Source organism: Nuphar pumila, chromosome 15 (genome assembly GCF_984573655.1).
Source record: "Nuphar pumila chromosome 15, dmNupPumi1.hap1.1, whole genome shotgun sequence".
NCBI classification, from domain to species: domain Eukaryota; kingdom Viridiplantae; phylum Streptophyta; class Magnoliopsida; order Nymphaeales; family Nymphaeaceae; genus Nuphar; species Nuphar pumila.
In genome coordinates, this window is record NC_143263.1 from 10741558 (window position 1) to 10985209 (window position 243652).

Genomic DNA, 243652 nt, shown 5'->3' on the forward strand with positions numbered 1-243652 from the left:
GTGTCACGGCAGGTGCTCCCGCGACACCCTCATCAGTGTTCCTTAGTATGATGGATCAAAGTGATAATTAAAAATTCAAAGAAAGTAAATAATAGCTAGTAAGGCACTGCGAGATGTCGCACTATTTCAAATTCCAAAGCCCTTGAAAATAAAGATAACAATGGAAAACCACCAAGGTGGTATCCATATGGTAAGCGAGGTCCTGTGTCAAGCTGAAGGCCCAGGATCGAATCCCTCTGCCACATGGAGCGGCTGTTGTTCTGATAGGGGTCCGCCTAACCCCAAAAAACTTTAGATTGAATGTACAATAGGTAATACTTCCATAGCTGTGCAAACTCAGAAAGAAAGTAAAACAAATATAAATCTCGGGCCTCATTTAGGTGACAATTGTGAAACATGAGTTTTGATTTCTTAAAACCGATAAATGGGTGTCTGATTCTGGGAAAAGTTTTCTGTTTTCACATTAACTTTTTTTTTCCTTTTGTTCATCACCGTCAATGTCATCATCATGGTTTCAATCTCTCCACATATTACCACCTATTATGGTGTGCATCCTCTTGTGCATGGCCCACCAAAATTGTCACCTCCATCTTCTTTCTAAATTTTTCATTCACAGTTGCTTACACACCTTCATTATCTTAAAAAAAAAAATTCTTCATCATCCTATGTCACCATTGCCGCCATCTTCTTTAATATGGGAAGCAAACACCATCTTCACTGCCTCAAAGGGGTTTGGTGTGGTGGGATGGGTTTTAAGCCTCTAGGCAAGTGGTCTAGGTTCAAATCTCATAGGCATCACTTTTTGTGCAAACCGAAGCGTGACAACTCTCTGAGAGCAAGGGTGTAAGCCCACAGAGTTTTATGCTGCCAGGACAGCGACTGTAAGTGCCGCAGGTAAAGCCAACACGGCTAAGTCACTGATCCTGGAGGTAGTTTTTCTGTGTAAATGAAAAAAAAAAGCACCATCTTCACCACCACAACCATTAGTATAATCTTGAAAGCACATTGGTGAGAGTTTTGGCCGGCTTTATCAAAAACTCTCCTTAACACATCTGGTGGTTGTATGACCAGGAAACATCCAAAATTAATGCAGAAGTATGTTTTTTTCTTTCATTTTGTTTTTTTAGCTGCATTTTTACAACGGGTTGATGGTTTTTTTATAATAGTTGCCTATCTTTTAGATGATGGCAACCCAGCATTTTTTGACTGCTTACAAGAGAAATCAGAGGTGGGGGTCAGGGATAGTATGAGCCGTAGTTGCTAAAATAGGAAGTGGATATAAGCAGTGCCTAAAGGCGGAAGTGAGGAAAGCCAGTGTTAGAAAGAAGAGTGAAGTAAAGCATTTGTGAAATATGATGTGCGATAAGGAGGCAGAAGTAAATGGAAACATGGAGATCACAGATGAGCAGCAGTAGACTTGGGAGTAGGAAGCGTGGCGGATATATATATATATAAGAGAAATCATAGGTGGGGAATGAATACCTACCCAATCGAAAATCTCCCAAATCTACTCAATAAAAATTCTTTATCGGATTTTAGGTGTTTTTTGAAATTCTGACCTTACAGATGTGATCTATGTGCTTGTTTTAAAAAAATCAATGGCCTACAATTTCATAAATTTTTGAGGCTCCAAATACCATTTTTTTTCATCCGAAATGCATGATCCAAGTGTCTATTTCTAGTAAATCAATTATGCTGAACACATCTGTAAGGTCAGAATTTCGAAACATACAAAAAATTCGATAAATATTTGTTATTGGATAGGTTTGAGAAGTTTTCTATTGGGTAGATTTTCATTTCCCTATATATATATATATATGGAAAACTGAAATATGTTTACCAGCAATATGAACCGAGATTTTCATTTTTTTTTTTTACTTTTTTCTAAAAATTTACCGTACATTTGTAATCTAGATGCTTGATTTTATAGGACCAGACTCTTGAATTATCCTATTTCCATGTATAGGATGGATATATATCTGAATAGGAAATGAAGTTGGGATTTAGATTTGGGTTGAAAGGGAATATTTACCCTCCAAACACATTTCAAATTGGATATAAATGGCACCCAACTTTTTGGATAATTCAATCTTGCACCTAATGTTTGGAAATTTTAAAAAAGACGAAAACATTTGTTTATGTAGACTAAGAACTATTCTTTTTTCAAATTAACTGTAGTCATTGACCAACCTTGGTTTCGTGTAAAGATATTACCATTTTACCCTCTAATCTTTACAATATACTCTTGGTATATGCCTATTTGGGTTTGCGTGACTTATGAATTAGGTGGGTTTTGGTTTTATATGTTCTTCCCACAATTTTTTTGTTTAGTTATTCTTTATTGATACTTAGAATGCATGTATTTCGTTCACCACCATCCCTATGCCATGACAAATTGGTTAAACTTATAGAAAAAAAGAGTTTTAAGTTTGGAGTAGAAGAGAAAACAAGTTGATTAGCAAATTTTTAAAGTTCATATTTGAAATTTCATTAAAAATGTAGTGCCAATCTGTTCATGGGTTTTTGCTAATAACCATAGAAAAGTTTAGGTGCAATTTTTGAAAATTTTCAAGATATTGACGCTTTTTTTAAATTATGATGGAAGTATGTGCCAATCTAGTAATTACTCTTTTTTCTTTTTTTTGTCAAAAGATATGATACATTTGAGCTTTACAAGAGACATGACCAAAATTCTGCCCTTGAACGTTCTTGCAGCCAAACACATGACTTTTGTCGTTCTACTTGACCCCAAATTTTCATTGGAAACCCATGATATTAATAGATCATTGTTACAACTATTGATCTAAGATAATTTTATAAGGCTTTTGAGTGTTTATCAAAGTGCTCAGTCTTTTCAGATTTCAAGGTTTATGGTAGGGTCATTGATCTTCTTGGAGATGGTCCTGCTTTTGTTGATGAATTGCAAGCCTCATTTGAACACGGATGGTGATGGTGATGGTGATGGTGATGGTGATGGTGATGTGAAGGGTTAAAATGAGTTTTGATTAGAAGAACACGATAGTGATATGTTTGCTTTCATTGTAAAAACGGCTTTGGTCATCCGTCCCCTGTATGGTAGGTAGGATGAATAAGGCTGGTAAATGAGCCGAGCTTGAAGCGTTCAAGCTTTAGCTCATTCTTGTAGTAAGATAAGTTGAGTTTTAACTCATAACGAGCCCGAGTTAAATGATCCTGGTTTGAACTGGCTTGTTTACATAAAAAAAAATACATGATTTTAGAGTGGGAAAAATAGGATTACAAAAAAAATGCATTGTTTCAATGCTAGAAATAATAAGATTTTTACTAGTGAACCTAATTTTTAAAAACCAAATAATGTTTCTGCTATACTCTATGAAGTAATATATATATATATATATATATATATATATATATATATATATATATATATATATATATATATAATGTATTTTTTTTACTACTTAACAAGCTTATACAAGTCGAGCCAAGCCAAGTGCCTACTGTTCATGTCCAACTCGTTGAGCTTATTTTACGAGTTTGAAATATAAGCAAAGCTAAGAGTAGCTCAGCTTGTTTCCTTAGCTTTGAGGATGAGGAAAATATGTTTTTTTTAAGGCAAACAGGGTGTCACGAGCTAAAAGCGAAGGCCCCCGTGATGTACCTCGGTGTACTCCAGCATCGAAATGACCTTTCAAGCACATAGCAGAAATCGAGTTAAACGTTGCTCGTCATGCACGCAGGTGCAATAGCAGAAGCATACGCCCACACAATCAAATAAAGAGAGTGAAAAGAAAACAGAGCATAGAAGAAGGCAAGAAAGCAGAAATTTCTATTAGCAAATTAACAAATACAAAGAGACCTCAAAATTACCTTATACCTGGGGTTCTTAAGCCAAAGGTCATTACATGCACTTAAAGAAAGCAAATGAGGTAACTACATCAAGCAACAAAAATAAAAGGCTTGGCGGTCTGAAACACTCTCCCTTGCCTAAGTTGGCGATGTACTCAGTGACAAACGTGAGTGATACTCCTTTATAAGTTGATGGTGCTTCCACATGCTAACTGCTTTCTCCCAAGTAACTTTACTCTTTGATAGACCTTTTCACTACACCAGGTACTTCTTCACCTCGTCCAAATAATTGTTAGAGTGGTTGAGGATGACTTTTGATTCTCTACATGAAATGCTGGTTATTGAAGGCATGTGATGCAGGATTGAAGCACACTGAGATATGTTCCGGTGTGAATATCCTTCATCTTTGTGAAACAACTTTAGGTTGGATACATGGAAGATTGGATGCGCGTTAAGATGTACTTCAAGTTTCCAACGTGCTTTGTGATGGTGAAGGGGTCATCATATTTGCAAATGAGGTCTTGGTAGTGACCTCGAAAGATAGTAGTGCGCTCAGGGTAGAGCTTCACCAATACCTTATTTCCAATGCTAAATTGTGTAAGTCGATGCTTTTCATTCGCACATTTCTTTATGTGCTTTATTGCCTTATTTAGGTATACCTTAGCCAACTCTGTCTGGTCTTACCAGTTTCTGACAAACTAGTATGCGTATGGCACTTTTCTACATCCACGTGCAGCAAGAGAGTGAGAAGTTTGTTGTTGTTGTCCTGTGCCAACTTCAAACACACTATAGTCGGGTGACTTACTATTCTGAACATTATAGCAGAATTGAGCTACATCAAGCAAGTCCATCAAATCTCTTTGGTTAGCACTCACAAAGTGTTAAAGATACTCCTCCAATATGCCATTAATTTGTTCAGTCTGTGGATAAAAGTTGATGCTGAAATGCAAATATATCTCCAATAATCGGAATACCTCATGCCAAAACTTTCTAGTGAAGCGAGCATTTCGATCACTGATAACGCTTTTTGAGATTTCTCAATACTTCGCCACATTCTGCACAAACAAATTTGCAGTGTCAACAGCTGAGTAGGTGGCAGGAGAAGACACAAATATAACATACTTCAAGAACCTATCCACAACTATAATAATTGAACTACAACCTTGTACCTTCGGTAAACTAACAATGAAGTCCATGGTGATGTACTCTCATGGATGACTCGACACAGGCAATGGCTCTAGCAATCCTCCTAGTCTCCAGTTTATAGCTTTGTCATGCTGACAAATCACGCAAGTTTGCACATACGCATCTATATTGTCCCGCATCTACAACCAATAATATGCACGCTCCAATAAAGCTAACATCCTATGTTGCCCTAGGTGGCCAGCCTAGCATGTGTCATGGCACTTCTGCATCAAGTGCCTTTACAGAGTACCCTATCACGGGATATACAAATGATTCCCAATGGTGCAGAGTACATCATCTTCAAATCAAAATCTTTGGCCCTTTATTTCATTTGCCAAGATGATAATTTATTGGGTCATCAAATCATTCCTCAATCTTTCTTGAACCTGCTCGAGAAGATCACTCATCGGTTGACTGGTGTTGCTTTTTTCTTTGTGCCATGTTGCAAGTTTCACCTTCCGACTTAGGGCATCTGCAATGACATTGATCCTGTCAAGCTTATACTCAAGGACCATGTCAAATTTTGCAAGTAATTTCTGCCAACAAGCTTGCTGCATACTCAGCTTCTTCTAAGCCTGAAACAAACTTGTCGTCACATTGTCAGTGCACATAACGAATTGTGACCCCAAGAGATAATGTCTTCACGCGTGGAGGCAATGCACGATAGCTAACATTTTTTGCTCGTGCACAGTATAACGTCGTTGAGCATCCTTTAACATGTAGCTTTCAAAGGCAATGGAATGTCCTTATTGCAGTAATATCCCTCCAATTGAGAAGTCAAATAAGTTAGTTTGCACTTCGAACGACTTATGGTAGTCAGGCAACTTCAGTACAGGCTCATCAGTCAACACACACTTTAGCTTCTCAAAAGCTTGTTGACAAGAATCAGACCACACCCATGACCTATCCTTCTTCAGCAGATCAGTGAGCGGGATGACAATCAAATAATATACCCGAATGAATCACTGATAATAATTGGCAAGCCCCAAGAAAAAATATAACTCTAAAACTTTGGTAAGTGGCTCCCACTTTTGAATTGCCCTGAGCTTCTGGTAATCCATTATTTTCATGCCTCCTCCTATAATGTGGCCAAGAAAATGCACTTCTTTCTGGCAGAATAGACGTTGCTCCCACTTCACTTACTTTTCATTATCCTTCAAAGTCTGAAACATAATTTGAAGGTGTTAAATATGCTCCTTCATAAAATTATTGTACGCTACTATGTTGTCTAGGTAAACCATGACAAACTTGTCAAGATGTTAAAATATCTTATTTATTAGTGTAGAGAAGGTTGCAGGAGTGTTCGTCAAGCCGAGTGACATAACAAAAAACTTGAATGCCCCATACTGTATCAAACATGTGGTCTTGGCTTCATCCTCTTCGGCAATTCTAACTTGTTAATAGCCCGATCGCAGATCCAACTTCGAGAAGACACGAGCTTTAACCAACAGATTAAACAAGTCTACGATCAAAGGAAGCATATACTTGTTCTTCAATGTCAATTTGTTCAATGCTTGATAATCCACACACAAGCGCTTCGATCCATCATGCTTCGCCTGAAATTGCATAGGCACTCCAAAGGGTACTTTGGATAATCGAATAATCTTGACTTTCAACATGCCATCTAACTGCTTTCACAACTCTATTAACTTGACAGTCGCCATGCGTTACGGTGCTATAGCGGGTGGCTACACACCAGACACTAGCTCAATCTCATGATCTACCTCTCTTCGTGGAGGTAGCCTCATCAGCAGCTCGATGGATATAACATGACCGAGCTCCTTCAATACTAATTGTAAGGCTATTAGGACATCAACAATGCTCTCCTCTTCGTCAATGTCATGGATCATCACAAGAAAAGTCTCATCCCCTCTCTTGAGACCCTTCTTCAATTGGAGCACGAACACTAAATGCTCAAACAACTTCACCACATGCAATATAGCAATCATGCAAGGTTGCTTCTTGTCCTCAAAATTGGCAATATTCTGATGAGTCATCAGCATAACCATGCTGCTTCGAAGGAACTCTATCCTTAAGATGACCCTAAAATCATTCATTGGCACTGTAAAAAATATGACCCTTCTAGACCAACTCAGGATTCTTAACAGTGCATCGCAGACAACCTCATAAATAGGTTTGGCTTCAGAGTTGATCGCCTTTATACGACTCTCTTTCTTTTTCCATTATGTCCCCAATCACTCTACCTCTTCAAGAGAAGCAAAGTTGTAAGTAGCGCTCATGTCAACCAATGCCTTGGTGAGTTGCCCATTAAGGACTTCTAAGTACATCAAATCTTTGCTCATGGGTGGTCGGACAACAGGTGTCACTTTTATCGCGTTCATTTGCATTGCTTTAACAGTCGGTTGTTCTGCGGCGGCATGACCCACTTCAGCTTAGACGACGTTCACAACTCTAGGCTCGTGATTATCTTTGTTCTCTGGACCATGATTTTTGTTCGGACAATGATTTTCCTAGTGATCACCATGGCAAATGTAACAATCCCGATGATAATTTTTTTCAGCAAGTACTATCTAACAAAAATCCTTGGTCCCTTGTATTGTGCTCAATTTTTTTTTTTAATTATAGCACGTTCCTTGTAATTTATATGGTTTATACCATGTCACTATGATACAATTTGTTTATCAAAATCTGCTATTTGATTGAGTTTGTCATTGTTGTCTAATTTGAACCACCAAATGAACTATAAAATCACAAAGGAGTTTTGTTCTACAAAAGAGTGAACCTTTTAAAATTTCATAAAAGCTATTGAAGGTCTGCTACAAGGGAGTACAGATCCCATCATTTGACATAGGATGGGTTCCATCCTACATCCAATCCTAACTGTCCAATCAAGGATTATGATTGGTTCATATTTTCACCTGAATGATTGTGGGCTGCCGTCCAATGATGGGGGTGTCCTATCTAGGGATGAAGGCAGTGCAGGGATGGCCTTATGCTTTCCTTCACTCTGCCCCATCCTTGATATACTTCTTGTCCCGCCGTGTCCCATCTACGATCCTTCTTTAAAGATAACAGGGATTTCACCCTGCCTCGCACTGTTTAGACCGAGGATGAAGGACATGAAACGGAAATGAATGGTAGGATTTTGAAACAGAGGGAGGGGGGGGGAAACCTTTTCCCCAACCCCTGCCCCAGTCCACTGCCATTCCTAATGAAAGCCTTTTTCATGATTTTGCTCCATAATGATGCGACACTAATTAATTAATTCTATTCAAATTTATGAAAGGTACGAGTTTTGCATTTCTCAGTTGGGGTGGCAATGGGCCGGACTGGACTTAGGTGGGTCTAGGTCCGATTTCAAACCCAAACCCAGCTATATGAGGCGTGGTGCTTGCTGAGTCCGGGTTTGGGTCCCATTAGATCTACCAAATAACCAAAAGCAACACCATACCAGGACCTTATAAGTAAAACAAAAACCAAACTCAAACTCAAACATTGTCAAGTTATAGCTTTTTTTTATGTCTTTTCCCTTAAAAAACTGCAGATCTTGATGATGATGATGATGACTTGGTTGCACTCAGTTTTGTATAAAATTTCATAAACCATATGCAACTCTTAGTGTTAATCAAACCTTATGAGTTCAACCCGAATAACGAATATATATATATATATATATATATATAATTTTTATATGAATGTATGTTTGCATGCATGTATGCACACAAACTTATTTTAATATTTAGTTATATAAAATAAGGTTTCACACACAAACATGTAACATGCAACACATACTCTTCCCATTCATAAGACATTTAGTTCCGACTTTCAAACCATTTATTTTGAGAGAGAGAGAGAGAGAGACGTGTTTCAAACGAAACTGTGGCCTTTAAAGCGAATTGATTGGGCAAAACGAAGAGCAGAGTGACATACTTACATGCCAAGAATCGATTCGCAGGCGAGAAAATAAATCCCCAAGTTTTCACGCACTCTCTCGCAATCAACCAACTCTTCAACTGGAAATGCTTTGTGGGAAGCAAAAAAAAGGGGAGAGTGGTACTCCCCCAAATTAACCCCAACAAACGTGACAACGATGAGGCCTATAAAGGGAGGCGCGGTGGGTGGTCTGTGGGGGTGCCCGAGGGTCGACGTCCGAGCATGGAGTTCGTGGGCAAGGTCGTGAGGAAGAAGTTCCGGGGCTTCGGGGTGTTCTCGGGGGTCGTCGAGTCGTACGATCCGTCCTCGGGCTTCTTCAGGGTCGCCTACCAGGATGGCAACTCGGAGGAGCTGGAGCTGAGCGAGATCGTGTCGGTTCTGCGGGAGGAGGGGCGTCCCATGGGGAAGATGCCCAAGAAACGGCGTCGGGGAGCGGGTGGAGCTGCCGGTTCTGGCGTTTCGGGTGCCGTCGAGGAGATCGAGATGGAGAAAAGCGGATCTCGTGACGATTCGGCCGGTACCCATGTTGTGGAAAGAGGTTTTCCGGCGGAAATGGGGTCTTCCGAGGGTTTACCGCCGGGGGAGCAGAAGGAGGTTGGCTTTGGAGCGGATTTTGGGGGTACCTATCTGGCGGGAGGCGGTTTGGGGGAAACCCTAGGGGGAGGTGATGGGATCGGTGGGGATTCGGAGGGTGGTTGTTCTTCTAGGGTTTTGGAAAAGGGCGGAGTCGAAGTCGTTGCTTCTTCTGATGTTTTCGGAGAAATTGAGATGGGAGGTGGGAGTCTCTCTTCGGATGCGAATCCAAATGGTCATTCTAGGGTTTTGGAAGAAAGCCAAATCGAAGGCCCCGTGGATTTGAAGGAGAATGGGGTTCTTAGGGTATCGGAAGAAACCCCAGATATCGATGGTGGTCACGCATTCGGCTGTTTTGAAGAAAAGCTAGTCAGTGTGTGGGATTCGCCGAATGTGGATTCGAGCAAAAACGGCTGTTCGATTGTTTGCAGAGAAGTAAAAAGAGAAGATGACGATTCTTCTTTGGCTTTGAGCGAAATTGGTTGCTTAAGGGTTTCGGAGGTAAATGGTTTTTCTGGTGCCTCGGAAGAAACCCAAAAGAGTGATGGTGTCACTGCCTCGGGACCGGGCGGAGCTGCTGCCTCTGGGGCTTTGGAAGAAATGCCCAACGAAAATGATGGTCACCGGGCTTGCCAGGATGGTGGTGTTTGCACTTTGGATACCAGCCCTCTTGGAGCTTTAGAAGAGGCCCAAATGAGCGACAGTGCTGCAGAAAATGTGAGAGAACAGAAAGGCAGCGATTCTGTGGAGCGCATCGAGGCTCAATTTCAGACGCCACCTCCTCGGAGGTCTTCAAAGCGGAAGCTATCAGAGAATGAGACGTCTTTGCCACCTATGACTTTGAGAAGAAGCGCTAGAAGATCAGCCGCAGATCTAATCTCCTCAAACGCTGTTCCTAGTGCTCCAGAACTGTCTGCAGCCATCACTGTAGATGCTGTTGCGAATGATGATCATGTGAATTGGGTCGATAAGGACCCCCCTCAGGATCAGCGTTGCATTCCTCCAACACTCCTATTGCCACCTTCTTCAAAGAACCTGAACATAGATGAGCTCCCTATCCTTGATATATTCTCTGTCTACAGTTGTTTAAGATCATTTAGTACCTCCTTGTTTCTGAGCCCTTTTACCTTAGAAGCCTTCGTTGCAGCGTTAAAATCCATATTTGTTAATCGGCTTATAGATTCCATACATTTTTCTCTCTTACATGCACTGAAACGCCACTTGAAGTCTCTATCTGGTGATGATTCAAACACGTCATCTGCTTGCCTTAGGTATGCTATTTCATATTGCACGATCTTTTGCTTTAGGCTATGATCGCGTTTTGCTTATACTGGCTTTCCTAATGGCAGGAGTCTTGATTGGGAATTTCTAGATTTGGTTACTTGGCCGGTATACCTTGTAGAATATCTTTTGATTTCTGGGTCTGCTAGTAGTTCTGGCTTACAACTTGCTCGATCGAAGCTTTTGAACGGTGAGTACTACAAACAGCCAGTAGCTGTAAAGCTTGCAGTGCTCAGATGTCTCTGTGATGATTTCATGGAGATCGAGGAGATAAGAGTTGAAATTGGTAGAAGGGCATTGGCCTCCGAGTTGTATGGAGAAATTGATGGAGTGACAAACATTTTCGGTTCCACAAATTCAATACTCGTGAATAACCGAAGTTTCAAGAAAAGGAAAGTAAGCATGGACTTGACTAAACAAGTTATGACATTGGAGAAGGATGGAATGGAGGGTTCTCCTTTAAGTCAAGATGTTGCGGAAGCTTCTCTTGAAAATATTAAGAGTGATGATTGGAATAGTGATGACTGCTGTCTCTGTAAAATGGAAGGAAACTTGATTTGCTGTGATGGGTGCCCTGCTGCATACCATTCAAGGTGCGTAGGGGTTGCTAGAGATATTCTGCCTGAGGGTGATTGGTACTGTCCAGAATGTGTAATGGATAACGCTAATGGGAAGTGGAAGTCATCTAGTCCCCTACAAGGTGGAGAACTTTTGGGAATTGATCCTCTTGGACGTGCTTATTTTGCTACATGTGGATACCTCTTGTTGTAAGTGTCATTCATCCTACTTCATGACTTTGTTTTAAGTGCTTATCTTATACTGCCTCTTGGTTACAGCAAAGTTGCAGGTCTGCATTTGTTACTGCAGTATTATCTCTTGTGCACTGGTACTATAATTTCACACACAGAGACGTGTACACAGGCCAATAATATCATATCATAGTATATTCTCTTGTTTGGATAGACACAGTAACTGAAATGTTTGACTGACCCTTGAGATATGGTTCAGCATTGTCTTTTGGGTAGACTGATTATAAGTAGTAGGTCTTAAGGTTCATTATTATGGAGCACAAATTCTGTACAACTAGGTGTAGGTGGGGGCATGCCTGGCCTGGCCCATATTGGATGGGCTGTGCTGCATCTAAGCCTTGTCTGAAATGGGGTTCCTGTGGCCTGTGGACCGCCCAATCCTTGTTACAAGGTAGGTAACCGGCTGGCTCAAGCCGGTCCATAAATTGGTTGGGCTGACAGGTCTGGTTAAACATTTGCCCGTCCAAGGGCTGGGCTGGGCTGGGGCAGGTCAGAGCAGAAATGTCTCTCTATGTGAAACTCTAAGATAACCATGTCCAATAAAGATCTGCCACAAGGTCTTATGGCCAATGTCAATAATTAGGTCTTGTAAATAAGTATACACTTAGAATATATAAAATAAGAAATTGTTTTGAAAATGTTGTGATAATATCATGATATATATGTTATGGTAATATTTTGAAAACATAACTGAAATGAAATGGGGATCTTCGAAACACGAGCTTAGATTAACAAGAGCAAGTATCAAGAATGACACTAAAGCATAACCCTTAAAAAGGGTATAACTGGAAACAAAATAAAAATAAAAATGTATTCTTTATTGATATGAAAAACCAATTGCTTAAGAAGCATTGGAGTAAAATATAAGAGGGGCTGCACCCCTTTATATACACAGCTGAAAAAGGATTCAATAGAGCTGTTGGGCACAGTCCAACAGCTCTATTAAGAGCTGTTGGACTGTGTCAGTCCAACAGCTCTATTGCTAGTCAAGTCTGGACAGGACTTGACTAGCAACAGTCATTCTAGTTCAAACTGAACTAGATGACATAAAGACAAAAAATAAAAAATAAAGGAAAAAAATTACAGAAAAGAAAGAAATGAAAAATGTATATATATATAATAATATAATATTATTATATATACATATATGTACAGTTTTACATTTTAACACTCCCCCTCAAACTTACGGTATAATGAGCGAAAGTTTGTCTAAGAGAAAGTGAAATCGGGGAGCAGCGAGAGGCTTTGTAAAGAAGTCTGCTAACTGATATTCTGAAGTGACATATGGCAGATCAATTATCCCGTGTAGATATTCCTCTCTGACGTAGTGACAATCCATTTCGATGTGTTTGGTGCGTTCGTGGAATGTTCTGTTACTGGCAATGTAGATCGCACTTTTGTTGTCACAACACATTTGTGAAGCCTTTGTTGCTTCAACTCCCATGTCAGCAAGCAGTCGTTGGAGCCAAACTACTTCCATGGTTGTGGTTGCCATGACTCTGTATTCAGCTTCGGTGGATGAGAGAGATACCTTCTGCTGCTTTTTACACCTCCACGAGATTAATGATTCCCCTAAAAAAACACAAAAGCCAGTGCTTGAGTGTCTGTTATTGGGAACACCTCCCCAATCAGCATCAGTATATGCAATTAAATCAAGAGAAGAGGAGGAAGATAAGAAAAGTCCTCGTGAAAGAGAGGACTTGATGTATCTGATAATACGCATGACTGCTCCCATATGAACAGAAGTAGGAGCATGTTGAAATTGACTTGCTGTATGAACAACATGTGCTATATCTGGTCTGGTAATGGATAGATAGGAAAGTGCCCCGACAAGCTGTCTGTAAGGAGTAGGGTCTGCAAGAAGTTCTCCATCATCAATCTTCATTTTAACATTAACAACTTCTGGAGTGTCGACTTTCTTATCATCAGTAATACCAGACCTGAAAACAATATCAAAAGCAAATTTAGTCTGAGATAATAAATATCCTCTAGGAGAATAAGCAACTTCAATGCCTAAAAAATATCTCAACAAGCCCAAATCAGTCATTTCAAAATGAGATTTAAGAAGTGTTTTGATTGTTTCAACTCCCTGTTTATCGCTTCCGGTGATGATCATATCATCCACATAGAGAAGAAGCACAATGATCCCTGCATCAGAATTCTTAATAAATAAAGCAGTGTCAGTTAAACAGAATTGAAAACCAATATCAATCATAATACGACTAAACCTATCATACCAAGCTTTTGGTGCTTGTTTAAGTCCATAAAGAGCTTTTTCTAAGCGAAGGACTTTACCCTTAGAAATACTTAGACCAGGAGGGGGTTCCATATATACTTCTTCAACTAGCTTTCCATTTAAAAAAACATTTTTGACATCCATTTTAAAAATAGACCATTTTTTGATAGAAGCTAAGGCAATTAAGGTTCGGACAATAGTCATACGAGCCACCAGAGCAAAGGTTTCTTCATAATCAATCCCATATTCTTGGTCATAACCTTTGGCTACTAAACGGGCTTTATATCTTTCAAGAGTACCATCACTCTTGGTTTTAATTTTATAAACCCATCGACATCCTATAGTTTTCTTCCCTGGAGGAAGATCTTGAATATTCCATGTAGAAGCCTTTTCAAGTGCATCTAATTCAGCTTTCATGGCTTCTATCCATTTGATATCATTTTTTGCTTGAAAATATGTGGATGGTTCTTCATATGAGTGAATTAATGCAATAACTGCCCTATATGTGGGTGAGAAAGACTCGTATGATACAAACTTTCCTGGAGGCCTCGAGATTCGGGTTGATTGTCTAGTTGGAATGTTAGAATATTTCTCAAGTGCACATGGAGGATTAGACTCTTGTCGCCTGGAATATTGAATACTAGTGTCTCTATGAACTTCTTCATTTTCAACATTAAGATCAATAATTCTTTGATCATCATCAAAGTTACATTCAAGGTCATATTCATTAGATGTTGATGTTAGATCTAGCAAAAAGGAGTACTCAGTGACGTCTTTTAATTTTCTAAAATCAAAGAAGCTCTCCTTTTCAAGAAAGGAAACATTTCTAGACACATATAGTTTATTATTTTTGAAGTCAAAACATCTATAACCTTTCTGGTTTTCAGCATATCCTAAAAAGGCACAGGGAATCGCACGAGGGGAAAGTTTATCATTTTTGTCAGTAAATATGAAACATTTGCACCCAAATATTCTTAGTCTAGAGTAGTCTGGAGAAATGTTCATAAGTTTTTCAATGGGAGTGATATTTTGTAACGAAGAAGATGGCATCCTATTAATGAGATATGTGGCAGTTAAGGCAGCTTCTGCCCAAAAGTCTTTCGGGACTTGATTTGCTATTAATAAAGTCCTAGTGGTTTCTATAATATGGCGATGTTTTCGTTCTGCCAGTCCATTTTGTTGAGGTGTATAAGGACAAGATCTTTGATGTGTGATGCCATGCAATTTAAGATAATTTTGAAAATCTGTGGATAAGAACTCTCCCCCTCAATCTGTGCGAAAAATAGTAATATCATTTTGAAACTTGTTTTTAACCATATTATAAAAAGTTTGAAAGTATGAAAATACTTCAGACTTATGTTTGAGAAAGTACATCCATGTATGTCGGGAGAAATCATCGACAAAAATAACATAGTAAACAAATCCTCCTTTAGAAATTACTGGTGCAGGACCCCAAACATCCGAGTGTATTAATTCAAGTGGTCTTGAAGAGAAAAAGGTTCTGTTCTGAAATGGTAATCTTTTCATTTTGCCGAGAATACAATATTTACAATCAAATGATTCAGAATTACAAAATTTCCCTAGATTTGGAAAATGTTGGATTTTGGCTATATGTGGGTGACCAAGTCTCTTATGCCACAGTTCCAACTCTATTTTTTGAATATTATAACAAAAAGCTTTCTTTGGCATTTCCAAAAAATCCATGTAATAGAGTCCTCCTTCTCTATGGCCTTCCCCAATCAGCTTGCCTGACTGGCGATCCTGTACCCAACAACCATGAGAAGAAAAAGAAATATTACACCCATAATCAGAAATTTGAGATACAGATAAAAGATTTAAATTTAATTTGGGAACATGTCTAATTTCTGGAATAAAAAATTTTTTTGTTTTATAAATTTTTTCAAAATTTCCTATTCCTTCTATTTCAAGAGAAGTCCCATCAGCAGTAAAGACCTTTGACACACTTGTTTTATTTTTAACACATTTGGATAGACTTTGATTATTTGAGGTCATATGAAAAGATGCACCAGAGTCAAGAAGCCAAGAAATTTTACCTAGATCAGAAAAAGATGAGGCTGCTGCGCCGGTTGAAGCTTCAGATGAGGAAGAGGCACCTTTGATGAGAGGCTGAAGAATCTCCATTAGTTGGGCCAGGGAAACTGGTGCATCCTGATCTTTAGGCTCCGATCCAGCAATTGCAGCTCTTTTTTCTCTCAGCTCCTTAAGTTTGGGACATTGTGGCCTGTAGTGTCCCGGTTCATGACAGTGATGACAAATAACTTTCTTCTTATCATAGTCACCATTTTGTCGGTTAAAGTGAGGAGGCCTATATGATCGGACATGATTCTCTGGTCTAGATACGGCTAAAACGGAATCATCTTCAATTTTTAAAGAACCTTTCCGGAGACGATTTTCTTCCATTGTTAACTCTTCAATAGTTTCAACAATAGAAGGAATTTTTCCCCGATGAAGTAGGGCCGATTTAGTGGTTTCAAATTCCGGCCTTAATCCAGTGATAAACTGGTAAAAATGTTCGGCATCGAGTTGTTTCTGACGAAGCTCGATGTCTTCGGCACAATGCCACTTTGGTTCTAAAAGGGAAAGTTCTTCCCAAAGTTCGGACAACCCATTGTAATATTCACGAATAGTTTTGTCTCCTTGTGTCATCATTCGAACTTTTTCTTGGAGGTTGCACACGTGTGCAATATCTTTAAGGGAATACATATTCTTAAGGTGACATGCCTTATCGGCATGATCAAATTTGGCAAGACTTGAGCATTTTTTAATGTCAACGCTATTGATAAGCCATGACATTATCTTCGCATGAGATATTCTCCATTCTTTCCATTTCTTCTCGTATGAGGCAATAACCTTGATTTTCTCTTCTTCCGATAGAGGGACCTCTTTATCTCCCTCTTTTTTAGTAAGAGATAGCTTAGGTTCCGAATCGGAACCATCCACAATCCCCCATAAGCCTTTTCCCCATATATGGTGCTTCATGATTGAAGCCCATGTTACATAGTTCGTATCGCTTAGTTTCATAGGCATGATGGTGACTTTATCATTGTCATCCATCGATTACAAGGAGAGAAAGAATAGGGATAGAAGAGAAACAAGAAGGAAAATGAAAAAGAAAGAAAAAAAACAATACAACAAGATGTGAAATCTTCTCCAATGAAGTGATAAAACACTTCTCTTCAAGTGGCGAACACTTTTGCAAACGGGCACGGAAACCGAGGCAACTTTTCCTCAAGATTTAGTACTTCCGCGGCTCTGATACCATGAAATGAAATGGGGATCTTCGAAACACGAGCTTAGATTAACAAGAGCAAGTGTCAAGAATGACACTAAAGCATAACCCTTAAAAAGGGTATAACTGAAAACAAAATAAAAATAAAAATGTATTCTTTATTGATATGAAAAATCAATTGCTTAAGAAGGATTTGAGTAAAATACAAGAGGGGCTGCACCCCTTTATATACACAGCTGAAAGAGGACTCAATAGAGCTGTTGGGCACAGTCCAACAACTCTATTAAGAGCTGTTGGACTGTGTCAGTCCAACAACTCTATTGCTAGTCAAGTCTGGACAGGACTTGACTAGCAACAGTCATTCTAGTTCAAACTGAACTAGATGACATAAAGACAAAAAATAAAAAATAAAGGAAAAAAATTACAGAAAAGAAAGAAATGAAAAATGTATATATATATATATATATAATAATATAATATTATTATATATACATATATGTCCAGTTTTACATTTTAACAATAACAATAGTCACTTTTGTTTTTCCAGCCATGGTAAAAAAATGTTGTAATCTTGACATCTTCATAATATCAGTGATAATGATCATTAATCACTATGAGCCAAAATTATCGGTCGGGTTCAAAGTAACACTGCATCGTATCGTACCGTAAATATATCGTAAATTTTTAATAAAAAAATTCAAAAAATCCAAAAAATAGCAAAATTTCCAAAAAATCATATCACATGAAACAATGATGAATTACACAAAATAGAACCATAAAATCACATATGAAGCATTGATGTCTCTATGAGCTGCATAAGACATCATCAAACATCAACTATCTCACAAGAACAATGCAAAATATTAAATATCTTGCAATTAGGAACATGCCACAAGACATACTTTCATATTACATAAACAAAAATATTATGGCAATAGTTGCACTCGATTTTCAATCGGTTTCTACTCATTACTTGAGTGCCCCATTGCCACGCCAGATCATCTTAAGCAATATTTATTAGAAGGGTGTAGAGCTCAGTGTTGTGAAAAGCGTTGAGGCGTAGCGAGGCGCTCCACCAAAATCTGAGGCGAGGCGTAAGCCTCAAGGCGCAAAGCGTAAGCCTCAATTTTTTTTAAACTTAAAAAACTATAAAATTTATCTAAAATTATAAATAAATAAGAAATGCTTTATTGATGAAGCACCAACCAACACAAAATAAAAAATCTCAAATAAATACGGAAAAAATATGAGATTAACATGTAAAAGTAACATTAATGTAACTAATGCAAATGTATTTAATTCTAATATCTTTCATGTAGAAAAGCGTCACTGACTGGCCTGAAGTAAGGTCATTCAAAATGTGGCCACTGAACCACCAACTCAATAAGGGTGTACCCACAAACGAAAGAGTTTGAGATGGGAGTTTGTAAAATTTTTGAAACATAGCACATGAGAACAACAAATTTTTTGACTTTTTAATCAATACACAAGAATAATTTTGTGATATTTTACTGCATCTTTTATACATTTCTATTGAAATAATTCAAAATATATATTAAAAGCTACTTTTTGTATTCTTACGCAGAGAAACCGTCCCCAAACTTTTGCTCCCCAACATTTCCTATGGAAAAAAAGATTAGTGCAGCTTTACCATCCAGCTATCTCATTCACCCCACTGTTAGGGATTGTAAGCGAACAGAGCAGCTCACTGCTCGGCTCAGTTGGCTCGCACAAAGCTCATTCAGACTTGAGCTCAGTGAGCTGAGCAATAAGCAAAAAGTAGTTCGTGCAATATAAGTGAAACGAGCACGATTAGGTTTATCATATGCCAACAAACATAAGAGTAAATGAACTGGTTATGCAGATATGATAAAAACAATGAGGTCACTGGTTCATTTTTGTTGTGGCTTCTTGTAAAAAAAACCTATTTCTGCTTAACGAGCCAACTCAATTTTGGCTAACTCGAGCTTGTGCAAGCTCATGTTCAGCTAGGCTGTAATCGAACCGAGCCCGAACAAGGCTTTCAGTTTGGTTCGTTTACCCACTGCTCTTCTCTATAAACATTGGTATAACCAACTTCCCAACCTTGGTCTCAAGGTCTACGAAGGGGGTCGGGCCTGCTGGAATAAGTCGCATGACAGGGGTCGTGCCCCTGCCTGCTACAAAGATTCAAGAGAGGGAGGCAGACACGAAGGAAAAATAATGAAGGGGGTCGGGTTACTTGGGGTATGGCTGCTTCCGGCGTCGCAGCTGCTTCCGGTGTCGCAACTGCTTTCGGTGTCGCAGCAGCTTCCGGCGAGAAGGAGGAGGCCGATAAGGGAGAGACGCTAGAGAGGGACTGCGAGAGACTGTGAGAGAGAAGGAGAGGGGTTGTGAGAAAGAGAGAGAGGGAGAGGGGCTGCGAGAGAGAGGGAGAGATTGTGAGAGACAAGAAAGAGAGGGGCTGCGAGACATTAGGGCCCCCGACCCTCGTTAGGGTCGGGGGCAATAATTTAATTATGGTCAAATGAGGGCTTTGACCCTCATTTGACCATAATCATTAGGCATGTGCGCCTCACCGTGTGGCGCGCCTCGCCTCAAGGCCTATGAGGCGTACGCCTCTATGCATTTGTGCTTCAAGCCTGCGCCTCAAGGCACAAAGGCCTTCGCCTTGAGGCGAGGTGCGCTTTTTGCGCCTTGAGGCTCGTTTTTAATAACACTGGTAGAGCTTGATTTCTACTTTGATATAAATCTTTAATTTTCGTAGATCCAACTTCGCAGTAAGTTGGCGGTGGGTGGTAGGGGGCTGCACCCCCAAGGCGATTTTTTTGGGGAGTAGTTTTGTAATTTTACTCATAGTAAAGATTTTTTTTACCTTGACCCATTTTCTTCTTGAAAATAGTGGAAATGCACTTTTTTTTTTTACTTTAACCCACTTCTTTGGGTGAAAACTGTGGAAATGCACTTCTAATGGCATCTAGACGAATGGAGAAGTCGGCCCACAAAAGGTATTTAAAGCTCAAACTAAAAAAAACTTTTGGCCTTCTTAAACTGCGCCTAAAGTGTATCGTACGATACAGGGATACACCCGATACGGGTATGATACATGCTTGTATCGCGATACGAGTCTGTATCGTATCACAAAACCCAAAAATAATGATACATATCACACCGTACCGTACCATATCGTACGATATGGTACGGTACGGTAAGATACTTACAACACTGGGCCAAGTAACCTGCATATAAAGTTCAGCTTGTCAAATGCAATTAGCCCTAAAACCATCTTTGACCGTGGCTTAGGAAGCTTGCATTATAAGCCTCAAACAAACTGGTAACACATCAAATTGAGCTGAGTGTGGACAGTGATTTCGTTTACGATCACTGTTGGTGGCACTCTATTACTCTCTACCATTGTGCAACTAATTATTAACTGACCCTTCTTGATTATCCTGCAACTAGAGAACATTAATGCCAATTTCAATGGCCTAAACTAGCCATGCCTATTGTCAGGAATTCATCTAAAGCATGGTCATGGACACTGGTCTTGGAAATATCTTGAGTATACAGTTGGTTCTTATATAGATCTTGTTAACTTCTCGCACTTTTTGAAAAAAAAAAATTAATATAAAGACTAAGGCCAGCCTAGAGTTTAGTATTTTCTTAATATCTAAAATACAAGGTTATAGAAGTCATCAAATTAAAAAATGTTATGTACATAAACAATGAAATGCATAAAAAGGAATGATTATCGATGTTTTTTTTCATTTTGTTGCCTTTTTCACTAGCTTTTATTAAAATATGATAATAATTTATTAAATAATTTTCTTATTTTTCTTGACCGTTTTAAAGGATATTGCCAATATTAAGATATTACTAACCTAGTTGAGTAGCATGGTGCATTGGTGGCAGTATATGTGATGCATACATAAGAGATGTTTAGTTGCTGGTGTAACATGCATAAGAGAGGTGGTGGCTGGTGGAGTGGAGCCATGTGCTGCTGTATATGAGCACTTGAGCAGCATCCATGCATCAGACAGTTGATGACTATGTGGTGTATATAAGATATGGTTGGTGGGGATATGGCTTGTGGACATAAAATTTGTGCAGATTGTTATACAAGAGATAATGCAACTCTTGAAGTTCAGGTGTCCTTACATGGATACTGCAATAAAATAATATAAATTTTCTACTTGTGGTGGCCTTGCTGTGCATCAACTTCTACATAGGATATTTAAAATCAAACCCTCAAAATAATCAAAGCTAATTAAAAGAATAGATTGGAGACCTCTCAATCTATTCATTCAGATTATGTTTAGAAGATACATAATTTGATTTCCAAGAACAGACACCATAACTATATTATGGAAATCATATATCAATGTGTAAAATCCTATTCATACTGAAAAAATATTAGCCTTATGCATGCAATGGTTAAAGTTTTTTCAGAATGTAGGCATAGTAACAGTGTAACGAACCTTGGATCATACCAATTGATTAGGCAAGCCAAGAGGTATTTACAGTAAGAGCCTCAAATAAGGAGATATAAGAGATTTTGCACTTTGTCAATCATTATACCTATTATGTCTTAATGATAGCTCACTATTGTTAGAATATAATCATATATGCATCTCAAAATGACCTCCTCAGCAATGAAGTATTGTATGCAGTGAAGATCGTGCTTGGGTAACCTAGGTGCAGTCCCAATGCCTAGGTAGAAGGTAAGCACTAGGTGAGTGACTGAGTGCCTGGGTGACAGTTAACAAGCTAGACATAAGTTTTTTTTAACTTGAAAAATAAAATTAATTTAGATTTATTAAAAATTTGTAATTTTTTTTAAATAGAGTTTTATGATTCTTTTTTATTTGGAGGCACCTAGGTGCTGCCTAGAGTTTTTGGCTACATAGGGATGAATAATTGCATTTCGATCACTTTTGAGATATTCTACAGTCATTTTGGTAGAGATTAACTTTATCTTCTTTTAAAGTAAACGATATATATAAGTATACCAGAAGCCTGTTGGAGTCTTACACAGATAGTAATAGCCAAAAGTCTTTGTTTCTTCAGCTTGTGCAACTTGTTTCTCTATTATAAATGGGTGTATTGTTTAGAGTTCCATCTTGTCCTCAACCTTCACATTAGAATAAAATTTTCCTGTTTAACCTTGAAATATAAAATAAGTTAAATGCCCAACTCCTTTTGGTTTTTAAAATAAAATGGAGCTCATTTGCTTTGTTTGTTGGCAACGTTCATGAATTATGCCAGAAGTCATTGAATCAACTGGTTTTGAAATGCTGGATGAGTCTTGCCTGCTTGTTTGAAGTCATGACTTAAACAAGATAGAATAATGCTCATGAAATCAGACAAGAATAGTATGTGATTTGTATGGCTCCAGTATAGCATTTACTGTTTCTTCTATTCCTCTGAGGAGCACATACCTGAGCGTGCATAGGACACCAGGCTCTTACTTTCATCATGGGAAGCATGAGCAAACTGGTTTCCTCTTGTGTGACTTGTAGCAAGTTTTTGGCATTGACAAGGGCTTGTGAGTTGTGACCACTTGTGCTAATTTATGATGTATATAGATCATGACAGATGGGTGGTGAGACAGATCTAGTAATCTGAATCTATGTAACTATTTTCTTCCCTTTCTTCTGTGCCCTAGTTCCAATTGATTAGCGATGAGTTATGCAACTGTGTTCAATGCATTGGATTTGGAAACATGAATATGCAACCTCGTTGAAGCTCAATTAGAAAGTCACAATTGTTGCTGCATATGGATGTTAACAAAAGTTTAGCTTGCCTGAATATGATCTCACATGAGAAAGAATCAGCTAATATTTCTCTTAGTGAATTTCTTCTTTTTTGTTCTTTAACCAAATGTTTTGGCATAGTGGTTAAAGTAATAAATTGTTCCTATCAATGTACACAGAGGTTATTACCAGTATGTGATTGATACTATCTGAGATCAAATTGCAGGTTGACTTCGTATGATGGTGGTAGTTGCCATTATTACAGAAAGAATGACTTGCAATTAGTCATTGAAATGCTAAAATCATCTGATTTTGTATGTGATGATATAGTGTATGCTATATCAACGCACTTGGAAGTGCCAGTTGACTCCACAAATGCAAAAGGTGCTATTCCTGAGGGAAGTAACTCCTTGAATGGCATTAATATGAGCAACCAAAATGATTCTTCTCATCTGTTTTCGGTGCCTCCACCAAGTTCTGTACAGGATTTGGTCAAAGATGATGTTACTGTTGTCGGAAAAGATGAAAAAGAATCTTCTAGACATTATAATGGTGGATGCCAAACTTTTGATGGTTCAGAATCAGAAAATACTTCTACTTCAGTAGTCTTGAATCAACATGTTGATGTAGGAAGTTCATTTGCAAGCTCAGATGGTTCTTTGCAATTAATATCTTGTTCTCAAACTTATGAGAAAGCTATCCAGCATGTTGAAGTTCCTGAGAGTGAAACTAGAGCTGATTCAGTGATGAAAAAATCTGTTGGGGGTTCAGGTGAGCATTATATTGCAGATACCATTAGTTCTGAAATTGAAAATATTCAGGTGAAGCATCCTATCCTTGGTTCGGTTCCTGAGGAACAAATAAATACTGCGGCACCTGGCAGTAAATTGTCATATGTGAGCAACGATGGGGGTTGGAAATGTCAATCAGATCCTAGCTTGTACATCAACAGTTATAGTTTAGGTCAGGTTGCTTCATCCATTGTTGAGGAAGTAAGTCATGCATTTCCCAATGGGATCCAATTGGACATGAAAAAAACAACTTCAGACATAATGCTGCCATTACTTAAAATCTTTTCTGGTGCAGGCAGGATGTTCTCTTGGCCAAGTGTTGAGAGTAAAGATGTTGGGATGGTACAAGAAAACTGTGGATGGTGCTTTACCTGCAAAAATCCCAGTGATAAAGTTTGTTTGTTCAAAATGACTGATAAGAATGTTGAGGCCATCTGTGATAAGAAATCTGTTGGATTTCGATCAAAAAAGAATAGGAAAAGTCATCTTACATCCATTGTGCTTTATATTCTTTCTATTGAAGAACGCCTAAATGGTCTCCTGTCTGGGCCTTGGCAGAATCCTCAATACAGGAAACATTGGCGTAAATGTCTTCTTAAGGCATCAACTATCACAGCAGTAAAACATCGGTTGCTAATTGTAAGTAACTAAATCTGTATGATATTAGATTTTGGGACTGTACTTGTTTTCTCATTATGGCAGATGATTTTTTTTCTTGTGCCACCAGTTAGAGGCAAACATCCGGCGTATTGCACTTACAGTGGATTGGCTGAAATATATTGATTCAGCAGCTTCATTGGGATCAGCCTTTTATGTTTCAACTAAGCTAGATGACGTACGTGGTGGTGGCAGGAAAAGGACTAGGAAGAAAACTTTATATCCAGAAGCTGTAGATACTGCAGTTGTAAGATCTGGTGTCCATTGGTGGAGGGGTGGCACAATTTCACGTCAACTGTTCCACTGGAAGATGTTGCCTCGTTCATTGGCTTTAAAGGGTGGACGCCAGGGTCAGCTTCTATGTTTGCTTTAATTATTGATCTTTAAAGCTCATCCTAGGAATAATTTGCTAAATTCTCTATGGGTTCAATTTTCAGCTGGATGTAAAAAGATACCTGGGATTTTGTATCTGGAGGCTTCAGACTTTGCTAGAAGACCCCAATATGTTGCCTGGAGAGCTTCTGTTGAGTTTTCACTTACTGCAGCTGTTCTTGGACGTCAGGTGACTATTGTATAAAGAAGTGTACCTTTTGTTTGGAGCTTGTCATTTAGTTCATACTTCAAATCTTTTAAAAGTTTTTATCTTTTCATCTTTTTTTTTTCAATCTTTATCTCAAGCTATGTCTGCATTTCCTCTGTTTCAGGTCAGGGATCTTGATGCTCATATCAAGTGGGGCAACATTCTGAATGCTGAACCTTCCCCCCATGAATCTGGTAAACGACTGAGGCCATGGAAGAAAGTAACTATCCGAAGAAAGTGCATAGAGGGGGAAAATGTGAAATATCTGCTGGATTTTGGAAAACGAAAACTTGTTCCTGATATTGTTACAAAAAATGGAATAAAGCTGGAGGAAGCCTCTAGCGAACGGGAGAAGTATTGGCTAAATGAATCCTTTGTTCCTTTGAACTTGTTGAGGGTGTATGAAGAAAAGCGATTAGCTCGTGCACATAAGAAAATGAGTTTTGAGCCAATTGATACGGAGATAGTGAAAAGGCAGGTGTCCTCACGACGAGATTGGCTGTCACATCTGCTATCAAAGAAAGAAAGCTGTGAAAGGTGTATTTGTGGTCACTGTAACAAAGAGTTGGTTGTCAGGTACACCTTAGTCTTGCTTGATCATTTATTCTGAAAATTTCCAGTCTGTTCTTTTTTATTTATTGTTTTCATGTGAAATCATGTTCTTGGCTGAGAATCTAGCGAAAAATATATAGGTTTGGGCCTTTGGTCATATCCTGCCATAGTTGGTAAATATTCTTAACCAGGTCAATGTAAGAGTGTCATTATGATACCATCAAAGAGATTAGGGTTTCTATTATGATTACAGCTTGCATTGAGCCATGTAGCTGATATTTTCAGTACTAGGTCAAGCGGGTGGGCCTGGCTTTTTTGGGCTGAGGCGTTATTGCTTATTTTTATACAAGTTTATCAGTTGCTCATTGCACTAGTTTTGATATAAGAAAACAAATGAATAAGTAACTATCATGTGCTCGTATCTACTAGTTAAATAGCCAAATTATCTCTATCAAAGCATATTTTCCATTCTGGTGTGCAGAATTCTTCAGACCACTAGCGTTTTGTCATTTATAGATGCATTCGGTCATCATTGGAGATATAACGAGGAAGTCTGCTAGGGAAAAACTCTCAATTAAAAGGGGATTATTTGTTTGTTAATCATCTATAAGAAGATAACTTGTAACTTTAGAAAACTATTATGAAGCCATATTTTGGTATGGAAGTTATCATCGGCATTCATGGATGCTCCTCATTTCGTGTAATGCCTATGTTGGATATGAATTGCGTTAGATATTATGCTGTTTAGTTGATGGATTCTGTAGAGTCCTCATGGTTGTCATGTATACATATGCAATTCGTGTAACACTAAATCCGTCTATGGATTAGTAACTATATTAGACCTAACTAGGTTTATTAGATTTAGTGAAAATCTGGCTAGTATTGATCATAATTTGCTTTGCCGCTTTATTAGAAGTATCCATGTTATACCACTTGTACTACCCATGCTTGTGTTGTATCATGTCCTTGTACGTATATTCCTATGACACTGTTTACCAGTCCAGATTACTATCTCACTTCTGCCAGTTCTACAAAAACAAATCTTAGTAGGTTCTAGTATTGATCATAATTTGCTTTGCCGCTTTATTAGAAGTATCCATGTTATACCACTTGTACTACCCATGCTTGTGTTGTATCATGTCCTTGTACGTATATTCCTATGGTTATATCATGCTTATCCTGTTCTCTTTTTGTTTGCAGGCATGCAGTGAACTGCCAATTTTGCGAAGGTGAGCATCTAATGTTACAGATTGATGCTCTCTCTCTCTCTCACTCTCAGTGCCTTTTGCAAAGGTAAGAGAGAGAGAGAGAGAGAGAGAGAGAGAGAGAGAGAGAGAGAGAGAGAGAGAGAGAGAGAGAGCATCTAAACCTAATTTGTCTACATATTTTAATCTTATATGACCCGATATCATGGCAGGGTGAAAATTTGGTTGGGTTGGATCAACCTCTTGGGTCATGAGTCAAGTTGGGTTTTCTTGGTTGCCATATTGGGTTCTCTTGGTACAATCGTATCGGTTAGCAAAAGATACTTTATACTATTTAATTGATATCGCTGCATGTTTTCAAGTTGAGACTCCTCTGTGTTTTATACACGTCCAGCTATCTATATTTTGTGTTGAGTTCTCGCATTTATTTGATCAACATGGGGCTTGGTCCCCATTTTTTCATTGTAGTAGGTTTTCTTTGCCGCTTCTGCCCTTTTTATTTTTCTGGCACTTTTAAGGTGAAATTACCCATTTGACATATAACCTGTCATTGCTAAAGTTCTGATGATATCCAAGAGACGTCACCTAGTTGTCATCTATGCTGCTAGGTAGTCTCCTGGCATCCATCACTCTGGTGCTGACTGTGCTCGATGGGCATTCTTTTGATTACATAGATCCAGCTAGAATTATTTTGAAGATGATTTTTCTATTTATTTTTCTTGTTAGCTTATTTTATTCCTGCACTTATAGTTGGTGATTATGTCGCATGGATATGGATACAGGCACAAGTACAATGCAGGTTTGAGACATGAAAGATGTGATTTCTATGAAAAGTAGGACACAAGGGCACACATTTTTTAAATTTATTAGAATATGAAAAGATAATATAATATATATAAATACATCCATTAATCATAAAAATATAAAAAACTTTAAAAATGATTAAAGCATATTGAAATATTAAAAACTTATCATATGTGTCATGTTGTTATGTGTCAGCTAGAGATGGACCCCAAATTGTGTCTCACATGGGTAATTATGAGCATTTTACATGCATAGCCAAGGATATTTGCTTCTGCAATTATCTGAACCTATTTGACGTCATATGCATAATGACCTAAGTCACACAGACTCGGCTATAAGGTCGATGCACCTGCATCGACACGCCCCGACATGGGTGCGGCTTCAGACACGGGGTGGACACGGTTAACCAAGTGTCAGACTCGGTCAACTTATTGGGGCTGAGTCCGTCTACATTTTGGACTTAGTCAACTTTGATTGAGTCTATTTTTGTCCATTTTAGAGCAAAAGACTTATAAAAACTAAAAAAAATTGATCTTTTTATATATATTTTAATATATATATATAGCCGAGTCTTATTATTGTTATATACTATGTCACATGGACTCGGCTCCAAGGTCGACGCACCCGCATTGACACGCACCGACACAGGTGCGGCTCGGACTCGGTCAACCTGACTGTGGGTGCGGTCAACACACTCAGGATCATTTTGGTCCATTTTTTGGAATTTCTTTTTTTAAAAAAAATTGGGCTACAGAATTTAAAAAAAAAATCTTGGTGGTGGGGGGGGGGGTGGCGCTGCCCCCTTATAACCCCCCACCAGAGGTGGCCCCCCTTGGACCCCCGCCCGCGGTCACCCGCGCCGGGGGGAACCCCCCCCGTCCTGTAAGGATAAAAACCCTGAATCAGGCTTCACAACTCATCACCTGTCCCCTAATGAGCACCCACACCCGTGTCGCACCCGCACCCATGTGACATAGGATATATATATATATATATATATATATATAGTCGTGTCCCTGTGTCCAAAAATTTTGAAATTGCTCTGCACTTGTGTCGCACCCGTACCCGCACCTGCACCCATATGACATAGATAGTGACAAAAATTTAAAATTGAAAAGTAATGGCTGTTAAATTCTCACAAAAAACTGATTTTTTTGTTTTTATTGGCAAAAATAAATGAGGTCAAATTAGGGAAAATTTGTAAAAAGAACAAAAAGAGAAATATATATAAGAAAATACAATAACCCATTTTTTCAATAATTTGACAATATTTTTAAAATACTTGTTAATTTGGCCATTTAGAACAGGTTGGTTTTTTTCACGGTACTTTCAGATGTCACCAATTCTTGTCACTATGGTTATATATTCTCTCTTACTCTAGTTTTTTGTTTTTTTCTTCTGACATTATATTCATATCATGAGATGAAGTTTGCCTGTATGCAATCACGTGTTGTTGCAATGATATTGCAATTAGTTATGTTGCAAATTCTCTTCGGTTGATCAGAGTATCTCCATTGAATTCGAGTAGATGACTTGTTTTATTTGTTACTTTTTCTTCAGGCTATTTCCACAGAAGGCATGTTTCCATATCTAAATCCACCAGAAGTAAGAAGTGCACATTTACATGCTACAGCTGCCAGGCCGAAAGGAGGGTGACAACTAGGGCGGGCAAATTACAGAAGGCTAGGTCTCAAAATGTTGAAAGTGCCAAACTTAGAAGCTCACCAAGAACAGCTAATAAAGCCAAACACAAGTTTGGGCAGAAAAAGAAAGTTAAGAAGAAAGATCATAAAGAAGGATCCAAGGGCTCCAAGAAGAATAAGGCCAAAAAAGTAAATGTCAAGGGTACTACAGATGCTCATAAAATGCACCGAACACGGAGAACCAAAGTGCATTATGTTTTCTGGCTGAATGGTCTTCTTTGGACCAAGAATCTGAATGATGAGCGTGTAAAGAAGTTTGTGGAGACTAATGCTCTTCTACCTCAAGTTTCAGCCAATGCCTCTCTGGCTCCTGTTTGCTTCATCTGTCACAAAATCTATGACTCTCGCCTAGTATACATTTCTTGTGAAATTTGCAAAGGTGAGAGAGAGAGAGAGAGAGAGAGAGAGAGAGAGAGAGAGAGAGAGAGAGATGCATGTGGCACATGCACACAAGCACACATATGTATGTTTGTATGTGTTTGTGTATAGTGTTGTTCATATTGTTTTTTTGAATAGATGAGAAAAGGTACTCATTTTGTGTCTGCTACCCTCTTTTTGTGGTTATCGTCACTTAGCATAGAGGCAATGTTAAATGATGTTATGGTGGGAATATATTTGCCATAGTTGGCAAACTCGTGACTCGGAGTCGGATCGCCCAACCCTTGACATGCGAGTCAGTGGGTTGATTCGGTAACTCGAACGAGTTAGGACTATACATTTTCTAGTGTTAAGATATAGAAAAAATTAAAATTCATATTGTATAATCACTAAATTTAGCACATGACATCAATGACTAAGCTATATAAGTATTCAACTATATATAATTGTTAATATTTATGATTTGAAAACATATAATTCTTTATAACAAGTATTCCTTTATGGGAATTATGCATTAAAATCACAAAATGCATGAAAAAAACATTGTTTTTGCATGTGGATCATTAGTCCTGAATCGTGACCCTGTTGGGGTCCGATCCAGGTCGACTCGGGCGATTCCCGAGTCGCTGGGTTTGCCAACTATGATTTGCTACAGTTGTTGTATGTGCAAACAACTTAGTTTTATTTATTTATTTCATTTTTTGGTAAATCTGACCTTGTCTATCTGATCTACATGGCCTGTTTTGTGAGCATCGACATGCGGATCACCAGATTTCAATGTGTTAGTGGGTTTTGGGTGATCCAGAGACTGACAGCCATAAAGTTTTAAAATTTCTCAGTTCATAAAATTCTATTTTTTGTCTAAAAAACATGATCCAAGGGTCGATTGCTAACAAATCGACCATTATCAATATGTCAGACCGAGTCAAAAAGACTTGCATCATGAGATTCCAACTAGATTGTACATAGAAATGATTGTAGAAATATGTTCCTCTATATGTATGTATGTATGTATGTATGTATGTATGTATGTATGTATGTAAGTAATCGTAGGGTGCTTGGGAAACACCTATGGCCACCTGGCAGAAACTATGAGTGGCATGGTTTATTTGATAGGAATCATACCTTGGATCATGTCCGAACATAAAAATACGATTTTTAAAGTCATGTAATAATGGTACATTGTGGGTCATTGAACTTCGAAGATCTTGAAACCTAGATGTTTGTTACAATCACATATCCAACTTGTTTTCTAAAAAATGTTTGTAGGTCATATCTGTAGGGTTTGATAAAAAAGTCAAAATTTATGAAATATATATCCTTTACTTGGTGGATGTAGGTGGATCTGGAGCACCCTATCATTACTATGTGTGTGCAAGATCTAATTATATTTTGACCTTTTTGGTTTTTAATTTTGCGTCTTAAATAGGGATGTGTTTTTTCTGGGGTGCGTGTGTGTGTGGGCTTGTGTTGATTTTGTAAGATCTGATTATGTTTTGACCTTTTTTATTTTTAATCTTGCATCTTAAATAGGGATTTTTTTTCTGGGATGCAGTATGTTTTGTGAAGAGTCGATAATCAGCATGCTGATTTTTATTCTGTTGGTTGTAACTGTTCCTTTTTCCTTCTTTTTTTCTTTTTGAATGCTATTTCCTTTAGGTATATTATACTGATATGCTTCTCATTATGTTGGCATAAAGAGTGGTTTCATGGAGACGCCTTAGGAGTTACAACTGAAAATATAATTAACTTGCTTGGTTTCAAGTGCTACAAGTGCTGCAAGAGGAAGAGTCCTGTATGCCCGTACACCAAGGAGACAGCACAAGAAGATGCATCTCTTCAGTCCACCTGCACAGAATTCAAGACTGGGGACATTTTATCTGATGATGACATGCTGCTGAGTGACTTTTGTAAAAAACCGAGGCTTCTTCCAGCTGAAGATTGTCAGGGTTTATACACTATGATTACACATCAGCAAATGCCAGTTACTAATCTAGGTCCCTGTGAGACTCTTACCCTTGATGTGGGTGTCCAAGCAGAAGAAAGCATGGTATCATTTGAATGAAAAGAAGAGACAGTTTAGAAGCCCACTGTTAACTGCTGACAACAGGTGTTGCTTTAAAGTTGCAATAGATTTTACCCTTAGCAATGGCAACATACGAGCCGTGAGTACAAAATAAGGGGGTCAGTCTCTGCATTTTTTAGTTGTCCTATTGCATTTAGTGGAAGAAGAAGCTCTTAAAAGGCCATGCAAAAAGTTTCTGGGATTCTTAGGTGGTTAAAATCTGCAAGAAAGTTTGTAGCATGATAGAGTGGTTAGTGCTTCTTGGGGAACTCTCATTGCCATGAAGAATACCTCTTGATTGTTTTCCATTAGCTTTCACGTGAGACTGTTGGTATGAAAGTGTGATGTTTGGCATTTAGTGTGATCAGGCCATTGATTTCAATTGAGCCATTATGCAGTCGGCATGATTGTAACTCCATAGTCTTGTGTGCTCACGGTTTCTTTCCACAAGTAATATTGGGCTTATTTGTCAGTTGAAATGATCCAGTAATGGATGCTGCTCTTGTATGCTTTAAGTATTCATCTCACCTGCTCCAGCCCCAACCTGTTTTGGCAATGATTAGTATGCCATTATGTTCTTGATTCTCATAATCATGATCTTGTACGGCTCTCATCTGGAGATGAAGAGTTTTAACATGCACACAGAAGATTTTCCTGATTGGAAGACATCACAAAAAATGTGGGATATGCTGAACATTTGAATTGAAGTTCACACCATTAGATAGGAAGGTTGATACTCTCTCTCTCTCTCTCTCTCTGTCTGTCTGTCTGTTGTGTGTATTTTGAAATGCTGACAAGTTTGAGAAAAGCATGTCATTATCAGTTTTTTGGTTTTCCCTTGTTTATTCTTATATTTGGTCAATCCTACAGTGAACTTGGGAAGCAGAAGGGATATCCTTGGTAAAACATATGTTATGTATTCTGTATATCTTGGAGAAAATCATATGTTATGCAGCTCACTGGGATTTGTCGAAGACACACATGGAATATATGCTGCAAAACATACTGCTGCCCTAATCACCTTGGAGTCCAGCAAGTGTCGAAATTGATCTCTTCACTGGTAAATGTTCATTTCTATCACATCATACATCTGAATTTTTGTGTTTTCTGCAATGTCTATTGCAGTTTGTTGCTTCATATTGTGATCATGGTTAGTGGTTATTGCACATGGATATGCTTGGCATCATAATGGGGGTTTGTGAAAGACTGGAAGACGGGTCAGTACTGCCACTGGCTGCTCCTATTTTTGTGAACTATTCTCCCATTACTTATATTATGTTTTAGGCATTGTCTGAGCAAATTTAACTAGACATTCCATTTGTTATTTATATGTATTGGCTGTTGTGCACATGCATAGAAACATATGTTCAGAATTTGTAAATTAGAGCATCAAAGTTGTCAAGCTCTTGGAAAAAAAATTCCAAAACATTAAGAAGGATGCTTTCATTTTTTTAATTATAATAAAATAAAGATACTTTCACATAGGCCTAATACTTTGTTTATCGTTCCTAACCATAACTAAGATCATCTACGTAAAAAGAAAATGAAACTCTTAATACAGGATGGCCCAAATACAAAAAAATATTGAACTAAATTGTCCTTGTGCCTGAGTTGAATGGAGGTTGTATATAAGGCTCAAAAGTATTTTGTAACTTATTAGGAAATGGTATTAAAGCATGCATAGCAGCCAAACTAGATGTATAAACAACTAGAAAAAGGTCGACATGAAATTAATAAAGCACATCGTGTGGTGATGGAGTGGACCAAAGGGCAAGATGAGTTAAAAAATGGGAAAAAGGAGTATAAACAGTGGTTTTAGTGTATTAATATTAATGTAGGAAGTACTATATAGAATTGTGTGGTTCTTAAGTTATATTGTATAAAGGTTTGGTAACATCTAGCCAATGACACAATTATTACAAAGGCTGTTTCAGAGATCCTTTTGAGAGCGAGAGTTGCGTGCAGTTGTTCTATTTATCTTTTGCCAAATGCATATGCACTATGCATCATTTTAAGTGGGTGTCTTAGCTAACCATGTTTTTCATGTCATGCATCTTACACATTTCCTCTATGTGAATGTCCTTGTCAGCATGTTGCAGTCATTTTTAAAACAGCTATTTATTTTTGTATGCATGCAGAATGCACGTTCAATCTGTGGTTGATTATCTTGCATGAAATGCTTGTTGTTTTTGTACCAGACTGTTTCAATCACATGCTGATTTTGTCAGAAATTTTGCTTTGATTGCATATAAACTGTGCTTATACCGTGTAAGATGTACTTTCCAAATAGACTGCAATATAAACACAGAAGCCACACTGATGACAGCATGTTTGTTATTTTTGAGGCTCAGCCTAAGCTGAAGATGTGTTTCTTAGCTAGAACTTTTCATTAGTTGTTAGATGTGTAATTCTCTTCTCAAACCTAATTTATTTTTGGTTTGATGGTCGGTGATTGCCTTAAAATGCTGTAACAAATTTCATTTCATTTCCTTCATTTAGGTCAAACAGAAGTCCAAATTCGTTTCAATTGAATTAAGACTTTATCCTGATTGTCTCAGACATTACGTTGTCGTTCGGAATTGCAGATTAAAGAACTTTCTGCTCTATGTTGGACCCAGTGTCATATTTTGGTAGGTTCAAATGTTTATAACTCATATCAGGAACATATAATGGCGAGTTTTGCTCCGTGAGAGCTCCAAGAATTCTCTAGCGGGAGAGTTTTGCTTCTGACTCTAATTTCCAGAAAAAGAACCAGATGCAGCTGTGCAGTGTAACCAGAAGAAAGAAACCTAGTGACAGCCAGATTACAGAGTGATGGCCTGTGGAATTTGGTGATTCTGAGCATCCATGCTTGTAATTTTTAGAGAACGTCAAAGCTGTTTTTGATATTCGAGAGTATATGAAAGAAGTCAGCGAAGGAGACTTCCCATTGATGTGGGGTATTCATTTACAATTCATCTCCCCACCTATTCATTCATATTGTAAATTCTCAGTATTATTAGAAAGATGGTCAATACACCCGTCTCTCTCTCTCTCATTTAGTGGTGTGGGATCAATATATTGAATAGGGCTGGTAACTAAACCTAACTGCTCTTAATTCGGCTCGGTTAAGCTCATCACATACTTATTCATGTTCGGTCCACTAGCAGCTCGTTTAGCTTAAGCGAGTTGAGCCTGCTTGCCTTGGTTTGTGTAAGCCTGTATAAATAAACAAACATATATATATATATATAGTAATGGGGCCGTGCTGCTAAATGCATTTTCAGTTTTATTTTTGTTTTTTTTAATTTCTGACCGTACAGATGTGATCTATGCACTTGATTTTATAGGCATCAACTCTTGAAGTGTTCTATTCTGTCCCTTGAGTGAGTTTTTCTAATGTTCAAAAAATCAATCGTCCAAAGTCTTTGTAAAATTTTGAGGCTCCGAATATGGTTTTTTTGTCAAAAGCACTTGATCCAGGTGTGGATTCCTTGTAAAGTGATCATGTCCAACACATTTATGGGGTCGGAATTACAAAAAAAAAAAAACCAAAGAACTGAAAATCCATTTAGCATATTTCATTTAACTTGCATCCATTACTCTCTCTCTCTACATTTGTACTTAATGTTAAATGGGGTTTTTAGGTTTTTTTATTTTATTTTTAATTTATAATGGTAAAGATGTGATCTATGTACTTGATTTGATAGGGATCATCTTTTGAAACATTCAATTCCGATGTATGGGTGGCTTTGTATAATTGAAAATTCAACAGTCCAAAATCCTTGTAAAGTTTTGAGGATCCAAATCATTTTTTCATAGAAAACATGATACAGGTGTTGATTCCTAGTAAATCAACCGTGCCCAACACATTTATGGGTTCGGAACTGTGAAAAAATATTGAAAAAGCCAAAAAAACCCATTTAACATATTTTATTTAGTGCGGTATATATATATATATATAATGATACGGAAGTACCTACCTACTCCCACCTAATTAAAGCTTTACATTGTCAAATTTCTTAAACTTTTTTGTTGATCAGACCCGATAGATATTATCTATAAGCATTATTTAGTAGAAAACAAGATTTGGATCATGTGATTATAACATATATGTATGTTTTTTAAGACCTTTTAAAATCAACGGTTGACAATGTATTAAATTTTATGACTTAAAAAATCTTACTTTTATGTCCAAAATACATTATCCAAAGCATGATTCCTATCAAATAAAGCATGTGGAGTACATCTATAAGGCTTAATTGAGAATATACAACCTACAACCATGAATTCTAGCATGTGTACGAACTCTATCATGTGTACTCTCAGAGCACCGTAACATGTCTCTCTCTTTATATAGGATAAGTCTTTTGTATGGTTATGCATAGGGTATCAATGAGTTGTAACTCATAGGTACAAGTTGTGGGAGACCCTATGGATGTGTTCAGCGTATTAAGTTTGTTAGAGATCAACCCCTTGATCTTGTGTTTCTGAAAAAAATACTCTAGCTTACTCGATCTGTCATATGGGTTGTGCTTGACTCGTCTCATTCAGGGTCTATATAAGCTCGAGCTCATCTCGGCTAAATACGAGCACAAGCTAAGTCATGAGCTCAGTCCACTGGTAAATGAGCTGAGCCTGAAATATGATTTGTTCAGTTTGTTAACCAGCCCTACCATTGAGGTCTCTAACTCAACAAATGGCAGTGATGTTTGGAAAATGTAAAAGGTTTTGGTGGATAGTTGAGTTGGAACTAGTTATATCCAGGCACCAGGAATTGATGCTATGCCGACCACAATTCATATTGAAACTGGCTTATTTGTGGCAGATGAAGTCACCCATATCGATATAATCGCACGTTTGGCCATAGCAAGACAGTTCATTCCAAACTAGGATCTAGGTCGTATATTTGACAATCAAACCAGAAATTTGAGGATCATATCTGACCCATGACCATTTGTTATCAGGCCAAAATCATTCTCGCCAGGTTTGGTGTTGGGATGGCAGCAAGAAGTCTTCTTGCAAGTCTGCATTGTTTAGATCCAATTCATGTCCAGATGAAATGGACTTGGATCCTCTGTGAAACAGCATTGTCACATTCATTGTCACCAAGATTCTAATTTTTAGGAAGTTTAACAACACTGTTTAATCATACTTAAATGCGGCAGAATGTTATCAGGTAGCAGAATGCTATCAGATGGAAATGAATGAAGCAGCAATGCAATTAAAATTTGTAAATCAGAGTTCCTATAGCCAAATTGAGAGAGAGAGAGAGAGAGAGAGAGAGAGAGAGAGAGAGAGAGAGAGGCCATGTAGGTCAAGTTTGTGTTAGACACTGTAGGACCAGTGAGTTTGATGAGCGTTTATTTCCACCAAGAACGGATGTATGAACTTTGTTTACGAGCTCCCTTGGCAAATTATGCATATGTAAACATCTGTCCCCGTTCACAATAGAAAGGGAAGTAGGCAAAAAACAGTTTTAAGAACAGAGTAGAGTTAGCAATATCATTTTGCTTGTGGGTGAGAAGCTATGAAGTCAGCTGCAACATTGATGGAATCAATCTTGTCAGTTTCATTGTCTGGAATTTCGAACCCGAGCTCCTCTTCGAGCGCCATGACAATTTCCACTGCATCCAAACTGTCAAGGCCGAGGTCATTCTGGAAATGAGATGTTGGAAGTTACCTGCTCAGGAACATGATGCATCATTTTGTGCAAGTTGTAAAATGCAGATATAAAAAACATAAGGTAGCTGGATCAACGACAACAAGAAATAATCATCTTAAAGAAGTTATTAGTATTATCTATGGTATGCAGATATGTTTAACGCTCATAATACTCACAGTAGCAGGCCTGGGACGCACAAATTATGGCTAAGTGTCCTGGCATGTAACAAGTAGATACACGAACTGAATGCAAAACAAACATGCGATTTAAAATGTTTCTTCATTTCTTAATTCAGATATAAGTACCTTTCGATTCTTAAAAAAAAATTATGATTACAACAGAGGCAAGGCACTGAGAAAACTACAAAGAGCTCCAACTCCAAAAGCAGGTTGAACGTCAATAAGGGATATCAAGTGCCAGCTACAATGTTCACTCTAGCTTAGCACAAAGCAGAAGTGTACCACATTCATAAAAGCTGGCATTTCTCTTATGAAAAATAATAAAATACAACGAAGAAAAAATTGATATAATTTCAGAAATTGCATATAAACTTTCTAAATAGTAGGCATCAGCAATAACATCATAGATAACTGAATATAGAACCAATTTAAAATATATATAATTTCAGAGGCATCTAAAATTCTAAACATAGACTTAAGCAATAAAACTATAACTAATTACATATAGTTCACGAGTAAGGGTTCTAATGATTGACAGATTCTGGCTCCTGACTCAATTGAAAACGCAAGAAAACTGTTTAATGGATCAAGAGCTAGGTAAGGAGTAAGCATGCACACACAGCAAAGAAGAGCCAAGAAGTCATAGAGAGGCATAGGAAACTTCCTAGAAAGTTCAATCCTGCAACTGGTGCAGAAGTCTTTGAGGAACTTAATAAACCTTGAATTCAGTTGCCTTAGAAAATACACTAGTTCTGGAGGATATTGTAATCCAATTCCAAGAGGAACTGAGGTTTGAGCACTTGCAGAGGCATATTGGCAAGAAAAGCGAATATTGTAATCGAATATTCGTGGTCCTTGGTTTTCCCAGTAGTTTTATTTATCATGGCATACAAAGTTCACTAAACTACAGACAATATCTACTTGGATTTCTTTTCTATCATGTTCATTGATTGTGACCTCTGATCATTGTGGCCAGCTATGAAAATTAACCAAACTATGCCATGTTTTTGTCGCTTCACTCTTAAATGATACTATATGCAGCCATATTGACCACCTTTTGCCATCATTGCAAATCAAACTGGATGGTGTATGGTGGTCAGTCAATAATTCTAAATGAATGTTATAGCTTGTAAGTTGTTAGTACTAGATGCTGCTGGTGTATTTGATAAGACTGGTAACTATAACTTAGATTTACTAGGTTTACTGAACCTAGTCTCGACCCAATTGGGTTTGGGTTGAAATTCAATTGAATTATCAAAAATTTATAATAAATTACAAACTGAATCCAGAATTGTCAGTCTGGATCCAAACTCTGTTCAGATCTGGATCTAGAGCTGATCCATCTAACTATAGATTGAATCAAGATCCAACTACATATTGGATCCAACACTAATTCGAACAATTTTGAGCTAGATCCAGATTTAGTTCCGAACTGGACCTATCTAGACTCAATTTTTTATCTAGATCCAGAATTGATTTATCTACTCCATACCAGATCCAGACCCAAATTTTTGTCTAGATCCGAATCAGCTTGGATTGGTCGAGACTGACTAGATCGAACTGGACCCAGATCTGGTCTGATCCAGTTTAAACCAGATCCAAACAGGAAACTGAAACCTGACCCAACTCGGTCTGATTTGGTCAACTGAGTGAAGTTGACCTGACTCGATATGGACAGACCCGAACCGAGTCAGTCTAGGTCAGACCCAACCCAGTCTGGTTCACACCTAGGCCGGTTCGGTTCAATTCGATACGATCGAGTCAAACCAGTTTCGATCGACTAAATTATTATTATTATTTTTTTACTTGGTTTGGTTTGGGTCGCACCCAGACCGACCCAGGACTCGCCAGACCCGAGACCGAGTCCGTTCTGCCGACTCGTTTGGGGTTTAAGGGGGAAGGGGCACAGACTCTTCCTGTCCTCCCTGTTGTGGGCTACCAGAAACCTCTGGTTGCCTCCCCCTTCCCCCCCTTCCCTTCTACAGAGGTTGCCAACAACCTTTGGTCGTCAGCCTCCCTCTCTCTCTCTCTCTCTCTCTCTCTCTCTCTCTCTCTACAACAATGCTGGCAGCTATGGCCATCGGTTTTGTTGTCTATTTTTTTTACAACTTGTCGACAACCATGGTTGCAAGCCTTCTAAAAGAAAAAGGAATAAGATGGGGAGGATGAACAGAAACAAAGGGCGTACCTGCCAATGGCTCCTCTCGACGGTGTGTTCCAATAACCTCCTCCCACTCTATGCAACTCTCTCTTTCTCTCTATGTTGAGTGGGTAGGGAGGCTCACCGTGAGGGCTCGTTATAGAGAGAGTCCTCACGGTGGGTGAGGATAAACCTCATCCCACCTAGCGATCATGGGGGCAAGGTTTATCCTCACCCCTCCTACGACGAGAATGGGGAAAGGCGGTTCCATAATTGGAGAAACCGTCATACCATGTTCTCGTATTATTTTTTTCATTATCTTTTTACCCAACATTGTCGGGTGGTTTTACAATTCTACCACCTTAAAAAAAGATTTGTCCTGAATCTTACATGAAAACAATTATAGAAATTATGCACTGATTCGTGGTCTCATGTGGCATCATTTTTTTGAGATGACCCCATCTGACTAATACTAGCGATATATCTTTGTTTCACAGCTTTTGCACTTTCGCATCTAAGATTTTTATGGGTTTCTCACTCATGCTTAGGTCATTTTGGATTTTTCGATACTTACGCGACTGCATATAATATGTTGGAGGGATCAGTCACATACATTTGCAACATAGATACACAAAATACGTGATAAAATTTGGACAAGGTGACAAAGCCAATCGATACGTTGTCTGACCAACTCTCGTGAGTATCTGAAAATGACCAATATATCTTGGACTCAATTTTTCTCTATGACCAAAACACATTACTTCCTTTAAAGAAGATATCTTCAAGAACACAAGATCACCTTGCTCAAATTCTAACTCACGATGTCTCTAGTACGCATATCTTTTCTTTCGACTTTGCGCTGCCAGTAGACGCTCCCGAATGAATCTGACTTGGTTTGCCATACGCTGCACCAATTCAGGCCCTAACAATCTTCTCTCTTTGACCTTATCCCAACACAAAGGTATTCGGCATTGTCGACCACACAGTGCCTCAAAAGAAGTTATGCCTATGTTTGCCTAAAAGCTATTGTTGTAAGCAAACTCCATCAAAGGCAAGATATCATTCCACAAGTCACTATATTCTAAAGTGCAAGCTTGCAACATATATTTTAGGGTCTGAATGGTTTGTTCTGACTATCTGTCTGTCTGAGGGTGGAATGTCGTGCTCATTTTTAACTGTGTCTCTTAGAAACTTTGCCAGAATCATGAAGTAAGCTTGGAGTCTCTATCCAAAATAATTGAATCGGGTACTCCATAAAGTCTAATTATCTCTCTTATGAAGAGTCGGGTTAACTGGTCACAAGTGTGAGTCGTGTTACAAGCTAAAAAGTTTTAAAGTGTATCTTATTTTAAATAACATAGGGATCAAATCCATTCAAACCCAACCCAGTAAAACCATATTATTGTAATGTTTTAAACTCATTCAAATTGAAATAGGATTCAAAATGGACCCAATCCAAATCTATATGCATTAGATTTGGGCTTCATAATAGGGTTTTGGATTGGATTTGAATTTAAAATCCAAATCCAAATCACAAAATATACATATATATATAATGTAATATATATAATGGATTGAGTTGAATACAAATGGACCCAACCCAATCCAAAACAAAATCTAAATCACACACACTATATATATAATGGATTAAGTTGGATCCAAATGAAAGCAACACAATCCAATAATCCAACTCTTTCGTACTTTTAAAGTGTTTTGGGTTTGGGGTTGGATCCAACCGGATCTAACCCAAACCCAAAATTTGATTCATACCTCACCGCTATCGAGAGGGGGTTACCTTCTATGTGTGGGTTTTCAAAATCCTGGCACCACCCCCACCTCCCTTCTCTTCTTCTTCACTCTCTCGGTGCCCTCGCCCCTTCTCCATGCGCTCTTCCTCTCTCTGGTGTCCCGACTAAGCCCCCAGCCACTGCAAGTAAAACCTCCAAATTCAATTCTTCTTCTTCTTCTTCTTCTTCTTCTTCTTCTTATTATTATTATTATTATTATTATTATTATTATTATTATTATTATTATTATTATTATTATTATTATTCTTGCTTTTTTAGCAAGCTGGGGGCACTGAGGGGGCATCTAGTGTTGTCGTCTCCCTCGAGTTTCTGGGGAAAGTGGCGGTAGCAACTGCTGCAGTTGCTATTGGTCTAGCCGAAGGGAGGCTCGCCAAAGGCCACCCGAATTTGGGGTGCCTTCGCCACCCTCCGCCATCTTCTTCTTCCTTCCTCTTCTTTCACCCTCTCACTGGCACCCCAGAGCTTGTGTTCGGAAGGAGCAGAGCTCCTTCTACTTCTTTGGCTCACGACAACATAGTAGCATCATCGTTGACCCCTATTTTTCTGGCAGCCCATGACATCAGCCGCTATGGCTGCTATCGTCTGGCACTCACTCAAGCAAGGCTCGAGTCCCCTGCAGTGCAGTAGGGGCTCTTCTGCAAAGGGCCACTGTATTTTTCTTGCAGCAGTTGCTACTACTGCCCCTTAGTTGAGCCACCCAGAGCTAGGGTGGCTTGCGCCACCTTGCGCTTAGGTTGCTACCTAGGTTGGTGGGGGGCTGAGCCCCACCAACCATCCTTAGTGTCGGGGCTGGCCATAACCCCGACACCCTAAAGTTTAGGGCTCAGCTCGAGCTCAACCGAGCCAAGCCCTCTCTTGATTTTTTTGAGCTCAGCTCAAGCTCAACCGATCTCGGCTCGATTGAGCCCCAGTCTAGCCAAGCACCCCCCCCCCCCACAACACACACACACACACATCCCCCCTCTTTAGTTATTGGAGCTCGACTAAAGCTCAACCAAGCCCAACTCGGTCAAGCCCTAGCTGAGCCAAGCCTTCCCGTGTGTTTTTTGCAGTGTCGGCTCGGCTAAAACTGAACCAAGCTCGGTTAAGCCCCCTCTAGCTGAGCCCTGTTAGTGAGCTTGAACCAATCCTAACTCAGTTTGAGCCAGCTCAGTTCGATGGTAACCAAGCCAGCTTGGTTTAAACCTTGATTGAGCCTAACTTGGCTCAACCAAGCCGAGCCTAGCTAGGTTCACTTCGCAATCGATCCAACTCAATTCATTCTTAGCCAAGCCAACTCGGTTTAACCAAAACTAATCTCAGCTCAACTTGACTCAACCCAACTACGGCTTAGTCTGGTCAACTCGAAATCGGTTCGGGTTCGACCCCAGTGCTGCCATAGTTGCCACCTCCATCAAAAAATTGTTTTTTAATCATCGCTCTTGTCGTAGTTTCACAAGAATCTTTTTTTAGCACTTCGAACTCGCACAATCTATGAATTTTTGTACCTCTAGCATGAATATCGGGGCACGAGAAAGTTGTCACTTATGCGTAAATTCGTTAAAAGGGCATACTTTTTTTGAAGTAGGAAAAATACACGCGATGATCATGGTGAAATCCTAATATAAGTATTTTCTATTTACGACACACACACACACACATATATATAAGATTTACTTCAGTACACAAATTTATGAAATCTTGCTTTATTTAAATTGTGCATGTATTTATTTACAATGGCATTTTTATAGACGTCCCTTTCTTAATTTATGCGTGCATTTGTTTATGTACACAGTTTTGCGTACACTTGCTTTATTTAAATTATATGCATATTTATTTCTGATGCCATTTATGGGAATGTTGTTTTCTTTAAATTATAAATGCATTTATTTACGTATGCAGCTTTTTGTACGCTTTATTAAATTATGTGTGATTTACTTAAGTACACACATTTTAACATATGTGTGCATGCTTTAATGCTCTTTTTAAAAATTACGTGTGTCAGATTTTATGCTTGCATGCATCATACATTCTTAATTATTGAACTTTATGAAACAATAACACTGTGTGGTTCGAACATCAAAAGATTGTTAAAAAATGAATAAGTTTGATACGTTTCAGAAATATGCAACCGAATCTATTTTTGAACGAGAAAAATGTGAAACTTCGATTACGTGAACTCCAATCACACGTATATCAAGTTTCCCGATATGTATATGGGAATAACTTAGGTCTACCTCCACTTGAGGATCAAGAAATCATTTTGATAAATGTTAATTTCCTAGAATACTCCTGTTGATTTAAAAAAATAAAAGCATTAATCTTTTATGAAAACTGAATTGTTTATGTGTACTATAAGACATGTGAGACATGTTGATGAATGAGGTGAGGTTTATAACAAACCTCGTAGTGAAATAATGCACCATCCTATAAAAAAATCACATGCAAATTTGGGGATCGCCTTCACAAGCAAAATGATTTATCGGTTTCAAGACCTGAGTGAATGGGGTTACAATAATAAAGAACTTGAAAACCTACCCAAAACAGGTAGATAATGCCTACCCGAGCAAAGCATATACCAAATGTAGTAAACCCCCTCAATAATAAAATATTGTTGGAGTGTGGAGCATGTTTCCTACCTGAATACAAATCTATATTTTATACAAATCCAACTTCGTAGTAAGTTGGCAGAAGGTCGACCCCCTATTCGTAAGGTGGGGGTTCGAAGGCGTTAAGCCCCGAGACGGGTTTTTTGGGAAGGTAATTCTATAATTTTATCCTAGACTTCTTGTTATACTCAACAATACTGGTAGACTTAATGTAAAACTCAAAGACTCCTATTTAAAGGAAGCAATTCAGCTCTTGTATTGTAGCCCAATCAATAAAGAAGAAGGCTCTCGTGGACATAGGCAATTCTTGTCAAACCACAAAATCTTTATTTTCGTGTGATTATTTTTTCTCCTTTTGCTTTTTTTCATGCTTGTCTCTTCGATCCATGGGTTGAAGCTTCATTTCCTAACAAATTGTGCCACCAACACACCAAATTCAATTGACACAATCTGACTAAACCAAGATGATGAATCGTACCACCAAGGTGGTATCCCATGTGGTAAGTGGGGTCCAGTGTCAAGCTGAAGGCCCAGGATTGAATCCCTCTGCCACATGGGCCGGCTGTTGTTCTGGTAGGGGTCCGCCTAACCCCAGCTGGGCTTTCAAAAAAAAAAAGAAAAAAGATTATGAATCGAAATTGATTAAGAATTTGATCAAACTAATCAGCCCAAACCATGATCGAGAGCTTGAAGTTTCCATTTTTGCATGTCCCAAACATTTCACGAACTTGAATCAGATAGCGTAGTACACTTGCACATTATACCAAGTGCCTCCAGGAGGACGGGCATCATGGTCATGGACTACTTAAAAGAGGAAGCTAAAGGTCTCCACTCTTGAGACATTGGCACAGCAAAATAAAATGAAAATCAACCAAACAATTTCTAGAGAACAGATGCCATCCAATACAGACCACATGGCTGATATGCATGACCACATATCGGGTTATGAGAGCTCTTCTGTCCAGGAGAAGGCAACTGTATTCTTTCCATTTCTCTTTTTTTCCACCAAGATTATCTGCTTCATATCTTTTGACACCGTTAACCAGTTAGCTACCATTCTGTTTTGGTCTTTTGGATGCCTAAATTTGTTCAAATGTTTATAGATCATCACAAGAAAGAAAGAAGCTTCTGAAGCTAGATCACTAGATTGATGGCGTTTTTGTTTCTTTTTCAAATCATATTTAACCAGGCATGGTCTTCCTTACATTATGTGAATTACCAGAAAAAAAAGTAATACCTGTTATACTTGACACACAGCAAGGGAGTGAGAGAAACTCCAATATGTGATCTTGATCGGCTGCCTTATCTGGTCACTGGTTTTTGACGAGGTATTACTTGAGCTGCCATGAGTGCCACTTTGATTGGCTCTGATGAAGGATGACCCTGTGCCTGCATGACTTCATGGATTCTCTTCGCGTCATTCACAAGCCTACCTGCTAGGAGACCATGTATGATCCTCTCAAACTCATCCACTCGCAAGCTTTTCTTATTACCCTCAACAATCCCCAGGGCTTCCAGTGCTTTCTTTTTCATGCCTGCTCTTGCATACATGTCGCAGAGGCTTATGTTAACCTTGAAAGGGGCCTTCCCCTTCTCACCAATCTTATTCAAGATCTGCTCTGCTTCATCAACCAGCTGCAGCTTGCCTAGCCAATCAACCAAGACCGTATAGGTGGCAACCCCAGGTTCAAAACCATCTTTCTCCAGATCCATCAGCAAGGCCAATGCCTTGTCTAGCAAGTTCTTACTTTCATAAGCTGTTATCATGCTGGCAGTGCACCTATCGTCAGGCTTGTGACCCGCTTTGATCATAAAATCAAAGTTGTTCCTGGCCTGATCAGGGTCACCCGCTTGCCCATATGCCTCAACAAGTAATGTACACGATTCCAAATCAGGTTGAAAACCAGCGAACTGCATTGTATTAACAATTCTTTGAGCTCCATCAACATGACCACGCTGAGCAAAGGACCTCAGCAGCTCCATGTATATCTCCTTAGTAGGTTTTATATCCCTTGCCTCCATTTCCCTCATGAGAGCTTCTCCAGACTTTGGTTGTCCAGCACTTACATAAGCCATGATCATAGAGTTGTATGCCTTTGCATCCGGACGGAAACCATGGCTTCTTATGTCCTCAAATGCTGCTTTGGCACGGTCAAGATTGCCTGCTTTGCTGTACATATGAATCAATATTGTGTGCGTCAGAATGTCTGGAGTAATCCCTTTTGCCATCATTTTCTGAAGAATCCTTTCAGCATCTTCTACACGGTTTTCCCTTGCATGGCCATCTATTAGCTTTAAGTAGTCACGAATGTCAGACTCAAAGGACTGGTCGCTCAATATCAGTTCAGCCACCTGTAATCAGATAAGATATTAACAAGTTAAACATAAAAAAGGGAATTAAGTCGTTAACACAAAACACAAATGCAACATTGAAGCATCTACTCTGTAAAACCAACTAAATAAGAAAAAAAGCGCTTATGTGAAAAATAATCCTTTCAAAGCTTTCCCTTTTCCCTATAATATAACCTTGAAGTACTAATTCTATTCAGATCATATAAAAATATAAATAAATACAGTTTCAAGTCAAAAGCAAAAGCATGAATGTGGAAAAAGAGCAGCTAAAAACTTCATGCCAAGTCTTTACATAAAGATGCAAGCTTTTTATTGACTCAAAATCACCACTAACATCAATATTGCCTTAATATGCTGTTCAGGCTACTGGTTTGACATGAATACAATATGACAAAAAAGGACTAGTTTTGTGCCTCTATGTAGGCTTCGCAAAGCTTTTCATTGCTGCTACCTTATGTCTAAGATTACCACCAAGTTTATCTCACCACCTGGGATCATCTTAAAGCCCTAGATGACCACAATGAAACATCTAAGCATGATTTCAACTACCAAAATTTTCACCAAAACATACCATTTCAACAGAAAATGGAAGATGAGAGAAATTGAATTCCAGAGCTCCTGATATCAGCCCTCTACTTTAATTAAATAAGGTTCAAGGGCTTCAAAAATCAACAACCCACAATCTACCAAATTTTCAAGAATAAGAAAAAATCATATTTTTATGTCCAAGGTGCTCTTCGTAGCAAAAAATGTGTTGAACACGTCTCCGAGGCCAGATTGAGTGTATACAACTTGCATTGCACCCATGATTTCACAATTAGATCATATAGTATTAAAACTCTCTCTCTCTCTCTCTCTCTCTCTCTGACAACGTAGTAGATCATGTAGACTGTGTGCTGGTCATAGCAAAAGACTTAGCAATAGTTGAAAAAGTGATACCTGACAGGATGCAAATCTCAACAATTTTGAATACTCTGCCTGTATCATGGAGAATGGTAACCACAACACTTAGGCTGAATACTAAAAGTCTAAACCTTAATGAGTTACCTCTCCAACTGACAATAGAACAAGAACACATGGTCAAGGACAAAAAAGTCAAAACTCATGATAGCCCAAGATGTCCCGTCCAACAATCAAGCACCCTTTAAAAGGAACAACAATAACTTTAAAGGAAAAGGAAACAACAGGTTCAATAAAGGGCAAAAAACTAACTTCAGAAGGCCTCAGAGAAATGGACCTCAAGTAAAGTGCTTCAAATGTAGAAAGATGGGACACATCCAAAGGAACTGTAGGACAAAGACCTTCAACAGGAGCAATGGACAGCATGGGAAGCAGAACAACAAAAGAAGACCTGATAATAAAGAAGTTGTCTGCGTGGTGTCTGAATGCCTCTTTGCAAACGAGGAACTCTCAGGACGGTGGGTTGATTCTGGAGCAACCCGACACATAGCCAAGACCACAAATGGATCTGTAAACATGAAAGAACTAGATCCAGGAAACACAAGGTGTACATGAAAAATAACACCTACTACGATGTACGTGGAATCAGGTCTTATAGACTTAATGTAGGTGGAACAAGTGTCTTTAATGAAGTTCTTTATGTACCCTCGATGAAGAGGAACTTAGTTTTTGTCCCGGCATTGACAGGAAAAGGGTTTGAACTCAGATTTGTCCTGAGAAAGTCAGGATAGGAAAACATAGTAGAGTCCTATTTGAAGGAACATTTATCAAAGAACATTGTATGTTTAAGTTGTGTGATAATAAAGAATTAGTTTCTGCTTATATTGATTGTACCTTTAACATTGATGTAAATGCATGGCATAAAAGACTTGAACATATAAGCATAAATAAAATGAAAAATTTAGCTCAACAAGGAATAATTCTTACATTCAATGAATCACAATTTGAAAAATGTAAAACTTGTATATATGGAAAGATGGCTAGGAAACCCTTTCCACCTAATGTTGTACATGCTAAATAATTATTAGAAATAATTCATATTGATATTTGCGGCCCATTCAGAGTCAAAACTTACAGCGGAATGTCATATTTTATAACATTTATTGATGATTTCTCAAGATACGATTACATATACCTGATTAAACACAAATCAGAAGCTCTTGAGAAATTTAAAGAATTTAAAAATAAAGTTGAAAGACAACTTGAAAGATATATTAAAATAATTAGGTCATACAGGTAACGTGAATACACCTCGAATGAGTTCTGTGAATTCTGTAAAGATCTTGGCATTATCAGGCAAAGAACCATGCCAAGAAGACCACAACAAAATGGTGTTGCAGAGAGGTGCAATAGAACCCTCTTGAATATGGTTAGGACCATGTTGGCAGGAGCACAATTACCCAAAGTTTTCTGGAATGAAGTTGTAAATACAACAATGTATACCCTGAATAGAGTGCTCTACAAAGTTGTCCCAACAATTCCGTATGAAAGATGGACTGGTAGGAAACCAGATTTAGGCCATCTCAAGAGATGGGGATCTGTAACACATGCTAAAATCTTGGATCCAACTATGGATAAGTTGGACAATAGATCTGTTAGAGGTATTTTTATCGGATATCCTAAAGGACCAAAAGGCTACATATTATACCACAAAAGGTTGGGACTGATTGACAGTAGAGATGTTGAGTTCCTAGAAGGACTCAACAATGAATCCAGTGATCCTATTGAGGATCCCTTTGATTTACTGGATGATTTTGATTATCAAGATGAACAGTTTGGCAATGAACCAACTGTGGATTAGTCAGGCAATGAACCAACTGATCCAAGCTCCTCTACTTCTCAAAATTTAAGCGGTCATAAGAGGACTAGAGCTCCTCCATCCTATCTGGATGATTATTATGTGTATTTAACCGAAGAGTTATGATATTAAGTAGATATAGATGAAATGACCGACAATCTATCATATTCTGATGCTATTAAATCACATGAAGCATCAAAATGGAAAAGGGCTATGGATGAAGAAATAGAATCCATTGAAAAGAATAAGTCTGAGAATTAACTGATCTTCCTGAAGGAAGGAAACCAATCGGTTGTAAATGGATTCTTAAAAATAAGTACAAGGTTGATGGGTCAATAGACAAATTCAAAGCAAGACTGGTAGCCAAAGGTTTTTCTCAAAGGGAAGGTGTTGATTACACTGAAACCTACTCACCAGTTGCTAAGTTTGCATCCATCAAGATAATATTATCCATGGCAGCTCATTATGATCTGGATGTATGACAGATGGATGTAAAAATTGCCTTCTTGAATGATGACTTAAAAAAAATCATTTATATGTTTCAGCCAGATGGATATGTTACAGATTGTGATAAAGTATACAAGTTGAAAAAATCCTTGTATGGGCTTAAGTAATCACCAAGACAGTGGTATTTGGCTTTTCATAAAGCAATAACCAAGATTGGATACGAAGCCAATCAATTAGACCACTGTGTATATGTTTGGAAAAGTGAGTCACTTTTGCATTTTATCTCTTTATGTTGATGATATATCGTTGACTTGAAAATGATAATGATATGATATTCAACACAAAGAGTTGGTTGTATACCAACTTCGAAATGAAATATATGGGTGAAGCTGCATACATTCTGGGAATCAAAATTACCAGAAATCGAGAATAAAAAATTCTCAGCTGGAGTCAAGAAAGATTATTGACTATATTTTGAAGAAATATAGAATGCATGACTCGAAACCCATTGGGACTCCGGTTGCTAAAGGGGTGAACTTAAGTAAAAGTGATTGTCCAAGAGAAGACCAACAAAGATTAGATGTGCCTTATGCTCAGGCTCTTGGAAGCTTAATGTACGTTATGCTCAGTACAAGACATGATATAAGTTTTGCAGTAGGTCTTGTTAGCAGATATCAAAGTAATCCTGGTTGGCCTCACTAGCAGACTATCAAAAGAATTTTTCAATATTTGAAAGGCTCGAAAGGATTACAATTGAGCTTTCAATCTGACAAACTTGATTTGATCGGGTATTCAGATGCGGACTTTGTAGGATGCAAAGATGACAGCAAGTCTACCTCTGGCTATATCTTTCTGTTTGAAGGAGGTGCAGTAGCCAGGTCGTATAAAAAACAAGGTTGTGTGGCCCTGTATACTCAGAAAGCTGATTATATTGTATGTAATGCAACCACAACCTTTGCAGTGTGGATTAGAAGGTTCATCTGGGATTTAAAACTAGATCATGTATTTGAACATGTACACCTTTTTTGTGACAACCAGGCTGCCATCTCTCTGATGAAGAGTGGAGCAGATAGCTCTAAGAGTAAGCATATAATGGTAAAATACCACTATATACATGATATGATTGAACGGAATGAGATAACCGTTGATTATCTACCATCGTCAGACATGGTAGCAGATCCTCTCACGAAAGGGATCCATGAGGATCTGTTTACAAAACAAGTGGCACATATGGGATTAAGATACTTGTGATTACGAAGCACATCCTTATGGAAAATCCGTAATCAGTGCATGGAAAGCCCACAATAGTGGAAGCAAGGTCGGCAGATATATGGCCAAGTGAGAGATATTGGGGTGTGTGGCCATTATTCGCACATCTCGGCATATCCACGAATAGGCCAAGTTCGTGGATATGCTTGGGCAGTTTTGAAAACTCTTTTTTTCAAAAGAAACCTTTATTTTCTAATTGTTTGCTTTTGCCCGTTCCAACAATCTCTCGTTGAGCTTATCTGCAAAAGTTGAGCCAAATAAAAACTGAGAGATGCAATCTATAAATAGAGACATGCTCAGCAATCATGTGTGTGTGAAAAAACCGAAAGTGAGCCTCTTGAAGCAAACCTTAAAAACCCTAACCTATCTTCTTCTCTTTCTCGACCTAATATTTCTTCTATTCTCTCTTTTGTTATTGCGTGCTTCTGCTGCGCCATCCATCATATATATGGGAGCTTCTGTAGTGGTACACACTTGATTTACATAGATCTAAGCTCCAAATGCAAAATCCAACCTTTGGATCATGATTAACATGTTCTATTTACTATTTCCATAAGTCAAAGTTGACTGAAAATGTTCTATACCTTTTCTAGACCACCCTTATTCTCATGAATTGTGAGTTGTTGATTTTCAGTCTAAAAAATAGGACCATATGACATATTAGACATGATGAAACCTTTTTAACATAGTAAATAAACCAAGTTAAACACATTTTTGCGGTTAGATCTACCATTTGGTCACTAGATCCATACAAACAAGAGTGTGTAACACCGTATGGTATCATGGTGCAGACCACCTTATATTGTCCCTATATATACATATTCATACATATAAGTTGAAATGTTACAGGTACAGGTTTTAACAATCAGGAAAGGGAGCAGCTAATGAACATTTAGAGGGAACTTTTCACATCCATAAAAATTTTAGAGGAATGAATGGCGAAACATGTGTTCTATGATTTACATTATGTGGCAGTAGAATAGGGTTTGGTTATTTATTATGTGTAGCCATTCCTCCAATACGAAACTATTAGAAACATCCAATTTCAAATCTGACTCATAAGAATTGTGAATTGTGAATTGTGAATTGTGAATTGTGTAGTTGTACATCACATTGTTGTTAGTTTAGGTTGTCAGACATTGTGACATAGGACCAGCTAAGATAAAGAGTTATGGCTAACATGTCATAAGATGCCCAAAAATGAAGCTAGAATATCGTTGTGAATTGCACTTAAGTACAGTGAATTAATGTTGGTGCATATGTTGATTGGATCAAATAAAGAATATATGCAAATAAAATCTAGTATATGAAAGCTAAAATAATACCATTCAACTACATATTCTGCAATTTATAGCTAGAAAAATAATTTACAGGGTCAAGTATTTTTAAATTGTCAAGAAATGACAATGAGAGCATTATTATAAAAAATCATGATGTGGGATTGATTACATAAAAGTAATCATGTATTAGGCATATCACTGATGTTCTTAGTGTGACTGCACATGCAATTTTGTGTCAAACATGAGAAAATCTATGTAACTTTCAATAAAATATCAAACAAATTTGCTCACATAGACAGACATGAACATGCATACACAACTCAAGCTTGAAAATTACTTACATCTCAGCAAACAAAGAGCAGTATGAGTTCAAAAAATACAGTAACACAACATCCTTATGCTATATCAGTCATAATGTGCTGGTCTTCATGTTCAAAAGATGTGCCAAAGGCTACCAATACTGACCCAATGTGAGCAAGAGTCTTAGTGTTGTGGGAGGAAACTCCTAAATACATGAGTGTCCACTAGCATATCGTTGGGAATTGAATGGGTAAATCACAGATCTCGTTCTCAGTTTATATTAGCAACGGAAGATCTAGCAGTAAATTAAATTAATGATATTTAAATCTGAGCTCGTGGTTTTGTCATGTTCTTTGAATTCCTAGCAATCTAAAAATCTCTAGAAATTGAAAATATCGCCAAAATTTATGACTGTTCATGAATACACAGTTGATAAGATGTACTCATTTAATAACATCATTCAGGATACACATTGAAGGCTTTGGAACATAATCAAGCATATATATCCAAAAATTTCACTGTGAATTCAAACTCTAGTAGTGGGAAGGTAGCAAGGGAGAATCAGGGAGGGATGGATAAAATCAACATAACACTAAGAAAAACCGAAATGGCCCACATTGGTCTCGATTTAGAATTACTGACCTTGAAGTAGAGTGCGGGATTACGTTCTTTCAACTTATCCAGTAAAGCCAACCAATCCACCTTCCCTGGTTCAAGAAGTTCTGCCCACTCTGCCAACAAAGCTGATGGATCCTCGGTGTCCGACAATGACAGTATATTCTGCGTGACCAGTTTACATTTTCCAGTTATCAACTTGGGTTCTTCCGGAGTGATCACCTTCTCAGACTGGCGTAGCCTCTCTGCAACATCGCCCCATTCGGGGTATGACATATCCAGTCCATATATTCGATACTTGATCTTCCCAAGTCTCTGTGGCAATAAAACCGAAGGAGGGTACGTTTTCTCACCACCACCAGCACCAGAGGCACCAACACTGTCATCCGATGATTCAATTAACTGAGCGTCGGCAGCATCAGATTCTACCTTGAGACGCTCCAAGCTCCGGTAGAAGTCGCGTTCGGAGAATTTCTCTTCCGCCCATTTGAGTCTCATCTCCCTTAGCATGTCTCCCCTCACTCCCGCCTCCCTCGCGAACCGGCACATCTCCTTGACGTCCTCCGACTGCAAACACTTCTTCATCTCCTCTCTCTTCCTCGCCTTCCTCATGTCTTCCAGTATGAGGTTGCTCACCTCCCAGACGGTCGCCCACAAGTCATGGCTGAGGTCGTCGTGGGATTGAACTCCTCCCATGGCCAAGGCAGAAGCGGAAGGATCCGAGACCATGTGTTCGATCGAACCCTGCTCGAACTCGACGACAACTCTCTGGATTATGACAATCAGCATCCCGTTGATGGTGTCCTTGTTGCAATCTGGGTAGGCCTCGGAGACCTTTTCTCGCATGATGGAGACGAATCTGGAGAGGAATTCGTTCATGGTGCCCTCTTCTTCTTCTTCTTCTTCTTCTTCCCCTCCTTGATGATCTTCATCTTCGCGCTGCAGATATTGCAGAGAGTGCGCTCGTCGTATCGACCTGGATAGAGGAGGAGAAGATGATAGAAACGGAGAATTGTTGGGTATCCATCGGCTGTAAGAAGGGTCAGAATCGGCGAGCCGGGGGGTACCGAAGGCGGTGTAGGAAGAGGAGAAAATGTAAGCAGGTGATGGTGTTCGGAGGAGTGGAGAAGGAGAAGGGGTTTTTGAAGGGTTTTGGGGGAGGAGAAGGAGGCGAGCTCGGGCGTTCCTGGAGAAGAGGGACTTCATGGGTTGCTACAAGAGCAAAGGATCTCGGGATCGGCGTTTGGTGAAAATGGGGGTTGAAGCGGCTCTCTCTGCAAATGAAGGATAACCTTTCTTCTTTCCCCCGAGATCGCTTCTTTTTTGGCAGGCCTGATACTGCTAGCTGATGCCCTTAGGGGGTTGTTTGATGCCTCGTTCAAGATTGGACAAAACTAACGAACAAAAGTGTTCTATCTGTTCTACCGCATTAAGGTCAAGGTTGTCTCCAACTTTTGTTTTGCGCTATGTGCTGACAACACAAACACACCGATAATGGGTCGGAAAACTTTGTTTTGGATCATAAGACTCGATTTGCTCAACTATGTGAGTATTTTAACCTGTTTATTATGAATTTTGGTCAGGATATGGATCTTATATTGAATTTTAAAACTAAAAAATATTTAAAATTTGAGTAATTTGAAAAAACTAAGAATTGATATTTTTTTTATATAAAAATGATTTAATCAATGTCATATTACATTTAATTATGAAAGTTTATCATAGAAATATCAAACCCTAAAATCAAATTAACTATAAAAATCAAATTATCAAATCCCATTAAATTATAAAGCCTTAAAATACAAGAAAATAAATTACAAATAAACAAAAAATGCATAAATTAAAAAAAATAAATCATAAAATTAAACAAAGCTTTAATTCAAATCTTAATAAAGAAAAACAATCGTAATCAAATACAAGAAAATCCCTAATCAAATTAACTATAAAAAGCTTTAATTAAGAAATTTTGATTCAATGCCTAATCATAAAAAATAAAAATAAAACTCTAATCAAATAAAAAAATCATAATCAAATTAACTATGAAAAACTATAATTTAAAAAGTTTGATTCAAAGCCATAATCATAGAAAATCAAATAATAAATTCTATTTAAATTAACTACAAAAAGCTCTAATTTATGAAATTTGATTCAAAGCCCTAATCAATGAAAATCAACTAAAAAAAACTAATCACTAAAAAAAACTAATTAATTTTAAAAAAACTAATCAAAGCCCTAAAAAAAGAACTAAAAATTAAAAACAAAGAAAAACAATGAGAAAAAAAAAGAATAATGAAAAATGAAGAAGGAAGAAAGATGAAAGAGAACAAAGAAGGGAAAGAAAGGATTAAAAAATGGAGAGATAGAGAGTTTAATGAAGAAAATGTGGACTCAATGGTAGCTTCACTACCTATAACCCCCCAAAATTTTCAACTTGTAAAATTTGAAAACATTTAGAGAAAATCGTTCAAATTTCAAGGTTTGGTTTTAAAGAAGTCAGCGGAAACAATTTCTTTTTAGAAGGGAAAACAAGTTGACAATTCTGGGCACATTAGCTTACAAACCAACCTTATCCACAAAGAATATCTAGGACGCCAGCAGAAACAGGGTGATCTTGAGCCATGTTGCATCGTACCATCGATTGTCTGTAAAGTTCTACTTGCCACATGTCCATGAAATGGTCAGATTTATAACAAACTAAACTGGTAGGTGCACAATTAGACAATGTAAAATAAATAAAATAGGACATCACAAGATAAGCAGTTTATTTCATTGGAAGCAATAGTAACATTTATAATTGCGAGAAGTTAAATCTGAACAACATATGCAAAGAATATCTAAACTGAAGGAAAGAGACAACACAAGATGTAAGAAACATTATGTGCAATTAACTGGCACAAATAGCTAAATATTACAAGTAAAGAACTACCTAAGTAGTTTAACTAACAAGTATAATGTCACAACAGGCATGAACAATTCAACTAGCAATGAGAACGGGTTAATTTATGTTTCGATATTAGCTGACCTTACGGGAACGCATAAGACACGAATCGTAAAAACAACTGAGACTAGTTCAGGGGTCTATTATGCCATGTATTTTCAATACCCTGAATAGCTAGTTGAGTTCGCTCTTAAGGGGATGGTCAGTGACCAAGAGAGTAAATCTCAAAGGCATTCATGACCCATGTATGCATCTAACCTTTGCAGAAGTACCTGAGAGTTACCACCTAGGATAATTTATGGTAATCTCAATTCTCCTAACTCCGATGACTGGGGAAGCCGAGTCTTTTGCTCGTGGAATAGTTGTTAACAACCTGTCTATCGGAGTCTTTGTACCATCCATCATCTCCCTTGATGAATCGTGAAGGTTGAATGGGCACGACGGGGGTTTCTTAACCGCCACCCCATTCTCCATGCTCTGGTCTGCTAGACTCACTCGAGCATCTTGCCTATGAAGGCGAATTGTCACCATTTATGTAATCTCAACATTGTGCTATATGCACGCTTCGAAGTTGCCACAACCTCATCATCCAAACATCGTAACACTAATGTGACGTATTTGTCCAAAAGTACGACCATACCTGCCTAAAGGTACGACTATGATGAGAGGGTAATTATTTAATATGTTGCAATTCATTTAGTTCAACTTGGCATACATTGCTCTTTGAGCATTTGGCCTATAGTGGCGAACATGATTATTTTCACTTATTTAGATCCAAACAGGAAACTGAGACAAGACCCAACTCGGTCTGGTTTGGTCAACCGAGTGGAGTTGACCTGACTCGATATGGACAGACCTGGATCGAGTCAGTCTAGGTCAGACTTGACCCAGTCTGGTTCACACCTAGGCCGGTTCGGTTCGATTCGATACGATCGACTGAATTATTATCATTATTTTTTTACTTGGTTTGGTTTGGGTCGCACCCAGACCGACCTAAGACTCGCTGGACCCGAGACCGAGTCAGTTCTGCCAACTCGTTTCAGGTTTAAGGGAGAAGGGGCACAGACTCTTCCCGTCCTCCCTGTTGTGGGCTACCGACAACCTCTGGTTGCCCCCCCCCCCCCCCTCCTTTCTACAGAGGTTGATGACAACCTTTGGTTGTCATCCCCTCTCTCTCTGTCTCTCTCACTCGGCAACAATGTCGGTAGCCATGGTTGTCGGTTTTGTTGTCTATTTTTTTTACAACTTGTCGACAGCCATGGTTGCCAGCCTTCTAAAAGAAAAAGGAATAAGATGGGGAGGATGAACAGGAACAAAGGGCGTACTTGCCAATGGCTCCTCTCGACGGCATGTTCCGATAACCTCCTCCCACTCTCTATAACTCTCTCTCTCTCTCTCTCTCTATGTTGAGTGGGCAGAGAGGCTCACCATGAGGGCTCTTTATAGAGAGAGTCCTCATAGTGGGTGAGGATAAAACTCATCCCACCTAGCGATCGTGGGGGGCGAGGCTTATCCTCACCCCTCCTACGACGAGAAGGGGGGAAGGCGGTTCCGTAATTGGGGGAATCGTCTTACCATGTTCTCGTATTGGTTTTTCTTTCATTATCTTTTTACCCGACATTGTCGGGTGGTTTTACAATTCTACCACCTTAAAAGAAGATTCGTCTTGAACCTTACATGAAAACAATTATAAAAATTATACACAGATGTCTGATTCGCGCTCCCATGTGGCATCATTTTTTTTAGATGACCCCATCTGACCAATACTAGCGATATATCTTTGTTCAACAACTTTTGCACTTTCGCATCTAAAATTTTTATGGGTTTCTCACTCATGCCTAGTGTTAAAATATGCTATAAATATTTATATATATATAGATTATGACACATACATGAAAAGATGTCACGACTAGGCTTGGATCTTAGGATTCAGACCCAATTTGTTTAGTTTCATTTTAACACATGCTCATTAATGGCATGTATTGTAATTTACACACTTTATGTAATACCCTAATTACACTGTACGTGTATATATTGAATGAAAAGAAACCGCAGACCCTAAATTGGGTTTTCTGCAGCCACCGACGCCTCTCTCCCTTTTTATTCCTCTCTCTCTTGTGATTTACAGTGAAGTACCAGTTTCTAACATGGTATCAGAGCATCAGATCCTTCCTTGAAGATTGTTTCAGCCCCTTCATCCTCTTCTAAGGTATTTTTCTCTTCCTTGAAGATCGTTCCTTTCTTCCCAGCCAATCCTTAATATTGATTTTTTTTCCTCTATTTTATTTCTCTTCTTGTTGTTCCTTTCTTATTTCATACTGTAGCATCTATTTTCTTCTTCTCCTGTTTATTTACCCACGTAATATCAAAACCCATGTTTGCGTGATTTCAAAAATTGAAATCACGTCAAATTTGTTCCTTCCTTTCTTGCCTAAAGAGGTCAGAACTGAATCTGATCTAAACTGAATCTCCATTCTGCCTTGATTGGTTGACAACACTTTATCTTCCTCCCTACCTTGAATTTTCTTCCATTTAGAAAGAAACCACATTGAAGAAAACATGTTGTTTTCATATTAACATATTTTCTTGCCGACTGAATACTCATTTTATTTAGAGAAGTTCTTCTGTACTACATATTCTGTTTTTTTTTTTTGTCTCGGGTATGCAGGCTTAAAAAAAAACAACCGAGTTTTTCTGAAATTCCCTTATCTGTTCTAAAGTTATCTATTCTAAATTCTTAATTCTTATTTTCTGGTCTCTTAAATCTCCTCATTTTCACTTCCCATTGTCTATGGATTTATTCTCCTATTTGCAATCTAGTCTTTCTTCCAACTTTCTCAGTCAGCTCGTGTCTGAGAAACTGAACAATTCCAATTTTTTAACTTGGAAGAGACAAATCATCCCATTCATAAGGAGTCAGGATCTTTCTGGATATTTGGATGGCTTTGTTCTTGTTCATTCAGAGTTCATATCACAAGAAGGCAAGAGTGGGGAGGGTGAAACTTTAATTACTTTTGTTAAAAATCCAGAGTATGTATCCTGGATGAAGCGAGACCAAGCTTTGGTTGCCTACATCACTTCCACTCTATCACAGGAGGTGCTTGTGGCAATCCCAAATGACTGCTCAGCTATGCAGTTATGGCATCGTCTTGTTCAAACATATTCACAAGTTTCTCAGGCTAGAATATTATTTTTAAAGAAAGACTTTCAAATGTTGAGGAAGGATTCCATGACTGTCATAGAGTACTTAAACAAAATGAAGACTATCACAGATCAGTTGGACATTGCGGGTTGCACGATCAGTGACAAAAATATGGTGCAACAGACTTTGAGTGGGCTGGGACCCGATTATCACATGATGGTTACTTCTTTGTTGTGTTTACCAGACTTACCTACATTTGAAGACCTACGTGCTAAGCTCTTACAGTATGAGATGACCTTGAAGGGATTCTCCAAAGGTATTTACAACCCCATTGGAGCACACGATGTTCTTGCCACAGGAGTTACTTATGGTCGATGACATGGCAGGTATGAATCTCGAGAAATGGGAGGTCAAGAGAAGACTGGACAAGGAGCTCATGGAATACTACATACTCTCAGTATGTCTCCTAATCTGCAAAGGCATAGGATAATACCTACTTGTTTTCTCTACAACAAAAGGGGGCACATCAAAGCAAATTGCTGGCATAACACGCAAAATAGAGGAAAACAATTGGAGACAAGAAAAGGTACATATACATTGAAGAATACTGGAGAAGTCAAAGAGTTGTTATTATCTGCCTTGGCTGAATTGAACATCAAACAGAATGATCAGGTACTTGGTATGTTGATTCTGGTGCAGCCACTCATGTCACTGGCGATGCTGGTAAGCTCCTAAACCATGTTCCTTATATTGGTAGAAATAGTAGTGTTACTGGAGATGGGTTTCATCACCATATTTCGCATATTGGAAATTCTGTAATTCCTATGTCCAATTCTTCCCTTGTTCTTTCAAATGTCATTTATGTTCCTGATATTAAGAAAAATATTGTTTCAGTCTCTAAGCTTGTCGATGACATTAATGCTTCAGTTGAATTTACTCCTTCTGTTCATGTTAAGGACCTTCTCACGAGGAAAATGTTCGTTGAAGGAAAATGACTAAGGGAATGTGTATGTGTTCCAAGAGAATCCTTCCTCTAGTGTTCAACCTGTTGATTCCATCTTGAAGCTCACATCATCATCTTCGATTTCTCATGAGAGTGTCCTTAATATTTCTGAATGTATTGAGCCAAACCTTTGGCATGGTCGTCTGGGTCATTGCAGTAGATGTTTTATTGATAAGCTTGCATCAAACAGTCTTATTCCCAAGTCAAGTCTGGATTTAAGCGTCGATAATAAAAAATGTTTTAGTTGTCTTCAGTGTAAGAGTCATGTTCTTTCATTTCATTCCATTAATAAAAGAGCTTCAAGACCATTTAAAATTATATGTTCTGATGTTTGGGGTCCGACTTCAGTTCCTTCCATGTCTGGCACTAGATATTATCTCATTTTTGTTGATAGCTATTCTCGATATACATGGATCTTTTTTATGAAAAGTAAATATGAAACCTTCAAATTGTTTCAGAATTTTCATTCCTTTGTTCAAAATAAATTCTCTGAAAATATTATTTGTTTCCAATGTGATGGAGGGGGTGAGTTATCTTCAAATGACTTTATTAATTTCCTCCAGACAAATGGAATAAGTAAGCAGGTGTCTTGTCCCCATGCACCTCAACAGAATGAAGTTGCTGAACGGAAGCATCGCCATATTGTGGAAAGTGCAATGAGTATGATGCATGATAGTAATCTTCCAGTTACCTTCTGGACAGAGGCCTTTCATACAACAGTCTATTTCATAAACCGATTGCCCATGAATATATTGGAAAACAAATCACCCCATTTCTCTTTATATGATGTGCATCCAAATTATCATGATTTGCGCATATTCGGGTGTGTATGTTATGTTTATGTTGACAGTTCAATGCGACACAAGTTTCAGGATAAGGCCTTACAGTGCAGATTTGTAGGATATGTTGATGATTATAAAGGATACAGATGCTATGATCCTGTGAGCAGGCGCATCAAGATATCTAGAAATGTTGTGTTTGATGAATCAAATTTTGGTCATAAAGTTGACACTCCTGAAATTAAAGTTTATCATCCTTGGTTGAACTCAGATCTCTTTTCTAGTATTGACGGTGTTTGTTCTTCATACTGTAATCAAAGAGATGAGGGAAACATGACTAATGTTGTGCAAAGAATTCAAGAAAGTGTGATCTCTGAGCCATTATTGGCCCCCGAAAGGTATAAAGGCATTGTTTACTCTCGACGTGAGAAGGAGATATTCCCCAGCTCTAATCAAGAGCTGAATTCTCCTTCTGTTTTCATTCAATCATCTGTTCACAGAAGGTCTACCCAACCTCGACATCCTATTGATAGGTGGGTTAGTTATGAGAACTTCACACTGGATTTTCAGCTTTTCTTAACCGCTTTGGGCAAGGAAGATCAACCCACCATATTTCATTAAGCAATAATTTCTAAAAGATGGATTGAAGCTATGAACGAAGAAATGGAGGCTCTTCATGAGTGTGGCACTTGGGATATCATTTCCAGGCCACACAATCGAAATGTGGTTGGTTCAAAGTGATTGTATAAGATAAAGTATAAGCCTGATGGTACTATCGAGCGATACAAGGCTAGACTGGTTGCCAAAGGCTTCACACAAGAGCAAGGACAAGACTGTGATGAGACTTTCAGTTCAGTTGTAAAAATGGGCACTATCCACATCATATTATCATTGCCTGTTGAGCACCAGTGGACTCTCAGTCAACTGGATGTAAAAAATGCATTTCTCTGTGGAACTCTGAAGGAGGAAGTATACATGGAGCAACCCACTGGGTATGCCGAAGGGAATTCCAAAAAATACGTGTGCAAGTTAAAAAGAGCTATATATAGTCTGAAGCAGGCATCTCGATCTTGGTTTGACAGTTTCTCCCTTGAAGTAGAAAAATATGGCTTTAATCGGTCTCTTCTTGATCATTCTCTTTTCATATTCAAATGCAAAGATAGAGTTAACCTGTTATTGATATATGTTGATGACATTATCATTACAGGTAACTCTGATGAACATATTGAACAGGTCAAAGAACTTTTGAACCGTAGATTTAAGAAGAAGAATCTTAGTAAAACCGCGATACTTTCTTGGAGTAGAAGTTGATAGGACTCCTAAAGGCATGACACTCACTCAACATAAGTATACTGTTGATGTTCTTAACAAGGTGGGTATGACAGATTGCAAGCCTCTAAGCACACCCAGTGTACTTTATCAGAAACTCAGTTCCCAAGATGGAGATTTGTACGAAGACCCTACATGATATCGCAGGGTAGTAGGAATGCTTCAGTATCTTACCTTCACTCGGCCTGACATTGTTTATTTGGTCAATCAGGTGTCTCAATTCATGCATGAACCACATATTGGACATATGGAAGTTGTTAAATGCATTCTTCGCTATTTGAAGGGAACTGTTGGAGATGGACTTCTATACAGAAAGAGTATGCATAGCCATCACATGCATGAACTTCTTACTTACACATATGCAGATTGGGCAGAAGATCCAGATGAGCGTAAATCAGTCTCAGGATACTGTATTTTCATTAGTCTAAATCTCGTCTCCTGGAGCAGTAGGAAACAAAAGGCCATAGTCAGGTCGAGCACATAAGCTAAATATAGATCAATGGCAGCTGCTACAACCAAAGTAACATGGGTCAGACACCTCTTGAGAGAAGTTGGAGAATCAATTTCTAAAAGCATTCTCTTGTGTTATAATCAAAGTGCTATCAACGTGTCATTCAATCATATCTACCACAGTCGTGCCAAGCATATTGAAATTGATCAACATTTTGTAAGATAGAAGGTCGAAGAAAAGGAAATTGAACCAGAATACGTTGGGAATGCTGATCAAGTTGCTGACTTGTTTACAAAAGGACTTATCAAGGACAATTTTTGGATGTTAAAAGGCAAGTTGTACAAGTTGTTCATGGTTCAAAACCATGTACAACTTGAGGGAGGGTGAAAAGATGTCACAATTGGGCTTGGATCTCAGGATCCAGACCCAATCTGTTTAGTTTTATTTTAACACGTGCTCATTAATGGCATGTGTTGTAATTTACACACTTTATGTAATACCCTAATTACACTGTATGTGTATATATTGAATGAAAAGAAACCGCAGACCCTAATTTAGATTTTTTGCAGCCACTGACGCCTCTCCCTCTTGTGATTTACAGTAACAATACACATATATACTTTACGTATATATGTCTATGTGTCTATCTACATGTATAAATATATGCATTCCCTTTGTAATACCCACTAGGGGTAAAATAGTTATTTTACTATTTCACGCCACATGTATATTTTTACACTTTCTTTTTCTTTTTTCTTTTTTCTTTTTCCTTTTTCCTTTTTCCTTTTTCCTTGGAAATGCCCCCCTTAAAGGACATTGGAGCCTCCAACGATCACATTTGTGACCGTTGGAAAGGCTCCAACGTCCCTTAGGAGCCCTTTCAAGGGTCCTCTCCTTGTGCCTATAAATAAAGGGGTTTTCTCCATTGTATGTGTGCTTCTTTGAAGCCTTCTTGAGTGAAATATATTTTTTTTCTCCTCTTTTGGGTGTTTTGCCACTTTTATGGTTTTGCTGTAATCTTTCCCATTAGTAGATATTTGTGTATGTTTGTGCTCTCTTGTTTGCTCTTGGAGATTTTGCTCTTATTCGACACTTTATTACATGGTATCAGAGCTTTGGTTGTAAGCTTCATCAGATCCTCTCTTGTCAAGTAATATCTCTCCTCTCTCTTGCTTTCAAACTCTTTTTCTATAAATGGCCAACAAGGATGCCAAAATCAATCTCTCATTTAAATTAAATGGGACCAATTATCGTATGTAGGCGATCGCTATGAAAAATAACCTCAAAGGTAAAAAACTTTGGGGTTATGTTTGTTAGACCATTCTGAAACCACAATTGAAATTAATCAAATTTGAAGGCAATGAGGAAAAGGCATTGAATGGAGAAGAAAAAGAGAAAGTCATTTTTTACTTCTTTTCAAAAATGGAAGATTGAGAAAGTGAGCATGCTAAAATTTTAGCATGGTTCATGAATAATGTTGAATTAAAAATTTATGCAATTCTAGCAAAGTTCAAGAAGGCCAATGAAGCTTGGTTCTTTATGAAAGGCATGTACACTCAAATAGACCTTGCTAGACATTTTTTCCTACAAGAAAAAGTAAGAGAAACCAAGCAAGGTGATATGAGTATTAGATATTATTATAGTGTCCTATCTTCTTTATGGGATGAACTTGTTCTTCTCGAACCACAATAGAAAGGTAGCCTTATTGCCATGAGGCAAGAGCAAATGAAAAAAGAAAGATTTTTTCAATTTATTCATGGGCTTCGTCCCGAATTTGAGCAACTAAGAGGATCCCTCCTTCATAGGGCCTCTACTCCTTTAAGTAGCATTTTGGCCAATTTATGTCAAGAAGAGACTCGTTTGGCCTTGAAAAGAGATGTTGATGAAGTTCATGCCGTGTCTAGACCCGACAACAGTGTAAGACTATATAAACCACCCCATTTTTCAAAATACAATGGTGGTGGAGGAAGAAAAATTATTTGTCATAATTGTAATGAACCGGGCCATATTCGTTCGGATTGTCCCAAGTTCAAGATGAAGGTGGCTTCCGTCGAGGAAATTCCTCCAAACACCAATGAAGATTCAAAGAAAGATGGAGACATAAAGGAGTCCATCGCTCAACTTACCGAAACTCTACAACAATTCATAAAGATGAACTCCTCTGCATCATCCTCTACACCTTCCACTTCCGGTGCCGCCATCTCATCCTTTTCAAGTATGACCTCTGGAATTCTTGACTCGGGTGCCTCCTTTCATATGACTCCCAATGCATCACTTTTATCAAAACCAAGTCTCAATAAACTCAAATAATATGTTTTCACCGCCGATGAAACATCTTTAGATGTTGAAGGCATTGGAAAACTTGAGAAAACTTATGATCAAAACAAAGAATTTTTTGTTCTCAAAATACAAATTATTCCAAAACTTAACCTAAATCTTTTTTTCGTCTCTCAAATTACCGATTTTGAATGTAATGTCTCTTTTTTACCGACCCATTGCTATGTGCAGAATCTTTGGTCCAGGAAGCGGATTAGGCAAGGCCATAGAAGAGGGGATCTTTATTATATGGATTTTTTGTCTTTGCCATCCAAATCTTTTTGTGATCATATTCAATCTAAAGATATTGAGACTTGACGCAAGAGGCTTTGACATCCTAGTATCTCCAAGTTGTATCTCTTTCCTTTCTTGGAAAAAAATTGTAATACAAATACATTTACATGTAATGATTGTATTCTTGGAAAAATTCATTTGCTTCCATATTCGCATAATAATTTTGTGTCAAAAAGACCTTTTAAACTTGTGCATTCCGATGTATGGGGATCGACACTCGTTATATCCAAAGAAGCTTACTCTTACTACGTTGTTTTTATTAATGACTTTAGTAGATATACATGGGTATATATCATTAAAAAAAATCCAATGTCTTCAGTAATTTTAAAGAATTCCATGTTCTCATTCAAAATCAATTTCAAAACATTATAGTCATACTTAGATCCGATTCGAGAGGTGAGTACATGTCTAAAGAATTTCAAAATTACCTCAAATTAAATGGAATCCTACATCAACGATTTTGTCCTAAGATTCCACAAAAAAATAGTCTTGCGGAAAGAAAACATAGACATTTAATTGAAACTACAAGAACACTTCTTATTTCTAAAAATGTTCCTAAGAATTTTTGGGACGAAACTCTTCTTACCGCATCATATCTTATAAATAGTATGTCCTCCTTTTCTTTAAAAAATGTATCACCATTTGAAAATTTATTCAAAATTACTCTAGATTTTAATAGACTAAGGATCTTTGGATGTAAATGCTTTGCGCTTGTTCAAGGATAAGATAAATTATCACCAAAAGCTCTTGAAGGTGTGTTCATCGGCTATGGTGAAAATAAAAAAGGCTATAGGTGCTATAATATACAAAACAATAAACTCTATATGTCAAGAAATGTAAACTTTTTGGAAGAACAAAATGGTTTTGATATTCACACATCTAAAGAAGACATTGATTATTCCTTCTTATTTGACTTAACTCCTAGAACTAAGTCTTAAGATACGATTATTTGCGATAATTCTTGTGATGGCATTTTACATCATAATGATATGCCACAACATGATGATTCTCAAAATGAGAACCTTAATGATATTAATGTTTATACCCGGCGGCTAGGAAATAAACATCAATCTGCCCTTGAAAGATATTCTCAAGATTTCTCTTTAGAAGAACCAGTTGAAGACAATCAACTTAGGAGATCCTCTTGTAACAGTAGGCCACCACAAAAATGTGTGTCTTATAAATTTTTTTTACCTAACTATAGGATTTGTCTCATGTTGATACACTCCTATCATGAGTCAGACTCATTTAAAGAAGCTAAGGATCATCCTCATTGGATTGAAGCTATGAAAATTGAATTAAAGGCTCTTAACAAAGCCCAAACTTGGAGCATTATTCGCTAACCCTTTGAAAAAAAGGCAATTGAGTGTAGATGGGTTTATAAAGTTAAAACCAAATGTGATTGATCTCTAGAAAGATACAAAACTTGGTTGGTTGCAAAAGGCTACGCCCAAAAATATGGGATTGATTGTGAAAAAACATTTGCCCCCATAGCTAGAATAACTAGTGTGCGAACTTTAATTGTCTTAGTTTCTATTAAACAATGGTTAATATATCAACTTGATGTTAAAAATGTTTTTTTAAATGGAACTATATGTGAAGAAGTCCTTATGGATCCTCCGACAGGTCTTGAAATTGGACAAGGAAATATCCTAAAGTTAAACAAAGCTCTTTATGGTCTTAAACAAACACTAAAAGTTTGGTATGATCTCTTTAGCAAAGTAGTTCTCAATAATAGTTTTTCTTCTTGTTATACTGATATTGTTGTTAGCCCAAACCGAGTAATGATGTCGGAGGCAAGCTTCATTTGAGAGAGAACATACCTCTTAAGGGAGTATGCAACTTCAATTCCTAAAAAGTACCTTAGAAAACCAAGATCAAACATATCAAAATTTTCTTTTAAAACATTTTTAATAAAATCAATACCCTTTTTATCATTACCTATGATGATCATGTGATCCACATGTAGAAGCAAAATTGTTATGCATTTATCAGATTTTTAATAAGGTGGAGACTCTAGAAGTGATCAACACCAAGATAAGAGCCAGTGATGACACTCCTTTAGCAGATCTCACTCATTATCGTTAGTTAATTGTGTCACTAACATATTTATCTATTACCAGACCCGATATTTCTCATGCGGTTCATAGTGCAAGCCAATTTTAGACTGCCCCTTCTACCATTCACATGGCCACAGTTATGAGGATTATCAGATATTTGAAAAGCACCATAACTAAAGGATTATTCTTACCCTCCTATTCACCTTTTACTTTACTTGCTTATACTGAGTCTGATTGGGGAGGTAACCCCGATGATCGTATTTCCATAATAGGTTATTGTGTGCTTCTTGGAGAGTCACTTATTTCATGAAGGTGTAAGAAGCAGCAAAAATTATCTCTCTTCTAGTGAAGCGAAGTATCATGCGATAACCACTACCACCACCGAGATTGTATGGTTAAGAAGTTTGCTTAAAGATATGGTCGTTCCATTCTCAACTCCTTCAAAATTGTGTTGTGACAACAAGAGTTCTATTTACATTGCTAGCCAACACACCTTTTATGAACGAACAAAGCACATAGAGATGGACTGCCATTATGTTCGTGATGAGTTCCTATGAGGCACCATTCAACTTCCATATGTTCCTACCGAATATCAATAGGCGGACTTCTTCACCAAAGCATTACCATCGCCTTGTTTTTACTTCTTAGCAAACTCTCGATGATCTCCCCATGTGTTTGAGGGGGGGGGGGGTTAAAATATGCTATATATATTTATATATATAGATTATGACACATACACATGTATACTTTACATATATATGTCTATGTGTCTATCTACATATATAAATATATGTAGTCTTTTTGTAATACCCATTAGGGGTAAAATAGTTATTTTACTATTTCATGCCATATGTATATTTTTACACTTTCTTTTTCTTTTTTCTTTTTCCTTTTACCTTGAAAATTCCCCCCTTAAAGGACATTGGAGCCTCCAATGGTCACATTTGTGACCGTTGGAAGGGCTCGAACGTCCCTTAGGAGCCCTTCCAAGGGTCCTCTCCTTGTGCCTATAAATAAAGGGGGTTCCCCATTGTATGTGTGCTTCTTTGAAGCCTTCTTGAGTGGAATATATATTTTTCCTCTTCTTTTGGGTGTTTTGGCACTTTTATGTTTTTGTTGTAATCTTGCCCATTAGTGGCTATTTGTGTATGTGCGCATGCTCTCTTGTTTGCTCTTGAAGATTTCGCTCCTCTTATTCGACACTTCATTACAGCTTAGGTCATTCTGGATTTTTAATACTTACTTGACGACATATAATATCTTGGAAGGATCAGGCACATACTTTTGCAACATAGATACATGAAATACGTTATAAAATTTGGACAAGAAAGGCGACAAAGCCAATCGATACGCTATCTCACAAACTCTCGTGAGTATTTGAAAGGGTCCAATATATCTTGTACTCAATTTTTCTCTATGACCAAAACACATTACTCCCTTTAAGGAAGATATCTTCAAGAACACATGACCACCTTGCTCAAATTCCAACTCACGATGTCTCTAGTCCGCATATCTTTTCTGTCGACTTTGCGCTGCCAGTAGACGCTTCCGAATGAATCTGACTTGGTCTGCCATACGCTGCACCAATTCAGGCCCTAACAATCTTCTTTTTTCGATCTCATCCCAACACAAAGGTATTCGACATTGTCGACCGGACAACGCCTCAAAGGGAGTTATACCTATGTTTGTCTAAAAGCTATTGTTGTAAGCAAACTCCATCAGAGGCAAGATCAAAGTTATTGGAAGCTTTTTAGGTAGGTGGGAAGCTCGCTTCCCGAAAACTCGCTTCTGAAACTTCATGGGAATCTCGATTCCCCCATGCTTCTTCTATGCTTTTGACACACATGGTCTATGCTTCCTATATGCTTTTCTCATGTTTCTTTTCATGTATTTTCCCTCACTCTTTCACTCACTTTTCATGTACTTTCTTTAAATTAGTAACCATCTTTGTTAGATTTTAACAAAAATTTAACTCTTTTACTGTAATAAGAATGATCAATTTTATTTTAATTTTTATTTGTTTCTTGTTCGATTCCTATTCAATTACCATATTGCTTCATTTTTTTAATATTTTGCTTTTAAATTGATACTTTGCTTCTCGCTTCCTATAAATTTTAAAATGCTTCGCTTCTCGCTTTTGCTTCCTGTATCGTTTCCTGCTTTCGCTTCCTAGTTTGGCAACCTTGAGCTAAACTGATAGAACAAAATGGTGCAAGATCTTTAATCTCTTGAAAATTCAAAATTTAATGCATTTTAGATTTTTTCCCCTTGCAATATGAATCCACTTCTATGCAAAAGCTCTTTGACCTCAAGGAGCTAAACAAGAAATGTTTGTAGGGCAAGTAGTTAAGGAAGTTGATTGGTGTCTCGAGGAGGATTCAGAATCAATGTGGAATAAGATAGCGGGTGGCATGAGAAAGGTGGCTAAAGAGGTATTGGGTGAGTCTAAAGGCGGTGCACCGCTAGGTAAGGATACATCATGGTGGAACGAGGATGTCAAATTAGTTATTAAGGTTAAAAGAGAGTGTTATAGAAATCTAAGTAAGAGTCGTGATAATGAGAATTTGGAGAAGTGTATGACATCAAAGAAGGAAGCTAAAAAAGTAGTTCAAAACGCGAGGGATGAGGTATATAAGGAGGTTTATGACAAGTTAGATACCAAAGAGGGCGAAAAAGATATTTATAGGCTTGCAAAGATGAGAGATAGGAAATCGAGGGATCTGGGTATGGTTAGATATATCAAAGATAAAACGCAAAGGGTTTTAGTCAAAGATGAGGAGATTAAGAAGAGATGGAAAGATTATTTTGATAAGCTATTTAATGAAAGTTATGCTCAGGATCTTTGAGACTTCTCCATTCTTTTTCATGAGATGAATCGTGACTTCATGCGCAAGATTCAAAAGAAAGAAATTACAGAGGCTTTGAAGAAAATGAAATCAAGAAGAGCAGTTGGCCCAGATGGTATACCTATTGAGGCTTGAAAATGCTTGGGAGAGAAAGATTTAGAATAGTTGACAAATCTTTTTAACAAGATTTGGCAGACAAATAAGATGCTTAATGAGTTAAGGAAGAGTACTTTGGTGCCTCTATATAAGAATAATGGTGATATACAAGATTGCACAAACTATCGTGGTATAAAACTCATGAGTCATAGTATGAAACTTTGGGAGAGGGTGATTGAGTCTAGGTTGAGGAAGATTGTCATGATATCGGATAATCAATTTTGTTTTATGCCTGGAAGATCAACTATGGAAGCTATACATCTTCTTAGACAACTTATTGAGAGAAATAGAGAGAGGAGCAAAGATTTGCATATGTTTTTTATTGATTTGGAGAAGGCATACGATAGAGTACCTAGGGACGTTCTCTGGTGGACAATGATGAAGAAAGATGTTTCTCTCAAGTATATTAGTATAATTAAAGATATGTATGAAAGAGTAGTAACCAATGTCCGCACTTGTGGAGGAGTGACAACCAATTTTCCTATAACGGTTGGGTTACATCAAGGATCTGCTTTAAGCCCTTTCCTATTTGCTATAGTGATGGATGAGCTTACGAGATCAATTCAAGAAAATGTGTTGTGGTGTATGTTGTTTGCTGATGATATTGTTTTGATTGATGAGTCTAGAGCTGGGGTTAATGCTAAGTTAGAATTCTAGAGATAGACATTGGAAGCAAGAGGTTTTAAGTTGAGTAAGAGTAAGACAGAATATATGGAATGTCAGTTTAGTAAGCAACAAAATAGTGATGGGAGTGTAGTGAAACTTGGTGAGCAAGAAATATCGGTGAATGGTTGTTTCAAATATTTGGGATTTATCATTCAAAAGTATAGAGAAATTGATGAAGATGTAAATCATAGGATAAAGGTTGGGTGGATGAAATGGAAAAGTGCAACTGGAGTGTTGTGCGATCGTAGAATGCTATTGTGGTTGAAGGAAAAGTTTTATAGGACGACTATTAGGCCCGCTTTACTATATGATACGGAATGTTGGGCTGTCAAGAGACATCATATTCAAAAAATGAGTGTAGCTGAGATGCGTAGGATTAGATGGATGTGTGAAAATACAATAAAAGATAAGATTCAGAACGAGGAGATACGTAAGAAGGTAAGCGTTAAACCCATTGAAAATAAGATGAGAGAGAATGGTTTACGGTGGTTTGGACATATTCGGCGAAGGCCTAATGATGTTCTAGTTAGAAGGATGGAGAAATGAGAAAATACATTAGTTAAAAGAGGTCGGGGTAGGCCTAAGAAGACATGGATGGAGATGATAGGAAAGGATATGAATGCTTTAAACCTCACCGAGGACATGACATTGGATAGAAATGTTTGGAGAAGGATTCATGTGGAAGACCCAGAATGATTTTCTTTTTTGGTTCATATCGCCGACCCAGTTGTTTTGGGATGAAGGCATAGTTGTTGTATTCTCCTTGTACCTTCCAACAATAGTTTGAGTACTTGTTTGTGCATTTACCTCTTGGACACACTATTTTAAAAATTATGAAGGATGATTCGTTAACATTAGGAAAGTTGTTTGTGCCTTTGTGGTGAAAACACCATCCATCAGTCAGGAATGCTTTCCTTATGTGTCCAATAATTTTTTTTAATATTTCTGATGCTTCATTTATTTCTCGCATTGCTCAGTTGCTGCCACTTGTCAGGATATCTGTCTCTTGCTATGTACCACTTCTGTGCACTAAATTTTTTATAGAATTGTATTGTCAGTTTTTCAACCATTTCAACACCTGCTTGTTGGCATTCCCACATTTCACGTGCTTTCATAAATGTTCAGAGAGAGAGACAATGTGACACATCTTATTTCATGTTTGGTGTAAGTGGTTATTTGTGAGTCCGGATTGTCTGTTCGACTGCGCTCTAGGTGGCCAAAGATCAACAGATTATAGTTACTTGAACTGTTGACAACTGTGTAAAAAGGAGTTATCTTGTTAATAATTTTAATAGCTGCCATCTCTGATCTTTTAATCCCATTATGCTCATAGAGTCTTTGTTTTGTTATCATAAAATACTCTGATGGAGAAATTTAGAATTGACAGTTTGCTTTCTTAGTGTCTAGAATGCTTTGTCATACAAAAGAAGTTACGCCATGACCTTTACTAATCTTTTTTATTACTGATGCTGTAATATCACATTTCATCTTGGCTAACTGTCCTACAATTTTTTGAATACTTTATGATTAATCACCTCTTATTCTTGCACGTGCACACTTGAGAGAAAGAAATTAAGGACAAGAAAGAACTCATGAACACCACACACCAAAGGGTGTTGTGATCAGAGTTACTGGAAGCGCCTAGGTAAGTGGGAAAGCACGCTTAGGAAGCGCGATGTGGGGAAGCACGCTTCGGAAGCGCGAAATGTCGCGCTTCCGAAATGCGCGAGAAAGCACCATTTTTTTAATGGGAAGCGTCCCATCACGCTTCCCCTGCACTTCCCTCTCGCTTCCTAGGTCGCTTCCGAGACGATTCCCGATTTGCTCTTAAGTGGTCCCACGCTTTCCGCTTCCTAAAATTTTGAAAGTGCCTCGTTTCTCGCTCCCGCTTCCTCAACCGGGAATCATGGGCAAGATATCATTCCACGAGTCACTATATTCTAAAGTGCATACTTGCAACATATATTTCAGGGTCCGAATGGTTTGTTTTTTACTATCTGTCTGTCTCAGGGTGGAATATTGTATTCATTTTTAACTGTCTCTTAGAAACTCTGCCAGAATCATGAAGCAAGCTTGGAGTCTCTATCTAAAATAATTGAATCGGGTACTCCATAAAGTCTAATTATCTCTCTTATGAAGAGTTGGGTTAATTGGTCACAAGTGTGAGTCGTCATGCAAGCTAAAAAGTTTTAAAGTGTTTCTTATTTTAAATAACATAGGGATCAGATCCATTCAAACCCAACCCAATAAAACCATATGATTGTAATGTTTTAAACTCATTCAAATTGAAATAGCAATCAAAATGAACCCAATCCAAATCCATATGCATTAGAATTGGGCTTCATAATAGGGTTTTGGATTGGATTTGAATTTAAAATCCAAATCCAAATCACAAAATATACATATATGTAATATATATATATATAATGGATTGAGTTGAATCCAAATGGACCCAACCCAATCCAAAACAAAATCTAAATCACACACACTATACCGCCATCGAGAGGGGGTTACCTTCTATGTGTGGGTTTTCAAAATCCTGGAACCACCCCACCTCCCTTCTCTTCTTCTTCACTCTCTCAGTGCCCTCACCCCTTCTCCATGCGCTCTTCCTCTCTCTGGTGTCCCGACTAAGCCCCCAGCCACCGCAAGTAAAACCTCCAAATTCAATTCAATTCTTCTTCTTCTTATTATTATTACTCTAGCTTTTTCAGCAAGCTGGGGGCGGGCCAACAAGGCCACTAGCCCTCCCTGCCCTTTTGTGTATCACGGTGGCGCATCTAGTGTTGTCGTCTCCCTCGAGTTCCTGGGGAAAGTGGCGGTAGCCGCTGCTGCAATTACTATTGGTCTAGCCGAAGGAAGGCTCACCAAAGGCAACCTGAACTTAGGGTGCCTTCGCCACCCTCCGCCATCTTCTTCTTCCTTCCTCTTCTTTCACCCTCTGTCTGGCACCCCACAGCCTATGTTCGGAAGGAGCAGAGATCCTTCTACTTCTCTGGTTCACGATAGCATAGTAGCATCATCGTTGACCCCTATTATTCTGGCAGCCCACGACAACAGCCGCTATGGCTGCTATCGTCTGGCACTCACTCAAGCAAGGCTCGGGTCCCCTGTGGTGCGGTAGGGGCTCTTCTGCAATGGGCCACTCTATTTTTCTTGCAACAGTAGCAGTTGCTACTACTGCCCCTTAGTTGAGACACCCAGAGCTAGGGTGGCTTGCGCTACCTTGAGCTTAGGGTGCTACCTAGGTTGGTGGGGGATTGAGCCCCACCAACCACCCTTAGTGTCGGGGCTGGTCGGAGGCTGGCCATAACCTCGGCACCCTAAAGTTTAGGGCTCGGCTCGAGCTCAACCGAGCGAAGCCCTCTCTTGATTTTTTTGAGCTCAGCTCGAGCTCAACCGATCTCGGCTCGATTGAGCCCCAGTCGAGCCAAGCACCCTCCATCCCTTTCTTTAGTTATTGGAGCTTGGCTCAAGCTCAACCGAACCAGGCTCGAGCTCAACGAAGCCCAACTCGGTCAAGCCCTAGCTGAGCCAAGCCTTCCCGTGTTTTTTTTGCAGTGTCGGCTCGGCTAAAACTGAACCAAGCTCAGTTAAGCCCCCTCTAGCTGAGCCCTGTTAGTGAGCTTGAACCGATCCTAACTCAGTTTGAGCCAGCTCAATTCGATGGTAACCAAGCCAGCCTGGTTCAAACCTTGATTGAGCCTAACTTGGCTCAACCAAGTCGAGCCTAGATAGGTTCACTTCGCAATCGATCCAACTCAATTCATTCTTAGCCAAGCCAACTCAGTTTAACCAAAACCAAGCTCAGCTCAGCTCAGCTCAGCTCAGTTCGACTCAACCCAACTAAGCCTGACTCGGTTCTACCTAACACGACTTAGTCTGGTTAACTCGAAATCGGTTCGGGTTCAACCCCAGTGCTGCCATAGTTGCCACCTCCATCAAAAATATGGTTTTTAATCATCGCTCTTGTCGGAGTTTCACAAGAATCTTTTTTTAACACTTCGAACTCGCACAATCTATGAATTTTCGTACCTCTGGCATGAATATCGAGGCACGAGAAAGTTGTCACTTATGCGTAAATTCATTAAAAGGTCATACTTTTTTCGAAGTAGGAAAAATACACGGGATGATCATGGTGAAATCCTAATATAAGTATTTTCTATTTACGACAAATACACACACACACACACACACACACACACACACACATATATATATATATATATATATATATATATATATATATATATATATATATATACAATTTATTTCAGTACACAAATTTGTGTACTCTTGCTTTATTTAAATTGTGCATGTATTAATTGACGATGGCAATTTTATAGACGTTGCTTTCTTAATTTATGTGTGCATTTGTTTATGTACATAGTTTTGCGTACACTTGCTTTATTTAAATTATATGCATATTTATTTATGATGCCATTTATGCGGATGCTGTTTTCTTTAAATTATACATGCATTTATTTATGTATGCAGTTTTTTGTACGCTTTATTAAATTATGTGTGATTTACTTTAAGTACACACATTTTAACATGTGTATGCATGCTTTAATGCTCTTTTTAAAAATTACGTATGAGATTTTATGCTCGCATGCATCATACATTCTTAATTATTGAACTTTATAAAACATTAACCCTGTGTGGTTCGAACATCAAAAGATTGTTCAAAAAATGAATAAGTTTGATATGTTTCAGAAATATGAACCAAATCTATTTTTGAACGAGAAAATGTGAAACTTCAATTACGTGAACTTCGATCGCACATACATCAAGTTTCCTGATATGTATATGGGAATAACTTAGGTCTACCTAGACTTGAGGATCGGGATATCGTTTTGAAAAATGCTAATTTCCTAGAATACTCCTGTTGATTTAAAAAAATAAAAGCATTAATCTTTTATGAAAACCGGATTGTTTATGTGTACTATAAGACATGAGACATGTTGATGAATGAGGTGAGGTTTATAACAAACCTCGTAGTGCAATAATACACCATCCTATAAAAAAATTACATGTAAATTCAGAGATCGCATTCACAAGCAAAATGATTTATCGGTTTCAAGACCTGAGTGAATGAGGTTACAATAATAAAGAACTTGAAAACCTACCCTAAACTGGTAGATAATGCCTACCCTAGCAAAGCATATACCAAATGTAGTAAACCCCCTCAATAATAAAAGATTGTTGTTGGAGTGTGGAGCATGTTTCCTACCTGAATATAAATCTATATTTTATACAAAACCAACTTCGTAGTAAGTTGGCAAATGGTCGGCCCCCTATTCGTAAGGTGGCGGTTCGAAGGCGTTAAGCTTAGAGACGGGTTTTTTGGGAGGGTAATTCTATAATTTTATCCTAGACTTCTTGTTATACTCAACAGTACTGGTAGACTTATTGTAAAACTCAAAGGCTCCTATTTAAAAGAAGCAATTCAACTCTTGTATTGTATCCCAATTAATAAGGAAGAAGGCTCTCGTGGACATAGGCAATTCTTGTCGAACCACGTAAAATCTTTATTTTCATGTGATTATTTTTTCTCCTGCTTTTTTTCATGCTTGTCTCTTTGATCCATGGGTCGAAGCTTCATTCCCTAACAAATTGTGCCACCAACACACCAAATTCAATTGACACAATCTGACTAAACCAAGATGATGAATCATACCACCGAGGTGGTATCCCATGTGGTAAGTGGGGTCCAGTGTCAAGCTGAAGGCCCAGGATTGAATCCCTCTGCCACATGGGCCGGCTGTTGTTCAGGTAGGGGTCCGCCTAACCCCAGCCCAAACCATGATCGAGAGCTTGAAGTTTCCATTTTTGCATGTCCCAAACATTTCACGAACTTGAATCAGATAGCGTAGTACGCTTCCTTGCACATTATACCAAGTGCCTCCAGGAGGACGGGCATCATGGTCATGGACTACTTAAAAGAGGAAGTTAAAGGTCTCCACTCTTGAGACATTGGCACAGCAAAATAAAATGAAAATCAACCAAACAATTTCTAGAGAACAGATGTCATCCAATACAGACCACATGGCTGATATGCATGACCACAGATCGGGTTATGAGAGCTCTTCTGTCCAGGAGAAGGCAACTGTATTCTTTCCATTTCTCTTTTTTTCCACCAAGATTATCTGCTTCATATCTTTTGACACCGTTAACCAGTTAGCTACCATTCTGTTTTGGTCTTTTGGATGCCTAAATTTGTTCAAATGTTTATAGATCATCACAAGAAAAAAAGAAGCTTCTGAAGCGAGATCACTAGATTGATGACGTTTTTGTTTCTTTTTCAAATCATATTTAACCAGGCATGGTCTTCCTTACATTATGTGAATTACCAGGAAAAGAAGTAATAACTGTTATACTTGACACACAGCAAGGGAGTGAGAGAAACTCCAATATGTGATCTTGATCGGCTGCCTTATCTGGTCACTGGTTTTTGACGAGGTATTACTTGAGCTGCCATGAGTGCCACTTTGATTGGCTCTGATGAAGGATGACCCTGTGCCTGCATGACTTCATGGATTCTCTTCACGTCATTCACAAGCCTACCTGCTAGGAGACCATGTATGATCCTCTCAAACTCATCCACTCGCAAGCTTTTCTTATTACCCTCAACAATCCCCAGGGCTTCCAGGGCTTTCTTTTTCATGCCTGCTCTTGCATACATGTCGCAGAGGCTTATGTTAACCTTGAAAGGGGCCTTCCCCTTCTCACCAATCTTATTCAAGATCTGCTCTGCTTCATCAACCAGCTGCAGCTTGCCTAGCCAATCAACCAAGACCGTATAGGTGGCAACCCCAGGTTCAAAACCATCTTTCTCCAGATCCATCAGCAAGGCCAATGCCTTGTCTAGCAAGTTCTTACTTTCATAAGCTGCTATCATGCTGGCAGTGCACCTATCGTCAGGCTTGTGACCCGCTTTGATCATAAAATCAAAGTTGTTCCTGGCCTGATCAGGGTCACCCGCTTGCCCATATGCCTCAACAAGTAATGTACACGATTCCAAATCAGGTTGAAAACCAGCGAACTGCATTGTATTAACAATTCTTTGAGCTCCATCAACATGACCACGCTGAGCAAAGGACCTCAGCAGCTCCATGTATATCTCCTTAGTAGGTTTTATATCCCTTGCCTCCATTTCCCTCATGAGAGCTTCTCCAGACTTTGGTTGTCCAGCACTTACATAAGCCATGATCATAGAGTTGTATGCCTTTGCATCCGGACGGAAACCATGGCTTCTTATGTCCTCAAATGCTGCTTTGGCACGGTCAAGATTGCCTGCTTTGCTGTACATATGAATCAATATTGTGTGCGTCAGAATGTCTGGAGTAATCCCTTTTGCCATCATTTTCTGAAGAATCCTTTCAGCATCTTCTACACGGTTTTCCCTTGCATGGCCATCTATTAGCTTTAAGTAGTCACGAATGTCAGACTCAAAGGACTGGTCGCTCAATATCAGTTCAGCCACCTGTAATCAGATAAGATATTAACAAGTTAAACATAAAAAAGGGAATTAAGTCGTTAACACAAAACACAAATGCAACATTGAAGCATCTACTCTGTAAAACCAACTAAATAAGAAAAAAAGCGCTTATGTGAAAAATAATCCTTTCAAACCTTTCCCTTTTCCCTATAATATAACCTTGAAGTACTAATTCTATTCAGATCATATAAAAATATAAATAAATACAGTTTCAAGTCAAAAGCAAAAGCATGAATGTGGAAAAAGAGCAGCTAAAAACTTCATGCCAAGTCTTTACATAAAGATGCAAGCTTTTTATTGACTCAAAATCACCACTAACATCAATATTGCCTTAATATGCTGTTCAGGCTACTGGTTTGACATGAATACAATATGACAAAAAAGGACTAGTTTTGTGCCTCTATGTAGGCTTCGCAAAGCTTTTCATTGCTGCTACCTTATGTCTAAGATTACCACCAAGTTTATCTCACCACCTGGGATCATCTTAAAGCCCTAGATGACCACAATGAAACATCTAAGCATGATTTCAACTACCAAAATTTTCACCAAAACATACCATTTCAACAGAAAATGGAAGATGAGAGAAATTGAATTCCAGAGCTCCTGATACCAGCCCTCTACTTTAATTAAATAAGGTTCAAGGGCTTCAAAAATCAACAACCCACAATCTACCAAATTTTCAAGAATAAGAAAAAATCATATTTTTATGTCGAAAAAATATGATCCAAGGTGCGCTTCGTAGCAAAAAATGTGTTGAACACATCTCTGAGGCCAGATTGAGTGGGATACAACTTGCACCCATGATTTCACAACTAGATCGTATAGTATTAAAACTCTCTCTCTCTCTCTCTCTCTCTCTCTCTCTCTCTTTCTCTCTCTCTCTCTCTCACACACACACACACACACACACATATTGTTGGGGTGTGTGGCCATAATCCGCACATCTCGGCATATCCACAAACAGGGGCCCGTTCATGGATATGCTTGGGCAGTTTTGAAAACTGTTTTTTTTTAAGAAAGCTTTATTTTCTAACTGTTTGCTTTTGCCCATTCCAAGAATCTCTCGCTGAGCTTATCTGCAAAAGCTAAGCCAAAGGAAAACCGAGAGATGCAATCTATAAATAGAGACATGCTCAGCAGTCATGTGTGTGTGAAAAAACCGAAAGTGAGCCTCTCGAAGCAAACCTTAAAAACCCTAACCTATCAGATTCTCTTTCTCGACCTACTCTCTTCTGCTGCTGCGTGCTTCTGCTGTGTCATCCATTGTATATATGGGAGCTTCTGTAGTGGTACACACTTGATTTACATAGATCTAAGCTCCAAATGCAAAATCCAACCTTTGGATCATGATTAACATGTTCTATTTACTATTTCCATAGGTCAAAGTTGACTGAAAATGTTCTATACCTTTTCTAGACCACCCTTATTTTCATGAATTGTGAGCTATTGATTTTCAGTCTCAAAAATAGGATCATATGATGTATTAGACATGATGAAACCTTTTTAACATAGTAAATACACCATGTTAAACACATTTTTGCGGTTAGATCTACCATTTGGTCACTAGATCCATACAAACAAGAGTGTGTACCACCGTATGGTATCATGGTACAGACCACCTTATATTGTCCCTATATATACATATATATAAGTTGAAGTGTTACGGGTACAGGTTTTAACAATCAGGAAAGGGAGCAGCTAATGAACATTTAGAGGGAACTTTTCACATCGATAAAAATTTTTAGAGGAATGAATGGCGAAACATGTGTTCTATGATTTACATTATGTGGCAGTAGAATAGGGTTTGGTTATTTCTTATGAGTGTAGCCACAGTATCAATGCCCTTTGCTTAACTATAAAATTCCTCCAATACAAAACTATTAGAAACATCCAATTTCAAATCTGACTCATAAGAATTGTGAATTGTGAATTGTGAATTGTGTAGTTGTACATCACATTGTTGTTAGTTTAGGTTGTCAGACATTGTGACATGGGACCAGCTAAGATAAAGAGTTATGGCTAACATGTCATAAGATGCCCAAAAATGAAGCTAGAATATCGTTGTGAATTGCACTTAAGTACAGTGAATTAATGTTGGTGCATATGTTAATTGGATCAAATAAAGAATATATGAAAATAAAATCTGGTAGATGAAAGCTAAAATAATACCATTCAACTACATATTCTGCAATTTATAGCTAGAAAAATAAATTACAGGGTAAAGTATTTTTAAATTGTCAAGGAAAAAGTGACAATGATAGCATTATTAGAAAAAATCATGATGTGGGATTGATTACATAAAAGTAATCACGTATCAGGCATATCACTGATGTTCTTAGTGTGACGGCACATGCAATTTTGTGTTGAACATGAGAATATCTATGTAACTTTCAATAAAATATCAAACAAATTTGCTCACACAGACAGACATGAACATGCATACACAACTCAAGCTTGAAAATTACTTACATCTCAGCAAACAAAGAGCAGTATGAGTTCAAAAAATACAGTAACACAACATCCTTATGCTAGATCAGTCATAATGTGCTGGTCTTCATGTTCAAAAGATGTGCCAAAGGCTACCAATACTGACCCAATGTGAGCAAGAGTCTTAGTGTTGTGGGAGGAAACTCCTAAATACATGAGTGTCCACTAGCATATCGTTGGGAATTGAATGGGTAAATCACAGATCTCGTTCTCAGTTTTTCTTGGCAACGGAAGATCTAGCATTAAATTGAATTAATAATATTTAAATCTGAGCTCATGATTTTGTCATGTTCTTTGAATTCCTAGCAATCTAAAAATCTCTAGAAATTGAAAATATCGCCAAAATTTATGACTGTTCATGAATACACAGTTGATAAGATGTACGCATTTAATAACATCATTCAGGATACACATTGAAGGCTTTGGAACATAATCAAGCATATATATCCAAAAATTTCACTGTGAATTCAAACTCTAGTAGTGGGAAGGTAGCAAGGGAGAATCAGGGAGGGAGGGATAAAATCAACATAACACTAAGAAAAACCGAAATGGCCCACATTGGTCTCGATTTAGAATTACTGACCTTGAAGTAGAGTGCGGGATTACGTTCCTTCAACTTATCCAGTAAAGCCAACCAATCCACCTTCCCTGGTTCAAGAAGTTCTGCCCACTCTGCCAACAAAGCTGATGGATCCTCGGTGTCCGACAATGACAGTATATTCTGCGTAACCGGTTTACATTTTCCAGTTATCAACTTGGGTTCTTCCAGAGTGATCACCTACTCAGCCTGGCGTAGCCTCTCTGCAACATCGCCCCATTCGGGGTATGACATATCCAGTCAATATATTCGATACTTGATCTTCCCAAGTCTCTGTGGCAATAAAACCGGAGGAGGGTACGTTTTCTCACCAGAGGCACCAACACCGTCATCCGATGATTCAATTAACTGAGCGTCGGCAGCATCAGATTCTACCTTGAGACGCTCCAAGCTTCGGTAGAAGTCACGTTCGGAGAATTTCTCTTCCGCCCATTTGAGTCTCATCTCCCTTAGCATGTCCCCCCTCACTCCCGCCTCCCTCGCGAACCGGCACATCTCCTTGACGTCCTCCGACTGCAAACACTTCTTCATCTCCTCTCTCTTCCTCGCCTTCCTCATGTCTTCCTGTATGAGGTTGCTCACCTCCCAGACGGTCGCCCACAAGTCATGGCTGAGGTCGTCGTGGGATTGAACTCCTCCCATGGCCAAGGCAGAAGCGGAAGGATCCGAGACCATGTGTTCGATCGAACCCTGCTCGAACTCGACGACAACCCTCTGGATTATGACAATCAGCATCCTGTTGATGGTGTCCTTGTTGCAATCTGGGTAGGCCTCGGAGACCTTTTCTCGCATGATGGAGACGAATCTGGAGAGGAATTCGTTCATGGTGCCCTCTTCTTCTTCTTCTTCCCCTCCTTGATGGTCTTCATCTTCGCGCTGCAGATATTGCAGAGAGTGCGCTCGTCGTATCGACCTGGATAGAGGAGGAGAAGATGATAGAAACGGGGAATTGTTGGGTATCCATCGGTGAATCTCAGCAAGACTGCAAGACGATGGTGAGGAAGCTCTTTGATGTCCTTGTAATGACGTAACTCTGGATCATCAGCACATACAGCTTTGATCTTATCATCCTTCTCACCCTGTAAACAAGCACAAGATATATGAGTGCAATGGCACTAGTGGCCTACGAGACTACGACTTGTAAGGGATCAGCCATACAGGACCAGCCTACAAAAACCAGCAGAAGAAGTCATTACCTGAAATGGTTAGGAATTCATACTTCATACAACGTCAAGAAGATGCCAGCATAAAAAATACAGGCAAAACTCCAAAAGTATAGATATTTAAAGTAAGATGAAATCATGCCTGATGAATCATAGGCATTAATCAGAGCACCTAAGAAACAGCCAGGCAATACAGGCTCCTGTGCAAGTAAAATTGATTAATTTCAAATCTGAAACTAAATGCAGTTACTTTTACACCCAGATGAAGTGAGCTTGCTTGAAAGAAATTACCTGCATCAATATTAGCACATCCATTGGATCACTATCTTCACAGATTGTTCGTGAAATGAATCCATCTCAATTTTCAATTCACAAACTCTAAACATAAGGAAAGTGAATTAGAAATATTATCCCAATACAAAAAAAATCTCATAACTATTACCAACATAAAGATAGTGCATACTAAACCCCCTTGAAACGGATAGAAGTTACTGAACCAATATCGAATTGTCAAGGAGAGGCCTGGACCATCGTAAAAATGAATATGCACTCCAATAGTCATCACAAATCTAGAAAGTTTCACTGAAATGAGCTATAACACATAAATTGGAGTGACAGGTGAAAAGGATGCACGATCCAGATGATAACTCATTTTCAAGTGAGTGATTCTAGATGATGTAACAAAAGGGAGGCTTGGGAAATACATCGGCTTCTATGGGGCCATGTGAGATCCACTATAGGAAAGCTTTTGAGCTAGTTTCTCATCTCAGCAGCTGAGTGTTCACAAAAGAATCTGAAATCATGAACAATATGTTTGAAGATTTTTTCTAGGTGAAACAGCCCTTTGTTTTTTTTTTCTCCGAAAGTTACGACTCTATGACCTCTCAAGAAACATCATCTACTCCTACTGATTTTACCTTGGAAAACACCTTGGACTTGAATGAATCGACATCAAACAAGGATCCAACTCGAGGTTATAAGTAGTGTAGCGTATCGGTCGGGCCCAAAGTAAGATACGTATCGTATCATAAAAAATCATATATTTCACAAAAAAATCTTTAAAAATTTTAAAAAATTAAAAAAACAAAAAAAATCATAGAATACAGGAACACGTAATAAGATTAACTAAATATAGATATGTTCTTAATTGCAAGATATTTAATATCTTGCGTTGTTCTTGTGAGATAGTTCATGTTTGATGATGTCTTATGCAACGCATAGAGACATAAATGTTTCATATGTGATTTTATGGTTGTATTTTGTGCAATTCATCATTGTTTCATGTGTTATAATTTATTTGGATTTTTTGCTTTTTTATGATTTTTCATGATTTTTTTGAATTTTTCATTTTTTATTAAAAATTATGATTGTTTACGATACGATACATATCTTATTTAAAAAAAAAATCATCCCACTCACCTCCATTTGAAAAAATTTCAAATCAACCCCTAATCATTTAACACAAAAACCTTTGTATTCAAGATTTTTTTTCAAATCTTTTATATGGACCTTAATATCAATCCACACCCGATCTAAATCCAAACTTTATATATATATATATATGTATGTATATATATAGTTGTGTCCCCGTACCAACATTTTTTGAAATTGTTGTGTTGTACCCTCTGTACCTGCACCCGTACCCATGTGACATAGGTCCTGAAGTTACAGATTTTATGATCATTTCAATAGGTTGGAATGAAAATTACTGCTTATGGTAGAACAAGTTGGAAACTTAAGCTCCCAAAATTCCACCCTATTCAGTTGTGAAAGTCTGGATTTTGGACTCCTGATTTTTTGATAAACTAGATACTAGTAATTGATCCCAGATGATGTGCCTAAAGCAAGAAAACAAAAAACCCACACTTTGTTAAACTAAAATAGTTTCACCTCCACCCGTTGCAATTTTAGAATCTCCTATCCCAAAACTTATGTGACATGGATACAGACGTTTTGATGAAATTTTCAACATGACTAGTACATAAGGGACATGATACGGGGGCCAAAATGGAGTAAACAACAAAGCACACATCCCCCCCCCCTCTAATTATCAAGAAATTAAGAAAAGTAAAAACTTCCACACCATTATTAGTATATAAAGAACACAAAATTGAATGAGGTAAAATTCCCCAAGTTTAAGGCTTCTCTCCTGGGTTCATGTCCAGGACAAAGTTTAATCAATTTACTGCAAAGTAGCCTCAATGTTTCCTGACTGAACTAGCATTGCAGTAGGCAACTTAACAACTCCACCCAAGCAACTGGATCTGTCTGAGACATGATATGACACCCGATAACCTTGATAGCTATTGACCACAACAACCATGAAAAATAAGCTTGAGTTCATCAGAAGGTCGATAGAACAGATGAACAGATATGGCACCAACTCATTCTCAACACTCAAACCATGAACACTGTAAAACTAAGAAAATGAGAAGCTGAACTCTTCAAACTACATATTGCCCCCTGAAACAACTGGATCAACCCAAAGAACCAAGCCAATTTATTCATCAAGCAATCACTAGAATATTTCATTGGTCACAACAGAAGTCAAAGAAATCTAATCTCAAAGCATTCCTTGCCTTTTTGGAGACAAAAGGTCACAGTATTATGCCAGTAAACAAGAAGAATGATGAGACAGTAGAATAGAACAAAGTATTTCTAACTAGGAGAGGTTGAAATATGGAACATTGAAAAATAGAACAAAGTACTGAGAAAATGGAGAGTTTCTGTCAGTGTTATTAAAAACGCGCCTCAAGGAGCAAAAAGCGTGCCTCGCCTCAAGGCAAGGGCCTTTGTGCCTTGAGGCGTAGGTATAAAGCGTAAAGGCCTCAAGGCGTACGCCTCATACACCTTGAGGCGTACACCTCAGGGCGAGGCGCGCCTTGAGGTGAGGCATAGGCGCCTCATTTTTTTGGTCAAATGGGGGTCAAAGCCCCCATTTGACCAAAATTTAGGGTTGCAAATTCTCTCACTCGTCCTCTCACTCGCCTCTGTCTCGTCTGCTCTCTCCCACCTCTTTGCTCGTCTCTCCCTGGTCTCTTTGCTCTCTCCCACCTCTCTCTGTCTCATCTATCAACCTAACCTGAGCTTGCCTTTTGAAAGTAGAAGAAGCCCAAGAAAATCGGGTATGATCCATAAGAAACCGGGTCTCAAACATAAGCCCAAAAAAAAATCTTCGGGGGGGGGCACTGCATTTGGTTCTCACCATCGTTTGAGACCAAATACGGGTATGGCTCATGTGAGTACTCATTCCACTCGAGTAGGATTCATGGTGTTGATGAGAGTGAGCAGGTAAGTCTGCCCCAATGTTGCAAATCTTGTTCTCAAGTAAATCTCCGTCAAAAAAGGTATCGTGATAGTATAGAAATTCTTTTTTTGGAAAAAAATATTGGTATACATAAATATAAAAATCTCATAAACGATATGTAAAAAGTATATTCAAAATATAAATAATAAACATGCCCTAAAAATGCTATTTTATTGTGTATGAACTTGACATATTTTCAAACTAGCGATATTTCAAAAATCAATATTTTCCAGTATTACATCAGTTTTTTAAAATATCACAATAAAATTGTGATCTTTTTTAAATCAATGATATTTGTGACATAGACTTACCCAAAGAGTTTTTTTTTTAAATGATAGAGGAACCCTCGCTGAGAACCAAGTCACTTAATGTGCTCACCCCCTGCGAGGTAAACCCTGGACCCACGCCGGGGGGGAGCCCCCGGACCCCCCTTACGGCAAGGGCAAAAACTTTGAATCAGGCTCCACAACTCATTAGTATTTACATGATTCTGGAACCACTCCACTCATTTTTTCTGTTTTGTCTGTTGACTATATATCTAATCCACTTGAACATTTATGAGTAGTTTTGTGTCAGAGTTTATGAAACTTTTCAGCTTCAAGTTGACAAGTTCTTTTATAGCCTTAAAGGTGATTGGTATGTTGAATGCTCATGTGTATGGTTTCGGAATATTTACAATGTAGAACTTCTATTGGCTGTAAGCATTCCTCATAACCATGAGTCATTTTGATCATATTTTTCTTGAAATTAGTTATAAGGCACCTGTTCTGCAGTTCATGAAGGATCACGTAGCTTTCCACTATGACTTGTACAGGTCCTCTTGGAAGCTGGATACCTAAACTTGTATTGCTCATAGAATTGCTTTTGGTTTCTGTCTTGAAGAGGAGCTTGAGGCTTAAGTTTCTCTGGTTTGCCTTTTATTGAGGCAAAGAGGGAAACTTTAGGTGATCAATGCAAATAACTAATATTATGAAATTAGCAAACTCTGCAGATGTCAACATAACATGGTTATTGAATAAGAAAAAGAATTTCTTATTTTTTCATTCAATGGAAAGATGATAGATTTGAACCAACACCACACACCAGCAACCTGTAAGGATGGTTCCCTCAAGAAACCATCTTCCTAAATGTCCTATGTCCTTCCAAGAAGAAGACGAGTCACTAGCTCTGTCCCTTGGTAAATGAGCCAAGCCCAAACATGCTCTGTTTATTATTTTTTGGCTATTCTTGTATAGGTATAAAGCGTAATTCCTTCATCAATAGAGCATTTTTTATTTATTTATAATTTTAGATATTTTTTACAGTTTTTTTTAACAACAACAACAACAACTATGCTTTCATCCCAAAACAATCGGAGTCGGCAATATGAACCAACAAAGAAAATAATTTTAGATATTTTTTTACAGTTTTTTTTAAGTTTTCAAAAAAAAATTGAGGCTTACGCTTTACGCCTCGCCTCAGATTTTGGTGGAGCGCCTCAGCGCTTTTCACAACACTGGTTTCGGTGCTTGTCATCTTGAACACTTGAAACAGCAGCAGCAAGAGATGTATCACCGATCAGTACACAACGCAGAACCAAAATGGCTTGCAATGGAAACAAATGGTGCCAATGCTGGATGCATAGGGCAGAGATCATAGAAGTCAAAGATAATGATGACACAATAGGCATATAGAAATACATATATCACCAAGACAACAGTATTTTGACCTTAACCAGAAATTCTCCATTGAACTCTTATGAGCAAAACCAAAAATTTCAGCAAGTGACAGGCTACAATAAAACAGTGAGATTTTGCCAGTCCTGTGAACTAATAAACTTGACAACACCTCATTTACAAATAACTTTCTTTAAACTGAAATTCAAATCAGGCCCCTCCATTGAACAGTTTAGCAACCCACCCTTTTTTTTCTTAAGATATGGAATTTTGTGCAAAACATTACATTCAAGTTGATTGATGAAAATTAGGGCATAGCATGAACTAACAGAATCTTCGTGTTTTTCACTCGTTTGAACTATAAATACACATGCAGTATAATCATCTTGAAGAGACCAAGGTTATCACCAACATCAAAGACCACCAGTAGTTGATAATGTTCATTTACCATGTACACTAATCATGAGAATGATCTGATCCTCATCACGCTGCATGTTAGGATAATCATCATAACCTATCACCTTTCATCACCATCACTGCTATACAAATGCTCATCTCATCTATCACCACAATGCATCACCACCATCACCTACACCACAGTCATCATGATCAATGTTGGATTATGCACATATTACATAATGCATAATTAACATGCCAGCTATCACAATATCACTAGTTGACTAGTGAATACTTGTTATTTATCATGAGATTTCATGTATATTATACACACTGGATTTTCAGGAGTAATCTTATTATTCTGCATGATTCTATGTGTGCACACGCACACACACACACACACACTACGTCACATGGATAAGGGTACAGGCACACTAGAATATGAGAACTAAAGTGTGAAGTAGCCAGTAGGCATTTCCAATACTTTCTTTGCAAATCTGAACATGTAAATGTGTTCAGCATGGTCCATTTGCTAGGAATTGACTGTTGGATCATGCTTTTTCGACAAAAAAATATGAATATTTATGAAGGGAGAAGGACTAGTGCATGGACCACCTAAACTCTCTCTCTAGCCCTTCCGTCTCCAGCCCCATTCCCCCTCCATGTCCACTCCCTCAAGCAGTTGCCAGCAATGGGCTTGGCGGCCAGCCAACCTCCGCGGTGGTTCAGAGAGAGAGAGAGAGATCGGGCTCACTACCACCACTCCCCATCAACCGCTGCTCTCCCTTGACTTCCATCATCGACTGTCGGCCGACAAGCTGATGGATGGTGGTAGAGGCAGGGTTGGGGCACAATCGAGGGGGGAGGGGATGTAGAGAAGGGGGCAAAAGTGAAGGGCAGTGGAGTGAAGAAGAGGACCACCACCACCAATAGATGGGTCATCCGCTGGCTGGCCAGCTACCCAGAGGGTGGGGCAGGAAGGCAGGGGGCAATTCAGGGGGGTCGTCGTCGACTTCTCGTCGAAGAGAGAGAGAGAGAGAGAGAGAGAGAACTGAACATATTAGGTCTCATTTCTCGTGCTACCCCATAGTTTTGAAGTGTTTTATGATAGATCTGAACTATTAGATGTGTTTAGCATGCTCGATTTAGTGGGAATAGACTCTTGGATCATGTTTTTTTGACATAAAAACATGTTTTTATGAGCCGGGAAAAACTGGTACCTTCATAGCCATTTATTTTGGATCACCGGAAAAACCTGTATACAGGTCAGATTCTGGTGATCCAAAAGCCAGTTCCCACTAAACAAAACCTATAGACCACATCTATGGTGTTAGATGTGAGAAAAAATGCCAAAAACGCTGATTTTTGAGGGAGCAGGAGCGCATATATATATATATATATATATATATATATATATATATATATATATATATATATATATATATATATATATATAGGGATAGCATTTGCTGCCATCGTGGGTAAGGAACCCCTTAGTTGGAACTCATAGGGAGAGATTATTTTGACCAAATATGACCTCATGGATGTGTTCATCATGGTCAAAATAGTAGGAATCAGGAATCGACTCTTGGATCATAGTTTTTCAACGTAAAAATATGTTTTTTCAGGTTTGAAAATTTGGTACATTGTGGGCCACCACTTTTTCAACCCTCATAAAATCTGACATACATCAGAAAAGCATCATCCAAAGGTATGTTTCTACTAAAATTAATATGTAGACCACTTCTGGAGGATTAGATGTGCAAAAAAAACTGAAAAAAATAAAAATATTATATTTTTTACTAGGGGTTCCTTATCCACGAGGGTAGCAAACATTTTATACATATATAGGCAAAATAAATAATAGATCTGTAAATATTCCCAAGTTATGTAACTTTTTGGACTATATGTTGGCCATTGCTATATTGGATTCCCTAATTGTTCACTTTTTGGTTTTCCGTTTTTGAAAAAGCCTCCACATCTGTTTCTGACTCCAGCAATATTATTTTCGGCATTTCCTTTTCTAGTTCCATTTTCACCGTACTTAAATGTTTTTTTGTCATTTTTCAGAGGCTTTAACCTGTTTTTAGGCTCAAATAAGATAGCTGGACCAGTTAGAATTGCACTATTTAACCAAAGGGTCTTGAATTCGAATCCCAACATGGGGTTGTCTCCCAGAAAAAAAAGGAAGAGGGGGAAAAGGTTAATTTGCAACCCGCATGAGATGCTAATGGTATTGACATATCTAATATGTTTTAAATACCAATGAAATTGTGAATCTCCATGGCCCTCAATCTTGAAGAGTATAAAGTGATACAAATGTAAATGCATCTCAAAACCTACTCAATTTCGCCAATGACAAATTGCCACACTGATCAAACATAACTATATAATAGAACTACAAATGTAAAATCCTACAGGAACCTTAAGTCAAGTGTTTACATACTATCGACGTTCAAAATCCTCTAAAATGATAGACATCAACATTCACTGAGAGAGAAGTCTAACCTTCAATGCCAATTACCACAAGTATGCATATAAAAAAATCTTCTTATTCCACCAGCTATAAATCGCCTTCAAATAACCAAAAAAAAAAACTAGAATCACCAGTTCGAAGATTCTCCCTTAATCTCCGTAACTAAATAAATTAAAAGCAATCATATACATCATCCACATTCATCAAAGAAAAAGTAACACAACCACGAAAAAGCACGATAAAGACTCCCAACGCACAAAACCCCAAAACATTTCCTAGATTCGCCTCACTTGGTGAATCCATAAAATCAGAAAGCACCAAATTGATTTTATGTATGAAAAATCAAAGAAATAGAAGAATAAGAGAGAATAGCATCTGACGATTGAAACAAGAGAAGGAGAGAAAAGATAGGGAATTCGAAGGAAGGGGGTTGGGTGGTCGGTTGGTACCTTGGAAGGGTCGACCTTCTGGAAGTTCTTGACGACTGAGATGATGCGGTCCGTGACTTCGGACTTGTCGAGGAAGGAACCCCTCACCTCCTCCGAGTAGAACCTAACCAACCGCAGCAGCAGAGGCCACCAAGAAGACGAAGAAGAAGAAGAAGAAGAAGAAGAAGAAGAAGAAGATGGGGAGTGAGAAAAGCGTTCACTCTCTCCCTCAGGTGCTTGAGAAGCGCGTTTCTCGCGGAAGAGGCCGCCATCTCTCTCTCTCTCTCTCTCTCTCTCTCTCTCTCTCTGCGAGTGTGAAGGAGCGAAAATGAATGGGTAGGGAGCTTCTTTAAGGATGGAAATGGTTCGGGTTTGACCCGGTTCCAGAAAGATCGGGTAAGGTCCGACCGTCCGAGTTGAAGTCGCTTTAACTAGGGCCTAGGGATGCAAACGGGTCGGACTCGGGCCGATCTTACCAGGTTCGAATCCGAAATGTAAGCAGTATATCTGAATCCGGATCTGTATCAGATCTGAGAAGGTAAGATTGAATCCGAATTCAAAATACATGTGGTAATACTCAACCCAGAAAAAGTTTGGAACAAAACAAGCTATTTACATGTAAAAGTTGCAATCAGGTCAGATTTTGATTCGGATAAACACAGATCCAAATTAAAATATTGATCTGAATCCGACCCAAATCTGAAAGTAATCCAATTGGACAGATCTGAATCCGATCCAAATACACATTCAGATTTTACTATAGAATCCATATCCGGAAATAGCATGTCAGACTCGGATCAGATATCTGATCGTGTCTGATCCGTTTGTAGCCTTCAACTCTGGCTGGGGCCACAATGGTTTGTGGGTTTTAGGGGATGAGCCAAGTCCTACCCAGTGCACTATGTCAGACCAGCGCTTATCGACCTCAGACCCAAGTCCAGATAGGAACCGAATTTTGCGTATTTTTTCAGTTTGGGCTAAGGCTAGGCCTTATTATAGTCAAACAACTCATTCAGTTTTCAAATTTAAATTATTAAATAAAATATGTTCAATTGAATTTTTGAAAATCAAAATGCTGAAGTACGCTTTATTACTCTGAAAAATATGCATTAGTATATTTTCAAAACAAAAAGCTCATTCTATCCCTAATAATAACTATGTATTTTAGAGAACATTTCTCCTCTTAGAGAAGTTGATTATTTCAATCAATTGATCACCAACAGCATCGATATATTACCGGGAGATATACATCTATTGTGGTACTAGACCATAATAACTTATGGTGGTATACCCTTGATTTACATTAGTTATAATATTGGAAAGCAAAAACTGACCTTTAGGACATGTTTAACATTTTGATGTATTAAAGTTGATTCCAACGTGTTATTTTGGGACTCTTCCAACCCATTTTCAGCTGTATGATGAGCTGTGAATCATTGATATTTTACCATCTTAAAAACTGAATGTTGAAGAGAAAAGCAGAGGAGAGAGAGAGAGAGAGTCATTTTAATTAGAAGTGATGAATCTGATCAGTAGAAAAGCAAGATACTCGTTATGTGGTGCATAACAAACTACAACTTGGATTCCAGACCGACAAACCTACCAGATATTGTACAAGACGAGCCAAGCCTGTAAATGAGATGAACAGACCAATGGGTTATTCAAACATAACAAAGGAAACCCACATTTTCCAAAAACAGTTACACGAAACAATAAGCACTGTACAATTTGTCTGAGAAATCAACATCATCTTTGTTGTCAAGCATCACTTTTTTTCCCCACTTCAATTTCCTAACAAGATTGTTAGAGCCACATGAAAAGCTGGAGAACAACATTCAGGAAGAGATGAATACTTATTTTCATATCAAATCATCTGAAAACCCTTTGACGGTCCAAATTCAGGAAAGAACATTCTGAATCTAGGCTAAGATCTTTGATATAACTGAGTGCCCTGTCTGACTTTACAGGACCGGGTAGAGCCTTCAAACCTGGTGATTTCTGCTGAGAACCAGGGTTTTTTTTGAGCTTTGTGCTACTTGCATCACTTCTAAGAGAACCAAAAGAAGAGTTCTTGTTAATCAACTTATGGACAGAAGCACCTTTTGAGGTACTCATTCTTTGTCTTGGCGTGCTACTTGACCTAGCTTTTGCCTTGGCAGACTCTGTATAGACCATATAACTTGGAAGGGAAGTTGTTGAGCTTGCATATGATTCATCATCTCTGATCATAATTCTCTGTGTTGATTTTCGTGGATTTGTGGTTGGAGATTGGGATCTCATCAGTCTTCTCTTATGCTGCAATTCTCTTACGTTGAGTTTGCTTTGTATTTCTTCTGCAAATAATGTATCTAAACAGGCTTTTGTTTCTGCAATCTGCTTCTCAGAAAGTAGGTTTTGGTCAATACTTGATGCTGATGAAGTCTCTGACACCCTCTGATGTGACTGAGCATCCATCCAGCGCTCTATCCAGCTCCATTCAACATTTTCAGTGTTTGAATGACATTGTTTAACGGCAGAAGTTGAAGCTGTTGGTTTTTGAGCAATCTTTTTATCCTAGATATGTGAAGAAGTTGGTAAAGGTTATAGATGTGTAAAAAAATGAACAAACTATGAAATCAGATAAGTTTCTTTACACATTACTCTATGATCCAGATAATATTCCTTGGCCCTTTCTCGTTTAAATGTAGCTTCTTGTCTGCTCAAGAATATGATTTCAGTTTGTTCCTTCGATAGTCGGCTGCCATCCCATCTTTTTTGACTACCATCAATCTGCACACAAGGTGAAAATAAAAACAGAGAACTACATGCTAGAAATCCTGCTGAACACAATATACCTTTTGCTATAAAAAACTTGAACTTTCTAGTAAGCAAAGATGATAACTAACTACATAGAATTTATCACAAAAGTTCAAACTTTGGCAGAGAACCAAATCATAAGCGACAGAATATAGTTCACATGCCCTTCTCTTTCAATCTATTAATGATCAAGTTCAAAAGTGCACTAGTATAAGATGATGAGATTAAATATATACGGAAGACACTTGGTTTTCCAAAGTAAAATAATAAATTACTTGGCATTCCTACCTCTGAAGGATGTTCCTGGGTTTATAAACTAAAACGTGGTAAAACATAAGGAAAGCAAATTGATAGATTGCCCACAATTTTTCACTTGACAAAAAGGCTGGCATTACCACAAAAAGGGAAAAAAAAAGATACCCAGTCCTCTGATCTAGTTACTCTATTATTGGTGTCCAAATAGAGTTTGGATAATATGTTATGGAAAATTCTTATGGGGAAGATTTCATTGGTGGAAGTGACTCTATACTTAGAATTAGAAGTAATGGACTTCTTCTAGTCCCTTGTACCTAAATGGTGGTCAAAATTATCTGGATCTTGAAGGGTCAAATTAACAAATTGCAAATAAGGGCCATAAATGGTAAAAATGGAGAGAGAGAGAGAGAGAGCTTCTTTCAAGCATGGAACAATTGAAGTGCATCACTGTTTTGATTAAATATACAACCTGGTTGTTTCCTCTTTATTTAGTTTTTTTTTCTACATCTTAAAATACTATCATATGCATCTCATATTTAGAAATCATGGCAAAAGATATTTAATACATTATTCTAGAAAATAAGGAAAGTTAAAAGGCAAATTAGACAGCTTTCATTCATGTTAAACTACAAATTTCTACCATATAGCACGAAGTTAGCAATTAGGGGTGGCAACTGCGTCTCTTCCCCACAATTTGGCATCAACCTGCCCACAATGATTGAACACTTGGTTCTGTTAGAATGTGGGTTTTGTCTTTTTGATATATGTAATTTTTGTAATATGGGTTTTTTATTTTTTGTTTTAAGTTGTAATATATTATATTGTCAAGGGCATTTCTGCCCTTGACAAATATAATAGCTATATAGCTGTTGGGGCACCCCAACGGCTAGAAATCTAGCCATTGGGAGCTCCAACAGCTATATTGGGGAGTCTCTCACTCGCCTTTGTGGCTATAAATATGGGGCTTAGACCCCTTGTAATGTAATGCATTTTGTGTGCATTTGATCCTCAATAAAGACAATATTTTTTATATATTGTATGTTCATTTCTTTAAGCCCATAAGTGTGCTTGTGCTTTTGCCCCTTTGTGTGGGTTTGTATTTGCCTCTTGTTTGAGGCAGTGGAAAGTTTGTAATTTCATTAGATAGTATCAAAGTCATCGGTTGAAGATCTTGTTCGTGTGATAGTATGGATCATGTGATCGAGAGCTTGTGGTGTTCAAATAATACATTTGCTTATATTCTATCTTCATTTTTTTCCCTCTTTCTCTTTTTCTATCTCTTCTTTGTAAAATGGAGAATGAAGGAGTTGTCATCTCCATTCTCGTAAGACTCAATGATACAAACTATGTGACGTGTTCATCCATAGTGAAACACAAAATATGTGAAAAGGGTCTATGGGGTTTGGTTGATGGCACCGAAAGAGAACCTGAGCTTGTGCTTACCAAGATCGAAAATGACAAGTAGCACTTCAAAGAGAATAAATGTCTAAAGTCATTGCCGAATATAAAAAAGGTGGAAAGAGTAGAGGATGGGTCATTCCAAGATCATTGGATGGCTCATCAATAGTGTTGACATCAGGAAATGTTCAAGTTTGGCAAAATTTAATTTTGCTAATGATGCATGAAAGTATCTCAAAGATATGTATTGTCTAAAAGACATAGCTTATGTATGTAATGTGCAAAATAAAGTTAGAACTATGACCCAAGGGGAAATGAGCATTAGGGAATACTATAATACTCTTTCTCTATTATGGGATGAATTGGCTTTTTTAGAGCCTGAGTGACATTGTTCTTAAGACGTACAACTTTATGAAAATCAAATCAAAACGAAGCATTTCTACCAATTTATTAATGGGCTTAGAACCGAATTTGAAAGGACCAAATCGGTTCTCCTTCGTAGAGAAGGTGTTCCTTCCATAGTAGAGAAGAAAATAGATTAGAAAACCTCAGCTCTACCAAAGATGAGTAATCGGTGTTTGCTATGTTAAGATTCGAAAATTATACAAAAGCATATAGGCCTCCTCACTTTAAAAGAGGCCAAAGTGACTATAGCAGAAACTCAAATGATTATGAGAAGAGCTCAAGTGACTATGAATACAAGAGGGGTGGTAAGATAATATGTCACTCTTGCAAAGAACCAGGCTATATCAAGCCATTTTCCCCCAAAAAGATAAATGAGAAGAAAGTAGCCTCTATGGGATCCTCAAGCGAAAAGGGTGGTGTAGATGAAGGTTTCAAGAACGTCTCTCTTGCTCAACTCATGAAAATCCTTAAACTACTAATCAAAGGTCAATCTTCTTCTTTCTCTAGTGCGGTTGTATCAACATGCATGGACCCCGGTAAGAACTCGTGGATTCTCAATTTCGGTGCCTCCTTTTATATGGCTCATAATGAGTCCATACTATCTGAATGTTTAATTAATTCAAATGATGCTTATGTTTCAACCGCCGATGGAACATCTTTAAAAATTAAAGCTTGAGTACTTTGAAATATTCTTTTAAAAATAATAAAAAAAAATTGTCCTAAATATTAGAGTAGTGCCCAAATTTAACCTAAATCGCTTATCCATTTATCAAATTACCGACTATGGATGTAAGGTTACTTTTTCACCTAATGATTGCTTGGTATAGGATCTTAAGTCCAAGAAGTTGATTGGGCAAGGCCATACAAGAGGAGACCTCTACTACATGGACAATTTGAAATTGTCAAATCAAAATTTCTGTAATTTTGTTTAGAAAAAAAGTACTGAACATTGGCGTAAAAGATTAGGACATCCAAGTATGTAAAAAATGTATTTACTCCTTTTTTCTTGAAAATTTTAATGAAAAATATTTTACTTGTGAAGATTGCATACTTGGAAAATCAAAATCTCTACCTTTAGGAAATAACCAATTTGTATTTAAAGAACCTTTTGAGTTAATACATTCAAATGTATGAAGACCGACACTGGTTGTGTCCAAAGAAGGAGATACTTGTTATGTAATTTTTGTGGATGATTATAGTAGGCACACATGGATCTATTTTCTTAGACTCAAATCTGATTCCGGAAGAGAATTTTTATCAAAAGATTTTAAAAGCCTTCTTGATCAACAAGGGATTACTCATAAAAAATCTTGCCCTTGCACCTCACAACAAAATGGGTTGGCCGAAAAAAAACATCGGCACATTATTGAAACCACTAGGACTCTTTTAATATCCAAAAAATGTTCCAAAAAACTTTTGGGCCGAAGCCGCCCATACAACGGTCTATTTAATCAATAAAATGCCTTCTAACATTCTTAGAAACACTTCTCCTATTGAAAATTTGTTTAAAATTCCTCTCGATTATTCAAGATTGAGAGTCTTTGGTTGTGAATGTTTTCTTCTTTCTAACAAAAATGATAAACTTTTCACTAAGGCCATTATTGTGTTTTCCTAGGCTATACTGAAAACCAAAAAGGATTTAGGTGTTGTGATATTGAGAAAGACAAGCTTGATGTTTCAAGAAATGTAATAAGCTTGATGTTTCAAGAAATGTAATGTTTCTTGAAAAGGAAAATGGTTTGGGAAAAATCGAGTCTAAGAAACCATATGAGTACTTATTTTTGTTTGATCTAATGAATGAGCATAATAATGGTAATATTGATGATGTTGATGTAAATGAAAGTAATGATATTCATGATATGCATGAGAGTGTCAATTGCAACTCATGATAATCATGAAGGAGATATGCATATTGTTGAACCTCACAATGAACTTTAAACATATTATCGTCGTACACAAAGCCAACCACCATGTGCATTAGAAAGGTATATTCAAAGTTAAGACATAGATCAATCTAGTATTAGGAGACCTACAAGGATATCCCAAGCACCTAGTAGGTTTGTATCCTATGAGTCCATTGAACCCCACTAGAGAACGTGTCTTATGGCCATATATTCTTATGTAGAACCTTCTTCCTATAATGAAGCCAAAAAACATCATGAGTGGATTGATGCCATTAATAATGAATTAGAAGCTTTAAAAAATACCAAAACTTGAGAGATTCAATCATTACCTATAGGAAATTAAACCATAGGGTATAAATGGGTCTATAAAATTAAAACTAAAAGTAATGGCACATTAGAAATGTAGAAAGCTAGGCTAGTTACCAAAGGGTATAGTCAAGAATATGGAATAGATTATGAGAAAACCTTTACCTCAATAACTAGGATGACCACAGTTCAAACTCTCGTCGCCATAACATTTATTAGAAAAAGGCCTATCTTTCAAATGAACGTTAAAAATGTCTTTTAAAATGAAACCTTAAATAAAGAAGTCTATATAGAACCTCTACTCGAATTAGGTTTGGCACATGAAAAAGTTCTTTGATTACAAAAAGCTTTGTATAGTCTAAAACAAGACCCTAAGGCTTGATAGGATTGTTTTAGTGATGTAATGGTTCAACTAGGATTTAGATCTTGTTATACTGATATTGCCTTGTCTGTCAAGTCCTCTGATGCAGGTATAATTATTTTGCTCATATATGTGGACAATATGATTATCACAGGAAGTGATAAACAAAGAGTTAGTCATATCAAGGATGTTCTCAAAAAATACTTTGATATGACAGGTTTTGGCATTCTTTAATATTTTCTTGGGATAAAAGTTGCTTACTCACTCCGAGGGTATTTTTTGTCTCAGACTAAATATGCAGTCGAGATAATCAAAAGGTTAGGTCTTACGGATGAAAAGAGAGTACACGCCAAAGGTCATCAATGCAAAAATGAAGAAAGATGTTTGAGAACCTCTGAAAGATCCAACTCCATATCATCAAATGATTGGCACCTTAACTTACCTTTCTATTACTCATCCGAATATTGCTCATGCTATTCATACTGCTAATCAATTTCAGCATTCTCCTACTATACTATATATGAGTGTTGTAATGAGAATAGTTAGATATGTTAAAAATACTATCAATTATGGTTTGTTTTTATCATCTTCATCCCCATTAGATATTGCATATATTGACTCTTATTGGGGAGAAGATGTAAATGATCGTCGCTCAACCATTGGTTTTTGTATTTTTTTAGGTGAGTTCTTGATATCTTGGAGATGCAAAAAACAACAAAAGATGTCTTTGTCTTCCACAGAAGCCGAATATCTGCAATGACCACTATGACTTATGAATTGGTGCGGTTGCGACAATTACTCAAAGACTTGGGAGTTTTCATATATGCACCCTCAAAATTATGTTGTGATAATAAGAATGCCTTCTATATTGCAAGCAATCATACATTTCATGAGAAAATAAAGCATATCGAAATGGATTGTCATTATGTCCGTGAAGCATTTCTGAAAAAAACCATCACTTTAACATATGTATCATCTGAATATCAATTGGTGGACTTCTTCACTAAGGCGCTACTATCTCCCAGATTTCACTTTTTTCTTGGTAAACTCTCAGTTGCCATTATGTGAGTTTGAGGGGGGGTGTTAGAATGTGGGTTTATATATATATATATATATATGATATGTTTGTAATATGTAATACCTTATAGGGGTATTTTTGTTTTTTTGACCTATGTAATTTTTTAATAGGTGTCGCCCAATAGGGGCTTTTTTTATTTTTTATTTAAAATTCTAATATGTTATATTGTCAAGGGTATTTCTGCCCTTGACAAATATAATAGTTATATAGCTGTTGGGGATCCCAGCCATTGGAAGCTCCAACAGCTATATTGGGGAGCCTCTTCTTTGTGCCTATAAATATGGAGCTTAGACCCCTTGTAATGTAATGCATTTTGTGTGCATTTGATCCTCAACAAAGACAATATTTTTTATATATTGTGTGTTCATTTCTTTAAGCCCATAAGTGGCTAGTGTGTTTGTGCTTTTGCCCCTTTGTGTGGGTTTGCATTTGCCTCTTGTTTGAGGGGTGTGTAAAGTTTGTGATTTCATTACAAGTTCACCATATTTCAAACCATGTAACCGGTATGTATACACAATGTCAAGACCCAGTTCTCAGAGGGGTCGGTCCTACGGTTATGGCCTTGCGGAGCACGAATCAAAGCTCGAAAAGAAACCACACCCGATCGGCTAGAGCTGGGCATGGCCTATGCAGTGGATTGCATTGTTCTAGCAGCTAACACGAATAACGAGGTGTGTCCGACAGGTAGGACACGCAACAGCGGCACCTGGCATGAGGTCGGGAGTGTGTCCTAAGGTAGATGACATGACTAGGCAAGAAGGTGGAGAGAGGCATGTCCCAAGCAGGGGACATGACCATAGATGAAGTGGAAGGGGCGTGTGGCAAGCACGTGTCCCAGTGCAGGGGACACGACTAGGGAAAAAATGACAGGGAGAGAGATACACGTCTCACTTGTTGGGTACGAAAAACAAGGCAGTTGGCGAGGTCGTCAGATGAAAGGAAGAAACATATTCCTGATGAGCTGGCGATGAGCGGGAATAGACGGACGAGTAAGGGAGCAAAGTCTTTCCCTCTGAGAGTAATCGCAGAAACCAGAATGAAGAATAAAGAGGAATCTGAAAAATAAACTATACACAGTATATCTATATATAAGAATGTAGAAGGGCAAAAAGGTAAAAGGTACATGCACAATCCCACCGTGGATTGGATTCCAGGGGGTGTCCCACTAGAGTTCCAACCTGAGTAGAACTCCAGGTTGGGCAAGTTTTCCTGGTGTGGATCCTGGAATTGGGATGTCTCCTACGGATTGGATCCTGATTGAGGTGGATCCAAGGATGGGGATATCCTCTGGGTCGGACCTGGAGCGAGAAAGGGTCCATAACAATCCACCCCCTCTCAAACATGCCTTGTCCTCAAGGATAAGGCGAGAACTCTGGATATTGAGCATCTATCTAGTCTTCCTCTTCTTTTTCCAATCTCGTTCCACCTTATGGGTCATGGGTCCATAATATGAAACCGGATCTCGGTGTTCCATAAACTGAATAAACCAAGCAGGATCTACCCCAGCATGCGTACTTTAGCCAGACACATTCTTTTTGAACCAACTAAACTTATGTAGCAAGGCCTTTAAGTCAATTCGGGTTTCTATGGGGGTCATGGGCACCCTCTCTACTGCCATCATCAGAAACATCTGACACACTTTCCCGAACCACCTTGACGAGTTGTTTGGACTTAGCCAGAGAAGCAGGGATCCACAGAGGGGCTCAGATTGACACCTGATGACCTCATTAATCGAACTTTATAATCATGTTCTTGAAGTTTCACTAAACAAAACTCAAGGATTTGAAGCCATTGAATCCCTAACACCACGTCTGCACACTTAATCGGCAATACAAACATATCTGTAGTCAGGACGGTCCTCTGGATCTCCAGCCAAACTCTAGGGCAAAGGGCGATGCATCTGAGTTTGCTATCGTTCTCAACCGCTACCTCAAAAGGCTGCTGAGGAGAAGTCACACACTTGGCTCTCTTAGCCGTCTACGTACACACGAAGTTGTGCATCTAACCAATGTCTATCAATACTGAGATAGCCAGCTAACCGATTCTTCTTGACACTCTCATAGTCTGCACAACGTCTAGTGCATTGTAAGATACCTTCGAAACCTCTTCTGAAGTGTCAGCACCCGTATCAATCAACTCGGGATCGCTCTCCTTATTGTCCTCGGCCTCACTATTGATAAGGTATAGATTCAGGACCTTACACGTGGTCCCTAGTCTATACCTCATCCCAATGATAACAAAGGTCCTTCTTGCGCGAGAGATCCGCTTTACTTACGTCTTGGGTCGTGGTTTGGATGCTCGACTAGGCGGTTGGGAGCGATCCATGGCCCACTTATTGGACCAGGAAGGGGCAGTCTCATGTGTGGGGCGAGAAACAGTCCTGCTAGGTTAGGTTTTCTTGGAACGTGTACCTCTGATTGGACGTCCCACCTGGCCGGGTCCAGCATGAGTTCATTCATGATAATTTCTCCTCGGCTACACGTGCCAATTCAAAACCTTGCATCAAGAATACAAGTCTCGCAACCTGAACCTCAATCTGCAGGTCCAGTTTAAGGCCCACAATAAAGGTCCTAATCAACGACTCTTGGAACCAACCGATAATGAGGTTACTCAACCTCTCAAACTCTGTTTGGAAGTCAATAATGTTGCCATATTGGTGGATATTAGATAGCGAGACATGGCGATTGTCATACGCAAAGGGACCAAATTGTATCACTAGAGCTTGGGAAAATCCCTCTTAAGTAGGCATCCCCAGTTGAGACACCAACCAGTGATACCAACAAATGGCATCTTCATCGAGGTAGATCAAGGTGAAGGCCACCCGATCCTTGTAAGAACGTGAAATAGTACCTGATTAGCAGTGGTCTGTCGCTGAAACGTTGATCTGCAGTAGCATGTTATTGTGAGAGAACCTGAGAAGCAGAGCCCAAAGAGAGATCGACTAGAGGCTATCATCGGCTCACATTCCCTCACATGTATTACTCCTTTTTATGTTACAACCTGATTAGGGTTATAATACCAAGGACTAAACAACCCTCAATAATACAACTTAATTACACATCATGTTTGGATCTTGGATCCAAATCCGATCCAAACTGAAACATAAAGTAAAAGACTATAACGTCTTAACAACCTCCCTCAAGATGAGCATGTATTTGAATCATGTTAATCTTGCCTTTAAGGAACCAGAATCTCCTTATTGTCAGCCCTTCGGTGAACAAATCTGCAATTTGATTTTTTGTTCCAATATACCTCGCTTCTAGTTTTTGATCTTCAATCTTTTGCCTGATAAAATGTTGATCTATCTCAATATGTTTTGTTCTTCTGTGATGTATAGGATTCATTGAGATCTTTATCGCACTTTGATTATCACATAACAAAATTGATTTTGGTAAAATTTCTCCTAGCTCAATCAAAAGATGCCTAATCCATGTCAACTCTGAAGTGACGGGAGTCATCACACGATATTCAGCTTTGGTGCTTGACCTCGCAACAGCTCTTTGCTTTTTACTACTATACGAAACTAAGTTTCCCCCAAGAAACACACAATAACAATCACTAATCTTCTTTCATCAAGATCTCCAACCCAATTTGCATATGAGTATGCCAGCAACATTAGCATGTCCTGGTTTTGTCTTCTTTTCTCATACACCAAACCATCTCCTATGGTGCCCTTCAAATACCGCAAGATCCTCTTAACCGCCTCCATATGCACAGTCCTTGGTTCATGCAGGAACTGTGATACTTGATTGACAACATAAACTATATCTGGCCTAGTAAAGGTAAAGTATTGAAGCATACCAACTATATTGCGATAGTTGGTTGCATTCTCATATATATCTCTGTCTCCGTTACTTAACTTCTGGTGAATAGGAGATGGCGTAACCACTGGTTTTTTAGTCTCTCATTCCACTCTTAGCAAGTAAGTCAATGGTATATTTGTATTGAGACATTGTTAACGTCTTCTTTTGCCTATCAACTTCAATTCCAAGGAAATACTTTAACTTTCCAAGATCTTTCATTTGAAATTTGTTGCTAAGTAATTCTTTGGTCTTTTAAATATGTTCTGAACTTCCTGTGATTATCATGTCATCAACATATATAAGGAGAAGTGTTATGCAGCCTTCTTCTTTGTAAATAAACAAGGAATAATCAATATATGAACAAACAAATCCATGCCTCTGAATTTCTTGAGAAAAACTCTCAAACCATGAACGTGATGTCTGCTTTAATCCATAAATGGATTTTCGTAATCTACACACATAAGCATTCAGATCATCTTGAGCATACCCTTCTGGTTGTTCCATGTATACTTCTTGTTTTAGGTTGATTAAGTGTCCAACCATAATCAATAACCAGAGACATAATAATTTGAATGGTACTCATTTTTATCACGAGACTAAATGTTTTAGCATAATCCAGTTCATGCTCTTGAGTGAATCATTTTGCCACAAGTCGTGTTTTGTACCTCTCCACACTATCATCAGGTCTGTATTTTATTTTATAAACCCATTTGGACCCAACTACATTCTTGTTCAAAGGCCTTTTAACTATTACTCATGTCTGACATTTGTGCAAAGCTTCCATTTCTTCATTCATGGCATCAACCCATCTTTTATGTTGGTATGCCCGATAAAAATGCTTGGGTTATTCTTGAGACTCTATGAATGCAAGAAAGGCTTGATGATCCACACTAAAATTTTCATAACTATCCCATTTCTCTATAGGATGGCATATTCGTGTCCACCTTCTCAAGGTCACGAAGTTCTCATTTGTGCCCACAGGTCTTTCCTGTCCTGATATTTTGGGCATAAAATAGGATCTCGTACCTCTAGCATAAACATGTCCCTCTTTGAATTTGTTGTGGACTTGTTCCTCTGTCTTGTCTCTATCATATGTTCTTATCTCGTCAGGTTCATCAGAAACTGTATCCTCCCTTTCTGCTTGTGAAAATAACTCTGCACTAAGCCAAGGTTGATAATATTCAATCTTTGATTGCCTGTCTGAAAGTGTATTTGTACTATCATCGTACTGAAAACAATTCTCATCAAATACGACATTCCGTGAAATACGAATGGTTCTAATGATAACCTCATAGCACTGATACCCTTTATAACCATCTGCATATCCAACAAATCTGCAAACACTGGCTTTATTCCCAAATTTATTTTGTTGGGTCTTATCAATATGAACATAGCAAATGCAACCAAAAGACTTCAAATCTGTATAATCAAGGTGTTTGCCATAAAGCATAAAATACAAAGATTTTTTGTTCAATACCTCTATGGAAAGGTGATTCATCACATAAATTGCATAATGGAAAGCTTCTATCCACAGTCTAATTGGTAGACCACTGGCATGTATTATAGTGAAGGCATTTTCTACAACATGACGATGTTTTCATTCTGCTAGCCCATTTTTTTGGGGGTGTGAGGACAAGCCACCCTTCAAACAATAACATTCAGTTGCAGGAATTCAACGAAATCGTTAGAAATATACTCACCACCGCCATCACTTTGAAAATTAAGAATAGTCGAGGAAAACTAGTTTTTGACATAGGCATGAAATTTACGAAAAATATCAAAAACTTCAGACTTTTGTTTCATAAAGAATATCCACGAATAACAAGAATAATCATCAACAAATATAACATAATATCTACTTTCAGAGAATGAATTTTCTGAAGCAGGACCCAAACATCAGAATGCACAATTTCAAAAGGTTTTGAAACTCTTTTATTCATAAAATGAAAATGAATTACATGACTCTTGCAAACTTGACAACTATGATACAATGTATTATTTAAAACATGACTCAAACTTGTCTTTGGAATCAACTTGCTAAGACAAGGTGTTCAATAAATTTGTAGCTACAATGACCCAACCTATTGTGCCAAATATTGACAGTATTGACAAGACCGACTGTATAAGCAAAGGATTTCTCAGGGACTGATGTTGAAGAAAAAAGACACTTCTGCAGTGAATTTTCTTTGAAGACGTACATGTCCCACGTCGCTCCCATTCAGCGTACGTTGTCTTCATACGAAGATCCTTCACATACATAGAAGGAGTGAAAACAACACAGGAATTAGTATCATCAACAAGTTTAGAAACATAAACAAGTTTTTTTTTGATATTGGGTGCACAAAGAACGTCAAGAAGTTTGATAGATTTAGACTCAAATAAAGGAATAAAAACATTTCCAACATATGTCATGGGGTGCCGGCCACCGTCTCCTATAACAACATTGGCCTTCCCAAAATATGTAACCGGTCTAGAGAATTTACCTGCATCTCCAGTGATGTGACTAGCCGCTCCAAAATTAACATACCAAACTCCTTGATCGTTCTGTTTCAGATTTATGGCAGCAATTAATGCATTCAAATCACCCAAGTTTTTTCTCTCCTTCGGCGTGCGACTGATTCACATTTTGTTTAATTGTCTGTCCTTTATGATAATTAAAGTTGTCCTCTGCATTATAATTTGGATAATCTTTGTGATAGCAATTAGCCTTCACGTGACCAGGCTTTCTGCATATAAAACAAATTGGAACTCGTCAACCCCCCAATGTTAACACTATTTGAATTTGGAGCATTAGAAGAAGACATGAAACTTTTGCCTTCCTAACTGCTTGCTCTTCCACGGCCACGACTTCCTCGATAACCTCCTCTCCCTGTTCCTTTGTTGGCCCCCATAAACAACACCTCATGAGAATCTTGAGGCATCCCATAGTCTCTGATAGTATTCTTGAGATTCATTTCATACAAAAGTAACCGAGGTATGAGATCTTCAAACGACGGTAGAATAGGGTTGTGATCATGCATAATTTTTGCATTTTAGATATATATTTTTATGCATGATCTGTCAAAAAAATGCATCAAAAACCCATTCTTGTCAAGGTTTTTCGAGAAACTACTTTAAAGCTGAAAATGAAGAAAAAATGCCAATTTCAACCTTCCCTGTGTGTTTTACAGTATTTTAATTAGTTTAAGAGGTTTTTATTCATATTTTGAGTAGTTTAGGATTGAGTATTTTTGAAAATTAATTTTTAGCAAGGTAGTTTTTGGAATTAGTAGAAAATTAAACGTAGTTTTTAGAAAAATCGTGTGTTGCCCTAATTGTTTAGTATAAAAATAATTTTTTGAGACAGCGGGTGTCATCCTCCCTTTTGAAAAAAATGCAAGTGCTCTTCTCTCCCTCTCCTTATCGTTTCTTCCCTCTTTGCTCCGTTCGATCATCAGTTCTCCCTCTTCTCTTCTCTTCTCTTCTCTTCTCTTCTCTTCTCTTCTCTTCTCTTCTCTTCCCTTCTTCAATCGCGATTTCATCTTTCTTCGAACCCTTGCTTTCGTCGGTGCCTTCTTGCCTTGTTGTCGGAGTACACGTTAAACCACGGGAGCGGCCATTTCTTCTTCTCAACCCTTCCATCGAAAGCCAGCTGCAAGTTTTGTTTCTTCTCCCCCCGTTCTTTACTTGTTTTTACACGTAGTTAAATTTAAATATTTTTTTAGCATAGATTAAACGTGATTTTTTTATTGCATATAGCGTAAATTTGATTGTCGTTTTTAGCGTAGGATAGAATAAATAAGATTTATTTATTTTTTTAGCACACCCTGCTGCCATTAATCTGCATGTTTTATCTTGGATCAGCGTCAATCACGCATTCCAGAGTGATTGTCGTTGGCTGTTCACGACCTGCATATTTAGCGTAGTAGCTGCGTAGCGTAGTTAATATTAATTAGTGTTTAAAATTTTAGATTAGGTTCAATAGCTATTTAATCTGTCTGCTTCAGAAACTTTGTTGTGATATTTAGTTAGATTAATTTCTGTTTACCTTTTGATTTTGAAGTTGAAACAAGGACTTAGCGTCAAACATCAATCACACAACACGTTGATTGATGCTGATTTGCATGCTTGAGTCAAGTTTTTTTATTGTTTCACTTAATCTGTTTTAGAAATAAATTTTTAGTTGGGTTCACGTTTTTCGTTATTTAGTTATTGATTAGTTAGTATAAATGTTTTCAGAATTAGATTAAGTAGAGTGTTAGCACTTCACGCCGATTGACGCAAATCACGCATCAGCGTGATTAACGTCAATACGTGAATTACTTCTTTGGTTCAACAAATTTTTTGGTCTACTTAAAATTTGTCCTAGTTCATTAGTTCAATACGTGTTGCTCAATTAACCTCTTTCTTGTAATTCGTGTGGTTTAGAAATTTTTTTTACATTACAATAACAATAGCTCATAAATTAGTTTATGTTTTCCATTAGTTCATTTTCTATCTCAGCATTAGGTTCTTTAGTTAAAATTAGTTTCGTTTATTTCATATTAGTTAGACTAGATTTTCGTATATTTCATGTTTTTTAATTAGTTAATTAAGAATCTAGTTAGCTCATTTAACGTGTTTCTTGAATTAAGTTAGTTTGTTTCATAGTTGTTAATTAGTTTGTTACATGTTAGTTTAGTCATTACACTTTAGTTTGTTACAAGTTTGTTAGAATAGTTATTTTGATTATTGATTTTCTTGTTTTTATGTGACTAACCTTCGTTTTAGAAATAGAGTTCTCATTTGTTTTGTTTTGTTTTGTTTTTGTGTTTTGCAGGGAGCGTTTACAGGTGAAAACCCCCTTCAAAAAAGCCCTTCGAGCCCTTAAAAGAGCCCTCAGAGGTCCCTCAAAAGTCCCCTGAAGGCCCCTCCGAAGAGCCCTCAAGAAATACTAGTAGCTTTTATAAGTCTGCTAATTCAAGTGAAGATCAAGGGACTAGTCACAAGCAACAAGAAGACCCTCTCTTCTTATTTTCTTTTAGTTTTAGAATTATTTAATTTAAGTGGGTTTGTAATAAGGTTTGTAATTATTTTTATTCTTTAAGCCCTTCGCAGAGGGCAACACTCTCATTCCATTACTTTATTTTATTTAATTTTTAAGGCAATAAAGATTGCATTTCTGTGGAATACAAAGTTTTGCATTCTGTTCCCTGAGTTTGACCCGGATCTCACCCTAGTGTGAGCTAGTTTTTATTATTTGGTGTTGGTGTCTGGCTTTCACAAAACTTTTTATCAAAAATAATTCTTTAAAAATCTTTTTAATAAAACTTACACCACACTGCAATTTTATAGAGATAACATGATACTTTTGTCCCAATCCAACTAGAGTCTGTTGAACTTTGTCACGATCAGAAACAGTCTCCCCAACCAAAGCTAACTGACCAGTGATCTGTTTCACTTTATTCAAATATTCCAAAATGGTTGAAAATCCCTTTTTGAGACTTTGAAACTCTTTCCTTAGATACATAACTCTAAATTCTGAAATCTGAGAGTATGTCTTGGCTAAGCTGTCTCATAGTTCTTTAGTTGTGCAGTCATCTAGGATTCCAACGAGAACCTCTTGTGATAAGGTAGACATTAGATAAACCACTATTGCTTGGTCCCTTTTTGTCCATGACACGTATTCAGGGTTCTTAATGTAAACCACATTCACTGCCTCTTTGTCATCTCTCTGCTCTTGCATAATAAAATCAGGCGGCATTTTAACCGAACCATCAAGGTGACCAGATACATCATGACTCCTAATAAAGGGAATGATTTGCCTTTTCCAAGTCAGAAAGTTATTATTGTTTAACTTTTCTTAAACAAGTTGAGTCAAGAAACTGGAAGATAGCATGGATTGTGAAGTATTGACATCCATGAGAAAGAAAGGGAGTTTAAACAAAAAATATGCATAGAAATTGAGTTCAGCAAAGAAAAGAAAATATGAATCCAAAAATAGATATCAACTCAAGAGTGAATAAAACAAAATTCACGTCGCATGTGTGAACAACATAGATTAACTTGCAAAGAGGAGATGGCGGATACTCAGAATTTCAGATTCAGCCCAGACTGATCAGATTCATGATGCAAAACAATTTTGTGATACCCGGGAATCAGATTTGCAACGCAAAAAAAATCGATTACGACACCAAGAAATCAGGCTCACGACACAAATATGGATTGCGATACAAGTAACCAGAATCACGACACAAATACTGATCAGATCCAGAACAATGACAGAAAAACTAGATTCATGACAGAAAAAAGATCAGATTCACGACACAGAGAAAAAAAATAATTAACGGCCCAATCAGATTCACAACACAAATACTGATCAAATCCAAGGCAGCGACACATAAAATCAGATTCACAACAAAAAAATCAGATTCACGACACAGAGGAAAAGAAAAAAATAGCAACCCACACAGAGGGAATCATGATACAAATGAAAGGAGAATAAATCAGGCCAAACAAGCACTCCCGATCACGTATGATCACGCCCAATCATGTTCCTTAGCTCTGATACCATGTAAGAATGTGAAATAGTACCTGATTAGCAGTGGTCTGTCGCTGAAACATTGATCTGCATTAGCACGTTATTGTGAGAGAACCTGAGAAGCAGAGCCCAAAGAGAGATCGACTAGAGGCTATTATCGGCTCACATTCCCTCATATGTATTACTTCTTTTTATGTTACAGTCTAATTAGGGTTGTAATACCAAGGACTAAGCAACCCTCAATAATATACCTTAATAACATATCGTGTTTGGATCTTGGATCCAAACCCGAAACATAAAGTAAAAGACTATAACATCTTAACAGTCCTCCTCGGTCATCCTAGCAATCCGAAAATATTGCTCAGCCCGAAACAACCAACCCGTAGGATCGACCTCAATAAACTTAGGAAATTTCAGCCGGGGTTGGCAGGCCTGAAGGGATTCGTTAGTGGACCCCAAGGTCTGGCCGCCCGAGCTGGATTCCTCGTTACGATCATTTCGATCATTATTGTGTCCATCGATATGCACAAGGAGCTGCCAGAATCACTTATGCAGCTTCCCGTTGAGCGAAACCATGTCTTTGGCCAATCGAGCGAGTGCTCCTCAACTTGAGTAAATCTCGCTTCGAACGCGGTGTGGAGTTCACCATACATCTCCTATGCTCTAGTCATATAACGGATTTCCAAGGTTACAAAAACAAGAAGGACGTGGGCCCTTGCTAAATAGTCTCATGTTACGAAAAAGAGTTACGGTAATAGTACCGGTAGCGCCATGCACACAAATGATCGGGTATGCATGGGGATCCCGTACACAGGTCAAACACGTCCCAGAACAACGATTGAGCAACTGGGTTGGTTAGACCCTCCCAAAAGTGCCTAGATTGCACCAAAATACATATTTGGCTCAGTGCACATTGGGAAAAAATTCAGCCACATGTCTACAAAGCTGTCGAGACTATTGTCCGGCTATTTAGAGACCCAAAAAATGTCATGGGCACGGTAAGTGAAATCGAATCCTTCTTATTTGGGTTAGACCGACATTTGATCTGATCTAATACTCCACACGATAAAATCTGACACAACAGGATTGAAAATATAATTCAGAAAACTAATATGTGCATTGAATCGTCGTGGGCCCTTGTTGCATCGTTCGGGGCAATCAGCTAGTCGGTGTGGCTTGCAGGATTGAACTAATTTGATACCAAACTTCAGGACTAGATTCCCAGAGGGGTTAGTCATGCGGTTATGGCCTTACGGAGCATAGATCAAAGCTCAGAATGAAACGGCACCTGATCGACTAGTGTTGGGTGTGGCCTAGGCATCGGGTTGCGTTGTTGCAGTAGCTGACACGAATAATGAGTCGTGTCTGCCAGGTAGGACACGTAGCAGCGACAACAATCGTGAGGCTGGGCACGTGTCCCAGGGTAGAGGACACGACTAGGCAGGAAGGTGGAGAGAGGCATGTCCCAAGTAGGGAACATGGCCAGAGATAAAGTGGAAGGGGCATGTCCCAGGACAAGGGACACGACCAAGGAAAAAACAAGGAGAGAGATAGATGTCTCACCTGGAGGGCACAAAAAATGAGGCGAATGGCGAAGACAGGCAACGATTGGAAGGAAGAAACATGTTCCTGACGAGCCGACGACAAGCAGGTAAGGGAGTAGAGTCTTTCCCTCTGGGAGCAATCACACAAACCAAAACGAAGAATAGAGAGGAATCTCAATATGCTTTATTGAAAAATAAACTATAACACAATACATTTATATATAGGAATGCAGAAGGGTAAAAAGGTAAAAGGTACAAGCACAGTCACCCTGAATGGGATTCTAGGTGGGCGTCCCACCAAAGTCCCAGCCTAAGTGGAACTCCAGGCTGGGTGGGTTCCCCTGGAGTGGATCCTAGAGTTGGGACATCTCATACGGATCATATCCTAACTGAGGTGGATCCAGGGATGAGGGCGGATCCTCTAGGTCAGACTTGGAGCGGAAAAGGGTTTGTAACACACAAAATAACATCTTATGTACATTTTTACAATATGCTTGAACCTTATGTCCTATTTGGATAATTTCATAATGCCTTAACCGAGCCAAAACATGTATTCTAGTAGGAGACTTAAGGGGGGGCTCCTTTAGCTGCTAATGTGACTGAATGTTGATGACACATTATGTTATCGTCGATATTTTGAAATAATGCAAGATTTTCATTTTTATTGACTGTTGTGGAAAAACTGCTGATATCATGATATTTTCAAAATAACAGCAATATTGGTCACTGTGTTTAAAATATATCCATTAGGATGGTCTTCAAATGACTTTCCCAAGATCAAGAAAGTTTAACCTACATATTTCAAATTGGTTTGATTCTTGTAAACACCCCAAATTTTTCATCTTCATTCACAAACACCTTTCCTCCTGCCACTGGGATTCACTCTCTAAATCCTTCAGAAAACCAGTGGGTCGACACCTGAGCCAGAGCTATTCAGAGCCCAAATTTTGCATCAAATTCCAATACTTCATCTTGCAATCAAGATTTAATATCTATTTTGACCCATATTTAATCATCAATTTTCACCTTCGAACAGAAATGTTCAAATTTTTACCTCTGACAAGGGTCCGGGACTTTAAATCCCTCATCCAGGGTTTGCCTTTTGCAATTATTTCATAACATTTCATATCATTTTATGTCATTTCATTGCATTGCATGGCATTTTCGAGATCCAGCACTCTGGTTTTTTCAAAATCTTTTAATCCAGATTCGAGTTTTAAAACCTTATTTCGAAATCAATCTAAAAAACCTGGGTTTTTAGATCGATATTTGCCATTTATCAACTCCCAGGATCTTATATTTCAAAATATCTTCCTCAAAAAGCAATCTGGATTCATTTTTAAACTCAATTTTAACTGATCTCAATTCTCATATGAGACCCATCTAGGTGGTGTCGCTTTTGGATCCCTTCTTTCATCCAAATTTCTTAAATTTTTGAATCCTATTTGGATCAGGACTCTGTCTTTTTACCTTTTTAAACATCTTCAAAATTCCATTTTGATTTTAAATCAGAAGAAGTCTTATCCCTAGTCCATTTCTTTCATTTTGGCCAAAATCTCAGAGTTTTAGTTGGACTAAGACTTTATTGCAGAGTTTCAGTCGGATTAGGACTCTATCCCGATTTCATTCTTTATTCCTGTTTTTCACTTGTTTTCGAAAACCTTCTCATTTGACTTTCAAAAGAGCCAAAATCTTAGAGTTTCAGTCGAACTAGGACTATATCACAGAATTTCAGTCGGACTAGGACTTTGTCTTTCATCTCTACTTTCACTTGTTTTCAACAAAACCTGTCAAAATCTTTCATTCTGGTCAAAATTCCAGAGTTTCGGTTGGACTAGGACTCTATTTCAAAGTTTCAGTCTAATCAAGACTCTATCTTTTACCCCTATTTTTACCTGCTTTGATGAAAATCTTTTAAAATCTTTCAAAAAAAGTCAAAATTTTAGAGTTTTAGTCGGATTAGGACTCTGTTCCAGAGTTTCAGTTGGATTAGGACTCTAACCCTGACTTCATTTTTTTAGAAAATCTTTCAAAAACTTCTTTATTTACCTTTCAAACAATCAAATTTCAGGACTTTGTTGTAGAGTTTCAAAATTTTAGAACTCTGCCCCAAAGTTTCAATCGGTCCAGAACTCTACTCTGATATCCTCTTTTCACTTTATTTTCACTTGTTTTTCGAAAACAGATTCAATTCTAAGAGTTTCAAAATTCTGGAACTCTATCCTAGAGTCCCAGTTGATTAGGACTCTGACTCTGGTCTCATATTTTGTTCATTTTCACTAATCGTTGAGAAGATCTTTCAAAATCTCTTTGTTTGTCTTTCAAAACCCTAAATTTAAGAGTTTCAAAATTTCAGGACTCTGTTCCAGAGTTCCAGTTAATTTAGGACTTTGTTTTTAAAAAACTTTTGATTCTCATCTGGCGATTTCAACTATGTTTCAAAACCCTTTTCAGTATTTATTTCAACTTTTTCAAAACCCTGGTGTGGGGCCCACACAGTTGACGCCATATCTGGAAGAGTTTCAATCCTATTAGGACTCTGGTTGATTTAGAACTTCAGTTTTATTTTCAAACTTTCTTTAAAAAAAAACTTTCCTTTTCAAAACCCTTTATTTCAAAAACTTGATTTTCAGACCAGTTTTCAACTTCCTTCAAGCGGGGCCCACCCTGCAGGGGTGCAAAACCCTAATTTTCAATTTGATTCCATTTTACATATTTCATATTCCAAAAATACAAAAAAATATTAGTTAGTTTAGGTGTCTCTTTTGAAGATTCTGAAAAAAAAAAACATTTTTAACCCTTCATTTTCAAAGTTCTAAAATCATTTTATGAAAAACAAGTGGGGCCCACAATAGATGGTGCCACAGTTAAAAGAGTTTTTAGGATTAGTCAGTGTCCTAATTAGGTTAAAAAATTGAAAAGTCTAATTGATTTTAAAACCCCATTTGATTTTAAAACTTTAGATTGGTTTTAACCTTTTTTTTTAGGGTTTGAAAAAACAAATGTGGGCCACACTAGGTGGCGCCACATTTGAGACATTTTAAGGAGCTAATTAGGATAGCTAATTAGAGTTGGACTATGGTAGGATACTTCAAGAAAATCATCCCCCCCCCCCACTCATTTGAGACAAATGTGGGCCACACTAGGTGGCGCCACATTTGAGACATTTTAAGGAGCTAATTAGGATAGCTAATTAGAGTTGGACTAGGGTAGGATACTTCAAGAAAATCATCCCCCCCCCACTCATTTGACTGATCCAAACCAATTAAAAAGAGTCCAAAATAATCAAAATTCTCCCTAATCAATGCTTTGAAGTTTCTATAAATAGGGGCACCTAAAGGGGGGTCAACCAATGCTTTTCTCACTCTCTCTCTCTCCCAAATTTTGTGGTGCTCTCCTCTCCTCCAGCCTTCCTCCATTGTTGCAGCCCGAAGGTAAGTTCATCTTCCTCTTCTTTTACTTGTTTTATTTTTTATTTGTTTTCTTCGCGTCTTCACCATTGCCGCCCCTATGCATGACCCCTTTTCATTTTTTTTATTCAAGATTCATGCTCCACGATTTGATATCATGATCCATTGATCATCAATGTCTGTTTTCATCTTTTTGATTCATCAAAATCGTTGACATTATGCTCATTATATTAAATGCTCGAAAAAGATCGAGATTCGACCGTTCGATGGTTGAATCCCTCTTTTAATGGCTATATCAAATTTCAATCATGCTTTCCCTGATTTTTTTATCTTATTTCATCATATTAATGTTTATTTTATATATTCAAGCATCAAAACTTGATTCGTTGCATTATTTATATTTTTTTAATGGTTTTTGCATGTTTAAATTAGGTTTATTCATGTGCTTTTTAGATAATATGCATTTTTTATCCCGAGCATGCGGGAACGACATTATTTTATATTCGATTTTCTGTCAAAAATATGATTTTTTTAGGGAAGAACCATGCATTTGTCAATAATTTCCTATAAAAAAATCGGATTATTTTAGGTTATGTAACCCTGTTAAAAAAATCTAAAACTGAACTATACTTTTTGAACCGTGAAATCGCTACGTGGATTTGGGAACGACTTGCCGAGGCGATATCTCCCTCATCGAAGATCTGATCGACGATCCGTAAGTTGCAGCGTGTTTGTTATCATGTCTATTATTCTCTGTAAAATTTTCAGATTTTTATATATCTGTTTGCTATTTTTCCTTTGTCAGAAATCGGAATCAGTTTTACAGAGCCCGTTATGCCTTGTCTAAACCCTAGATCAACTTGCGTAGATCGTATCTCCCTAACCGAAGATTCGATCGATGATTCGTAAAAAAGAGTGTCTTCATCTGCGTGTTTACTGTCATCTGCTAAAATTTTATAATTTTTTAACACTGTTTGATATATTTCTCTATACCCAAAACCGGATGTGTTTATTTCAACTCGTTACGTATAAGCCGGAATCAAGCATATATTGTCAAAACAATATCTCCCTAATCAGAGATATTTTTTCTGATATGTAAAAAAGGGAATTTTTTTGTTTATCTATCTAGTATCTCTCTGTAAAAAATTTACGAATTTCTATGGTGGTTTGATACCTAATATGGGTCTGATATGACAAAATTGCATATTTTAGGAGTTTTTTCAATTTTCATATTAAAATAATGCCAAAAATATATTTTTTAATGAAGTTTAATTTTAGGGTTATCAGCAGTATCCATGTCGATTTTTATTAAATTTTGAGGTCATTTGATATATTATTTGATTAAATCACAAAAATAGAATGCCCGCAGAATCCCGATTCAACTAAAACACAAGAAAAATTTGCAATTTTCATGATATTCCGATTTTTTATGAAAAGTTTTATATTTTTAGGGTTTGATCATGTTTATAATCATGCTAGGGTGCTTCATACCTGATTTGGTGTTGATTTGAATTTGTTTAATCCTTAAATCAAAAGTTTTACAAAAATATTTTCTGAAAACCCTGATTTCAAGACGATAGTCTTGTTTTCAGGGGCATTTTGGTCATTTTTTTCAAAAATCCGAATTTCAAAGTTATTTATTTTTATTATTTATTTCATTTTGTATCATCTTTTATTATGTTTATCTCAGAGAAACATGAAAAAAGGCTTATATCCGGATAAATTCAACAATTTCCAGATATTGTTGGATAAATCCAGAAAAAACGGCATATCTTCACTAACAAGTTTGCTAATTTTGTAGGGATATTAAAGTTGTATTTTCTTTATTTTTCTCTTCTTTATTTCAATTTATCATTGATGTAAATTATAAAAATTTGGAATAAGAATTTAGTTTCCTGCTTAGCTTAGGTTGCATTGCATATAGTTTATTTTTCAATAATGTTAATGTGTGATGGATGATGATTCATGCATATTCAAATTCACCACGATCTACACGAATGACACGTACACTAGCTTCTAATGAGTTGATAAACTCGGTGGGTTTCGTATTTGTGGTCATAGTCAGAATACGAACGAAATCCAGATTTATCATCTTTTTCTAAGCCACAAATGGCCTACACTCTTAGGCATTTTCAGAAATCATAGCATATATTCCAAACTTTTCTAAGCATTTACCCCTTTTAGAATCAAATGAGATATATTCAATACGTATTCGTGACCATAGTCAGGGATACGTAAAGAATTTATTGTATCTAAATTCTATAAGGCACAAAAATCTCTTTTTCAAAGATTTTCCTCAAATTTTTCAGAAAATATTTTCTCAAATTACATTCATACATCATCTAGGTTAGATTGCATCATGAATAGTTTTCACAGGGCTACACGCTCATCCTTTTGATCAATTCAAGAGTTTAAAACTCAGAAAAAACGATTTTCTCAAAAACATTCAAGTTTTCTTCAGAAATCGATTTTCCTCAAAACATCAAGATTTCTTCAGAAATCGATTTTCCTTTTTTTCATAAATGTTTTTCAATGTGATTCACGATTTTCAAAGTGTTCCTTTTTCCAAAAAATTTCCAATATTCCAAGCAAACATCGTATTTTCAGTTTGCATTTCCAAAGTTCATAGCACATGTCTGATTCTTTGTGCATTTAGGACTAGAATATCGATTTAGACAAGTTTAGCAAAGCAAAGCACATGATTGATCCTTGGTTCAATTATCCCTGGTTATGGCATCAGGAACGGTTGAACCTCGTACCGACAAGCGAGTCTCATTCTTTGAAATTATCCTGCATTTTAAAACGGATGTGAGTTATTTTCAAAAACTTTTTCAAAGGTCAGTTTGACTTGCAAAAGTAAAATTTTGCAATGATAACAAGTTTGGCGACCGTAATGGGACCTGTCATCGTCTGATCAATCTAGTACTTGCTCCATTTAACTTGTCAAAATCGAGTTCTACAATGTCAACTCTATTTTATGTGAACCTAGGAGCTTAGACTCAAACCCAACTGACATGAATTTCATGTAGACTTAGGCATGGTTTGGTAAGACCGGTTGAGGAGGCATTATTCATGCTCACTTAAACTTGGGTCAAATACAATCCTCATCAATCTAGGATTTGATTGAAAACAATGTTTGCTTCTCGTAAATTTTCAAAAATCAGCTTCTTTAGGTCATTAGAGCCTTCTGTTTTTTTGCATATTGATCTTATTTCAAAAACAACACCTACTTTTACCTGGCCACCACGTTGTTGGGCTTTCTTCCAGAACCATAGTTCGGGACAAAGCCTCGTAACTGGGCCACCTATTTGGGTTGATCCCCTCCTACCACGTACCGAGGGCCATAGTCCAAAGTATATCGGCAGGCGCTCAAGGATGTTGAAAAACATGAGCCTAGAACCGGAGAAATTCTTTTATGCCACGTACATCGAGCCTCGGCTTGAGTATATCGGCATAGCATGATTGAACACGGATGATCTGAACTTTAGAGTTAGGGTTAGGGTCCTACAGCTATTTCAAAACTTGTGCATTTAGAGTCATCTTCTTAGGGAATGTTGTATGAGCATACTTGATTGTGCAGGATGTGATTGAATGTTATTTCTTCTTATTCCCTTTGTTTTCTTATATTTTTCCATAAGTTTTCTGAAAAATACTAGATGATTTTTCAAAATACCCAGTTTTCCATTTATTTTCATACATTTCCTTTTTATTTTTCAAACCCTGGACAATTTTTCAGAAAACCCTCTATTTTTCCTCAAAACTCCAGGCGATTTTCTATCCTTCCATTCCTTTGGATCTCAAATTTTCAGCTTTGTTTTTATCCTGCCTACAATTTTTTTCAAAAATCGTGTATACTCTTCAAGTATTGTCCTTCTTCTTTATTTTTCAGCCTATCCTGATGGCATCCAGTCAACTTGATTCAGTCTTTCCTGAGGGTCATATCTCTTATGAGGTGCGGCAAGGTCTCCCTAATTATCGAACTCTGAACAACAGACCTTTCATTCTCCGGTGGTATTATTCTTGACTCAAGAACTTCTCTTGTATGTTACCGGACCATCTAAGCGACTGCGGATTGGAACTGGCATTATCAGTGGAAGAGCAGATCATTAATGGAAAATTGATTCAAGCACTAACAGAGCGGTGGAATCCGCGCACCTGTACCTTTTGGTTCTCGTGGGTAAAGATGACTATTATTGGACGAATTTTTAGAGATCATGGGTTTACCTGAGTCAGCTGGTCAGCCTGAGGATCCATTAGAGCAACAGTTTCTGATCAATGTCAAAGGACTCGACCCTCGAGATGCTCTAGCCCAGATGACTGGACGCAGATCTTGGCCGCTGGTAGAGGTCTATGAGACTCAGTGTGTCAACTTATTTGAGATATACCGACAGTATGAAACTTTTGAAGAAGTTGATTCTTTATCCCGAGTAGCACGAGAGAGGATTCAACATGCGATGGTCTTGTGCACAGTAGGACTAGCCTTCTTTCAGGACGAATAGAATTACATTGATACCAGAATAGTACAGTTGTTGCAAAGATGGAGAAGTCGGCAGTCCAACCGTCTCTCAATCGCCATGGTCGCACTTGACTTCTTATACCGTGGATTGACCCGCTTCACACTCAAAGATTTGATCTTAGTAGAAGGGTGTATCTACGCATTACAGTCTTGGTTCCTCCTGCATGTGCTAATTCGAGCTAGCTCATTCAGATATAACAGCAAAAAGCCAATACCTACCTCTCGGTACAGATTCTTGATTGAGAACCTCCATGAAGAAGAAATTGTGTGGGACTACTTCGACCATCAGGAGTCTCTCCCTTGATATACTTACGTGTATGACAAGCGATTCAAGTTACTTGGACCATTCTTCTCCGTTTATAACCAGCTAGATCAATGTGTCAGGCAGTTCTCACGGAGGCAGAAGCGCATTGAAGCTCGATTATTATCAGACATTGTGCCAGAGTTTGATCTAAAGTCTGCTCAGTGATCCGGAACATACTATTCTAGCAAGCATAGCTGGGATTCTTTTGTCACTCTTACTATTTTTCTTGATCCTCGAGTGTCTTTTGACTATCATAAGTGAAGGCAGATTGTTTGTCTGTCTCCTCTTTCTCAAGTTTATTATTAATAAAATCATCTTCCTTTAAACAATTCTCCTTTGGTCACGGTTTAACGACCTCGCCTAGGTAACAAGGCATATTTTAGTTGTTTATCTCTTTTACAAGAATATCAACGCAGTTATCGTGATTACAGCGATGACCCGATCCCTGGTAATGGGATGTTCTTCAAATTGTCAACCTGATCCTCAACAAATACTTTCCCCTATTTGTCTTTATCCCGAATTGTTTTTCAGAGCCTAATGACTCCTCCTATTCTGCAGAGAGCACTTGTGATTCTACATGGTTCAGACAAGGTCCGGCAATAAAACAGCACCCGTCCAATCGATCAGCTATCCTGCCAACATCCTTTGTAGACGCGAAGAAGAAGGATGATACCAATGCTATATCACTTATTTCATTCTGTTTTTGTCATTTTGAAGGAGCAATGTAGTCTCAGTTCTCTCATCGATTTGTTATTCCTCTTCTCTATTGCATCAATAAATTTTCCTCATAACTTGGGGCCATTTTTTGTAGTTTTCCTTCTTTACAAAATATTTGCTTGTGAGGAGTGACCTCTTTCAGAGTGCCTCCTGAATCCATCAAGAAGCACATCGTCAATCTTTTCATTGCTATCTCTAGAGAGCGACCTTCAAATATCAATTATTTATCCTTTCGTTCAATATCTTACTTCCCGGTTACACTGGGGCATTTTTTTTTTAAATCTTTACTTCAAAACGTCTTATATGCAAGCAGGATCAAACAAAATCTTTAACCATTCATTTGCATTTATTTACATTCATTTGCATCTATTTGCATTCATTTGCATTTGTCAGCATTCATTTGCATCAATTTGCATCAAATTTATTTACCCATTCAGGATAAGGGATAAATCCTGAGACCCCGACAATTGTCCAAGTCATCGTGAGGGCGAATATTGAAAATCTCTTATCACAATCAACAAGCACTTTCAAAACACCAGTCTTTTCCAAATTCAACCTTTGGGACGAGTCTTTTATTAAAACCATTTTTGTCAGTCATGTCAAAATTGACCTTCAGGATTAAGTCATTTTCTAAATCCGGTTTTAATGGTTGAACTTTCTAAAATCCGGTTTTTACTGATTGAGCATCCTAAATAGGATTTTCACTGGTCGAACTTCCTAAATCCAGTTATTTCTGGTCGAACATTCTAAATCCAGTTTTACTGGTCGAACCCACCTAAATCCGGTTTTCACGGGTCGAACTTCCTAAATTCGGTTTTCACTGGTCGAACTTCCTAAATCCGGTTTTTACTGGTCGAAATCTTCAAATCCGGTTTCTTACTGGTCGAACTACATAAATTCAGTTTTTACAGGTCGAACCCACCTAAATCCGGTTTTCACTGGTCGAACTTCCTAAATCCGGTTTTTACTAGTCGAACTCTCCAAATCCGGTTTCTTACTGGTCGAACTACCTAAATCCCGTTTTCACTAGTCGAACTTCCTAAATCCGGTTTTCACTGGTCGAACTTTCTAAATCCGGTTTTCACTGGTCGAACTTCCTAAATCCGGTTTTCACTGGTCGAACTTCCTAAATCCGGTTTTTACTGATCGAACTTCCTAAATCCGGTTTTTACTGGTCGAACTTCTAAAATTCGGTTTTCACTGGTCGAACTTCCTAAATCCAATTTTTATTGGTCGAACTACTTAAATCCAGTTTTTACTGATCGAACTTCCTAAATCCGGTTTTTACTCGTCGAACTTCCTAAATCTGGTTTTTACTGGTCGAACTACCTAAATCCAATTTTCACTGGTCGAACTTCCTAAATCCAATTTTCACTGGTCGAACCTTCTAAATCCGGTTTTTACTAGTCGAACTTCCTAAATCCATTTTTTACTAGTCAAACTTCCTAAATTCAGTTCTTTCTGGTCAAACTCTCTAAATCCAGTTTTTACTTGTCGAACTCACCTAAATCCAGTTTTTACTGGTCGAACCCACCTAAATCCAGTTTTACTGGTCGAACCCACTTAAATCCGATTTTCACTTGTAGAACTCTCCAAATCCGGTTTTCAGTGATCGAACTTCCTAAATCCGGTTTCTTACTAGTCGAACTTCCTAAATCCGGTTTTCACTGATCGAACTCTCTAAATTCAGTTTTACTAGTCGAACTCTCTGAATCCAGTTGTTACTGGTCGAACTATTCAAATCTAGTTTCTTACTGGTCGAAATACCTAAATCCAGTTTTTACTGGTCGAACCACCTAAATCCAATTTTTACCGATGAAGCTTTCCAAATCCAGCTTCATACCGGTCGAACTATTCCAAAATCTAGTTTCGTACTGGTCGAACTATCCCAAAATTCAGCCTTCGCATCGATCGAACTTTCAAAATTCAGCTTTCAAACCAATCTTCAAATTCAAGAATTGGTCTAGAAAATTCGAGTTCCGACTCGAACTTTCTTTCAAATATAATTTGTCTAGTTTTCCTTTGAAAATTCGAGTCTCTACTCGAACTTTCTTTTAAATTCAAGAAATTGGTCTAGAAAATCCGAGTTCTGACTCGAACTTTCTTTCAAATCCAATTCGTCTAGTTTTCCTTTGAAAATTTGAGTCTCTACTCGAACCATCTTTTAAATTCAAAAAATTGGTCTAGAAAATCTGAGTTCCAACTCAAACTTTCTTCCAAATCCAATTCGTCTAGTTTTTCTTTGAAAATTCAAGTCTCTACTCGAACCTTCTTTTAAATTCAGGAATTGGTCTAGAAAATTCGAGTTCCGACTCGAATTTTCTTCCAAATCCAACTTGTCTAGTTTTCCTTTGAAAATTCGAGTCTCTACTCGAACTTTCTTTTAAATTCAAAAATTGGTCTAGAAAATTTGAGTTCTGACTCGAACTTTCTTCCAAATCCAATTCATTTAGCTTTCCTTTGAAAATTCGAGTCTCTACTCGAACCTTATTTTAAATTCAAGAATTGGTTTAGAAAATCTAAGTTCTGACTCGAACTTTCTTCCAAAAGCCAATTCGTCTAGTTTTCCTTTGAAAATTTGAGTCTCTACTCGAACCTTCTTTTAAATTAAAGAATTGGTTTAAAAGATCCGAGTTTCGACTGAAATCTTTTTTCAAATCCAATTTGTATAGTTTTCTTTTTGAGACTCTAGCTTTGACTCGAACTTTTCTTCCAAACCCAGCTTTGCGTTGGTCCTTTCACCAAATCCAGTGTTCGTACTGGTACTTTTTCAAAACCCAATGTTCATGCTGGTACTTTTTTAAAATCCAGTGTTCGTGCCGGTACTTTTTTTAAAAATTCAGTGTTCGTGCTGGTACTTTTTCAAAATCCAGTGTTTGTGCTGGTACTTTTTCAAAATCCAGTGTTCGTGCTGTGTTTGTGCTAATACTTCTTCAAAATCCGGTTTTCATACTGGTCGCTATTCTGAAATTCAGTCTGAACACTAGTCTCGCATTAGGGTTCAGGCTTAATGCCAATCTTCAGACCTTCGGGTCACTCAAGTCTATCAAACTGACCTTCGGCTCACCAATTTTGTCAAGCAAGCCTTCGGGTTACCAATTTTATCAAAATCAATCATTTTTTGACCTCCGGGTTGATTAATTTTTATCGATTAATTTATATCAATCAAAAGTTCCCAATTGGTCTAAAATCAATTATCAATCATTTCCCTTACGAGGGACCCTTTTTCCAGGGAGAGTTCGAGGGAGCTCGCTCATTTCGCATGTCTTTATTGTTCATTCATTGAACCCCTTTTTAGAGAGAGTTTGAAGGGACTCGTGTATTCGCGAACTGTTTGTAAAACAATCTTTATTGTCACACAAGGAACCTTGTTTCCAGGGAGAGCTTCGACGGAAGCTCGTTCTCTTTGTGACCCCTCAATGTCTTTTGTTAGGTCATCCTGTCATTGAGGACCCTTTTTCCAAGGAGAGTGTGATGAACTCGCTCCTTTATGATATTATTCTCGACCTTTATTATCGGTCACCTTTTCATAAGAGAAGCCTAGAGTTAAAGAGTTTTGACGAAAACTTAATTTATCTTCGAAAGTTCGTTTTGCAAATACCTACTCTTTAGGGAAGATAGGAGTATCTTTTATTACCCGTTCAGGTAAGGGTCAAGCCTGAGTCTCTCCTTTGGGGAAAGAATAGGAGAATTTAGCCACAGATGTGTCATTTAGACCTCAAGCGATTTCTTTCACTAAGGATTCCAAAAATATTTTATCAATTTGTCATGAAAAATAGTTGTTGATCTCAAAACTTTTATTGCACAAAGAATTACCTCAAATTACCTTCAGTCTTCTTTTCAAAAGAACAAGACTTTTGTGAAGAAAGAAGAAAAATCAACCTTTATCTGTTGGTCAACCAAAAGGATGAAGAAAAAGCCCTGATATGACTAGCAAAGAAAAAATTCGATGATGTTGAAAAGTCATAAGTGAATTGATATTGATCATAGCTATGGCACATTTTTAAAAGATCATTCTTATAGTAATAAGGCAGTGAAAATATCCTGAGCGATATAAAAGAATTCACTCAATCTCAATATCCCTTCAATCAATCAAGTTGTAATTAACTATCTGCAAAATGGATCTCTCAATCATCATCGAGTTGAAGACTGGTGAATGAGTTAGACCCCAAGAGCCAAAGAAGACTCGAATCATCTCCAAGTTGAAGGCGCATCTGACGTGTCCTTCCAGAAAAAGTTTAAATCATCACCAAGTTGAAAGATGATGTGATGAACCTCCCGCCAATCCCTAAAAGATATTTAATCACTGTTATCATAAAAGATTTTCAATCCAAGAAACCATATAATCAATGTAATTTTTGGGACTAAAGAAGACTTAGAATCATCTCCAAGTTGAAGGAGATATGTGACGTGTCCTTCCAGGAAAAATCAGAACATCACCAAGTTGAAAGCTGATGTGATGAAATTCTCGTCAAATCCCAATAGAGCTTATTTTTCATGTCTCAAAAGAGCGCAGAAGATCATCAAGAGATTTCAATTAAAGAGACAACATTCTTAATATAATTCTTGAGACCAAAGAAGACTCGAAACATCTCCAAGTTGAAGGAGCATGTGACGTGTCCTTCCAGGGAAGATCAGAACATCACCTAGTTGAAGGCTGATGCGATGAAATTATTGTCAAACCCCAAGAAAGCTCATTCTCTACGTCTCAAAAGAGTGCAAAAAGATCATCATGGATAAATTTCAGATATCAAACTGCGAAAACTACCAAGAATCCTCTTTATTCATGCAAAATTTTCTTATCAATATTCTTTTCATCAATTGCTTCTATGAAACTAAGAACAAGTTTTCTTTCTTTTCATATCAAGAAAATGGATAGCTTCTTTGAAGAAACTCAACAACAATAATTTGATTTTGATTCTGGATTCTACAGAGTGAGCCCGATTGAATGTAAAATTCTAGGTAGAAAAGGGAATATTTTTCACACAAATGCGCTTATTTTCAATCATTTCTGAATCAACTACAATTTTTATCTTATTGATAAATTTTTTAAGTCATCCCGACATGAAGTGAGAGTTTGATGTCCATTTTAATATATCCTGGCGTTGTTTTTATCCCTCTTTAGGACTTGATAACAGGAGTTCTCAAGATCCTTCCCTTCTTGTTTTAATCTGAGTGTCTGGGCTCTCAGATTCGCACACTTTCCTGTGTTCCCCACTGCCCCACCATAGACAGTTCTCATTCAGGGTAAGGGTTAAATCTGAATTGTTTTTGCAAAAGGTCATCTCTTTTAAAAGTCAATCAGTCTCAACAATGAGACGCCCAAGATCAACCCATTTTCAAGCTTTAGGGAACCCCAATTTTCTTCCTTTTGCAAACCCTCTCAGATTTATTGTGCAAAGTTCGAAGGTTCCATCATGGTTTCTTCGTTTGAGGATTCCGTTTTTTGTCCTCTTCAGGTTAAGGGACAAGCTTAAACCTCATTTTTTCACGAGGCATTTTTTTTCGTCCCCTTCACGTTAAGGGTCAAACCCGAACCTCGTTCTTCCACGAGGCACATTTTTCGTCTCCTTCAGGATAAGGGTCAAGCATGAGCCTCATTCCGATGAGGTGAATTTTCCCCTCCATTCTATTTTTTTCGTTCAGGTTAAGGGTTATACCTGAGCCTCCGTTGTGAGGTATCTTTCGTCACATCCAAGTTAAGGGCTAAGCCTGAGCCTCATTTCGATGAGGAGAATTTTTCTCTTTGTTCTTTCTTCCCCGTTCAGGTCAAGGGCTAAGCCTAAGCCTCATTCCGATGAGGTGAATTTTCTTCTATGTTCTATTTTCTCGTTCAGGTCAAGGGTTAAGCCTGAACCTCATTCCGATGAGGTGAATCTTCTTCTCCATTCTTCATGTCATATCTACCATCATCACTAGAGCAAATTCTTTCACACCCAATCAGATTCTTCTAACTAGGGCATTTTTATAGTTCAAATTTGGTGTGTTTTCTTTGCCACTAAGCTTGGCTTTCAACCGGCTTAGTAGCAAAGAGGGGCATCTGTAAACACCCCAAATTTTTCATCTTCGTTCACAAACACCTTTTCTCCTACCACTGGGATCCACTCTCTAAATCCTTCAGGAAACCAGTGAGTCGACACCCGAGTCAGGGCTATTCAGAGCCCAAAATTTGCACCAAATTCCAATACTTCATCTTGCAATCAAGATTTAATATCTATTTTGGCTCATCCTTCGAACATAAATGTTCAAATTTTTACCTCTGCCAGGGGTCCGGGACTTTAAATCTCTTATCTAGGGTTCGCCTTTTGCAATCATTTCATAACATTCCATATCATTTTATGTCATTTCATTGCATTGCATGGCATTTTCGAGATCCAGCACCTTGGCCTTTTCAAAATCTTTTAATCCATATTCGAGTTTTAAAACCCTATTTCGAAATCAATCTAAAAAACCTGGGTTTTTATATCGATGTTTGCCATTTATCAACCCCCAGGATCTTATATTTCAAAATATCTTCCTCAAAAAGCAATCTGGATTCATTTTTACACTCAAATTTAATTGATGTCAATTCTCATATGAGACTCATCTAGGTGGTGTCGCTTTTGAATCCCTTCTTTCATCCAAATTTCTTAAATTTTAGAATCCTATTTGGATCAGGACTCTCTTTTTACCTTTTTAAACATCTTCAAAATTCCATTTTGATTTTAAATCAGAAGAAGTCTTATCCCTAGTGCATTTCCTTCATTTTGGCCAAAATCTCATAGTTTTAGTTGGACTAAGACTCTATCGCAGAGTTTCAGTCGGATTAAGACTCTATCCCGATTTTATTCTTTATTCTTGTTTTTCACTTGTTTTCGAAAACCTTCTTATCTGACTTTCAAAAGAGCCAAAATCTTAGAGTTTCAGTCGAACTAGGACTCTATCACAAAGTTTTAGTCGGACTAGGACTCTGTCTTTCATCTCTATTTTCACTTGTTTTTAACAAAACTTGTTAAAATTCTAGAGTTTCAGTTGAACTAGGAGTCTATTTCAGAGTTTCAGTTTAATCGAGACTTTATCTTTTACCCCTATTTTTACCTGTTTTCATGAAAATCTTTTAAAATCTTTCAAAATAAGTTAAAAATTTAGATTTTAGTTGAATCAAGACTTTGTTTCAGAGTTTGAGTTGGATTAGGACTCTAACACTGACTTTATTTTTTTAGAAAATCTTTCAAAAACTTCTTTATTTACCTTTCGAACAATCAAATTTCATAACTTCATTGTAGAGTTTCAAAATTTTAGGACTTTGCCCTAGAGTTTCAATCGATCCAGAACTCTACTCTGATAAGGCACAAAAATCTCTTTTTCAAAGTTTTTTCTTAATATCCTCAGAAAATATTTTCTCAAATTGCATTCATACATCATTTAGGTTAGATTGCATCATAAATAGTTTTCACAGGGCTACACACCCATCCTTTTGATCAATTTAAGAGTTCAAAACTCAGAAAAATTGATTTTCTCAAAAATCATTCAAGTTTTCTTCAGAAATCGATTTTCCTCAAAACATCAAGATTTCTTCAAAAATCGATTTTTCTTTTCTTCAGAAATATTTTCCAATGTGATTCACGATTTTCAAAGTGTTTCTTTTTTCAAGAATTTTTCAATATTCTAAGCAAACATCGTATTTTCAGTCTGCATTTCCAAAGTTCATAGCACATGTCTGATTCTTTGTGCATTTAGGACTAGAACATCAATTTAGACAAGTTTAACAAAGCAAAGCACATGATTGATCATTGGTTCGATTACCCCTGGTTATGGCGCCAGAAACGGTTGAACCTCGTACCGACATGCGAGTTTCATTCTTCGGAATTATCCTTCATTTTAAAACGGAGGCGAGTTATTTTCAAAAACTTTTTCAAATGTTAGTTTGACTTGCAAAAGTAAAATTTTGCAATGATAATAGTTCTATAAGCACTTTGTCTAGGATCTAAAAATAAAAATAAAAATTGTAAGTGTAAAACAAGATGGCAACAACTGAAGTTATAGAGTCTGAAGAGTATTCATCTCTTAGTGACCTTCTAATCAAAAGTCTCTCAAGTATCCCAATTGACAAATCCTATATGGCATCTTAAACTGAAATCAGGAAATCTCAGCAGTTCAACTTTTGGTCAACTCTGAACACAACCTCTAGATATAGCTTCCAGAAAAAAAAGCACTACCCTAAATATGCTGATATGACTTAGAAAATACCAAAACCTAAAGGAACCCAAGATTCAGCCAGAGAAACATATTAGAACATCTATTATTAGAAAACTTTAAACTAAAGCACATACAATCACATAAAATAGGAAGCCATACACGATAGGTTGTCCAGCAAAACAACTCAAATTTTGCAACCATCCTTTGCTATAAGAAGGCATTGAAATCAGGATAAATCAAGGACATTACTCCATTCCAGGATTAATCAAGGACATTACTAAAAGTTACAACTGAGGTCCCTACGTGCAGGCATGGGCATGGCCTAAAACCATAGTCACAGACATAGGAGACATTTTGAAAATATAGCAATACGTAAATTCATAAAAACAATATTAAGGGAAAAATATCACGGTATTTTGAGAATATCAGAAATTTAAATATATCGCTACATCATCCGGATAATATCACAATATTATCAGTTACCTTTTACTTTTTTACTTTTTTACTTTTTTTCTATGTTTTAAGTATGTTTTTCTTCTTTCTGTCATAACTTTTTACTTATTTCTTTAATTATGTGTATTTTATTATCTAAACATGTTATTTTCTTACTTATTTCTGCTAATTTTATATATTTTTTAAAACTTTTTAAGCACCAAGTTTTTCCCAAAATTTTGTTGAGATATATTAACTAAACCTACATTATTGCGAGAAAATTGCCTTGCCGAGATATAGCCAAGATTGATATTTGTGACTATCGTTAAAACACATTAATTGTTTTCTTCTTTTCAGGATGGTAGAATTACCGAAAAATCACAGAGATTCTTAACCATGTCAATATATCCTTCAGATCATGAAATAGTCTGTGAAACTGATCAAACTCTGTTGACTGTATACTAATTGCTGGGTTCTATCAGATGCTGAATGGACAAAAAGTCATGTATAGTCTTCGTACAAAAATGGAAGATTGGTTTCACAGTTCTTAATGAAGATGGATGGTTTATTAAAGCTGGGTGTTTAATTGGCAAACACACCCAAGGTAGAAGGGAGTGGGACTGGCGGATCTCAATCCTAAAAGACAACACCAGATCACCATAAAGTGGTCCTTGAATCATCAATAGGAGGCGATTAGGTATATCAGCAGAGTCATTGAAGGCAGGGGCCCCACCCATCTGATCAAGTGTTCATTGGTGGTCAAATTCTTTCAGTAGCATAAACTCAAATGTTTATTTATGCCTAAAGAATGTAATTATGTAAAAATGAAACTCGTGTATGTGGGTTTAATGGGGGCAAGATTGCCTTTGGAAGGATAAACCACTGGAGTGGTTTCCATGCCATAGTGAATTATAAATTGTAATTCTTCGGTTATAACTGGTAGTGGTCTGCCTAACCCAGCTTGATTATGAAAAAAAAAGAGAAAAGGACCAGAGAAATAACAATTATGTAACATCCAAATGAATAATAACATAAAAAACACAAAAGAAAAGCTGAGATCCTAAAACCATATCTAATAACATGGAATAAATCAAGATTTTACAAATTCACAACTTGCAATTACTGACCAAGCAACAATAATAACAAGTACAAATGATACCCAGTGAACAGTAGAAAAAGAGTCAGTTTATGCTCTCAATAAGCAATTTAATAAAAAATTGTGTTTTCTTTAAATATCCAAAATTTTGTAAAATTGTTCAAAACTGAATGTTTGAATTTCAAATATAGATATGTGGAGGCTAAAAATTAGAAACTCAGATGTTTACTTCTCATGAACATGTCAAAACCTCTACCAAGGTTTGCGAGTGAACTTGGAAGCCAAATTTGTGGACTAGTTGACCAACAAAGTCAGCTGACTAGGCATGGCCTGAGCCTACCTAATCTGAAATTTAACAACATAACTTGATTCCTTAGGATAAAAATATCATAGCAGAGCAGATACATAATGCACATGTTACAGATGCACACACACATTGAAATCACCTTCAGTTTCAACAAGGTCAGTGACCGTAGAGGAAATCATGACCATGGAGAACAGCCCATGGCACAAAAGTCTCTCAACATCTTGGACCTCTCAGCCTAATGAGTAAAAAAATGCCCTTCCAAGTGGCTCATGCTGATGAAATAAGAAACAATTGTCCCATATATCTTATCACTCTTCATTTCTATGAAATGTGGAGAACAGCCTATTACCTGTGCCATATAGGCATGACATTTTCTATAGCCAATGGATCTATAAAAAACAAAAAGAAAGGAAAAATATAGACAAGGCACCAAGATAACAATATCAACTTTGCAAGAAATCACACATACATGCACATATTTATGCGCAAAGAGGCAACACACACAGTCATACAGCACAAAATTGCAAACACACCGCACATAGCTAGGATATACAATAAGATGGTTCTTGATAGAAAACAAGGGATGGTGGTTTTACAGGTTATATCCACAAAAAATTTATTGTATGATAAAAATGATTAGCCACATTGTTGTCCCTAGGCTTCACCTCTCTCACTACCTCAATGTGTCTTTCTGCCTTGAGTTTCTGCTCGCAGATCTTGTTCTCTTCTGACATTTTTCCTCTCCTGAAGCATGCTTGTGATTGGATCCTCTGAAGAGCCTGCATGCCCCTAAAAGCATTTTCTGTTTGGCGGCGAACCATATGCCCACGAATAAGCGCTTGTAGTTTCACCAATCCCTTCAATGCACGCAATGCCTTTCTTGCCTGATTTTATAATCAAAAGTAAAATGAGGAATCCAGACACCATGTTGGTTTAGAACTCAGTGGGGAAAAGAAGATCTACAAAACTCATCCATTCCAACAGTCTTCATCATTAAAGACAATTTGTGAAACGAATCACCACTAAACTCATCATCTGAAGGAAATCCTATACATCACCACTAAAACCAAATAATATATACGCTCAAATTATTCAACATTAGTAAGCTGGGATGTCCTAACCTCAGAGACAGAGTGAAGGAAAGGGAAAGAAAATAAGGAGATACAAAACTCACCAAGTAACCCCTGAAAGCAGATTGAATTCTGATAGCAGCTGATACTCCTCTTGTGAGTTCCGATTGGTGATAAGATCCCGCACTTCCGGTTAGCCGAACGACCTGGGCTGCCGCCTGAGCAGCAGCAACAGCAGCCTCAGCAGCAGCAGCTGTTGCTATAGCAACGGCCACGGCATGCTTGCTTTGTTCTTTTTCTGCTTCACTCAATGTCTTCCCTAGCAGTGTGGCTGGAAGAGGTTGCAGTCTTGAGCCTATCATTGAAGGTGGGAGGCTGGATTTTGGCTTCCCAGAATCCCATTCCCTCTTCTCCTTCTCCTCTCCACAATTCTTAACCACAGAAAATAAAGAAAATAAGCTTAGATAATGAAACAGTTGAAAACAGAGAGGTCTGCTATGGCTACAACAGAGGACAAGAAAACAAATAATCTTACATTTTTTGGCTTCACCTCTGCACCTGAACAAAACAACTTTCTCTTCAGTAGATTGAAGCAATTATTCTTCCTTCCCATTGATGAATCATTACCAAAAGTTTATGTGAATCTGAAACTTCTACCCTTACCAACAAAAGGAAAATACACAAGCTAAAAAAAAAGAGAATGCAGAAACAGACCCAATTTCAGTCACAGTTTCAGGTTCAGTCAATAAGAAGAAGAAGCAAGACCAAAAATAAATGAGGGCCATCAAGATCCACAAAATGTGATGGGAAAAAAAAAAGATGGTAATCTGAGACTGCTAGAAAAGAGAAGAAGAGAAAGCACCATTTTACAGACCTCAGCAATGTGCGTAGAGTGACAGGAAATGCTGTAGGAAAAAGAAAAATAGGAAATTTGAGCTCAAGATTCTCCCTGTATCTCGAACACAAACTGGAAAAGTTTTTTTTTTTCTTCTGAGCATGGAACGGTGGATAACAATCAACCATGTTCCAAAAATACCCCCTCAAGTAGGGCCAAACTCTGGTTGCCACAAAGTGCGCCCACGCCTTTGATTATTTACGACTAAAATGCCACATCCAGGAGGCAGCAAATCACATATATGTCCTTGGGGGAATAATAGTTTACCTGTTAAAGAGTCTATTTCACTTGTTTAATGACAAAAAGAACAGAAATGATTTCCTTTTTCACCATGATGACTTTGGAGTTTGGATATTCCATTTCTTATTATATGGTTGGCCAGCTACTTATAATACATACCAAGAAAGGCTGAAAGATATACTTCTTTAACAAGTCTTACCCCATTATGTTTAATAAGAAAAACGGGACTCGTGCCCCAATTCCGAAAACATCACATCCCGACCAACAAACCATGTCTTAATGGTTTTCTTTCGCTTTCTCTCTTATCTTTTTTGCTTTCTACTGTTAACTAACTTTTCAAGTGGCCATCTGAAGGCACAAGCATTATGGCTTAAATTGTTCTTTCCTGAAAACTTTAAATGAGAAAAATCAAAGTTAAAAGAAAAACTGGACAAAAAAGCCATTAGTTCAAGGCAGAATAATATCACCCTTTCAAAGGGACAGCACTTTATGAGAGGTAAAAGAATGGGCTGAATAGGAGAATTAGAAATGATGGGAGGTACATCACATTAGAATTTGGAATGACATTCACTGCGAGCAATATTTTGTTGGTTATCACTATCACATTTGCTTTGATAAAACAAAATTCACCAACCTTGTAAAGTTACCCTACAAAATACCATTTCCCCCTCTACTGTGGTTTTCATATGGCATGTGCATGCATTTCTATTCCATACCAAAAGTAAGACAATACTGGACTAGCTTGGACCTGTGGGATCGGGCAGAATTGTAAGAAAACACCGCTCTTAATGCCCACAACACCACCCATGACCTCCTTTATAATCCTGAAAGTTTTCAATCTACTTTTGCAGCCAAAATATAGGTGCCAACTTTGGTGACCTCTTAGTTCTTCCCTAGGTGTGGGAGGGGACAAGCAGGGAGCAGTAGGCCGGCAGCAAATGCTGTCAAACTGCTAAATGCAAAACACACAGCCTAACTTCATCTGTGGTCTAGTTGCATCTCCTCACTGGAAAAGTTGATGACAATGCTGGGTGTTTTTTGGTTCTTCCATGTTAAAAGAAATGATAAATCAAAATCCCCAAAAAGACACAAAGGTTTTTCTTTTTTAGTCCTCGAGTTTTTTTGGCCAAGATTTGCTTTGTGATTGGGTTAACAGTTCAGTTCATTTTTAAACAGGCCAGGAATAAATTCTTTCATACAACTGTCCCTTGTGCAGTAAACTTCTCTCTCTCTCTCTCTCTCTCTCTCTCTCTCTCTCTCTCTCTCTCTCTCTCTAACTGTGGAACCTTCACGGCTGTGCTACTTTTATTGACTGACTTGTATCCACTTGATCCAACTTTATTCTCTTGTCCTCCAACGCTCATGCCCCAATACCGTTCCCATCAATAAAGACTGCACGTGAATAGGTCACTGCAGGAGAACGCAACGCTTAAGCCATGGCTTATTCTTAGTCCTAAGTTCACTGTTCAAGCCTGTGGGCTTGATCAACTTGGCCAAGAAACAACCAGGACTGTTGACTTGGGAGAACCGCATGGACCCAGTCAAGTCAATCTAAGGCCTTCTTGGATCCAAGTCCCACATGAATGGTCCTAGTTTAGTCTCTCTTTTATTAATATAACAGAGAAAAACCGTTGTTATGGTTTGAACATCCTGTTATCGACTGAGAGGTGCAACGTTGTCCGTTTCCTGTTTGGGCGTCCGTGGTGAAAAACTCCGCCAGTACTTCTCCCTGTCCACCAAAAATAGTTTTCAATTGGCTTTGACCTTGTGGCAAGGGATTAACAGTAGAGTATGTAGCTCGAAACATCCTTTGATATTTTACATAGAGAAACCGCCTACAAGATCAAAAACCTAATTACTATGCTGGTTCTGACTGTCGTACTTACGATCACTGTCTTGGCAGCGTAAAACTCTATGGGCTTGCCCCTTCCTCACAGAGAATCGCCTAGACAAGTATGTGGAGTCCTTGTAAGCAATGGTCCCAGACTAACGAGTATACATATAATTTGACCAAGGCCCAAGATGGAACCTAGTCACTGTAATGGAAGTAGAGGAGGTCCAGTTGTAAAGGGTGTGTTATATTGTCAAGAATTTGGTAGAGGGTACCCTTCCTTTTTTAAGTGCAAGAGAAAGGGCACTTGGAATGGTGTCTCTTTGTCTCCAAAGTATTCTTTCTTCAAGTGCAAAGAAATTATTAGAATCTTTCTTACCTTCCTCTCTTAAGGATTGACTGCATGAGAGTGGTGTTCATGCAGCTTGGATGAGCACATAATATTGATCATATTACAATCTTTGCAGTCACCTTCATTCAGAAAAATAGCCCATAAAAAGGATGAGAAATCATCACCTCTGATTTTCAAGATTAGTTGGGCTAAATTTCTAAGCATGTTATGGATGGAAAGATTATGTTCCAAATGGTTTTTTTATTTTTATTTATAACTCGCAGAAACAGTGCACCCGGCATGAAGACTTGGTTGCACTGGCTCAGCCTGCCATATCTACGATCAGGGGCGGCTCAAGAGAAGTTGACGCCCTAGGCATATTTTATTGAAGGCCCATATTTCTTTATATATATATATATATATATATATATATATATATATATATATATATATATATATATATATATATTCATTCGAGGCCTTCAGCATGTGAAATATAAGAGTTATATTTTTTTTCATTTGAGGCCCTAGGCGATGGCCTCAAATATCAAAGAGTCCAACCGGCCCTGCCTACGATCGTCATAATGACAACGTAAAACTCTGAGGCTAGGACCCCACCCCCGGTGGCCTATGCTGGACTGCGAAGGAAACACCCATGGGAATGGAACCTTGACTTGACCACCCGTCAAGTACCCAAGGCCCCACCCCACTATGACAACCTCCCTTGGGGCCATGTTCCAAACAGTTGGCTGCTTTCTTTCTATTTGTACCTCTATACAATTAATGGCTCAAAACTAGGTCAGCTTATTCTAAGGTCTTGTGTTTGGGCCCACTGATGACAACTCCTGACCACAGAGGTTGCAATAGAATAACCAAAATTGAATATTAGCTGGTCTTGGTCAAGTGGACTAACCCATGGGGCCCAACCTGACCCAAGCCCTACCTAAACAGAACCTTTTTAAATAAGATTATATTATCTTATTAATAATATATTGATTAACATCCTACCATCATGATTATCATCATTCTTCTATAGAAAAAAAAAGCCATAGACGAGCAAGAGGAGTTGGACTTATTTCAGCTCCCAAAGTGGAGGCAGTTGAGTGGATCTATTCAAAGTGGTGGGGAAGAGATTATTTCTTTAATAATTTTTTAGGCAAAAGCGAAACTGAACTCTCTTTTGTGTGGTAGGGCACAAGGTGCTCTCTTTCCAGCTTCATGGTTCCACTCTTGAACCTTTGTGCTAGTGAATTAGCCTGTAATAACTCAATTGCATCTATCCTATTCATAATTAAAGCCATTGATTTGTTGTTGAATGAGATAGCCGGATGGTTAGGTGGCACAATCATAACCGAGGTGTTAGGGGTGGCAAATTCTGACACGACCCGCCAACCCGCCTCTTAGGTGGGTTCGGGTTGGGCTTAAGCCAACCCGTTTAATAAACGGGTCGACCCGCGTAACCCGTTTATTAAACAGGTCGGGTTCGGGTTGGGGGTATGCCAACCCGCCAACCCGGCTGACCCGTTTAATAAACGGGTTAGGCAGGTGGGTCAACCCGCCAACCCGTCTGCCAACCCGCCAACCCGACCCGCCAACCCGTCTGCCAACCCGCCAACCTGACTACCTGCCAACCCGATCCGTCAACCCGCCAACCTGACCCGCGAACCTGAAAACCCGTTTACCCGACCCAACCCATTTATTAAATGGGTTGGCGGGTTATGTGGGGTTACCCGTTTATTAAACGGGTCGGGTTCGTGTTTGCCACAGCCGACCCGTTTAATAAACGGATCGGGTTCGGGTTGAGGTATGCTGACATGCCAACCCGCCAACCCGACCCGATTGCCACCCCTACGAGGTGTCTTTCGGTGAATGTTACTGTTTTTTCATTGTTTTTCATGAATCTAACCTTACAGATGTGATCTACATGTTTCACTTAGTGGGAATCAGCTCTTGAATCGATGGAATATGACATGTAGGCAGGATTTTATAAGGCTTCAAAAATTGGCGGCCTACAATGTGATATTTTCTTGGGTCATAAAATTGTATTTTTTTATCCAAAAAACATTATCCAAAAGCAGGTTCCCACTATTTATAACATACCGAATCCACCCATGATGTCGGATTGGATCAAAACAACATGTGCATGAGAGATCTTGCGGCATTTGTAGGTAATTGTGCCATTACTAAAACATTACCTTATATATATATATATATATATATATATAGAGAGAGAGAGAGAGAGTTAACGTGTCTTCTTAACCATCCCATACTATCTTAAAAAACATAATTGCATGTGCTTTTTGCTTAATTTAAACTTAAAAATGTGATTTCTATGCTTTACTGAGTAGTAAACATGTATTAGTTAAAATATTTTCATGTTTACATGTGTTTTTAGTTCAACAAAAAATATGGTTTATAACACACAAAAGACTTGATTTAATAAAAATCAAGAATTCTTGTTAAATTGATTTGTTTTGAAGCATGATTCTTAATGAATAACTAATAATAAACATGCTTATAGGTTTGGATTATGCAAAAAAACACATTTTCTAAAGGAGCCTGGAATAGTTTGAAACCTACACTTTACTCTCTCTCTCTCTCTCTCTCTATATATATATATATATATATATAAGAAAAGCATGATCCCAGGCTTGATCCTTAGCAAACAAACCATGTTAAACACATCTATGCGGTTAGAGTGATTCAATATAACTTGCACCTATGAATTCTAGTTTTTTAGTTTTGTACCTTCATTATTTGCCAATATTTGCCACATATATATATATATATATATATATACACACATGAACCATAAGTCAATGCACCCACATCATACAGATGTAATGGATAAATAAATGGAGATATAGGACTTGCAGGTATGATACAAAGAGTCAAGTTTGATGCCAATGATATTGTGGCATCATGCATTTATTTATTTATTTTCATATCTGTTTGAGTATGCTCACGAGGGCTCTACTCATTTGGTAGAGTTAACTCATGAACATCACCAAGCCAAAGAGGCGTCATGAGTTTGAAACCTGTGGATGTGCATCCCTTGCCGTGAGGCCAAACCTGTGGATGAGCTCGCTAGTGAGTGAGGAGGACTTCTTCAATTATGTAAAAAAAAAAGGAAATGTTGATTAGATGAGAAAAGGCCACTCTTTATTTATTGTAGACACATGGAGTGGTGAAATACCCTATGACCTTAAATTTGACAGACATGTCATGGTTGGCTTCCTTAAGGCCCATTTGTTTGTCATGAAAGTGGGAAAATGCATTGATGGGCGTGCATTCTCGTGGGACTCACTGTGATCAAACAAACAAAGAACTCTCTTTCCGTGAGAAAAGAGAGCCCAAAATACATGGGATCCCCCTCTTTTCAGCGAAAAGGGTTCCTGTGAGGGGTGGTCCAACTCTCTTTCCATGAAAATGAAAGAGGGGAGGCACTATCTTCCATGACACGCAAATAGACCCTCAGGGTACGTTTGGAAGAGAGAGAAAACTCTCATAGGAAAAGAAAGTATTGCATATTAGAGTTTTTTATATAAAAAGTTCTCCAAAAAGAAAGTTTTTCACTTGTTTGTGTAGCATGAGAAAATCAGAGTGGAAAAATGTGAAAAAAATGAGAGAAAGGAGGAAGGTGGCGGTGGGTGGTGGTGGTAGTGGTGAGATATGGTAAGATGGATGGTGGAGAGTGTAAAAATAAATTCTCTTCGTAGAAAACATTCTTCCACCCCCATAAAAAAATATTTCCTTCCAAGAGAAAACTTATTTTTACACTCCCCACCACCCATCTCACCGCCACTACCCACCATCATCACCACCACCCACCACCATTACCACCACCCTCCTCTCTCTCTCTCTCATTTTTTCACATTTTTCTGCTCTGTTTTTCTCATGCTATACAAACAAGTGAAAAACTTTCTTTTGAAAAACTTCTCACATAAAAAACTCTCACAGGTAAAACTTTCTTTTCCTATGAGTTTTTCTCTCTTCTAAATGTGCCCTTAGTGTTGGCCTAGCTCATAAAAATATTTCCTTGTTTAGTGCCTTGGAAGCATCATAAAGTGTATAAAAACAAGATCTAATGTGGCTTAAATGGTGAGGACTTCGGGCAAAGAATGCAGTTTTCCAAGAATAGGATGCCTATTAGTAGCATATTTTCATCACTTTCATCAATTTGGATGTAAGGCCAAATCATAGAAATAGGAGTTTCAATGTTGCAAGTTCATTCAAATGCTATGCTTAGCTTAATGTGGCAAATTACAATATCAAGTTCATGAACCCTTTCATCCAAAAAAAAAAAGTTCATCAACTCAAATCCCTTCTGCTGCTAGTAAGCACTAGAGATTCTAGACTTAGTTAAGCTCCAATTTGATGCCCAATTGGGGTGCCCTTAGGGATGCCAATGGATTGGATTTTATCTTATATTCGACTGAATCTAATTCCATTTAGATGGATATGGTAAGCGAAAATCATATTTGATTATATTTGAATGCATATATGGTTTTGAATTTTTGCTACTGAATCCAATGAATATTTGGATTTGATGGATATTTGAACTTATTTACATGTAAAAATGTAACGGCCCTCCTTGACTCAAGGGATTTTTTTTAAACACAATAGGAGACTTTTTTGAACCAATTCAAAACTATCCTCAAACTCGTGCGTGTCACATAGTTAGAATCCAACCATAACAATTTGAATATCACAAAAATATTCATTTATTTCATAAATAACGTTCAAGAGTTTGCACAAAAAACACAAAAGAGATTGAAGGGTATAGCCCAGTCTAACACAACAGTTTTTGTGTGCCTCGACATCTGCCCACCTATTCTCGCTAGTATAAATTTGTTTTCTTCAAATATAACTATTGAAAAAATCTAAAATTTTAAGAGAATCTTCTACTCACATCGATGAAGATTTTGGTTCAAACCTTGCATTCATCCGACCATGGATGAGAGAGCTATGACTTCCTTAATGTAACATAAGAAATTTGTCCGAGACAATGAACCTATTTCGACAAACCTATGTTAGAAAAATCATAGCCTAACAATGTTGTGATGTTTAGATCTAACTTTTTTATGAATGTTAGTTAACATGACAGAGACTTTGAGATAAAAAATTTGTGTTCTAATTTACTTTAATGTGTGAATTAAAAACAGAACAAGTTGGCCAAGAAACTGTTCTGGCCAGGAACAAAAACTGCTTGTAATACAAAGTATTTAATTAAATTTTGGTAACCTATTTAGCTATAAATTTTGGTGTATTGTTTGTGGACATGTCATTCTTTGTTCTAAAAAATTGCCAAAAAATTATTGCATCCTCTAAGATGTCATGATCTACTGTCCAAGGGATGGACAAATTTGTTATGGATAGAAAAACATGTTTTAGTGTTTGAATTTTTAAAAGCTCATTTCTAACTATTTTTTACCACAGGTTTGTGCTTATGTTTATCTAAGACACGTGAGCATTCACTAAATTTTTTGAGAGTCAGATTTATTATTTTTGAATTTTGGCAGATTATTCATTTTGGAAAAAATTCTGCCTATGCAGTTTGAATTTTCAAAGTCATATATACTTGTTGGTTTGGGTATCAAAAGTGGGTCTTATAGTAAGGCAAAAGTTTAGAGATGAACCTTGTCTAAAATTTAATTGTTTATGCACTGAAAATGAACTTCGTATTGGTGAAATTGTACAGTGGACTTTATGCATGATTTGTATGTTGTTATGCATGTATGGTTTGTGGTTAAATTGCATAGCATGTATATTACCTGTGCATGATGCTTTAATGTATTACACAATATGATTATATGCAACATTATATGTGATATGCATCATGCTATGTTCAAATGTTATGCTTACGTTGTAAGTCTTGAAAAAATGCATGCACATTGGAAGGCTCAAAAAGTAGTGGTCGGTTGATGACCAATGTTTTGCCCTAAATAAAGATAACCATAATTTGTGAATTCTATGTCTACCCAGAAAATGGTGTATGTTACCAAATTCATTTGTGAATTTTGGGTCCACCTTGAATTGGGTATACGTTACCAATTTAATGAATTCTGGGTTCACCATGAAAAGGGTGTATGTTATTGAATTCATTTACGAATTTTGGGTCCACCTTTAAGAGGGCGTACGTTACCAAATTTGTTTGCAAACTCTAGGTTCACCTTAATAAGGGTGTATGTTGCCAGATTCATTTGCTATGTCTAGGTCTACCTCAAAAGGGTGTATGTTACCAAATTCGCTTGAGGATTTTGAAACTATCTAGAAGGGTATAGGTTATTAGATCCTTAAATTTTGGGGCTACTTTGGATGAGTATGTGTTACCAAAAATACTAGGTCTACCTGAGAAGGGTATACATTACTAGACATTTTGGGTCTATTGTGAAAGGGTACACGTTACCATAACACTTTAATATACTTTGTCTCTACTAAGTGAAACCAAAAGCCTTATACATGAATCAATTATTGTGTTGAACATGTGTTAAAAACATGCCCTAATATGAGAAACATGTATTAATTAAGGGTTATGTTTATGTTATGAAATATGTTCATGCATTGGATGTGTTACATGCTTTGAACTATTGCTTTGTGCATGAAATTGTTGTTCACTGAGTTATATCTTGATTGTCATAATTGAATGCCTGCCTGTTAGTATGGTTATTGTGCATACTTGATTTTATATGTAATTGTATTTAGATTGCAAATACACCATGAATAATTTAATGTTAAGCATGTGTATGTGTTAATTTGATATTCTATGCATGAATATTTTTATAATATTTGCATGCTTAAATTACAACATGATTATTATTTTAAATGCATGTTTTTAGTATTCTTAGTTCTGTATACAATTCATTGGTAGTTCTATCCTACTGAGGCTCAGTTCGAGTTTGACCCCTATACTAATACTACGCAGATGATGAGTAGACTAGCTTGAGCAATAGCGAGAAGATCCAAGGGAACCAATTGTTTGGGTCCTGAAATTGTCTGGAACTATTTAGACATCTAATTTTAAATGGGTTGTTCCAAATTGTATAAACTTTGATTTACAGTCATGTGGAATGATGATTTTTAATTCAATAAATTCATGCTATGGATTTGGTTGGGTTGTATACCCATAACCCACATGAGATTATCACCATACCCGAACCCTATAGAGTTTTGTTGGGGTCTGGTTCGGGTAAACCAGACTCGTTGACATCCCTAGTCACACTTTTTTTTGTTTTTCTAGATGCAAGTTGGAGGATACCCTCATTAAACCTACCCCTGAATTATAGCAATGCAATATAACCATCCAGTTGCATCATTCCATCCACCTTCTTGCAATGTTAGATGGCAAAAGTTACAAGCTAAACCTTTACATAAAGGTTGGGCTTGAACCACCCCTTTTCTTGGGTGCATGAGACATAGCATAACCATCCAATCCTTGCCATGTTTCAGTGTCAAATCAATCAATTTAGACCAACCGGTTTTTTGTGCTTCACTTGTCTAGTAAGAGCAACTAGCGCACGTCACCTTGTGTTGGGACGTTCCAGGTTCAAAACCAAATGATATAGTTGTATAATTGTTAGGGATGGACCTAACCCCAACTTGCCTTTCAAAAACAAAATCAGTCAATTTAGATTAGGCAACAAGGCTCCAACACGTAGCTGGTCAGTAAAGTGGCATTACTTTAACCAAGGGGAACTTTGAAGGAGGATCATGTACGATGTGATTTCACACTTTTAGTGTGGTGTTGCCTTAGAAGCATTCTGTAAGCCAAAACCATATTCAATTGCAATATGATATGGATATGATTTTGATTTTTTGCTATTGAATCCAACAAATATCTGCATTTAATGGATATTCAAATCCATTTACATGTAAAATAGTAGATCCATTATGAGCTTTTCACCATTTGAATCATAATCCAAATTTGAATTTGTTTAAGCAACATTCGTTTTGAATCCGAACTGTTTACATCCCTACATGTTGTGTAAGCAACCTTTTCTCCTCTAATTAAACTATTAGGACTGGACCTATGTACTAGGACAGGTTCATTTGGCTATCCCGATCTATAAGAACTGAGATGTAGATGAACTAGATTCTAGTTGCAACATTATAAACCGGATTCATAAGAACTGAGACGTAGATGGACTAGAAAAAGAAAAAAAAAAGAATAAAGAGACAAAAAAATAAAAAGATAATGATAACCATGTTCCAATGACCTAGGCGAGGACTGTACCAAAGTTTAAAGATAAGGATATTTTGATAATTCAATAGATTTGTCCAACCAACCTCGAGAAAGGAGCATAAGTTATGCATCCATCGTCTCATTTAGGTTGCCAATGTGGCTTCCAAGAAAGTGGGCAAAGATTGCAACGTCATCAAGATGGACGACTAAGTCATAAATATCCCTATAATTGAAGCAAAAAGGGAAAGAGTTCGGTCAACACCAACCTATAGATAGGGATGGGCATGGGGTCAATCAGGCTCGACTTTAGCTGTAATGCCCATAGATTTTTAACCTAAAATTGCATAAAAATTTAAACTTTTATTTTCTCAAACCATCAACAAAAAACTTTTTAACTTTGGTTTAAAAACCTCAGGCAGATTACAAATCATACAATGCGACAATACTAAATTTAAAGCGGATAACATTACTCATTTAAAATACTTTGATTCATACATATCTAAAATGAACAATAATGTTTTTCCAAAGCAAGTAAATATTATTTATCTAAAATTTTAGTTTCCATAAAAGAAAATTAATTAGCTCGTTGACGTTGCCGTAACATCTCCACATCCATACATCATTATTCACTTGAAAATATGTAGAAAGGGTAAGACTCATAAAAGCTTGGTCGGTCTACAACAGAACACATAGTGATTGTATAAAGCTAATATATATATTATTTTAATGATAACATAATCTAACCAATCATATATATATATATACACATCAATCGTGATACACATACATACACATGATATATTTCAATCATAATGCACTTATTTACAAAATGACTAAATAAGCGTAATGTGTCATTCACCAATATGCTAACATATTCATTCCAAACATAATCTCATATCATAATTTATAGTTTCTCAATTGGTTATCTCAACAAGCTCATATAATCATCATAACCATTATGCTTGACATGTTCATCCTCACAGAGATTTACTGTATCTTGAAAATAAGTTTTTCGTCAGGTTCAACCATTTAGAGCTCATATAAATTTCAAAAATTTGATGGGTATTACATGGGCTCATTTAGAGCTCGACCCGTTGGGCTAAAAGTGCGGTTCAACCAGAAGATGAGCTGACTTGTTTACTACCGGGCCTAGTCTTGGCCCAGTTCTTAACAGGCTAGGGTACGAAGAACAACTCATGGCTAGATTCATTGGCCCAAAGCTAACTCGACCGGCTTAAATCCATTTGTAAATAGTAACAAGTTATAAGTTTTGAACTTTTCATGTACCCAACTAATTATCTTTCTAGTGTTTATAAACTTAATATAAGTAAATAACTTGTTTAATTTTTATATTATTAAAATATTCATAAATAACTAAGGCCGTTCCACGTATACCGGGCCTGGTTTCGGCCCAGTACCTAACCCGTCCGGGCATAAAACCTTGGCTCAAACCTACAAAGTCTGCTCCGCTTAAAACCGGCCTCCTCTCTCGCTCTCACGAGTTCCTATTTTTTTGCTGTGAATTCTCTCTGCCATTTTTCTTCGTCTTCGTTTTCTTCTTTAAGAAAGAAGATGGCGGCGTCTCAGATGCCCATAACCGCGTCCGTTTCGGATTCGAGATCGCACAAGGTGGCGTCGCTTAGGGTAAATAATTTCTGATCGTCTTCTTTTCGGACGTTTTTTTTCTGTATTTTCTGGTTTTTGCGGGGCTCGGCATTCCTATTTTCGTTAGTAAACCGTGTTTTTTTGGCGATTTGGATGAGGTTGAGCTGATTTTCTTCAATATCCGTGGTTTTCTTGGTTTTTTTCTGATACCTTGCTTGTTTCTAAATGTCTTTCATTGATTCTCGTTTGGATTCCTTGAGGTCTAGCTAAAGTTCTTGTAATTCTTAGTTTTTTTATTTATTTCGGCAATTTTTTCGTGATTTATTGAGATATTTCTGCGTCTTGGCGCCTTTTATGAGGTTACGGAATGGTTTTTGGTGACTTTTTTCCTTTTCGTGCGATGATCCTGGGTCTTTTTTGGAGATTTGAATTTTAAAGATTTTTCTCCCGATTAGTGCTCGGACTCAGGGCCCTCGTTGTGGTTTCGAATGTTTTTTTTTTAGTATCTTCTATGTTTATCGCGATCGTGCAGAGTTCTGTTTGGAATTGCAAATTTTCGAGTTTTTCTCTAAAATTTCGGGGGTTTTCATCATTTTCCAAGTTTTCGCAAGGACACTTGTGTGTTTACATTTCCTTTACCGATTACTTGCTTTCGTTTTAAGAGTTTTCATCGTCCGACCTATTAATATGTGCTATATGCTTGCTTTTCATGTGTTTTGTGCTTGTTCGTGTGATTATTTTATGTAGTTTGTGTATTTAAGCTATCGTTTCCGATTGAATTTATGTTGTACTTTTGAGGCTTTACAACATTGATAATCTGTTTTGTCCTTCACGGGTTGTGATTATAGTTTTTGTGTATCCACATGATCTTTTGAGCTTATTTTGGCGTTTTATGATATCTTGTTATTTATTTTTCTATTTGTATGATGTTTTTACTCCTGTTGTTTTGATTTTGTGAGATAGTTTTGTATTTTCCTCTGGTTTTCTTTTGGTGAGATGATTTTCTGTTGCCCTGTTGCTTTGTCTTTGTGAGATGATTTTCTGTTTTCCTGTTGTTTTGATTTTGTGAGATAATCCTTTCTTCCCCCTAATTTGTTCGTCCCAGTCAATGTTCATTGTTTTTCTTTTCTCAGTTGTATAAATGTTAGTTTTAAGGTGAGACAGTTCAGCATTCTTGACTCTAGTCCTTCACCCAGATCTTAGGGATGTTGCTTGTGCTTATATTCAAATATTTCTCAACTGAACTTGAGTTGAATAAGAGAAATAATTGTTCGGAACATGTGATTAAGATGCAACATATCCACATCTATCTGCAAGCTTAAGGGTCCGTTTGTTTGCCCCGGAAAGTGGAGTCTTTCTGCAGAAAAGCATTGACGGCGTGCATTTCTGCGGGCCCCACCGTGACCAAACAAACTGCAGACTCTTTTCCTCACGGCAAAGGACCCCAAAACACACGGGCCCCCACTTTCAGTGGAAAGGGTTCCAGTCCGGGGTTGTGGGGTGGTGGTGGTGGTGGTGGTGTGTGTGTGTGTGTGTGGCCCGACTCCATTTCCATGGAAAGGAAAGGGCAGAAGAGGGTGCCGTGACACTCAAACAAACCCTAAGTGTGTTATAACATGATCTTGGCACCATGGAGCTGCAGCACTTTGGAACTGACTGTTTGGTACCACAGTGGCTTATTCTTAATTTCACCTTTCTGAATTTACTTCTAACAGGTGCTTTAATTTTGTTGTTTGACAGAGGTCTTGCTTTGAGAAGCTCAAGCTGCATCAGGGGAGGCTCCATGATAACTTCTTGGCCTACTTTTATCATTTTGGAAATGTTTATTCGATACAGTAAGTGCATCTTGTCATCTGTGTATCAGCAAGATGGAGTGACTCTTTCTGAAGATGTTCACAGCAATTAGCTTAATCTACTGGAAAATTTTGATTTCTTATGCTGATTTGCATTCTTAGGTTGTGTTTGGGGATATACCTTTTTTTTCTTTTTTTGAACATTCAAATCTTGCACATGCGTCCATATGCTCAATGTAGTTTCATTGGAGGCAGTGCTTATAGTGGTCTGACTTAAGTATCATGATGATGAAAGTATACTTATTGTCTATTGGACTATACATCTTGTATTGTGTAGGGTCCAGCATTCTAAGAGTTTGCAACCTGTAAGAGCTACAGCCTCTGAGATGCCTCCAAAAGCTCATAGTAAGCTAGCCAACAAGTTTTTTTGTCCGTCACACTTATTAATAGAAGCAAGGGTGGATTAAACTGTTATTTTGTTCGTTTATTTGTAGGGTCTGCAAAAGCTGGAAATGTAAGGATTGGAATTAATGGTAGGCAACTTGTGTCATGGGCTCTCAGTCGTTTGCCAGTTTCACATTTTCATTCAATTTGAGTTTCTTGCTTTTTGGGTTTTTAAAGGTTTAATTTAGCAGTGTTCTGGTAATCTTCATTATTATACCTAAAGTGAAAGATGTGTTTTCTCTCCCATTAACTGAATTAAAATCACTTTCTCTTGATTCTACCACTTTTGTAGGATTTTTTGCTGAAATCATGTCGCAATTTTTTTCTCATAACAGATACATGTGGTCAAAATATAAGTGTGTTTTTGACATTTATTAATTTATCTTGTTTATTAAAGAGATTCAAGCTTAAAGTATGAGTGGCAAAAGAAACATTGAAGGTGAGTTAAATCTGTGAATATTTTAATGTGTGGATCCATATGTGCCCTCAATCTTGCACATAACTTTATGGATTCTAGAGCACAATGCCATTTGTGCACTGACAGCCATTATAGTCATGATGATTTCTTGTGTTGGAAGTTACATTGTGATTTCAAAAAGATATTTAGCTGGAAAATTTTAGAGGTGGAGCTTTAGAGGAAAAATATTGGTGAGAAGCAAGGAGACAATCAAGTAAATTTTGGGTCACCCTTGATGAGATTCAAAAACACCTTGCCCTATACTTGCGAACAATCAAATATCAAAGGATATTGATGCATTTGGAAGTTGATACATTGCCGCTTCTACCAACTTCAAGAACTGATTTACATGTTGAAAATATGTGTACCTGCATCAAAGACATTCGTATGTTGAGGAATTGGTATCTTATCATCTTAGCGGTTGTATTAAACTTATGTTTGAGGGATTGCAAAATGAAACAACGAACAAGGAGGAAAAAACCCAGCATAAAAAAGCAGTCCAAGGTGGTGGAGATGGGTTATAATTGTATAGATGTTTACAAATGAAATCAAGTGCGTCTTTGTCTAGTCTTGGACACTTAAATTTCATGACCTAAGTAAGCAAATTAGCCTAATCAACTCTCTCACTAATACTGTGAGCATACATGTACAACTATGCTGATACAACAAATACAACAATATACTGGTGCACACTTATGAAGAGATAATACACCTTAGAGTTCAGGTATTTTCTGAACACTCCTGATACCGGTGCATTTAGTTGTCAAAAGTGTGCAATCACATTGCACTTGATCCTCCATAACCGGCCAAGTTCTCCGTCTCATACAAATCATGTAGGCATGAGGCTCATGGCTTTCTTACTCTTCGTTTATATTTTCCCCCATAGGGAACTACTGAACTAGGGTTTCGTTGTGCTCTGCCAAACACACACACACACACACACAGAGAGAGAGAGAGAGAGAGAGAGCAATGGCATTCAAAACCCTAATTTTCCGGTTGAAAACCCTTATTCCGGGCGCCCTCTGCTGTCCTACGAGTCCTCTGGTTTCATCCAACCCCGAAACCATCACCCTCCGATTCAGGAGGACCAAGAAAGACGGAAGAATCAGAAGGGTGGTCATCTGCTCTTCTGTTTCTCTCTATTCAGACTTGGCCATCTCAGGTAACCCTGATGGTCTTCCAATGATCCCTTTTTTATCCGTTTCTATCGATCAAAAATTTGGATTTTCATGCACCATCTTCGACAAAACCCATGCTCTATGAATTCTGATAGCAAATCATCATCTTTTTGTATTGTTTATCACGAACAGTATTGTAATAGTTAGTACTTGTCTTGTGATTTTTAGTATCATTAGCATTGATATCATCTCCTTGTTGTACTCTCTACTCAGAGAAAAGGCCCTGGAAGACTTCAGATGCTAGGTTGGTGCTTGAAGATGGCTCTGTCTGGAGGGCCAAGTCCTTTGGCGCAGCGGGGACACAAGTTGGTGAAGTGGTGTTCAATACATCCTTAACAGGGTAAGGAAGACTTCCCTTCTTTGTTCGGCGTGATTCACGCTCGTGCAGTTGATGATCCTATTAAAGCTGTACTCAACATGGTTATTTTTCAGTTCTCTGTCTGATTGAGGAATTTATGCATCTGAAACACATTGCCCCTTTATTGGCATTATGTGAAAATGTGTATGTAGGTACCAGGAAATTCTAACGGACCCAAGTTATGCTGGTCAGTTTGTCTTGATGACTAACCCTCACATTGGCAACACTGGTGTTAACATATGTAGGTTGCCAGTTTTCTCAGTTCCTTGAAATTTTGGCATTTTCTGAGCTTTTGACAGAAGAATAACAGATTATTTTATTTTTCTGAACAGTTGATGAAGAATCCAGAGAGTGCTTTCTTGCTGGTTTAGTAATCAGAAGCCTCAGTATTTGGTATGATGTGCTTTCATCGACTTTCGTCGAATTCTTCTTTTATCTCTTTCTTTGTTTACTTGATTATAGCCAGTTGTTTTGCAGTACCTCAAACTGGCGATGTACAGAATCGATTGAGGAATATCTTGTCAGAAAGAATATCATGGGCATATGTGAGTTATATATGGTTCCTTGTGCTTAGAATCCTTTCTTTTGTTCTGTAAGATGCGTTTCATCTCTTTATTGAACAATCATGATCATTGTATTACAACCTTTGGAGGCTCAGAACATTACGTTTGTCTTGTGCCAAGTAAGAGTGTGTAAGTTGATCCTGTAATGAAATGGTGGTCTTCAACAAATGCACAAATAACTCACAAACAAGTGTCTATTGGAGACACTACAAGCATGACCCTTGAAAGGGTATAAAAGGAAGAACACTTGAAAAATAAATAATACTAAAAGTAAGAGTGTGTAAGTTGATCCTGTAATGAAATGGTGGTCTTCAACAAATGCACAAATAACTCACAAACAAGTGTCTATTGGAGACACTACAAGCATGACCCTTGAAAGGGTATAAAAGGAAGAACACTTGAAAAATAAATAATACTTTATTCATGAACAAAATGCTTAAGAAGCATAGTGATTTACATTGAAGGGGTTCACCCCTATATATACAAAAAAGGGGGAGAGAGAAGAGAGCTCATTTTGAGCTCTCCAAAAGAGACGTTGGATTCCAACGTCTCTTAATATAGCTGTGCATTTATTATTATTGCTGTTGGACTATAGTCCAACAGCATTTATTATAGCAGTCCAACAGCTATTTGCACAGTCAAGTTCCAACAGGAACTTGACTGGATCAAATATCTAGTTTCTATTGAACTAGATGCTAAAAAAGAAAATAAAGAAAAATAAAAAAAGAAAATAATAAAAGAAAATATAATAATATTAAATAATATATATATATATATATTACAGTTTACATTTTAACAGATCCTCGAGCAGCTTTTGCTTGTGGGGTTTGGTGAGTCATCCAAGCTATGTAGAGAAGGTGTTGTGCCAAGTAAGAGTGTAAGTTGAGCCTCAGGCAGCTTTTGCTTGAGGTTTGATGAGTAGCCACGCGTTAAAGCAGTTTTGGTAGCTTATGCGTTTTCTCTAAGTTGTGCAAGACGGTGTGGCCTGATGAGTAGGCTGAACCATTTCTAGCTCCTCAGCAACTGAACTTGGTTAATTTGACTTTCTAGTTGAGCCTCCTCTCTTACTTTTGATGTTTTGAAGCATATAATCTCTGAAATTTGTCCTACTTTTTTTTTAATATTATTCTGACCATGATAACTTTGTTTAATTGCTTTCTTGGTGGCAAATAGATGATGTGGATACTCGTGCAATCACACGCAGACTCAGACAAGATGGAAGTCTTAAAGGAGTGATCAGTACAGAAGAATCTAAAACAGATAAAGAGCTATTGGAGATGACTCATAAATGGAATATTGTTGGTAAGGTTTCAACTCCTATTGAAATGGTACAATACCGTGAATTATTTATTGGATTCAAACTCCTATTGAAATGATACAATACCGTGAATTATTTATTGGATTCAAACTCCTATTGAAATAATATAATACGTGAATTATTTGCCGGATTCACAGAGCTATATTGATTGACGTTTCTTTTCTTTCTTATGTCATTGCCCTTACCTCCATACTGTGCTTTTACATTTGAACAACTACTTGTACTGAATTTATATATAGCTATATTCTCTGAACATGGTTGGATACATACAATTATTTTTCCCATCTCTAACTAAGACTGACTGGCTGGAAAATTGCATGTCTCGTAGTATTTAGGGAAAGTTCAATTTTCAACAAGTTTGGTTAACATTTTGATTGAGACCTTGCTTGCTTCGTCTTTGCCCTTTCCTATTTTATCCTCTCTTTCTTAGGACTTTGATTGTGGAGTTTCTTGTTTTTTGTGTGGATTTTCAAAAACCTTATCCAAGTCCTATTATTTGGATCTTCGGATCTCCCCACCCGTACCAAGTACATAAGTCCGATTTATTGGTGGTGGACCAAGGAAGTCGGATCTCCACTCACTCGTACTGCAGACATAAGTCTGGGTATATCCGTGGTGGTCCCGAAAGGGCACCCTAACCCAATAGAACCCAAGAAGTAACCTCATATCCGTGGGGCTCATAGAGGAGACCTAGGAAACTTATTTTTCAAAATCCAATCTTGTGTGCAAGGTGCATTTGTTTGGACTTTTGTTTGTGTTAGAAGCCCGAACTGATGGTTAAGGATTCAAAAACAGATTCCCAAACGGATCCACCTAAGAACTCTAGCCATCAAAATTCGGATTTAAATCCGAGCAATTCGGATGAAAAATCCAAAGGGACCAGTAAACTGAGTCAATCAAGATCCGTCACTAGATTACAAACTGCTGCCATGGTAAAAAAGATTCATGATCTGGTGAATGATCCAAACTGTCAATCGACTTGCAAGCGGGGATCCCACATCACCTTCAACCAAATCCGAATCCATTTCAAAACCTATACGTGTCAAAACCCCATCGGATCCGTATATTCACAAAAGAACATGCATTAGGTTGTGCTGAATTTGATTTTCCGTAGTTTGTGTCTTGGCTAGTTCTTCTCCCAGTTGTACGTGGTCCAGGCCTGGAACCAGATTTTATTAATTTGAAATAATGCGTCAATAGCATGGGGTTTTTCAGATGCCCTGTTTACTTTATTTTTCAGGCAGTATATGAATTTACCTGTTATTGCCATTATTATTACATGAACATTTCTAGATCCATTTGTTTTCCTTGCTTCTTGAAGCTGTTTCAAGCGGGGTGTCAGTAGAGACACACTCAATCTGATATGATGGAATGGACTTGGACCGGCTCTAGTAAAAGTTTTGTTAGGTGCTTGCATCCTTGCTTATCACTTAATTCTTTAGGCACTTTCAGATTGTCATATTCTACATCAAAAGCATCCTAAGATGCTTTAAGCACAGCTTATCATTTGGATCATTTAGGTGTTTGCATCCCCATTATAAACACTCTAAAATGCTCATATGTGAATTTCTAGAGAGGTGCTCTTCTAAGACGGATGCTTATGTTTTAATTACAAAATAATGGATAAGATGTAGCTATGCATACTTTATTTTTGTTGGCTCGAAGCAAAGGAATGGGCAAAGCTTTATATCCTATCTTTTGGCTTCTTTATGTGATTTTTTAAAATAAAAGTAGCATATATTATGCAGGTATGGATTTGATAACTGGAGTCACTTGTGATGTTCCATATGAATGGGTTGAGAAGACAGATGCAGCTTGGGAGTTCAACAATGATGGGAGCTGTTCAGAGAAATTTCATGTTAGTACTATAACACTATAACTTTGTATTTATTGTACTTGGAACTAGGTCTGCAGTGGGTTACTGACATTTCTTGCCCTTGTCCTTTGTCATTTATTTACCATGGAAGGTTGTTGCCTATGATTTTGGGATCAAATATAACATTTTGAGGCGCCTGGCATCATGTGGGTGTAAAATCACGGTAGTCCCTTCAAAATGGCCTGCTACAGAGACACTTAAAATGAAGCCAGATGGGGTTCTCTTTAGCAATGGTCCAGGTGATCCATCAGCTGTTCCTTATGCTGTTGAAACAGTAAAAGAGATCATTGGCAAGGTTCCTGTGTTTGGCATATGCATGGGTCACCAGTTGCTCGGCCAGGCTCTCGGTGGTAAAACATTTAAAATGAAATTTGGTCATCATGGGGGAAATCATCCTGTTCGTAACCTTCAAAGTGGGAGGGTTGATATCAGTGCTCAGGTACTAAATTATCTGAATTGCATTGCTCAAAGCTCTTCCAATAAATTATAGTTTTGTACATTGTGACATCAAATCCCCACTTGTTGCTTGTTGAGCACTTGCTTTACTCAATTGCAGCTTTTCAACAAATTATGATTTAGTATATTATCAAATCAAATCCCTGGTAGTCTACTTGCTGTTGGCTTTTGTTCTTTTGGGAAGTTGCGTGCACACCTTTTAGATTGTATTGCTCCACTAAAGTGTGATGTAGCATCCCTCTCATGTGTGTGTGTGTGTGTGACCTGTACTGAGTTAGTTTTTCACTGCACTAATGACTTACTACATCTCTGGCAGAACCACAACTATGCGGTTGATCCTGAATCTCTTCCTGAAGGTGTGGAAGTGACACACATCAATTTGAATGATGGAAGCTGCGCTGGACTTTCTTTCCCCTCATTGAAAATTATGTCCCTTCAGTATCATCCGGAGGCATCACCTGGCCCCCATGATTCAGATCCCAGTAAGTTCTCTTCATTGCTTATTTACTGTCAGAGATACTCCAACGTCCCCATGTTGTGTCCACTTAATACTATTTTTAATAGAAAATTGCACAAAATGGCTTGCCCCACGTCCCTTTAGCAGTGTGCTTGTGACATGGCAAGTTATGTAGTTCAATATATAATATTCGGTTGACATTTTAAAGAATCCTGCTTTCTTTTTTTATGCAGCTTTCAGGGGATTCATAGAGTTGATGAAACGAAACAAATCTGCGGTATAAGGCGTTCCAGGCATCAGTGGCTATTTATTGTTGCATATTGTCCCTGTGTGAAGGAATCTTTGATGATTGATATGGGGAAGTATGTAAACATTATGTTAACGTGATGTTCTGCTAGGTCGAAGCGGCCAATGACCACATCTGCCTTTTATGAGTTATCTAGATAACAGGCGGTTATGTAAACATTATGTTAACGTGATGTACTGCTGCGTTGAAGCGGCTGATGATCGCTATCCGCCTTTTATTAATTAGCAAGATAAGAGGAAGTTGATTAAAATTGATCAACAGATCTGGCTGTTTCATCCTTCCCGCATAAGTAGCAGCATTGCTATGAGGTGAGCGACATAACGTTGGGCTGTCTGTAAGCCTTTGCATTGCCTTCAACTTTTTGCAGTAAGAATTGTGCTGCAGAGGCTACTGGTAGATAGGATGTGTCGAGTTAAATTTGCTTGTAGTGTACCTTGGTGTTTATGTACTGCTGCTCTTCTCTCTATGTTGCTAAGAGAGCAACTATGAGGGAGAAGGGAAAAAAAAAGTGACATTAATAAAATCTGAAGTTCTATGGCGATATTTGGCAGCATCATTTACAAATGCGATTGTGTGCTGGGTTAAAAAGGGCTGAGGTGTCTCCACCTGTATGCCGCATGAAGGCACACGGTTTAGGGACATCAATTATTCGGATATCCGGCTGAATTCGATTCTGTTTAGGCTCTGTTTGGGAGTTGTAGTTGAGAGCGGTGATGGAGGAAGGATTCATGAAATCCCCATCATCTCCGTCACCGGGGAACACAGTTTCTTTTTTTGAGAAACTGCCCCAAGCATTTGAGTTTTACTTGGAGAAACTGCCCCAAGCTTAGAGACCTAGCCGTGCTGGCTCAGCCTGCCATACTACGGTCTTTGTTGTAAAACTCTGAGGGGTTACCGGTAGACCCCAGGGAGTCGCCAAGCTTCTGCTTATTCAGGGTGTGATGCCTATGGGATTTGAACCTAGACTGCCTGTTTAACAGTTTAGGCCTCATCGAACTACGCCAAACCCCTTCGGTCTACTTGGGAACACTGTTTTGGGAGGGAAGATGTAGTTGAGAGCTGTGTTGGAAAGGGAGATCACATTAAAAAAGAGTGGATTTAAATGTCCTTTCAAGGATGTTGTCAAATCCAATCTCTCCCAACACTTGCTCCCAAACAAAGCCTTAGTTGCATTCGATAAGCCAAAACCATATCTGATTACGATATGATGTGGATATGGTTTTGATCTATTTCTTATGAATCCAACAAATATCCTGATTTGATGGATATCCAAATCCATTTACATGTAAAAGATCAGATCTGTTATGAGCTTTTCACCATTGGAATCTTAGTCCGAATTTGAATTTGTTTAACCAACATTAGATTCGAATCTGAACTGTTTACATCCCTACATGCAGTGTAAGCAACCTTCTCTCCTCTAATTAAAGTATTAAGGTTGGACTTACTAGGGCAGGTTCGATCGGCTATCCCCATCCACAAGAATTGAGTTGTGTGCGGTTGCAACTTTATAAACCAGACCCAAGTCCAACTGTGATTCGATTAAGGGCCATTTTTTTATAAGATATTCAAAAAATACGTATTTTTTACCAGGTATTGTTGTTTCTATCTGAACCGAAACCCGGATCTGGTCCTGCCTGGTTCAGGTCCTCTCAGATCCAAACCTATGAAAGTTTTCACAGAGCCAAGGGGCAACCAAGCCTTATTAGAAAGAATATCTAGTAGGCCATGGCAAAAAAAAATTATGTGAAAATGCTGATTAAAACTAAATCATGGCACAGTCTAGCGTTCTTTGTGCGCGTAAGCTTTTGCCCCTATAAAAGGGAACGCATCGCTAAAGTCGAAGTAGGGTTAGTTACACACTAGTTTGGTACAAATTTGATGTAATTTGTTTAATTTAATTTTTTTACAAAAACATGCCTAAAGTTTAGTACAAACATACACCTATCTTTGAAGAATTTACCAATACACACTTGGGTTAGTAAAATAATTCTCAAACACCCGTCTCCTTCAACTGAGGTAAGTTTATCATGGTCAATCATGTTTAAGTTTATGAAAATTACCCTCTTCTTTTTAAACCATTTTATCACAAACAAAATAAAGATTTATTGCCTATCCCCCAAAAGCCAAAAACAAAGAAGGCTTCTTCCCCAACTTTGAGCAAGCATCCATCCATTGGAGCTCATCTTTTCATGGGCGTAAATGCATGCTTGTGGCCGTACAGTGCTTGGTGTGTTTTCCTTTTTCTCTCTCTCCATTCTTCCAATCTATCCATCTTGATGGGAGCAAGCATTTCCCAGTTGGGGAAGAAACACCTCTTTTTTTGTTTTGGTAGACAAGAAACCATCACCTTTAGTTTTTGTTTTAAAAGTGAAAAAAGGTAATTCGATTATGACTAACCATGGTAAACTTACCTTAGTTGAAGGAAGAAGGTGTTTGAGAATTATTTTGCTTAGGAATATATTTATAAATTCTTAAAAAGATAGGTGTGTATTTGTAATTATGCAAGGCAGTTTTAGGAGTGTTTTGGTAAACATTTTCTATACTTTATCTTTTTATTAACATGAGAGAGAGAGAGAGAGAGAGAGAGAGAGAGAGAGAGAGAGACCTTTTCTTAATTTCAATGGAAGAAATAACTGAATTCACCCTTCTTAGGTTTGCCAAGTCGAACAATTCCAACAAAAATGTTTAACATGGCAATCAGTATTCAAACCATTATTATTGAGCTACAGTGTCATAACTTGGCATTTCGATCATATTGGCTTCCATAACACATTCTCTGCGTAACCGAGGGCCATTTTCGCAGAAGCTAGGGTTTGTTGTGGTCCTCAAATCTCTTTTTACCAGGAAATTTTCTGGCGACTTTTGTGGCAACTATTCCGGCCAATTTGCTCAGTATCTTTAGCGGCGGCATCTTCGTCGGTAGCTTTTTTTGGTGATTTTTCTAGTAAGTTTTATTTTTGCGGTCTAAACATTTTTTTTGAAATACCATCTTTTTGAGTGTTTTCAAGTTATATTTGCATGTATATTATCCATTGTAATTCATTGTTTCGAATATTTAAATATACATTATCCATTGTAATCTGTTGTTTTTGTTGTTTCGATCATTTAATTGTATATTATCCATTATAATCCGTTGTTTTCGATGTTTTGAACATTTGATTGTATATTATCCATTGTAATATGTTGTTTTCAATGTTTCAAACATTTGATTGTATACTATGCATGGTAATCCGTTGTTGTCTTTTATCGAACATTTTCTTGTGACCATCAGCGATTTGTTTTCTGCATTCATATGTCTCCATGTACGATTTGGTTGTGCCTTTGTCGATTTGGGTTTTTTTGCTGGCATTGTCAAAAGTTTGAATACCTTTTGTAATGGGCTTATGTACTTGTTAAAATGCATTTGCAATAGGAATTTCTATGCATGAATACTTAGAAATTTGTCGTTTTGTTTCCTCAAGACTCTTTGCAGCAAGTTTATCTATCTTCCCCTTTTTTGGTTATTTGTAGGAATTTCTTAAAAAATGTGCATTATTATAATGACACCAAAAAATAAGGAAAAACACATATCTGCCAACAGGCTTACCAAAAAAGACTAAAAACACAGAGCTTGATGAGTAGGATCTTCGTGCAGTGGGTCATCTTTTCTATCTTCTCACATATAAAAGTCTTTTCATTTGAGTTGAGAGACAATTTACGAGTGACAATGACTCGGTGTCTCTAGTCATCGGAGTTAGGAGACAAGACTACCAATTATTATCTTAGGTGGATCATATATAACTTCTGCAGAAGTTAAGATGCAGCCTCATTTTATTTTAACTTATGGAGAGTTCTCTCTCAGTTATTATAACTTCTCCTCTGCAGCTAGTCATTCGGGTTATCAATTTACCTAAAATAATAAATTCTTCAATGGTCTCAGTTATTTTTACGATTTCATCACGTGAGTACCCACATGTAAGTAAATATCGAAACAAATACATGATGTATACATTATTTATTCGAAATTAAAACGATACCCTGCTTATACAAATTCATGAATCGTTCGGTTGAACCATGATTAATACTTGTATTAGTTTTATACAATTGTTTATTATTGTTATACTTACCAGGCTTTCATGAGTCTGACCCTTTTTTTATGGGATCCAGGTGACGAGTAAACTGTTACTTCAGGTGATGGCGCGATGATATCAAGAATTCATTCTTTCTGTTGTTTGTTCCTAAGTTTATTTTGGTATTTTGTATATGAACTTTTGCATAAAACTAATTCTATCTAAATCGTTGGTTTGAATCTTCATGCTTTTGAATGGTTGTATAAAAATGCAGGCCTAAATTCAAGACATTTGAAGACCCAATCCATTTGTTGGAGATTTTGAGTGTAACTTACCTAGAGGTTCACTAAATTGGTCTTTTCGAATTACTGTTCCGCTAAACTATCATTATAACTATGGAAAAGGATTAACTACAAAATTTTAAAAATTTCTTAAATTTTATAAGTTAAAAAATTTGAGTTATTACTCAACAAGCCATCCGTATGCCAATGAATAATTAAGTACTTTTCTCCCTATGTTATCTTGTATATACATGTATGTAAGATGCTGAAAAACACGCATGGAAAATTGATTTATCATTTTACATAACAAGTTTATTTCATTTGCAATTCTTTGACATATAGCTTCTTATAAAAATATTATGCATGCTTAGCAAAGTCATTTCATTCTTCTAATTTATTACTAAGATAAACTGCTGTTGTCATATGCATGCAAGTGTTCTTGATCTTTGCACTTTGTAAACTCTGGTTTTATGCACAAATTACCATTATCATATCATTGAAACTGTGGAAGTCAGTTCATTGACTGAAAAGTGTTTACATTCTCTAGTATTTTGATTCAATTTTACAATCTTAGCAACATGTAAAAAAAAAAAAATCAAACCAAGAATGGAAACAAATAAGATTGAGGTTGATGCTTTCATGGAATTGTTTGAAACTTGGTGAAATGTTTCCTGCACATTGTTATTTGTGCTCTGATTATAGCACATGATATAAAAATAAATATATAAATATATAAATAAGATCTTACATTCAACATATTCAGACAACTTGGAAAACAATCAGGTGGTCTATCCTTCCAAACGGAGAACCTATTAATGAACACCTCCCACCTTACCCATGATCGGCCAAGGCCCCTTACAATCCAGCCACAAATCTTCATAAGATAAGATTCGAGCACATATCATAGGACTTTTGTCCTCTCCCAAAGCTCTGTCTAAGCTTCCTTCCAATGCTGCAAGCTGAGCCAGCGTGATCAGGTCTTTGTGCCGGGTGCAGTTTCTTCGGGTTATAAAAGAAAATTTTCATTCCCACAGGTGTCTTATCTCGACACCCAGCAAAGGCCTCAGGGGCGGGAGTAGCGATTTTCTATGTAAAACATAAAACACAGAAAATTGCTTCCCATCTTTAGCGATTTTCTGCGTTTTGTGTGTGAAGTACTTGAGCTTGATCACTGGATCAGATCCGCTATCAATCACTATGTTGGGAACTTAAGAGTGCAAATGGGTCTGAGCTACTGCATAGTTCTTAAATGGATCCAGAAACATATGAATCTGGGTTGGATCCAGAACAACTGTGATCGGATCTACTCAAACTCGGGGAGGAACTAGTCAAATGAGTATGTTTGGAATTAGGTCGTTGCAGAGTCTTACCTGAAATCATTTTATATACCCCTATGCAAATTAATCTAGTTGATCAATTTTGAAATGAAGGCAGCACCATACTAAAACTCCACTATGAATTCCAAGCCGGATTTAGAACTGGATCCACTGTCTAAAATTTGGATCCAGTGTCAGGTCAAGCTCAGCCCAACTCATTTGCAGCCAAACAACACATCCGTCTGTTCCATTTCTTTATGGTGCGAAAAACTTGAGGCCATATGCCTCAAAACCGAGCCAGGATCGGGTGCCATCACATTGGCTGATCACCCCGCCATCTTAGGTCGACAGTCTGTCAATTGTGGGGCCCAAAAGCAGATGGATGGCAGTCAGGTGTAGAGGCACACTCAAAGTGTGCCATGTGATGGCAACTGATCCTGGCTTCTCAAAACCGGGGTGTCACAAGTTCAAACCTCATAGGTGTGCATCCCTTGGTACAAGGACAAAGCTGGGGGCATACTCCTTATTGGACAGGGAGACCTAGGGTTTTATGGCAATGAGCTCTGAGTGAGTGACGTGGTTTTCCTGATTATCCAAAAAAAAAAAAAAACAGTTCCCTCTTTTGTATTCGAATTATATTCTTGCATATTCCTTTCCTTTTGAGATAAGATAGCTCAGTGCAACATTGATAATTGGTTATTCTTCATAGGTCAATTTGCAGTTCTCTAATAAAAGTTTTTTTTTTTCTAATCAGGCAGTGGACAGGGGTGGGGGTGGGGACAAGGTCTCCACCCTCGCCCCATCTCAAAATTCTGCCCTCCATCCTCGCACGGGTTTTGATTTTAACCTCCATCCTCGTTTCATGCCCTCCATCCCCAGTCCAAACGGGACAAGGTGGGGCGGGCCCCCGTTTCTCCTCGGTCCATTGCCATCCTTAAAGAAGGATTGGGGACGGGGCGAGGAGGGGTAAGGCGGAGATCGAGACAGGGGTGGGGTGGGAGAAAGCGTAAGTTCATCCCCTCATGGGTTTTGATTTTAACCTCCATCCCTGCCTCCATCATTGTTTCATGTCTTTCATCCCTGGCGGGGCGGGGCCGTTTGCCCCTGTTCCACTGCCATCCCTTATCAGTTCCAATTCTCATAGCTCATTTGTTAAATTCTCATGAAAGGGAAGGGTCTTTAATGGGAAAGGACATGAATTTTTTAACAAATCTTGACAATTCAGCTTTCCTACCAAAGGGGGAGGCAGGAAGGGACACATAGAAAGAGAAAGGTTGTGGGAAAAGCTGGGGTCCATTTGTGCCAGCATGGCAGTTTCATACTATGATACTTGTTTGTTTCACCCATAGTGGGGAAGGGAGGGAAAGGATGTCAGCTCAGCAATTTCCTATGAAAACTACATGAAACCATTGAGCCTTAAAATTTCATGATAAATGTGCATCAGTTTTGAGTAGGGGTGTCAATGAGTGGGGTTTGGTTCCAACCCAAGTAGAATCAAACTTGGACCCAATTTTTGGGTATGGTATCGGGTCTAGATCCGGGTCTAATCAGGTCCACTATAAGAGAAACTATACCCGGACCTGATAAGAACTACATGAACCGGATCCAAACCATACCCGGTATAATAATATTTTTTTTATCAATTTTACATTGAAAAATTGTGGGTCTTAATCGGAACTCAGGTCGGGACCAAGTATGGTACAAAATTTCACAAACTATACCCGGATTCATGTATTAATCGGAACTTCAAATCCGGACCCGGGTCTTAATCAGGTCTTATTATTTATCACCATACCTGGACCCTATAGGGTTTGGTTCAGGTAGGGTCCGAACAGTTGACACCCGTAGTTTTGAGAGGAGATCTTTATCAAGCATCAGTCCTCACAACCAAGAGATTAGATGCCACATTAAATTTTCATATTATTCTTTAATGTACCATAAATTGGATTTTGTTAACCCAGCTTGCTGATTTAAAAAAAAAAAAGTACCGCTCTTGCTCACAAACTGATTCAAGTGAAGTTCATTAAACAAATTTCCCATAACACTAACAATTGAACTTAAGCTGAGAACTGGTAGCTAGGATGAGGGTTTGTGAATCAGATAAAACCTTGGTCAAGCAACCTTGGTCTGGTAGAGGTGACCTGCAAATGTTACCAAGTTGACATGACGTCGTGAGTTCAAAACCCAAGGGGAACATCCTTTCGTGCAAGGTTAAAGCTGAGTGTACTCCCTAATGGGTAGTGGAGTCCTCAAGGTATTTTACCAACAGAAGGCCAGGCAATGTATACTCGGTGGTGGATGGATTTTCCTTGGCCAAGACAAAAGAATTAGCTGTTTGGAAACTGAACTTTTATAAGTTTGAAAAAGGAAGTCTGGCCATCTATCTTTGTATTTGCATTAAATTCTAGATTTAGTAACCATCAATTTCAATACTACTTTCGCCCAAGCATGCTTAACTTCGGAGTTACGAAGAAATCTGGTCCATGCACGTACTAGCTGCCAAATAATGAATTTGGCAACTGCCACTTTCCAAATGTATAAACTTTCTCTGGCTACCAGTTTCCAAGCATGGTAGCCGCACTTGGCGATGAACAGCGAGGGGCTGTCTTCACGAGAAAACAACCACAATTTTAAAACACAAAAAGACAAGATATCAGGAACGTGGCAACTTATTCGGGCTACATCAATGAAAATTTTATAACTTTTACCAATTCTTTGTTCTTTAGGATTTATATTTAATTAAAATGTTTATTAAGAATTAAATGTTCAATATAAATGTCTAAAAAATATTTAAATTTATATCTTATTTATTGAAGTCTTTTTTAAATTAGGGTTTATGAAAAGCTAATTATGAAATTACATTTCTTTTAAAAAATATCATGAGAATAGATGTTGAAATATAATAAAACAGTTACAAGTGATGGGCTCGATTAATCATGATTTGTCACGATTTGCCGATTAACCACGATTTGCTGAAATTTTACTAGAAGAAGTTGATCGATTTTTCATCATATTAATCACGAGTTTCCATGGATCAAGGTTCCCGAGTAAATGATGCCAAGGACGCGTGTGGCTATTATGTTTCCAAGCATAGCCCTAACTAAGAGTGGCAAAATCTTACACGACCCGCCAACTCACTTCTTAGCCGGGTTCGGGTTTGGCTTAAACGGGTTTGTGTCGTAAACGAGTCGACCCGCCTAACCCGTTTATTAAACGGGTCGGGTTCGTGTTAGGGGTATGCCAACTCGGCTGACCCGTTTAATAAACGGGTTAGGCGGATGGGTCAACCCATTTGCCCAAACCCAACCCGCCAACCCCCGCCAACCCGTTATCTCGACCCGACCCACCCGTTTACTCATACCCGACCCACCAACCCGCCCAACCAGTTTACCCAACCCGACCCATTTATTAAACTGGTTAACCGTGTCGTGTTGGGTTACCCATTTAATAAATGAGTCGGGTTCGTGTTTGCCACAGCCGTTTAATAAACGGGTCAGGTTCGTGTTGAGGTATGCTGACCCACCGACCCGATTGCCACCCTAGCCCTAACCCACCAACGGGGCTCTGCTTGTCTGGTAGGAGCCTTTAGTGCACGTTGGGACTTTGTAGGTTCAAAACCCAATGGTATAGTGTAACTGGTACGGGTCCGCCTAACCCCAGCTTGCTAATAATAAAAAAATTATTTTGTTGCAATCTTACCATATGTCTGCTACTACCCTAGTTAGTCACTAATCCCAAGCAAACAAGGTAGAACCATATAACAAACCTTTTATGTAACTTTTGGTGAGGAAAATTTTATATATTTGAAAAATCCAGTTTTTCTTGGGAAAATCTCAGAAAAATCAGCATATATAGAACATAAAATATATACAGTACATGTAGAAATATTAGAACAAATATGAATAATACAAAGAAACTATGCAGAAAGTGATTTTAGGCATTAAATCATGATAAAAACACAAGAAGCTAGGGATATTTTCAGAATAACATTATCAGCCTTTGAAAATACCTAGGGATGGCAGTAGACCGGGGCGGAGGCCATGGACAAGGTCTCCACCCCCGCCCCGTATCAAAATTCTGCCCTCCATCCCCGCCTTCATCCTCACACAAGTTTTGATTCTAACCTCCATCTCTGCTTACATCCCCATTTCATGTCCTCCATCCCCGGTCCAAATGGGGCAAAGTGGGGTGGGGCTCCCTTTCTCTCCGATCCACTGCCATCCCTAAAGGTTTTTTAGTTATTTTATTAACGGGAATCGAGGACAGAACGGGGCGGGGCGGGGCTGGGTGGGCGGTGAAAAGCATAAGTCCATCCCCGCATTCATCGCTGCATGGTTTTTTATTGTAACCTTCATCCTCGATCCAAACGGGGCGAGGTGGGGTGGGGGCGGGGCCCGGTTTTCCCCTGGTCCACTGCCATCCCTAAGAATACCTTGCCATCTGCAGAACATGCGATGTTTTTTTCATAAATACATGGGTAAAACCATAGTTGCCAGAAACGGGTACCGATACTGTCTGAGGGCTTAAAAAGTTTTGGATACATTTTTATTTGAAACACACATTTGATACGGCTTCGAAAAATATCAATACGAGTTTCTAATAAACATTGATAAGGTTTCTAAGAGAATTGAAACGAGTTTCTAAAAAATTGATACAAAATATTTATTTTCATACAGGTACTTATACATTAAAATAGTTAAATGTACATATATAATCAATCGTTGTCGTATAATAAATTTTCAATAAATTATACTACTTAAAATTCTTAATAAAAATAGTGACTTTGCAAAATGGAATTTTTGTTTATATGTAAAAAATATTAATAGAAACTAGCTTGATACACATTTATGATATAACAGAAAAGTGTTTCTATGTAACATGATACACATTTCTCAAATAATAATAACAAGTTTATTAAACATTTGATACTTCTGTTTATGTTTCCCAAATGAGTTTCGTAAGGGTAAAACAAATGTGACATTTAATGTTTAATAGTGACAATTTTATAAACCACTGAACTAAATTATCTTAATCTCACATCATCATTGTCCCACTTACAAGGAGTTATAGCCCTGTCTTATTTTTTATTCATTTTCTGATGGTCCATTTTTTTAATTTTGTTTTTGTATTTTATATTCATCTAAGGGACCGTTCCAGTGGCACCAACTTTTATTCCACCTTCAAATTTTCATTGGAACTTCTCTTCTCGTTCCATCAAACCTGAACTAGATATTCCCTTTCCACTCTTCTTGGTTTTCCCCAAAAGAAATACTTTAAATAATCAATTATTATTATTAATTACTATTACCTTTTTTTTTAAAGCTCTCTGTTGTCAACTAGTTGACAAGCTTTAATGAGAGCTAATACATTTGTCAATTAGGGATGGGTTGGGTTCACCCAGACCCGACCTGAACCAATCCCTATAGGATCTGGGTATGGTGATAAATAAGAAGACCCAATTAAGAACTGGGTCCAGACCCAAAGGTCCAATTAATACATAGACCCAGGTGTAGTTTGTGAAATTTTATACCAGACCAGGGCCTGACCCGAGTTTTGATTAAGACCCACAATTTTTTAATGTAAAAATGATAAAAAAGATGTTCTTTTACCGGGTATGACCCGGGTCTAGTTCATGTAGTTCTTATGGGTCTGGGTATGGTTTCTCTTATGATGGGTCCGATTAGAATCGGGTCCAAACCCAATACCATACCTGAAAATCGAGACCAGGTCTGGTTCTACCTGGGTTGGGTCGAAACCAAACCCGACCCTATGACATCCCTATATTGTCAATGGTTTGACATGCAACAAACAAATTAAAATGGTAACTTGTTAATGCAATTATAATGATCTTCACGTATATTGTCCATCTCACACGTCTCATTGGACCATGTGGTTGGGGGCATGGCTTAGCTATCATGATTACATCAAATAAGAAGAAAACACGGAGAACGAGAAAAACTAACTCTTTACATGTAATACTGAATCCAGATCCTAAATATATGTGGTAATACTAGGCCCAGTACAAAACAATAAAAACTAAGCTTTTACATTTAAAAAAGAAGAAGAAAGAAATAGGATTAGATTTTGATCTGGATTCTAATTAGATCCGACCTAAAATATTGTTACGATTCTCAAAGAAATCTGACTTTAGCAAATCCGAATCTATATTCAGACCTTAATGTAAGGATCCAAATTAGAAGCTATATATATATATATATATATATATATATATATATATATATATATATATATATAGAGAGAGAGAGAGAGAGAGAGAGAGAGAGAGAGAGAGAGAGAGAGAGAGAGAGAGAGAAATCGGATTGTGATCTGAAACCCAATTAGATCCTACCTAAAATACTGATCCGATTCTTAAAGAAATCTGATTTAGCAAATAAGAGTCCTGTCTGAATCCATATTTATAGTGCGCTAGATTTGGATTGGGTATCTGTTTATATCCAAAACGTTTGCAGCCCTACAAGGAAGAGAGCACATTGGCACCCTTATTTTATGATATAAAATTAGGCTTTGCAATTAAAATTAAATTATTTGATCAACAAGTGTATCTACAGTAGGAACAAAGAGTCCGGATCGGGTGCAATCACATGGCACAAAATTTTTGCATTAAGCACCTGACTGCCTTCCATCAGACCTTGGGCCCCACAACTGACGGGCCCTGTTCCAAGACGGAGGGTGATCTTGCTTAATGCACAAATATTTGTGCAATTATATTGCCCTGATCTTTTCACGAGACAGAGGAGAGCTAGGGATGTGTTCAGTGTACAGTTCCAGGAGGTTTTACCTGCCAACATCCAATAATTTTAAATCAATATCCTAATATTGTCTTAGTTTACATTATTTTGTATAAAAAGTTGGGCCTAATCCATGTCATTGTATTGTATGCAACTGTATCCCATGCGTAATGGCTCATTATTTTTCCTAATGATGCTAGTAGGCTGGTAAACGAACCAAGGACCTTGTGACTAGGCTCGGTTCAGCTCGTCATGAACTGGTTCGTGATCAGTTCATATAGCTGGTGAGCAAGCCATGAGTAGCTCATTTAGCTTAAACGAGTCAAGCCCAAACACATGTTGTTTGGCTCGAGAGAGCTTGAATATATATATATATATATATATATATATATATATATATATAATATTTTAAGTATAATATATAAAAAAATATGCATAAAATATATATACAAAAGAGAAGGATGCATAGAAAATATATTCATAAAATATGAACTATTAAATGTATTTCATGTATAAATAACATGGACTGTTTTTACACAAGCCAGCTCGTGCTCAGCTAAACACAAATATAAGCCGAGTCACGAGCTCAATCCACTGGTAAACAAGCCAAGCTCGAACATGCCCTGTTCGTTTCGTTCGCCTCATTTACCAGCCCTAGATGATAGCACTAGGGAGTATCCCATGCAATAAGCTCATGCATGAACCATTTCGAGAAGACCTTGGCTAGGGTTAGATATAAACCATGGAAAGATGTGATAGTCAAGAACTTAAATTTTTTTTTTTGGTATGTTGTACCAGCATGCTACCAGATTAATTATCACTCAGCCAAGGATCTCTTATGTGACACCCTTATGTGTCACAACCAATCATATGACTGCATTTTGAGTGGGGCCTGCATTCTGTTGCTGTGGGACACTTGAATTGCTATGTGAAGGGCACACAAGGGTGTCACTTAAACAATCCCTTGATACTTTGGTAGCCACCAAAGTTTCAAAATGTTCCTATTTTGTCCAATTTTCTCAACTAATTGTATAAACAATGCAAAAAAAGAGAGGAAATTTTTGCTGGTTTTTAACGCTTGGAGCATTCCTTTAAATCGTGCAAATTTTCTAAACAAAAGCGGGGGTTCATATTCCTAACAATTCTATCGTTGGGATGCTTTGTTTATTTGGCTATACACATATATTTTTTTAACTCGGAGAAACCACCTAAGGTTCAAAGACCTAGCCACGCTGGAACCTACCCTACTACGGTGTAATGCCCATAATTTTTTGGCAATTATTTAAATAAACAAAGATGATTTATTGTTTTAAATATGAATTTTATTTATTTAAATATGCTTATGAATTATAATTTATGTGATACAATGATTCAAAATAAAATTTAAAGTGAATTGGAATTTTATGCAAATATAAAATGAAATTCAAATTTAACTCGAGGATAAAATGGTTTCAATTTGAATTTAAATAAAATTTAAATTTAATTTGGTTTTTGAATTTAATTTCACTTAAATTTGAATTTAGTGCATGAGTTTGGATCCAAATTAGGCTTGAAAATTTAGTAAATTTGGATTTTGTGTGAAATCAAAGACTTAATACGGATCCAAGATCTAATTAAAAAATATTAGATTTTATCACAAATAAATAAATAAAATTAATTATTTAATTAAGCAAGCTAACTAAGGAGGGTGGGACGCCCCATAGATGGGCCCACACCCCTTGGCTGGATATTTGTTTTCCAAAATCAAATCTTTTTTATTTTATTTTATTTTATTAACAAAATAAAGTAGTTAGCGAAGGTGAAAAAGTCAAAAACTTACCAAATTAATGACTCAAGAATCTGGTAAGAAAACCTTGGGCAAATTTTTATTCTTTTATCAACTAAAGCAAGAAGGGAGACCCACATGGGATGTCCCTACTTGCTCGGGACAGATTAAAAAATAACCAAAAGTCAAAAGAAAGAAAGAAAAAAATGAAAAACAAAAAAGTTTGAAAATTTTGGATTTGAAAAGCAATAAAAGGAAAGGGGGGGGGGGGGGGGCAACCCTTTCAATTTGGGCAGCTAAGACAAGCCCCAAAAATTTGCCTTAGCTCAGTCCATAATATATAAAAGAGGAGAACAAAGGGGGGGGGGGGGTAGGGCTGCCCACCCTTCTCTCTATATGGTTTTCTCTCTGTTTTCTAGCTTCTCTCTTCTTCTTCAAGGTTGTGGAAGAGGTTCCAACAGCTATTGAAACAACTTCAGGGAGCTGCTAATAGAGGTTTCAACAAGAGGAGGAGGTTTTCCATCCATTGGATTTCATTGTTGAGGTAGGTACCTCTATCGTATAGGCTAAAAAATAAATTTTGAGTACGTGGAGAATACAAAATCACGATCCATGGTGATTTATAGTGAATCAACTATAGATCTTGCATTAGAGAGGTTTCAAATGTTTGTACTTTACATACCTCATGCTGATATGTTTCAAAAATATCGATTATTTGAAAATCAAGGTTTGATTTGGGTTTTACGAAAATTGGTTTCGAAAAAATCACATAGTCTTGTAGTTTAGATGCAAATCAAATTTTCATATGCTTGTTTACTGATTTGTACGCATGATTAGATGATGTATGATGTTGAAATTGATGTGTAAGAGGATTTAATAGATCTGAAATAAAAACGGTTTTATTAAATCCCATATTGTTTCATAAAAATGATATTTTTCTAAAGATGTGATTTAGATCTTGATAAAACATGATGTTGGTTATGTTTTAATGCATGAATCGATTTGTATAAGATGTTACAATATTTTTCTTGATAGATTATGTGTGTACCATGTTTAGAAATCCATGTTACTTGTATTTACATAAGTGTTTTCATGTAAATGCTTTAATTCAGAAAATTGATGTATGTTGGTTGTATATTTCTTAACTGATCGATGTCAATGATAAAATTATAACGCCCAAACGAATTAGATTCTGATGAAATCCTTTTACATATATTGTGTTAACATGTACATGAAGTCTTAGTAAATAGGGCATGATAAAAAAGTCCATCATTTGAGGACTGTGAGCTCTATAACAAGAACCAAGAAATCTGGCCTACATACGGAACTAAATTTGGTGGATGTTACCACCAAAATTCTAGTAAATCCAGTTTGTGGATTTTTTTGGTTGGTTTTTGGATGTGTTGTAAGACAAACAGTGGAATCCATGAAAAATAAAGAAAAAATTATAACTCTTGCCAGTGAGTACCAAACTCCATCCAAGTTAGTAAAATTATGCTACTTACAGAAAATCAAGACATGTGCCGTTCTCTAACAGGGGTTCCGTCCAGAATAATTTTAAACATATTGGCAAGGTATTATGCAACAAGTGTTGGAAAGGTAACAAACAAGGATATTATCAGAAAAATTGAGAAAATTATAAGCCTTCGGAAAGGATGTTGAATCATTGTTCCTTCAAGGAAGAGAATTTTGTATCTGTGTCTGTAGATACAAAAACCAGTTTCAGTCCGAAAATTACTACTGTAAAAATGTAAGATGTCTTCCAGATCTATAAATAAGAGATGTTAGGGGACACAGTTAGGTGTTACCCAAAATTTTTATTTATCAGACTGAGCTCTATGTGAACTGTGGTAGAGCTTGTGACATCAATGTGATGTCTGCTAACTATTGTTTTTAATTAATGACCTGTGAACCTATATGATTCAATATATATCGTGCTTTCATATACGTGGTCGGTTTGTAGATCAGTGTATAGTCTGGGAATTTTATGAAATTGATGTATGATAACATGGTAAGTGTTTAATAAATTTCATAAGGGATGCATAAATGGTTTATGTTATGGGCATGGGCATCATGCATTATGTTAAGTGGTGTATGCATAACATGTTGGTTATGTTGTGAGTTATGAGAGACCCTACATGCATATAACTCATGAGTGAGTTTGGGTTCGGTAAAATCACTGCGGTGTTTTAATGCACTAAAAGAAGAGTAACTGTAACTTAAACGTCAAAGGAGGTATGACTCAAGGGTAATTCTGAGAGAAATATGTTACCGCGAGTCTAGGCTCATGGGTATTCTAAAATGGAGATATGTTACTGAGGGCTTGGTTTGAATGGGTTGAGTTTTTTCTTGTGTTGTTGTGAGAACATCTCGAGGAAAGCTCAGGCTGGAGGCTTGGGTGCTGAGGCACTTGAGTTGACTTGTGAGTCTAATTAATCAACACTAAGTACTCGTTCAAACCAATGTCTACCTTAAAGAGGGTAGCCAATACACACGATCGAGGAAAGTGATGTTGCTTTTGAAAAGTGAGGCATCTTTTCAGTTCTCCATCTTTGACGTAGGAAACCTGGACTACCGATGTATCCTAGTTAAGTAGCTCTACGACTCTGTAGAGTAGAAATCTATTCTCTAGACCACTGGAGTGTCTCTTAGTTGTTGGCCGATTAAGTGGGTGTTTGAAGATCTTTTTGAGTCCATAGAGTTAATAAAATACATGTCATAACGAAACTCCCATCAGATTGGTTAGATCGAATTTGAGTCTCTGGCACAAGTGTACCCTTACCGGGCGAGAAAATAAAAACAATGCATTAGAGATAAGGTTCATCAGGTTTACATGATTCACTTGTTTCATATTGAGAAGTATGAAATGAATGTTTGCAATGGTGCACCATCTTGTTTATTGATGAATTTGAATGCAGGTACCTAATAAAAAAGTAAGTTAATGTTTTTTATTTATGTGTATGCATGTAATCAAGATCAATGATATATGCTTGATTGATATGTCCATTGCGTGCTTTGTGTACTTGAAATTTAAATTTTTTTATATGATAGATTGTTACCTACAGCAGCTCGAGTTGACACCCTTACTTTTACCATTTTTTAGGTAATGCATAAGCTGGTGATGTAGTATGCTTGGAGTGGTGTTAAGATGGATGTCACAATCCTTTTCCCGAACTCCTTTGGCTGTTCTCGGATATAATTGACTTGTGTTGTGGACAGTTGAACATTTGAACGTTCATATTTTTATTTAAACTCTGAATTAATTAAGGATGGATCATTTTAAATTTAATGAATGGTTATGTTATATATTATTTCAATAATGTACTAGTGTGTTGTGGTTTGATTGTAACCCGCCTAAGTTTTATCGGGTTTGCTTATGGGTAAATATTGTTTCCACTATGATATATAAAATAAAAAATAACGAAGTCCTTAAAAGGGGTTAAGGCTAAAAAAAAAATCCACAAATTATTTTCTCATTCAAATTAAAGTGTTACAACAGTCTCTATCCATATCAGCATAAAACTCCGAGGGCTTACTCCTTGACCCCATGGAGTCACCAAGCTTTGGCTTATGCAAGGCGGTGACGCCCATGGGATTTGAACCTAATCTGCCTGTTAAATGGACTAGCCCCAATCCCACTACCCCAAACCCCTTGGGTCTGGCTATGCATAAGTTAAAATTAGGTAGTATATGTCTTCTTCAAAGATCTAGGCGAAGGTTATGTCACTGCCTCGTCTATCTGTGAATGAAGCCTTTCGTCAACCACTAGGAGTCTAGGACCCCCACAAGCTTCTCTATTACAACTAAGGATGTGAACGGGCTAATAACCGGGTACTAATTTAGGTTCAGGTTTTGTATGGTTATGAAAATAGAGTTCCAAACAGGAACCCACATAATTTTAGAAATTTTATTATTATTATTATTATTATTATTATTATTATATAATACTCAGGTCGGGTACCTATAAAAAATCATGACAAAAAACCAGCCGGAATATTGCTCGGCTCAGGTTCAGGTCGATCTGCCGCTGCACTTTCTATATATATATATATATATATATATATATATATATATATATATATATATATATATATATATATATATATATATATATATATATATATATGTGGTCTATTTGGTGGAGAAAAACTTTTAAATCACTAGAATCTAACGAGTGTACAAGATCTTTTGGTGATTAAAAAATCAATGTAAAAGAATGCACAAAATTTTCACTGCTTAAAAAAGGCAATTTTATGTGGAGAAAACATGATGCAAGGGTTGATCTCTAACAAATTGACTAAGCTGAACACATCTACAGGCTTATATTGAGTCAAAACAACTTGCACCCATGATTTTCAACTCCTTGATACCGTATAAACATCCCCACCAAAGACTTACTCTCTTCACTGAGTAGAAGCTTTACATTTTCATAATTCTCGAGTCTTTTTGTTGACCAGACCCTATTGATACTATCTACATGTATTGTTTTGTTGAAAACAAGTTTAGACCATGTGATTATAACATACATGTAGGTTTTATTTTCAAAAATCAACTGCTCACATTGTACCAAAATTTCATGATCTAAAAAAAAACCTATTTTTATGTTGAAAAACATGATCCAAAAGATTGATTACTATCAAATAAACTATGTTGAATAATGCTCTCATTGAGAAGATGCAACCTGCACCTATGATTTCCAGTGTAGGTACTCCGAGACCACCGCCACATTATATATATATATATATATATATATATATATATATATATATATATATATATATATATATATATAGTCATTATGTCATAACAAGTGAAAATGCATTTTTTATTTTTTATTCAGTTTTTTGGTGATCCGACCCTGTAAATGTGATCTACAAGGTTTGTGTAGTAGGAAACTGATTTTGGATTATGAGACCATAATGTGTAAGTGAATTTTACAATTTCCTGAAAAATCAATGGCCCACAATGATACAAAAAATTTTATGGCTCAAAAGGCTATGTTTCTACGTCAAAACGCGCGCACGTGCACGTGCATGCACGCGCACACACACACACACAAGCCAAGATGTGTTAACTAGCAAACAAAACATGTTGAATTGGTAATCCATGATTTGTACTTAGATTAAATGGTCAGGTTTGCATGATAAATATTACCTCTACATGTATGCGCAACAGCATGCACACACATGAACATATTTGCTACAATTGTTTGTACACAATTAATCCATCTAAGTACCCAAGGGGTTTGGCGTAGTGGAATGGGCCTAGACCGTTTGATGGACAGTGTAGGTTCAAATCCCATGGGCAACATAGTCAAAGACTGTAAGTACGTGACTCGGTCTCTGTGCCTGGGGCGGTTTCTCCCAGTAAAACTCAAAAAAATTTAATCCAACTAAGAGCCGTACAAAGTGAATATATTTGCTAAATCATTTATTTACATAATTAATCAACCTAGGAACTATACAAAACCCATGAAAATGTACACATACAAGTACAATTGTACAAAACCCAGGCAAATGTACACACGCCAGTACAACTGTGGGGGCATGAATAATGAAAATATTTATTCAATCATATATTTTTTTGAGTTTTACCAGAGAACCCACACCAGTTGCAGAGACCTAGCTGTGGGCTCAGCCGGGCATACAACGGTCTCTGACCATGTCGGCGTAAAACTCTGAGGGCTTACCACTGGACCCCAATTATTCAGTCATATAGTGTAAGAGCTAACTCACTAGAAAAACAACTGAGAAGCAAGAGAAACAAGTTATAAGGTTGATGACAGCCATGACTAATGCTTTGAGGTATGTGGAGAATCCGCATGATATTTATGTCACAATGACACTCTCAAATGGTCTGGTGTCATGGTCGACACACGAGGACACGATTGATGACACGCCCTCAAAACGTGTCCGACTCGGATCAATAGTGTCTAAGGTTTATTTTTGGCAAAAGAGACCCTTAAAGACAAGCCGTTTGCTGTTTGTACTTTGTAAGGAGCATTTAACCAGCCCATATATATATATATATATATATATATATATATATATATATATATATATATATATATATATATATATATATAAAGAGGGAGAGAGAGAAAAATATGATCGTCTATGTGTTCAAAGTTTTTAACAAGTCACATCAGTAAAGAAAAGGTTTATTGGAGAGAGGGAGAGACACTCTTATCTAACAAAAGATATTACAAAAATGCCGTTGCGAGTGGGCAATATAAAATATTTTATAATAAATATATTATATTGATATAAATGTTTTTATAAGTATTAATTACAACACATTTTTTTAATTTAAATGAATAATACAACACATTTTTTTGAAAGGCAATAATACATTTTTATTATAATATAAAACACTTTATATATATATATATATAGTGATTGACTCACACATTAGGTGCCAATTGAACATGCTAAATGGGTTTTTCATCCTTTTTTTCATTTTATTTTTAAATTCTGACAGTACATATGTGATCTATTTACTTGATTTTATAGGGATCAGCTCTTAAAGGGTTGGATTCCAATACATGGGTAGGTTTTATAAGGTTCAAAAAATCCATGGTCTAAAATCTTTGTAAATTTTCAAGGCTCCAAATATCATTTTTTTATCAAAAAACACATGATCCAAGTATGGACTCCTTGTAAATCGACATGCCTGACACATTTATGGGGTTGGAACTGCAAAAAAAACACCGAAAGGGCAGAAAAACCCATTTAACACGTATCATTTCATACCTAATGTGTGAGAAGCAAACAATCTCTCTCTCTCTCTCTCTCTCTCTCTCTCTATATATATATATATATATATATATATATATAACACATCGCCTTGTCTCACTCTTCAAGATTTTGCCAAATCAGTGTTACATACTCGTATCTAGACTCTAGAGTTGGCTAGGCTATTTTTTAGGGGTGGACACCCGATCTCCAGCCTGAGATGGGTTGGGCTTGGGCAGCATTTTTGCAGCCCAGGCTCAATTAAAGTTGGCTGGGGTCAACCTAAGTATATATAACGGGGCCGGGTTCATGTTGGGGCTGTTGTGACGGACCGGCTTGATGTCCACCACTACTATTTTTGAGTGGCTTCATCTCATTTATATAGTATCTGACCTACTTTATTTTTTAAAAGGCAAGTTGGGGTTAGGTAGACCCTTACAAGTTATACAACTATACTATTGTGTTTTGAACCTGCAATGTCCCAACACAAGGTGACGTGTACTAGCTGTTCCTACGAAACAAACGGAGCCCCCTCCTCCACACAAACTTGTAGCTAGGCATTAACACGAGACTAGCCTGAGCTGTTCAAACTCGGCTCGCTTCAAAATGTGTGTTCAAGCCTGGCTAGAGCTCGACCCTTGGTGGCATTTGATCAACAATCTCTAGAGAGAGCACAAATGACCCACCACTAGGCTAGACTTTGCCTTGTGATTAATATAACCTAGAAAATTTACATATACTAAAAACCTGCTATATTATTGAAGAGAAAAAGTTACAAGGCATGAAATTCAAACTCAGCACTATGGAGACAAGATTTTCAGGTTTTATTTTGCAAATATGTTATATATATACTCTTATGTGAGGTTTATAAAGCATTTTCAACTTAATCCAGCTCAACGACTTGATCAAGCTCTGCTCGTTTATTTTTAGAACGAGTTCGAGCTAAGCTTAAATGGGTTGAACCCCAGCTAGCTCGCCTCATTGTGCATCCCTACTTGTAGCTGATTTGCCTATCAATCACTCTGATGGTAACTTAGGGATGAAACTCTGACTTGATTCTGAACAGGATCTGATGATATTCCAATCCATGGGTCCGAACTCAGGGTTACTGGAAACACTATAAAAGGGTCGAAAACGCATTTCCTGAGAAACCGTTTCAAAAACATATGGGCAACACAAAAAAGTTTGTGGGAAACGTGTTTTTCACACTTGGAAAATGTGTTTTCCCCACGTTTTCCGAGCGTTCCCCTTTGGTGGGATGCATGTTTTTCATTTTTTGTTTCATTAATTTATTATATTACTTTTTCTTAAACGTTTTCCATGCACTTTTCAGTTGTTTCCCAGTTTGTTTCCCCATCTGTTTCATATACACCTTAAAAACTTCGTTTCCGGCTTCCGTTTCCCAAGACGTTTCCGTTTTCATTTCCCTTTCTGGCAACCCTAGGTCCTATCAAGAAAAACTGTGGTCAGCTCTAGTCGATTTTGGGTTTTAACTGGGTAAATAAGTGTGTCTAGCTAGAACTAGTACCGCAGGACCTCTACTATGAGTTTCAAATAAAATCTGGATTTAGAACTGGACCCAGTGTTAGTTAAAACTTGACCAGGCGTGGACATTGGGCCAGGCCAGGCCAAGTCGGCCTGAATGGGGCCTCGTAGCCGCCCGACAAGCCCAACATGAACCCAGGCCTCACATCAGCCTGGCACATTATTATCAGGTCCGGGCTGGGTCTGCAATTTGCAGCCTGGGCCTGACTCATATCAGGCTGGATACTTGCTTGTCCTTTGGGTACCCAGCCCAATGTCAACCCGTAAGCTTGATCTAATCCATGTCCGACCCGTTAGTGACCGGACAATGCATTCAGCTGGCCCTCATGGCTCACAACCAGTCCCATCTTTAGGGATGTCAATGAATTGGATTTTATCCCATATCCAACCAAATTCAATTCCTATTAGTTACATTTGGTAAGTCAAAACCATATCCGATATAGTCAGATGCTCATATGTTTTTTGATTTTTTGCTACCGAATTTGATGGATATCTGAATCTGTTGTAAAAAGCGTATTTAGTATGAGCTTTTCACCAACCAAATCTGAACCTGAATTCCAATTAGTTTATCCAATTAGTCAAATATGGTATTTGAGTACATCTGATCCGAATCCCAACAGTTTACATTGTTACCCATCTTCAAGTATATTCTTTCGTTTGTGACAAGGCAGGTGAGAGCAACTTTAATTCGATTTATCTTCGAAGGTCAAATGGCAGATCTATGACAAAAGATCTAGTCAGTTCCAACTACTCCTAAGTAGGGGTGTCAACCGGTAGGGTTTGGTTTCAGACTCAGGTGGTATCAGACTTGGATCCAGTTTTCAGGTATGGTATCGGGTTCAGACCCAAGGAGTTCACTATAAGAAAAACCACACCCGAACCCGCTAAGAACTACATGAACCAGACCCAGACCATACCCGGTAAAACCATTTTTTTTATCATTTTTACATTGAAAATTGCGGGTCTTAATCGAAACTCAGGTCGGGTCGGGGTGTGGTATAAATTTTCACAAATTATACCCAGGTCCATGTATTAATCAGACCTTCGAGTCCAAACTCAGGTCTTAATCGGGTCTTATTATTTATCACCATACCTGGACCCTATAGGGTTTGGTTCTGGTCGGGTCTGGGTAAAACAGGCCCGTTGACACCCTTACTCCTAAGGTTCAACCGACGGGGGACTCCGCTTGTCTGGCAGGAGCAGTGAGTGCAGGCCAACTTGTGTTGGGACCTTGCAAGCTCGAATCTCAATGGTATAACTGGTAGTGGTCTGCCTAACCCCAGCTTTCTCTGTAAAAAAAAACTACTCCTAAGGTTCAAGATCAATGAGAACAGATTTTTAGAGGGAATCCCAAGTAAGCATCAGGTCCTCACAACCAAGATTAGTTGTCAAATATGATTTGATTGACAAACTGAATAAAGTAAACTTCATTATACCAAAACATCAATATTAAACTTTATGCCGATTAATTAATTTTTCTTTGTTGCAATTTTGCCATCTCAATATCACAACCTTACACTTAAATAACTTCTCATTAATCCCAAAAGCAAACAAGGTGGAGCCATAGTCACAAGTCTCGTTCTATGGAAAAGCGATGAGAAAAAAATTTGTGATATTTTGAATATTCCTGTTTTTCTGAGGAGGATATCAGTGTATGAAAAGAAAAATGGATGGTACAAAAAAAACGCTTAGAAAGTGATTTTATTGCATTAAATTGTTATCAAAACGCAATAAAATAGGTGATTATCAGATGTTAAGAATATCACAATATTTTTTTACTATATATGTGCAAAATAAAAGTGACGTTTAATGTTTATTAGTGACAATTTTGTAATCAACTGAACTAAGTTATCTTAATCTCATATCATGCATCATTGTCCCACTTACACGGACACTTCTATTTCTTTAATTACTTTTTGAGGATAATTTTTTATTTATTTTCTATTTTATAGCCAATCTAGGGGACCATCAAATTTTATTCCACCTCCAACTTTTCATTACACTTTTATCTTTTTGTTTCTTGCACAAGCCAAAGCCTGGCCACTCCCTTGGGGCAAGGGGTAAGCCCACAAAGTTTTGCTCTACCAGGACAGTGATCATAAGTCCGGCAGGTCTATGATCTTGGGGCGGTTTCTCGATGTAAATATAAAAAGAACCTGAACCAAATAATCCCTTTGTATTCATGTTGTTTCTCTTCTCCCGAAGAAATATTTTAAATCATTAAATATTTATTTTTATTTTCTACCAACTTTAACCAATTATATATACAGAGGGTAACTGAAATATGTTGACCAACCAAATATGTTTATTAGTATGGACCATGAATTTTCATAGTTTTTTTTTTTACTTTTTTCAAAAATTTTATTCTTGGTTTTATAGAAACATACGCTTGGATCATCCAATTAGGATGTATAACAAAAACATTTTAAGGATTGAAAATCAATGGCCTAGAATTTTCATAAATATTCAAGCATAAAACAATATTGTATTTCTTAATCTGATTACAATGATCCAACAGTCCATTCTCAACAAATGGACCATGCCGAATGCATCTGCAGGGTTGGATTTACAGAAAATACTATGAAAATCTTGATTCATACCAGCAAAAATATTTGGTTGGTAAACATAATCAAGTTTCCATATATATATATATATATATATATATATATATATATATAACCTATCAGTTGTCAACTAGTTGACAACCTTTTGGGAAAGCTAAATACATTGTCAATGGTTTGACATACCACAAAAATTAAAATGCTAACTTGTTAGTGTAACGATAATGATCTTCACGTTATATTGTATATCTCACACACGTCTCGTTGGACCACGTGGTTAGGGGGGGGTGGCTTAAGCTATCATGATAACAACAAATGGGAAGAAAACATGGGGAACGAGAAAACTAATACAGGAGATAATGTTAACAAAGATCCACTTGCATTATTCTCATTTTTCTAGTCTCATTAAACAGTTGAATTCTTATGGTGAGCAAGTCTGATCCAGAGTATACCATGGAACTACCTTATTTTCTCTATGAGGGAGAAGGGCAATTAAGGAACCTACGGATACGGGCAAAACAACAATGATTGTTAACCAATAAAAATCACTATACACTTAGATTTGACCAGAAAAATCCGTGCTCGGATTTTTCTCCAGTACGGGTTTTTGTCGGTAAAGAGAAATCAAATGGATTCAAGGGGAGTTTTTTTTGTAACGTATTAATAAGCTAGACCCATGCTACGGGTTGTCTCGTGCCATAAATAAACCCGTGTACTTAAGAAATCCATTGGACAAGCATATTCACATCTCTTACAACCTACACAGTCCTTAGTTCTTGGTGCGGAGGCAATTTGCTTAGCTCTAACCCAAGCACATGAAATTTCATGGAAAATGAACGGGAGCATGTGCCTCATGTGGATGGCTCGTGCTATTTTTTTCATTAATAATTATTCTTTATATATATTAAATGCTGATGCAATGCCCCAAAAATGCAATATTTTCTAAATAATGCCTATTTGAAAAATTCCATGTTTTTATTGTGATATTAAATTATTACGGCAATAAAGACAGCTTGTGTGATTTTATAATATTTATATTTTTTTGCATATTTTTTTCAGTTTGTTATATCCTGATTATCTAAAAAACCAAGTTTCAATGCAACATTTGCTCACAAGGGCTTCACTCATCTGGTAGGGGCGACTTGTGAATGTCCCAAGTTGATGGGACCTCACAAGTTTGAAACCCACAGGTAGCATCCCTTGCCACAAGGTCGAAGCTGGGTGTACTCTTCAATGGGCAGGGGGGACTTCAAGGGTTTTACCAACTGGAGGCCAGCCAATGTGTGGTTGGTGATAGGAGATTTTTCTCTTGTATTATTCAAAAAGAAAAAAGTTTCAATGCAACATTTTGCTGAAATCAAACCATTGGTAGTTGAACCTTCTTTTTAGATAATTGAGAAAGAACTATCTCGCTCACTGAGTTCAGTGGCATAAAAGCCTGTCCCCCTTGATCGCCGGATCCGGAGAGTACTCTTCCTACATTTGGTTTGATCACATGAGATTCACTTCCTCATACACTTTAGAAAGTGAATCTCATTTGCTTTTTTCGCAAAAGCAGCCTAACATAAAAAATTAACCTTAGGAGAAAGTAAATCTCATCTGCCTTTGCAAATGAAAGTTGTTTTAAAAAGTGAATCTCATTTGTGTGAGAATTTGAATCTTATAAGACCTCATGAGATTCGAGTTCTCATGAGATTTAGAAAGTGAATCTCTTCGGCACCGATTCTTTGTATCATCTGATCCTTCCAATTTTGGATCTACCAGAACTGTCCGTACAAATTCAAACCTTACCTACAAAACACAAAATCTAACCCTAATTGTAGGGAAAACCATTGGTGATGTAACCTTTTTCCACCAAAAGCTGTTTTGACAAACATGGATCTCAACAAAATCTATGACATAGCTAAAAGCCACTTTGAGTAAGATACATGATCAAGCAGTAGGAAAAGGAAAGACCAAAAAGAAGAGCAGCTTTATTATATTGTTTTGAATGAAAAGGAGTTTTACCCAATGTTGGGTGTATCGGTATCGGCCCTGAATAGTTTGGCCACCGATTCAGCTGTATTGGCCGATACTGATACGCAAGTGAATGGTTCTGTATCGGCCCAAAAATAATAAAAATAATTATGTGTCAATCATAACATGACACATGTTAAAAACAATTAAAATAATGTTAAAAAATATTTTTTTATATTTATTAAAAAATAACCGATTTAGTGCAGGCCGATACTGATAACATTGGTTTTACCCTTCACTATGACTAGTGTTTCACATTTCGTACATTTTTTTTTACAGAGCAATGCACGCACCTCACTAACATCGATATAACACACACACATACACAAAAGCCCTCAGGAGGGACCATTGGAAGGACTAAAATTTACAGCCAATGATAAGCCCACTACTCTCTTCCATTTATTGATTGTTTCGTGGATTAGACCTTACATATTTTATCCCCATAATTTATTTGGTAAAAACTTCTCAAAAAAGTGATTTATTTAGTGAAAAAACATGTTTTAGATTATGACATTTTTTATATTTCAACATGGCTTTTAATATAATTAAAAAACAATGGCCCACAACGTGATGAAATTTACAAAGCAAAAAGTCGCTTTTTGTGTTTTTTTATTTTATGATGAGGAATCCTCACCGAAATGAGGAGAACCCCAGGTGGGGGGCCCACGACCACCCTATCTCATGTGGCTCGCCTCTAAAAGCTAGAGACACACCTGTGCGCCAGCGGGGTTTGATCTGGTGCCTTTATCTCAAAACCCTCACAACCACCCCCACTGGCCACACGGGCGGTGGTAAAACTTGGTTTTTGTGTTGACACAACTCAATCCAAAGCATGTTTCTTGGAAAAAAGGAAAAAAAAACATAGCAAACTTATCCGCCACCTTGATTGTGTGCGAGATCAGCGGTGAGTTTTTTCTGCAAAATGGACCTTTAGCGGCGGTAAAGACCGCTAAAGGCCTTTTGAGCAGATGCATGTCCGCTTTGTTAGATGCACAAAGGCCATTCGTTCAAATATGATGTTTTATACTATTTTTAAACTGCCATATTTTCATGAATTGCGAGTCATTGATTTTCCACTATCTGAAAATAGAATCTTATGGTATATTAAACACAAAAAAACTTTCTAACATATTAAATAAACTATGCTAAACACATATGTACCGTTAGATCTATCATTACAACCATGCAAACAAGATTGTGTACCACCATATGGTATCAAGGTAGAAACCACCATATATTTTCCCATATAGAGTGTACCACCATATGGTATCATGGTACTAAAAAAAAGTGATTTAATTAGTAAAAAATAATTTTAAATTATGACATTTTTGATATTTCAACGCAGCTTTTAATAGTATTGAAAATCAATGGCCCACAACCCGATGAAATTTACAAAGCAAAAACTTGATTTTTGTATTTTTTTATTTTATGATGAGGAACCCTCACCCAAAGAGAAGAACCCCAGGTTGGGCCCCAGACCACCCTGTCTTATGTGGATCAACTCTGAAAGCTACAGACAGCAGGGTTTGATCTGGTTCCTTTATCTCAGAACCCTCACAACCGCCCCCCAGCTTGCCATAGGGGCCACCCGTACTGTGGTAAAACTTGGTTTTTTGTGTTGACACAACTCAATCCAAAGCATGTTTCTTGGAAAAAAAAAGGAAAAAAACAACAAACTTATCCACCGTTGCTGATTGCGTGCGATCAACACTTTTTTTCTCTACAAAATGGACCTTTAGAGGCTGTAAAGACCGTCGCTAAAAGCCTTTTGAGCGGATTCAGAGCATGTGTGCGTAGGGGTGGCAATTTCTGACACGACCCGCCAACCCGCCTCTTAGGCGGGTTCGGGTTGGGCTTAAGCCAACTCGTTTAATAAACGGGTCGACCCGCGTAACCCGTTAATTAAACAGGTCGGGTTCGGGTTGGGGGTATGCCAACCCGCCAACCCGGCTGACCCGTTTAATAAACGGGTTAGGCGGGTGGGTCGATCCGCCAACCCGACCCGCGAACCTGCCTACTCGATCCGCCAACCCGACCCGCCAACCTGAAAACCCATTTACCCGACCCAACCCATTTATTAAATGGGTTGGCGGGTCGTGTCGGGTTACCCGTTTAATAAACGGGTCGGGTTCGGGTTGAGGTATGCTGACATGCCAACCCGTCAACCCGACCTGATTGCCACCCCTATGTGTGCGCTTGTTCGATGCACAGAGGTTGTCTGTTGTTAAGCTACTTCATGTGTGTATATATATATATATATATATATAGTCACTGGAATATGAGAACTAAAAATATGAGAACTAATGTGAGAACCGCAATTTTCATTTTTTTTATTTTCTCTTGAATCTAACCATACAGATGCAATCTACAAGATTGATTTTGCTCTTGAATCATCCGATTTTGATTCATAAACAAGATTTTTCAAGGCTTTAAAATCAATAGCTCATAATCTTCATACATAAATATTCAAGCATTCAAAAATCATATTTTTTCATAAAAAATACACCATCCAATGGTTGATTCCTAACAAATTCACCGTGCCAAGAACATCCACATGGTTGGTTTTGCAAAAAGAAGTGTTCCAAATGCCTATATTTCTAGTTCTCATATTATAGTCTCTCTCTCTCTCTCTCTCTATATATATATATATATATATATATATATATATATATATATATATATATATATAGAGAGAGAGAGAGAGAGAGAGGCCTCCCAACAGTAAAAATGTTTTAACAACCACCAATCAAAGTGCCTCCAGTTCCTTGTGTAGCCGAGGATTTGATGACAAGCGAAGTGGAGGATCGCCCGTGCATTAGTTGGAGCACCATGGATGGAAGCACCTTCCAGCAACTTTTCTTTCCGTTCTCTTCTGATATCACAACCACCTTCGATGATGCACAGGGGTCATCCACCATGTATGGCGATCATTCTGTGGAGAAAAAGCTCAGTCACAACGCCAACGAACGACACCGGCGAAAGAGGATGAACACCCTGTACTCCGAGCTTAGATCGCTGTTGCCGAACGCTGACCAAAAGGTACCTTCACTTATGCATATCCAAATCTCATCTTGTAGCCCAACATGGTATCATACACAGAAGTTCCATACTTAACTTAGCCAACAAAAACTCCAGCTTTTTGGTGTCTTTTCCCCTTACGAACTCATGCTATGTCTAGATGTTCAAATATATGCCCATAGCAAGTTCCTGAAAATGGGTATACTTTTAGTCTGTTGAGGAATTGAAGTAGACCATATCCATCCAAGATTGCATTGCACATGTTACTTAGCAATGGGGAAACCACCTGAGTGGTACGTCCCTGCCAGGAGGAGTTCTCAGGCACACACCCATAAGGACCTCAATAGCCTTGTCGCGAAACCCTTTCCATCAAAGTGAAAACCCCGAGTTGATCCATCACTCACTCGGCAGAGCAGATCCAGTGATCGAGCCCGAGCCCACCCTCACAACGTATTCACAGGATACTTGTCCCGAGATTCGAACACTAAATGTTTGTGAAAGACCTGAACAATAGAGCTCGTCTCTAACCAGGTGAGAGAACTGGGATGGGCAGATTCAAATGCATATTAACAAGCACTTTATGTGCAAAACTTTCCAAAATTCAGGTGGAATCCTTATGGACGGGAAGCACCAAAAATTTAAATGTAAGTCAGCCCACAAAGGCTCCACCTCCACTCATCTGGTATAGGTGACTCATAAACATCATGATGAAGGCACTTGGAACCCACGGGCAGCGTCCCTTGCTGCTAAACAAAAAGCTCGCTGCCGTATTGGCTTGGCCTATAACAGTACTATCCTTTTGTCGAAAAGAACTGACACCCAAGCTGGCTGTAATTCCGGATGGGTAGAGAGATTCTAAAGATTTTTATGGCACCATCGATGTGCGGTCAATCATTGGGGGAGTGGGCGGAGCAGATGCCCCCAATACGTTACAAAGTACTCAGGCCACACAAAGCACAAAAAATTGCTACACTACTTTTCAGTGTGTTGTGTTTTACATAGAAAATCAATGCCCAGGGGGGGGGGGGGGGGGGGGGGGGAGGTTGCAAGTTCGAACCCCAAATGGTACGGTTGTATAACTGGTAGGAGTCTGCCTAACCCCAGCTTTCTCTGTCAAAAAAAAAAAAACACTGCACGCTTTAGAGATTCTCTGTGTTTTGTGTGGCCTGTAAAGTACTGGGTCCGATCACCTAACCATGCCTTAGGTTTCCCTTGCCTAACCCACAAAAGAGAATAGATATTAGTCAGGCAACAGCTTCCCAACTTGACTTACTTTTTCGAAAAATTAGGTGCGTCCAGACACTTCCATCCCAAAATTCTTGAGAAAATGAGACGATTCTTTTCTCAAGAAACTCCATTTTGTCTTTTATGTTATTTCTGGGCAATATCTTTGGAGCAGGAGGCAACGTGAGAACCTTTTCATTCTATATGTGACCCCCTCTTTGTCTTTAGACATTTGAAATCATTTTCCAAAAGAAAAAAGAAGTTGCAGACATGGGGAATGGAAGTCCTTTTCAACCATTGACTTTCATAAACTAAAAAAACTAGCATTGATAGTTGACCTAGCTTTTTTTAGTCTTTGAAGAGCTGTCGTATCTTGTACGACCACTAATTCTTTAATTAAAAAAGATGATTATATATATATATATATATATACACACACGCACACGACTGTTTTCAGGGTTGTTTTTTTGCAAATCTGACCCTGTAGATGTATTCAGTATGGTTGATTTGCTAGGAAACCACACTTGTATCATGTATTTTGGATAAAAACTTGTTTTTTTAAGCCTTGAATATTTATACAAATTTTAAACTATCCATGTTTAAACCTTATAAAAACTTACCTGCATGTTATAATTTGACTATACAAGAGTCGATTCCTATGAAATCAAACATGTAGATCACATCTGTATGGTGTAAATTAAGAAAAACATGAAAAAAAAACTTTAAAAGCACGGTAAGCTGGTGGTAGGCAGCTACCACAAGCATATGGTAGTACGGTACCACCATATAATATCATGGTATAGAACCCCCATATATTTTTTCATGTATATATATATATATATGTGTGTGTGTGTGTGTGTATTTCATTAGTATTTATAAAAAAATCATGCTTTGTATTGAATCAATATAGTGAAAATTTGATTTTATTCCATCAAGTTCTAGTGGAATATGAAACGTTGATATTTGATTGCTCTAGAAAGACATAAGTATGAAAAATGCATAATTTAATGCATGTTTTCTGGTAAGTAATTTATAAAGGATACATCTATAAGTTCAATGAAGCTAATGCCCATAACTTTTAACCTTTTGAAGCCGTTTACGTGTGTGTGTGTCTATATATCTATATATATATATATATAGGGTAAATATTTGCTACTAATGAAGGTATGGAACTAATGAGCTAGAAATCATAGGTGCACATTGTATCGACTCAATCTAAACACATAGAATAGTTCAGCATGGTTTGTTTGCTAAGGGTCAAGCCTTGGATCGTGTTTTTCTGATGTAAAAATGTGATCTTTTGAGTTCTGAAATTTCAACACATTGTGAGCTATTGATTTTTGAACTCATTTGAAAACCTAATTACTTGTCACAAGTTTTCTACTAAACAAACCATGTAGATCACATCCGTAACATTTGATCTAAAAAAATTTGGAAATTTGTGAAGAAGAAAGTGATTTCTACTCATTCGTTTTGTACCTTCATTAGTAGTCAATATATATATGAATGAGATCTGAGAGCTGGCATTTGAAACTGCTCGGATCTTTGCATGTTCCTGCACCACATTAGCGAGCCCCATGCCATCTTAGTCCCTCGGATCTGAGCTCCGAGGGTTTCAAAAGCCCCCTAAATACAAGAAGGATGTCTGCTAGTAGTAATACACATCTTGTATTCACATTGGTCCAATCATGTGTGCAGAAAAAGCTGAGTGTCCCTGCAACCATTTCTTGCGCATTGAAGTACATTCCTGAGCTGCAAAAACAAGTAGAAAGCCTGGTGCAGAAGAGAAAAGAGGTAATGGAGAGAGTCTCAAGGCAAGAAAATCACAAGTTCTGCGATAGGAATACCAGTGATCCTGTGCCTCTGGCCCCTACAATATTAGCGACACAAATCCATGAGAATGAACTGTTGATTCAGGTTTCTGCTACAAGAAGACTAGGGCACCACCTTTCAGAGCTGGTGAGGAACTTGGAGGAAGAAGGGCTCCAACTACTGAATGCATCTACTTTCGGATCCGGTGAAGATAGAGTCTTCTACAGCCTGCATCTCCAGGTTACAGTTATGATTCTGCTGTCAATAGTTCATTTGAAACAGTCTTCAGCTCAGGTCATTTTTTACTCAAGCTAGTGGGGGATGAGCCCATGATGGCTTCTAGCCTGAGGCCTCTTGTCTAAGATACTGCCTTCTCATGTTTAACCCACATTGTCAGAACCAATCTGACTACCCAACTTATGCATTGGTTCCATGGGCCAAGTCTCAAGTTAGATTCCTGGTCTCCGCAGGTAGGGATGGCAGTGGGGCAGGGCGGGGCGGGGGACAAGGTTTCCACCCCCGCCCCGCCTCCGCGGCGGGGATAGATTTTATCCTCCACCCCCGCCTCCATCCCCGTTTCATACCCTTCATCCCCGGTCCAAACGGGGATGAGGCGGGGCGGGGCGGGGATATTGCGGGGAAAAGTGGTTGGGGCGGGGATTAGGCGGGGACGGGGCGGGGCGGGGAAAAGTGCACGTCCACCCCCGCCCCGCCTCCGCGGTGGGGATGGATTTTATCCTCCACCCCCGCCTCCATCCCCGTTTCATACCCTTCATCCCCAGTCCAAACGGGGCGAGGCGGGGCGGGGCCCCGCTTTCCCCCGGTCCACTGCCATCCCTATCCGCAGGGCCTCCAGAACTTGGGTCTTAGACTCTAGCAAGTTTGTGTCCTAGTTCAGATTCACTGGACCATAATTGAAGTTGGGTTACTGGTCCAGCACTTCAGACAGTGGCAATTGCACATGGAGTTGTCCATGGGATTGAACCGATGAATCCAGAATCCATGCAGCCTAATCTGAAACTTGAAACGATACAGATAATCCAAGAAGTATTTGCCTATAAGCATGGCATTTCACAGTTTTACCCTATTTCCCTTGTAAGTCATCTAGATTCAGGACCCTAGGGCTGCAACCATTTACTTCCCCAGTTGAGTGGAAGTCCAACAACAAACAACAACAACAACTACGCCTTCATCCCAAAACAATTGGGGTCGGCGATATGAACCAACAAAGAAAATCATTATGGGTCTTCCACATGAATCCTTCTCCTCCATTCATTTCTATCCAATGCCATGTCCTCGGTGAGGTTCAAAGCATTCATATCCTTTCTTATCACCTCCATCCATGTCTTCCTAGGCCTACCCCGACCTCTTTTAACTAATATATTTTCCCATTTCTCCATCCTTTTAACGGGAGCATCATTAGGCCTTCGTCGAATATGTCCAAACCACCGTAAACGATTCTCTCTCATCTTATTTTCAATGGGTGCAACGCTTACCTTCTTACGTATCTCCTCGTTCTGAATCTTATCTTTTATTATATTTTCACACATCCATCTCAGCATACGCATCTCAGCTACACTCATTTTTTGAATATGATGTCTCTTGGCAGCCCAACATTCCGTACTATATAGTAAAGCGGGCCTAATAGTCGTCCTATAAAACTTTTCCTTCAACCGCAATGGCATTTTACGATCGCACAACACTCCAGTTGCACTCTTCCATTTCATCCACCCAACCTTTATCCTATGATTTACATCTCCATCAATTTCTCCATACTCCATCAATTTCTCCATACTTTTGAATGATAGATCCCAAATATTGGAAGTCCGCTAAAGTAAATTTGTGGTGGTGAAGCAGCTGTAGAAAAAACTGAAATTTAGTTTACTGATGATGCAGGTGGAGGATAAATGTACAGTGATGGACAGTGAGGCAATTCAACAGAAGCTAATCCTTCTCTCTGGGACAAGGGGACTGAAATAACCAAGATTAAACGATTGGTGGTGTTCATATGAGCGTGCAAATGTTTAAATGATCGTTAATTGCTTAAATGATTTAGGCTTTGTGCTTAACTACATCATATGGATGTGAGTGTTCTGTATGCTGGGAAGTGGTATAGGCCTTAAGGTGAATGAATGCCTTTCATTTTGAAAGGATCTTATACAAAGCAACATGCTATTCCAAGTGTATTTAAATCTCACAATGGGGAAACAAATAATAACTTACCGACAATGACGTAAATGGTGCTCACTTTTGACATAATTCTTTGTTTTGGCCATGACCAGAGAAATATGTCAAACATGGTCAATTCACTACTCAAAATATACCAAACATGGCCACTTGATTTTTTCCCCCTTTAGTCACCTAAAAATGAGACACCTTGTATAAGTTGTTGCCTGAAAAAATCATTCACCATGTAAGTTGTCCAATGGAAAAATCAGGCGTCATGTAAGTTGTCCAATGGAAAAATCAGATGCCTAAATCTTTAGACCATAAAGGGCAAAAGTGTCAAGTAAACAGTAAATTGGCCATGTTGGTCTTATTTTCTAGTTTGCCATCAGTAATAGTATTTCCAATAAAAGCGAGGACCATCTACATAATTTTTCGAACTTAATGCATAAGGCCTTAAAAGATTGAATTCAAGAGCTGTGGAAAATTTCAAGCTCTCTAGTCCTGGATCATCTTGATGAAAACAGGATCCATCGGAGCACTGGAAAGAATATTTTCACCGTATGCAAGACCAGAATGAAAATCTCATGTGATGTTTCAATATGAAGAGTTCTTTACATCTGAAGAGAGTAAAACTTTACTTATATACATTGAATTGAGGATATAGTGAACTTGCACATGGTGGGACGTGCTGTAACTTAATCTTTCACCAGATCTCTTATATTGTTACAGTTATATAAAAGTGTTTATAAACATTAAGGGCGAGCTGGATTGCGGGCGTAAAACGACCTAATGAAGTACATGGTTGTACACTTTAGTTTATAGCATGCACTTCATTCACCAATTTCTTGAAATTTTTCCGGTGTCCCTCGGTAGGAGCCTTGGGTGTTCTGCAAGATGAAACCCTCATAGCAGTTAATGCCCCATCAACCTGCATCTACGTAGTGCATGGTGGAAAAGAGAGACAGAGATGCATGGACCATGGCAATCAAATTATACACTAGCACAACAAGGACTAATGAGAGACATAAGTATCATTGTTGCTAAACATGTTTATAAGTCATGGTTGAATGAGATAACTGGATGGTTAGGTTGCACTATCATAATCAAAGTATTTCAGGTTTGAAACCCCACGGAGGTTATCTCCCAACTTTGCCTACCAAAAGGAAAAACATATTCATAAGTCAAAGCTCATGAATCAACCCCATGCCAAAAGGGCAACTTGTTCAACGCATAATGATCAATTTTAGGCTGTCGGTTAATGTCATTGATGCAACAGAAATTGATCTCTAGCAGAGGAAACAGCTATTTGAACTGATCAAAGCTGCACATAAAAAAATGGCTGCATTGTTGTCCAAGCCCCACTGGCAGGTGATTCACTCATATGATGAGAAGGCAAAGAAGGAACTTTGGCATGTGTACACTCCAACGAGTTACGAGAAAGATAAAAGATTTTGGATTAAGAGACAAATAGTTTATAGCCTTACCAACTTTGCTTTTCCACTATTTTTTCTCTTTTTTTATAGCTAAAAATTGAGAATAGATGTCAAAAAATATGAAATAAAGTTACAACAAAGCCTTGCCATTCACACTGAGTTCTTAGTGCCATGAATCTGTTGATCATAAATAAATATCATTAAGTACTACTCAGTCCAGGGCATACATAAAAGACATAACTGTTAAAGATGCAAACTAATATTACAAGTATACATGATAAATATTACCCTGAGTTTAGGGCATACATAAATAACTCCTTAAAGGCACAAATTAATATTTACAAAGGATACATGACAATTTATAAAAACTCCCAAGTACTACGGTTGCACATAATTCTTTATTCTGTAGTGTCCATAAGATCAGATCTTTTATGTAATCAAGAAATTAAAGGCACAAATTAATATTTACAAAGGATACATGACAATTTATAAAAGCTCCCAAGTACTTCAGTTGCACATAATTCTTTATTCTGTAGTGTCCATAAGATCAGATCTTTTATGTAATCAAGAAACTAAGGTAACTTTGCTATGTACCACTACCACACCATTCTCCATTCTTATCCAAGATTTCAGTGAAAATGGACGTTCATTCAATTCAAGGATTCTAGCTCCCCTTGGCCAATTACCATAACCAGTATGACGAGCAAAACACAGCCACAAACTCTTGTAAGGGAAGACCAATCTAACCCGTGGTTGTGACCGACAAACACTGCCTGCATATAGAGCAAGATACATCAATTTTGCTTTTTGCCTTTTTACTATTCCTGACGTGAATGATAACTTTTGAAAAAAAAAACTTTTGAAGTAGGATCAGCAGGCTACTGGGAGAAATGCCCATGTCTGTATATGTGGATGTTCAGTTTATAGGTCCAACTTATTTTTATTTGATTTTTTGAAAATCTAGATTCTAGACCAGCTCTCCATTTCATGCTAAATGTAATCATATATCAACCTTTTTCTTGTTTATGAAGTGATCATAAAATAATTTCTTGCAGAGAAACCATGAAGTAAGCATATATCAGTGCATTCAGTGTGAACAGAAAACAATGAAAACCTGTGACTAGGGTTCAACAAACATGCAAGAGAAAAAGGAAGACCGCATAAAGTATTTGTAAAAACTGTAGTATCATTGCAAATTTTAATAAGTGTTGCATCCAAGCAGTGACAAATATCTCTTTCATGGAGAACTTAGTGAAACCTAGCAATGAATTCCCTGAAAATTTACAAATCTATTTTCTTCAACTTATCATAACCAACATTTCCACAATTTTGGAAGGGTCTGATTACATTACTTTAGGTATTTTTCTTGAGAAATTATTGGCAGTAACTTCTATCCTTTCAGGGGTTGATTAAGATAGCATGTCTGGTAAGAGTCGCACAATCAGCTGCTATCCTCCAGCTAAACTATACCATCGTTCCCCCACCCCTAATCCCCAAAAAGGAAAAGGGGACTTGGAGGCAATAAAACTTTTTCTTCTCATTCCCAGGCTTTTCATAGGGTTTTATGAGTTTTTCCATAATTCGACCTTTGAGAGAGGCCCAATTGCATGTTTTCAAAGGTTTACCCTAATCTTACCTTACTTAATGACATAAATATATATGATGTCCAACTCTGATGTACTGGATCATTCCCTTATCTGCATATTAACTTTCCCTTGACTGCACATTAACTCCCTTTTCTTCTTCTTTCTCACAGATTAAGATTCCATCTTTGATACCACATGAAGAATATATAATATCCAGCAAACATAGTACCTGAGCTCTCTGTAAACTTGAAAATAACCTGAAATTCTTGCTTGCAAAGGAAAGCCCTAATTCCTTTTATTAAACAGCTTACATCTTTCTAAAAGACAAAAGACATCCACAAATATCAAAAAAAAATCATAAACAATGATATAATGAGGATGATTCTATGATAAAAAATTATTCACAATGACGATATCAAGCCATAAGAGTTGATAGTATGAGTCACTCATTGTTAATTCAACCATCTCAGCAAAGTGACATAGAAAGCCTGAACTAGCTGGCAAAATTATTCATTATTAGGTATTCATCACAAAATTGAGGCTTTTTTTTAGGAGGCATCAATGCTCAATCCCCTGACTAGTGGACCATGCAAGAAATATCATATATGACTTGCAACAGACCCAAATGGGACCATTTGTGAGATGCAAAATTTCAAACCAGAGGGTTGGAGAAAAAAAATACCACCACAAATAAAATCCGGAATATTAAGAAAGACAAAATCTTGAGCACCCAAGCGCTTTTATCTTGCCAAGTAGCTAGAAGTGGTTTGGCCAATGGCATATTACCTTGGCTAATTTTCTAGCAGTTAGCATGTCCATCACGCCCCACTCTGCTTCTTGAGCAGCAACCTTCTCTTTGTTAATGGATCCAACACAGGGTTTATGTATTCCAAGACAAGGAGCAACAGACTTAAAAGCTTTGCTTGGTATATGCCAAAAGATAATTTCTGGTACCCTGCAAAAGACAAAAGATTCAAAAGTCATTCAAATAAGAGCCAAAGGTGCAACATTTAGGTAGCTTAGTGTTACTTCATGTTGATAACTTCCCCCTGCAAACTCTCTTTCTTTTTTAATGTTTCCTTCCTCTTCTTTTTCTGTTTCTTGTTTAATTTTAAGAATTACACTAAGCAATCACATGAAGATACAAATCTGTAGCTGAATCAATGGAGACAATCCAATGAGGAACTTGCAAGATAAACTTATTTTGCCTGGCTAGCCAGCCAAGACAATAAAAGGACCCTCTGCTGCTTTTAAAGAGGCGTCCTGGTCTACTCAACCAAGCTGGTCCTTTGTAATAATCATATAATTTAACAAGCTCTTTGTGTTATTCCAGAATTTAAGGCACCTCCAGTTTCCATATGACTCATCCTATCTTGACCTTGCTATCAAAAAGAAGGATAAACTACCTTGAAAATTTCTCAGTGCACACCTACTGAGTAAATTGATAACTATCGCAGCATTACAACTCAAGATCATTGACATTGGGTAATGAAATACCCCCTCATTAACATTTTTGTTTTTTTCTTCTTTTGGCATTTTTTCTATTGAATAAGGTCAAAGTCAAGGCCAATATCAGGTTAGAAACTTCCATCAGGGTTGTGCCGTTCAGACTCATGTTGGAACCATCTCGATTGTGCAGCAGAAATTACCTCAGTGTAAGACCCGCCACCGGAATCCAGGAAATATAGATAAGCAATTGGCTCTTCTTCGTCTTTTGATGATGAAATTTGCAATACATAATTTGACACACTTGGCCACAGATATGATGGCCCTTCTGAAGTAAAAGATAAACCATTCTGTACCTCTTTCTCCAAAAGCTCCTTTCATGTTGTCCCTCTAAAACAGCAAGTATTTCCATCTGCGGTGAAAACCCACAGTGACAACCAAGCTTTTGGGGAGGGAAAAGAACAAGGGTTGATTGTAGTGGTGAAAGGAACCAAACATACAAGACAAGGTAGAATTTGAAGCCAAGCATTGAATTTCAGGGATTCCAGAGGATGAGAACCATTCTGACGGCCACACAAATGGCATATCATCATGGTTACCAAATACTGAAGTCCAGGGGATCCCCCTCTTTGGTTGGTGCCATAGCTTGATCCCAATATCGGCTTGCATTCTGAATCACAATGTTATCTGCTGTAATGACATCTCCCAACAAAATCTGTGAAATGGTAATAGATGAACTGAAGTCATCATCCTGAAATTAAGTTCAGATGACACTGAATTAGCCTAAACTTCTAAGCTCAATTCACAAAAGATCATTGCAGTGGTCAAACCCCTAAAATGCTTGAAGAAAATTAAAAAAAGGATAAAGCAGTCCTCAGAATGTAATTTCAGGTGTTCTTGCTTATTCCAAAATCTGGACATTATGTCCTTTAAATGTAAAGTTAGACTAAACAACATAATCACCTTTATCGTTAAAGGTAATTTCTAAGGATGGCAGTGGACCAGAGGGAAACGGGGCCCCACCCCGCCTCGCCCCGTTTGGACCCGGGATGGAGGTTAAAATCAAAACCCATGTGGGATGGACCCGCCCCGTTAGTAAACCTTCCTCTCCTTCTTTAGGGGTGGCTTAGAGTCGAGGGAAAACGGAGCCCTGCCCTGCCTCATCTCGTTTGGACCGGGGATGGACATGAAACGGGGATGGAGGCGAGGATGGAGGTTAAAATCAAAACTCGTGCGGGGATGGAGGCGGGAATGAAGAGCAGCATTTTGAGACGGGGCGGGGGTGGAGACCTTGTCCCCCGCCCCTGCCCCAGTACACTGCTATCCCTAGTAATTTCCTGGTGAGGGTATTTCTCAGAGAGATTTTCAAAAGTTGATAAATCTCGGGAGTTTTTAAAATTGAAAAAACTATAAATAACAACAAAAAAGCTAAGAAAATAATAAGTTTTACATTATTTTTCTTTCAAAAATATAAAGAAACATGTTTTAAAGGTTTTAAACTATAAAAAAAAAATAGGCTGTGTATAATTGTTTAGTGTACACTGTCGGTCCCAAGCCTGGATAAAGGAGGAGGGTTGCGGTAGGCCAGTGATAGCCAGCATAAAAACTTAGTCACAACTTATGCATATGAACCAATATGAGAATTTCGTTGGGGCGTTCACTACTGAGCGACACACTGTACTAGATAGGCCCGGAGACAGTGATAAATGGGCAAGGGTTGCTAGGTCGTCGCCCAGAAGCGACGCATCACACCGACGCCCAGGTGTGGTGTCAAATAGGCAAGGGTTCTCTCATTTTGTTGGACGGGTGGGGGTAAAGGAGATAGTTCAAGAACATAAACTTAGGTTAGCCACTTGGAACATAGGGTCTTTAACGGGTAAACTGGTAGAGTTAGTAGATGTTATGTGTAGGAGAAAGATTGATATTTTATGTCTACAAGAGACCAAATGGGTAGGTGAGAAAGCTAAAGTGATAGAACCTTGGGGATATAAGATTTGGTATACAGGAATAAATAGGAATAGGAATGGAGTAGGGATTGTTATGAGTCGTCAGTTTATAGATAATGTAGTTGAGGTCCGTAGGAAGGGTGATAGAATTTTACTTATTAAATTAGTATTAGGTACGGATATTATTAATATTATTAGTGTTTATGCACCTCAAGTAGGTTTAGATGATTCCATTAAGTGTCAATTCTGGGAAGATTTAGATGGAGTAATACAAGGGATATCGTATGGAGAAAAGTTTTTCATCGGCAGTGACCTAAATTGACATGTAGGCATTAGTCGGGATGGATTTGAGAGTGTCCATGGAGGCTATGGTATAGGAGAAAGAAACGAAAGTGGAGAAAGGATTTTAGATTTTGGTTTGTCCTATGATATGATCTTAGCAAACACTTGGTTTAGGAAGAGAGAGTCTCACCTAATAACATTTAAAAGTGGGGTTAATACGAGTCAGATAGATTTTTTCTTACTTAGAAAGAGAGATAGGGGGTTTTGCATCGATTGTAAGGTTATACCGGGAGAAAGTGTAGCTACACAACATACAGTCTTAATTTTAGATCTTAGAATTAGAAAATGCTGCAAAAAGGATAGACATAGGATAGATCCTAGAATTAAGTGGTGGACACTGAAAAGAGCTAAACAAAGAATGTTTGTAGAGCAGGTAGTTAAGGAAGTTGATTGGTGTACCGAGGAGGATTTAGAATCAATGTGGAATAAGATAGCGGGTTGCATGAGAAAGGTGGCTAAGGAGGTATTGGGTGAGTATAAAGGCGGTGCACCGCTAAGCAGGGATACATCATGGTGAAGGCGGTGCACAGCTAGGTAAGGATACATCATGGTGGAATGAGGATGTCAAATTAGCTATTAAGGTTAAACGAGAGTGTTATAGAAATCTAAGTAAGAGTCGTGGTAATGAGAATTTGGAGAAGTATATGTTAGCAAAGAAGAAAGCTAAAAAAGTAGTGTGAAACGCGAGGGATAAGGTCTATAAGGAGGTTTATGACAAGTTAGATACCAAAGAGGGCGAGAAGGATATTTACAGGCTTGCAAAGAGGAGAGATAGAAAATCGAGGGATCTGGGTATGGTTAGATGTATCAAAGATGAAACACAAAGGGTTTTAGTCAAAGATGAGAAGATTAAGGAGAGATGGAAAGATTATTTTGATAAGCTTTTTAATTGAAGTCATGCTCAGGATCTTGGAGACTTCTACATTCCTTTTCATGAGATGAATCGTGACTTCATGCGCAAGATTCAAAAGAAAGAAATTGCAAGGGCTTTGAAGAAAATGAAATCAAGAAAGGGAGTTGGCCCTGATGGTATACCTATCGAGGCTTGAAAATGCTTGGGTGAGGAAGGCTTAGAATGGTTGACAAATCTTTTTAACAAGATTTGGCGGACAAATAAGATGCCTAATGAGTGGAGAAAGAGTACGTTGGTGCCCCTATATAAGAATAAGGGTGATATACAAGATTGCACAAACTATCATGGTATAAAACTCATGAGTCATACTATAAAACTTTGGGAGAGGGTGATTGAGTATATGTTGAGGAAGGTTGTCATGATATCGAAGAATCAATTTGGTTTTATGCCTGGAAGATCAACTATGGAAGCTATACATCTTCTTAGACAACTTATTGAAAGATGTAGAGAGAGGAACAAAGAGTTGCATATGGTTTTTATTGATTTAGAGAAGGCATACGATAGAGTACCTAGGGATGTTCTCTGGTGGTCAATGATGAAGAAAGGCGTTTCTCTTAAGTACATTAGTATAATTAAAGATATGTACGACGGAGTAGTAACCAATGTCAGAACTTGTGGAGGGGTGACAACCAATTTTCCTATAACGGTTGGGTTACATCAAGGATCTGCATTAAGCCCTTTCCTATTTGCTATAGTGACAGATGAGCTTACGAGATCAATTCAAAAAAATGTGTTGTGGTGTATGTTGTTTGTTGATGATATTGTTTTGATTGATGAAACTAGAGCTGGGGGTTAATGCTAAGTTAGAATTATGGAGACAGACATTGGAAGGCAGAGGTTTTAAGTTGAGTAAGAGTAAGACAGAATATATGGAATGTCGATTTAGTAAGCAACTAAGTAGTGATGGGAGTGTAGTGAAGCTTGGTGAGCGGGAAATACCGATAGATGATTGTTTCAAATATTTGGGATCTATCATTCAAAAGAATGGAAAAATTGATGGAGATGTAAATCATAGGATAAAGGTTGGGTGGATGAAATGGGAAAGTGCAACTGGAGTGTCGTGTGATCGTAGAATGCCATTGAGGTTGAAGGGAAAGTTTTATAGGACGACAATTAAGTCCGCTTTACTATATGGTACGAAATGTTGGGCTGCCAAGAGACATCATATTCAAAAAATGAGTGTAGTTGAGATGCATATGCTTAGATGGATGTGTGAAAATACAATAAAAGATAAGATTTGAAACAGGGAGATACGTAAGAAGGTGGGCGTTGCATCCATTGAAAATAAGATGAGAGAGAATCATTTACGGTGGTTTGGACATATTCGACGAAGGCCTAATGATGCTTCACTTAGAAGGATGGAGAAATGGGATAATATATTAGTTAAAAGAGGTCGGGGTAGGCCTAAGAAGACTTGGATGAAGATGATAAGAAAGGATATGAATGCTTTGAACCTCACCGAGGACATGGCATTGGATAGAAATGATTGGAGAAGAAGGATTCATGTGGAAGACCCGAAATGATTTTCTTTTTTGGTTCATATTGCCGACCCCATTTTTTTTGGGATGAAGGCGTAGTTGTTGTTGTTGTTGTAAACTATAAAAAGAAAAAAAGAAATGCAAACTTAAAATAAAATAAAAAAGATTTTTTCTCAAAAAATATCATGATATTGATAATATCGCAATATTATCATGATATTTTGAAAATAGTGCGATATATTCTTGATATTATAGGCTACCTCGAAATAGCCGATAACATCATGATATTTTCAAAATATCGGTGAGAGTGGTTAAAACTTAAAATATACAATCAAGGATCCCAACTTTGGATATTTAATTACATGATCAAACAGTTCTTTGCTGAAACAAATTCCTGAAAAAGTTCATGAAACCAAATGCGCACGAATTTGGTTTAGATTTCACGTGTTTCAGAACGTAAAAGCACGCTCATCAATTCTATCAGACGTCCTCGACTTGAGTTTACCGTTTCTTTCAAAGTAATAAAATATTTTTTCCCATTGGAAATGAAAATAGAAACAAGGAATCTGCTTTAGTTCCAGAACAGTCAATCTGAATCAGGTGTTGCAAAGACGAAATGTCTTGATGCATTGTTTTGGTTGCGATTAGGAATTCTCACCTATAAAAAGATGACAAATCTAAGAGTTTATTCAGAGTTTGAGATGAGAAATTCAGTTGCTTTAATTTTTGTTTATTTCCGGTTTCTCTCCTGCTTTTCTAAATATTGGTAGATTTTCTTAGATAATTGATAGCGGCAGCCGTAGTTGGTAATTTCTTGGTAAATCCGATCCCGGATTTGCGTCATGTCTCCAACAGATTGTGTATTTCCAACACAAAAACGTTGCAAGGTATTCGAACGCATTGCATCAAAATCGCATACTTGAAGCCTTAAACAAAGTAACCTAAACCAGAGAAAAATTCAACAATATGTTCTCTAAGATGTCAAGAGTTTGCAATGACGGTTCTAGCAAGCATAAACTCATAGTTGATCGTGCCAGAAGACACAAAAACCGACAGAAATCTGTAACAGAAAAGCTAAAAAGCGTAAAACTAGACCAATTTCTGCTCCAAAACATGAAAATAGTGTAGCCCTTGCCTTCATGTAACTAAATCATGAACTATGTGCAGAGTTAACAAGGATAATTCTAAATCCAGGTAGAGCAACTCAAAACCAGAACAATTCAGATCCAGATAACACAAAGACAGTAATGAGAAACACGAAATGTGTCCGACTTCTCACATCGAGCACTATAACGTATATTTATGTTAATAAAAACTTAAAAAGCCAGAAAACCCCATTCTTCGTCTCAAATTAGCCCAAAACAGAGTACTGAGAAGATGAAGAGACGAGGCAGAAGCGAAGAAGGAAGAAAGAAAACGATCTCTCCTCACCCGGTTTTTCCCGATCGATAACTGTCGACATGACGACCTGAAAATTGATATCCTGAATCGGGCCCCAATCCGTCGACGCATTCTCTCCGAACTGGAGATCGGCGAACAACGCGATCTTGAACATCGACGACTTAGCGAACCTGAGCGATTCCGCCGGGAACTTGATCTGAATGATCGCGCAATGTGACCCGGTCTTTGTGCCGGGTGCGATTTCTTCCTGTTATAAATCCAAAAAAAAAGTTGAAGAAGAAGGTGCAGGAATGTCCATCATGACTCGAACTCGACCATTGACATCCTTAGTCAACGTCTAAAAAATTTATTGTTTTCACTAGAGGATTCCTTACCCTCAAGATCAGCAAATGTTACCTCTATAAGTAATCAAGATTCAAAAACGCCTCATTTTCTTCTTCTTTTGATGACGAACGAAAACCCTCATCGAGAAACAGGTCACTCAGTAGTGATTAACAGTTATTTAAGCGTAGGTTTGGAACACATGAACTGAATCATTGCACATGTGGATGAGTGGACCGTCAGAAACAAGAGGATAGAAAACAATTGCACAAGATGGTAGGTAAAGATGATGACAAGAACACCCTCAAACCAACATATACTTGTCACTATGATATCATAGCTTGCAACCTTTTTTAAAGCCTTCATGCAAAGAAATTTCTAATTAGGCCAAAGCAATTTGGGTGCATTCAATCAAACTGTTAATTGGTTTCCATCTTCCACATAAAAGAGCAATCTGGGTGCAGCTCTAGATGTTGTTTAGTTGCTTCTGTTATGGAATATTCAAAGGAAAAACTTTCTTTCTAACGTTAGAAAAGAAAAAGACAGGACATAAGCAAATTGAAATTATTACTTATTTACCATCCTAAAAAACACAAAAAAAAAACTATTATTCTATCTTTTGTTGAATTAAGGCCTTCAATGGCTTCAATTTTTTTCTGCCAGTTATAAACCTTTTTCTTTGTCTTTGTTCCTTCTAATTGTTCATCAATGTAGTACCCAAATGGTCAAAATATTACCAAGCTCCCTTGCATTAAAATGAGGCTAGTGTAAAGATGAAAACCAAAATGTCTTAGGATGTGGATGGTATGCATAGCTCATGTTGTAACTTGAAAAAACAGGAAAAAAAACTCACTTTCTGGAGTGACATAGTTTCTATACAAGAGCAAGCAATTATGATAAGATCTGTGCATTCACCTTTAAATTGGGTTGTATTTGCAGTATACCTATTATCTATTATGTCACAAATATGTGCAGAATTGTTTTTCTGTCTCTCTATCTATCTGCCAACCATGTAGTTGCTTTCAACAGAAATATCAATTACAGCATATAAGAATTTGCATAGATTGTGGTCTGGAATGAAAATATTAAGGCCTGGACCCATGAATGAAATTTTCGACCAGGAATCATATACATTCTTCCTCTTTACCTACGGTTTTGGCCATTTTCTTTATCAATTTTGTCATAATCATCTCAACCTTTAATCTATTAATCAACCATGCATGTACTAAATTCTTGATTCCACTGAATAAGCTTTTCCTTGAACAGGTCAGGTGGCTAAAGCAATCAATCAGATTTATTTGGAATGTAGTGAGGATAGCGATTTCTTTGTAGGATAACAGTTATGAACTAACCCAAATGAGTTTCCATGAGGGATAGTGATTCCATTCAGTTTCCGTTTTTTTAGTGCCCCAATTTATTTTTTCCATTTTGAATCAGAACAGCACACCTCATTTCCAAACAACCAAGTTCATAGAACAGAAAAGATGAAAATAATAAATGTGTAACATGCACCATAACATGATTTCTCTGAACTTGTTCTGCATGATTGGTTTTTCATTATTAGAATTTATATGTCAACTTTAGCTTATTTTCTTCTATTCGATGGACTAAGTGCTTTAAGTGACACCACTATGACTACACAAAGAGAATGAAATAGCAACTGCCTAGGACTTGAGCATCAACAATCTGAAACTTATTTAGCAACCTTCAAATAATGCTTTTAAAATCATCATCCATTTCTCTTCTCCAATTTCAATTCATGGTAAGAACATGTTTTGGTTGGCCCAGTGTGGACCTTCAATTTCTTGCTAAAACCAGCTTATAGCACAAGGACCAGAAATATGCTACTACATGAAAATGTTCTCTAGAAATGTATGAGGAACAAAATTATTTGAAGAGTAGAGGAATGAAACACAAAGTAAAAACCAGAGTAGCCACTGTTGAGTTATCTGCGTCAAAATATATGCATGATTAAAAAGCTGCTTGTCTACGCACCTAAAGAGGAGGGAGTTGCGGTGATGACAACATTGCAGCGTCATTATGAACCATGGGTTCAATGCCAAGCAGATCCAGTGTTTAGGGCTTAATACCTAACAAGGTGATTGGCCCAATTGACAGGTGCCACATAGTGGCTAACCCCTTTTAAAAAGGCAAAAAATGATTGTATCTCATATTTTCAAAATCCTCTAATGTTTAAATTCGTAACTTTTTTGCTTTATTCTTTGCACAAGGGAATTTGTTTCTCATATGTGAATTTTCTTTCAAATATATGAATTTCTTCTTAAATATGTGATTTTCCAACTAAATATATGCATTTCTTCTTAAATATATGATTTTTTTTTTCGAATATGTGAATTTTCTCTTAAATATGTCATATTCATCCTAAAAACACAAAAAAACAGAAAATATAAACACGTACATGCAAAACATTAAATTTTTTTATCTGCCCAAGTATTGCATCCAAGATACGTGACATGCTTTGTCACAGATTTTTGACTAAGAAAATAAAGGATTTTGAAAAAAAAAACAAATAAATTAGATATAAATACATTTTCAACGACACTTGATTTGCTAAAAAATGAATAACAGGCGTTGAGATACAACCTTGTCAGCATTTTTAAAGCAGAAAATATACTCTTATCTTGATTATTCTATGCTATTTTTTAGCTATCTGCGCCAGAAATTCAAAAAAATTAATATAAAGGACAAAGATATATCGGGATGTTAGCTTTCCAATGTCACCAAAATTACCTTGATCTTAGAAGCAATTGAGAGAAATTTTTGAACTTAGAGACGGAAACCCTAAAGGGGTTTTTGGTTCTGACTCAAAATAGAAAAGTTACAAGCTTGTGTCTCAGCTTTCCGATGACTATAAAAACGTAGTTTTTTGACATTGGATAAAAGAGATACAAATATGAGAAAAGAGACAGTTCTGCAGAAAATAATCATATATTTAGGAGAAAATACACATATTTAAGAGAAAATTCACATATTCACATATTTAAGAGAAAATCACATATGTAAGTAGAAATTCACATATTTGAGAGAAAAATACATATTTAGGAAGAAATTCACATATGAAAATTTGCATAATTGAAGGCATTGAAAATATGTGAATTTCCTCCCAAATATGTAATTTTTTTTCTAAATATATGATTTTCCTTTCAAATATTAGGATTTTTTCCTAAATATGTGATTTTTCTCTTAAACATGTGCATTTTCTACTAAATCTGTGAATTTTCTCTTAAATATATAAATATACATTTTTTTCTGAAATATATTACTTTTCTTCTAAATATATGATTTTTTCTCAAATATGTGATATTCATCCTAAAAACACAATACATAAATATATAGAAAAAAATCACATATTTAGGAGAAATTCACATATTTGATAAAAAATTTGCATATTTGGGAAGAAAAATACATATTTAGGGAAAAAATTGTATATAAAACAGGACAACACGAATAAAAATTTTGTGTCTATGCCCAAGTATTGCATTCTGTCTATTTGACATTGTCTGGTTCATAGAGTCATCTTCATGTTCGTAGTCGATTTCCAACGTTCTAGGGTTTGTTGGAAAATAGACATTCGACTCTTTCATTGTCAGGTTGAATGCAATTTTGGATTCCTACTCTAAGGTCCCCCAAAAATGCGCTTGAACAGAAAAAGTTTTCTTATTATTTTTTGCAGAACAATTTGTATCTCTCCAATCTGATGTCGAAAACTTATGTTTTTATAGTCGTTAGAATGCTGAGACACGGGCCTATAACTTTCTTGTTTTGAGTCAGAACCGAAAACCCTTCTAAGGTTCTTATTTCTGAGTTTCAAAAAGAGAATAGAAACGTGTTTTGTAAACTAGAATCTAATAAGGTATATGTTTATATGTCTTATTTTGTTATATTTTTAGGACGAATATCACATATTTATGATAAAATTTATATATTTGAAGAAAAATACATATTTAAGAGAAAATTATATATTTGAGAGTAAAATCACATATTTATGAGAAAATTCACATATTCTCTTATTTAGGCCAACCACCACCATATTGTTAAGAAATATGCATTGTATTATATACCTAAGCAAGGTTGTCAATATCGTACTGATATGTATCGTTACTATGAAGAAAGTCGATATGATTCACACATATTGCGATATGAGTGTGTATCATATATGTATCGTATATGTCATACAATGCAAGCTCGTATTGCATGTGTCATACGATAAAGGTCTATATTGTATCGTACAATACAGGATAGGCACACTTAAAAAATGGTTGAATTTTAATTTTTCAGTTTTAAATTTTAAAGACTTATTGAGGGCTGACTCTCTCATTTGTGTAGAAGTCATTAGAAAGGTATCCATGCACCCTAGGACTCGTGAGAGAAATTTGGGGACCAATCCATGTGCAACGAAAAAGCTTTTGCGGTTTGTTCAAGTAAGAGTGCATTTTCACTATTTTTTCACTAAAAAAAGCGAGTTAAGGTAAAAAACTCATTTTTTTATTCTTATTAAGTTTTTTTAGAAGAATATGACATCAAATGATCTGGGATGACAATTGGGCATTCGAATGAGAGAAAATTGATTGAAAATCGAGTGTAACTATTGTCATACAGTTATTTTGGGTATGACAATATGAGAAAATTCACATATTCACATATTTAGAAGGAAATTCACATATTTGAGATGAAATTCACATATTTGCATATTCACATATTTGAGAAAAAATTGGCATATCTAAAAAAAAATTTGTTTGTGTGAAGGGTAATGAGGTTCTTTTGAAGCCAAAAAATTATGATTTTGAACATAGAAAGATTTTGAAAATTATAAGGCATTTCGGAAAATGCCCCATTTTTATCATACAGTAAAATCATTTTCTGTTAAAAGTGAGGGCCTCATGCCAGCCCCCTTATAAAAAAGGGGTGAACACTGGATCGTGCCTTGGACCAAAGAGGGTGTTGGTTGGCTTAGGATGGTCTCAACCGTGGTCATCTGTCACTTATCTCCCAACTGTGCCCATTTTTTGACTACCAATTCTCTTATTGCTTGGGTGGGTTCAAAGTCCACAGCGAGTCGTCTCATTTTCAGTCCTGGTGCTTCCTTGACACGATCAAAGGCTGCGGTCATGACGCCCATTAGGTCTCTGCTTAGGTTAGAAACCAGAGCTGGCGAACTTGGTGATGTTTCATTTGATGTGAAAGTTACTTAACTTTTATGAAGTTGTTGTTAGTCTATGCTGATGAACATGGCCATGCCTCAAGTGATGCCCACCAAAAAGCTTAATTACAAGGGCTTGTTTCCCTTGTTCTAAAATTTAAAAGCAATAGGCATGTTAGATATTGTTTGGGAGTTGATGAACTTGGTCATGCTTTGCTTGATTCCCAAGCATAGTTTAAACTTGCAAATTAATGAATTCAGCCCAATGGTTTTGATTTTAGATACCTACCTACTAGGAGGTTAGACTCTGCATCTTAGCCAACCAAAGGGAGTCTGTTAAACAAGAATGGTAGTCAAAAGCATTGAAGACAGTTATGAGAAATAAAATAATATAATTCTGGTTGAAAAATTCAACTTTAAAAAGAGATACAAACCAATAAAGATACAATCCCAACCAACTATAACTAATCTCAAATGTCATATCAGCATTTGAGATAACTATAGAACTTTATTAGGATGAGGTTACACGATTTACATGACCATTTTACCAAATATACAACACTCCTTGTTTACGTGACAGAATTACTGCAGTAATTCTAAGAGACCAATATGAAGAAGGTAGGATATAGAAGCTGGTTATAGTTTAAGTATTAATTATGTGTGTAATGGCAGCCAAGTGAGGGCAGCATTCATCAAGGCAATCAGTCTACCAGCCCATGGGAGTGGTCCTCTGCTTCCAAGTCTTGCCAAGCTTAATGTCCATCCCAGATCTAACCCTTCCTTTTGAGGGTGGCGATCTACATGTGCATCTAGACAACTATTTCATTTTAATTGTTGATAAGTGAGATCAGTTGTCTTGTTTAGCAATCAATCGGATTTGGATATCTGTTATTGGAGCTTTATTTCGGCAGAATGTCCATAGTTATGGTCTTGGGAAGAAGATACGGTGCGAAGGCGCGGTGTGTCGTTACACGATTTTCTTATGCTTCACACCTTTACACCCACAAAATGCAATCAACTGTGGAAGTCCTTTATGCTTCTTTCTTATTGTTTTTTATTTGCATATTGTAAAGGGAATAAAGAGTTGCAGCCAATTCTCTGATTTACTTGTGCACTTGTGATTTTTATCACACTATTAATTGTGTTTCTTCTCAAGCAATTGTGTCTCCACTATGAGAAAAATGCCTTATACTCATCATTGAATTGTTACAAGGCTTCTTCATTTTAAGAGCAATTGTAAGGATGCTAAAGAAGAGGAGGGAACTTTGGTTTTGCCAAACAGGTTTAGGTAACTGAATTTCCACTTGAATTCTTTTCTTTTTTTTGGAAGACTAGCTGGGGTTAGGCAGACCCCCACCAGTTATTATTCAACGTACCCACTGGGGTTTGAACCTGCAATGGCCCAACCACAAGGAGACCTGTACTGATAGCTCCTACCAACCAGGCAGTTTAGAGGTAATTGAATGAGTTCCTTAGATATAAATTTCCTATTTGTTTTCAAGTATTTCTTCTGCAACAATTTTGCTAGAATTATTGCATTCTAATTGTAGTATGGAGGTTATTCTTTGAACGAGATGGGCTTGGTTAAAGGTCCAAGGCCGACTACTATCGGGTTGGATCTGCAAAACGCAGCTGGGCCTGACTCGTATCCGGCCCAGTACCTGGTTGTTTATCGTGTACCCAGCCCAATGGTCACCCTTAGTGTAGTGGGTTTACATAGAGCCACATCATAGTAATTTAAAATTGAATCTGAATTTTAAAGCAATTGGACTGAACTCCAGCCCAGACGATTTGGATTCAATTAATGTAATATCAAAACATGGATAGGCATACATAAGTCAGGCCTAGCCAGGGCCAGACCAAGCCACCAAGGGCCTAAAACTCGGCTGTTGGGCCTTCCACCCCAACTAAGCAGATGGATAATGTTTAAACCTCATTTTGGGTGGACCTAGGCAGGGGCCATGTCTAAGCCTAGTCTGGACTGGGTCTAGCTCAAAATATTGACTCAAACCCAGCTCAGATGGGCCAACCGTGAAGTGCCCACACGCACCATGAAGATGGTATAATTGGGTTGGTACCGAACCTAGACCTGATTTATAAGCCGACTTGGGTCCAGGTTTTGATCAGTTCAACTAGGCCCAATGTAAGTCCAACAAAATCCAGCTCACCATAAATCTATGTTATTTATTGGCAACTTTATTGGAAAATGACTGTAGCAGGTTTATTTTCACCTTGTTTAATACATTTTATTTTTATATTTTATTCTGTTCATCTGATTTTAGCCCATATTTTCTTAATAAAAATTATGAAAATAGAGTGGCAAATTCCCAATGGATAAATTAACATCATTTACTTCACTGTCTCACTCATCCCTTTGGACATTTCATAAAACAGAGATGCAGTTGTAGGTAGGGCTGGTAAACGAACATATCAGCTCATGATCTGCTCGTCACTAACTACATTGTGATCAGTTCGTATAGCTAGCGAGCCCAGCCATGAGCAGCTCGTTTAGCTTAAACAAGTTGAGCCCAAACACAAGGTGTTTGTCAAATATATATATATATATATATATACATATATATATATATATATATATATATATATACAACAACAACAACTACGCCTTCATCCCAAAACAATTGGGGTCAGCGATATGAACCAAAAAAGAAATTCATTTTGGGTCTTCCACATGAATCCTTTTCCTCCAATCATTTCTATCCAACGCCATGTCCTCGGTGAGGTTCAAAGCATTCATATCCTTTCCTATCATCTCCATCCAAGTCTTCCTAGGCCTACTCCGACCTCTTTTAACTAATATATTTTCCCATTTCTCCAACCTTCTAACTGGAGCATCATTAGGCCTTCGCCGAATATGTCCAAACCACCGTAAACGATTCTCTCGCATCTTATTTTCAATGGGTGCAACACCTACCTTCTTACGTATCTCTTTGTTCCGAATCTTATCTTTTATTGTATTTCCACACATCCATCTAAGCATCCGCATCTCAGCTACACTCATTTTTTGAATATGATGTCTCTTGGCAGCCCAACATTCCGTACCATATAGTAAAGCGGGTCTAATAGTCGTCCTATAAAACTTTCCCTTCAACCGCAATGGCATTCTACGATCGCACAGCACTCCAGTAGCACTTTTCCATTGCATCCACCCAACCTTTATCCTATGATTTACATCTCCATCAATTTCTCCATACTTTTGAATGATGGATCCCAAATATTTGAAATAATCATTCACCGGTATATCTTGCTCACCAAGCTTCACTACACTCCCATCACTACTTTGTTGCTTACTAAACCGACATTCCATATATTCAGTCTTACTCTTACTCAACTTAAAACCTCTAGCTTCCAATGTCTGTCTCCATAATTCTAACTTAGCATTAACCCCAGCTCTAGACTCATCAATCAAAACAATATCATCAGCAAACAACATACACCACGGTACATTTTCTTGAATTGATCTCGTAAGCTCATCCATCACTATCGCAAATAGGAAAGGGCTTAAAGCAGATCCTTGATGTAACCCAATCGTTATCGGAAAATTGGTTGTCACTCCTCCACAAGTGTGGACATTGGTTACTACTCCTTCATACATATCTTTAATTATACTAATGTACTTGAGAGAAACACCTTTCTTCATCATTGTCCACCAGAGAACGTCCCTAGGTACTCTATCGTATGCCTTCTCTAAATCAATAAAAACCATATGCAAATCTTTGTTCCTCTCTCTATATCTTTCAATAAGTTGTCTAAGAAGATGTATAGCTTCCATAGTTGATCTTCCAGGCATAAAACCAAATTGATTCTCCGATATCATGACAACCTTCCTCAACCTAGACTCAATCACCCTCTCCCAAAGTTTCATAGTATGACTCATGAGTTTTATACCACGATAGTTTGTGCAATCTTGTATATCACCCTTATTCTTATATAAAGGCACCAAAGTACTCTTCTTCCACTCATTAGGCATCTTATTTGTTCGCCAAATCAAGTTAAAAAGATTTGCCAACCATTCTAAACCTTTCTCTCCCAAGCATTTCCAAGCCTCGATAGGTATACCATATGGGCCAACTGCCCTTCTTGATTTCATTTTCTTCAAAGCCTCTGCAATTTCTTTCTTTTGAATCTTGCGCATGAAGTCACGATTTATCTCATGAAAAGGAATGGATAAGTCTCCAAGATCTTGAGCATGACTATCATTAAATAGCTTATCAAAATAATCTTTCCATCTCTCCTTAATCTCCTCATGTTTGACTAAAACCCTTTGCATTTCATCTTTGATACATCTAACCATACCCAAATCCTTCGATTTCCTATCTCTCATCTTTGCAAGCCTATAAATATTCTTCTCGCCTTCTTTGGTATCCAACTTGTCATAAACCTCCTTATATACCTTAGCCCTCGCGTTTCGAACAACTTTTTTAGCTTCCTTCTTTGCTATCATATACTTCTCCAAATTCTCATTATCACGACTCTTACTTAGATTTCTATAACACTCTCTTTTAACCTTAATAGCTAATTTGACATCCTCGTTCCACCATGATGTATCCTTACCTAGTGGTGCACCGCCTTTAGACTCACCCAATACCTCCTTAGCTACTTTTCTCATACCACCCGCTATCTTATTCCACATTGATTCTGAATCCTCCTCGAGACACCAATCAACTTCCTTAACTACCTGCTCTACAAACATTCCTTGTTTAGCTCCTTTCAGTGCCCACCACTTAATTCTAGGATCTATCCTATGTCTATCCCTTTTGCGGCATTGTCTAATTCTAAGATCTAAAATTAAGACTCTATGTTGTGTAGCTACACTTTCTCCTGGTATAACCTTACAATCGATGCAACAAACCCTATCTCTCTTTCTAAGTAGGAAAAAATCTATCTGACTCGTATTAACCCCACTTTTAAATGTTACTAGGTGAGACTCCATCTTCCTAAATCAAGTGTTTGCTAAGATCATATCATAGGACAAACAAAAATCTAAAATCCTTTCTCCACTTTCATTTCTTTCTCCTATACCATAGCCTCCATGGATATTCTCAAATCCATCCCTACTAATGCCTACATGTCCATTAAGGTCACCGCCGATGAAAAGCTTTTCTCCATAAGATGTCTCTTGTACTACTCCATCTAAATCTTCCCAAAATTGATGCTTAACGGAATCATCTAAACCTACTTGAGGTGCATAAACACTAATAATATTAATAATATCCGTACCTAATACTAATTTAATAAGTAAAATTCTATCACCCTTCCTACGGACCTCAACTACATTATCTATAAACTGACGACTCATAACAATCCCTACTCCATTCCTATTCCTATTTATTCTTGTATACCAAATCTTATATCCCCAAGGTTCTATCACTTTAGCTTTCTCACCTACCCATTTGGTCTCTTGAAGACATAAAATATCAATCTTTCTCCTACACATAACATCTACTAACTCTACCAACTTACCAGTTAAAGACCCTATGTTCCAAGTGGCTAACCTAATTTTATGGTCTTGGACTAACTTCTTTACCCCCACCTGTCCAACAAAGTGAGGGAACCCTTGCCTATTTGACACCACACCCGGGCGCCGGTGTGACGCGTCGCTTCTGGGCGACGACCTAGCAACCCTTGCACATTTATCACTGCCTCCGGGCCTAGAGAGTACAGCGCGTCGCTCAGTAGGGAACGCCCCAACGAAATTCTCATATTGGTTCATTTTCATAGGATATGACAAAGTTTTTATGTTGGCTGTCACAGGCCTACCGCAACCCTCCTCCTTTATCCGGGCTTGGGACCGGCAGTGTATAACTATATATATATATATATATATATATATATATATATATATATATATATATATATATATATATATATATAATAATTGTAATATATAAAGAAAATAATGCATAAATAGATACACAAAGAAAAAAATGCATGAAAAATATATAAATAAAAAGTAAACTATTAAATGTAACATATAAAATATGCATATTTTAGGTGTAATATATACAAAAATATTTTCATATATAAATAATATGAAATATCTTTACATGAGCCAGCTCATGTTCGTCAGAGACGAGACGAGCTTAAGCTTGGCTTGCTTAAACATGAACACGAGCAGAGTCACGAGCTCAATCCTCTGGTAAACAAGCCGAGCCCGAACATGCCCTGTTAGGTTTGTTCGACAGTATATTGAAACTTTGATGGGGGAAGATGGGGTTTATAAGAAATGAATGTAAGTTTTTATCTCCTTTATGTAACTCCCCTTCTCAAATTTTCATAAAGAAAAGGTGGACCACATTTCTCTTGAAGGAATATTGGTGGGAATGCTCCTCCCTATTTTAATCTTGTATCTTTCAAATTCATTCCCAAGTCTCTTTGGTGGAGGAATAGAATCTACACTTGGAAAACTGTTTCCCAAAGTTTCTAAACCCTATTAAGCATTGCTAAGTAGCTTCAAAAATAAAAAGATGCAATCATGCATTTCTTCCATTTTCCACTATCTTATCCTCTCTTAGGGCACATTTGGAAGTGAGAAAGATGTAGAAAAAGTAATACAAAATAAAAAATCCATACTATTTCTTTTATTCTTCAAAACGAGAGAAAATTTCTCTCTGTGAGAGTTTTTCTAAAAAGTATACTTTTTTTATAGGAAACATTTCTCCTCCCCCCATGAAGGAATGTTTCCTACCAAGAGAAAATGGTGAGGCCCACCACCCACCTCACCACCACCACCACCACCCACTGTTACGACAATGAAGCCGTACATGATATTTCAAGTACAAGGTTTTGATGATGAACAAGTGAATCAACTGCATTTCAGCTAAGGCAATGAAGAAAGATGACAAGCATTGAAGAATTCAATGAAGAATCTTTGAAGATTAGTGTGCAAATGTAAAATTCATTAAAAGTCTTAGATTCTTGTAAGAGTCTTACTTAGAGTGCATATTTCGGTTGCATTTCACCTAAAAAGTCTTTAGAAAAACTTTTCTAAAAGAACCCTTCATGAAAATCCTTTTAGAAAACTCTTTATTTAATTTTTCGTGTTTATTAGTCGACCAATAGACTCACCAGTCGACTAATCCTTTCGCGCCAATTTTTTTTAACAAAATATCATTTTTGTCAAATTAGTCTACCTAAGATTTTATCAGTCGACCGGACAGAATGTCTGTTTTTCAGAAATTTAGCAGCAGTCGACTAATGATTTTATCAGTCGACCGAACAAAATATGTATTTTCAGAAAAATTTAGCAGCAGTCGACTGAAAGGTTTTTCAGTCTACTGATGATATTATCAGTCGACTAACTTTTTCTCTAGTCGACTTAGTTTCAAAACTTCAGATTTTCAAACGGCTTGATAAACAGATCAGTCAACTGACGATAACTGTCAGTCTACTAATAGCTAATTATCAGTCGACTAAGTATTGTTCCAGTCGACTAATTTTGCCGTTTTTTCTGAAACTTTTAAAAGACGTGTCTTTTTATTTTTCAAACGTTTTGATCATTCAAAATGGACTGTTTTGACACCCTTTCATACCCTCAACGTATAGAATCTTTCAACTGTAAATATGAGTGCATTCCACACTCAAAAGCACAACAATCCAATTAAATTATATTGAATTACTCTTTGCTTTTCACTTATATTCATTTTCTCACTCACTTGATATTTTTCACTTCAGCTTTTCACTCAAATTCATTTGAGAGACAGTGAATTCGTGAGTAGAGTATTCCAACAACCTCAAAAGCCAATTGCATCTCATTTGCATTCATAAGAAGGGCTCGTAGGTTGTTTTGTAAGTTGTTACTTATTTCTTTTTTCTGTAAAAGGAAGGACTCCTTGGTTTAAAGGAGTTGTTTGCTTTCAGTAGGTGTGTTACTGAAAGTGGGACCAGATTTGGTCTGTGTATGATCTTGTAGTTACACAAGGTTGATAGTGGAAATCTCAAGCGGGTTTTGCTTGAGGACTGGATGTAGGTCGGGAAAGACCGAACCATGATAAATTTTTGTGTTTTTTGTGTGATTGCTTTGCGAATTGCAAAATTTGTCAAAATTCTGAAGACATTATTTAAAAGCACTATTCACCCCCCCTCTAGTGCTCATTGTCTCGATCCTACTGCACTTTCACCCACCTCACCATCACCACCCACCTTTCTAAAAATCGCCCATGCTACGATGATTTTTACTATCCATCACCACAATTCATCTCACCACTACCACCCACCATCACCCACATCCCAAAAAATAGTGAAGGAAAATCTCCACCACCACCACTACCCCATGATGATTTTCACTATCCATCACTGCAAATCATCTCACCACTACTACTACCACTACCACTACCACCCACCATCACCCACCTCCCGAACAATAGCATAGGAAAAGCTCCACTACCACTACCCCACGATAATTTTTCACTACCACCATCCATTTCATTGCCACCCACCTCTCAGAAAACCGCACTCCCCACCATCAATCACCAATATTTATGAGAAAATTGCCCTCTCCACCATCAATCACCACCACCCACTATCACCTACATCCTAAAAAATGATGCTAAGAAGCTCCACCACTACCACCCATCTCTTGGAAAACCATGTCAAAGAAACTCCACCCCTCCCCTCCTTCTCTTTGTCATTTTTTTAACATTTTCCATTTTATTTTTCTCATGCTACCCAAACAAGTGAAAAAAAATCATTTTAAAAAAATTATCATATCAAAACTTCTCATAGAAATTATTTTTTTCCTATGAGAGTTTTTCTTGCTTCCAAATGTGCACTTAGTCCCTTTTCAACTTGTTTGAACTTTACCTACACAAACACATACAAAACACTGGTCAAATGCCTCTTCTTGAACTAATTTGTTTTAAGGGGGAAACAAAGTGAAAGAAAGATACATTGCTAGCACTAAGTTTTGAAAGATTAAGTTGTTGTCATAGTGAATTAAAAATGATATTTCAGTCTCTTTGTTGTCTTCATTGAACCTTGCAAAACAAGAGAAAAGTGAGCAAATGCCTATATCACATGGATACATATGCAAATACGTGGATATAACCATTTTTTTATGGAATTTTTTAATATGACTAATATAAGGGGACACGGTACGAGGGCCAAAATGGAGTATCCACGTGACAGTACCACAAGATCAAAAAGTGATAATAACACATGCACTTTTCTAGCACACTTCCCTAAAGCAGATGAATTGTTCCAAGCTCATATAATGAACACGATCTTCCTTCAACAAAACAATATCCTAATTAAAAGTTCTGCATGCCCTATCAAAACAAAGAGCTTCCATGCTAACTTTTTCAGAATCAAACATGTTTTGAAGCTCACTTATAAGAAAATTGTATATTGAACTGCTACAATACCGACCCTTCATTTTTAACTTGTTGAACACTTCTAATGCTTTCAACATTGTCTCATCCTTGCTCACCATGAAAGAGAAAAAAACAAACAGAACATCATTAGCATCTAATCATAGCTCAGAGATCTAATTGATTTTTCTGTATGCATACCATAGAAGCAATGACCTAATCGTTATAATTGCTTAACTTTGTGCTTGTATCAAGTCTATTTTGAATGTCTTTATAATAATATCTCAAGTTGGCGTGGATATGTAAAATTCAAAATAGAATAATGAGATTTAAAAATATTTTGAGGATTATGCTTTATGAATGGTTTATGAGTTAATCCAAAATTATGTGATGGGTCTCAATAATTAAGTATTGGATAATGTTTTATCTACATATATAATGGATTTGCAATATAGTCAAATCCTATATAACCCGAATATCAACTTTTAACTTGACGATAACATCTTAAGTGAATTTTATATAGAACCCATATGAATTCATTGAAATTGGTATGTTAATGACACTACAAGAAAAATGCTAATTAGCGACGAAAATTTGTGACGGAAAAAATCCGTCCCAAATTTACGATGGATTAGCGAGAGAAATATATTTGTCGCTAAAATTTTGCTTATTTGCGAAATTCGCGATGAAAAATATTGTGTTGGTAATCTGTCGCTAATTAGTGACAGATTAGCGATGAAATTTATTCCATCTCAATATCTGATGAAAATAGTGACGACAGAACTTTTTCGTCGCTACGCCGTCGCCAAGTAGTGACAACCTAGCGACAAAATTCGTTCGTCATGAATCCATCGCTAATTTTTCCCATAAATCCCTAATTTGAACCCTTTTCTTTCTCTTTTATGTTTCGTCTCCGCCGTCCATCACATTTCGTCTCTGTCGCCCCCAGCCCGCTGCCCCTCAGTCGTCGCCCGACGCCCGCCGAACCCCCCCCCCCCCCCCCCTTTGGCTCAGGTAACCCCCTGACTCCCCTGTCTCTTTCTTTTTTTCGCCAGCCATTTCCTTTTTCGCCAGGGAGGCGCCGAGCCCCCTTCCTATCTTACAAGATGTGCGGGAGCGGCTCGGCCCCCTCCCCCTTTTTTTGTCAGAGAGCGGCTGAGCCCCCTCATTTTTTTCTTCGCCAGGGAGAGGCTGAGCCCCTATCGGGCATCCCGTAAGACAGGGAGGGGGCTCGGCCCCCTCCCCCTCCTTTTTTTTTGCTAGGTAAGGGTCGAGCCCCCTCCCTATTTTTTTTTTTTGCCAGGGAGGGGGCTCGCCCCCTCCCTATCTTACGGGATGCCCGTGAGGGGCTCGACCCCCTCCCCATTTTTTTTCTGCCAGAGAAGGGTTGAGCCCTCTCCCTATTTTTTTTTTGCTAGGGAGGGGCTGAGCCCCTTCTCTGTCTCTCTGTTATACGAGATGCGAGGGAGGGGCTCGACCCCCTCCCTTGTTTTTTTTTTCGTCAGGGAGGGGCCGAGCCCCCTCACTGTCTCCCTGTCTTACAGGATGAAAGGGAGAGGCTGAGCCTTCTCCCCTTTTTTTTGTTAGGGAGGCCCTCCCTGTCTCCTTATCTTACGGGATGAGAGGGAGGGGCCGAGCCCTTCTCTTTTTTTTCGTCAAGGAGGGGCCGAGCCCCCTCCCTATCTTACAGGATGTGAGGGAGGGACTCCGACCCCTCTCTATTTCCTTTTTCGTCAGGTAGGGGTCGAGCCACCTCCCTGTATTGTTTTGTGCATTTGTGCTTCACAGGTACGTTGCTGAGCTAATTGTGTGATGCTTAGTGCTAAGCATCGCATGTGGCTAAAAATGCAAAAAAAAAGAAATAAGAAAAAAATGCAAAGGCAAAAGCAATTCAAATCGGGTAAATACCCGTGGTGAGTAAGTGATGCAAGCGCATCACATGTTATTTAATTTATTGGATGCAACACTTTTCTATTCACACACTCACTTAGTTGTGGATATCTAGGATTGTTTTGATGGAGTTTGGAGATCATGCAGAGCATGATTTTAATGTATGAGAATATAAGTGTTCTTATTTTTGGAGTACGGATTTCATGCTAGGCAAGGTAATAGTTAGTGGGATATTAGAGTGTGTTTGATGCAGGTATATGTTTGACATTGTTTTGACATGAATGTATTACAATATTTGATATGTCTGTATTCATGCTTGCATGAAGTTATTTTTCATTTGATTATGCCTTTCATGTGAAATTGTATCATGAAAACATGTTTCAAATGAATGTATCATTTTATGAAATATGATTTCATATTTCTAAATATCCTTGTGATGTGTATAAATATGATGTGATGGTGTTACTCACAAAAATTTATGCATTAATTGAAACAAAAAATTGCTCACAAACAATCACCAAACAAGAATTAATAGATAAATTAGTTATTTTTTTCATGATAGCATTATTAAGATTCTCTTTTAACTGGTGATGATAATATCTGTAACATTATAGGACAAAATGACTGTAAACCGTGAATGAATGTACCGTACGGTAGTTGATAATGAGGTGTCACATGAATATATGAATGGTGTTGACAATGTTATTGAATTTGCAACGACAAGTATCAGTACAGTGGATCCCACCGGTTGGATTAGATGCCCCTGCATGATATGTAAGAACAATCGATTCGTAGAACCTCATGGCGTTAGACATCACCTATACAAGAAGAGTTTTGTTAGTGGTTATCAGAATTGTATGCTTTATGGTAAAAAAATTTGGAATAATTTTGACGCACCAGTGGATATGTTGCACGATAATCCATATGTGGATTTGATATTTGATGTCGCAGGACCAGAAATGAGTTCTGCTATGGGACATAGTGATGCACCAACTAGGGTAGAGGAAGTAGCAAGAAACGATGCATCTAGTAGATTTTATGTCTTACTTAGAGATGCTGATGAGCCACTGTGGAATGGTTGTGAGAGTCACACTATCTTGTATGTAGTTCTTCAACTACTGAATTTGAAGTCGGAGTATAATTTGATTCAATCATGTTTTGACCGTCTATGCTCTATTGTGAAGAGTATGTTGCCCAAAGATGAGAAATTGCCACAAAATCTCTATTGTGCGAAGGTTATGGTCAATGCTCTAGGTATGAGGTATCAAATGATAGATGTTTGTCCGAATCACTGCATGTTGTATTTCAAAGATCAAGAAAATAAAAGATCATGTCCATCATGTGGAAATTTTCAGTTCAAGCCAAAGACAAGGGGAAATTGTAGCACAAGGTCAAAAAAAGTGTCATATAAGTTACTTTGCTACTTCCCTCTCACCCCTAGATTGCAACGACTGTATATATCTTCGAAGACAGTTAAACAAATGATATGGCATGCAAATAAAGTTCGACATGATGAAGACAAGATCACACATTCTGTTGACGCGGAAGCTTGGAGGTACTTTGATTGTACTCATCAGAACTTCGCAATGGAAGTAAAAAATTTTAGGCTAGGTTTATGTACAATTGGATTTAATCTATTTGGGGGTAGATCAACCCCATACTCGTGTTGGCCAGTATTTGTCACCCCATACAACCTTCCTCCAAGTTTGTGTATGAAGCATCAAAATCTTTTCTTGTCTCTATTGATCTCTGGTCCGACTTCTCTAGGCCAAAATCTTGATGTATATTTAAAGTCATTGATTGATGAATTAAAAATACTATGGGATGACAGTATTCTCACGTACGATGCCCAAAAAAAATAAAACTTCAATATGAAGGTTGTTGTTCTATGAAGAATCAGTGACTTCCCTGCATATGGTATGTTATCTGGTTGGAGCACACATAGGAGGTTAGCATGTCCATACTGCATGGAGGATACAAAACATTTTTTATTGACGCATGGAAGGAAGCCGTGCTGGTTTGATTGTCACCATCGATTTTTACCCAGCAATAATTCGTTTTGACGATAAAGGAATGTGTTTTGAGCAAGTACAACTGAAATGGAAGGTTCACCCATAAGGTTGTCTGACATAGAGATTTTAAGAAGATTGCAATACTTTTCATGTGGACTGACAGATGCCCGTAGGCCGACGCCCTTCATTGGATTTGAGAAAGATCACAATTGGACAAAGAAATCTATATTTTGAGAACTACCATATTGGCCGACCTTATTGATACGACATAATTTGGATGTCATGCATATGAAGAAAAATGTGTTTGATAATATGTTCAATACGGTAATGAATGTGAAAGGAAAAATGAAGGACAATCTGAAGGCCTGTATGGATTTACAGAATTAGAACTCAAAGAGTACAATGGCAAAGTATTGAAACCAAAGGCAAGGTACGTGCTTGAACAAGATCAAGTAAAGCAGGTATGTCAATGGTTGAGACAATTAAGATTTTCAGATGGATACGTCTCTAACATTGCTCAGACCGTGAAGATAGATGAGGGACAATTATATGGGTTGAAGAGCCATGATTGTCATGTCATTATGCAATGGTTGATACCCCTAACATTTCATGACATGTTAGACAAACCTATATGAGCGATATTGTCTAAGTTGAGTAGATTTCTTACAACATTGTGCGCATCAAAAGTCATAGTATCTCAGGTAAAGAATCTCAAAAATTTTGTGGTCACTACTATTTGTCAACTAGAGAAGCTTTTTTCACCAACATTTTTCGATGTTATAAAACATGTGATCATACATTTGCCATATGAACTAAGAGTTGGTGGTCCTGTGCAATATTGGTGGATATACCCATTTGAAAGGTATATATTTTTTTATATTTTTCTTTTCAATGCTATTGAGAAATTTATTGTAATCTGAGATATGTATTGTTGACAGATGCATATTTGACCTCAAAAAAAGAAGGTTCAGAATAAAGCAAGAGTAGATGGCTCTATTTGTGAGGCGTACACTTTAGAAGAAATTTCAAATTTCTCATCTATGTATTTTGAACCTCACATTCCAACACGTTACACATGCCCACCTCGTAATGATGATAGAGAACAATGTTCTGTAACTGACAAATTATCGATATTTCAACTACTTGGGCATGCATTTGGCAATTGTCGATCAAGACTCTTGGAAGATTGAGAGCAAGACGTAACACAAAACTATATCCTTTTTAATTGCTCAACAATCGACCCATACATCGAGTGAGCATGATTGAATCACTATGAAAGTTTTTTGATAATATTAGAACACATATAAGCATGATTTCATCAATATGGAAGTTTTTTGACTGTCACGTAACACATATATGCATGATTGTTATACTAACACATTTATTTGATAGCCTTATAAACCATATCTGCATGCATGAATCACTGTGACATTCTTTGACAACCTTAGAACACATATCTGCATAATTGAATCACTATAATTTTTTTTTTCAGTCTTAGAACACATATTTGAATTTTGTTAATGTCCTTTAGTTTATTGCTAGTCTATGTGTCATTCAACCATTTACTTTGTTGCAAGTATTTGAATTACTTGCTTCCCAAATTGCTTACCAAATCCAACTAATTGGATTAGGGTCGGTTGGATATCCAAGTCCTAACCCAGCCAATGGCCTAGTTACCAGAATAAGAAGCTAAGCGTAGCGTGCGAGAACTGAAGCACGATGCGTGAATCAGAAAGCTGGGAAGCACGGAGCAGGATGCGCATAGCAGGAAGCGGAAAAGAAGAAGCGCGATACGCGAAGCGAGAAGCTGGGAAGCTGGGAAGCACCGAGAAGGAAGCAGGAAGGTGGAACCGAAGAGCGGCAAGAGCGATTTTGTCACCGATAATTTGGAAAAACATGGATTTATTTTTTACTAATTCAAATGCAAAAAATTTAAACTAACAAATAAAAAAATCGAATCCTGTTTCTTGCCGATATTTATGTTTTTGTCGGTTGGACAACGTATCAAGTTTTTTTTTTTGTATTTTCCCTGAAAAAACGCCGATATTTATGTTTTTGTCGGTTGGACAAAGTATCAAGTTTTTTTCGTATGTTCCCTGAAAAAACGCCGATATTTATGCCTCGGTTCACTCCAGCTGGGCAATCTGCACAATGAGAACTTGATGTTTACGTGGTAACAGTAGTCACCATCTGATTAACCAAAAATAGCAAAAAACACGCCATAGAGAGAGAAGAGGGGGGCCGAGCGCGGCCGCGTTAGGGTTTCGTTCTCGCCGTCTCTCAGTGTGGCTGCTCCGACGCAGAGGCGGTCGATGCCCTCCCCACCAGGCCACCACCACCAACACCACCACTGCCTATCTATTTTTAAATGTTCTTCTTTTCCCTCACCACCACCGTCAGCAGCAGCACCAACTCTGCAACTCCCCACCTTTTCATGTCTTCCTTGTGCCCTTCCCCTTCCGATGCTACGCCGCTCCAGGAAACCCTAGCTCCCAGCCAATCGCGCTTTTCTTCCCTCCGGAGCCGTCGAGAATCCGAACGCGGAAGCTCTCCTCTTCTGCAGCTCCGTCTTCGGCCATGAGCAATCCCAATGTTCTCCTTCTTTTCAATGCCTGCGGTTTTTGTTTTTGTTGGTTATTTCTTTGAAGGTGTTTTTATGGCTTGATTCCGTTTGTTCAGATGTTTTTATGAATCGATTATTTGTTTTGAGTTCTGGGTTGAAATGCTGCGTGAGTCGTGGAGGTGTAATTTGTTTTTAACGTCTATATTGGTGATGATCTAGGGAAACTAGGGCTTCACCCAACAGTTTTTCTTTTTGGGTGAAAGTAATCGAGTGATTCGGGTCTTCGTTTTTTACTAAGAAACTTGAGTTTCCCCTGAGGAAGTCTTCTGCAGAAGCATTCCCATGGAAACTGGTTAATATATTCTGTGAGTGCACTATAATTTATTTGGTAGTTCAGTTATTGTTTGTGGTTGTATTAGGAAAAAGAAGAAGAAAAAGACCCCATCCTTCTACACTATTAGCGGGTGATTATTGTGCAATATGTTATTTGATCTACAACAAATTTTTTTTCTAAAGTATTGGGTTTATGCAATATTATGTTGCCTGTTAGCTGTCTGTATATAGATTGATGGGTTTATCTGTTGGGCAGGTTGTGATGTTTGGATCGTTCACGGAAGATGAAACAAGGTTGTTTCAGAAAGCTTTGGTGGAAGATTCCGTTGAGCCTGTGAAGAAGACTGAGCTACAATTTGGTTCATTGGACTATGCAGCAGTCATTGGAAGCTATAGCGTCAAGCATTCGGATCAATCACATGGTTCCAAAAGTGGTGAACCAGAAAAACGACTTATTGAGAATGGGGTATCAAAGAACCCGAAATTGAAATCTGGTGATGGTGTACAGAGAGGTTCCACAAATATCAAATCAGGCACTGCTAATTCCCATTGCAGTACTGTTAATATTGGTATAGAAACAAGCAAAAATAGTGTTGCAGGAACTAGGTCGGCACCTGATTCACCTCAAAATGGAACGGGTTCCCTAAAGCCTTCAACAAACCTGCTGCTGGAAGAGAGGGGCGCCCATCCTGTTGGGAACCCCAATGTCGCAGCCCGACCTTCGGACTTGGAAAAAGCAACAAGTAATTTGGGCAATGCTTTGGATGCTCAAAAGAATGTCAAGGGAGGTCCTGATTATAAACCTATCCTTTCAGACAAAACAAAGATAATTTTTGCTTCCGTACAGAAGTTAAATTTTGTGTCAGGCAGTGGGAGCAATGGTGTCCAAGCGCCTAAACAGTCTGATGTTATACCTGGAGATCAGGCTATGTTGGTTTCAGGAAAGTTGGGGAAACCAAAGGGTGGAGACCACCCTAGGGATTGTGGGAATAATTATCCACAGAGCCCTGAAGATGAAACATTGAAATATGGAAGTAAAACAATGACAAATGATACCATTAGCACTAATGCTTCTGTTCAGCCATCAAATGCTCTAGCTTCAGGAAAAGATGCCAGCCAAACAGCGAATGGGATAGGCGAAACTGTCAAACATGTGCAACCAAGAGGACTAATAAACTTGGGCAACCTATGTTTTCTTAATGCAACTTTGCAAGCGCTTCTCTCCTGCTCTCTCTTTGTCCGGCTTTTACAGAAACTTAGAGTTCGTAATATTCCGACGGTTAGGATCTTGACTTAGAATGATAGTTGATGGGCTTTCTTCTTTTGTAATTTGGATGAAAATTGTAATGACGAATTTTCCTTATTTTCTTTTTCATTTTTTAGATGGAATATCCAACATTGTATGCATTTACAGAGCTCATTTCTGAGTTTGAAGCGTCCAAGGATTTGAGTGCAAAAAAGAATATGACAACTATTGTTGACGTTGGCAAGCCTTTTAGCCCTGTTATGTTTGAATCTGTCTTAAAAAAGTTCACTCCAGATTTGCCTGCAAGCATATCCGGTAGGCCAAGGTGCGTACTTCCTCATGGTTTTGTTCTGTTAGCCTTGCTTCCGATGATGTTAATTTCTTTCATAATTGATGTTATTCCATCTTCTTTATCCTAATCACATTATAATGTTACCCTTGTTTGCAACTAATTTTTTAATTTACACTACCTCCTTGTTAGTCTCTCTGGATTCTTATGTTCAACTCTCTCTCTCTCTCTCTAGAAAATCTGGTTAAATACGAGTTGTAAATGCACTCACATGCCTAAGACCTGGCTGTTAACCAACGTGGCATGTCTAGTCACACTAGTCACAAACATGGTTCCATGAGTCATTATGAAATTTGTTAATGTTTTTTAACGAAAATTTTAAAACATATGGGTTTTCTTAAGAAAATCTATGGTTACAAAATTAATAAAAATGAAAAGAGAAAATCTGAAAACAGTTTCAGGGTGACATTTGTCACCGTGATCCACCCAAATGGTGGACATGATTGCATATAAGATTGACCATGTTAGTTTTATAATTTATTTATGATGTTAGTTAAAATTAGTGTCTGTTGATCATGCTGAAGTAGGGTTGTAATGTGTACAAAACAAAAAGCTTTTATTTTTTCTTTTTTTAAGGAAAATTTCTATACAAACCTTGGAGATCACAAAAGAGTAATTAATATGGTGTCAAATAAATGATAATGTTCATAGTTTTGTCAGTGTATTGCATTGGACGAGTTAAGGCCATTCATGGACTAAGGTAGCACTCCTAAAGTAGGAGCTTGTTCTTAAGTTTCCTGACTTAAGGGGTTGCATCTTTAGAAAGTGCATGCATAATGCTGTTCTATGTTTCCTTCCAAATTCTTCACCATCCTTAGTCTAACCACCAACTTTGCAATCTGTGGGTCCTTTTATCATGATTTTCTACCAAGGGTTAGGGCTGGGAAATGAACTGAGCAGCTCGCAGTTCGTCTCGCTTGAAGCTCGTTCATGTTTGTCAGATGATCTCGGCCGGGCGAGCTGTGAGCAGCTTGTATAATGTAGATGAGCCGAGTATGAACAATAGGTGTTCATCTCGGTTCAGCTCGTCTAGGCTTGTATAAAGAGAATATATATAATATGTATGTGAAACATGTCATGGGAAGTGCACCTGGTTTGGCGGTCAGCATGTATGGTTGTGGTAGAGATGGTTTGAAGTTCAAATCCCAGTCTTGGCGGTGCCTTTAAATGTGGGATTTCTTTTTGGACGAGCCAGCGGGTTCAGCTCAAGCTCGAGCTCTTATCACATATCCCCAAGCCCGAGATGGGTCCACTGGTAAACGGCCAAGCTCGAACAAGCTGTGTTCAGTTCGTTTGGCTCATTTACCAGCCCTACCAAGGATGAGAAAGTTGATACTTGCCGGAGAATTACAAAATACAAAACTGATAATAATTTCCAGTGGGCAAGAGCTGATTGAGAGAGGTGAGAATGGTGGGGCATGGAACAAAATGTTAGTGTCCTAGTGATTTATCAAGCATCAGATGGCTTCCATAGTGCGGCCACAAGTTTGAAAGCTGTTGAATGCAAGTTGGCGGCTTCTCCTGAGTTAAGTAATGTGGTACAAGAAGAAATTGTGGCCCCATAGTATTTGATAATGGAAAATGGAAGTGATATCCTGAAGCCAAAGAGAAGCACTGTAATTCTTATGCGTTATTCTATAGTAATTGTGGAATTATTCAATCCACAGCTTGTGATGGGCATTCAAAAGAAAATATTGTTATTGTATGGATTTAATGACCTGGGAATTTTAAATCACCATAAGCAAACAAAGATGTCATGAGTCATGGTTTCTGTGGTAGCTTAGGTGCACACATCCACATTGACATGGAACACTTCTTCCATTATTAAAAGTTGACGACCGCTCACCATCATATCATACTTTCATGCAAACTGTTTTGGATGTTAAGACTACCAATAAATTCGACATGCAAGCTATTTCAGATGTTAAAGTCTGATAAGTACAAAATAAAAGCCTTTCCATTACCTTTTGTCTTGATTTCTGTGTTGATGTCCTTTATAGATTTTGAGTATCATAGCCATGCAAGACACGTTACACGAGCATATATTTATCATGATCAAATGAAAATTGTTTGGAGATCAATGGAGCCAGATTGCTTCTGAACAATATTTGATCTGAATTTCGTTTGGATGAGTAATCTCTGTTTGTTCAATAGTTTCTCCATTTGTATGAATCATATGGATGCTGGTTAAACTGTTATAAGCTGCCTTGTGCTGAATGGTATCAAACTCTGTACAGCTGTTCATTAAGTGGTCTTTATGTTAGAAGATACCTTTTTCTAGATTCTAAAGAGCACAACTTATCTTGTGTCAAATTATGGAAGGGTATGATTCCACTTTAGTGTTCATGATTCCATTACCATCTAACATTCCATACTGGTTTTCCTTTTGACAATTCTTGGTTCTGTTCGGGGCAGAAGACTTATAAAGTGTTCAGCTCTTTTAAGATGGCGGGGGGGGGGGGGGGGGGGGAGGGGCCACTACGTAGCTCCTCCTAGTTGGGCAGAACACTTATATAAGTGTTCTGCCCCTAACAATGGATCTGCTTCCAGGTTTAGTCTCCTGCTTGGCTACTTCTGTTTTTCTCAATTAACTTTATGGTACATTATGTCATGATGATACCCTTTTCTGCCATCTTGCTTGAACCTACTAGAACATGTTTGTTGGAATTCTTGTCTTTCTTTAGGGATGCAGAAAATTATTTGATCTAAGATACCTTGGTTTCTTTAGAACTTCAGTTCATAATGGCCTGTGGCTTGTCTCTACTTTTCTGTTTCATTCCTGAAAGTTGCATTTTTCATGAGACAACCAGGAGGGAGCATACACATATGCATGCACACACAAAGATATGTATTTTTGCATCCTGATGGACATCAGGTTGCTTGGAAGTCCTCTACACACAAAAATATTGGACAGGAAAAATATATTGGAAGAAAGACAACCATGGATTTGCAAATTTGATGGCATTAGACTCATAATATAAATTCACTTAATGTTGATTGAAAATACCTAATTTATCTAATATTCTACGTGAAAGGGATGTTCTAACTTGTGTTGATTGCAGTTCATAACTTCTGAAATCATGTGCAGGCAAGAAGATGCTCAGGAGTTCCTAAGTTTTGTGATGGATCAGATGCATGATGAGTTACTAAAACTGGAAGGTCACTTGTCATTCTCTGAAGGGGGAAGATCGTCATTGATCTCTTCTGCTGAAGATGATGACTGGGAAACTGTTGGACCAAAAAATAAGACTGCAGTGACTAGAACTCAAAGTTTTGTGCCATCAGAGTTAAGTGACATATTTGGAGGACAGCTACGAAGTGTTGTGAAAGCAAGAGGTTTGTTAATTATGTAATTATAAGTCCGATGAGTGTAGATGTGCTTGTTGTCTGAGCACACTTTACAGGCACCTTTTATGACCATGGTTTGAAAACTCAGTGACTTGTGATTCGAGTTGGCTATACTTGGGACATTTAGGTCATGTCAAATTTTATTTTTTATATTATAAATATGCAGTTTTCTGTGATGCATATATACATGTATACGCACTTTTGTTTCTTGTGTACATTGAAAAACAAGGATAAATGCAAGATGCATATTCATGTGTTATTGTTATTGTTATAAGTATGTAGATATTGAGTATGCATTTAATTTCTTAGAGAAAAGAATAAAATTGTGTGTACACGTACACAAAACCCAGTGACCAGTAGGTCAACCAATTGAACTGGCCCAGTCAAGCAAGTCTTAGGTGAGTTTTGCCAAGAACCTGGTTGTTACTCAATCCACTGGTTGACCAATTTGTCCGATTCTAGTGCCAGATCAGACTGACTTGGGCAAGTCGCTTGGTTGAATTATAATAAAGTATGATTATGCTTTCTCACACACTTGAAAAGTTTCTTTGCATGTACATCTACTGTTTCTGTCTGAAAATTCAGTCCATGTTACCATTAGATATATTTTTTTTGGCCGTAGGCAACAAAGCATCAGCTACAGTGCAGCCATTCCTTTTGCTCCATTTGGATATATTTCCTGATGCTGTTCATACGATAGAGGATGCACTTCGCCTGTTTTCTGCACCAGAAACACTTGAAGGTTACAGGGCATCTACAGGAAAGGTATTTCTTTTATATTTTCTCGACACCCACCTCCACCAATTGAACCAAGTGAGGGCTAGTCCTGAAAATTGACACATTGTTAATGAGTTACCATTTAGGGTGTGTTTGCGATGCCTTTTGATTCTTGGATTTTCTCGAGATCTTGTGATTGTAAATCACAATCACAATATTTTCTCAAGGTCATGTGATTGTTTTTGCCTTGAATCTAGTGAAAGTTGGTCACAAGGTTACCTTGTGGCCAACAATCACAGCTTCTACTTTCTCGGCGCCAAATTTTTATGGGAAGCACGCTTCCCTTTTATGGGAAGCGCACTTCCCTTTCGCTTCCCTTCTTCTTTTCATTTTTTTTGTATTTTTATTTTATTTTCTCTTTTTTTGCTTCCCCCTCGCTTCCGAGACGATTCCTGATGCGTTCTTTAGTCGTCTCACGCTTCCCGCTTCCTAAAATTTTGAAAGTGTCTTGCTTCCCACTTCCGCTTCCCGTATCGCTTCCCGCTCTTACTTCCTCGACTAGCAACCATGCTCCTAATCTAATGTTTATTCTTATCCTAACCAAACAATCGACAATTATTCCAAATCACATCATATTTGTATTGCAATCACATAGATGCCATCAAATGTTTGATCTGGAATTGGGTACAAAAGAGACTTCGAAATTTAAAGGTTATTAAACTTGTAAGGTATATTCTTGTAGTTTTAAGGTTATTCTTAAACCAGACACTCCAATTTTCCCTCTGTACCCGTGTTGACACGCGTCGACATCTGGACACACCATTTTACCCTCCGTACATACAAGTTTATATTCAATTTATAACTTTATATTTTCAGTATATAATCTATATTTTAGATATAGCGTATATATTTAGATTATATTCAGTTTATTTTTTATTTATGTGATATATAATATATATAGCCGTGTCTCCGTATCCGCATTTTTTTAAATTGCTGTGTCGTACCCTCCGTACCCGCACTTGTACCCGTACCCATGTGACATAGCATGTTAAGCATCTTGTAAAATTGAATTTTAGTTGGGCTATTGAAAATAATTCATTATGGATAATTTGGGACTTCCAATATGTTTCTTATTTTACACAGGCACACATACTCTCGTGTCATTGTGTTGTCACTTTCAGAAAACTCTTGAATTTGTGACACAAATTCATATGGTGTCTGTGTCCCTGTCCCTGTGACATAGGTCTTTACTCATCCGCAAGCCGTTTAGCTAAGGCACCTGCCTGTGGTAGCTTGCAACGGCCAGGATTATGCTCTCCAACTGTTCTGTGCTTTGTTTGATCATTCAGTAACTTGTTCTTGATAGATTCCTATGTTAGTCGAGAAATTATAATGTCAATGAATGCCTAGGACTGAGAGAACTTTAATGCGATTGGAATTATGATGGAGTATGTATATTATGCATGCATAATGCCTTCTAAAGGCATTTTTTCCGTCTTTTTTACATAAAAATTTCCGTTCTTGTATATGGTCAAAGATCAAAGGTCCTGTCATTTTTGTCTTTTTTTTGTGTCCTTTAATTGTTTTCAGTTATCCAACATTAATATATCAAGAATTGCTTGGATGGACTGATGGACCTGAATCATGTCTTATTAATACTTGTCTTAAAGATGAAATTTTGTTGAATTTGCAAAGGTGATTAATTGAAAGGAATGTATTAAGTTCTGTTGCCTGTTGACTTGAAATAGTTTCTTGGTGGTATGAGCGGTATAACAACAAAGCAGTGTTTTGTTCTTAAAGTATTCTAAGGCTTTCTTGTCATGGAGTAGCAGGTGGATGTGATGCTATGTGCGCATCAAATGTGTTGATGAATTGCCCAGATGGTATTTGTTGGCTTAGAAAAGCTATCTTGGATTTTTCTTGAGGATCATTTTCTTTCTTAAAAGAGCAAAAATGCCAAAAGTATATCAAAATCTACTGTAAAAGTGAGAATAGGGTCACGGCCCAAACTGTTGCACGGAGAGCATGCTGTGGATTGCTTTTGGGTAATATGGGGGTTACTTGTTCTTGTCCGACTTTCATGTAGTTTGAAAATTAAGAGATCCTTTCAAATTGCCATAACCTAAAGTTTTATTAGAGGATAAAACTTTGTTCGACTTCCACATGGGGTTTACTTGTTCTTGTCCGACTTTCATGTAGTTTGAAAATTAAGAGTTCCCTTCAAATTGCCATAACCTTTAGTTTTATTAGAGAATAAAACTTTGTTCTTGACTTCCATATTGTTAGATAGCTTTGGCTTCTTGTTATTTGCATATAGCCAAGGGTCGAAGGTTGGATCAGTCCTTTTCTCATGTTTTTACATGCGTATTCCACCTGTAACATTTACTCGTCCAAGATAATAAAATTGTAACACTCTTCACATATCTTTTTTCTTCTTTATTTCTCAAATATCAACGTTTGATTGGATCTACTTAATCTAATTTTTCTATCATCTTGATGCTCAACATTGTTTATCTTGTTATATAAGGGGCGTTTATGTGATGACAGGCTGGAGTTGTCAGTGCCCAGAAGTCCGTGAAAATACAGACTCTGTCCAGGATTATGATTCTACACTTGATGCGGTTCAGCTATGGGAGCCTGGGAAGTACCAAACTGCATAAACCTGTTAGATTTCCTCTGGAATTGGTTCTTGGACGTGAGATGCTCGTCTCTCCTACAGCAGAGGTCACCTTTCTCTTGTCTCTTTACTCTTTCTGTGTGCTGTTCTTTTTTGTGAATAATGCTGAAATTAGAGTGTTGGATATTTCAGGGTAGGAGGTATGAGCTTGTTGCTACAGTTACCCATATAGGGAGAGACCCATCAAGAGGACACTATGTAGCAGACGCAAAACATTTAGAAGGCAGATGGCTACGCTTTGATGATGCATCAGTCAGTGTGGTGGGTCTAAACGAGGTGCTGCATGATCAGGCTTATGTACTTTTCTATCAGCAGGTTTAGATTTGCCTTGATCTTGTAAAGTTTCATGATCAGTTTGCTGTAGATAGTGTCAGAAAAATGGCTGTTGCCACCTTTTGGTTTACTGTTCTTGTATGAAGTCCATAGTGAGGAGGTGGTTTTCAGCCTCTTTTTTTTTTCTTTGTATTTTTGGTTTTGTCTGAACTAGATATGATTTAACCAAGCTCTAAAGTCTGATAGCGTTTATTGACAATTGTAAATTTATTGAAATTTTTTTCCATCTGTTCGTATAGAGGCAATATGTCCTTTACGCTTGTGAACTGTGAACATCTTCATATATGTGCATGTGCGTGTGCGTGTGCGTGTGCATGCACGAACATCTGGAAAAGTGTATGTATCTGTGTGTGTCTTGGGTGGATGGGTGCATGTCAGTCAGCTGACCGAAATACTGTAATAGATGTGTGAACCAACATGTGGTAATTGCCAATACCTTCTTATCTGTCCAATGTAGTCAGAATTTGGTGGTCATTCATACAGCATTTGACATGCTTCAGATTGAATGGTTTGACATGGGTGCTTAATGTTTTCCCCCTCCCCCACTCCTTCCCAACTCGAGCGACTCTTTTTTCCCAAGGGTCGTTTGATTGCATTCAAGACAGCCACTTTTCATTATGCTGTAGGGGCCGCCGTCTTAGCTTTTAAACCACTCAAGTTGAAGCATGTTGGATCATGACCACTGCTTCTTGTAGATCCTTTGTCTGACTTAGGGCGATACTAATGGTGTTTATTTAGATTAGATATAAAAGAAGTATCAGTAAAATCGGGATTTGAATCACAAGACTTCACTTTTATCATTCTCAGACCTTGTCCCATCTAGGGTTGGCTGCACGAGTGGTGATGCATTCATTCGCTTCTGATGTTAAGGCTGTGTAGTCTAGTCTTTGATGCCTTCTGTCTCAGTTTTTTCTAAGTGTATTTTATGGCTCTTTTGTGCTAGTGGTATGAATCTTCGTAATATGATGTCATAACATTTAATGTTCTTTTTGTTGCTCCTTACCAGGCATAATGTGATATATTTGATTCTTTTCTATTTTGTTATTTTGGAATCCATTTTAGTATGCATCTTTACATGTACGAGCTTCACTTTCTACGTACGTTCTTTGTAATCTAATGATCTATGTGACACTATATTGCTTATATTTGACAAGTTATGTGCCCCCTTTATCACATGATATACTATTAGATCGTTGTGCTCCTCATGTTGATTTCACAAAAATGCCCTCGATTCCATCTTATTGTATCATTCTGCACAAATACACACTTTCACATACATTGTCTTTTTAACTTAACTGTAACTCCTTCATTTGCTGTCTCGGTAATCATGCTTGCCGCATGTGCTATTATTTCTTGCCCGTCATTTTGTTTGATTAGAATAAGCTGATCTATATTTATTGTTATTGGTTGTTTAAATGAGATCTAGTGCCATAGTAGTACAACAGTCATTTGGTGATAAGCTGCCAAATTTACACCTGCAATATTAAGTTGTGATTTTTTTTTTTTGTGTTTCATCCTTTTGCATGGTCATTCCTAACTAGGGGTGGCAGTGGACCGGGGGAAAGCTGGGCCCCACCCTGTTTGGACCGGGGATGAAAGGTATGAAACGGGGATGGAGGCGGGGACGAAGGTTAAAATCCATCCCCGTCCCGGGATGGAGGCGGGGATGGACATACACTTTTCCCTGCCCCATCCCCGCCATGATCTCCGCCTAATCCCCGCCCCGTTCCCGTCCCTGTCACTTTTCCCCGCAATAGCCCCACCCCGCCTCATCCCCATTTGAACCGGGGATGGAGGACATGAAATGGGGATGAAGGCGGGGGTGAAGGTTCAAATCCATCCCCGGCAGGGACGGAGGTTCTAATCTTGAGGCGGGGTGGGGGTGGAGACCTTGTCCCCCGCCCCACTGGCATGGCATCCCTATTCCTAATCTTCTCTGTATTGTTTCAATTTTATCCGATGTCTTCAAAGAGCAGTAGGATGTGAATTTTTAGGGTTTGTTTGATTGCTTGTCCAAGTCTGACATAACAGTAGAACAAACCAGACAGAACATGTTGTCCGTTCTGGGACAACTATACTTCGTCCAATGTTTGTTTTGACTCAAATAGGAATTCATATTTTTTTATATAAAAATTTTAAATATAGAAAGACCTATTCAAATCAAACTGTAATTTGAAAAGCCTTAATTCTAAACCCTAAATCGAAAGGCCCTATTCCAAACTCTAATTTGAAAAGCCTTAATTCAAACTCTAAATCAAAAAGCCCTAATTCAAAACCCTAAATCAAAAAGCCTTAATTCAAACCCTAATTGAAAAATCTATAATTCAAGCCCTAATGAGCGGTGTATCCCCCCTTAGACTCGACTTTTTTTTTAAACGCTGTTCCCCTCTTTCCTGTTCCAAGCGTAACAGGGGGGGCATTGCTGAAACAGCGTTCTTAGGATGTGCTGGATGAATGTCCAGCATTTGCTTGAAAGCTTGTCCGGCCCTCTGCCCAGAATGCACAATCAAACACACCCTTAGTGTATCATGATATAATCTCTAGAGGTCCTTATGCATTGGTTACTGATTTTGACAAAGTTGTTCAGTTTGAAAATGGTCCTTAGCTTATCTGCTGCTGCATGTAAGAATGTGATCTCTCTTTTCCTTCGTGTTCTTGTTCATTCTTTATGCACTTTTTTTTGTACAAGTCTGATAAAATGCGGACCGGATTTTTAAGTTGGGTATCACTATTCTAACTCTTTAAGCTGTTTAATATTTGGTTTAGTCCTGTTCTCTCAAAAAAAAAATTGGTTTAGTCCAAATGTCCAATATTGTTAGAATTGTTTTCTGAACCGAACAGAGTAAAAAAAAACGCCCAAATTGGTCTGAATCGAGTAAAATAGAATTGACTTTTTTTTTTTGGATTTATAACCTGAAGAAACTGCACCCGGCATGAAGACCTGGTCGCGCTGGCTCAGCCTGCCATACCTACGATCGTCGTGCCCGCAGCATAAATCTCCGAGGCTAGGACCCCTACCCCCAGGGCCTATGCTAGGCTTTGGCTTGCGCAGAGGGGTGACAGCCATGGGAATGGAACCTTGACTGCTCTTCTAGCAGCCAAGACCCAACCCCACTAAGCCAACCCCCCTTGTGGCAAATGGAATTGACTTGAATCGGTCTTTTAAAAACAAGTTAAAAAAATTCAAAAACACAAAAAATTTAAAAACTTTTACTACCTGATTCAAACCCAATTGTGGCCGATTCGACCAATTCTATAGGGGGGTCTAAATTGAATCGATAAGGGGCAGATTCGATCGACATTACTGGGATTTCAGTTTGTCTTCCTGTTATTTGTTACTTTTTAGTCTGTCACGTTATGCACAAACCGCATTGCTCATGCGCTCAATCTTTGTCCAAATGCATTTATATCTATAATTATTTTCAAATAGATTATCATCCCAATACCAATAATCTACTTTCATTTATTGTTTACAAAAGCATATATAAAAATTGTTGCCATTTATTAATTATAATTGTCGAACATAAATACATTTAAATCAAGCTTTATTTAATGTCTAAAACTCGTTTAAAATGGTGGAGTTGGCTAGGCAGCTTTCTGGCAATAGCATCAAATAATTTGCAATCTGGAGGTAGGCTGACAAAATTCTTAGCACCGTTTTGGTTTCCACAGAATCAACGCTCAAAAGCCATATTTAAGTATTTCACACCAAGAATGTGTGGATGGTTTATTTTATTAGTCTTGTAGGCTTAATCACAAATATTTTGTAACCCAAACTGAAAAGAAGAAGGAAAGATCAGCCTCCTTAAATGCCTTACGGTGGCCATGGCTGAGAAGTAGGTTGAATAATATTGTAAATTCAACGTCAATAATTAATAAAGACTAAATATTCCACATATATATATAGATAGATAGATAGATAGAGAGAGAGAGAGAGAGAGAGAGAGAGAGAGAGAGAGAGAGAGTAGGGGTTATCCTGCCTTCCTTTTTTGTTAGGTTCAGACACTCCAATAATCATAATATTAGGTGTTTTATGCTAGATCTGAACCATTTGATTTGTTTATTATTGCTTATTTATTAAGAAACAAGCTTTGTTTCAAATTGATTTGATGTAAAGATATGAATGTTTTATCATCAAATGTTAATACAATATCAACTATTGTTTTTTTTACATCTTTAAAATACACATCTGAGCATAAAGATGCTTAATAGAAAATATATTTTCTATTAAATAAACAAAGATAAACACATCTGATAGTTCAGATTTAGCATAAAATACTTAAAACTATGATTTTTGGAGGGTCCTAACCGTGATTGGGCAGGATAATCCTTATATATATATATATATAATGTGTTGGTTCTGCCCACTTTCTCCTTCTGCCCCCTCAAAATCACATTATTTTGGTATTTTTTTCTCACATCTAACACCATAGATGTGATGCGTAGGTTTTGTTTAATGGAAACTGGCTTTTGGATCACCCGAATCTGACTTGTATACCAGTTTTTCTTGGCTCATAAAAACATGTTTTTTCATAAAAAAAACATGATCCAAGAGTTGATTCTCACTAAATTTAGCATGTTAAACACATCTAACAGTTCAGATCTATCATAAAACACCTAAAAACTAAAAGGCAAAATGAGAAAATGAGGCCAAATATGTTCAGTTCTCTTTCTCTTTATATATATATATATATAAATATATATATATATATATATATATATATAGAGAGAGAGAGAGAGAGAGAGAGTAAGTTGCCCCTGCCTACATCCATCAGGCAAACAATGAGCAGACGCATGCTATAGCATTAGTGAAAAAAGGGATATATATATATATATAAAAATCATCATCATCATGGAATCTCACCTCAACTACATGGAGTTGGCTTTTCGAGTCCTATTATTTCAATTATGTTCATCTAGTGTTACAATTTCGGTCACTTCATAGTCTTTTATATTACCTCTTATCTTCCTTGGTCTTTCTCTTTTACTAGTTCCTTCTACTTGTATCATGTCAACCTTTCTCATAAGATCTGTAACAGGTCTTCGTGCAATATGCTCAAGCTATCTTAAACAACATTCATTTATTTGATCTTTTATTGGTCGGACTCTTATATGCATTTTTATATATTCATTTTTAATTTTATTTTCTCTTGTAACCTTAGAAATCTAATTTAGCATATGCATCTGTCCAACATGCACTTTATCTTCTTGTTGCTTCTTAGTCGTTCAACATTCGACCTCTAATAATAATGTTGGTCTTATAACAGTTTTGTAGGAATGTACTCATTTATAATACAACACACTCCTAGCATGTCTTCACTTAACCCAACCAACTTCAATTTTGTTTGTGATATCTTCTTCTATTTTGTTGTAATATAGACATGAACATACACATCTTATATTTTTATGACATTTCTCTTATTAGCTTCTGTATTAAACTTGTACTTCATATATTCAATTTTTGTTTTATTATTTCTTAAATTATCTTTCTCTAATATGCTTCTCCAAAGTTTTAGTTTTTTTTGTATATTATGTATGTTTTGACTAACAAGTACTTTATCATTTGCAAAAAGTATTCATGAAGGAACTGCTGCTCGTTTTTTTTTTATCTATAATACCATCCCGTGGTAAGTACTCTTATATGTATGGATCTAGCCACCAAATGTTAGGTGTAACCATACAAATGTGTTTAACATGATTTTCTTATTATATTAGGAGGTTTTATCATATGTAAGACTTCACAAGATTCAAACTTTGAGATGGTGAAAAATCAACAATGTACATTGTTTGAAGTGGAGGCTTGTTTTAGAACTGGTGTAGAACATCATGTTGAAGTCAGCTTTAACACATGAAAAATAGTAAACAAAAGATGCTAAGCATGATTCAAAGGTTAGATTTCGATTTGGGAGATTTGATTTAGATCCATGCAAATCAAGTGTGTACCACCATAAAGAGTGCATACACTTGATCCATGCAAATGAAGCTATGGTGGTTCAGTACTCCAAAAGAAACACACACACACACACATATATATATATATTTTATAGATAGATAGATAGAAAAGGTGATAGCTGCATAACCCTTAGGTGTGCAGTTAAAGTGAAATAGCGTGATGGATGGCCAGTGCCCAAAAGCTGCAAAAAATGCCCTTTAAAGGTAGTTTTTGATTGCTGCTGAAGGTTCCAGTGGAACTATGACTTTTAGCGGCAGTGGAAAACTGCGCTAAATTAGCAAAAACGTGCAAATTCACATTTTTGCTCCTTTTTTTGCATTTTTTTTACTGTGGCGTGATGGACGGTCACACGCATCCCGTTGATAGCTGCACACCTAAGGGTTGGGCAGCTACCACTCACTATATATATAGAAAGACATTAAAAAGGTATTTTTTGCTTAATCTACCCCCTTAATTATTTTAAGAGTACAATAATTACATCTACCTTATCTTCTCTTGATTCCTATATTAAAGTCTGGTCTTCTGCTACTCGATTATGTGTATATGCCCTTTTCAGCGTGCACTAGTATCACAAGCACCACTAGTGATAGAGATTAATTGCAAGCCTAAACCTGACCTAAGATGAATATATAGTACAGAGAGCCATGTTTGATGGTTACGGCCACCTCGTGCATGTCTTAAGTCTAAGGTGAGGTTGGTCCACCCTTCACATGCCCTACGAGAATAAGCACCATAGCATATCATATTCATATGCACCACTAGTGATAGAGATTAACTAAAATATTACAAAAAAGAGAGAGAAAAGAATAGTACATTCACGAATATTGAAGTAATTGGTGTGCCATTAATGATGTTGCAATCGACTCATTAATGTATTAAATAAATGAGCTATTTTTTTGATGGAGAATCAAACTTAGGAAGCATCTGTTTGGTATTTACACTAAATTTTTAGTTGACTTTGTTTCTGGCTACTAAGTTAAGCATAAGCATCTCTCTCTCTCTCTCTCTCTCTCTCTCTCTATATATATATATATATAAGTTTGTGATAGCAATTGCTTATGGGGGTTGGGGATGGCAGTGGACCGGGGCAGGGCAGAGGACAAGGTCTTCTGTTCCCGCATGGGTTTTGATTTTAACCTCTATCCCCGGTTCATTATCCATTTCATGTCCTCCATCCTCCGTCTAAACAAGGCGAGGTGAGGCGAGACGTCGTTTTCTCAGTCCTTCCATTGTTGTCGCCTTCTGCTATTAGAAAAAGAAGAGAAAAGAAATGGAAGCTCATGAGGCTCGTTGGAGGAAGGATAGATGCGAGATTCGAGGAAAGGGTTTTATGTTAGAAATATATACATTTTTATATATATGATTTTTTAATACATATAAGGGTATAATAGTAATTTTCTTAATGAGGATCGGAGACGAGATAAGGCGAGGCGGCGCGAGGGCAAGAGTAAGTCCATTTTCGCCTCCATCCCCACATGAATTTTAATTTTAACCTCCATTCCTCGTCTATTCTTAGTTTCATGTCCTCCATCCCCGGCCCAAGCGAGGCAGGGCGGGGTCTCGTTTTCCCCTGATCCACTACCTTCCGTCATGGGGGTTATTATCACCAACGAGGGGGGGGGGGGGGGGGGGGCTCAGCTTGTTTGGTCCGAGCAGTTAGTGCACGTCTATGGTTGGTATAACTATTGGGGGTCTGCCTAACCCGAGCTTGCCTATAAAAAAATGGAAGTTATCATCATAGTCACAAATATCGGTATCGGTTATATCTCGGTGAGGCTATTTCTCGCTATATTATAGGTTTGGTGATATCTTGGGGCTTAAAAAATATATAAAATAACAAAAAATAAGTAAACAAAATATCATGTTTAGACAAAAAATTAATAAATATTGAAAGAAATAATTTAAAATATAAAAAAGCAGAAAACATATTTAAAATATAAAAAATAAATAAAAACAGTAAAACTATTTGATAATATCATGATATTATCAAATTGACAATATTTTCAAAATATCATGATATTTTACCTATATTATCGTTTGTTGAATTTACAACTATAATACCTTGATATTTTGAAAATATCGCCGATATATGTGACTATGGTTATCATAAGCTGACATCCAAAAATTCGTTCCGTGCCTGTTTTGGTGGACCCATAGATCAAACTTCTTCAATTTGCGATAAGGAAGATCTAGGGTTGCCCGCATGACCAGCATGATATGCGTGAGGATGTTTAGATAAAGACTCTGCCGGCGCGCGTGTGTGTGTGCAGCTTTATCATGAATGGAGCACAAAAGGCAGGATGGTTGTGTTCTCATCTGGGATTTTACCTTACAGAGAGGCGATTTTCATGAGAGTTTCTTCGTCAGTATAAAATTGTTGGTGTGTGCATATACACAAACACATGCATATAAACAGAGATACACATTCCCACACACAGAGGTTAGGGACTTTGTTAGTTAGGTATCATATAAGTGGGAAGATCTAGCAAGGGGTTATTGAATCCAGACCCAATAAAAAAACTCTGGGATAATTGTATCCAACTAAAATCCATATCAGTTAGATGTTCTCACACTATCACGGGACCTGATGACATTTGGGTCTGCATACCAATCTCCCAACCTGACCCTGCGGCTGTTTTCATATCTAAAATGCTTGATTCAATTGGATCAGATCCTACGAAGGATCAGACCTTATGAAGGATCATTTGGGTCTTATGGAAATGGCGCCCTTTCCATGCACTGCACACTACTCCAAAACAAACGGTGAAAACCTTTTCCCACACTCATTTCTCAATGTATGGGATCAGAATTGTTTTCTATAGATGTCAGCAACACACGGCTTCAGCATGAATCTTTTATGCAAACCGCGCAAAATCCGATCCAAAACCCAGACCCATTGATATCCATAGAGTGATATAAAGCATGCCAATAAAGAGAACTGAACATATTAGGCCCTCTTTTCTCGTTCTGCCCCGTTAAGTCCCATAGTTTAAAAGTGTTTTATGATAGATATGAATCTTTAGATGTCTTTTAGAATGCTCAATTTAATGGGAATGGATGCTTGGTTCATGTTTTTCAATGAAAAAATGTATTTTTATGAGCCTAAAAAAATTGATGCTTTTTTAGCTATTGATTTTGGATCACCCAAAAAAACCTGTATACATGTCAGATTTTGGTAATCCAAAAGCTGGTTCCTACTAAACAAAACCTATAGATCACAACTATGGTGTTAGATGTGAGAAAAAAATATTAAAAACTATGATTTTTGAATGAGCCTGACAGGGCATTACTTGCTAATAAATTATGTAAATTATAGAACCCTCATCCACAAAGGAAAGGAAAGGAAAGAATGCTTTTCTTCATGGAGGAGTGACAAAATGTGTTACAATAACTTCCACTGGTGACTTTTTCAACTTTTAATATATAGCAAAGTGCTCCAATAAAATAATGGAAAGGGAAAAGTTGCCGCTTTTTGGTACAAATCTCTGAATGCTATTTAAAGCTCATATGTGCTTGTTTCCCACACATTCCATTTTGGGTGGATGGTTATACCTAAAAGCCCCCCATGACAAAGAAAAGTTGGATCCCTATTTAAGATGGGACAAATGAAGATCTAGGTTTTGAATTTTCAGGATATTAATGGCTATTTTCTTGGAAAACTCCATGACTCACAGGAACCCATGTAAATATGTTTATCAATTGGTTGGATCTTGACCCGGTCCATGTCAATCTTTCACCCATATCCAAGGATTATGATTTATGAGAACCCCTCCCCAAAACCAGATCAGACCTAGGCCCAATGTTAAGGAATCTGAGCCTGATCCTTTTCATATTTCTACTTTTTTGTCTGATATTTTAGATGGCGAAACCGGACCTAAGTTGGTGACCTTGGTGCTTTGGGTTAGTTAACCTGCCAGCTTACATTCGCGCACACCTGGGTGCATGGAACGCTATCGTCATCAGAACCCGCACCTTCGGGGACCGCTTTTGTTTGGGCCAACCAGCTAATTGACTTTAGTTCCATCTCTTGGGTGCTTAGATAGTTTGGATCTGGGTTAGGATTTGGATCCAAAAGAAACATTGGTTGGGTTGAAACAAATCTAACATTGACAACCCCAATCTTTGAAGGTGCCATGGTGTTTAAATCTTGGACATTTGATTATTGAATGTAGATTGTGTCGAGCTAGGTTAGGTCCACCAAACAATGGTCCCATAAAATTTTTCTTTAATTCTTCTTAACATCCTTGGACCCGTCCATATGGACTTGAGGAAAGTTAGGTCCTAGTCAACACAATATGATGGTCAATAGTTGACTTGATCACCTCTAGTCCCAAGTCAAGGCCAAGCAATTTGGACCAACCCGAGCCTAGTAGCCCGAGTTCTGCTCTTTCTAGGGTTCCAATTGGTGAAGGTTCCTTTTATAATAAACAAGTAAACATAAAAGTCAAAACATCAAAGATTTTGCTGGGTAGGTGCAGCCACAATTTTCACTTGAATTTATCCTTGATGACAACCCTCTTAATCAATTTAATAATTAGCACTCTTGAGTACTCACCCCCATTTAGGGTGGAGATGAAGGACATGAAACACTACAAAAAAATAGTTGATTAGCGACGGAATTTAGCGACGGAGTTATATCGTCGCTACTTAGCGACAGATTAACGAGAGAAATGAATCCATCGCTATATTTGTAGAATTTTACGAAACTAGCGACAGAAAACATTCCCTCGCAAAATCCGTCGCTAAGTAGCGACGGATTTTGCGAGAGAATGTTTTGTCGCAATAAATACGACAGTTAGCGACGGAATTGCGACGGCTAAGATTCCGTCGCAACATAGCGACGGCCTAGGCGACGAAATATTTTCTGTCGCCTTTTTTGTTTTTTGAATTACGATGGCTTAGCGACGGAATTAATCCGTCGCTAAGCCGTCGCTATATGTCGCATTACCCCTAATCCCAGCCCTCTTTTTCCTTTCTCCTTTCGCTGCTCCCGCCCGCCGCCCTCTCCCTCCTGCCGCCCTCTTCCTTCCGTCAACCTTCCGCTGCCGCCGTCGCTGCCCGGAGCAACCGCAGGTACGTAAATGGATTGGAGGTCGACCCCCTGCTTTTTCCGGCAGGGGGTCGACTCTGCCAGGCGGTCGACCCCCTGCGTTTTCCGGCAGGGGGTCGACTCTGCCAGGCGGTCGACCCCCTGCGTTTTCCGGCAGGGGGTCGACTCTGCCAGGCGGTCGACCCCGGTAGGTGGTCGACCCTCTGCCGTGTCCGGCCGGGGGTCAACCCTGGTAGGGGGTCGACCCCCTGCCGTGTCCGGCCGGGGGGGGGGGGGGGGGGGGGTCGACCCCCCGCCATGTCCGGCCGGGGGTCGACCCCCCGCCGTGTCCGGTAGGGGGTCAACCCCGGCAGGGGGTCAACCCCTTTTGATGTCCGGCAGGGGGTCAACCCCCTGCCTTGTCCGGCCGGGGTCGACCCCCTTGCCGTCTCCGGCCAGGGGTCAACCCCCTGCCTTGTCCGGCAGGGGGTCAACCCCTTTTGATGTCCGGCCGGGGGTCGACCCCCTGCCGTGTCCGGCCGGGGGTCGACCCCCTGGTTTCTTGCTCTTTTTTTTCTTTTTTCAGAAATTAGGGTTTTTATTTTATTTTTATTGTTTAGTTTTCTTTGATTTTCATTGATTAGGATTTTTTATTTTGATTTTCATTTATTAAGCAATTGAATCAAATTTCTTAAATTAAGGCTATTTGTAGTTAATTTAATTAGGGTTTTTTATTTGATTTTGTTTTATTAGGGCTTTGAATCAAAATTTAAAAATTAGGGCATTTTATAGTTAATTTGATTAGGGTTTTCTTGGATTTGATTAGAGCTTTTATTTTTATTTTCTATGATTAGGGATTTGAATCATAATTTTTTTAATTAAGGATTTTTAGTTAATTTGGTTAGGACTTTAAATCAAAATTTTTTAATTAAGGCTTTTATAGTTAATTTGATTAGGTTTTTTTTATTTATTTAGAGTTTTTATTTTTATTTTCTATAATTAGGGATTTAAATCACATTTTTTTAATTAATACTTTTTAGTTAATTTGATGAAGGATTTTTTTGTATTTGATTTTGGCAGGTTTTTTCCTTGTTTGATTAAGGTTTAAATTGTGGCTTTTTTATTTAATTTTATGGTTTATTTTTCTTATAGTTTATGATGTTTTGGTTTATTTATAATTTATTTTCTTGTATTTTAAGGTTTTATGATTTAATATGGTCGAATAATTTCATGGTGACTTCATTTTAAAACATCATTTTTTTTTGCAGATTTCTCAACAGAACTTGCTTGTGCCCCGCCACCCGTGGTAAGTAAGTGACAAAAACAATGCAAATCGGGTAAATACCCGTGGTGAGTAAGTGATGCAAGCGCATCACATGTTATTTAATTTATTGAATATAACACTTTATTGTTCACACACTCACTTAGTTGTTGATATCTATGACTACTTTGTTGGAGTTCGGAGATCATGCTGAGCATGATTTTAATGTATGAATATGGAAGTGTTCTTATTTTTGGAGTACGGAGTCCATGCTATGCATGGTAGTAGTTAGTGGGATATTGAAGTGTGTTTGCTGCAGGTACATGTTTGATATTTGTTTGATATGAATTATTTCGATGTATTGCAATGTTTGATGTGATTGTATCCATGCTTACATGTAGTTACTTTCAATTTGATTATGTCTTCCATGTGAAATTGTATACTGAAAGCATGCTTCAAATGAATGTATCGTGTCATGAATAGTTTGCACATGAAAATATTAAGTTATCAATGCATGCATCATAATTCTTGTGATTGTATGACATCATATATTGCATGATAAATTTGATATTTTCTTCATCATAGTATTCTGATGGTTCTCTTTTAACTGGTTAGGATACTATTCGTAACATCATACGACAGAATGACTGCAAACCGTGAATGGATGTACCGTAGGATAGTAGACAATGAGTTATCGCATGAATATATGGATGGTGTCGACAGTTTTATTGAATTTGCAACGGCAAGTGTCAGTACGGTAGATCCCACAGGTCGGATTAGGTGTCCCTGCAAGATTTGTAAGAATAATCGATTTGTAGAACCTCATGGCGTTAGACATCACCTATACAGGAAGGGTTTTGTGAGTGATTATCAGAACTGGACGTTTCGTGGAGAAGAATTTAGAAACGATTTTGATGCACGGGTGAATGTGGTGCACGATAATCCATATACGAATTTGATATTTGATGCTGCAGGAACAGAACTGGGTTCTGCTATGAGTTCTAGTGATGTAAGAACTGTCGTAGATGAAGAATCACCAAACGATGCAGCTAGTAGATTTTATGATTTACTTAGAGATGCTGATGAGCCACTTTGGAACGGTTGTGAGAGTCACACTATCTTGTCTGCAGTTCTTCAACTAATGAATTTGAAGTCCGAGTATAATTTGAGTCAATCATGTTTTGACCGTTTGTGCATGATTGTGAAGAGTATGTTGCCTAAAGATGAGAAATTGCCACAAAATTTCTATCGTGCGAAAGTTATGGTCAACGCTCTAGGTATGGGTTACAAAAAGATTGATGCTTGTCCAAATCACTGCATGTTGTATTTCAAGGAGCAGGAAAACGACATATCATGCCCGTCATGTGGGCATCCTCGGTTCAAGCCAAAGACAAGAGGCAATGGTAGCACGAGATCAAAGGAAGTTTCATACAAGTCGCTCCGCTACTTTCCTATCACTCCTAGATTGCAGCGATTGTATATGTCTTCAAAGACAGCTAAACACATGAGATGGCATGCAAATAAAGTTCGACACGATGAAAACAAGATCACGCATCCTGTTGACGCTGAAGCTTGGAAGCACTTTGATCGTACTCATCAGAACTTCGCAATGGAAGTGCGAAATGTTAGACTCGGTCTATGTACAGATGGATTTAATCCATTTGGGGGTAGATCAACTCCATACTCATGCTGGCCAGTATTTGTAACTCCATACAACCTTCCACCAAGCTTGTGTATGAAACGTCCAAATCTTTTCTTGTCTCTGTTGATCCCTGGTCCGACCTC

General features: G+C 37.7%; 6 protein-coding genes and 1 pseudogene across 14 annotated transcripts; 3 read left to right on the forward strand and 4 right to left on the reverse strand.

Moving 5' to 3' along the window:
- Positions 1 to 8898: 8898 nt before the first annotated feature.
- LOC149814465 (DDT domain-containing protein PTM-like) lies at positions 8899 to 34528 on the forward strand. 4 transcript variants are annotated; one of them, XM_089989150.1, is made up of 11 exons: positions 8899 to 10751; positions 10830 to 11528; positions 23015 to 24218; positions 24307 to 24586; positions 24674 to 24798; positions 24941 to 25392; positions 26569 to 26597; positions 28938 to 29459; positions 31159 to 32252; positions 32394 to 32583; positions 34023 to 34528. In XM_089989150.1, the coding sequence occupies exons 1-9, from the start codon at positions 9130 to 9132 to the stop codon at positions 31521 to 31523; spliced, it is 5298 nt and encodes a 1765-aa protein (XP_089845276.1). In that variant the 5' UTR covers positions 8899 to 9129; the 3' UTR covers positions 31524 to 32252; positions 32394 to 32583; positions 34023 to 34528. The 4 variants fall into 4 exon arrangements, with proteins under 4 accessions (XP_089845276.1, XP_089845275.1, XP_089845277.1 ...); XM_089989149.1 differs by having other exon boundaries at positions 34109 to 34528; XM_089989151.1 differs by lacking the exons at positions 32394 to 32583; positions 34023 to 34528 and having other exon boundaries at positions 31224 to 31467.
- A 2437-nt stretch (positions 34529 to 36965) lies between these two features.
- On the reverse strand, positions 36966 to 91166 carry LOC149814466 (acyl carrier protein 2, mitochondrial-like). The gene is made up of 3 exons (XM_089989347.1): positions 91103 to 91166; positions 90911 to 91052; positions 36966 to 37179 (listed from the first exon to the last, which is right to left on the reverse strand). The coding sequence occupies exons 1-3, from the start codon at positions 91164 to 91166 to the stop codon at positions 37008 to 37010; spliced, it is 378 nt and encodes a 125-aa protein (XP_089845473.1). The 3' UTR covers positions 36966 to 37007.
- LOC149814467 (uncharacterized) lies at positions 45015 to 55019 on the reverse strand. Its single transcript, XM_089989346.1, has 2 exons — positions 52931 to 55019; positions 45015 to 46234 (listed from the first exon to the last, which is right to left on the reverse strand). The coding sequence occupies exons 1-2, from the start codon at positions 54107 to 54109 to the stop codon at positions 45185 to 45187; spliced, it is 2229 nt and encodes a 742-aa protein (XP_089845472.1). The 5' UTR covers positions 54110 to 55019; the 3' UTR covers positions 45015 to 45184.
- Positions 77245 to 82947, reverse strand: LOC149814468 (uncharacterized; annotated as a pseudogene). Its single transcript, XR_016428026.1, has 5 exons — positions 82924 to 82947; positions 82775 to 82832; positions 82597 to 82636; positions 81455 to 82502; positions 77245 to 78369 (listed from the first exon to the last, which is right to left on the reverse strand). The product of XR_016428026.1 is annotated as an uncharacterized LOC149814468 (transcript).
- Positions 91167 to 92621: 1455 nt separating the features above from the next.
- Positions 92622 to 132249, reverse strand: LOC149814469 (protein IQ-DOMAIN 3-like). 2 transcript variants are annotated; one of them, XM_089988692.1, is made up of 6 exons: positions 132148 to 132249; positions 131809 to 131958; positions 131378 to 131704; positions 130869 to 131087; positions 93535 to 93663; positions 92622 to 93447 (listed from the first exon to the last, which is right to left on the reverse strand). In XM_089988692.1, exons 2-6 carry the CDS (start codon positions 131884 to 131886, stop codon positions 92764 to 92766), a joined length of 1437 nt encoding a protein of 478 aa, XP_089844818.1. In that variant the 5' UTR covers positions 131887 to 131958; positions 132148 to 132249; the 3' UTR covers positions 92622 to 92763. The 2 variants fall into 2 exon arrangements, with proteins under 2 accessions (XP_089844818.1, XP_089844819.1); XM_089988693.1 differs by having other exon boundaries at positions 130881 to 131087; positions 131809 to 132167.
- An 11972-nt stretch (positions 132250 to 144221) lies between these two features.
- Positions 144222 to 153830, forward strand: LOC149814470 (carbamoyl phosphate synthase small chain, chloroplastic-like). Of its 2 annotated transcripts, none has more exons than XM_089988833.1 (13): positions 144222 to 144396; positions 146098 to 146192; positions 146488 to 146555; positions 146645 to 146683; positions 148443 to 148569; positions 148740 to 148828; positions 148920 to 148980; positions 149050 to 149132; positions 150324 to 150452; positions 152217 to 152326; positions 152436 to 152783; positions 153117 to 153282; positions 153491 to 153830. In XM_089988833.1, exons 1-13 carry the CDS (start codon positions 144325 to 144327, stop codon positions 153538 to 153540), a joined length of 1437 nt encoding a protein of 478 aa, XP_089844959.1. In that variant the 5' UTR covers positions 144222 to 144324; the 3' UTR covers positions 153541 to 153830. The 2 variants fall into 2 exon arrangements, with proteins under 2 accessions (XP_089844959.1, XP_089844960.1); XM_089988834.1 differs by having other exon boundaries at positions 149065 to 149132.
- Positions 153831 to 220952: 67122 nt separating this feature from the next.
- On the forward strand, positions 220953 to 229885 carry LOC149814471 (ubiquitin carboxyl-terminal hydrolase 24-like). Of its 3 annotated transcripts, XM_089989411.1 has the most exons (7): positions 220953 to 221085; positions 221211 to 222233; positions 222338 to 222525; positions 225638 to 225885; positions 226520 to 226662; positions 229162 to 229338; positions 229424 to 229885. In XM_089989411.1, exons 2-7 carry the CDS (start codon positions 221217 to 221219, stop codon positions 229610 to 229612), a joined length of 1962 nt encoding a protein of 653 aa, XP_089845537.1. In that variant the 5' UTR covers positions 220953 to 221085; positions 221211 to 221216; the 3' UTR covers positions 229613 to 229885. The 3 variants fall into 3 exon arrangements, 2 of the variants coding, with proteins under 2 accessions (XP_089845537.1, XP_089845536.1); XM_089989410.1 differs by lacking the exon at positions 220953 to 221085 and having other exon boundaries at positions 221098 to 222233; XR_016427963.1 differs by lacking the exons at positions 220953 to 221085; positions 226520 to 226662 and having other exon boundaries at positions 221098 to 222233; positions 229424 to 229561.
- Positions 229886 to 243652: the final 13767 nt, after the last annotated feature.

Bases quoted from the DNA above. Each gene is read 5' to 3' on its own strand.
- LOC149814469 (XM_089988692.1), bottom strand. From the start codon at position 131,886: ATGGGAAGGAAGAATAATTGCTTCAATCTACTGAAGAGAAAGTTGTTT. The intron at 131,088-131,377 runs GTGAGTTTTGTA...TTATAAAATCAG, and splicing joins CTGCTTTCAGGGGTTACTTG to GCAAGAAAGGCATTGCGTGC. The intron at 93,664-130,868 runs GTGAAGCCTAGG...CCTTGTGTGCAG, and splicing joins ACATTGAGGTAGTGAGAGAG to ATTGATGGTAGTCAAAAAAG.
- LOC149814467 (XM_089989346.1), bottom strand. From the start codon at position 54,109: ATGAAGTCCCTCTTCTCCAGGAACGCCCGAGCTCGCCTCCTTCTCCTC. The intron at 46,235-52,930 runs GTCAGTAATTCT...ATCTGATTACAG, and splicing joins ATCCCGCACTCTACTTCAAG to GTGGCTGAACTGATATTGAG.
- LOC149814465 (XM_089989150.1), top strand. From the start codon at position 9,130: ATGGAGTTCGTGGGCAAGGTCGTGAGGAAGAAGTTCCGGGGCTTCGGG. The intron at 24,219-24,306 runs GTAAGTAACTAA...TTGTGCCACCAG, and splicing joins TAAAACATCGGTTGCTAATT to TTAGAGGCAAACATCCGGCG. The intron at 29,460-31,158 runs GTGAGAGAGAGA...GTTGGCATAAAG, and splicing joins TTCTTGTGAAATTTGCAAAG to AGTGGTTTCATGGAGACGCC.
- LOC149814471 (XM_089989410.1), top strand. From the start codon at position 221,190: ATGGGTTTATCTGTTGGGCAGGTTGTGATGTTTGGATCGTTCACGGAA. The intron at 222,526-225,637 runs GTGCGTACTTCC...AATCATGTGCAG, and splicing joins AGCATATCCGGTAGGCCAAG to GCAAGAAGATGCTCAGGAGT. The intron at 229,339-229,423 runs GTCACCTTTCTC...TGGATATTTCAG, and splicing joins TCGTCTCTCCTACAGCAGAG to GGTAGGAGGTATGAGCTTGT.
- LOC149814470 (XM_089988833.1), top strand. From the start codon at position 144,325: ATGGCGGCGTCTCAGATGCCCATAACCGCGTCCGTTTCGGATTCGAGA. The intron at 144,397-146,097 runs GTAAATAATTTC...GTTGTTTGACAG, and splicing joins ACAAGGTGGCGTCGCTTAGG to AGGTCTTGCTTTGAGAAGCT. The intron at 149,133-150,323 runs GTGAGTTATATA...GGTGGCAAATAG, and splicing joins AAAGAATATCATGGGCATAT to ATGATGTGGATACTCGTGCA.
- LOC149814466 (XM_089989347.1), bottom strand. From the start codon at position 91,166: ATGGCGGCCTCTTCCGCGAGAAACGCGCTTCTCAAGCACCTGAGGGAG. The intron at 91,053-91,102 runs TCACTCCCCATC...CTTCTTCTTCGT, and splicing joins GGAGAGAGTGAACGCTTTTC to CTTCTTGGTGGCCTCTGCTG. The intron at 37,180-90,910 runs AACCGACCACCC...GAGCAGGTAACT, and splicing joins GTCGACCCTTCCAAGGTACC to TCCAACATCTCATTTCCAGA.